This window comes from Tenrec ecaudatus, chromosome 8 (assembly GCF_050624435.1).
Source record: "Tenrec ecaudatus isolate mTenEca1 chromosome 8, mTenEca1.hap1, whole genome shotgun sequence".
NCBI classification, from domain to species: Eukaryota; Metazoa; Chordata; class Mammalia; order Afrosoricida; family Tenrecidae; genus Tenrec; species Tenrec ecaudatus.
Genome location: NC_134537.1, coordinates 140467457 through 140755814, shown reverse-complemented (window position 1 = coordinate 140755814; position 288358 = coordinate 140467457). Strand labels below are relative to the sequence as shown.

Genomic DNA, 288358 nt, shown 5'->3' with positions numbered 1-288358 from the left:
TATAATAGAGGAGGGAGGGGGAGACATCAGGACATCAGGAGCCGGAATCTCAACCATCTGGAATCCTACTGAGAGTTGGCCGCCCATTCCAGAGCCTCAGGTATCTTGCCAAAATATTTTCTAAAGGAGAGAAAAACAATATTGTTGCCTGCTATAATAATGCACCAGAAACCCCGTACACTGGCATTTTTAGACTGCCTGCCAATGGCCCGGAGAGTGCAAAGGCGGAAAGGGGAATTGGGGTGGGTGGGGGAGCAGCTGAGTGATTGAGCTGTGCCTCCTTGGGTTTTTCTCGTTGCTGCTGCTAACCATATGCTTTCAGAGGCACTGGCAAGGCTGGACCGATTTCAAAGGAATTCCTAACCCAGGTTTCACTCTCGTCATTGCATCTCCAGATTGTCAGCACTCTGCACAGGGAAGACAAATCAAATGGATTTGATAACGTTTCTCCGCAAAATGCTGAACCTTTTTCCTCCTGTCATTACCTGAGACACTTGAGATGCTGGAATGAGTGCTAATAAATTGGCAATCCCGTTTATCTCTGAGTAATGTAACGCATGGCTCGTCCTTGGAATAGAATGTCTTGCCACTCGAGTGGGCTCCAGAAGCGGTATTTAAAAAAAAAAAAGAGTAAGATGGTTTCTTTTTTTAGTCTCTTTGCTTGTTCCTTCCCAACCCCTGCCCCCACTACTTTTTAAAATAGAATGAAAATAGACCCAATCTGCTGGAAACACTGCTTTTAAGTACAGTACAGACCCTCTGTGTGCTGCAGATATCTGCCAAGGAATGTGTTGTTTGGGGGTACCCCTACATAGCCTGCTTGGCCATGACACTGCTCATGCCAGGTCTTTCCTCCATTTTTTCTCTTCCCTTTTCTACATACCCACCTTGTTTAGTGTTGCGAATGAGAAATTAAACCCAGAAGCATCTGAGGTCTTCTTACCCGGGATGATTAATGAGTCAGAAGTAGAACTCAGGAGACCCCACAAGCAAATGGGGCTCTGGAGCTCTTCAGGGCCCCTGACCCCATCTTCACCTCAAGGGACAGCATTGGGTTTTGCAATGATGATGGTGTCAAACTAAAGGCCCCAGAGACCCCAAAGCCACAAGTACACTTGTGAGCAAAGCAAAGGGAAACATCCTGTGAAAAGACACACAAATTCCACTGTAGAGAGGTATGTGCTTGGATGGGGTGTTCAGAGATGTTGGGATGCTCTATCCAAAATGAAAGGTAAGTTGCTCCACCTGGTGCCCCTTATTAAGAAGACAAAGATCAGTGTTTCAGGAACATCGCTGGTTATTGAGGTTGTAAGTGTCTTGTTCCAAACCATTAATTGGATAACTTGAATATAATACAAAATCATAAAAGCATAGGACCATTGTGGTAGGTTTATTGTGCCAACTGGGCCAATAGGAACATGTGGGCGGAGTTTAATCAGGTGGCAGCTTGATTGGAGGATGACCGAAATAAATAAAGACAGCCAGCATCCCATATCCGTCTTCCTCCCTGGTGATAGGACCATCAAGCTGCTGCTTTAACCTAGTTCTCTGCCTCAACCTGTGCGCTACACTACTTGTGGGCCAAGCCAAGCCAACCTGTAGATCATGTCACTAGAGCTTGAGGCTCCTTCCCAACCTGTTTCTCCATGCTGCTGGTACGTGCATGAGGTTGGGGGATCCTGGCACTGTGCTTGAGTTTGAGATCCCATTGGTTAATTAAGCTCCAGAGCTCTGACTTGCTGACCCACCCTGCTGTCTGCTGTCAGTGGGCAGACTCTGCCTGCCTTGCGTCAGGGAAGACTCCTACGCCTGCTCCCTTGACCTTGGACTCGGCAGCCCAAGTGAGTTGAAGTACTTCCAGTATATTTACTGTTCCAGGAAAGTGGGTTGTACTGAGCCCTCTGTACTGCTGTGTGGACTAATTAGCTGTTGTATTCCTTCTCGCTGTATAAACCTATCCTCTTATATAAACATAATCATAAGTGTCCTGGTTTTGTTTCTCTAGATGAAGCCTGCCTAACACAGCCACTAACATTTTTGTGTGTTTATTATGTGTACTGCATTGAAAAAAATGCTCACTTAAATCTTCACAAGAACACACAGATAATAAGTGGTAGACTCAAGGTCCCCAGCCCACTGTTCTAAAGCTTTCATTGTCAAGGCCCTTTCATGTTTCTTAGAGTTTGCCATCTCCAGCTGATGCTCACCCCTTATCTGTCTCACTGATCATAATTCCAGTGTTCTTCAATCTATGGAATAAAATGATAGATTTAGCCACCACCCACACACCCGCTTATATCGGTGAGAGGTGGGAATGAGTAAGAGATATACCATAAGTAATCGCTTAATGGAAAAGAAAAGGGGAAGGCAATTATTGAAATCTTCAGATACTCTGAGAGCAGTATAGAACTATGCACTCGATTAAGAATTGGACAATCTACACATAGAAAATTTGCCTTTTTTTCTCCATGTTCCACCTGGGGAAATACATAACCCCTAGGATATGTGAATGAGTCTAATAATTTTTTTTAAATCTTTTTATTTAACATTTTCTTTCTGGATTGTAATTTCAGATAAAGTAATCCTTTGTGTTCATTTATCACACAGTTTGAGGACTTTAAATTTCGGATATGAGTCTTCTTTTGGCTGCAGTCATATCCCGGGGGCTGTAAGGAAACATCTTGCTCCCAGCCCGAGCTCTCTCATCAAACTTGCCTTTCACTCTCAGTAAATGGAGAATCCTGGAAGGCAAATAGTCAGGGCTTATTTTCTGGGAGCCAGGAATGTGGTAAGTCATTTTTTTAAATTGTTATTTTTCACCCCCCACTGTCCTTTGAGGGTAATGAAATCTTTCTATTTGCATGTTCAAATAAAACCATCTTTTTTATCATTAAATTTTGTTTTAACAACCCTGCCGACACAGCGCAGGAATTGTGCACAACCTGACCCCATCACACTGGGCGAAACACGGAGGGCCTGCAACAGGGCAGCACGGGAGCAAAGTGATGGAATCCCCGAGGAATACCGAAAGCAGACTTTGGAGACAGAGTGTGGCACCCCATCAGACTCGCTGAAAGACACTCATAAGGGCCAACAAACAGACCTTGAACTATTTATAGCTTTTCCATTTTTGTCAGTGGCTTTCTTTTTGTTATTGTTGGTTTTGTTGTTGTTTTGTTGTTGTTTTGTCGGTCTTGACTTCTTTTGTTGTTTTCTTTGGCTTTGCCTGGTTTTTGCACTTATTAATGTCTCTGCATGTCTCTATCTAGATAAGATAGGCGGGATAAACAATTTGGAGATGAGAAGAATGGGACCAACGGTTCGGGGAGGGGTATGGGAGAATGGGAGGTGGGAGAAAAGAAGGGTGGTGTGTGGGAAACAACCCAGGGACAAGGGAACAACAAGTGAACTAAAATCAATGGAGAGAAGGGCACAGGACGTCTAATGGGGCTTAATCAAGGGCAATGTAGCAGCGAGGAATTACTAAACCCGAATGAAGGCCAAACATGATGGTGGGACAAGAGGAAAGTAAAAGGAAGTAGAAGAAAGAACCAGGAGGCAAAGGATACTTATAGAGGCCTAAATACAGGCATGTACATATGTAAATATATTTATATATAATGAGAGGGTAATAGAACTATGTATTCATATCTATATGTTAAGAATTAAAGTTGCAGGTGGGCATTGGGGCCTCCACTCAGGTACTCCCTCAACACAAGAACACTTTGTTCTAATAAACACAGCATTCTGTGATGCTCACCTTCCTGACACGATCGCTGAAGACAAAACGGGTGCATAAGCAAATGTGGTGAAGAAAGCTGATGGTGCCCGGCTATCAAAAGATATAGTGTCTGGGGTCTTAAAGGCTTGAAGATAAACAAGTGGCCATCTAATTGAGAAGCAACAAAGCCCATATGGAAGAACCACACCAGCCTGTGTGATCATGAGTTGTTGATGGGATCAGGTATCAGGTATCTAAGACCCAGAACAAAATCATAACCAATGTGAATGGAGTGGGGTGGCGGCATGGAGTGGAGACCTAATGCCCATCTGTAGACAATTGGACATCCCCACACAGAGGGGTCACGGAGAAGAGATGATCCAGTCAGGGTGCAGTATAGCACCAATGAAACACACAGCTTTCCTCTAGTTCTTTGGTGCTTCCTTCCCTCCACTATTATGACCTCAATTCTACCTTACAAATCTGACTAGACTAGAGCATGCACACTGCTACAGATAAGAGCCTACAACACAGGGAATCCAGGATAGATAAACCCCTCAGGACCAACAATGAGAGTAGAGATACCAGGAGGATTAGGGGAGAGTGGGGGGAGAAAGGGGGAAATTGATCACGAGGATTGACATATATCCCCCTCCCAGGGGAATGAATAATAGAAAAGTGAGTGAGAGGTGACAGAGGATGATGTAAGATATGAAAATAATAATCTAAATATAAGGGTTAATCTAATTATCAAGGGTTTGTGAGGGAGAGAAGGTGAGGGTTGGAGGGGGAAGAAATGAGGAGCTGATATCAGGGGCTCAAGTGGGAAGAGAGTGCTTTGAAAATGATGATGGCAGCATGTGTGTAAACATGCTTGACACACTGGATGAATGTATGGATTGGGGTACACTGTGTCCTGCGTGAACCTCACAATCGTATAATGTTTGAGCCCTTTGCTGCAGTTACTGTGTCCATCCATCTCAGTGAGGGTCTTCCTTCTTTTCACTGCCCCTCCACCACACTGGACGCTCGGGGCTTTGAGTCTCCACTCTGCACTCACCCACATTTTCAATGATACGAATTTTTGTTTCTTGATGTTTGATACCCGATCCCTTTGACAGCTCATGGTCACACAGGCTGGTGTGTTTCTTCCATGTGGGCTTTGTTGCTTCTGAACTAGGTGGCCACTTGTTTATCCTTGAGCCTTTAAGACCCCAGACGCTATATCTTTTGCTAGTCGGGCACCATCAGCTTTCTTCACCACATTTGCTTATGCACACGTTTGTCTTCATTGATCATATCAGGGAGTGGGGCACCCATTGATATGATTTTTAGTTCTTTTGATGTCTGATAACTGGTCCCTTCTGCACCATGTGGTCAGACAGGCTGGTGTGCTTCTTCCATGTGGGCTTTGATGCTTCTCAGCTAGATGGCCGCCTGTTTATCTTTAAGCCTTTAACACCCCAGATGCTATATCTTTTAATAGCCGGGCACTGGCAACTTTCTTCACCACATTTGCTTATGCACACATTTTTCTTCAGCAATTGTGTCAGGAATGTGTGCATCCTGGAATGCCAATTTAATAGAACAAACTGTTCTTGCATTGAGTAAGTGCTTGAGTGGAGGTCCAATGTCCATCTGCTGCCTTAGTACTAAACCTATAAATATATGCACATAGATCTGTTTCCCTACACTCATATAAACATATTTACATATATACATTCCAGTCTTTAGACCGCTATAAATACCCTTTGTCACCTAGTTCTTGCCTCTATTTCCTTTTATTTTCTCTTGTCCCACTATCATGCTCAGCCGTCATTTGGGTTTCAGTAATTTCTCTCAGTTTCTTTGCCCTTGCTGAATCCCTACCAGGCCACTCGCACCCTCCTTGCCACTGATTTTGGATCACTTATTGCTCCCCTGTCCCTGAGGTCAGCACCACCTCCTTGCCCCTTCCTTCCCCTCTCCCGTGTCCCCCCGGAACCATTGGTCCTGTTGTTTTTTCCTCCAGACTACTCATTCAGTCTGTCTTAACTAGATAGATCTGTAGAGATAATAATATGCACCAAAAATCAAGTCATAGCAAGATAGGCGGTGAGTGAGAACACAGCTATGACAACAAAAAAGGAAACCAATTACCCATAGAAGAATAAATTAATTAAAAGAAAAAAATTTTAAACATTTTATTAGGGACTCATACAACTCTTATCACAATCCATACATACATCAATTGTGTAAAGCACATCTGTACATTCTTTGCCCTCATCATTTTCAAAGCATTTGCTTCTCCACTTAAGCCCTTTGCATCAAGTCCTCTTTTCCCCCTCCCTCTCTGCTCCCCCTCCCTCATGAGCCCTTGATAATTTATAGATTATTATTTTGTCATATCTTGCCCTGTCCGATGTCTACCTTCACCCCCTTTTCTGTTTTCCACCCCCCAGGGAGGAGGTCACATGTAGATCCTTGTAATTAGTTCCCTCTTTCCAACCCACTCTCCCTCGACACTCCCAGTATCGCCCCTTACACCTCTGGTCCTGAAGGGATCTTCCACCCTGGATTCCCTGTGCCTCCAGCTCCTATCTGCACCAGTGTACATCCTCTGCTCTATCCAGACTTGCAAGGTGGAATTCAGATCATGATAGTTTGGGGGAGGGGGGAAGGAAGCATTTAGGAACTGGAGGAAAGCTGTATTCTTCATTGGTGCTACATCGCACCCTGACTGACTCATCTCCTCTTCTAGACCCCTCTGCAAGGGATCTCCGGTGGCCGACAAATGGGCTTTGGGTCTCCACTCTGCACTTCCCCCTTCATTCACTATGGTAAGATTTTTTTCTTCTGATGATGATGCCTTATACCTGATCCCTTTGACACCTCGTGATCGCACAGGCTTGTGTGCTTCTTCCATGTGGGCTTTGTTGCTTCTGAGCTAGATGGCTGTTTGTTTACCTTCAAGCCTTTAAGACCCCAGACGCTATCTCTCTTGATAGCCGGGCACCATCAGCTTTCTTTGCCACATTTGCTTATGCACCCATTTGTCCTCAGTGATTGTATCATGGAGGTGTGCACCCAATGATATGATTTTTTGTTCTTTGATGCCTGATAACTGATCCCTTTGGTAAAAGAAAAATTTTTTAAAAAGAAAGAAAAACCTATAAATAGATCAAGGTCTTATTTTTGATCTGTAGGCATGTCCTTCAGTCAGGTCCAATGGGGTACCATGCTTTGGCCCCAGAGTCTATCCTTTGTACTCCCTCGGGGACTCCCTGCTTTGCTCCCATGGTTGCTCTGCCACACGCTTTTAGTGGCTTGCCTCGGTGTCACAGGGTCAGTCTGGGCCAGTCCCGACCCTGAGTCCCCAGTGTTGTCCCCCTTAGGGCCCTGGGCCATCAAGGGACAGTGTGTCTCGTAGTGGGATCAGCCATATTGTCCACTCTGTCCATTGGCTGTTCAGAGCGGGGATATCATCCTCCAGGCTTGATGGGCCAGGATGTGCTCCACTCTCTCTTCCTTCCCCTTCTTTGCTCCCATTTGCTCTGATCAAACATGCCCCTCTCCCCTAGCTGCAGCTTCAGTGCCGTCCTCTCAAGTAAATTCTTCTGGGGTGAGGGGCAGTTGTCCACATAGCTGATATGGGGGCTGAGCCCTCAGTACAGCTCCACTGGCTCCCCAAGCAGAGACTTCTCATTTAAACATTAATCCATGTAAATTCACCATATTACAGAATAAAGGAGAACAATAATCCGATCATCTCAACAGATGCAGACCTTATTCACATTCCACTAGTGGCTATACAAACTCCTTTGTGTGGCATTTTACATTTTACTTAGTTTTATTGATTTGTCTTCAAGTGCCCTATTCTTTTAGTGCCTGTGTTGGGCAGGGTTCTCTAGAGACATGAAACCAGGACACTTATGGTTTTATATATCTATACCTATATCTATATATATGGATAGGTTTATACAGCGAGAAGGAATATAACAGCTAATTAGTCCACACAGCAATACAGAGGGCTCAGTCCAACTCACTTCCATGGAACAGTCCTTCAATTCATGTGTGGTGCCAGGTCCAAGGTCAAGGAAGCAGACAGCAGAGTCCTCCCTTGGGCAAGGCAAGCAGCAAACAACAGGGTGGGATATTGAATACAAGCAATGCAAGGTGACAGGATCCACCAGCCTCAAGCTCAAGCGATGTACGAACCAGCAGTGTGGCGAAACAGGTCTCAAAGGAGTCTCAAGCTCTAGCAACAAGATCCACAGGTTGGCCTGGCCCACAGGTAGTGTAGTTCACAGGTTGAGGCAGGGAACCAGCTACAGCAGCAGCATGCATACCCCAGCACGCTCTGATCACCAGAGAGTGACAGTGGGGACGGACTTTGCAGAGCCATCCCTCTCTGTGCCCTCCAATCAAACTGCGACCTGATTAATCCCACATGTTCCTATTGGCCAGGCTGGCACCATAAACCCAACTACGAGTGTCTATTTTGCTCATACCCTATCTTTTGTACTTTTCGTTTCAGACATTGGAGTTTTCTTTTGTAGAAGTTTTATGTCAGCCCCTTTTTCTGTTTTTAAGTATGCCTTCCAAATCGCCTCTTGGCACGATCATTTTCCTCTGTCTTCTTGAAGTTATTACTCAATCACTACTCACTGCCATCAAGTGAATGCCAACTCACCGTGACCCTATAGGACAAGATAGAACTGCCTCTGTGAGTTTCTGAGACTATAACTCTTTACAGGAGTAGAAAGCCTTATCTTTCTCTCGAGGAGAAACTTGTGGTTTCAAACTGCTGACCTTGAGGTTTAGCAGCCCAACGTGTAATCATTATGCCCCCAGGGCTCCTTGAAGTTATAAGACATAGTTATAATAAATGCTTTAATGTTTACTATTTCCAATCTGTTTAGAATGCCTATTTATTTTTCATTGGTGCTAGACATTGTGAATTTTTACCGTATGGGGTATGGAATATTCTTCTTCCCATTATTTTTGTCCTTGATTTGGGATGCAATGAAAATACGTGTAAACCATTTGATCCTTGAAGGCCTGCTGGAAGCTTTATTAGACAGAACCAGAGTAGCTTTTTGTTGGTTGATTTTTATTTACCAGTGAAGTGACACTGTGCTGAGTACTCACCTGATGGCCCATATTTTATGATAATTTTCCCACTTAGGCTGGTGGGAACATGAGCTATTTCTAACTCTGTGCGCTCCAAGGACTTTTCAGTCTGCATCTTTCACATGGTGCTTTCCTCTGATGAACGCATGCCAGGGTAGCCCTCTGCAGATATTCAGACCTCTCTTTCGGCTACTCTGCTTAGCCGCTATAGTTGTGTTGCTCTCCCCCAACTTCTTTTCCCATCTGGTAAGTGCTGGATCCATGGAAGTTCTCCCTCCCTGCATTGTCACTCAGAGAGTCTGCAGGCAGGAACTGGGGAACCATAGACTCAGCCCACGGGTTTCCCCCTCTCTCATCTTACCCAATGTCGACATTTTTTGCCCTATATATTTTGTCCATTACTTTTTTTTAAGGTACAAGAGTAAGTTCTCAATTTACCTTGGTTAGAAGGAAACGTCAGAAGACATTTTAATTTTTAAAACATACTTTATTGGGGCTCTGTCAGCTCTTATAACCATCCATACATCCATTGTGTCAAGTACACCTGTACCTATGTTGCCATCATCCTTTTCAAAACATTTTCTTTCTACTTGAGCCCTTGGTATCAGCTCCTCTTTTATTTGCCCTATCTTTCCCACCCTCCCACCCTCATGAACCCTTGATCAATTATAAATCATTATTATTTTCATATCTTAAACCACCCACTGTCTCCCTTCACCCATGTTCCTGTTGGTCACCACCTGGGGGCAGGGTGGGGGGTTATACTGATCATTTTGATCAGTTTCCTCTTTCTCCCCCTACCTTCCCTACCCTCATGGTATCACTACTCCCATTATTGGTTCTGAGGGGGTTTATCTGTCCTGGATTCCATGTGTCAAGAGCTCTTATCTGTACCAGTGTACATGTTTTGGTTTAATCAGATTTGTAAGGTAGAATTGGGGTCATGATAGGTGGGGTGGGGGGAGGAAGCCTTAAAGAACTAGAGGAATGTTGTGTGTTTCAACGGTGCTACACTGCACCCTGGTTGGCTCCTCTCTTCCTTGTGACCCTTCTGTGAGGGGATGTCCAATTGTCTACAGATGGGCTATGGGTCTCCACTCCGGCTCCCATTTGCATCAATATGGTTGTTTGTTATGCATTTTAATTCTTCAATAGCATTTTTTAAGCAGAGAGGGAATTTGCATAACAGATTTTCATATAACCATCACTACCGTAACAATTCTCAACATTTTCCAATTTGGTCCCTTTTGTTGTTTGCTTTTTTCTGTAGTTGTTTAACACAAATTCCATGCTATGAAATGGACGTCCTTGAAAAAACTATGTAAGGGAAAGGAGTGAACCATAAAAGGTCACATATGATTCAATTTATAGTATCAAAAACCCCACTGCTGTCCAGTCAATTCTGACGCAGAGCTGCCCTGTCCAACAGAGTCGAACTGCTCTAGAGACTTTCCAAGGCTGTAAATCCTTATGGAAGCAGACAGCCTCGTCTTTCTCCCACAGAGCCCCCAGTGGGGTTGAACGGCTGACCTTTTGGGTTAGCAGTCCGACTTAACCACGGCCCCAGTAGGCCTCCTTATGAAGCATACAGAATAGGCAGATCTCTAAAACAGACAGTGGATCAATGGATGCCAGGAGCTTGGGGCAAAAGAGCGTGACTGCTAATGATGCTTTTCGAGGTGACAAAAATCTAAAATTGGATAGTGGTGCTGGTTACGCAGTTTGTGATGTTAGAAATGACTGAATTTTATACTTTGATGGGGTGGACTGTATGCCATGCGGATTATTCCTCCGTAAGGCTCTTATTGAAAAGCTACAGGCAGGCATAGGCATATAGTTATAGCTATCCTCATCAAATATGTGTAAATTTTGGTTATTGGTCGTTTATATGTACATATTTGAGCTTAAAACTAAGGAAATGCATTCATTTGTATAAAAGTATGTGGTTGCTGTCGAAGCCTCATGGAGCAGGTGAATGCAGGTTGTGGAGGCCTCAGAGCCTAAGGGAAGGGCAATGTGTGAGCCTTGTTATGAGGAAGTTGTTAGAGAACATCTTGGGTCCAGTGACTGTTAATCTGCTGGGCTGTGCTTTTTACAGAAATATAAATTTCATTTGCATGATTAATTAAGAACAAGCTATATATGTTTTGTTATCCTAAGCTGAGTATTTAACAAACCCATATTAGGGGACATTGAGTTTATGTTAATGGTGGTGGGATCATTTAGAAAAGGATATCAATAGTGGTTGCACAACACGGAGAGTGTAATCAATGGCACTGACTTATACATGTAGAACTTGCTGAAGTGGGGAGTTTTTTGTGTATATTTTTGCGACAATTTTAAAAATACAAAAATTAAAAATAACACTTTAAAAAACACTTTAAAAAGACTAACAGTCTCAGAAACTCACAGGGGCAATTCAACTCTGTCCAGCAGGGTCACTATGAGTTGGTACCAACTCAATGGCAGTGAGTTTGGTTTGGGTCTGTTGGATCATCCTACGGTTCCCCCGGCTGGGGGTGATCTCGTCCACTTTGGGAAATGCTGTTGAGTATGTATGAAAACATCATTTATCCATTTGACTGAGTAATATTCTGTTCTGTGCATGTATTCCATTTTGTTTATTCATAATTGGATAGATACTTGGGTTGTTATTACCTTTTGACTATTGTGAATATTGTTGCAATGAATATTGTCTTAGGCTGGGTTGACTAGAGAAACAATTCAAGTGATACTCATGTGTATAAGAAAGAGCTTTATAGAAATAAGCAATTATATATCAAGAAGACATTCCAGCCCAGTCCAACTCAAGTCCATAAGTCTGATACTAGTCCGTAAGTCCCTCTTCAGACTCACTCAGCCAAGTGCAATGCTACAGAATGCAGGAAGATCACAGGCTGGTGGGTGCAAAGTCTTGTGAATCCAGTGGTGGTGGACTCATTCCAGGTCTCTGGCAGCAACCAGGGTCTGCCAGCAGGGAAGTGAAGGCAGGGGTGGGGGAAGTGAGGGGAGCAGGTTCCCAGGACCCTCTTTATGAGAAGGCCATGCCTAGAAGGAGTCACCACCAGGCTGTGACCTGATTGACAGGCTAAACTCCATCCCTACACTTTTATATATTTTCAAGTTGACATGAAATTATGTAATTACCACAAATATTCATATACAAATATTAAAACCAAAAAACCCCATGATATAATTTTCTGAACTCAGAGAAGATCGCTTGGTACAGATAATTTACAACAGAAAAGCCACATTCCAAGAGGCAAGAACAGTAATGTTTCCTTTCTGTGCTGTACCTTTGGTTTAATCATGAACAAGCATGCCCGGCAAACATTATCTCAGCTGGAATATCCATAATTAGAGCTTTAATTTTCCTCCAGGCACTTTGTCCTGAATTGTTCCAAAAAGCCCAATGAGAGGTATCTATAAAACCATGAGAATGGCCCAGAACATTGCCCTACTACAAAGCTGTTGTGTGGGAAGTGGGGCGTTGTGCAGTGTTAGAGGAGAAAAGTGACTGCAGGACCATCGGCTTGCTTCCAAATTCCTCCCTCTCAGAAGGGTTTGCTGGGAGACCCATAGAAGCTCCATAATCACTTTCCACTGAAGACCTTTTCCACAGGAGCACTTGGTCTCAGAGAAAGTTTTCCTTGGCTACCAAAGTATCTGCGATGAGATGAAAATATCAGACTTCGTTTGTGCAAGAATGACAAAAGTTAGTGATCATAACAACAGAAATGTTAGTGACCAAAACAGGTGAAAGGAGGATCCAACTCTCAGTCATCCGTGATTTCTGCATGCCTCCAATATTTTGATTTCAAGTATCTTTTTCTTTGGTTTTTAGCTACCTTTCAGTGCACAGAGCTCTGGTGGTGTGGTGGTTACAGGTTGGGCAGTGAAAGGTCAGCAGTCCCACCCACCAGCCTATCCACGGGAGAAAGACAGGGCTTTCTACTCCGGTTAACAGTGACAGTCTCAGGAATTCTCAGAGCAGTTCTCCCTGACCCATAGGGTTGCTGTGAGCCAGCATCAGCTTGCTGGTGGTGAATTTGGTTTTGGTTCACTTTCTAGTTCACTTGTTCTAGAAACCCATTTGTGGCAGTTACATAATCTATCAACTTGAGGAGGAGGTGGAGTTTAGCCAGTGGATCAGCTCACAAGGTAACACCCACCAGGAGGATTCTGGGAACTTCCTTTTTTCTCCTGGGGAGAGGACCACACACAGTCTCTGCTTCAGCCTCCTGCTGACAAGATACTTGGAGCCAAGCTGAGCCCAGCCAGAGCCCTGGAGCTGGAGGAGCCACGTGAAGACACACACCAGCTCTGAGATGCTTCCACCACCACTGGAACCACAACACTTCCCACCCACCTGCCTGTGATCTTCCTATATTCGGCATCATTGTATGTGTTGCATGAGTCTAAAGAGGAATTTATAGACTGGAATTGGACAAAAGGGCCTAATATTGGACTTATGGACTTCATCTGGCCTAGGCTGGGATGGTTTCTTAATATACAATTACTTTTTGATATAAAGCTCTCTCTTACACATGTATGAGTGTCTCTGGATTTGTTTCTCTAGTCAACCTAGACTAACACACATTACTTCAACCACATTGTAATCTCAACCCATTGGTTTTCACTATCAATCGAATCTTGGATGATCTCATTTCACTTCTTACCAGCCTGAGCATCTAAGACTGAGAGAGTTATGAATATAGATGTTTATTTATTTTTAGCTGATTCCTTACAGTTTACTTGTTTCCGAAACTAGTTTGAGATGATTGATATGGCAAGAACACTTATTATAGAATATAGCACAGATTTAGAAAGGGAAATAAAAATGATTTAAATGTCAATCATGATGGTTGGTTATATAATTGGAAATGAACACACTCTTCCTCACTCCATCTTTCACTGCCAGGGAGTAGAAAGCAGATGCTGCTGCTGCTGTTGTTTGTCGCTGCTCTGCAGTCAGCCCTGACTCTTGGCGTCCACATACCCCATGGGACAAAAGACTGCCAGACTCTGTGCCACCAAGACAACCCTGATGATCTCACTGGCTACATTTCAGAAGCAGATCAGCAGCAACACGCCTTTCTTCCTAGTGTGTCGTAATCTGAAAGTTCTACTGAAATCTGTGTCATCTCAGAGGGGACTGGTGGTGGTTGGGCATGAAGTGTATGGTCCAGAAATCAAACCTGTGTCTCCTGCATGATAGGAAAGAATCCTGTTACTGAACCGCCAACACCCCTTAATTAATCATTTAATTTGGTTGAGATAAAAAGAAAGGAAAACTCCCAATATAGGTGTGTGTGAGCTAACTAGTAGTCATTAAAAGGTAGGTAGTTCATATTACTGAACACCTTGATCAAAAAATCTATAGGAGAATCTTGATTAAAAGAGAAAAATGTAGAAAAGAATTTCAAAGTATCATGGAATCCAGACTTTCTGGAGCCATGGGGCTGGATAAATCCTTGAAACTACTTATTGTCCTGAGACAATCTTTACACCTTAAACCTAAAAACACTCCCTAAATCTTCGTTTTTTCACCTCTAAATCTTCTTAAAGGCAAAAATAGCTTAGTTTCATGAGAAAAAAATAAGTCTAATTTGAGGTTTATGCTCTTTTAAGAACTGTGGGATGGGATCAAAGGCAACAGCAACTCAAAAGATTAGATGAGAATATTGGGATGCGGTCATTTAAGTTAGTGAGGGAGGATCAAGACAGGTGAGACTGGATGTAATGCTCGACGATTATAAGCAAGGTCACTAAACTGTATGAACATGTAGAAATGGTTGAATCGATGTATTTATTTTTGCTGTATGCAATAACAACAGCAACAATATAACTTATCTTTGTAGTTCATTTATATCATTTTTGCAATAAATTTATTATGTGAATATATTCACACAATTAACCAAATCTATATGTCAAAAATTAGCGATAAAAATTTCCTTTAAAAAGAAGAAGAAACAAGTAGCATGATAATGGATCCTAATCTTGGGCCCAGAAGTTATTGATTTAAAACCAATCCAAACTCATGGCCATCTAGTCGGGTCCTACTGACAGTGAGTCTGCAGAACCACGTCTGTGGGTTTCCGAGACTGTAATTCTTGACGGGCGTGGACAGCCTGCCTTTCTCCCAGTGGCTTCTCGCAATGGAAAAGCTCACTGGAGTAAGAGGACTCGGACTAGTCTTCATGGCGGTGTGAGCTATCCTGTCCCTGGAGGCTGTTGTTACGTTCACGTGGTGCCAAGGGGAAATCTTTTCTTCTCCAATATAAATTTAGATTGCACTGTCTGCAAGAAATCAGTATTTTCCTTGGGAAATAAGTTTAATGATGTATGTTTGATCGATAATTGCTTGCTGGATGCCAGGGACACAAGAAGGGAAAGCTACCGCTCTCCCTGGCTCGTGGAACTCTAGAGTGGCCCCCGCAATTCCTGTGCTGGATGCCCACCCTCTTTGTGGCCACCTCCCTTGAGCGCAGACAGGACCCCCGCTTACTTTTAAGCAATAGAATCTAGCAAAGGTGATGGCGTGTCATACTTGTACTGCGTCACATAATCGTCTGTCTTACTAGCAGACTCTCACTAGAAGCAGTTCCCCTCCTTCACCCCAACACTCCCAAAGAAGTGACTTTGTTGGAGTAGCCAGCATGGTTGTTGTTATGGATTGACTGTGTCTCTCCTGAATATGCCTTGAACTCTAGGTCCCAGTGCCTGTGAATGTGATCTTGTTGGGAATGGCTCTTCTCTTTTGGTGTGTTAATGAGGCAATACCCGTGTAGAGTGATTCCTAACCCTAATGCGTCTGATTATAAAAAGCAGAATAGACATAGACACACTGAAGAGGGCGAAGACAGATGCCACGGAATATCAATAGACGCCGGGGAGGGCAGCCTCTAGAGTCTAGATGCTGAAGGTGGTTTCCAAGAAGAAACAGAAGTTCTCAGCCCTGCAGCTACAAGGAAATTAATTCTGCCAGCCGCCCGAGGGAGCTGGAAGTGGAACCTTCCTCAGGCAAGCTTCTCATGAGGCCTCGCTGACACCAGAGGACCTAAGTTGCTCCTAGACTTTGGAGCCACAGAGACAAGTGATGAGAAGTATGTGTTGCTGGAAGCCCCTAATTTGGGGGCATTTGCTATGCAGCGATAAGAAAATAAATGCACCGTCAACGAGATAGCATTTATGGAGACAGAACCAGTGGGGAGAAATAAACTGGTGACAAAAGCTCTAGTGTAGCCGTGTTAAATGTTAGCTCCCCTAAGAGGCTCTGTCACTTGCCCGGTCAGCAGTGAAACTCCCAGCTGCTCTGTGGGAGAAAAGTGGAGCTTTCTACTCCGGTAAACAGTTATTGTCTCAGAAACCCACATGTTGGTCACTGAGTAGGCATCGACTCTATGACTTTGAGTTTGTGTTGGTTTGGGTTTTTTTTGGGGGGGGGGTGGTTATTAGATATACGAGGAGCATTGGTAGCGTAGTCATTGCGAGTTGGGTTGCAATACGCAAGGTCAGCAGTTCAAAACCATCGGCCACTCCATCAGGAAAAAGACTGTAAACAGTTACAGCCTCAGAAACTCCCGGGGACAGTTTCACCCTGTCCTGTAGGGTCGCTGTGAGTCGGCATTGACCCGATGGCAGTGAGTTATTAGACATACACGAGAGATGACAAAGATGCAATTAGATATGTAAGCCCAAGGAAGACTGGGGAGTCATCAGAGGATTGCATTCAAAATCATGCGATGGAATGAGCTCTTGACAAAGCGAAAAGAGACGAGGCCCCCGTTGAGTGGTAGGGTATGAAAACACTGAGCATTTGGACCGAGGAGAGGCAATCAAAGGTGACAGTTGAACAATGAAAAAATATTCTAAAATTGATTGTGGGGATGATTTACACAACTCTTCTTAATGCGAATGAATAATTAAATTGTGAAGTACATGCCAAGAAACATTGGGGAGAAACCAGTTGAGCGATAAGGCTGAACTTCTCAGATTTGCCAACAGGGAGTTCATTGAGCCTGATTAGGCAAGTGTGATGGAAGATGAAAGAGTCAAAAGTCAAGCTGCTTGTAGGGCCATATGGTAGTTCTGGTAGCACAGTGAGTTAAGCATTGGGCTGTTACCACGTGACCCAGCAAATCTACTCCTAAGCATACACCCCAAAGACGTGAAAGCAAAGAGTCAAGAAGAGACTGGTACACCAATATTCAGTGCAGCACTATTCACCAGAGTCAAAAGGTAGAAACAATCTAAGTGCCAATCAAGAGATGGATCTGGTTGTTCTTATAGTTGTTGGTGTTGTTAGGTGCCATCAACTTGGCTCTACCCATAGCCACCCTATGCCCAACAGAACAAGACACTGCGCAATCCTGCACCATCCTCACAATGGCTCCTGTGCCTGAGCCCATTGATGCAGCCACTGTTGTCAACCCACCTCGTTAAGGGCCTCCCTCTTTTTCGCTGCCCTTGCACTTCACCAAACCTGGTGTCCTCCTCCAGGGACTGGTCGCTCCTGACAACATGTCCGAAGTATGTAAGATGAAGTCTTGCCATCCTTGCCTCTAAGGAAAACTCTGGCCTTACTTCTTCCAATATAGACCGGGTTGTCCTTTTAGCAGTTCATGGTACTTTCAAGATGTTACATAACATAATGGAATACTACTCAACCAGCAGGAGAAATGGAATCTTGATACATGCTATCGCATAAATGGAGCTTGAAGACATTTTGCTGAGCCAAATAAGTCCATTACAAGGGATAAATATTGTATGACCTCACACAGTAAAACAAGGAGAGCTGCTTACAAATGCATTTGTGCAGTGAAGGCCATTCTGTGTCAGGGATGGAGAGTAGTGAGTAAGAAAGGGGGAGGGGAGGGAGAGAAAGTAGAGTCACTGGGTTGACAATCACACCAGTTTGAAGGATTGCTTGGAGTGGGGGGCACTGACTTTGCAGACTTAAAGGATGGGTGGGTGTCTTAGGCTGGCTTCCCTAAGGAAGCAAAACCAATGAAGCATGTATGTAAGAGGGGGCTTCAAAGAGTTCATGGAAAAATTGAATTAAAAGACAATTAAAAACTTCCATGAAAATTTGAAGCTCTCTCAGAGATGTGCATGGTCTCTCTCTCTCTCTCTCTCTCTCTCTCTCTCTCCCTCTCTCTCTCATCTATCTATCTATCTATCTATCTATCTATCTATCTATCTATCTATCTATCTATCTATCTATCTCTGTCAATCTACCATCTATCTCGGAGTGAGAGAAATCAATCTATCTCAAGGAAATGACTCACACAATTGTTGATAAATGCCATTGCATTGGTTCCTGTGACACCCTCACAATTACTCTTCTCTTGGACCCATCGCTGCAGGCGTTTCGTCAGTCCATCTTGCTGAGAGTCTTCTTTCTTTTGCTGCTCGCCTGCTTCACCAAGCACAATGTCCTTCTCCAGAGACTGGTCTCTCTTGATAACATATGCAAAGCATATGAGATGAAGACTCATTGTCCTTGCCCTTAAGGACAACTCTTCCAAGACAGACTTGTTTGGTTTTTTGGCAGCCTACGGTACTTGCAAATATTCTTTTTCAACACCATAGTTCAAATGCATTGGTTTTTCTTTGGTCTTCCTTATTCCATGTCCCGCTTCGACAATTGAAAACACCATGACTTGAGTCAGGTGCACCATAGCCCTCAAAATAGCATCTTGCTTTTGAACACTGTAAAGAGGTCTGGTGCGGCAGATTGACCCAACACAACACATCGTTTGATCCCTTGACTGCAGCGTCCATGACATTGATTGTGGATCCAAGCAAGATGAAATCCTTGACAAATTTTTCTCTGTTTATCATTTTGTTACCTGTTACTCCGGTTGTGAGAACTTTTGTTTTCTTTACCTTGAGTTGTACTCCAGACTGATGGCTCCAATCCTCGGTCTTCATCAGCAAGTGCTTCAAGCCCTCCTCACTTTCAGCAAGAAAGTTTGTGTCGTCTGCATATTGCAAGTTGTTAAGAAGCCTTCCTCCGATCCTGATGCTGCATTCTTCTTCATATAATCCAGTTTCTCAGATTATTTGCTCAGCATATAGATTGAATAAGCATAATGATAGGAAACAACCTTGTTGCACACTTTTCTGATTTTAAACCACACAGGATTTATTGTTCTGTTTGTACAACTGCCTCTTGATCTATGTACAGGTTCTTCCTGAGCACAACACACAGTTGTAGAGGCAGAGAAGAGTCCACCGGCTTGAGTCAGGTGTCAGGCTGGAGGCTTCTCCTTATTCACATAGCTGCAGGTGCTGATGAACTCAAGATAACTCAGATGGCAGGCTGCTGGTTCACATTCACTGCAGAAGCCAATGCATCCCAAGAGCTAGCAGGTAAGACTGCAGGCTTCTGATTCACAGGGAGACTGAGGAAATCACAAGATCAGTAGGCGATACAGCAGGCTGCTGGCTCAAATCTTAGGAACTAGAAGTCAGATGATGAGGACCTGGATGCAGGATTCAGAGCACATAAAAAAAGCCAGTAAACTCTGTCAGAACATTGATATATTTGGCTATTGGATGCAGGCTATACTTCCAAGCAAATACCCCATATAACTTATTAGATGATCACAACACGGAGGTGATTAAATTGTGCCATAAATTGGAAGATAACTATATCATTGCATAACTACCGAATCACTAAGAATTATGGCCCGACCAAGTTACATGTAACCTTGACCATCTCAGTAAGTCAGAGAGTGGTTGAATTGAGACTTTTGGAGGTGGCACACTGATAATAAGCACTATTTTGATACTTGGCTTTGAGTTCTATCAAGCCCTGAGTGTTTGAAATCTTAAATTCTCATTATTCATATAGACCACAGCCTCCACTTATTTAAACCCACTCACTCTCTTATTCCCAAAATAGTCAAGTCACATCATCCATTTAAATTTGATTCTGCATGCTGGGGGGAAATGAGCAAAGGAAAGAAAGAAAGAAACTTAAACAATACCGTTGCTGTCTCAGCTTTTCCTTTCAAGAAGTGTGTGCTGGGGAGTGAGGCTGAGCTGGGAGATATGAATGTCTTTTCCCAGGTCAACCTCGGTTCCCTTGGACCTTGGTGGGAGCATCTCACTGCCTCGCTGTGATTCTAGTGTTTAAGGAGCACCCCACACACACACTTTTTGTCACTTTGGTCTCCAAACACGAGCCAACTGCTTGATATGCTGCAAAGACAGAGCTCGAGTCTAATGCTGGCTATGTAATTTCTATGGAAAGTCTGTCAGGATATCAGAATAAAACCATATTTTAAGAATAATTTAAGGAAATTCTCAAGATAAATTTGACATTATAAAATGTATGCCTTAAGTACTGGCTTTAGTACCCAGCCCTTGCTGTGATATAAATCCAGTATGTCCTCATCTTTGCCACAAGATGACCCTAAGAGTCCCTTGCACCAATTCATTTTTTCCCAAGGAAACCAGCATCCTCTTGCTATCATTTACCTCCTATGGAATGTGGACCCCTTTTATTCTTTTATCTTCCCATTCCCCTGGTCTCCCTTTCCTCTTGGCGCACCAATGATCTTGACCTACATAACCCCGAGTCTCAGAGTTCCTGTGCGTTTGATTTGTCTCAGCTGAGTGCTTCTCAGGAAAATCACACAGGAATGCTTTCCCATCATAATCTCCAACTTCACCTGGGACCTCAGCTCCGCTCATTCATCCTGTCTATCAGCAGTCCAGACGTCGTCAGCAGCGATTCGTTTTTCTCTTCCCTCAACCACACCCCTCACCCCCTCCTTCCACTAGGAAAACTGAGGTTATCAAGAAAGTCCTGTCTCGACTTCCTACCCCACCACGTCCAACAAACCCTTCCTCTGACCTGGCCTTTCTCTTTACCTGTTGCTTCGGTGAAAGGAGTTTTTCCTCCACCCGCTCCGGAACTCCTCCTGCCTTCTCAGGAAATTGTTCACGGACCAGCTCCTCTCTGCTGTGCCTCTTTAGCCTCTTCTTTTCTCTGGTGCAGTTCCTGCAGTGCTTGATCAAGGGCTGGCTGCTCTCCATCATTTCAGTGGCAAAAAGAGTTCTGTAGAAGTACTGTCCCCAATGACTTCACGCCAGCACCACGCCAGCCATGCTTCTGCCCCCACACTCCAGTGACACTCTTTGTCCTGCTGGTACCAATGGCCTCCTGGTTGCCAACTCTGGTGCTTTCCTTTTCTGAGGCGATTTCTCACTTTCTTCCACTTTGACATCCTCCTGTTCCTTGGTTCCTGTGATACTTCCGTGCCGCTTGTTCTCTCACCGGTCTGAACTTGCTCAACATCCTTACCATCTCCTTCCTCACCCAACCCACAAAGGAGAGAGCTGCCTTGACAACTGAGAGCAGTCAGCTGTGGTCCTGTACCAGCTACCTCACCAGGGAACTTGTTAGAAATGCAAATATGTGAGCAAGGCTTTGGGGGCATTCTGAGGCAAGTTCAAGGTTGAGGTCCACTACCTTAAACCTCTGGCTCCCAGTCAAAATAACTAAATATAGGTGGTTAGATTCCTGTGGGGCCCTGTATCTGGGGAAGCAATGTATGGAAAATGATCTGCTACATGACCTTGGCCATTTGGGTGCAACCACAGTGCCATACAGTCGAGGCTGAGCGTTGGGCCCGTTTTGGCACTTCATGGTCAGCATTTGAATGCTCATGCTTCAGACAGCTGCTGCGATCTGCTGAAGTTCCCCTCTGGACCAAACCTGAGAGATGGAATCTGATAGCTCAAGGTGGAGTTCCAGGGTGTCAGCCTGTCCAGTCAAGAGGCCTTTGATTCTGGGGTGCTAGTCAAAGATAGCCCGCTGGTCTTAGAGACTGACAGATTCTACAGTGTTCATTTTCACCCTTGTTGTCCCAGTAGTGGAACTCCTCACGAAGGGCCCCTCAAGGTGCTGAAGATTTGTACGGATAAGGTACTTATCACGCCGGCTGCTCTCCTGGGCAGTTGTACATACACTCGCCTGGCCCCAAATGGTCCTGCCCTGCTCTTGAATCTTGGCTTTGCTGCTTAATAACCAGGTGATCTTGGCTAAGTTGTTTAACACGTATGAGTTTCTGTTTCTTCACACGTTTGTTAGGGTTGTGGGGTTCATGAATGGTAAGTACTTAGCACTATATCTAACAAATAATAAGCACTTCATATATAGGGTCTCAAAATGACTGTAAGCCTGAATTCCAGAAGAGGGGAATGGCAGGGACACGGAGAGACCAGATAGGAAAAACAAGATCACCCAACAGGAGCGAGCAGGAACGGAATTCATTTCAGATTTTGGCTTAATGCTTTACATAAGATTGATTTTGCCATTCTGTCTGATTCAGATACCATGGAGAGAATCAAAGATTACATTGTTAGAACCTGGGAATATATAAAAGAATATTTAATGGAGTTCCAGCAAAACTCTGAATATATTTTCCTCTTTTTTCAAAAAATCTTTTTAGTAAAATATGTTCATTGTGGAAAAATAAAAAGCTCTAAAAGGGAAAAAATTACTTGTAATCACATCACTCAGAGACAACCATTATTAATAATTTGGAGTGAATCCTTCCAGTTAATTTATTTGAACACACACACACACACACACACACACACACACACACACCCCACAGGCTCTTTTTTGTTAAATAAATTGACTTGCTGAGTACATAGTTTTGCAACCTCCTTTTTTTCACTAAGTAGAATGTTGCCAAAATTCTTCTATAGACATTATTTTAAATGACAACAGAGTATTAAATTTTATGGATGTACTGATACCCTAACTGAGGGACTCATTGACATTATATGCTATGCACAGAGCCATGGTGGTTTAGTGGGCTATGTATTGGGTTGCTAACCACAAGACCAGCAGTTCGAAACTACCAGCTGCTCCACAGGAGAAAGATGAGGCTTTCCACTCCCATAAAGAGTTATAATCTCAGAAACCCACAGGAGCAATTCTCTCCTCTTAAAGAGTTGCTGTGAGTTAGAATCAGCTCAGTGGAAGTGAGTTTGGAGTTTACATGCAATGCAATGATAAACATCCATATGTATATTCATAATATATTACCTTAATTGAATTTAGATCAAAGTATAACATACATTAAAATATATCAATCATAAGTGTACAGTTTGACAAACCATCACTAAGTCCTGAATATAACAACACAGCTAATTCTCGTAGCTCAAGAAACAGAACAATGGCAGCATCCCCAAAGTCTCCCTTTATATTATTATGCTTCTTTCTCTCCTCCCCGAGGAAGGTATTCTTCTGACTTGTAGTACCATGGGTTAGCACTGGCTATTGTTGCCCGTTCCATACATGAACTCTGGTAATGTCCATTCCCCTACATATGGCTGGGAGAAAGATAAGGGCGTCTACTACTGTAAAGAGCTACAAGCAAAATTTTGCTGAAGGTCATCCAACAACCTTTGCAGCAGTACATCAACAGAGAGCTGCCAGGGGTTCAGCCGGATTCAGAAAAGGATGTGGAGCAAGGGATATCATTGCTGATGTCAGATGGAACTTGGCTGAAAGCAGAGAAAATCAGAAAAATGTATACTGGTGTTTTATTGGCTATGCCAAGGCATTTGATTGTATGGATCATAACAAACTATGGATAACCTGGAGAAGAATGGAAATTCCAGAATACTGCATTGTGCTCAAGCAGAACAAGAGGCAGATCTTGTGGATCAAGAGGCAGACAGAACAAGGGAATGCTGCCTCATTTAAAATCAAGAACGGGTTGAATTATCTCACCATACTTAATCTGTACACTGAGAAAATCCTCAGCGAAGCAGGCTTCTATGAAGAAGAATGTGGCTTCAGGATTGAAGAAAGGCATATTAACAACCTGAGATATGCAGATGACACAACCTTGTTTGCTGAAAGTGAAGAAGACTTGAGGCATGTGCGATGAAGTTTGAAGCCTTCCATATGAGTTACAACTCAACATAAAGAAGACCAAAATCCATAGGTTAGCTGTTGATCCAGTTGTGAAGATTTGTGTCTTCAGACATGATTAATGGGAAAAAAGATTGAAGTTGTCAAGGATTTGGTCTTGCTTGGATCCACAATCAATCCTCATGGAAGCAGCAGTCAAGAAATCAAAAGATAATTTGCATTAGGTAAATCTGCCGTTCAAGACCTCTTTAGAGTATTGAAAAGCGAGGATGTTACTTTGAGGACTAAGCCACTCCTGACTCAAGCCATGGTATTTCCATTGCCTTGTATGCATGTAAAAGTTGGACATTGAATAAGGAAAACTGAAGAAAAATTGATGTATTTGAATTGTGGTGCTGGAGAAGTATACTGAATGCACCATGGACAAAGACAAACCGATCTGTCTTGGAAGAAGTACGGCCAGAATGCCCCTTAGAGCAGTGGTTCTCAACCTTCCCAATGCCGAGACCTTTTAATACAGTTCCTCATGTTGTGGTGACCCCAACCACAAATTTATTTTTGTTGCTACTTCATCACTGTCATTTTGCTATGGTTATGAATTGTCATGTAAATATCTGATATGCAGGATCTATTTTCATTGTTACAAATTGAGCATAATTAAAGCATAATGATTGCTCACAAAAAATATTGTGAAATATTGATTTCTAATGACAAATCAATGAAATTTTGTCTTGAAGCATGATGTAGCATGGGTAACAGTCTTCATGCCTGTTACTCATATGTGGGCGGACCCACTTGGAGACGGATAGAGGAGTGGTGTCTTGGTTCTAAAGACCATTGGAAAGATGTGTTTTCTGATGGCCTTAGGTGACCCCTGTGAAAGGGTCATTCGATCCCAAAAGGGGTCGAGATCCACAGGTTGAGAACCACTGCCTTAGAAGATGATAAGACTTCATCTTACATACTTTGAATATACTGTCCGGAGAGACCAGTCCATGACAAGGACATCATGCTTGGGAAAGTAGAGGGGCAGTGCGAAAGAGGATAGCCCTCAAGGACATGGATTGATACCACGACTATTGCAGTGGGCTCGAGCATAGGATCAATTGTGAGGACGGCATAGGACCGGAGAGTGTTTCCTTCCGGTGTGCATAAAGTTGTCAAGGGTAGGAACTGACTTGATGGCACCTATCAACAACAACAACAACCAGGAATGACAGCTTTGGAAACCCACAGGGGCAGTTCTACTCTATCCTGTAGGGTTGCTATGAGTTGGAAATAACTCAATAGTCGTGAGTTTGGTTTTTAGGGTTTTTTGTATATGGTTTGGCTTTGTTCCTTTAAGCTTTTGGTGTGAGTTGGGTGAAAGTTTACAAAGCAATTCAACTTGAATATGATATGTCGCCCACCCCCACCCCCATGCACCCAAAGCCTCACTGGTGTGAGATTGATCTGTGTGGTTCTGGCACTGCTTTATTCATCTTCATTGTTGTATACGATGCCATTGCTTGAATAAAGCATAATGTAACTGTCATTGTTCATGCGCAGTTGGGTTGCTTCTAGTCCTTCCCCGTGTTAGTCAGGTTGTATGTCAACTTGAGGGGTGGGGGCAGGATTCTCCATGAGATATTCTAACAAGGTATGATTAACTCCATGATGGGATCTTCTGGGAAGCAGCCAAATCGTTGTGGAAGAGTAGCATAGAGTATCACCTCCGAGTTCTGGCCCCTCTCTTCATACAATTGAGGAAGGTTTCATTTGGAGTGTGGCAGTGAGCTCACTTCTTCTGCTGGCTCTGGATCCTGCATCTGGTTCATTGGCCTCCTATGGCAAAGCTTGCCAATCCTAGGAGCCATCGGTGTACAGCCAACCTTGGATTCATTCAGCTCTACATCCACCAGCCTCTGGTCTTCCTGCTTCCTATTCATGAACTCCTGCAGCTTCAGGAGATAAGAGAAAATTCCAGCTTACATCTGACTCACAGACATGAACCGGACTGGACGAACCCACTTCTACGATTGTGTTAGCCATTTTAAATATAAATCTCTTTATATATACAGAAACATACAGTGTCACTGATTTTGCTTCCCAAGTGAACCCAGTCTAACACATTGCCTATTAAGAAAAATACTCTTTATGAGCCTTCTTCTCTATGCCTGTGGGTGCACATCTGTACACATGTTTGGAGTACAGGAGGAGGAGTGGAATTGCTGAGACATAGTATATTTTCAGTTTTCAATGCCTTGACTTTCAAAGGAGTTCCATCAGCCATGTGTGAGAGTTCCCATGACTCCATAATATCGCCAACCCTTTATTGTCAGTCTTTTAAATGTTAGCCACGCTAGCAGGTATTAAGGGAATATGTAATTTTTTGTTTGTATAAGGTTGAGCACTTTGAAAATATGTTTATTGATTATTTAAGGAGACCCTTTGAAGCTCTTGGCTGCTAACAGAAAGGTCAGTGGTTTTAACTCATCAGCGCCTTCGGAGGACAAAGATGTACAGTCTGCTAAGGCCCATGGGGAGCCTTAGGCGGCAGTGTTAGCTTATAGGACAGGTCTACCCTGCCCTATAGAGGCAGTGTTAGCTTATGGGACAGGTCTACCCGGCCCTATAGAGGCAGTGTTAGCTTATGGGACAGGTCTACCCTGCCCTATAGAGGCAGTGTTAGCTTATGGGACAGGTCTACCCTGCCCTATAGAGGCAGTGTTAGCTTATGGGACAGGTCTACTCGGCCCTATAGAGGCAGTGTTAGCTTATGGGACAGGCCTACCCGGCCCTATAGAGTCACTATGATTTGGAATCCACTCGACAGAAGGGGATTGGCGTGGGTTAGTATTGTCTACTTGGGTATTCTCTTTTGCGAAGTGCTCGTTCAAATTGCTCGACCATTCGTGTGTGCTACTATCTTTTTATGATAAGAGTTGCTTCCACATTCTAGCTAAGAGCCGTTTGTCACTTACACAGCAAGCGTTGCGCATACCGTGTCAGCTGCAGCTCCGCTTATCGCACGCTTTATGGTATTCTTCGGGGAGCAGTAGTTCCCAACTTTCATGTTCTCCAATTTACTGAACCTTTATGCTGGTGTGGTTTTTGTATGTGTGTGTGTGGCATATGTAAGAAAATGTTGTCTACCCCACCTTCTTGAAGATGCTCGTCCATATTTCCCGCTAAAGCGTCATTGCTTCACGTCCTACATTTAAATCTGCAGCCCACCTGGAATTAATTCTTGGGCTTGGAGTGATGTGGGGTCAAGTTCTCTTCTATGGGAGGCGGGTGGCAGGGATGGTGGTGGTGGATAGGTTTATTCCATGAAATACCGCTGATGGTGCAATGGTGAAGTGTTTAACTGCGATTTGAACCTACTCCTGGCTCTGCAGGAGAGAAGACCAAGAGATCTGCTTAGACAAACCTATGCGACGGTCTATTCGATCCCATATGGCCCCCAGGTGTCCGAATCAACTTGATGGTACACAGCAATAGTCAATGAACCTAATGCCGTTCAGGAAGAGTCCATTTCCTACTCTGAAATGCTCCCTTTGTCACTAATCAAGTGTCCATACGGGTGTGGGACGGTGTTTAGACTCTAGTCTGCTCCATTGGTTTGTTTATCTATCTTTTTAGCCAGAGCCTACTGTCTCAAGCATTGTAGTTTTATTCCGTGTGTGTGTGTGTGTGAGAGAGAGAGAGAGAGAGAGAGAGAGAGAGAGAGAGAGAGAGAGAGAGAGAGAGAGAGAGAGAGAGAGAGAGAGATCTGGTTATATAAAACACTCAACCAAACTCACTATCATGGAGTTGACCCTCCTACTCCTGGCGAGCCTGTGGGACGGGGTAGGTGTCGCCCCTGTGGGTTTCTCAGGCTGTCAATCTTCACAGGAGCAGAAAGCCTCTTCTTTCTTCCTCAAAGCAGCTGGTGGCTTCTCAATGATGCCTCTGTGCGAACAGCTCGATTGTATGTAACGCACTCTGCCACCAGACATATTGCATCTGGTCCTGTTGTTAGGTGGCATCAAGTCTGTCCTGACTCATAGCGAGCCTGTGTGCAACAGAATGAAATACCGTCCGATACTGCATCAGCCTCACAGTTGTTCCCGTGTTAAATCCATTGTTGCCAGTCCATTCTTGTTGAGGACCCTTCCCCTTCTTTGTCGTCCCTCTACTTTACCAAGACTTCTCCAGGGACCCGTCTCCCCTGATAACATGTGTGAACTACATAAGAAGTCTCTGCAGCCTTACCTCTAAAGAATAGGCTAGTTGTACTTCTTCCAAGACAGTTAGCTTGTTCTCTTGGCAGATATTCTTCGCCAGCATCACAATTCAAATGTATTCATTCTTCTTTGGTCTGTCTGACTTTCACATGCAGATGAGGTTATTGAAAATACCTGGACTTGGGTCATGCAGACTTTAGACTTCAAGGTAACATCCTTGCTTTTCAACACTTTAAAGAGGTCTTGTGCAGCAGATTTACCTAATGCAATATGTAATTTGATCTCTTGACTGCTGCTTCCATGAGCATTGATTGTGGATCCAAGCAAGATGACATCACCCTTGACAACTTCTATCTTTTCTCTGTTTATCATGATTTTCCCTATTGGTCCAGTTGTGATACTTACACTCTGCAAAAAATAGTCTTCAGTATGTTAGCTCAAGTTGAATATGAAAATATACTATTATCTGACAATTCAATTGTCATGTATCTACTCAACAGGAAAACACCTTCACCAAGACATATGTTCAAGAACGTTCTTAGCAACATCATTCACATGAACCGGTGTTTGGAAAGAGCTCAAAGTTCATATCGGTAGAAGGGATCAATGCACTGCAGAGTGTTCATCTATACAGCCGCACAGAGGAGTAGACCCGGTGGGAGTGGCTACACCCCTCCACAACCACAACTCCTGGTAGCCTCTCCCATAGCTGCAGCACCTTACCACCTCCTGGTCTTCGGGGTTAGTGGGAAGGTGTGACCGCCATTGCTGGTCTGTGAGTTCAGAAACCTTGTCCACACCTATCTGTGAGGCCCTGTCATTAAGTCTTTTTATTGGACCATCTACGGCAGTTTCTGTTTCATGCCCTGAATGACATGCCCATACATACATTTTTGTATGAATGCATAAGTGCAATCATCATATATACATTAAAAAACATTTTATTAAGGTAACTTTCCTAACACAGTATCTATTTCTAGTTACTTAAACTCTCCCTGTCTAGAACTCAGAAGGACTTCTAAAACCAACTGGTTTTTGATGCTGGATAGGTAAACTGTAATAGGTTGGCTATGGTGTATCATGTAAACTGTACCATGTAATAGGTGCACCATCGTGGCCAGAGAGGTTAAAGGTCTTGCTCTCGGTCACATAGTTGGATTGGTGGCTAGGAGGTGAGTAAAATTCAAGCCCGATGCTGAGCAGGGAGAAGGCCCCTTCCTCTTACATTGCTGGTTCTTTAACTTGGCTGCACTTTGGAACCCAGAAAAGAGTACAGGTGGCTGAATTTTCCCTCCAGAGAATACTAGTTAATTGGCCTGGCGTGCAACTTAGGCATTGAAGATTTCAAACAAAACCAAACAAAAATTCCAACCCTTTCCTTTATTGTAAATAGAATACTCATGTAGACAATCAAGCAAATCAGATGTGTGGTTTAATGAAATGTAATAGTGAAATGTTAATAGGTGAATCAATTCCACCCAAAAAAGTCACTGCAATTCTGATTCATTGTGACCCTATAGGATAGGGTAGAACTGCCCCTGTGGGCTTTCGCTCCCCCTCCCCCCAAAAAACCCAACCCTTTTTATCAGGAGGTAACACAGATACCACATCATTCCATAGTTCAATCACCTCAAGCAGTATTGTACAACTGCTCCCAGAATCAGCTTCAAAAGAGACTTTAGCTCTTTATAGAATTAGAAAGTGTCGTTTTTCTCCATGGCAGTGGCTGGTGGTTTCAAACTGCTGACCAACAGATGGTTAGCAGCCCAACATGTACGTAACCATTACTCCACCAGGGCTGCTTAATAGGCGAACACCACCCATTAAAAAAAGAATGTTGCCCACCACCCTGGAAGCCCCTTCTATGGACCTCACCTCTGTTCCAACATCTTCCTTCCCTTCAGTAACCACCACTCTGACTTCTGTCATGATCGTCTCCTTACAGTATTATTTCCAGTCTTATCCACCAAAGGCACATCCCTAGACAACATAGCTAATTAACTTTTGTCAATTAAAAAGTATATATGGTACACAGTGATACTTTGAAGATATTATGGGTTTGGTTCCAGAGCATGACAATAAAGTCAGTATTTTGATAGAGTGAGCCACACAAACATCTTAGTTCCCCAGAGCCTGGAAGAGTTATGTTTATACTCTACTGTAGTCTACTAAGTGTACAAGAACACAGTGGGAAAAGTACGAAGTATTGCTTGATATTTGGGTTGCCACAAACCTTCAATTTGTAGAATAAGAAGAAGTTTCTGTCAAGTACAATAGTGAAGCACGGGGTGGAGGGTGGGGCAGGGGGGAGGGAAAAAAGAGGAGTTGATACCAAGGGCTCAAAGAGAAAGAAAAATGTTATGAAAATGATGATGGCAACATATGTACAAAAGTGCTTCATACAATTGATGTCTGGATTGTTATAAGAGCTGTAAAAGCCCCCAGTAAAATTATTTATATATATAAAAATTAGTGACGTACACCAAATCGAGGTATGCCTGTCTCGTTTAAGTCTCTTTGTCTGTAGGTCCCTCGGCCGTTCTTTCTCGTGCTCCTAGCTTATCTGTGATGGACCTCAGCCTTTTGACCCATGGCACCCCCACAGTCTGGAGCTTGCTGTTTCACACTTCAGTTGTGTTCCTCTGCTCTTTGTGTTTTCTGCACATTAACAGCTGATCCAGAAAATCTATGAGACACAAGTCTGATCCTTTTGGTAAAACAATAGATATTGTATGGCAAGAAGGTACCAAATCAACAAAACAAACTCACTGCCACTGAGTCAATTCTAATACATAGGGACCCTAGAGAAAACAATAGATACCTATATAAGATAGGCATGGGAAGCAAGCTCGGGGAGAAAGCAGTGGGACTTGGTTGGAGTGGGGAGGCGGGGCAAGGAGAGGTAAGCAAACAAAGTCATAGACAGGGAAATGACTAGGGAATTAAAATCAACAATGAGGAGGATGCAAAGACCCTGCAGTGTTGGATCAGCCACAATCTAGCTGAGAGGAATTACTGAGAGGCAGAAGACAGGCAAGCATGATGGTGGGGCAGGAGGAAGTTAAAAGGAAACAGACGAAAGATCTAGGAAGTAAAGCTATGAATAGAGGTATAAGCATAGGTGTGTAAATATGTAAATACATTAATTCATAAAAATAAAGGTATTGACATGTGCACATATATTTATATGGCAATACATTGAGGTAGTGGATGGATTTTGGGCCTCTGCTCAAGCCCTGACTCAATGTAAGAACACTTTGTTCTAACAACCTGGCATTCTGTGATGCTCACCCTCCCGACATGGTTGCTGAAGACAAAATGTGTGTATAAATAAACATGGTGAAGAAAGCTGATGGTGCTCGCCTATCAAAAGATATAGTGTCTGGGGTCTTAAAGGCTAGACGTTAAACAAGTGGCCAACTAGCAGAGAAGCAACAAGCCCACATGGAAGAAGCACACCAGCCTGTGAAATCGTGAGGCGTCAACAGGATCAGGTAACATGCATCAGAAGACCCAAAACAAACAAACAAACAAACATATTATTGAGAATGAGGGGAGTCGGAGCAGAGACCCAAAACCCATCTGTAGACAATCGGACATCTCCTCACAGAAGGGTCACAAGGAAGGGATGAGTCAACCAGGGAGCAGTGTAGCACTGATGAAACACACAATATTCTTCTGGTTTCTTGAGGATTCTTTACCCCCCACTATCATGATCCCAGTCCTGCCTTTCACTTCAAGCTAGACCAAAGCATGTACACAGGTAGAGATAAGAGCTCACGACACATGGAATCCAGGTCAGATAAACCCCTCAGGAACAGTAATGGGAATAGTGATTCCAGGAGGGTAGGGAAAGGCGGGGAAAGTAGAGGAGGAAAGGGAAACCGATCACAATGATTGACACATAACCACCACCACCACCACCACCACCATCACTACCACCAGGAACAAACAACAGAAACTGTAGGGGAAGGGAGAGAGCAGTCTGTGTAAGATATGAAAATAATAATATATAGCACCGATGAAACATACAACTTTCCTCTAGTTCTTTAATGTTTCGTCCCCCCCACTATCATGACCCCAATTTTACCTTACAAATCTGGCTAGACCAGAGCATGTACATGGGTACAGATAAGAGCTGGAAACACAGGGAATCCAGGACAGATAACCCCTCAGCACCAATAACGAGAGTAGCCATACCAGGAGGGGAAGGGGAAGGTGGGGATAGAAAGGGGGAACCAATCACAATGAGCTACCTATAACCCCCTCCCAGAGGGATGGACAACAGAAAAGTGGGTAAAGGGAGACATCAGTCAGTGTATGAAAAGTGTATCAGTCAGATATGAAAAGATAACAATAATGTATAAATTTTCAAGGGTTATAAGGGAGGGTGGAGGAGGGAGGGAAAAAATGAGAAGCTGATACCAAGGGCTCAAGTAGAAAGAAAATGTTTTGAAAATAATGATGGTAACAAATGTGTACATGTGCTTGATACACTAGATGGAAGTATGGATTGTGATAAGAATTGTATGAGCCCCCAATAAAATGATTGAAAAAATAATTTTTTAAATAATCATTTATAATTTATCAAGGGGTCACGAGGGTGGGAGGGAGGGACAAAAAGAGGAGCTGATACCAAGAGCTGAAATAGAGTAAATATTTAGAAAATAATGATGACAACGTATGTACAAATATGCTTGATACAATTGATGTGTGGATTGTTATAAGAGCTGTAAGAGCCCCCAATAAAATGATATTTTAATAAAAATAAAAAGAGAATCATAGAAATGCCTGCTAGGGTGCTGAAGGCTATAAACTGCCGCAGAAGCAGACGATCCCACTGTTCCCCTGCAGAGAGGCTAACCAGCTCGGGGGAAGCAGCTAGTCTGGAAGCAATGGGCTACCAGAGCTCTTGCGCAAGGCTGCAGGAAATGCAAAACGTATCTGGTTGTCTTTTTTTGTTTGTTTGTTTTTGGTAATCTTAAACAGGTGCAGAATTCTGTTGTTTCTGCATTCACTGGGAGACCGCCAGATGTTGAGCTTCTGATCCTGCCCTTTCTGCTAAATTTAAAAATTGTAATACCTTTGTAAGATACACTTTTCTTATCAATTGTTTTGTTATCTGGTAGTGAAGTTCATAAAGAAAAGAATCAGTATTCTATTTAGTCCTTCTACGTACCCATTTTTAAGAGAATAAACTGGTTTATTCTCTCAAAAGGTCTAAGCTATTTTAAAAAATAATATTAACTCACGACTTTAATATAATTATTGAAGCTCAAATGCCTATCTTTGGCCAATGGCAGCCTCCTCGGTCTTTCAGTCTTTGGTAGTTTCCCGACAATCTGGTGTGACAGCGTGCTGCAAATTCATCTTGGAATCATTTGTTTGGGGCACAGTTAAGTAATTCATGAGTTCATATTAACAGTCACAATTCAATATAGAGAACTTTTAATTAACACGTCTTCTCTGTTGTGACTGTAGATTTCTTGTACATCAAGAGTCTTGGTCTTTAAGGACATAGAGGATGAGAGAATATCTCATAGCTACTAATTTATTTGTCCCAGATTATACACAAATGAGTACTAGAACAGTATTAATCCCATTACTAGTATGTTTGATACAAGATTTTTATTCTAAGCTGATGGTCCCTGGCTATTAAAAGATATAGCATCTGGGGTCTTAAAAGCATGAAGATAAACAAGTGGCCATCTAGCAGGGAAGCAACAAAACCCACATGGAAGAAGCACACCAGCCTGTGTCATGACCCGGAGTCAACAAGATAAGGTATCAGGCACCAGAAGACTCAAAACAAACAAACATATCAATGGAAATGATGGGGGCCGAAGTAGAGACCCAGAGATAATCTGTAGATAATCCCCTCACAGAAAGATCACAAGGAAAGTGCAAGGCAGCCGGGGTGCAGCACAGCACCCATGGAACACACAACAGCCCGCTAGTTCTTTAATGCTTCCTACCCCCCCCCCCACTATCATGACCCCAGTTCTACCTACAAATCCAGCTAGACCGGAGCATGTGCACTCTTACAGATCAGAACTCTCAACACATGGAATCCAGGACAGATAAACTCTTAGGAACAGCAATGGAAATAGCGACTGAGGGCAGGGGAAGGTGGGGGGAGCACAGGGAGAAACAGGAACCGACTACAATGACATATAATCCCCCCTCCCCAGGGACACAACAACAGCAACATGGACAAAGGGAGACATTGGGTGGTGTAAGATATGAAAACAATAATAATTCATGATTTATCAGGGGCCCATGAGGGTGGGAAGAGGGAAAGAAGAAAAGCTGATACCAAGGGCTTAAACAGAAAGAAAATATTTTGAAAATAAATGATAATGGCAACATATGTTCAAATGAGTTTTATACAATTGATGTATGATTTGTTATAAGAACCGTAAGAGTCCCCAATAAAATTATTGATTTACAAAATTTTTTTGATTCTTCTCTTTTTCATGCACTATTCAAAATATACATAGCTGTACTACTGGAACACTGGTTATCAACATGAAACAGAATACAGTCGCATGCATTTTCCCCAAAATCAACTCAATATGGGTCAAGGATCTAAATGTAAGATCTTACTAATAAAAATATCTTTAAAAAATATAAGCGTGGGGAAGTGCAGAGTAGAGATCTAAAGCCCATTTGTCTAGGGGAAAGGTCTAGGGGAGGGGTCTAGTGGAGGGGATGAGTCAGTCAGGGTGCAATGTAGCACTGATGAAGAATACAGCTTTCCTCCAGTTCCTATAAGATTCCTCCACGTCCCCTCCCCGCCAAAACTATCATGATCCGAATTCTACCTTGCAAGTCTGGATAGAGCAGAGGATATACACTGGTGCAGATAGGAGCTGGAGGCACAGGGAATCCAGGGCGGATGATACCTTCAGGACCAGGGGTGTGAGGGGCGATACTGGGAGGGTAGAGGGTGAGTGAGTTGGAAAAAGGGAACCGATTACAAGGATCTACATGTGAACTCCTCCCTGGGAGGCAGACAACAGAAAAGGGGGTGAAGGGAGACATCGGACAGGGCAAGATATGACAAAATAATAATTTGTAAATTATCAAGGGTTCATGAGGGAGGGAGGAACGGGGAGGAAGGGGAAAAAATGAGGAGCTGATGCCAGGGGCTTGGGTGGAGAGCAAATATGTTAAGACTGATAAGGGCGAGAGCGGGGAGGGAAGGGAAAAAAAAAAGAGGACCTGATGCAAAGGGCTTAAGTGGAGAGCAAATGCTTTGAGAATGATTGGGGCAGGGAATGTATGAATGTGCTTTATACAATTGATGTATGTATATGTATGGATGGTGATAAGAGTTGTATGAGTTCCTAATAAAATGTAAAAAAAGAAAAGAAAAAAATGATTAGGGCAAAGACTGTACAGATGTGCTTTATACAATTGATGTATGTATATGTATGAACTGTGATAAGAATTGTATGAGCCCCAATAAATTGTTAAAATAAATAAATAAATAAATAAATAAAAGGGAAAAAAAGTACCATATTCACATGGTCAGCACTCCTTGTATTCAGGTGACACTGTTCCTTAACCCTTCACCCTCAGTTAGGGTCCAACTCACAAAGACCCCATATGACAGAATTGCCCCACAGGGGTTGTCTATGCTGTGATTTTTATCAGGACAGATTGCTAGGGCTGGTGGGTTTGAACCTCCAACCCTTTGCTTAGCCCCCAAGCATGTCAATTGCTCTCCCAACAGTTGATTTGATGATGAGTTTCATTCATCGTTCTGCCGCTACCTTTGGTGTAAGCAGATTATCTTGGGCAGCTGGGACCAAGGTCACCCTGGCTGTGATGGGCACGATGGTACAGGACTGGGCTGTTGGCCATGTCAGACTGGAACAGGACGTAGTACAGTGGGGACAGACCCACAGGGATTTAATCCAGCATGTGATGAGTGGACAAAAGAGAGGAGTGGGGCAAGAGGCTGAAGGGCAGACTGTCCATAGTCTGAAACTATCCAGAGGAAGTAGGCAGAACCTGACCCTACAGGACACGTAGTGGGGTGAGAGGAGCCGATGTGACCGCCAGGACCCCATCAAGTGAGGACACAAGCCTGAAGAGCAAGACCACACGGAGCACCTAAAACTCCCCAAGCCACATCTGAGAGTCGGTTTGTACGGCAGACCTTTGGGTGCATAGCCAAGTGCTGAGCCACGGTGCCGCCAGGCTCCTCGTTATTTATACTGCCACAGTCAACTACAGATGGCCTGTCCTGCCTGAGTTCTTATATCGCTGTCTCTACTCACTAAACTGCTGGCCACGAGGACTGCAGTTCGAATTTACCCGCAGCTGCTCCCTGGAGGAAGGATGAGGCTACCGGTGTGGCCTAAAGATGGTTGGAGAGCCCAGGTTTATCTGACCGCCACCTCATCGTTTTTTGTTTTGTTTTGATTGGGATCTGGTCTTGACATTTTTCCTGGCAAGGAGGGAAGTTAGTGTTCCTGGAAAGGAGCCCTTGTGGCGCAGAGGGTAAGCCCTTCACCTCTATTGGCGAGGTCAGCGGATGCCGGGTCTCTGTTAAGACTCACAGCCTTGGAAGCTCTGGGGGCCGTGCCACTTTCTTCAGTAGGGTCCTGTGAATCAGAATTGACTTCATAGCAACTCGGTTTGGAAAATTATTTTGTTTTGCATTTTCTTGGTTTAAAAAAAAAAAGAAAAGGAGGTGAAGTTCAGAAACGGACTTCCCAGAGCTCCCTCTTCTGTTGGTTTTATGAAGCATTCAAAAACACGGTGGCTTACTTGCTGGGATTTATCACCCTCTGTGGCTTGGCCTTTCTAGTTCCTTCTGCTCTGTTGTTCCCGTCTGTTTCAACTTTCATTTCGCCTCCAGAAGCTTTTCCTCACTGTGGGACCCACGGAGAGAGGCAGAGAGGCAGTTGTCAGACTGCCCCAGCCCTTGCCTCCTGGCAACACGGACTTCGCGTTCACGTGCTTCCTGAGAGAGTACAGCCCACTTTCAGTTCCAGCTGCTGTTCTCTAATTGGCCCCTTGCCCTTTCCAGTGAATGCCTGCTGGTTCCTTTGGGGTTCTGTTTTACTGCGGACTCTCCAGTCACACCCTTTCTTTCTTCCTTCCTCCCTTCCTCCCTCCCTCCCTCCTTTCCTTCCTTCCTTCTTCCTTCCTTCCTTCCTTCCTTCCTTCCTTCCTTCTTCCTTCCTTCCTTCCTTCCTCCTTCCTTCCTTCCTTCCTTCTTCCTTCCTTCCTTCCTTCTTCCTTCCTTCCTTCCTCCTTCCTTCCTTCTTCCTTCTTTCCTTCCTCCTTCCTTCCTTCTTCCTTCTTCCTTCCTTCCTTCCTTCTTCCTTCCTTCCTTCCTTCCTTCTTCCTTCCTTCCTTCCTTCTTCCTTCCTTCCTTCCTTCCTTCTTCCTTCTTCCTTCCTTCCTTCCTCCCTTCCTTCCTTCCTTCCTTCCTTTCCCCCACTGCATGCTGATGCTACACAGACCCTATGGCTGTTCGTTTATCCCATGAACTTGTACTTTGTGATTTATGGGGGTGGAATGGTGTGGCATGGCTGCTTGTCTAACTTCATGAGGAGTGAGGAGAATCCAGGACATCAGGCCACGGCTGAGTCCTATGAGGTGGAGGTCAGATACACCTGGGCTCTCCAACCATCTTTACTAATTCGGACACCAGCCATCCCTCCCATGGTACCCCTGCTTCTCTGCTTGGTTGAATCATTTGTCTTGATGGCCATGTAGAACGCACAGACCAGAAGCATGACTATGGAGTTTATTAGGGGAGCAACAGACGGGACTTCAGGAGTAGGTCAATTTAAGAGGAATAAGAACCGCTCAGCTGTTCTCAGAGGCAGACAGCTTCTTGAATACTGCCACTGGAGGGCTCACTCTTGTCCACAGCCAATGCTGTCGGGCAGGTGTTACAAAGCTCTTTGGCTCGGAGTTAGTGCCTGGAGGGACACCAGTGCTCAGCTTTCTTGGCCCATGGATCTAGAAGCCCTCTGTAGCTGCTTTGTGCCATAGGCTAGGAAGCCCGCCATGCTATCTCAGGCCAGCCTCCTGGTTCCATCCTGTGCTCCTACACCTGGCTCTAGGAGATTCACAGCACAGGGACTCTGGGTCCACAGGACACGCTCTCCTCTTGCCTCTTCTTCTGGATAGTAGTGGGGTTTTCCCCACCCCAACCTCTGGGACTGACTCCCTTTAAGCCTGTGGGGTCACTATAAGTCAGAACTGACTCAACAGCAGTGAGGTTTTGAAACCCAGTGGGGTGGTGAACCTGACCAATCCCTCATAAGAGTGCCGTGCATCATATTTGCATGGCCTCATCTCTGCAGGTAGCCCATACATCTTATTTGCATTAGCCAAACCGTCTGGTCTCCTTGGTGGGACACAATTTGCATAGTTCCGCCCAGTCATCGTGTGGGAACTACAAGACCAGAGCTAAGCAGACCCTGTACCAGCACCCCATTGTACTGCGACGGGGATAATTCAATGCACATTTTATTGTCAAGTAGGTTGCTAGATGCGTACAATAAAAGCATGCACAACTAAGCTTGAATTTCAGACAAGCAAGGAATTTCTTCCTATCAATATTTTGGATTATTCAAGGTTAATCTGAAGTTCAAATTTAACTGTGTGTCTTATTACGTTTAGTTGCTGGATCTGGCACCCCTGTTGTTTATAGCTTCCATGTGCTTTGGCTTTTCCATCTGGTTGTTTGCTGATTCTAGGTGGATATTTGGAGCATTTGGAAACCTCAGCTGCTACACCTTTGTCACCTTCCCAGAATCCATACACAGTCTGATCAAGTGGTTTCCTTTCAGCCCCTCCCCCTATATCCTCTCTCCTTCCCCAACACACACATCTCTTCATTTCTCCCCGGATGACGCACGCTCTAAAATGAGTATGTATTTCTCTATGGTTTTCACCACATTCATATAATCCTAACACACATGTGCATGATAGATAACAGTAAGTGTTTGCCGATTCTTCTTGTACCCCTTCTATCACCTCTTATTATACCCAGTATAAGTAGTGTCATAGCATCCCCTGTCTCAGGGAGCCAATGACAAAGTCAAACCTTACTTAGCAAAAGATTCCCAACAGTTTGCTGATTTATTTCAACACGGCGTAGATTATACATGTGGCTACAGACTCTTGAGAGTGCTAAACTCCGAGAGGTTAGGGGCAGAATTTTACATAGCACTGGCGGCACGGCCACTACGCACTGAGTTTCTAATGGAAAGGTTATTGGTTGGGCTGCAGGTGAAAGAGGAAGCTGCCTGTTTTTGTAAAGATTACATTCTCCGGCCCCCTAAGACTGCTGCTGGGAGCTGGAATCAGTTGGACGGCAACAGGTTTGATGTTCTGGTTTTAGAAGGTCTCACTGCTCAGTCGATGGATTGGAATCTCAGTGTGGTCTATGCTAATTTGAGATGCCAGAATAGCTTTGGTATGAAGTAAGGAAATCCAAAAACTGAAGTATTTTGGGATTTCTGAATGGTTGTGCCTCATATGACTTACCCATCACCAAGAAGCCTCAGTGAGAAATATCTTCGCCCTAGCCTGGAGAAATAGGCTGGTGCAAAGAACCACCATAGCGTCCCCTGTAGGCTGGGAATGGAAGTGAGAGATTCTGCTATTGAAATGCATTCCCCCATTTCAATGAGGATGGTCGTAGTCCAGAGCAGCAGAAAGGGGGCACTTAACCAAGGTAGGAATGGCTAGTAGGGAGCAGTGCTAGAGTGGTCATAAAAATAGATTAATCCATTGAGAACTTTGGTGGAAGCTAATAGGGGATGCTCAAAATAGACAACAACCCCAAACAACCCATTGTGTTGAGTCCAAGGTAAATGATGTCATTAAGAAGTACACAAGCACAAAGGGCGTGTTTGGTAAATACTGGGACATACACAATTGTGTAACCTCAACTATATTATGACTGAGGGCATATAAATACACACACGTATGCATATGTGGATGCTGCTGTTAGGTACCTTCAAGTCAGTTATGACCCACAGCTGTGTACAGCAGAAAGAAATACTGCATGGTCCTGAGACAGCCTCACAATTATTCCAGCTCCCAGGGTGTCTTGTCAGTAGAGCATCTCTCAGGGAGTGAGGAGAGAGAGAGAAGTGTCTCCCACTTAGGAGGAGGAAATACAGGCGTTCCCAGAATTCTCAGGAGAAGGCCATGCCTACATAGAGGCCTCATTGGTTATATCTTGATTGATAGGCCAGACTCCACCCCTTCACTCATAATCCTCTCAAATTGACACCAGATTATGTAACTACCACACAGTGTGCTTTGAGGACACAAACAATTAAACTGCTTGGAAACACTTGGCCCCCTGAATCTTTTGCACAAGAAAGCTATCCTCTGCTATAGCAGAGGGCAGAAATTGCCTCACCCAACAACTATGCCAGGCTAGTAACCTAATGGAACTCCAATCTGAAGAAGTTAAGAAACTGCCAATTTAAAGTCAAGGGACTAATTGTGGAATGGACTTTAGGGCACTTAATTAAGAAAAGTGGACTAAAATGTTTAATTGGGCTGAATGTTTTAGTATGACGCCAAGCATTTTAGCATGCAATGTAGTGTTACTTCTTGCAGCTGGGTCCAGTTCTAGAAGTTACTGGATCAGCTTGATGCAATCTTGGTCCAATGCTGGTTTCTGCTAAATGACACAGAGAACTCACTTAGAGGAAGGAATTTAAAATTCCCAGGAGCTAGATGCTGGATTCAATCTATTTATCTGCACTGACTTCTAGGGAGCCTTTTGCTTTCTTCTTTCTCCTTTCTTCTTCTTCTTGCCTGGAAAGTAGCCATGATACCAGGAGAATAGGAGTTATCTTGGAATTTTAAGATGGAAACCACAAGCTAAGGATGGCAGACAGGGAAGAAAGGAGAAAGGTAGGCTATATTATGGGATCCCTGGAATATCTACTCAACATTTCTTTAGGGGTTAAATCAAATCAAGTTAATCTGCACCTTCCCACCCCATACAATGTACATCCCACCATTTCTTCCTATATTAAAAAAATTGTCTTTACCAAGAGCTTGAACTATACACTGATGAAGAAAACCCTAGAGACATCACCAAGGTTACTGTCATCATCAGTGACTTGAAAGATGCATGAGAAGTGATTCCTATCATATTCCAGTAGCACTCCTTTTGGATAATGAAGAGACAGACAGAGTTTGTGGGATGATAGTGGATTCATCATGCAGTATTTATAACATCTGTCACTTACTGTTCAAACGCTATCATATTAGAACAAATTAACACAGGTTTGCTATGGATCTACTGATCCCTAAGATGCAGTTTTTCTCTATTCTGATAAGAAGGCATCAGAAGCAGTTTGCATTAGACTCAGAGGGAAAACTGTATACTTTTATTGGCACCTCCATTCTCTGGCTCTATACTGTAAAAATTAGCACCAGGTCCTTGACTATGTCACCATTACAAAGGACATTAAGGTGGATTATATTGCTACTGCTGGACATTGTACTGGTAATTCCTAAAGAACACAACTTTCAGGTATCCTAGCTGCCTTGGTAAGAAACTTGGATATTATATGATAAGAGACAAATTCTAAGAACACACAGGGATTTGCCATCTCAATAATGCTTCATGAGTGAAGAGGAAATTTAGTGTTCTGGGACATGTTGGAATATTCTCACAAATGCAAAGGACACTGTAAAAGTCATTGCACTTTTCAATCCCTCTGGCAGAAAAAGATATGCAAGGTTGGATCACATACTCATGTTTCTGATGTAACATATACCATATTCAGAGTGGTGGTCTCACACATCCACTGGTGACTTGTAAACTGCCAGCTTTGGATAAAGTCCAGGGCAGAATACTCTCCAAAGCAAATAGCCCTGTGGTTAAAGGCATGTGTCTTTATATGTTTGAATTGTCTGTGTTAGACTGGGATGTGACATGGAAACTTGTAATTCTTATACGGGAATCACTGTGTGGTCCTGATAGGGTTTTAGAGCAAAACTACCACCACTTTAATGATCAGCTATTAACTGTTCTTTCTTTCAAGAAATAGCCCTTGTCCTGACAGCAGCCCTGGTAGAGACTACCTGCTCTGGGCCTGATAGTCATGAGATGTCTGGCAGTTACATAATCTGGTGTCAATTTGAGAGGATTATGAGTGAAGGATTATGAGTCTGGCTTATCAATCAAGATATAACCAGTGAGGCTTCTGTGTGGGCATGGCCTTCTCCTGAGAGTTCTGGGAATTCTGGTATTTTCCTCCCTGGAGGCAGGAGACACTCTCTCACTCTACTGACACCCTTGGAGATGCTCTACTGACAAGGCTGACTCCCTGGGAGGCATCCCTGAGGAGAAGCCACAGGACCAACCCTGATGCAGCCAGAACCCTGGACGTGGAGAAGCCACGAGGAGACCCCTGAGAGCGCTGAGATGCTCACAATGCCACTGGATCCAAAGACTTTCTACCCATTGACCTGTGATCATCCTGTATTCGGTGTCATTACATGTGTTTCATGAGTCTGAAGAGGACTTTATAGATTGGTATTGGACATATGGGTTAATATAGGACTGATGGTCTTGAACTGGACTGGGTTGGGATGATTTCTGAACGTACAATTATCCTTTATATAAAACCCTCTCTTATATACATATGTGTGTCTGTGAATTTGTTTCTCTAGTCTACTTGGACTAACACAAGATTCAAGGTACTTTTCATGAAAAAGGTGTCATTTGAGCCAGCAAGTCATAAAATCAGCGGTGCCTAAGTTCATTATCAAGTAGAAGGGATCTATACAGCTACGCAGACCCTGAAGGTACAGTCACATGCAGGTATGTATGCAGGTTGCTCCCACTTCCTGTGGGTTTATTCATGTCATACTATTGTACTTGCCTCAGTCCAGGCCTACAGTCTCACAGGGAGCTTTCCATGATAAACTTCAAGATAAAAATTTAAGGCTAAGTTAATAGAAGGCTCTACAATCTACATGAGGTGCTGGCACCAACAGGAAGAACAGACCATAGAGACGGAAATAGTATCTATTTTTCTGACCACCACTTGTCTGTCAGTTGGTCATACTGTGGTGTGCAGCTGTTAAGTCAAATGTTCGCAGGGACACCCAAAGTAGTTTCAGCGGAGCTTCCAGACTAAGAACAGGCAACGAAGAAGGACGAAAGTCCCCAGACTGCTGAAAGGACAAACCGATCTGTGCTGGAAGAAGTAAGGCCAGCGTGCTCTCTAGAGGCCAAGATGGCAAGACTTTGTCTTACATATTTTGGACATACGAGGGAGTGCCTCCCCCAAAACTGGAATTGTGCTGGATGGAGTGGAGCTTTCTTAGTACGCACTTTTCCTGCGAAGCAAGCGTTGAGCAACTCACTCTGAGTTAGTGCACCCAGTGGCGTCACCTGGGAAGGTTCTATCTGGTCACAGTGAATATTTTCGTAAAAGCAGTTTCACTCCAATATCATTTTTTTAGTGATGACCTATTTAAGAGAACAGCGTGCAGCTGTGAAATTTTGTTCCTGCTTTGGAAAAATGCCACAGAAACTGTTATGATGTTGAACACAGCTTACAAGGACAGTATTATGGGAAAAACTCAGGTATCTGCATCATGGTTTTCTCATTTCAAAAAAGGAAATGTTGATTGATGACAAACCTTGTTCTGGACATCCATCAACTTCCCAAGCAGACGAAAATGTCGACTCAGTGCATTTGGAGTTCGTTCCACCAGGTCAGACTGTTAATCAAGCTTTCTATTTAGAGGCTCTTAAAAGATTGTGCAACAGTGTGTGACAAAAAAGCCCTGATTTGTAGCAGACGGGGGACTGGTTTGGCCACCATGACAATGCATCTGCTCACACAGCCATCTCAGTGCACCAGTTTTGGGTAAAAAACATGCCTCTCTTGCCCCACACACCTTACTTACCTGACCTCACTCCATGCCACTTCTTTTTGTTTCCATGAATGCAGAGGGACACAAAAGGACAGCAATTTGACCACTAAGAAGAAGTGAAGAAAAAACGAGGGAGGTGCTGTCAGTCATCCAAACAGATGCATTTGAAAAATGTTTCCAAGAATGGAATCACAGATTTGGCAAATGTATAAAGTGTAATGGAGTGTGCTTTGAAGATAATAAGGTTATTTTGTAAAAACAATTTAAATACAGAGCTTTGGGGGGATTCCAGTTTTGGGAGGTACCCCCTAGGATTGTCATGAGACCAGTCCCTGGAGAAGGACATCATGTTTAGTAAAGTGGAAGAGCAGCAAAAATGAGGAAGACCCTCAACAAGATGGACACAGTGGCTGCACCAATGGGCTCAAACATAACAACAATCGTGAGGGTGCCGCAGGACTGGGCAGTATCTCTGCTGTACACAGGGTCTCTCTGCGTGAGAACCAACTCAGTGGCACCACCACTTTCCCTGGAGGAGAGATGATAGGAAGTCAGCACCTACACTGATCTCTTGGCTGTGCCTAATGATCTTGGGAAAGATTTGGAAAGAGCAAGCATGGGTAATTAGTGACAAGGATGTCTGCAGAAGAAACATGTGGGCATGTCTATGTAAATGAGCTCAGGGTAGAAGGCCCAGGTAAATGCTCACTAATAAGTCTCCACTGAAGAAGACAGTCTTGGAAACACTGTGGATACAATGAGGGACTATGGTGATGTCTGTCAGCTTCCATTCGTAAACACATTGAAGCATGCTCAGTTAGACTCCTGAACAATGAGGTCCAGGGGGCAGTAATGGACACTACGTATGAAATCAAGAGTATGGACTTGCCCTCATCGACTTGATCTGGTTGCCACCACTATTTAATGACCAGCTGGTTACAGCATCCAGCTGTGAACTAATCCTCCAGGGGTGAGTTAAGAAAAAGAGATCCCCATTGAAGGGAAATGTGATATCTACTCACAGGAATAGAAAAGTATTGTATCACCTATGTTGTCACCACTGATTTATCATATACTGAATTTATAATTTATGAAGAACATGGCATCAGCATTGGAAGAAGGCTTATTAACAACCTCACATATGCAGATGACACAACTTTGCTTGCTGAAAGTGAAGCAGACTTTAAGCACTTGCTGATGAAGGTCAAGATTGCCGCCTTCCGAATGGATCACAACTCAATGCATGGAAGACCAAAACCCTCACAACTGGACCAATAGGCAACATCATGATAAATGGAGAAAAAGTTGAAGTGGTCAAGGATTTTATCTTGCTTGGATCCACAGTCAGTGCTCAGGGAAGCAGCAGTCAAGAGATCAAAGGATAAGTTGCATTAGGTAAGTCTGCATGAGACCTCTTTAGAGTATTGAAAAGCAAGAGAGCGAATTTCAGGACTAAAGTGCACTGACCCAAGCCATGGTATTTTCAATTTCCTCATATGCACATGAAAGTTTGGCATTGAACAAAGAAGACAGAAGAAAAATCAATGTAGTTGAATTGTGGCGCTGGGGAGGAATATCGACAGTCTCCTGGACTGCCACAGGGACATGCAAATCGGTCTTGGAAGAAGGACAGCCAGAATGCTCCCTGGAGGTGAGGGTGGTGAGATTTGTTCACATACTTTGGATGCTCCCGGGAGACATTACTGACTGGGAAAGGGCATCGTGCTTGGCAAAGTTGAGGGACAGGAAAAAAAAAGATGACCCTGGATGAGATGGCGTGACACAAGGGCCACAACGATGTGCTCTGTCAAACGTAACAACAACTGTTGGGATGGCAAGAAGCTTATAAGACACACACGCATATATGGAAGCAACATTTCTCTCTACACAGCCACTACATTGACTTCTATAGCTTTTCTGGTTATAAAAGCATTATCAGAACTAGTCTATTAATGGATTAATTTAGCCATCAGTGGAAATGACTCATCGAAGGGCGAGTTTGCCACCAGGAGTCAACTGTAGTTTATAATCACCTGCTCCTCCACCCACTCAAGCACCTGGAGATGTATTTCACTTTCGGCCCACCTAATGTCTCAGGAGCCAGCTGGGAGAGGAAATTACAGGTTTCTCAGGACACAGACGTCTATGTTAGCCCCAGCGAAGCCAAATGTATTTGGAAGTTCTGCTCAGACTTTTTTTTTTTTAATCCCTGTTTTATAGAATTTCAGAGAGGTTAAGTCAATTGTCTACATCGTGTAGCTAGTGAGTGACAGTATTAGGATCTGAACAGAGCTCTGCTGGTTTCTTTTCTATACAACTGACACTATTTCCTCCCCTTATCCTTCACCTAAGTTACTGTGTCTACCCGCTAATTAGTGATGAGTCCTTTACCTCCCACTCCTGGCAACCTCCAAAGGATGCTTCTTTTAATATGAAAAGTTTTCCTTGACTTTTTATAACAGTCGTCTCATACAATGTTTGTCCTTTTGTGGATGACTCATTTCACTCAACAGAATGTCCTCCAGGTTTATCTGTGTTATGAGATATTTTGCAGACTCATTATTGTTCATTATTCTTCTGAGAATTTTTTAACCAACTGGTTCAATTCAATTTTCACTCATTTAATCATTCAAGCAAAGTTTCTCAAGCACTTCCTTAAATGTCAGATATTGTCTTAGGAGACTTAGCGGAGTTAAAGAATGTTTTAAAGAGCTGGTGAAAGGGGAGGGAGGGGAAAAAAAGAGGACCTCATGCAAGGGGCTTAAGTGGAGAGCAAATGCCTTGAGAATGATTGGGGCAGGGAATGTATGGATGTGCTTTATACAATTGATGTATGTATATGTATGAATGGTGATAAGAGTTGTATGAGTCCCTAATAAAATGTAAAAAAAGAAAAGAGGAGAAAAAAATGATTAGGGCAAAGACTGTACAGATGTGCTTTATGCAATTGATGTATGTATATGTATGAACTGTGATAAGAATTGTATGAGCCCCAATAAATTGTTTAAAAAAAAAAGAGCTGGTGAAAAATGGAATGAAGAGATACAGCATCTTTCATGAACTTCTACAGCCTCCCCCCATCCCTTGCCACTTCCAGGTAAAAATGCACAAAATAGACAAAATCCCTCCCCTCTTCGAGCTGGATTTCGACTAGGAAGTGAGGTGAGACAGACCACAAGCAAACAAATATTGGGTGCTGATCAGTGCTTTCAAAGCATGATGAGGGCATGGACGTGTGCTTGTTGGGATTATCAGCGAAGGTCTCTGATAAAGCGACCTGAGAATTTGGGGAATATGCTCCAGCAATGTTGTTGTTGGTGTTATTGTTGTTGTTAGGTGCCATTGAGTTAGTTCCAACCCTATTTCCAAGGAGGAAACGCTGCCCGGTCCTGTGCCATCCTCACAATTGTTCCTCTGCCTGAACCCAAGGCTGCAGCCACTGTGCCCATCCATCTCCGTGAGGGTCTCCCTCTCCTCTGCTGCCCCTCCACTTTAACAAACATGCTGTCCTTCTCCGGGACAGGTCCCTCCTGACAACATGTCCAAGGTATGTAAGACAAAGTCTCACCATCCTTGCCTCTGTTGTAAGGTAGTGGGGTTGAATGACCATATAATCCTCAAAGTTTTCAATTAGGAGTCTTTTATTAACTGGCAGCTGAGGGAGGTCCAAATGTCTCTCAAACCCCAACAGTCCATAACTGTGGTAAAGGTTCAGTCTATAAAGGTAAAACCACATCCTGAACAACTAAGTGGTAGATCTGGGCTTTTCTACACAGCTGTGCAATCAAGTACAGAAGCCCAAACAAGCGTTAGTTTACAGGAACTGAGGAGGGTACCTTGCGGGAACAGTCAAGGTTGGAAAGGACATCCTGACCATAAGTACATTCCAGGAACATGGGCAGAGGTTGGGACAGGAGGAGTTTATAGATTTTAAAACATCTTTAAATGGCGTTCCTTATGTTGAGTCAGCTTTAATGCCTAAAGAGCACTCTGGCTGAACTTCTAAGACACACCAGTTTGTCCTTTTAGCAGTACATGGTACTTTCAATATCCTTTTCCAGCATCAAAATTAAAATACATCAATTCTTCTGTCTGGTTTGTTCAATGTCAAACTTTCACATGTATATGAGGCAAATGACAATACCATGCTTGGGCCAGTTCCACCTGAGTCCTCAAAGTAACACCTTTGCTTTTCAGTACCCTAAAGAGGTCTGTGCAGCAGATTCACCTAATGCAATTTATCTTTCGAGCTCTTGACTGCTGCTTCCATAAACATTGTGGATCGAGCAAGATGAAATCCTTGACAACTTCAACTTTTTCCTCAATTTATCAAGATGTTATCTACTGGTCCAATTGTGAGGATCTTGGTCTTTACATGGAGTCATAATCCATACTGAAAGTTGCGATGTTTGGTCTTCCTAAGCAAGTGCTTCAATTCCTCCTCACGTTCAGCAAGGTTGTGTCATCTGCGTATTTCAGGTTGTTAATAAGCCTTCCTCCAACCCTGATGCCACATTCTTCTTCATGTAATCCAGCTTCTCTGATTGTTTGCTCAGTATACATATCGAATACGTTTAGTGATGGTATAAAACCCTGATGCACACATTTCCTGATTTTAAACTCTGCAGCATTCTCCTGCTCCATGAGCTAAATTGCCTCTTGACCAATGTACAAGTTCCAAATAAGCACAGTCAAGTGCTCTGGAATTCCCTTTCTTCTCAAGGTTATCCATAGTTTGCTATGATCCACACAGTCAAATACCTTGGCATAGTCGTATTCCCTGCTTTCAGCCACGATTCTTCTGACATCAGCAATAATATCCCTTTTCTGAATCCCGTCTGAACCTCTGGCAGCTCCCTGTCAATGTACTGCTTCAACCATTGTTGGCTAATCATCCGTGACATCGTACTGGCAGGTAATATCAGTCATATTGTTCTATAGTTTGAGCATTCTGTTGGGTCCCCTTTCTTTGGAGTGGGCACAAATTGGAGTCCTGGTTTGTTTGCCTAGAGAGCAAACAACTTTTCCCACATCACTATAAGTTGGAAATGACTTGATGGCAGTGAGTTGGGTTTTGGTGTTTGCCAGAGTCTTAGGCAGTATGCTAGGTAAATATGTTATCTATGTTATCTATCTATACACAGCATTTGTACAGCACTCCTGAGCCAGGGTCCGAGTCACTGCAAGGTGAGGAGCAGTGAAAGTGTGTAGTGTGTGCATGTGTTTCAGAAGAGGAATGTCTTCAAAGCTGCCCTTGACCACATTTTCTTCCTGTAAGATCTCAAAAAACCCCAAAAACCAACTCAAACACACATTACAAGGTGACTGCATCAGGCAGGGTTCTCCAGAGAAAGGCAATGTAATCCATATGCATGTGCGTGTATATTTTTTGTATAATTTCTTTGGCTATTTTAAATGTATTTAAAGGTATTGGCTCATATGGCTGTGGGGGTTCGCAAGACTGAAATGCATCGCATAGGCCAACAAACTGGAAACACAGCCGAGAGCTGATGTTACAGTCTTGAGCCTGACATTTGTAGAATGGGCCAGCTGTCCGGAAATTCCATCAAGATTGCTGAGGCAAAAATGACAAGTTAAACATGCCTGTGCTGAGGTAAGCTTAAAAAATGGGGCATAGGGGAAAAGCTACTATATGCATACACTCCTGGGGTGAGGTCCAGGTACTACAGCAGGGGCCAAACCCAATCCAGGCATACATATGGCAGCCAACTAAATAGGAGGGGGGAAGAAAGAGAGAGAGAAAAAAAGACATGGGTAGGGGGGAGCAGGGCACTAACCCACCCAAGGGGAGGGTATTGTTTATATCTCCACAGGAGAGGGAGAGAGCGACCAGGCTTCAACCCGGTGCACCAAGACGTGAATGCAACATATCAGCGTACACCAGGGAACCAACAGAGAGGTCTGTGGGGCTGGCCCCAATCCCAACTATGTGGACACCACCCCCTCAGAAGAATGCACTTCAGAGGAAAGCACTGGGGCTAAAGCTTAGGGAGAGGGGCACGTCTGATTAGAGCACACGGGAGGAAAAAAGAGGGATGAAGAGGGAGGGGAACACATCCTGGCCCACCAAGCCCCGAGGACGAGATTTCTACTCAGAGCAGACAATGCACAGAGAGGACATAGGGTCGGCTCCACTGCCAGACACGAAGTTCCTCACTGAACCAGAGCGCTACAGGGGACAACTGGAGACACAGCGTGGGTATGGTGCCCGATCTCACCCCATCACATTGGGGCAAAACACCAAGGGCACGCAACAGAGCAGCAAGGGGAGCAAAGCGATGGAATTCCTGGGGAATAACAAAAATAGACTTTGGAGACAGAGTATGTGTGGTACCCATGGAACTCGACTGGTAAAGACTCCTAAAGGTCAAAAAACAGACTGGAACTATTTATAGGCTTCTCCTTTTCAATCATTGGCTTTCTTTTTCTTGTTAGTTTGTTTTTGCTTGCTCTTGTTATTGTTTGGTTGGTTTTGTCTTCCTTTGTTTAGTTTGGCTTTGTCTGGTTTTTGTACTTATTAGTGTCTCTGCATGCCTATCTAGATAAGATAGGCAGGATAGACAATTCAGAAATGAAAACAATAGAACTGATGGTTCCCACGGTGTACACGGGAGAAGAGGAGGTGGCAGAAAGGAAGGGGTTGGGCAACCAACACAGGAACAAGGGAACAAGTGAACGAAAATCAATGGAGAGAAGGGCGTAGGATGCCTAGTGGGAATTAATCAAGGGCAATGTAGCAGCGAGGAATGACTAAACCCAAATGAAGGCCGCAAGAGGAAAGTAAAAGGAAATAGAGGAAAGAACCAGGAGGCAAAGGACATTTATAGAGGTCTAAATACAGGCATGCACATGGAACTATATTTAGTATATCATGAGAGGGGAACAGATCTATGTACTTATATCTATATGTTAAGAATTAAAGTTGCAGATGGGCATTGGGCCTCCACTCAAGTACTCCTTCAACACAAGAACACTTTGCTCTAATAAACACAGCATTCTGTGATGCTCACCCTTCTGACATGATTGCTGAAGACAAAATGGGTGCATAAGGAAATATGTTGAAGAAAGCTGATGATGCCTGGCTATCAAAAGATATAGCATCTGGGTCTTAAAGGCTTGAAGGTAAAAAAGTGGCCATCTAGCTCAGAAGCAACAAAGCCCACATGGAAGAAGCACACCAGCCTGTGTGATCATGATGGGACCAGGTATCAGGCATCTAAGACTCAGAAAAAAAATCATACCCAATGTGAATCGGGGGGCGGGGATAGAGTGGAGACCCAATGCCCATCTGTAGACAATTGGACATCCCCTTACAGAGGGGTCATAGGGAAGAGATGACCCAGTCAGAGTGCGGTATAGCACCGAAGAAACACACAACTTTCTTCTAGTTCTTTAATGCTTCTTCCCCACCACTATCATGACCTCAATTCTACCTTACAAATTGGATTAGACCAGAGCATGCACACTGCAACACAGGGAATCCAGGATAGATAAACCCCTCAGGGTCAACAATGAGAGTAGAGATACCAGGAGGATTAGGGGAAGGTAGGGGAAGAAAGAGTCATCGATCACAAGGATTAACTTATAGCCCCCTCCCAAGGGGCCAAATAACGGAAACGTGGGTGAAGGGTGACAGAGGGTGATGGAAGATATGAAAATAATAATCCATAACTTATCAAAGGAACATGAGGGAGGGCTGGTGCGTGAGGGAGGGGGGAAATGAAGAGCTGATATCAAGGACTCAAGTAGAAAGAAGATGCTTTGAAAACGATGATGGCAGCCTATGTACAAATGTGCTTGACACAATGGGTGATTGTATGGATTGTGATAAGAGATGTAAGAGCTCCCAATGAAAGTGTTTAAATTTTTTTTTAAAACTATAAAAAGAAAAAGATTGCTGAGGTCAAACTTTTTCTTCTGCAGGATACCTTTAGGTTTTTTGCTCTTACAAATGATTGGATGAGGCTCACCTCGATTATTGAGGATAACCTCCTTTACCTCATAGTTACAAAATATCTTCAGAGCAACATCTCAGTTAGCGTTTGACCAAATCATTGAGCACCATAGCCTACCCAAATCAACCATCCCCGAGGCTAAAATGAAGGTGGAGTTGACTGATAAGAAGGCACACTGGACTTGATATCACTGGGCCTCTCTGGTGTAGGAAGCTCTCTGCCTCTTCATTGACTGTATACAGTTCAGGGCTCCTCAGACTTTTTAAACAGGGCGCCAGTTCACTGTCCCTCAGACCTGTTGGAGGGCTTCGGACTATAGTTAAAAAAAAAAAACTATGAACAAATTCCTATGCACACTGCATATATCTTATTTTGAAGTCAAAAAATAAATGGGGCAAAAACACCCGGCGGACCGGATAAATGTCCTCGGTGGGCCGCATGTGGACGCCTGCGTTAGTTGGTGTGTCAGTCTGGGTACATTAGAGAAACAAGTCCACAGAAAATCATATGTATAAGAGAGTTTTTTTTTTTAATATCAATTGAATTTATTACAAGTTACTAAGCTCCAAGGCGTATAAGAGAGTTTTATAAAGAGTAAGTGCACATCAAGAAAACATCCCAACCCAGTGCTGCCCAAGCCCGTAAGTCCAACATTAACCCATATGTCCGACATCAACCCACAAAATCCTCCTCCATCTCACAAAACACTTGGAATGATGCTGACTGCAGGAGGAAAGCCGAATCAGTGAGCATGTAAGCATCTCAGCACTGTCAGGGGTCTCCACACGCCTGCTCCAGTACCCAGGACTGCAATAGGGTAAGTCCATGTGACTTCTCCTCAGGGATGTCTTGCAGGGAGTGAGCCTTGCCAGCTGAAGCGGGGAACTGGCTAAGGCAGCTGCACCCTGGCCTGACCATCAGAAAGCAAGAGACCCAAGAACTTGAAAGGCAAGGCTCACAGAGCCATTTATCTCTCTGCCCTTCAATTAACTCCACATGTATTTATCAGCCTGGTTGGCACAATAAACTTGAACTGTATCAGTCGGTTTCTTCGTTTTCAGAGAAATAAGTATGTGTGAATCCCAGTTTCTAAGATGAGAACCAAAACTGAACTCTCACGAAGGGGTAACAGCAGGGGAACAATGTGGGAACACAGGGACTAGCAAGAGCTTGACAAGGCATTGGTACATTACCTTAATTAAAATGTTCTATAATTTCTCTCAAGAGTTTCTTATTAGAATCTATTGCAATGGCTACACAGGCAAAATTCACGATTGAAGAATTTACCCAGGAAGTTAACAAGTCGTGATGTGAGGAATGCTCAGCATGGTTGTTTGCCAGGAGAGCCTACAAAGTCTCAGGTCGGCTGATAGATGTCCCAAAGGGTATCCCACTCTGCTATAAGCCTCAGTCCAGAGGCACTCAGCCCCACTTCTGTGGGTCAGCAAGTCCAACTTCCTCCAATGAGGTTTCGATTCAACTACCATGGTGTCTCCAGGTTGCTCTGTGCGTTTAGGGAAAGCGATTCTTCGCCTTTGTTCTGCAGTCGCACCATCTTTCTTGCAGTAGCACTGTCTCTAACGCCTGCGAGTACAAGGAGCCCTGGTGACACGGTCATTAAAGTGCTCATCTGCCATCTGCAAGGCTGGCAGTTCCTGCCGCAGGCATACCTTGCTTTATTACTCTCCGCAGATACCGTTCTACCCAATTTGAAAATGTGTGACAACCCCGCATCAAGCAAGTCCAAAGAGCCCAGACTCACTTCATGTGTGTATCACCTTTATGTCATTCTCATAATATTCAATGTTTCCCCATCGCGTGATCGCACATTCAGTAGACCACCATATCGTGTGAACATACTGTCTGTCCTTGGGATACTTCAAAATTCACGTGACTCAATTTATTTGGATTATTTGCTTTATTGCAGTGGTATGGAACGGAATCTGAAATGTTTCTGAGATGTGCTTTAAGAAGGAAACGTCAACAGGTGCCCTTGTTTGGTCACAGCGAGGCTGATGTCAGGAGGCTGGCTGCAGGGCTGCTTCGTAGCATAGTGCCTGCTACCTAGAAGCCTTTGACAGGGCAGTGCGGTGCTCTGGAAGAGCAACCAGGACTCTGGTCACTGCAACACACTCCACTCCCTGAAAGGTGGCATGGAACTTCCACAGGAGTTACTTCCTCAGGCTCTCCCCCCAAAAGATCACCAGGGACATATTTATAGTTACACAAAGTTGAGTTTATTATTCATTGCCCCAAAGAAGATGCACCATGGGAAATTATGGGCTATTTCAGTAAGATATTAGATCTCAAAGGATTTGGGGTTGTTAGCTGACTTCAAGATTCAAGGAAACAGGGACTAACTCCTAACGATGTTGTCAGGAAAAGAGGGGTAATTCTATAATCAATGTCTTTATGAATATTTAGGAGGGGAAAATAAAGGGAAGCTAGAGTTATACTTGATCAAAGAAAAAAGCATCAGGTGCCCAAATGAGTTGGAAAAGGAGGGTATTTGGTCTTGTGGAAATGGCTTGGTGGGTCATCAGACCTTCCCTTCTAACTTCAAAAGGCAGGAAGGGAATCATGAGCATCAACAGCCTGGGATGGACTCCTATGACATGGAGGTCAGACACGCCTCCTCTCCCCAACCTTTTAGTTAATTCTGAAACCAGCCATCCCTCCCATGGGGTTCAACAATTTGTTTCAATGGCTGCACAGAACTCACAAGCATAGTCATAATCATGGGGCTTACTAAGGAAGTAACAGATTCTAATTCAGCATCAGGGACAATCGAGGTCTTCCTTGAGGGCAGCTTCTCAGCGATGGCCACAGCCAGGACTCTTCCTAGTCCTTAGCCGTTAGGCCTCTCGGTCCAGCTCAGCCTCTGGCCTGCTCAGGCAAGTGTTACAAAACTCTTTCGCTCCACTGATAAAGGGGCCAGAAACACCCCACCCCATCAATAAGCCTTGGCCTGCAGGCACTAGGTGATCTTGCTTTCTGGGTCAGAAAGTCTAGCTCCATTAAAATGCCCAGAGGCTCTGTCTACTCACAAGGCTCTTTCCCAAAGACTTTCTTGTTCTGTGGGCCAGGGAACCCACTGTGCCATCTCCTAATTGTCTCCTGGTTTGGGCTGTTTCTGCTGCTGTAGTTCCTCTTCTCTGTCTTGGTCTCCTGGGTATAGGAGGTTCTCAACACAGGGATCCTTGGTTCACAGAATGCCCTCCTCTCCAATCTCTTCTTGGTGGTATTTTAAGCCTTACAGGATGGTCAGATCAACCAATCACTTTGGTAGGGCTGGATACATCTTATTTGCATGATCCTACCTCCACAGGGTGCCGCATATCTTATTTGCCTTATTAGCAAGCTATCCAATCCCTTTGGATGAGCCACCAGCACCTTATCAGCATAGTTCCACTTAACCATTTGGTGGGATTTACAAGACCATCCTATGAAAGGCCATATGAAAGCATTTAATCACATGACAGGTGTGATTGTAGTTTACACAGTGACCTTGTTTTGGGTTTTTTTTTCCCCTGTGCTTAGTCAAGATTATGAAGAACACCGTACTGCAAGCGCCAGGCCCACTCCTGACCAAACTGCAGGTTAGTTACTAATGTCAGGTTGGTTCCCAGATGCTAGAGTTTTTTGTTCGCCTCTTTTGGTGGAGAGCAGACAGTCAGGCCATAGGGCCATAACCAGATTTTCACTGTTGCCAAGATGATGCTGGACCAGTGTCTGTGGACTAGGGCAAGTCGTCCTTCTGCCTTCACAGCATGGGCTGTTGAGTCATGTTCCATGACAATGGCTGTGCCTTAGAAATGAGGGCTTTGGACAACACACATTGGTTAACTGAAAAAAAAAAAAAACCAATGACCAGAAATAAAACGATTCTCGTTTGTAATATATCTGGGAGTCAGAGGTCTAGATTATAAACCCCCAACAGTGAGAACATGCCACAGAATCCAGCAGGGGCTATTTTAGAGGCCAAGTGGCTTTTTCTTTTAGTCTAAGCATGAAGGTCATCGGGCTCACAGCAACCCTATAGGACAGAGTGGAAGGGCCCAGGTGGGTTTCTGAGACTGGATTGCCTTATGGAAGCCATATTTGCTCCCACTATGAGTTGGAATTGACTCAATGGCCTTGTTTGGAGTTTTTGGCTTTAGTAAGTGTTGCTTGCCCTGTAGTATCTAGGTATAGCAAGTAGTGTTTGCTAAGCACCCCCTTCTCCACCACCACCACCACCAAAACCAAGCTCACTGCCATCGAGTCGATTCCGACTCATAGGACAGGGTAGAACAGGGTAGAACTGTAGGACAGGGTAGAACTGCCCCATGGGTTTCTGAGCCGATAACTCTTCATGGGAGTAGAAAGCCTCCTCTCCCCAGCTCCCTTTACCTAGGTAAGAACTCTGTGACTGCTTGTGAAAACTCTTGCTAATGAGTTTAACTGTCTTGCTGAGTTTCTAAAATGGTAGTTGTACCTCTGATGAGGTCTGTTAAGGTCAGCAAGATTTGGATCACCTTTTGTACTCTATTGTCCTTGTGGCAATTTTATTTACAAAGTACACATGACAAGTCAGTTAGCCTTCCTATGAGTTCTTCCAAGTAGTCAGTCCTTGCCTCCATTTATTGGTTTCTGAATCTCCTTCTCAGACATCCGAAGGAGGTGCGACTTTCCACATGGGAGAGTCCCTAACAAGTATCTTCAATAGGCAGCACCGGCGATGTGTGGGAAGAGAGAAGCGTGGCAGTCACGTAAGTACTCGTTATCTAGTGGGGAACGGACTAGATTGGGAGTACAAGTATCCTTTCGCCAATACTTCAACATGGCAGACTCCTTACCTGAAATGAAATGGGTTTGCAAAATAGGCGGCAGTGTCTCTGCAGAGAACAGACAGGCTATTGTCACAAAACCCAACCCAAGCTCATGGCCATCAAGTCCATGTCGACTCCTAGAGACCCTGAAGGACAGGGCAGAGCTGCCCCTGGGTGTTTCTGAGACTGTAACTGTTTGCAAGAATAGAAAGCCCCTTCTTTCTCCGGCAGAGTGGCTGGTGGTTTCAAACTGCTGACCCTGCAGTTAGCAGCCCAGTACACCATCATAGCAAGGCTGCTGCAATATTCATTTTCATTCCTGAAGGGCAAAACTTAGGGTCGTGATGACCTCAGAGAAACATTTTGTTGAAGTGTGTGTGTGCGCGTGTGTGTGTAGGTGGGGAAGGTCATGGTCTAATTTGGGGGGGGGGATGAATTACGTGTGGAAAGTTTAAGTACTCGAAGGGATTTGTTGTAGCAAATCTCCTTTGCAAAGTGTTGATTTCTTTATTACTACTTAATTCATGAACATTTATTGTTAAATTATTAGCTATGTAGTCAAACAAGTAGTTCAACTTGGCCAAGCCGTGGCCATGGCTTGAGAAAAGCACACCAGCGTTGTTGTTGAAGTGCCAGCAGACTACAGGGGGTCAGAAGTAACATAGGAAGGTAAAGGGGACTATACTGAGCAGTAGTTCTGCTGGCTTACGTAGGGGATCACATGATGACAACAGTTAAGATTTGTTGAGCTGTTAGGTGCTGTCCCAGTGCTTCTGAACTCCTAGTGACTGCGACTCACGTGTGAGAGAAGAAACACGCCGGGTCCTGCGCCACCCTCAGCAGCCTTCTACCGGGCCCACTGCTGCAGCCACGGTGTCAACCCATTTCATTCTCAGCAGCCTTCTACCGGGCCCACTGCTGCAGCCACGGTGTCAACCCATTTCATTCTCAGCAGCCTTCTACCGGGCCCACTGCTGCAGCCACGGTGTCAACCCATTTCATTCTCAGCAGCCTTCTACCGGGCCCACTGCTGCAGCCACGGTGTCAACCCATTTCATTGAGGGGATTCCTCTTTTTTGTGAACGCTCTACTTTTCCAAGGCTGGTCTCTCCTTAAAACACCTCCAACGTATAAACAATACCCTCCCCCCTTGGGTGGTTAGTGCCCTGTGCCCCCGCTTCCCATTTAAAAAATTATTATTTTTCCCTTTCCCCACCTCCTTTTTAGTTGACTACCATGTGTATCCCTGTATTGGGTCTGGTCCCTGCATATTACCTGGTCCTCACCCCAGGAATGTTTGTAGACTGTAGCTTTTTCCCTATGTCCCCTTTGCATTTTTTTTAAAGCTTACCTCAGTGGACTCATGTTGTACATGTCCTTTTGTGCTTGGCTTACTTCGCTTAGCATGATTTCCTCCAGTTCTTCCCATGCAGGATGTGCTTCATACGTTCATCACTGCTTTTTTAGCGATGCATAGTACTCCATTGTATATATAATAAGACAATTGAAAAAAAACTCAAGGGTAAATAAAACAAACTCTCATGATCCTAATTTCTAAGGAGGATACTTCTTTCAAGATAGATTTGTTTGTTCTTTTGGCAGTCATGGTGTATTTAATAGTCTTCACCAATACCATCATTCAAAGTCTTCTTCAGTCTTCCTCATTCATTGTCCACTTTCACATGCATAAGAAGTGAAGGAAATAATCTTGATGTGGGTCAAATGTGGCTTTGTCCTCAAGGTGACATCTTTGCTTTTTAACACCTTAAAGAGGCCTTTTTGTTGTTGTTGTTTTTAAAATCATTTTACTGGGGGAATCTTACAACTCTTATCACAATCCATACACACATCCGTTGTGTCAAGCACATTTGTACATTTGTTGACATCATCATTCTCAAAACATTTGCCTTCTGCTTGAATCCTTGATACCAGCTCCTGATCTTTCCCCATCCCTCCCTGTTCCCTTCCCTCATGAACCGTTGATAATTTATAAATTATTATTTTGTCATAACTTAACACTGTCTGACGTCTCCCTTCACCCACTTTTCTGTTGTCCATCCGCAGGGAGGAGATTATATGAAGATCCTTGTAGTCGGTTCCCCGTTTCCACCCCACACTCACTCCACCTTCCTGGTATCGCCACTCTCACCACTGGTCCTGAAGGGATCATCTGTCCTGGATTCCCCATGTTTCCAGTGTACATCCTCTGGTCTAGTTGGATTTGTAAGGTAGAATTGGGATCGTGACAAGGGGGTGCGGGGAGGAAGCATTTAGGAACTAGAGGAAAGTTGTGTTTCATCATTACTACACTGCAACCTGACTGGCTTGTCTCTTCCCCAAGACCCTTCTGGAAGGGATGCTCAGTTGCCTATAGATGGGTCTTGGGTCCCCAATCTGCACTCCCCCCCATTCACAATGATTTTATTTTTTGCTCTTTGATGCCTGATACTTGATCCCTTTGACACCTCATGATCACACAGGCTGGTGTGCTTCTTCCATGTGGGCTTTGTTGCTTCCGAGCCGCTTCTTTACCTTCAAGTCTTTAAGACCCCAGATGCTATATCTTTTGATAGCTGGGCACCATCTGCTTTTTCACATTTGCTTATACACCTGCTTTGTCTTCAGCGATCATGTTGGGAAGGTGAGCAACATAGAATGCCAATTTAATAGAAAAAAGTATTCTTTCATTGAGGGAGTAGATGAGAGGAGGCCCAATGCCCATCACTACCTTAATACTAAACCTATAAATATATGCACATAGATCTATTTCCCCATCCTCATATATAATTATATTTGCACATGTACATGCCTTTATTTAGACCTCTATAAATGCCCTTTGCCTCCTAGTTCTTTCCTCTATTTCTTTTGACTTTCCTCTTGTCCCACTATCATGCTCAGTCTTCATTTGGGTTTCTGTAATTCCTCTCAGTTACATTGCCTTTGATCAATCCCTACCAGGCCTCCTACACCCTCCTTACCACCAATTTGGATCACTTGTTGTTCCCATGTCCCTGCGTTGATTAACACCACTTCCTTTCCCCTCACCTCCCCTCTTCCATGTCCCCCCAGAATTGTCGGTCCCGTTGTTTTCTCCTCCAGATTGCTCATCCAGCTTATCTTATTTAGACAGACCTGAGGAGATAATAACACGCACAAAAACAAGATAGAGCAAACCAAAGCAACAAAAGAAAACCAAACATCAACAACAAAAAGCCAATAACAAAAATACAACATAACAACAAAGAAAAGCCTGTAGTTAGTTCAAGGACTGTTTGTTGGCCTTTAGGAGTGTTTTCCGGACGAGTCTGATGGGGCGCCAAGCCTTGGCCCCAAAGTCCATTTTCGGTATTCCCTGGGGACTTTGTTGTTCTGTTCCCCTTGCTGTTCTGTTACATGCACTTAATGTTTTGCCTTGGTGTGGTGGGATCAGATCAGGCAGAATTCCCACTGTCTCCAGTGTTGTACCCTGTAGGGTTATGGGTCAGTGAGGGATGTCGTGTCTCATAGTGGGGCCCACCATATGATCCTCTCTATGGAATAGCTGCTCTGAGTGGGTATATTGTTGTCAAGGCTTGGTGGGCCAGGATGTGCTCCACTCTCTCTTCCTTGTCCTTCATTCATTCCTGTGTGCTCTGATCAGAAATGTCCCTCTCCCTGAGCTGCAGCTTCAGTGCTGTCCTTTGAAGTAAATTCTTCTGGGGGGAGGGGCAGGTGTCCATGTAGTTGGAATTGGGGCTGGCCCCTTAGACCTCTCCACTGGTTCCCTACTCCATGCAGGTATGTTGCATTCACATCTTGGAGCACTGGGTTGAAGTCTGGTCCCTCTTTCCCTGTGGAGATATAAACAATACCCTCCCCTGGGTAGGTTAATGCCCTGTTCCCCTGTTACACATTTCTTTTCTTTTCCTTACCCTCCCCCCCACCGCCTCATTTTTAGTTGACTACCATATGTATCCCTTTATTTGGTCTGGTCCCTGCCATGCTACCTGGTCCTATCCCGGGAATGTTTGCATATATTTTTTTCCCTATACCCCTTTTGCATTTTTTATTTAAAGCTTACCTCAGTGGAATTATGTACTTGTCCTTTTGTGCTTGGCTTACTTCTCTTAGCATAATTTCCTCCAGTTCTTCCCATTCAGCGATGTGCTTCATACATTCATCGCTGCTTTTTAGCAATGTCTAGTACTCCATTGTATGTATGTACCATCATTTTTTAATCCATTCGTCAGTTGATGTAAATTTGGGTTGTTTCCAACTCCTTGCAATTGTGAACTGTGCAATGAACACTGGAGCACAGATGTCTGGCTGTGGTTTGTTTCTTGCCTCTTCTGGGTATATGCCCAGTCGGGGGATTGCTGGGTCGTATGGTAACTCAATTTTCATGTGTTTTAGATATCGCCAGATCGAGTTCCATAGTGGTTATACATACTTACAGGTCCACCAGCAGTGGATGAGAGTTCCTGTCTCCCCACAGCCCCTCCAATACTTGTTGCTTCTGACTTTTTGAATTGGGCTATCTTTGAGGGTGTTAGGCCCCTGTGAAACTTCTGTTCGAGTCCTTTGCCCAACTCCTCAGAGGGAAATTAATTTTTTCTTTTTGGAAGCTACCAGAGTATTGTAGATTTTAGTAATAAGGCCTTTGTCTGATGTGTCATTGCTAAAGATGTTTTCCCAGTCCGTGGACTCTCATTACTCTCTTGGTGAATTCTTTCGATGTGCACAGGTGTTCTATCTTCAGTATCTCCCACTTGTCAATTTGTGCCTCCTGTGTTTGTGTCCTTCCCTGTTTCTGATAGCCTATGTATACCTTGTGCCAAGGTTCTCAGGTTTGTCCCTATTCCCTCCTTGATGGCCCTAATAGTTTGGGGTTTTACCTCAAGGTCTGTGATCCACCTTGAGTTTGTTCTTGTGCATGGAGTGAGATAAGGGTCTTGCTTCATTTTTCTGCAGGTAGATATCCATTTTTTCCAGCACCACTTGTTGAAGAGGCCATTGCTTCCCATTGGATATTTTTTGGGCCCTTATCAAAGATCAGTTGTCTGTATGCTGATGATTTTATTTCTGGGTTTTTGGTTCTTTTCCATTGGTCTGAGTATCTGTCAGTGTACCAATTTCATGTGGTTTTGACAACTGTGGCTGTAAAGCAAGCCCTTAAAGAGGCCTTTTGAATAGATCAAAATGCTGAAGAATCAGAAAATCTATCTTGTTCCATTTTCTTAGGTGAAAGTTGCTGACTTCTGCAGTCAGCACCTATACACTTTCCACACAAAGGATGCTTACAAAGACATCCAAGACCCAAGGATTATACATTATATAATCTGAAACCAAAGGAAGGGATAGTATCAGGTTATGCATGACCGTGGAAGTCCAATCTACATTTGCAAGATCTATATAGGAAATAAGCCTCCAGTGATTTCTGTCTGACCAAAATTGAGGGGTGGGAATAAGCCATTTATCAAACAGAGTATTGGACAGATGACTATAGGAGATTAAAATGATAAACCTTAATTGAGCAGTTAAAACCTTGTCATTTGATTCCCCCTCTGATATACTTTGGGCCTGATTGGTTTTCAATATTTCTTTTCTTTATTTACATTAGAGTTTATCTCTGATGTATTTTATTTTTGTCGATAGCCTTCTTGAATCTTTGTTCTGTGATTTTCTGTCTTTCAGTATTTGACACCCAGGATTGGTGAACTTACAGAGACAAGTAAAATAAGTGTTTCTGGGGGTTGGGGTGAGGGAGGGGGGTTTAAAGGGGAGCTGATATCAAGGAGTTCAAGAAGGAAGAAAATGTTTTGAAATGGTGGTAGCAATTGTACAACACTGTTTGATGTGATATGGTTTCGTATGGCATGATATCTGTAATAGCTCCCCCCAAAAATGTTTTTTTTGGGGGGGGGGAAGGTTGCTTAGATGGGTGCTTTGGAAATGCAGCTTCTATTCATTGACTCATGAGTCCTCTGCAGTAATTAGTCTTTACCAGCACACAATAAAGTGGAATGTAGAATTGGAATTAATTCCCAAATGCACGAGGAAGCCTGTTATTAACTCAGAGGGAGATCATTTGTAGGGACTAGAATGGGTTGATCTTACCATCGAGACCAGTTGCAGTACCTTGGGCCTTGAAAGTGTAGGGTTCTTGTTAAGAGCTCAGTTGCTTCAAGGCAGAAAGGGGTGAGTCTGCTCCTGTAACACTCTAGCCTGGGAAACCCTATGGAGGTGGGGGTACTTTTCAATTCTGCTCTATAGGGCCATTATTAGTTGGAGTAGATCTATTTGCAGTAGGTTTATGAGATAATTAGGATGATAGCTATCTGCCTTCAAGGAAATCCAATCAATACAACTATTATTAAAGTTTATGCACCAACCACAAAAGCTAGTGATGAAGAAACTGAAGAATTCTACCAAAGTCTTCAGTTGGAAATCTATCAAACATGCAATTAAGATGCATTGGTAATTATTGGTGGTTGGAATGCAAAAGTTGGAAACAAAGAAGAAGGAACAGTAGTTGGGAAATATGAACTTGGTGATAGAAATGAAGTTGGAGATCAAATGATAGAATTTTGCAAGATCAACAACTTGTTCAGAGTAAATACCTTTTTTTCAACAGCACAAATGGTGACTGTACACATGGTCTTCCACAGATGGAATCCAGGAAAACATAACTGACTACATCCGTGGGAAGAGACTCTGGAGAAGGTCAATGTTAGCAGCTAAAACCAGGCCAGGGGCTGTCTTTGCAACAGGCCATCAATTGTCCATATGTGAGTTCAGGATAAAGCTGAAGAAAAATTTAAAAAGTTCACTGGGGCCAAAATACAATCTCAAGTCTATCCCACCTCACTTTTGAGAACATCTCAAGGAGAGACTTGAGGCCTTGGACACTAATGACAGAAGACCTGGTGAGCTGTGGGAGGACATCAAGAGCATCACTCATGGAGGAAACAAAAGGGCGTTAAAAGACAGGGAAAAAAAGATCAGTGTGAATGTCAGAAGAGACTCTGAAACTTGCTCTTAGTCATGGAATAGCTAAAGCAAATGAACAAAATGAAGTGAAAATGCTGAATAGAAAACTGACGATGTTCTAAGTACAAGTGCCTTCCTTGCACCCCAGGGGAATGGGTGACGATGATTTACTTATCTGTTTCAGTGTGGGTTTTGTTTCCCTCCCTTGTGTTTGCTTGCTTTTGTTTGTCTGTCTCTTGTTTTGTACTAGTTGGTTTGTTGCTGTTGTTGGGGTAGTTGGTCTTCTGGGATTTTGAATTTGTCATAGTACCATTGCCAAAATAAACCTGAGTCATGCATATCCTAAGGGCTAGCAGAGGGATGGGCCCCCACTGAACTCTAGTCCCCATCCAGGAAAAGTTCTGATCACATGGCCCTGCTCGATACTCACCTTCATGAAATGATCGCTGAAGATAAGGGTGCTACAGCAAAGCATGGTAAGGAAAGCAGATGGTGCCTGGCTATGAATAAGAATAGTGTCTGGGGTCTTAAAGTAAGGTGACCAGATTTTAACATTGGTAAAGTGGGACACCACTGATAAAACTCATATCCTGGTGAAATATCCACATGGCAGCCAAAAACTGTATTCCCTAGCTTGTCGTGCATTCTTTCCAAAAATTGGGACTTTTTTAAAACCTGCGGGACGCAGGAAAAATTGTTAAAAATTAGGACTGTCCTGCCCAAAGCGGGATGTCTGGTCACCTTATCTTAAGGCTTGTATTTAAACAGGCAGCCATCTAAGCGAGGAGTCAACTAAGTCCACATGGAAGAAGCACACCAGCTTGTGTGAACCAAAGGCAACAATAACAAAATTCAAATATGACCAAGGGAAGAGTAGCAGAGCCTAAGTTGCAGACACCCACTTTGTAGTAGGCTGTGGAGGATGGGGGAGGCCAAAACCCATGTGTAGACGATCTAGCCTGATTTAGGTGCTGGCAGATCTCCACGAGATTCCTCTAGGTACAAGCATTTCTTGCTTGTTCCATGACAAAAATTCCTTCCCTCTCCTTTTATTTTCTTTAAATAATTTTATTAGGGGCTCATACAACTCTTATCACAATCCATACATACATCAATTGTGTAAAGCGCATTTGTACATTCATTGCCCTCATCATTCTCAAAACATTTGCTCTCCGTTTAAGGTCCTGGCATCAGCTCCTCAACCCCTGCCCCCCCCACCCCCCCCCACCTTCCCGGTCCTTTCAAATATTCATGGTGGTCTTTTCTTTCTTACCCATTATTTGTATTTTCATCTGTAATATTATTATGTTATCCTTAACAGTTTATTATTATTATTTTGCTTTTTCTGTTGGGCTTTCCAGTTTGCTGAGTAGAAACATAGATATAGGAACGGCTGCAAGGTCTTATAGGGGAGGAAGGGGTGGGGGTGGGAGATGGGCAGGATGAGGGGGCTGGGAGAACAAACAGGGCACGTGGGATGGGGGAGGGAGCACTCTCTAGAACTGATGGTGATTACACAACTCATTTAAAAGTGATTTGACCATGGTGGGGGGAGGAGACAATGTTCTAAAATTGATTGTGGTAATGATTGTACACTCTTCTTGATGTGATTGATACTGATTGTGTAATGTGTGTATTAAGTGCCAGTAAAACTACTAAAAAAACAAAAGAAAAATTCAAAGGGCAGCTTGAGAAAACAAAGCCAAATATTAAAACACAATGTTACAGGGACCTACAATGTGAAAACCCAAAGGCAAGAACACGGTCAGCATATACTGAACTGAAAGATTTCAAGAAAAAAAATGCAAGCCTCTGGTAACCATCTTGAAAGATTTTATGGGCAAAATATCCAATGGTGCAAGAAGCATCCACAGAAGACGTTACGAACAGTCACTGTAGCAAGAAGAACCCGTCAACAGTCCACCTTTTGAGGAGGCAGCATGTCAGCAAGGACCAAGGGTGCTGAAGGAAGGAGCTCTAGCTACACTGAAAACATCAGTCAGAAACAAGAGTCCAGGTACTGATGGAACACGGATTGAAATGTTTCACCAACCTACAGAAGCACTGGAAGGACTCACTCGCCAATGCCAGGACATTGGAAGCCAGCTACTTGGACAACTGACTGGAAGAGATCCCTATTTGTGCCCATTTCAAAGAAAGTAGACCTATAGCATGCTTAAATTATAGAACAATATTGACATGACATGCCAGTAAAGTTTTGCTGAAGATCATCCAACACCTGATGTAGCTAGCATACATTGACAGGGATATCATTGTTGATATCAGCTGGATCTTGGCTGTAAGCAGAGGATACCAGAAAGATGTTTATTTGTGTTTTATTGTGTATGCCAAGGCATCCAACTGTGTGGACCATAACAAACCGTGCATGACCTTGAGAAACTGAGGATTCCAGAACACTTTATGGTGTTCATGTGGAATTTGCACACGGATCAAGAAACAATTGTGCGACCAGAACAAGGGAGTACTGCATGGTGTAAAATCAGGGTTGTAACCTCTCACCATACTTATTCAATCTGTGTGCTGAGCACACAACCAGAGAAGCTGAATGTGATGAAGAAGAATGTGGCACCAGGGCTGGAGGAAGGCTTATTAACCACCTGAGATAGGCAGATGACACAACCTTGCTTGCTGAAAGTGAGGAGGACCTGAAGCACTCTGGCCTATAATTCAACGTTAAGACTGTTAGGTAGCCGGAAGAGGGACAGGAGGCTGTCCCTCCCATGCCAGCACAGGCACCCTAGAGGAGGTTGGAAAGGAAATCAGGCGAGCATTAGACACCTATGAGGATCCCTTAAATGAGCATGCTCCAGTTCAAGCCCCCAGCCAGGTGGGAGGTACATCTGGGCAGTCCAAATTAGGCCCAGGCCCGAGACATCATCCAGGTGGGCTTAACACAACCGATGGGGTCAACCAATACCATCAACCATGCCTCCCTCGTCGGAAGTTTGAAATACCCTGGTGGTTCTCTGTTTACCCTGCTCCTGGTCAGTGGCAGGTGAGAGGTAGAAGTCTCCCTGGCCCAGTGCAAGCGCCCACGCACCCACTCCAGGCCTACGTGGGGCCCACAGCATCTTTTCTCTTTATGCTCTTCTCCCAGTGCTCCCTCTGGCCTCAGTTCCCCACGTGTGGGTGCGCTCTTCCACCAGGTTGCTTGCAAGCCCAGCACTGCTTTGGTGCAGCATGCTTCCCTGAAATAGTGTGCACCCCTTTGAGACTGTAAAACCTGAAACTCTCACGTCCTTCATAAAAACCCACTTGGATTACAAAACGGGCTTCAGCGTGAATTCTTTCTGGTGCAAAGCTGAGAACCGAGGTATTACCCACTCATGAAACCTTACCAAACCAAAACCCAACTCACTGCCATGGAACTGATGTCAATTGACAGTAACCTTCCATGCAATGTAAAGAAGACAAACCCTCACAACTAGACTGTGATATCAGCCCCACATCCGATGGGTCCTAAGAGATGGTTGTGTAATTGAGGGGTAATTAAAGGGACATGGGACAAGGCTTGCAGGGGCTTCCCTCGTCCATGGGGACCAGAAGCAGAATGAGGCAGTAATGTATTCTCTCACAAGCTTATATAATCATGAGCATGCAAGCCACTGGAAGCACATGTAACAGGAAGGGGGTGCACGAGAGCAGGGGTTCTTCAACCTTCCTCATGCCTCCACCCTTTAATACAGTTCCTAAGTTGTGGTGGCCCCCCAACGATCAAATTATTTCCGTTGCTACTTCATCACTGTAATTTTGCTACTGTTATGAATTGGGCGACCCCTGTGAAAGGGTGGTTAGACCCCCAAAGGGGCATTGGAGACCTGTGCGTAACAGGAGTGGGGTATGCATGCAATGGGAAGTGCTGGAGGCATATATGTGATAAGATGGTACATACATAACAAGATGGGCGGGTTCTACTGTTACAATGGCAGCCTAACCTTGGTGTTCTCTGAGCTGGCTTGACCTTAAGTGTCCCTGAGCTCTTCTCCAGGGGAATAATGTATGATTCTTATCAGAAGGGAATGGGCCCTACATAGGGTGGGAGACACAATAGGGTCTGATTGCTTTCCAAGGCACACAACCCTCAGGCAAGTAGCCTTCGAGCACTTGACCTGCAAGCATTTAGAATAGCAACCAAGTGCTTATAAGCACCTTAAGATTGGCAGCTCAGGAAGAGGGACATGTCTGATCGGAGCACATGGGAGCAAATGAAGGGGGAGGAAGAGAGTGGAACACATACTGGCCCACCAAATCCTGAGGACGATATTCCCTCTTAGAGCAGCCAATGCACAGAGAGGACCATATGGCCAGCCCCACTATGAGACACGATATCCCTCACTGCCCATAGCCCTACAGGGGACAACTCTGGAGACACAGTGTGGGAATTGCCCCCGATCTGACCCCACCACACCGAGGCAAAACAGTAAGGGCGTGCAACAGAGCGTGCAAGGGGAACAGAGCAACGAAGTCCCAAGGAAGTACCAAAAATAGACATTGGGGCCAGGGCTGGCACCCCATCAGACTCAATGGGAAAACACTTTTAAAGGTCTGTAAACAAACCTTGAACTATTTACAGGCTTTTCTTTTCTTGTCATTGATTTTTTTTGTTGCTATTGTTTTTGTTTTGTTTTCTTTTGTCATTTTGTCTTGCTCTTTGTGTGTGTGTGTGTGCATATTCTCTCTGCAGGTCTATCTAGATAAGATAGGCTGGATAAACAATCTGGAAGAGAAAACAATGGGACTAATGGTTGGGGGGGGGGCACGAGAAAGGGGAAGGTGGGGGGAAAGGTAGTGGTGTTAACCAACCCAGGGACAAGGGAACAAGTGATCCAAAATCAGTGGCAACGAGGGTGTAAGAGGTCTGATAGGGATTGACCAAGTGCAATGTAACTGAGAGGAATTACAGAAACACAAATGAAGGCTGAGCATGATAGTGGGACAAGAGAAAAGATCTAGGAGGCAAATGGCATTTTTAGAGGTCTAAATACAGGCATGTACATATGTAAATATATTTTTATATAATGATGGAGAAATAGATCTATCTGCATATATTTATAGGTTTAGTATTAAGGTAGCAGATGGACATTGGGCCTCCACTCAAGTACTCCCTCAATGCAAGAACACTTTGTTCTATTAAACTGGCATTCCACGATGTTCACCTTCCCCACATGATTGCTGAAGACAAATGGGTGCATAAGCAAATGTGGTGAAGAAAGCTGATGCTGCCCGGTTATCAAAAGATATAGTGTCTGGGGTCTTAAACGTTTGAAGATAGAGAGACGCCGGATAGGGCAGGATATGAAAAAATAATAATTTATAAATTATCAAGGGCTCATTAGGGAGGGGGCAGCAGGGAGGGAGGGGGAAAAGAGGACTTGATGCAAAGGGCTTAAGTGGAGAGCAAATGCTTTGGAAATGATTAGGGCAAAGAATGTACAGATGTGCTTTATAAAATTGATGTATGTATATGCGTGGGTTGTGATAAGAGTTGTATCAGTCCCTAATAAAATGTTTTAAAAAGTTTGAAGGTAAACAAGTAGCCATCTAGCTGACAAGCAACAAAGACCACTTGGAAGAAGCACACCAGGCTGTGTGATCATGAGGTATAGACGGGATCAGGTACCAGGCATCAAAGAACAAAAAATTATATCATTGTGAGTGAGGGGGAGTGCAGATTGGGGACCCAAAGCCCATCTGTAGGCAACTGGACATCCCCTTACAGAAGGGTCTTGGGGAGGAGATGAGTAGGGGGCAGTGTAGCAATGATGAAACATACAACTTTCCTCTAGTGCTTAAATGCTTCCTTCCTCCCTACTGTATCATGATCCCAATTCTACCTTACAGATCTGGCTAGACCAGAGGATGTACACAGGTACAGATAGGAACTAGAAACACAGGGAATCCAGGGCAGATGATCACTTCAGGACCAGTGGTGAGAGTGCCCATACCGGAGGGTGGAAGGAAGTTGGGGTAGAAAGGAGGAACCAATTACAAGGATCGACATATAATCTTCACCCTGGGGGACGGACAACAGAAAAGTGGGTGAAGGGAGATGCTGGACAGTGAGACATGACAAAATAACAATAATTTATAAATTATCAAGGGTTCATAAGGGAGGGGCAGCGGGGAGGGAGGGGGAAAATGAGGAACTGATACCCAGGGCTCAGTAGAAAGTAAATGTTTTGTGTATGAGGGCAACAAATGTACAAATGTGCTTGACACAATGGATTATGTATGGTGTGTTAGACAGAGTTCTAGAGAGAAACAAAACCAGAATGCTAATAATATATACAGATATATATTATATAATAATATATATAATTTATACAGATATATAACATAAGAAATAAACAATTAAATTAGAAAGCAGTACAAATGACTCAGTGCAACTCACTCCCGTGAGACAGTTCTGAGACACTGGCAGTCCTTCAAATCTTGAGGGCCACAGGGTAGTCCTCTGTAGAGCAATTCAGGCTCTCTGGCCATAGGCAGCAAACAGCAAGGTATGTCACCATCAGTCAGCCAGATGACAGGGTCCGACAGTCCCCAGCTCAAGAGATGTAAATTCCAATGATGTGGTGAAACAAGTCTTGAAGGAACCTCAAATTACAGTGACACAGTCCATGGGTTAGGTGTCCCACAGGTAGTGTAGCTTGCAAATTGAGGCACAGAAGAAGCAAGGCAGCCGCACACTGGTCCGATGATCAAATAGCAAGAGACAAAAAAGGCAAGGCTTGCGGAGTCATTTCTCTCTCTGTCCTTCAATTAATCCCACATGTGTTTATCGGCCAGGTTGGCACAATAAACTATGTCATATGGATTGTGATAAGAGTTGAATGAGCCCCCAGTACAGTGATTTAATAAAAAAGATTGGCATTATTATGGGGGGACATTGTGGGGAATAACTTCTACTTAGGAGAATGTGACTGGAACACACCACCAACCTTCAAAGGTGAAGCTCTCTCTCCATGCGAGCCCTGGCCTCCCATACTCCATAGAGGGTGAAGGTAGAGAGTTTGTCCATATACACTCTCAGCCTGGTTCTGTTTCCCACACTAGACCAATAAGTAGCATCATGATGGATGGAGTAAAGGTTGAAGTTGTCAAGGAGTCTGTCTTGCTGGGATCCATAATCAATACTTATGGAAGCAGCAGTCAAGAGCTCAAAAGACGCTTTGCATTAGGTAACTCTGCTGCATGAGCCCTCTTTAAAGCAAGGATGCTATTTTGAGGACCTGACCCAAGCCATGGTACATCTTCAATTGCCTCATATGCATGTGAAAGTCTGACACTGAGTAAAGAAGACAGAAAGAGGACTGATGCTTTTGAATTTGGTGCTGGAAAAGAAAACTGAAATTACCATGGACTGCTAAAAGGACAAAGTCATCTGCCTGGCTTTGAAGAAGTACGGCCGGAGTGCTCTATAGAGGGAAGGACAGTGAGCCTTTGTCCTAAATACTTTGGATATGTTGCCAGGAGAGACCAGTCACCGGAGAAGGATACCACGCTTGCTGCAGTGAAGGGGCAGCGAGAGAAAAGCCCTCAAGGAGGTGGACCGATGCTGCGGCTGCAACAATGGGTTCCAGCACAGGAACAGGTGTAAGGATGGCACAGGACCAGGCAGTGCTTCCTTCTGCTGTGCATGCACCGGGTCGCCGTGGACCGAAACAGACGTAGTGACACTTACCAACGACAAAAACTAGAATTGACTGAATGGTGACATAACTAGTAGGCTTGAGTCCACCTAGAGCCGAAGCTCTCAACGTGTAGGTAGCCACCCCTTTGGGGGTCGAACCCCCCTTTCACAGAGGTCTCCTGATTCATAACAGTAGCAAAATGACAGTGAAGTAGCAGCAACGAAAATAATGTTATGGTTGGGGAGGGGGGGTCACCACAACATGAGGACCTGTATGAAAGGGTCACGGCGTTAGGAAGGTTGAGAACCACTGACCTAGAGGTACCTAGGAAGAAGGGCCTAGTGACTTACTTCCCAAGCCCACACCAGGAACATTCTATGGAACACAGTCCTATTCTGACACATGAGTCATGCAGGCTTCACTGGGTTATCATTATTAATATTTGTTCTCTACATGTATACTTTATCAACTGTCTGAGGGCAGATTGATTGGATTTCATATAAAACCTGCTCATTAATTCTGGGCAAATTATTTTTCTGAGCCTGTTTCTCCCAACATGAAACTACGTGTCTCATAGAACGATGAGTATTAACTGAGTCATGGTATGATCATCAACCAATAATATCTATTAGTAAACGATTCTTATTGATAATCACAACCAATTTACACACTGGTCCCATTGTATGCAAAGGCTCAGTCACACTGCTGCCAAGTAGGGATGATAGGATTCAAACACAGATCTTTCCAATGCCCAGCGTCCAGTTCCTAACTCCTCCTCGCTTACCCACCGTTCAGTTGACGCGCCCACCAAAACAGCCTGTCGTCGTAGGCATTCCATTTTTAAAGATGTGAAATGCGCAAGTCTGATCATTAGGAGTTCGTCCTGGGAGCTGATCTCCCCTCGGTGCAGGCGCAAAATTCGCTTTTGGCCAGTCCAGCCGAGGAGCCGATTCTCAACAAGTGGGCCATCCACGGGGAGGAGCCTGGCCGAGGTTTATTGTGAGCTTACAGTACCGTGCACACGGTGCCCGCTGGTGACGGCGGCGAGGCGGTGGCGTCGCCCGTCGCGAACCCCCTCCCGCGGGGCCTCCCGCCAGCCTTCGCGGGGCGTCCTTAGCAACGCGCGCGCTCCCTCCCCGCCCCGCCCCGCCCCGCCCCGCCCCGGGCGGCGCGCGGCGACGGCGGCCATTGCGCCTGCGCGGAACCGCAACCGCCAGTAAACTCTTCCCTCCCTTTTACATCCCCCCCCCCTCCCCTCTCCTCCTCCTCCTCAGTCTCCTGGAGCGAGGCACCAACATGGAGCCCGAGGACTTGCCTTGGCCAAGCGAGCTGGAGGAGGAGGAGGAGGAGGAGGAGGAGAAGGAGGAGGAGAAAGAAGAGAAGAAGAAGGAGGAGGAGCCGGAGGATGAAGTGGTGGTGGTGGAGGAGGTGGAGGGAGAAGAGCGGGACTTGGACGGCGACTTTCACGACGGGAGCCCGCGTCCGGAGAGCACTGACGAGGGGGAGGACGACGACGAGGAGGCCAAGGCCTGGCTGCAGGCGCCCCCCTCCCGGGTCTCGCCCCTGTGGCCCCAGGCCCGGGGGGCCGAGGAGGCCTGCGCTGAGGTGAGCCGGCCCGGGCCGGGCTGGGGCCGCGTCCGCGCACGGTGGAGGCGGTCGCTCGCAGGGAGGGTGCCGCCTGCGTCCCGCTCGCTGGCTGCTGCCCCCGCGGCGGACACAGAGGCGCGCTTTCTCAAACTGCAAGGCTCGTAGGGCAGTTGGCCGCTTCCCGCACCCCTGTGGGCAAATGCTGGCTTCCTCCCCGCCGGAGGGCCCGGGCCTTTGGGACAACACCAGGTGTTGAGAGGAACCTGTCTCTACTCGCGACGCGTGGCGCTCTGAAACGCTTTGAGGCGGCGGCGGGACTCGCGCCCTGCGGGGGGGGGGCGGGGGGGCGCGGGGAAGGCTGGGTGTGGGAGGGGAGAGCGCGGTTGCCCGGGGGACGTCGCGTTGGGAGACAATTAGGAGATTAATTTGACTGAAACTCGGACTCACCTTAGGGACTAGAGTGGATTACGTACACTGCACCTGTCAGTTGGTCTCTAGGGGCTGCCCGCCGTTGTGCCCTGCTGTCACCCTCGTTAGTAACAATAAAGGGCCCCCCAGTTGGCAAGGAGGGACTCAGAAAGCTTACGATTGATTCATCGCTAAACCGTCAGGAACATTAGCACAAGCACGACGGGGAAGGAGCTGGTTTTAGTAGTTAGCCTATGAAACGGCTCTCCACGGGGAGCGGGAGGGGGAGCTTGCTATAGAATTTGGAGATGAAATCAAACATTATCGTTTCTATGCCTCCCGGGTGCATTGTGAGGACAAAAAGAAGCCGAAGATTCTTGTCTGGGACCGTTCCTCGAGGCACTGTGGAAACATTCGAGAGAGAAATGTTGAAAAGACAATAGTTGAAAAGGCTACACGTGTGATGTTCAGTTAAAGAAACCTCTTGCCGTGTGTGGCTCTGTCACGGTGCACTATCTAATTAGGTACAATGAAGGAAAATTAAAATAGTAGCACCTCCATATTTACTGTTTCAGTGTTCAATAGCCCTGTATTGGGCAGCGCAGATGGAGAACAATTCCATCATCACTAAATTCTAGGAGGCACTGATAGGATACTGTATTTTACACAACTAAGGCACCTGCCCTATGCAAGCTGGCCAGTTCCCTCAAGTGTTAGTTTCGGGTGTGTTATATGTAAATATTCGATATTAGACTGTCAGTTCATCACCAAAGAGCTCAATTATTTTCTGGGTTATTTTTTTGTTTTGTTTGATTGTTTTTAACTTTGCTGTCAGTGCTGGTGTGAGGTGGTGTCACTGTGTTTTGATCGATGGCTAGTGATTGGGAGTGTTTTGTCTTCGGTGCACTGTCTGTTTATGTCCTCTGCCCATATTTTAGTTGGATTGTTAGTCTTTTGCTTCCTGAGGTGTGGCAGTTTTCTGTAGATTACAGAGATTAGTCCATTATCTCATGTATCATTGCCAATACTCCCCTCCCACCACTGGCAATTTGTAGGTTTTCTTTGGCCTCTTTTGATGCACATAAGTATTTTATTTGAGAAAGTCTCAGCCATCTATTTTGTCATCTGCTGTGTGTGCTTTTCATTGTATTTGGTAGTATGTTTATACAGTTTATTAGGGGCCATTAAGTTTGCTCCTATGTTTTTATTGATGATTCTTATAGGTCTCTTGACATTTGAATGTTTAACCCATCTTGAATTTATTTTTGTATGTGGTGTGAGATATGGATCCTCTTTCATTCTTCAGCAAATGAAAATCCAATTTTGCCAGCCCCTCTGTTGAGGAAGAGGTGACCTCTTCACCATCATGTATTTTGGCCCTTTGTCAAAAATCAATTGTCTGCAGGTGAATGGATTCATTTCTCACTTCTCTCTTCTGTTTCATAGGTCTACATATCTATTGTACCAGGCTATTTTGGACCACCCTGGCTATGCCTATGATGAGAGAGGCTTCCTATCTTGTTCTTCTGTAGTAGTGCTTTGCTTATCCTGAATTTCTTTCCTTTCAATATAAAGTAAGTTATTAATTTTCCACCTCTCTAAAGAATGATGCTAGAACCTGGATCAGAATCGCATTATATTTATAGATTGCTTTGGTAGTATTGGCATTTTCAAATTGATAAGCATTCCTACCCATGTAGGCCCTTTTTTTGTTTCCAGTAGTCATAGTTTTCTTTGTACAAGCCTTTTGTTTCTCTGATTAGGTTTATTCCTAGGTATTGAATTTTGTGGGTGACTATTGTTAATGGTATTGCTTTCTTGATTCATAAGAATTGTTTGTGTGTTGGGTTTTTTTTTTAATCTTACTAATCAGAACTACTGCTCATACCTGGATTATTCCCACTTGGTCAATGTGTATAATCCTTTTGCTAGATTTGGTTTGCTCGAATTTTCTATCTTTCTGCATCTGGGATCTTAGTCTCTAATTTTCTTGTCTTGTGATGTCTTTGTCTGGTTTTAGCATAAGAGTATAACCAGACTAGTTGCTGTGGAGTCAGCTCTGACTCATAGCAACCTTATGCATGTCAGAATCAGAGTCAAACTGTGGTCCATAGTACTTTCAGAAGTAGATTTTTTTTTTTAAGTACATTGCTAAGCCTGTCTCCCAAGGCCCCTGAGGGAGGACTCAAACCTCTAACCTTCTGGTTAGCAGCCAAGTTCCTTATCTTGCACCATCCAGGGCCTCCAATCTGTACAACATTGTACTGGTCGCGTAAAGCGACTTGGGAATTGTTCTTTTCTCTCAAGTTCTTATGATTCTGTACATAATAACACAGAGTAGGTGGCTTTAAAGAAATAAATTTACTGTCTTATAATTCTGAAGGCTAGACGTCTGAATCAGGGTGTCAGGTGTGGTCGCTCTGGGCATTCCTTGGTTTGCCTGGGTATCTCCTTGCCTTGCACAGGTTCCTCTTCCCCATGCGTACGTCGTGTCTCTGCTTTCTTTTAGACAGCAGCCAGATGGGATTAGGTTTCCAACCCTACCCTACTCCAGTGTGACTTCATTATCAGAATAAAGGGAAACCCTATTTTCTGAAAGAAAGGATCACATTCTCAGATGGTAGGACTACAGGTTTAATATCTGTAGGGGGAGCACAAGTTAATCTGCAACACTACTGTGTTTTAGAAGTTTGGGAAGGATTGGTGTTTTGAAAATGTTTGGAAGAATTCACCAGCGAAGTCCTAAGGACTCTGCTGGTGAATCATCTTTGTCAATCCTCATTCAGTCTCTTCATTTGTTATATGCCTGTTCAGATTGTGGAAACAATTAGTTCATTTGTTTTTGATTTTTAACGGAGGGAGATTTATATTCTCACAGTTGAGTAGCCTTGAAGTCCATATCCAGGTGCCAGCTCCAAGGGAAGACTTTCTCTGTCTTTCAGCTCCACGGGAAGGTCTGTTTCTCGTTTCCACACCGGTGGGCTTGGCATCCCTCAGAGTCCTTCATCTATGTTGCCATCAATCTGCCTCAGACTGAGACGTGCACAGGGTCCAAAGGACAGAACATGTTCTGCTATATTGTTGTAGTTTTTAGGTCACTTTAATAATTTTTATCTTTTCAGGAATTTGCCCCTTAAGTTGCCTAATTTATTGACATTTGTTCTTAGTTAATTATGTTCTTATTTCTGTCAGAGGAGCTGTGGGGGCACAGTGCTGAAGTTCTTGGCGACTCACCAAAAGATTGGAACATTCAGACTTGACTGTCAGACAGAGACTATTGTAAATGTGATGATGGTGGATGGAACCTTGGTATCATATGATCCTTGGTCAATTGATCTCCCTCTTGACCCAACCTGAGCTCTAGGCTCAAATATTTCGCCTTTGTTCTACGACAGAAATTTCCTCCCTGGCTTTTATTTTTTCCTCTCTGGCTTTTTAAATATTGTTGGTGGTCTTTTCTTTCTTACACTTTATTTTTATCTTTATATTATTATTTTCTTTTTTCTGTTTTATTTTGTTTTTTATAGTTTGTTAGATTTCCCAGTTTATGAAACACAGAAGGAGTGTATGCAATAGAGACAATAATTGATGCTATGGTTTATGGGAAAGTGGGGGGGGAACTTGGGGGGAATTGGGGAGCAAACAATGAATATGGGTGGGAGAAGGAGCATTACAACTGATTGTGATGATTTATATATACCTCATTTTAAAAGCAATTTAACCATGGAAGTGCATGATATGTGAATACTGTATCAAGAAATCTGAAGAAAAAAGGAGAAAACCAAACTTGACCAATGGTTACCATGGGTGAAGGAGGAAGAGTTTTTGTTTAGCGGGCATTAATTTTTTTTAACATTAAATAATTTTATTTATTTATTTAAACATAAAGTAATTTTGCAAACGTATTTTTCAAGGTGTTGAGATAGTAAAGATCATTTTATTATTACAATCTATACATCGATTGCATCAGGCATGTTTGCACATACGTTGCCATCATTCTTTTCTAGACATTTACTTTCCATTGCGCCCTTGGTATCAGCTCCTTTTTCCCCCCTCCTTACTCCTCCACCCTCATGACCCCTTGATAGAGTATAAATTATTATTCTTCCTTCCTCGTGTTTTCTGTTGTTTTTCCCCCTGGAGGGTGGTATATGGTTATGTGTTGATCATTGTGATCAATTCTCCCTTTCTTCCCTCTCCCCCACTTCCCTCTACCCTTCTGGTATCTCTATTCCCACTCATGATCCTGGATTCCCTGTGATGTGAGCTCCCATTGCTTATCTATGCCTGTGTACGTGCTCTGGTCTAGTCTGAATTGAGATTCAGCACCGGGGTCATGATAGTGGGGGTGAGGAAGCCTCAAGGAACCAGAGGAATGCAGTGTGTTTTATCGATGCTTGATTGCACCCTGGTTGACTCATCCCTCCTCTGTAACCCCTCTGTGGAGGAATGTTCCATTGTCTACAGATGGGCTTTACATCTCTGCTCCAACCTCTCTCATTCTCAACAATCTTTCTGTTTATTTGTTATGTGTCTTCTGATGCTGGTCCCGATGACTACTCATGATTACACCAGCGGTGTGCTTTTTCCATGTAGGCTTGTTGCTTCTTTGCTGAATGGTGGCTTGTGTACCTTCAAGCCTCTAAGACCTCAGATGCTGTATCTTTTAATAGTCGGCACCTTCTTCCCGGCTTCTTTATCACATTTGCTTATGCACCTGTTTTGTTTTCAGCAATTGTGCTGGGAGGGTGAGCATCTCAGCCAGCCAATTTGTTAGAACAAAGTGTTCTTGTATTGAGGGGAGGGTATGAACAGAAGCCTGAAGTCCATCCATTACCTCAGTGTGTTGCCATATAAATATGTTGAGAGGCCAATACCTTTATTTTTGTGGATTAATGTATTTTCACATGTACACACCTATGCTTATACCTCTATCCATAGCTTTGCTTCTTAGATCCTTCCTGCTTCCTTTTACCTTCCTCCTGTGAGGGGCATTAATTTTAGGATGATCGTGGTAGAATAATTTGGAAAAGGATATCAGTAATGGTTGTATAACACAAAGAGTGTAACCAAGGGCACTAAACTATACATGGGGAAGTTATTGAATTGGAGAGTATTTTGCTCTGTATTATTTTGCTACAATTAAAAGGAATACATGAATAATGCGTACAAGGAAGAGGGAGGAAATGTTCTAAAATTGATTTTGGCGATGAATATACAACTCTTCTTGATATGAGTGAGTTGTATGATATGTGAAGTGCCAACAAAACAGTTAAAAAGCGATTGACAGTTCAGACCATCCACGCTGATGCTGTGGGAAAGACCTAGCATCCTGCTTCCATGAAAAATGACAGCCTGGCACACCCTGTGAGACCACGCCCCTCTGTCATGTGGTGCCACTGTGATTCAAAATCTGACCTGATGGCACTGAATATCACCAATACCCTCGCTTCCGTTTCTGACTTAGCTATGTGAGTTCTCACTCTTTCTCCCGGATGAATCTAGCTAAAGCCTTGTCAGTTTTGTTGGTCTTTTCAAAGAACTAGCGGTTTGGTTTCAGTGACTTTCTCTGTTCCTTTTATATTCTTAATCTCAGTAATTTCTGCTCTGGTCTTTATTGTAGCCTTCATTCTGCTTGCTTTAGGTTGAGTTTGCGCCTCTTTCTGCAGTGTCTGAAGATGGAAATGGAGGTCCCCAGATGGTGCAAATTACTAACTAAATGTTAGTAGTTTAAACCCATCCAGGAGTACCTGGAAGACAGGTTTGTTGCTGGGTTTCTACAAGATTACAGTCAAGAAAACCATCCGGAGAGTAGGAACCAACCCAACTGCAACTGACAGCAAGGTGGAAATGTTCTTGGTTTTACAGTTGACATCCTTTTAGCATAGGCATTTGTTATGGGTAGAATTGTGTCTTCTCCAAAATCGAAATCCTAAATTCTAAACTCTGTTAACAACAATTCATTGCTGTTGAGTTGATTTTGACTCATCGTGACGCTATACGGTAGACTAGAACTACTTCACAGGCTTTTCAAAGTGGCAAATCTTTGTGAAAGCAGACTGCCACCTCTTTCCCCCGTGGAGTGGCTAATGGGCTAGCAGAATCCTTAACCGCTGAGCCACCCTGGCTCCTTCCCTCCGTACCCACTGCCATAGTCACTGTGGCCTTGTAGCCACCCCCTAGAGTGGTCCTTAGGCTGTAAATCTTTACAGACAGAAGCAGTTTCATCGTTCTCCCCCAGGGTTTAAAGCGACGTTTTGTAACCCAGTACACCACCACCACGGCCCCCTGTAAGTAACCTTAGGAGGTAAAATGTACAAGTTCAACAACTCATCCATGTAAACTGTCCACTTACATTTTAGTATTAGACACAGAATTGTACATCCATCATTGGATATTTTTATTACTCCAAATGAAGCCCTGCACCCTTTAGCCGATGATTGTTCCAAACACATATTTCAAATCCTCATCTCTAGCCTCTAGCTCCATCGCTGTAATGGAGTAGCTGTAATGCCCCTGTGCCCTCCTCTTTCCTTCCCTGCTGTCAGCTGTTCCACAGGGGCAAACTTGAACTAGCTGGTTCCACGTCTTTGCGTCTTTTGGTTTGTTGCAGTTGTTGGCGTTGATACCCGACACCCTTGCAGGCAGCCACATATTTCTAAACTGGAGCGCTTCCTCTTCCCATCAGGGTGGTTCTTAGTTCTCATCTCAGTGAACGGCAGGCAGTGTCATTTTACCCAGTAAGACCTTTGAAAGGCAGCATTGAATTCCCATTTTGTCTTTCCCCTTAGCTAATCCGTTCTAGTTCCTAACTTTCGTGAGACTTTTTTTCCTTTCCTTCTTCACTCCCTCTGCTTCTCCAGGCCACCACCATCTGGTTCATGACCAACATTTTCTAATGATCCTTCTTCCTTTACTCTTGCTTTTAGTTACGGTCCATTCTGCCACTGTTGCTAGAGTACTTTTGATAAAATGCTAATTGTGTAATGTCATTGCTTCTTTAAACAACCCTAATGGTTTTACTTGGTTGAACAAGATGAATAAACCTTTCCATGCCTGATCTATTTCTTTCTGTCTCCTTGACCTCCCTCGCTGCCCTCTAAGAGCGCTGCCGCACTGAATGTCTTACATATGTTATGCGCCACACTGACTTTTACACATGGAATCCTTTCCATTTTATGTGGAGCATTTCTGGTTGAATTATATCAATTCTTAAAGTCACCTGTTCGGAAAGTCCTCTTTGCGTACTTCCTTCTACAACATTATCTCTCTTCCCCACAGGACTGTAATATTGTCGTATTCCTAGATAGCCAACAAGGTGGCTGCCACCTAGTAGATGCTCAATTATAATTTGTTGAGACTTTGGTGTTAAGTAGTTCGGGAGACAGGAGATACAGTGCTGTGTTATACAGAAGTTCTCTTGCTCAAGATGGTAAAGTTAGAAAGGAAAAACAGCAGAATTTTGCTAAATTTCCTTTGACCTCACCCAGTTAAAAGTTACAGTCCACAGACATTTATTATGTTCGATTAACCCAGTGAAGCCTGACATCTATAAAGGGGGGTGGGGAGGAATAAAAATGGTTTACTATGGGGGAGAGAGAGGACAAAGGGAGCTGATATCAAAGCAAGAAGAAAGAAAATGTTTTGAAAATGATGGTGGCAGCAATTATACAATTATGGTTGGTCTAATTGAATTATGGATTGTGATAATATTTGTAAGATCTCCCAATTAAATGATTAAAAAAAAAGACAAACACAGGAGGAATTTAAGCAAAAACAGAGTCCCTCAATCAGTGCATGCTTTAAACAGATGAAACATGGTGTGGTCTAAAACTTAGAATGCAAATTAAATTGGTTTAGGGACTGACAAAAAAGAAAAAGAAAAGAAATGGTTTATTAGCTACTCGATGCCACTCGAGAGGTACCAACAGTGCAGCTGGAGGATGGCACTTGGATTTCTCTTCCTTCTCCTTTCCTCAGCTTCACTGTGCACTCATAGTTGGCAAGTTTTTATCATCTTTGATCTACATTATGACTTTTTTGTTTGTTTTATAAAGCCAATCTTGTTTCTGTGTTTTTCTTTTTTTTTAAAATAAACCAGAAACAATTACAATGATGGACATTTCCATCTTAGGCAAGAGAACTTCATCTAACACAGCACTGTATTTTTTGTCCTCAAAATTACTTACCATCACTTCCTCAGCTCAACCATTATTAAGCATTTATTGGAACTTCAAGACAAAGGTGGAATGTTTTTAAAGCCAGCGTGCCATCACATACAATATGAACGCCCAGCCCTGGAGTCCGTGTTGACTTAGAGCAAGCCCATGGGTTTCCGAGACCATCACTGTTTATAGGAGTGAAGGCCTGATCTTTCCCCCACAGCGCTGCTGCTGTGTAACCACACCGCCACCAGGGCTCCACATTACAGTAGTACCTTTTTAAAAACAACAAAATCACCTGCGTTTCAGGCCAAAGTAAGAATGAGTAAGACTAAGAATTCAAATAATTGAATGAGATTGTACAAGGAGGTTTCAAAATGTCTCAAAAAACTGCCATTATTTTTCAATCTCATTTCCTCCCGAACTTTTGGAAGCCCCCACATACATAAAGTATGAGTGAAAGCTATCAAATAAAACATAGTTTTAGACCCTTTTTAAAAAGGACCGATACCATTTGTAGTGAAGTTTACTGATACCACTGAGAAAAGGTTCCCTAAAAGACAAAACACTCTGAAAATTCAGGACCATCCACAAAATGTGTTCACAGAATGCAGGGGAGTGAACTGGATAGACAAAATCTATGATGGAAGATGTGTTATTCCGGGAAGGGGCAAGATATTACAAAACATTTTATTTTATGATATAAACACATGGACAAATGTGTCTGAAAATTCACAAAGACAGAATGTACAGCTTCCACAGCTGATTTAGAGAGTGGCTTGCTTCCAGCCCTCTCTGACCAGCACAGGGAGGGACAGTGTACTTCTGAGGGGCTTGCCCAAGTGTGTCCTTGATGGAAGTCCCATACTGGGCATACACGGGATGTTTCCTAGTCAGTTTCACCCTGACCAATTTCATAAATCCATCTATCTAATAATATCTCTCTTCCAATCATGGTCCCATCCCTACTTCTGTAACTGAAGTATTGATCTGCCACCATTCATGCTTTTGTGACAGTTTCCTTTGCTCTCCCACGGTCTTTTTAAAGCTTGGTAGCTCAGCGCATCCTCGAACGTCATTGCAAGCTCTTGTTGATAGTCTCCTTCATCGGGATTATGTGTCTATATCTCTTTTAAGACTTAGTAAATGTTCTATTTTTTTAAAAAGTCCATAAGATGTGTTTCACAGTTATCTTCCAGCAATTGTGAATCACAGTTGGTGTGTTCTTACCTGAACTCACTCAGGCTTTGTGCATCCACTCCTGTGCTTTCAGTGCTAGTAAACTGTAATTCTCCGTTGTCCAGCGTGTCAGCTTGCCCTGTGGCCCAAATTCCTTGATGAATCTATAAAGAGCTGTTGATTTTTACCTTATTACCGTATATACTCATGTATAAGCTAAGTTTTCTTATGGCTAGCAACATATTAGGAGTAGCCTTCAACCTTGCCAGCTTCACTGGTATGATGATGTATATTTAATTAAAGCAAAAAAAAAAAAGAATTTACAGTTCAGGAGTGGGGAGCGGGGAAGTAGGAGGAAAAACTGAGCTGATACCAGGGACTTATGTGGAGAGCAGATGTTTTAAGAATGATGAGGGTAACGGATGTACAAATGTGCTTTATACAATTGATGTATGTATGGATTGTGATAAGAGTTGTATGAGCCCCCAATAAAATGATTTCCCTTATCCTATACTTACAATGACAATTAAAGCCATTATTTTTAAAAAAACAACTAAGTTTTTCAGCACATTTTTTAATGCCGTTTTCGTGGTAAAATTAGGTGCCTCAGCTGATATTCAGGTCGGTTTATTTGCGAGACTGAGAGTGATGAGGTCCCAGCTCTTTACACATTGAACCATATCTTAGTTTCCTAGGTCTGCCATAGATATATACTACAAAACAGGTGGTTTTGAAGATCAGACATTTTTTTCTCTCAGTTCTGAATGCTCAAGACCAAGCGGCAGGGCATTAGCTGCTTCGATTCCTCTTTAAGGCTTTGCCAGAGGAGCTGTTCCAGGCCCCGCCTTGCCATGAAGTTGCTCTTTATTCATGTGTTTGTCTCTGTTACCGTAGGTTTTTATGCTTTTCCTACATGTGACTGCACATTTTTTCTTTCATAAGAAACCATTCATTAATTAAGGAACCCTGATGGAGTAGTGGTTATGAGTTGTGTTGTGATTGTCTTGGTTGGCTGTTCGAAACCAGCAGCAGCTCTGTGGGAGAAAGGCTGGGCTTTCTACTTCCATTAACAATTATAGTCTAAGATGGTGTAGTGGTTATGAGTTGTGTTGTGATTGTCTTGGTTGGCTGTTCGAAACCAGCAGCAGCTCTGTGGGAGAAAGGCTGGGCTTTCTACTTCCATTAACAATTATAGTCTCAGAAAGCCCACAGGGGGTGGCTAAGAGGCAGCATTGACTCCATGGCAGTGAGTGTTCATCCATTGGTTAGGATTTGGATCCACTCTACTCTGGTTTAATTTATTAATTTACTAGATGTTTTAATAACCATTTTTGTATTATAAAGTTTAATTTTAACTTTGGTTTTCTTGGAGTTGCTAAGAAAAAAGAGACTACTCTTTCACATTCAGTTAGTTGCCAAAGTATTAGTTCTTAATATTGTATTGTTAGTTTTCTATAAATAACCCACTGAATTGACTCTCCTTTTTATAAGCTGTTGTGAAGCAGTTCCTTTCAAAGGCAAAAGACCCCCTGCTTCACACCAGCATTATTTGGCTGCAATAATGTAATTTTAACCTTTAGTCTTAGCATTCTCCTCTCCTGGAGGGCTCAGAGAAACCCAGCTGGGCCAAAATAGTGATGATACTGTTAAACTTCTAAGGAGTTCAGATTTCTAAAATGAATGTGCAAAATAGTTTGTTTTGCTTTTTGTTCTTTCTTAAAAATTGCTTTTGAAGCAAGGTGGCTGTGCCCCAGTCAAGCTTTTTACCGTCTCAGAAAAACCTCTTGAAAGAGTTGTTGTCTTAGAAATAGCCTTACGATCGCTGAAGACAAATGGGTGCATAAGCAAATGTGGTGAAGAAAGCTGATGGTGCCCGGCTATCAAAAGAGATAGTGTCTGGGGTCTTAAAGGCTTGAAGGTGAACAAGCGGCCATCTAGCTCAGAAGCAAATAAGCCCACATGAAAGAAGCACACCGGCCAGTGCGATCACGAGGTGCCCAAGGGACCAGGTATGAGGCATCATGCAAAAAAAAAGATATAAGTGTGTGTATGTATGTGTATATATGTGTATATGTATATATGTATGTATATATATGTATATATATATCATATTAAATGAAGGGGGAAGTGCAGAGTGGAGACCCAAGGCCCAAGTGTCGACCAATGGAGATCCCCTGATAGAGGGGTTTAGGAGAGGAGATGGGTTAATTAGGGTGTGAGGTAGTATCGATGAAGAACACAGCTTTCCCCCGGATCCTGGATGCTTCCTCCCCCCAACTACCATGATCCGAATTCTACCTTGCAGGGCTGGATAGGACAGAGGCTGTACACTGGTGCATATGAGGGTTGGAGGTACAGGGAATCCAGGGTGGATGATACCTTCAGGACCAAGGGTGTGAGGGACGATGCTGGGAGAGTGGAGGGTGAGTGGGTTGGAAAGGGGGAACTGATTACAAGGATCCACATGTGACCTCTTCCCTGGGAGAGGGACAGCAGAGAAGGGGGGAAGGGAGACTCCGGATAGGGCAAGATATGACAAAACAACGATGTATAAATTACCAAGGGCATATGAGGGAGGGGGGAAGGGGGAGGGAGGAGGGGAAAAAAAAAGAGGACCTGATGCAAGGGGCTTAAGTGGAGAGCAAATGCCTTGAGAATGATTGGGGCAGGGAATGCATGGATGTGCTTTATACAATTGATGTATGTATATGTATGGATTGTGGTAAGAGTTGTATGAGTCCCTAATAAAATGTAAAAGAAGAAAAGAGAAAAAAATGATTAAGGCAAAGACTGTACAGATGTGCTTTATACAATTGATATATGTATATATATGAACTGTGAAAAGAATTGTATGAGCCCCAATAAATTGTTAAAATTAAAAAAATAAATAAATAAATAAAAAATCAGACCTAAGTTCAAAAAAAAAAAAAAAGAAATAGCCTTACAGTGCGATCACGAGGTGCCAAAGGGACCAGGTATAAGGCATCATGGAAAAAAAAAAGATATATGTGTGTATATGTATGTATGTGTATATATATGTGTGTGTGTATATATATATGTGTGTGTATGTGTGTGTATATATATACACACACACACACACACACATATATATATATATATACACCATATTGAATGAAGGGGGAAGTACAGAGTGGAGACCCAAGGCCCAAGTGTCGGCCAATGGAGATCCCCTCATAGAGGGGTTTAGGAGAGGAGATGGGTTAATTAGGGTGCGAGGTAGTACCGATGAAGAACACAGCTTTCCCCCAGATCCTGGATGCTTCCTCCCCCCAACTACCATGATCTGAATTCTACCTTGCAGGGCTAGATAGGGCAGAGGTTGTACACTGGTACGTATGAGGGCTGGAGGCACAGGGAATCCAGGGTGGATGATACCTTCAGGACCAAGGGTGTGAGGGGCGATGCTGGGAGAGTGGAGGGTGAGTGGGTTGGAAAGGGGGAACTGATTACAAGGATCCACATGTGACCTCCTCCCTGGGAGAGGGACGGCAGAGAAGTGGGGGAAGGGAGACTCCGGATAGGGCAAGATATGACAAAATAATGATGTATAAATTACCAAGGGCACATGAGGGAGGGGGGAGCAGGGAGGGAGGGAAAAAAAAAAAGAGGACCTAATGCAAAGGGCTTAAGTGGAGAGCAAATGCTTTGAGAATGATTGGGGCAGGGAATGTATGGATGTGCTTTATACAATTGATGTATGTATATGTATGGATTGTGATAAGAGTTGTATGAATCCCTAATAAAATGTAAAAAAAGAAAAGAGGAGAAAAAAAAGAAAATTATTAGGGCAAAGAATGTACAGATGTGCTTTATACAATTGATGTATGTATATGTATGAACTGTGATAAGAATTGTATGAGCCCCTAATAAATTGTTTAAAAAAAAAAAAAGAAAGAAGAAAACGTTCTAAACTCGAAAGTGGTGATGATTGCACAATTCTAATATGATTAAATCACTGACTTGCAGAGTACGTAAATGATACGTCATTGGAACCAATAAATAAAACTAAAAAATGAATGTATTGCATTGGGCAAAAAAAAAAAGAAATAGCCTTAGTTATTTTATTGACTGGTTTTTGCTTTAAGCCGGCTTCTTCTCTGGCCAAAAGCAGTTTGTTGCAGGTGCTCTGTGAAGATGTTTGGTGAGTATAGTGGTAGTTAGGTGCTGTTGAGTCTGTTTGGACACACAGTGACCCACTCTGCCAATGTCTGCAATATCCTCACAGTCGTGTTGAGCCTTTTCTCCCAACTGACCCTCTACTCTACCAACTATGGTGTCCTTTTCCAGGGACTTGTCTCTGCTGACAACATATCCAAGTATTTGAGACAAGTCTCTGATGTCCACTTTAGTGTTGCCTTTCTTATCTTTTTAATGACCTTGCTTTCTTCTTGTGTTGTATTCTACGACTAGTCTGGTCTTTGGTCACTAATAATGTCCAGTGCATCAAGTCTGTTTTCATCATCTCTTCCCACACCCCACCTCCCCATTTATCTATCTATCTATCTATCTATCTATCTATCTATCTATCTATCTATCTATCTATCTATCTATTTATTTATTTATTTATTAGATGATTGATTGCCACTGCCGTCAAGTTGATTCCCAGGCAGAGTGACAGATGTTGTCAATTGGTTCCTGTATATTCCAGCTAGTGAGGTCCACATTCCACATGTGTAGTCATTCTTTATCTTGTTGAAAAAGGTATCTAATGTGATGCCCAGCTATCAAAAGATACAGCGTCTGGAGTCTTAAGTCTCCAGATTTAGAAGCAACAAAGCCCACATGGAAGAAGCACACCAGCCTGTGTGATCACGAGGTGTCGAAGGGATCAGGTGTCAGGCATCATCAGAACAAAAAATCATATCATTGTGAATGAAGGGGAGTGCGGAGTGGAGACCACAAAGCCCATTTGTAGGCCACTGGACATCCCCTTACAGAAGGGTCTCCTGGAGGAGATGAGCCAGTCAGGATGCAGTGTAGCGACAATGAAACATAAAACTTTCCACTAGTTCCTAAATGCCTCCTCCCACCCACTATCATGATCCCAATTCTACCTTACAAATCTGGCTAGACCAGGGGATGGACACTGGTACAGATAGCAACTGGAAACACAGGGAATCCAAGGTGGATAATCCCTTCAGGACCAGTGGTGAGAGAGTCAATACTGGGAGGGTGGAGGGAAGGTGCGGTTGAGAGGGGGAACCAATTACAAGGATCTACATATAACCTCCTCCCTGGGGGACAGACAACAGAAAAGTGGGTGAAGGGAGACGACGTCAGACAGTGTAAGATATGACAAAATAATAATTTATAAATTATCAAGGGCTCATGAGGAAAAGGAGTGGGGAACGAGGGGGAAAATGAGGAGCTGATGCTAGGGGCTTACGTGGAGAGCGGGTGTTTTGAGAGTGATGAGGGCAATGAATGTACAAATGTGCTTTACACAATTGATGTATGTATGGATTGTGATAAGAGTTGTATGTGCCTCTAATAAAATGATTTAAGAAAAAGGGTATCTAATAAAGAAGTCATCAGTCTTGCAAAATTCTATCACATGATCTCCTGCTTCACTTCTTTGACCACGGCCGTCTTTTCCAGCTTTCCCCTGTGTTTCCAGCTTTTCCATCTGTAGGAGCCCTCGCATTGCAGTGGTTACGCATTGGGCTGTGACCCGAATGGTTGGCCGTTTGAGAAAGATGGCGGGGCTTTCTACTCTGATAAAACAGTTATAGTCTCGGACACTTACAAGGGCAGGTTGACCCTGCCCTGTAGGGGCCCTATGAGTCAGTATTGACTTCATGGCAGTCAGTTTGCATGAGTTTCACATGCCTACCAGTAATTATTATTACATCTTGATTGAATGCTCAATTTCAGACTGAAGAAATGGGTAAAATTCTTCAGTTTCTTCATCGGCTTTAGTGGTGGGTACATACATTTGAAAGTAGTCTTATTAACTGGTCTTTCTTGTAACATGTATGGATATTTTCCTGTCGCTTTGTACTTCAAGATCTTCACATGTTTGTAGACTCTCTGGCACACCATCCTCTAGAATTTGTCATTCTCAGTATAGTAAACCATATTAATTCAAAATGGCCAGTATCATTTTTGATGACTTCAGTTTTTCTACATTCATGGATTGTGTTCCTTAGTCCCATGATGAATGGATGTTTGTAGCCATTCTCATTTTGGAATGTGCTTCATCACCACAGAGGGTCCTGAAAACTTTGCTCTGTCCATATTACTAAGGTGGAGTCTAGTTTGAGGAGGCAACAGCTCTAGTCCTATTTTGGGTGCCTTCAACGTGAGGGGCTTATCTGGCACTGTGTTACATAATTTAAAATACACACTGCCATCCTGTTAGTTCTGACTCATAGTTCAGCTGTTATTCATAAAGTTTTTGGTAGCTGATGTTTTAAGAGTGTATCCCCGATCCTTCCTAGTCTGTTTTTAGTGTGAAAGCATCGCTGAAACTGGTTCACTGGGGATAGCCCTGCTAGTACTTGAAATACTGGTGGAAGAGTTTCCAGCAGCACAGTAACATACAAACCACCTCAACATGTCATAACTTACAATGGTTGTGGTAATATATCACATTACTACAATACAAACATGGTAAATGAAATAATAGCATTCATTTTTTAAATGGTAAGGAATTGCAAAATTCAATTCAAATAGGTAGAATTTCAGTTAGCCTTCTTAGATGGGAAACAGTCATTGAAATGGTATGGGTTTTTTTGGGGGTATACTTTTATGAACTTGTTTATTTATAAGTAGCATGTAGCTTTTAAATTGTAGTTTAAAAAAAAATCTGGTCTGGAAATCTGTCTCTAACTATTGACTTTCTGGTTAGGGATTTTCCAGACAGCAGCAGTAATTTACCTTTGAGGTCTCTGGCTTGGATCACAGATTCTCAGGACAACCTTTCTTTAATCCACATGTATTTTAAGTTAAGACAATTTTCCTTGCCTCCACTTTCTAACTCAAGTCCTTCACTGGGGAATTAGACCTTGGAGGATCTAGTGCAATGTAATAGGGTTTAATACTATTTTAAAACTTTTAAAAAAATCATTTTATTAGGGGCTTATACAAGTCTTATCACAATCCATACATCCATCCATTGTGTCAAGCACATTTGTACATTTGTTGCCATCATCATCCTCGAAACATTTGCTTTCAACTTGAGCCCTTGTTATCTGCTCATTTCCCCCCTCCCTTTCCCATCCTCCCTCCCTCACGAATCCTTGATAATTTATCAATTATTATTCTTTTTTATGTCTTACACTGTCTGATGTCTCCCTTCACCCACTTTTCTTTTGTCTGCCCCCCTCCCTTATCTATATGTAGATCATTGTGGTTGTTTCCCCCTTTCTCCCCCACCTTCCCCTTCCCCTCCTGGTGTGGCTACTCTCATTATTGATCCTGAGGGGTTTATCTGTCCTGGATTCCCTGTGTTTCTAGTTTCTATCTGTAACAATGTACATGCTCTGGTCTAGCCAGATTTGTAAGGTAGAATTGGGATCATGATAGTGGTTGGGGGAGAAAGCATTTAGGACAGGGGTCCTCAAACTTTTTAAACAGGGGGCCAGTTCACTGTCCCTCAGACCCATTGGAGGGCTGGACTATCGTTTCAAAAACAAACAAACAAACTATGAACAAATCCTATGCACACTGTACATCTTATTTTGAAGTAAAAACCAAAATGGGGCAAAACCACCCGGCAGGCCAGATAAATGTCCTGGGCGGGCCATGAGTATTTCTCCTTCACTTTAAACATTTTTATTAAACAGTGAAGTATTTAGTGTAACTCTTTTAGCCAAATTCTCCCAACTCCCATCAAGCAACCTTTTCCTGCATGAACCTGGTAAGGAAGGTGGGGAAGATACAGACAGAATTCACTTGTGAGTAATTGCAAAGCAGATTCTCCGGAGTGCTACCCTGTTGTGTATAAAATGAGCCCCCTGAGAAGCAATAGCTAGGAATGGGGCCTGTCTTCTGGACCTGAGAACCTCGCATAGTGAACCTGCAGGACAGCTCTACCATCAGAGGAGCAGTGGCAGAGCCAGGAGCCTGAGCATGGAACAAAGGGTTGGACTTCTCACCCCATGGAGCAAGTAAAGCGGAGTGCTTTTTCCTGCAGGTGGCGGGCTTGCTGCCACAGTAAGGTGCCTCTGGGCACCTAATTCAGGGAGCTGGGTTTGCTGACCCACAGAGATTGAGCCTGAATGAATGCTTTTGGATTAATGCTTATAGCCAAGTGGTTATGTACCTTTGGGGATTTATTAGCAGACTTGAAACTATGTAACCTGTGCTGGTAAACAACCACCCTGAGAATTTCTCACTGCCATTACAACTTGGTGACTTCCTTAATAAACTTTTTTTTAATCATTTCATTGGGGCTCATACAACTCTTATCACAATCCATACATACATCCATTGTGTCAAGCACACTTACACATTTGTTGCCCTCATCATTCTCAAAACATTTGCTTTCTGCTTGGGCTCTTGGAATCAGCTCCTCGTTTTTCTTTTTTTTCCCCTCCCCTCCCTCTCCATACTCCCCTCCCTCATGAACCCTTGATAATTTATAAATTATTTTTATCATATCTTACACTGCCCAACGTCTCCCAGGCTATATGTAGATCCTTGTAATCGGTTTTCCCTTTCTACCCCCTCTTTCCTCCTCCCTCCCGGTATCACTACTCTCACCACTGGTACTGAGGGGTTCATCTGTCCTGAATTTCCCTGTGTTTCCAGTTCGTATGTGCATCATTGTACATCCTCTGGTCTAACCAGGTTTGTAAGATAGAATTGGGATCATGATTGTTGGGGGTAGGGGAAGCATTTAAGAACTAGAGGAAAGTTGTGTGTTTCATCGATGCTACACTGCACCCTGAGTGACTCATCTCCTCCCCACTCCCCCTCTGCAAGGGATGTCCAGTTGTCTACAGATGGGCATTAGGCCCCCATCCCGAACTCCCCCTCATTCACAATGATATGATTTTTTTTTTTTGGTGGTTTGGTGCTTGGTACCTGGTCCCTTTCTTTGACCCTTCATGATCACACAGGCTGGTGTGCTTCTTCCATGTGGGCCTTGTAAACTCTTTAATCATGAATTTTGTGTGTTTCTGTGTAGCCAACACAATTGATATAAGAACTTAGAGGTAAATTTTAGAACATTAAGACCATGTAGTCTTTTTCATAATTTTCAACTTCTTTATCTTTGTACTCCATTTGGCTAGTCACTTGCTATAGGGTCAATTCCCAGGTCATAGATCTTTGTCTTCCAGAGGGTTGTCAGTGACTGGTGTTTTTGGAAATAGACTGTCAGGCTTGTCTCTGAAGTGCCTATGGGTGGATTGAAATCCCTAACCTCTGGGTTAGTAGCTGAATGTGCTAACCATTTGCACCACTCAGGGTCTCCACACTTGTGTCGTATATTTCCAATGAATATATTTTCCTTTTAATTGTGGTTTTTCTAGGATTTGGCTAAATTTTAAAAAATAACTGACACACATTTAAGTTTTAAAAAATACTTAGAAAATGTAGTTTGTTAAATTTCTGTAGAGGCATTTTGTTCACTCTGCTTTGCCTGGTGTTTGGGGCTGATCTGTCTTGCTCCTTTGGTCCTTCAGGTAGAGGTCTGTATTGGAAGTCGTGGGTTCTTACTCTGAGGGAATGTTGGTACAAATCAAGAACTGGTCTCCAAGCCAATGAGCGTCTTGACTTGGGTCCTCTGCTGGCTTCCCGTTGCAGGGCTTTACCCAAGGGCAGGAGGCTCAGGTTTGATTGCCTTATTTCACACATGAGAAAACCAGGTGCACACTCCCGGTGCCACACAACAAGCCCCAATTTGCTTCTCACTGTCCGTGCTGAGCCTGCTGGTCCTGGTTATTAGGGCTGATTTCTTTAATTCTCTGAAGCAGTAACATTTCAAAACAGGTATTCGTGTGTTTCTGCTTGCTTGCTTTTACCTTCGGATATATGAGGTTGGAAAACTGCTGTGGGAAGTGTGAGGGGGTCTTCAGTTTCTTTGAACAATGGGATTAAGAGATAAGAGATTTTTTCCAGCTATATCAGAGGATGTACACAGGTACAGATAAGAGCTGGAAGCACAGGGAATCCAGGACAGATAAATCCCTCAGGACCAATAATGAGAGTAGCCTTACCAGAAGGGGAAGGTGGGGGAGAAAGGCGGACTTGATCACAATGATCTACATATAACCCTCTCCCTGGGGGACGGACAACAGAAAAGTGGGTGAAGGAAGACATCGGACAGTATAAGACATGGAAAAAAATTGATAAATGATCAAGGGTTTGTGAGGGAAGGAGTGGGAAGGATGGAGGGGAAACAAATGAGGTGATACCAAGAAAATGTTTTGAGAATGATGATGGCAACAGACATACAAATGCGCTTGACACAGTGGATGCATATATCGATTGTGATGAGTCCCCAATAAAATGATTTAAAAAAGAAAGAAAATAATGGATTTTCCCCCCAATGGACTTTTTGGAAGCCCCCTCATATGTTGAGTTGTAACTGGGTTACCTTTTATCTGTTTCTTTATATTTAAGTGAGAATAATAATTTGGACAGTAGTTGTGATGTTGAAATGTTACTTTGTATTTGAAAGTGCTTTATAAATAAAAGAATGATGTAAATCAGGTGTCCTCAAACTACAGCCTGAAGGCCACATGCAGCCCACCGGGTGTTTTTCTCCCTTTTGTTTTTTAACTTCAAAATAAGATATGCAGTGTGCATAGGAATTTGTTCATAGTCTGTTTTTTTTAAACTACAGTCCGGCCCTCCAACGGATCTGAGGGACAGTGAACTGGCCCCCTGTTTAAAAAGTTTGAGGACCCTTGATCTAAATAGTAGGTTATTCTTATTGTTGTATAATCATAGTGGTTGTGTTCGTCTACTTAAATCTGCTTTTGATTTTAGGTCGTCCCACTGACCTGCCATGTGTGGCAACAAGGACATCAAGACAACAGTAGAGCACAGGTTTCCCATCCCAATCTGGTTTCTGTGGAAACCACTCAGTGGGGATGTGCAGATGATCAGGTGTGTCCTCTGTAACCATCACCCTTTGATATGCATGCAGCACAAAAAGAACAAAAAATAATGAAAAGGTGAACCCTCGAGTATTTCACCTTTGGGATAGTTCTTTGACAACCCTAATTATATAAAACAGTAGTTCACTTTTTTACCCCCTTCTGTTGACTCCCTATGTTAGCCTTCCTGGGTATTCCAGAGAGCCTTTGTTTATGTAGGCTTTACCTATCAGTATTTATAATACTGGAAATTAAAACAGCTTTTAAACTTAAAGATAATTTTAATATAAAAATCATACTATTTGGGGATTATGAAATAGTTCTAGAATCGTGGTGATGGTTGTACAGCATTGTGATTGAACTTTATGTCAATGATTGTAGACTTGAAATGGTTTAAAGAATAATTTTATAATATCTATTTTATGACAATAAAATGTAATGTACATATGCAGAAATAAATGGAATGTTGGACAGATTATTTATTTAGGATGAGAGATTATAAGAGAATGTTTACATGGGGAAGAGAATGATTCAGTAGAGGAGAAATGGAGCAAAGAAAGAGGGAATTACCTATACCAGGGATGTTTTTTTCAGGGTGGGGAAGTGGAGTGGGATGGGAAAGGGCTCTGATAAGTAGCAAGACTTAAAAGTCACAAGATGAAAATCTGGGTAGAGAATAGGATTATAAAATTGGTGGCAAGAAGATAATGGAGTTTTTGGCTTCTGCTATGCACTATTTGAGGTAGACGAGGTCATAAGTTGAAAACAGGGAAATAGAGTTTGGCGGTTTTATAATGAGAAGATAGGAGGTAGTCATTTCAGAGAATCAATTTAGGAGGGAAATGTAGGCTTTCCAGGCAAGGCCAAGTGACCTTGAGTTTTAGTGTCATAAGTTTTAAGGAAAACTAGTCAGTCGGGCATGTTATTTCTCTGCCAAAGTCAATGAATTCAGTCAAGGAAAAGATTGAACCAAAGTTGGTGTTTTGTGGGCACATAGGACAGAGGGAGAAAAGGGTCAGAAAATTAAGCCTGTTTGGGGCTATAATGATAAGTAAGCTTTCAGAGGGCTCTGGAAGGGAACACACATAAGAAAAGGCTGATGACAGTGATGCTCATCAGTTGTCTTTGTGAGGTTACAGAATTCAGGCAGTTGAGGTGTTGGAATGAAGAAACTGGAGGTCTGAGGGTGACTGGGAGGACAATGGATATATATGTCCATTGCCAGTCTGCCCATTCTTACTTACCAACATGGGGAGGTTCCAAAGGGCAGGTTCGATTGTTTAGGGAAAAATAGGCATTATATGAAGATGAAAATGACCACATGAACTGCCAAATTTCATCATTACTGAACTGCCAAGTTACATCATGATTACATAGCTGCCAAACCACTGAGGCTCATGATCGAGCCACGATAACACATAAACTATAACGATCATAGCCAGTGTTGCACTTACCTTAGTCAGTGATTACTGCCAGATGTATATTGTTACTATAGAAAAGTAGTTAGATTACAGGTTTTGCTTTTAACTTGTAATATATGTGAAATGTCAGTATTTTAGGTTAGGTTTTTGACGTTGTAAACCCAGTGAAGCATATATATGAGACTAGTTTGTGGGAAATTTTCAAGCACCCCCACTCCGCCAGTTGTGTGTGTATGTGTGTGTATGAGAGAGAGAGAGAGAGAGTTATTGATCTCAGGGAAGTAGGTCACCTGTTTGTAGAAGTTAGCAGGTTCCTTGGAGGATTCTCCTGACTCATAAGGGTTGACAAACCCAATATCAGCAGGTCAGAATGCTGGCTGTCAGAGAATGAGTCCAGGGTCATAGTATAGAAAGGAAGCTGCTGACTCCCAAATGGTGGAGACTGACTTTTTTCAGGATCAGCAGGCAATGTGAGCTGCTAGCTCAAGTCCAGAGGCTCAGAAGTCAATTGATGCAAGATCTAGATCCAGCCCAAAAAACAAGCAAACTTTGCCAAAAGATCCACAGATGTAGGAAGCAGGCCATGCCCTAGAGTACACTCCTTTCAACTGATCTGTTCATAGCAGCTCTTATCACAGAGGTGATTATGTATCAGATCTCATCATGGGGGATTACAGAATAACTGCCAAACCACTGAGAATTGTGGCCCAGCCAAGTTGACATACAACCTTACGCTTCATAGTTGGATAATGAGATAGTTGATAAGTGGGGGTATGTATAGTGGGAATGAACTGTGCGTCCTGGGTTGACAACAACCACGAGTCAGCGGGCTACTAGAATTTCAAAATGATTAAATTATATGTTAAGAGAAACATGGAAAGAACAGGCTTAGATTTTCAGAACTTGGATGAGAATATGATTAAATAGGAAGCTGTATGCTGGTTGAGTGGACATTTTTTTAAAATTTTTTTTGAGTGGACATTTTAATCTAAATATGTTTGGTCACTCAGTTAATGGCTTTGTATGTTTATCTTCAAAATTGTTGTTTTAGAAAACGGAAACTTGGCATTGCCTTCCTCAAGAAACGGACAATTCTCAAATCTTGGGTACATCCAAGACAAAGTTTAATGTGAAAGAGGAAGGGGCCAAAGTGACAGACTCCCCCTCCCTGGAGGAAGGTATATTGACCCAATCAGAAAATCGAGTGAAGGATCGCAGAAAAACTTTCCTATGTTCTCCATTGCTAGGTAATGTCTTTTTATTTTATTTATTTAAATAAATCATTTTCTTGGGGGCTCTTAAACAGATCTTATAACAAGCCATACATAATTGAATCAAACACATTTGTACATATGTTGCCATCATCATTTTCAAAACATTTTTTTTCTTTTTGAGCCCTTGGTATCAGCTCCTCTTTTTACTTCCCCACACTCCCATCCTCATGGGCCCCTGATAAATTATAAATTATTATTTTTTTTTAAGTTTCAAATTTTTAAAATCATTTTATTGGGGGCTCATTACAATCCAGACATCCATCCATTGTGTCAAGCACACTTGTACGTTTGTTACCATCATCATTCTCAAAACATTTGATTTCTACTTGAGCCCTTGGTGGTATCCTTCTCCCTCCCCGTCCCCCTCTCCCTCATGAACATTTAATAAGTTATAAATTATTATTGTTTTGTCATATCTTACATTGTTTAATGTCTCCCTTCACCCACTTTTCTGTTGTCCATCCCCCAGGGAAAAGGTTTATATATAGATCCTTGTAATCGGTTCCCCCTTTCCACCCCACCCTCCTTCCACCCTCTTGGTATCGCCAACTCTCACAAGGGATCATCTGTCCTGGATTCCTTGTGTTTTCAGTTCCTATCTGTACCAGTGTACATCCTCTGGTCTAGCCAGATTTGTAAGGTAGAATTGGGATCATGATAGTGGGGTGGGAGGAAGCATTTAGGAACTAGAGGAAAGTTGTATGTTTCATCATTGCTACACTATGTATCGTGTTGTTGGCCCATCTCTTCCCTGAGACCCTTCTGTAAGGGGATGTCCATTTGCCTACAGATGGGTCTTGGGTTCCCACTCTGCACTCCCCCTCATTCACAATGAGATGTTATTTTTGTTCTTTGATGCTTGATACCTGATCCCTTCGACACCTCGTATTACACAGGCTGGTGTGCTTCTTCCATGTGGGCTTTGTTGCTTCTGAGCCAGATGGCCACTTGTTTGCCTTCAAGCCTATAAGACCCCAGACGCTATATCTTTTGATAGCCGGGCACCATCAGCTTTCGTCACCACATTTGCTTATGCACCCGCGTTTGTGTGGGGAAGGTGAGCATCATGGAATGCCAGTTAAATAGAACAAAGTGTTGTTGCATTGAGGCAGTACTTGAGTGGAGGCCCAGTGTCCATTTGCTACCCTAATATACCTATGAATATATGTACATAGATGTATTTCTCCATCATCATATATAAATATATTTACATATGCACATGCCTTTAGACCTCTATAAACGCCATTTGCCTCCTAGTTCTTTCCTCTATTTCCTTTTACTTTCCTCTTGTCCCACTATCATGCTCAGATCGTCATTTGGGTTTCAGTAATTCCTCTGGGTTACATTACCCTTGATCAAGCCCTACCAGGCCTCCTACACCCTCCTCACTACTAATTTGGATCACTTGTTGTTCCCTTATCCCTGAGTTTGTTAACATCACTTCCTTTTCCTCCACCTCCCCCTCTCCCATGTCTCCTCGGAACCATCAGTCCCGTTGTTTTCTCCTCCAGCCTATCTTGTTTAGACAGACCTGTGGAGATAATAACATGCACAAAAACAAGACAGAAAAACAAAGCAACAAAAGAAAAGAAAACAACAACAAAAAAGAAAAGCCTGTAGTTAGTTCAAGGACTGTTTGTTGGCCTTTAGGAGCGTTTTTGTTTTTGTTTTTTTTTCAGTCGAGTCTGATGGGGTGCCATGCTCTGGCCCCAAAGTCTATTTTTGGTATTTCTCTAAATCTTACACCACCACTGTCTCCCTTCACCTGTGTTGCTCTTGTTCTTCCCTCTGGGTTGTGGGGTCAGTTCCCAATTTCTCCCTCTTCTTTCCGACCTTCTCTACCCTTGTGGTATCGCTACTCCCATTACTGTACCTGAGGGGTTTATCTGTCCTGATTCTATGAGTCAGGAGCTATTATCTGTACCAGTGTACATGCTCTGGTCTAGCCGGATTTGTAAGATAGGACTTGGGTCATGATAGTGGGGGGGAGGAAGTATTTAGGAACTAGAGAAATGTTGCGTGTTTCATCGGTGCTATGCTGCACCCTGGTTCTCTCGGTTCTTTCCTTGTGACCCTTCTGTCAGTGAAGGTCCAGTTGTCTACAGATGGGTGTTAGGTCTCCACCGTGACCCCCATTATCTGCATCGATATGTTTATTTTTAGCTAAGTGCTACCTCACATTTGTAGAACCCTTTGGGGAGAGTACAGCTCCGATAACTGAGGTGAAGAACACTGTTGAGTTGTACTCCAAGGTTGTAACTTAGCCCTGCTGGTCTACACTGGCCAGCTCATGGCATTCACTGCGTATCGTGTTGACAGAGGCAGGGAAGTGACCGTTGTTAGTGAGTACCCATCCCCAGTGTCACATTTGCTGAGTACTTCTTGGAGGAAACCATATAAGGGGACTTCAGAAAGTTCATGGAAAAACGGAATTGAAAGATCAAATGGAATTTTTCCGCAAACTTGTTGAAACCCCCTCAGTTTCTCCTTTGACTGCCCCTTTCAGAAACTAGACTGCTATCCTGAACAAACCAAGAACCCAAAACCAGTCAAGAACCCAAAACCAGTCATATTTACCAAGTTTTATTCTCAGAATTAATGAAGGCCTATGCCCTTCTCTTCAGATTTCAGGCCTAAAAATTGAGAGAGAAGTTATTTGTCTAAGATAGATTATATTACTTTCCTCTATTTGATATAAAATTATATGACATTTCTTTAAAAAGGTATTTTAAATACCTTTCAAATTATTGCTAGGAGATAGAATTATAATAGGACAACTTGTGGTCATCAATGATGTTTATAGTAGTAATAAAACCTTTTTCACGCCCAAATCTTAATTCAGAAAAAATTATTCTAGTCTTCTGTTTTCTTTCTTTTTTAAAGAACAATGCAGCAGTTACACGATTCTATGTAAAATGATACCTACCCCTGTGTGTGCTGTATCAGACTCTGATTCATGCTAGAAATGTATATCTAAAACTGCTAGTTTGGTGATGGAAACTAGCCAGCTCACATTGCTAGGTAATGAAAATTAGATGTGTTTGTATTTTTAGCAGATTTTAGATTAAACTTTTTGTGATTTATTTTTAAGTTACTCTAGATTATTGACTGTATTACTAAATCTTTTACCTTGGGTTTGAGATCTGATCAGTATGTTATTATTGAATACTTTCATATAGAAGAACATTTCCTTTTCCAGATTCTAAGGAATCCTTTATTTGTAAGTTAATTAAAAAATATCTTCAGAGAAACAAAAAATTTACATTTATATCTTTAAAAAGAGCAAACTAATAGCTAAAACTCAGAAACAAATATTAAATCATTTTATTTCCAGAGAAAAATATTTAAAAATTAACTTTGAATTTTACCTTAATATTTTTATATCCAAGATCACGTATTGGTGTAGTGTGAGTGTTTTCAAGTGAGAGAGTTGCTGATTGGATAATGAGGATTAGTCTTAGAGAACTTTGAACAGAACTTAGTCAACGTGTTTTGTTTTTTCCTCCTTCCAAACATAAGTAAATGCTATTCCAATCAAAATAGTGCCCGTCTATTTTATGATTGGATCTTGAAAGTTAATGTTCAGAAAATGTTGATGCAACTGGAATGGGAATCCATCCTTTGAGAAGACTTGGCTATTACCAAATATTTGAAGCACTTTTATGCCAAAAAGGAAATGATTTACATTCATTTATTTACCAACTATCCAAGTGCCTGCTGTTTTTCAGATTAAACAGGGAACTAGAGATAGACAAAAACCAGAAACAACTCCCTGCCCTGAATCTGCCGACACAGAGCAGCCCTGTAGGACAGGGAAAAACTGCCCCTCTGGTATCCCAGACGAACTCTTCACAAGGGTAGAAAGCCCCATCTTTTCCTCATGGAGTGGCTAGTTCCAAACTACAGACCTAAACAAAATAATAATAAAGTGAAATGAAGAGTTTAAATGTTCTAGAGCATAATTTTTCAAACTACCCAATGTGGCTTGGCGCCTAATTTTTTTACATGTAGTCTAGGAGTTCTGGTGGCATAGTAGATTACATATTTTGCTGCTAACCACGGGCCAGTGGTTTAAAACCCACCAGTCTATCAATGGGGGAGAGATACAGCTTTTACCCCCACAGTTTCCGGATCCCACAGAGGCAGTTTTCTTCTGCCCTGTAGGTTTGCTGTGAGTTAGGACCGACTCAATGGTAGTGACTTTGAGTTTTAAATTTATGAACTCAGAATCATTTTCACCTCTTAAAAAGGATGATAAAAACAAACAACACTAAAAACCAAAGAACTGTAGCGACAAGAGACATATGACCAACAAAGCCGAAAATTTTCTGTTGTTGTTTTTACAGAAAAATCTTTGTTAATTCTTGCTCTAGAGTTTAGAATTGGAATATAGGAGTTCCAGGAAGCTGATTTCAACGTGTTATGAGAACTTTTTAATCAAGTCACTTAGTAATAGAAAAGACTAAATAACCACAACAAAAATAGCATTATGCCACAGGAAATGTGCAGGCAGATTCTTTAAGAGCTGTATGGAAGAGATTTCATCACTGGTCATGAAGTTGTACTTAGAAAACATCAAAAATGCTTTCTCATATATAATTTTATGATTCCAGCTTGCCATTTATTAAAGGTTAAGTAGATCTCATGGCCAGAGGAGAGTTTTACCATTAGTGCTTAGTTACACACAGATAGTCATTATAGTGTGTAGACGCTCATTTATGGCAAGTGTCGTTGATGGTAATCAGCGCCAGAATGACAAGACATATCACAAAAGAGAAGAAGCTGAGTTGTCACCAGGACGATGATGATTGTGAAGAAATACACAGTGGGTCACTGTGAGAAAGTGGCGTTGCCACTAAGCTACATAGCCTTCCAACTCCCACAGTGCTCATGCGCGCGCGCGCGAGAGAGAGAGATCGTTTACCTGGCGTAACTTTGCCAACTCCACTGTGAAAATATGTTTAAATAGTCTAGGAGATACTGAGATGCTGTTTATTGCTTATAATTCCCTAATAATCTCTTACTGCCATTACGTTGATTCCGATTCATAGTTAACCAAAGGACAGGGTAGACCTGCCCTATGTGGGTTTCCAAGACCTTAACTTTGCAGGAGTAGGAGGCCTCATCTTCCTCCTGTTGAGTAGCTGGTGGCTTTGAACTGCTGACCTTGTGGTTAGCAACCCAATGCATAATACAAAGATGACTGTAGATTCTGGTAAAAAATAACTTTTTTTAAAAAAAAGGTCTCGAGTAACGTAAATGCTCATCTTATAGGTAATTATAAATGATAAGTCTGCCACACTTGCCCAAAGATCACCTTCGTGTGTTTGGGGACTTTGTTTTTTAAAAAAAAACAAACAACCAAACCAAGAACTTTTATCATTTTTAGAGAGGTGAAAGGTTTTTTTTAAAAAATGAAAGTCTAAACTAATTCACTAAGTCATGTCAAAGAAGACCCTATCAGTCGCTCTTGGTGGTAAAGGTTATTGATTTCTTTTTTTTTTTTTGGTTATTGATTTCTATTGTTGTTCCATTTTTAATTAATTTAGGCAGGAAATAAATCCAATTTAAAAGATAAAGTGATAGGTACTTAGACACTGAAGAAGCAACTGTAAATCAAGCACACGTGGAGGAGTTGTTCATGGAGCGGGGAAGCAGCCAGACAAAAGTTAAAACAGCAGTGAGATGGGCGATGTTAGGGAAGGTGCAGTGGCTGTGAAAGCTTCAGGGGAGTGCTGGCACCCCCCGGAAAGACCTGTGCCTCCCCTGTAACCCCACAGAGGAGAGAGAGTGGGGTGTGCACATTGCCTATAGTAGTGTAGTTATTTGAATTCTAAATAATTGATACTGAAAACAAACTTAGTTTTCTGAAAAGGTCACCCACCACATTAAGTTACTTTTGATTAGAATGTTGTTGGTGCTGCAGCTTGGTTTCTATTAATGTTTGATTTGTTTTATACTTGCGTCATAAAAGGGATAAAGAACTTGTGCCTTTTTATACGTATTTAAGGACATTAAGGATGATTTAGGTTGGCATTCAGGAATGTAAAATGCTTTTCCCACCCTGTAAAACAGCAGTTCTCAAACCTTTGGCCAGTGGACCCCTTTAAACAATTAAATATTACTGAGGAGCCCACCAAACTGTTATGTACGTGGGTCATATCTTAAATTGATTATTTCCATACTAGACATTAAAACTAAGGAATCCAAAAAATTATTAATTCATTAGAAAATTACAACAACCGCATGACATGTCAGGCTTAAATAACATAGTTTTGTAGAAAAACTTTTCCAAATCAAAGTTATTAATGAGAAGACTAAGCGTTGCTTTATTGTTTTGAATTTGTGTAGTGTCTGACTTCATGGGAGATGGGTAGATTTTCACATGTGCTTCTGTAACACACACACCATGTAGCTTCAGGAGATTCTCGCTGTTCCGTCATGAGAGAATGAGAGGAATAGGGTGCAGGACATCGTCCTGTTGAGTGCAGCGCTGACCTCACAGTGTCAGAGGGGTCTCGGGGGTCCTAGGTCACACTTTGATAGAAGGGGTTGAGCTCCTCCTGACGACGGGAGAAACGCTCGTGCTTTGTTAGGAGTAAAAGTCAGAAAGCGTAGGTTCAGATGTCACCCAGGAACTTCGTGATTGTGTGCATGCGGACAAACTGCTTAATCGTAATTCAGATTTCTCATCTGTAAAGCAAGCATTATACTTACCCTTCAAGATAGTTATGAACAGTAAGGAAAATGTGGGTGGTTATGTGCCTGACGTGAGGTGGGCATTCAATAAACAGTAGTTGCTCCTGCTGCTACGGTTACCATCCTCATGACTATGGAAACTTACAGAGGGCAGCACACTTAGGGTCTTTAAAAGTATGACATGAGTAAGTTAATTAATTTTCAGCCTTACCCACCGTTTTTGTATTTGAAACTTTGCAGTCATTCAAGATAACTTTGCTTCTCCTGATTTGCCTTTGCTGACTTGCCCGAGCCAAGATCGAGAGTTTGGATCCAATTCTCTATTTCAGCAAAGTGAACCAGAGTTTGTACCTCTGAGGTAAAACGTTTTTGTTTTTAACTTGTGTGTCACCTTTCTCCTCCTTTTCCTGTTCTACCTTGTTAGTAACATTAATGGCTCTAGCCTAAGATGGGGTAGGGGTTAGAGATTCTCAGCACATACCCTGAAGGTAATTGATGCCCTACATTAAGACATGATACCCATTAATGCAGCAGTAACATGCCTAGAAATGACCTTGGTGACTCAGTTTTTAAAAAATAATTTAAATTTATATCCTTTAGAATCACCATAATGGGAGACAAGTCTGGAATTCTTGAAACCATGTTGGAATTGTTTGTTGACAGAAATTTCTATTTACAAACCCAGGAGTTGGGGGTGGGGTGGTGGTGGTAGGGGAACAGGAGGACAAAAAGAAAAGCAAAAACATCCGGAAAACTAGGTGTAAGTAAAAGAATAATTCCGGACCCCTGTGCTGTGGATTACATTTAAATCATTTGTGTGAAGTGTTCTGTACACATTAGATACTCAAGCACTTACAGTTACTGTTACATTGGGGAGTAGATAACTCCTTGAGTAGTTTTCATTAATAATAAAAGAAATAACGCACATTAAATGATTATTAACATATGGCAGGTAATAAACGAAGCATTTTATGTAATAAAGTTTGAAAGGCCTATTTTGAATGTCTCTTCTAAAGAGTCCTTTATTTGGCAATACGAGAATATCATTCTGTGCTCTATTATTTAGGATAAGTCTGAGAAATTATAGAGACCCTGGGTGACCATTCCCCTTCTGGTTATCCCCCCAACAAACAAACAAACGAAAAGAAAGTTCAATCATTAGCTACCTTAAAGGAACTTAAAATTCGAAGAACTTTGTGTTTCTGTTTCTTTTTTTTAAATCATTTTATTAGGGGTACATTCAACTCTTATCACAATCCAAACATATGTCAATTGTATAAAGCACATTTGTACATTCATTCTTCTCAAAACATTATTCTCAAAACATTTGTTCTCCACTTAAGCCCCTGGCATCAGCTCATTTCCCCCCTCCCTCCCTTTGCCCCCTCCCTCATGAACCCTTAATAATTTATAAATTATTATTACTTTGCTATATCTTACACTGTCCGACGTCTCTCTTCACCCACTTTTCTGTTGTCCATCCCCCAAGGAGGAGGTTATGTGTAGATCCTTGTAATCGGTTCCCCCTTTCCAGCCCACCCTCCCTTTACCCTCCTGGTATCACCACTCCCCACTGGTCCTGAAAGGATTATCTGCCCTGGATTCCTTGTGTTTCCAGTTCTTAGCTATTCTTCATAAGGGGATGTCCAATTGCCTACAAATTGTCTTTGGGTCTCCACTCCACACCTCCCTCATTCACAATGATGTGATTTTTTTTTTTGTTTTGTTTTGATGATGCCTGATACCTCATCCCTTCGTCACCTCGTATCACACAGGCTGGTATGCGCCTTCCATGTGAGCTTTGTTGCTTCTGAGCTAGGCGGTCCCTTGTTTACCTTCAAGCCTTTAAGACCCCAGGCGCTATATCTTTTGATAGCCGGGCACCATCAGCTTTCGTCACCACATTTGCTTATGCACCCGTGATTGTGGGGAAGGTGAGCATCATGGAATGCCAGTTTAATAGAACAAAGTATACTTGCATTGAGGCAGTACTTGAGTGGAGGCCCAATGTCCATCTGCTACCTTAATGCTAAACCTATACATATGTGCACATAGATCTATTTCTACATCCTCACATATAAATATATATGTACATGCCTTTATTTAGACCTCTATATATGCCCTTTGCCTCCTAGCTCTTTCCTCTCTTTCCTCTTACTTACCTCTTGTCCCACTATCATGTTCAGCCTTCATTTGGGTTTCAATAATTCCTCTTGGTTACAATACCCTTGATCATGCCCTACCAGGCCCCCTACACCCTCCTCACCACCAATTTGGATCACTTGCTGTTCCCTTGTCCCTGGGTTTGTTAACACCACTACCTTTCCCCCATGCTACCATGTCCCCCTGGAACTGTTGGTCCCGTTGTGTTCTCTTCCAGATTGTTCATCTAGCCTATCTTATTTAGACAGACCTGCAGAGATAATAACATGTACAAAACAAGACAGAGCAAAAGAAAGCAAAACAAAACAACAACACCAACAAGACAATGACAAAAAAACACAAGAAAGGAAAGCTTGTAGTTAGTCAAGGACTTTTTCTTGGCTTTAGGAATGTTTTCTGGTTGAGTCTGATGGGGTACCAAGTCCCGGCCTCAAAGTTTATTTTTGCTATTCCCTGGGAACTTTGGTGTTCTGTTCCTCTTGCTGTTCTGTTGCACATCGTTAGTGTTTTGCCTCGGTGTAGTGAGATCAGATCGGGTGCAGTTCCCACACTATGTCTCCAGTCTTGTTCCCTGTGGGGCTTTGGGTCAGTGAGGGCTGTTGTGTTTCATAGTGGGGCTGTGATCTTCTTTGTGAGTTGGCTGCTCTGAGCGGGAATCTTGTCGTCAGGCCTGGTGGGCCAGGATACGCACCACTCTCTTCCTCCCCCTTCATTTGTTCCCTTGTGCTCTGATCAGACATGTCCCTCTCCCTGAGCTGCAGATCAGTGCTGTCCTCTGAAATAAATTCTTCTGGGGGGAGGGGCAGGTGTCCACATAGTTGAGGTTCGGACTGGCCCCTCAGACCTCTCCACTGTCCCTACTTCATGCCAGTATGTTGCATTCACATCTTGGAGCACTGGGTTGAAGTCTGGTCCCTCTTTCCCTGTGGAGATATAAACAATACCCTCCCCTTGGGTGGGTTAATGGCCTGTGCCCTGGTACTCATTTCTTTTTTTTTTTTTTCCTTTCCCCCCCATCCTTTTTGGTTAGCTACCATATATATCCCTGGTTTTGGTAGAACTTTGTTTTTCAACACACTTCAAATAATCTTGATTTTACTGACATAGTATGTTTTGTATCTTTTATCAGAATGTTTTAAAATGAAATTCTCCTAATGTCTTATTTACTTAATCCTAATTATATCTTTTCAGGGGAGTTCCTGATAGCTCTGGAGACACTGAATGGTTTTCGCGACCTTCGGAAGTTAATGAGGCTTTGTTACAGGCAACCTCAGAAGTAGCTTCAGATCGAGTTAGCAGTTGCTTCAGTTTATCTCAGTACCCGCTTACTGGGGAGTCTCAGCACTCTTTTTTACTTCCTGAAGAAGAGCTTCATGCAGAGGCCATTTCATCGGACGTAGCTGGTGAACGGAAAACCCTGAAAGATTCTGATAGTTACGACGCTCCTTGTTCATACATGTCATTGAAGACACAAGATGTTGCACAGCAGTCAGGAACCAAGGCAGCTGGGAGAGATCTGATTTCCTCTCCAAGTTTATCTGATCTGAGCGATGAGAGCACAACTCTCAGAGGAAGCGGTAGTTGTGGTGCTTGTTCATATATGCAGTGTTGGGAAGAGGATGCTTCGCAGCCGGCCGAAGCATGCTTACACAGGAAGGACCATGATTCCTTTTCGGATTTATCTGACACAGTGGATGAAAACGAAACTGCCAAGGGGAATGCCATGTCTGGTGGTCCTCATTCGAGTAGAGGCTGGTGGACCCAGGGCGCCTCACCCCAGCCCAAACCAAGTCCAGTCAGTACAGAGCCAGCGTCCTTTCCACGTGACGTTACTTTCCATTTTAACAATCAGACGCCGAGTTCCCTCTTGCATTTGTGGGAAAGAAGCGGAGAGGTTCCCTTGAGATCTGATAACCATTATTTTGAGAGTGCTTACTCAAAGATTCCGACTAAACAGGAGGTGAAACAGAAAACGGGTTCTTTGGAGAGTGATGAAAGAAGTGTAGGGCTGGGGGAAGGACGAGTCGTGAGCGAGGGCCAAACACCTGCAGCAGTACATGTGCGACTCTTAGAAATACAGCAGGCTGGGCGTCTCATACATCCTGGTGATGTTTTCCGAGTTTCCGAAGCATACATCCTCTCCAAGAGTCATGGGGCCTCCAAGATGGAGGTGCCTGGGGGCCCTCTGCAGACTGTTGCACCCAACCTGGCTGAGGCACGAGAGCAACTGTGTTTCCAAAAGGACAGTAACCAGAAGGAAACGTCCGCGTCTGGTGGGAAAGGCCTCGCTGCGGCGGAGAGTGTAGCCTTTGAGGCAGTTATTGCCTCTATTGAGTCTTCCAAGTCCGGGAGTGCAGTGGACGAGACCCACACTGACAACACAAAGTCCATGACAAATGACAGTCCAGAAAGGGCAGCAGAAATCTCAGCTTTTTCTCTAACAAGTTATAATGATGAAAAATCTTTACTTGGCCAGCTTAGTCGTCCGCTCTATCAGTCCACCCCTGGGGTGTTTGAACCAACAGCCCCCAAGCCATTGTTGCCTAAAGAGGCCGATGATCGTCCCTTGTACTGGCATCCTGATTTGAAACCACAACCTAATACTTTTCAGGAACTGCTCACTGCAGAGCCCACACCATCGCCCTTAAGTGAGACCTCTCACAGGCAGTCTGCTGGTCCTGACAGAACACAGCCACTTTTAATTCAGGGTGACATCAGCAACGAACCATTTCTTCCCCTTGGGAAGATAAAGTCTGTGTCCGCTTTTGACCTTGCCGAGAAGATAGACTCTTCAGAGATTCATCCAGTGAAAGTGTCCTCTTCAGAGACTTTGCTTTTACAGGGATTAAAGCCCTTATCCCCTGAAGAAGTTGCAGCTTCACCATTGGGTAAGGTGGTTAGGTCCAATCTAGTAACTACTGGGCAAGCTTGGGTGGCGGGTGATGAAAAGTCACCAGGTGCTTACTATTAGTCAGTGATATATCCCTGTTAGAGTCTGCCAAGAGAAACTGCTGCGAGCTGATCGAGGCAGAGGTGAAATTCCTCAGCCTGTGGAACCAAGTTCAGTTACTAAACAATAGAATTTTGCAAAATGATTTCTGTTTTGTAGAGCACCCACAGGGGAAGGCCACGTCTGACATCATGACTCTGGATGATGATACTGACTACCGTATCCTAGAGGAACGTGCAATTGTGGGCAAGGAAAAAGCTACTGAACTACTCAGAGAGGTGAGACATGCTGGAAACAATGGAAGGGTCTCTCCAGTACTGTTTCAGGAAGTGATATTGTTGCTTGCTTTTATTATTTTACTTTTTCTGGATTCCCAGACATGGGCCTAAGGAGACGTGGCCAGTGAGTGCGTTGAGCTAGCAGCTTTGGGAAAGCTGGGAACTCTGGCTCCCTGTGCTCCCAGCCTACCTTGCAGCCACCCTATGAGGAAGGTGCCCATTTTGGAGAGTCTGTAAATTTCTCTATTTGACTTTTTATGAGGTAGGGAAAAAGAAAGGTTTCATTTAAAATTGGAGGTGAATGTAAAAGAACCGTATATATATGCTCTACTATCAACTCATAGTTTGTTAAGTACTGTCCGGAAACATGCCCCCTTCATTTGTTTGTAGTTGGTGTAAATATGTTTGTGATTCATAGACCATAAGCCCCCTCAGTGAGTTCTGTAATCTCTTGGAAAAGGACATCCCCTAGGAGCACATAGCCTCCTCTTTCCCCCAAGAGCAACTGCTGGATTTGGACTGCCTACTTTAAGGTTAGCAGCTGAGTCCTTAACCCATTGTACTCTCCAGGGTCCATATGTAAGAGGGGGCTTGAAAATAGTTTGTTAAAACATTCCATTGCCTTTTCATTTTATTTTTCCATGAACGTTTGAACCCCTTGATATATTCATATGCATATATGTGTATGTGTGTGTGCATACGTGGCTGTGTATTAACAGGGTTCGTAGTATATATTTACACATGAGAGACCAAAATATTCATAGGAAAATTAAATGAAAAAAATAAAGGTATTTGTTCATGAGATATTTGAATATAAATACACACCCTCAAATTCTTCTGAAAATTAACGAGTTTTTGTGTGTGAGAGAGAGAGTATATGGTGAATTTCGTGCAAAGTGGGGCAGATGTATGTTTTTCTAGCAAGAATCTGTGCGATCTAGTAACACTTCGGAACTTTCTTTTTAGCAGTTCACTGACTTCACTATCAATGTTTCCCTGTCTGTGTTTTGAAAGTGCCCTGGTGGCATGGGGTGAAGTCCTCTGTTGCTAACTGGAAGGTTGGCGGTGTGAACTCTAGCTGCTCTGGGGCGTCGTGCTCCCGTGCAGGTGGCAGTCTAGGAAACCCCACGAGGCAGTTGTTGCTGTGAGTCACCAGCTCCTCTGGCACACAACACCACCATCACCACCGTTGTTTCAAGAGCTTGAGGGCTGCTGTGTGCGTTGGTAACCGATCACACCATGATATTTCCCTTGTAAGCATTTATCAAAAAGGTCCTACCTTCCCCCATTACCCTTCTCCTTCACAACACACTCCTTTCTCAAAAAACAAAGTCCTTGACAGAAATGAGACCATAATTCATTAGTCATATTTTAATAACATTAGTATGATTACAGTAGTAATCACATTATTATAAGGAGTACATTTTTGAGGACTAGAACACATTTTAGGCCTTCTGCCTGGCCAACCTTCTAGAAACTCTGGGTAATTTGTAAAGTCTTTGAGTTGACTGACCAACTGCTACATTGCAGGGTTGAAATTACAATGTTTTTCTGAAAAAGTATAGGTCTCCTTTGAAGCTATTGGAGTTTGAAATTAATATCTTGTTTTGCTTTCTTCATTTCCCCCCCTTTTCATAGGTAGACCACTCTAATCTGAGTGCTGATCGGTCTTTTTCATCTACATTGTCTTCGATTGGTTCTCATGAGACACCCAGAGAGTCAGAATATCACTCGCCAGATCTCAGAATGTTGCGAGTATCCCCGGAGAGTGCGTCAAAGACTCTCAGACTGTCAGCAGGTACGTAGGAAAAGGTGGTGATACGTGTCCAGGTGGTTAAACATACTTTTCTATAAATACAGTGTCAACCTATATAAATCTGCAGGGGTTTTTGTTTTGTTTTGTTTTTGTTTTTAACTAAAACAAATGGAAAGGATGGATTTTACAATATTACTCTTTAGTTGAGGGATTTATTGAATGGATGTGAGTGAGACCTAGTATTGGAATTTAATAAGAGATGAGTTGCATTGATTAGCCTGCATAGTTGTTGGTCTGGGAGATTTTAGAAGGAACAGAGATTTATTTATGAAGCTGAATAGATAGAGTTAACTTGAGAGCTAGAATAATGTGTATTAAGAGCTAGTAGATTTGATTTTTTCATGATCACTTTGAAGGACATAGCTGTGGATTGGATAGCAGATGTTGAGTAAAGATCACTGGCGGAAGTTGGCTGAGATTTTTGAGGCTATATTGTTCAGTTAATTAACTATGTTTAAATCTTTTCTGATTGATGTAGCTGGAAGATTTAGGATTTAGAGAAAGCTTTGAGTTAGACCTTGAAGTCTTAAAAAAAAAAAAAAACCCAAAAATGAATAGGAGTAACTGAGTTGCCAAGAGAAAGTGATGGGAGGAGGGTGGATTAGAAGCTGTCTGAGCTGAACCTCAAAAAGGAAGTGTTGTTTGTCTCAGGAAGATAGAAAATCATGGTAAGGGAAGTGTTGTAAGAAGGTAGGAATATGCAGAAAGACACAGGCAGTAGTAGGCCTCACTGGGAAAAAGCAAGTTGTTGCAAGTGCAGAAAGTTAGCACTTTCTTTGAAAATTTTGAGACAGGTTACTTACTGAATAGCAGATTGGTTCCAAAAAGCACAGAGGAAAAATGAGGGTAGGTGGGGATGGTGGGAGAGAGATAGGGGAACAACCAAAGGGCCAGGTGACTGAGGATATTAGCTTTTTGTGTAGACCATGGGTGTCAGGGATGAGCAGGGTTGAAGTGACTGCCTACAAATTGCCAAATTTTATCGGGAATAATTGTGGTGCCACAATGGTGCCAGTTGATGTTGAATCAGACGCAGGAGCTAGTTGACTGGCAGCCATAGCATTTGATGTGGGTACCATGTCTGACAATGCCTTTCTGTTAGCTCTTTCATGACTTAACAGCTACCCAATCCCCACCCAAGTTGATGCCCCGATATTTACAGTTGCACAGATGATAGGATCGTGATTTGTTTATATATTTTTTCCTTTGTCAAGTAACATTATATGCTTGGATTTTAAGTTTTGTTTTATTTTGACAGTTCTCACAAACATAAAAATTCTAGGTATCTGGGACATACAAACAGATTTCCCATGGTTCTTACCTTCAGGGGAAATGATGTTTAAATCATGTGTACCACATGCATAGAATTGAATCATTATGAAGGGGCTTCAAGAAGTCCATGGGCAAAATAGCATTATCTTTCTATTCCAATTGTCCACGAACTTTCTGAAGCCTCCTTGAATGGGTGTGTTTTTGTTTTTCTAATTGACCTCTTTCACGTAGCATAATGCTTTCAAGGTTTGTTCATCCAAGAGCATGTACTCGTTTCTTTGTATCGCCCAATAAAAATGAGTGTTCCACCACATTTTGTTTCTTTACTTATCAATGCCGATAGACATTTGGGTTGTTTCCACTTTTTGAGTGCTTTGAATAATGCTGTTAGGAACTTTGTGTATAATTTTTGTGGAGCTTTGTATTATTTACTCTGGGGTGTATACCGAAGAGTGGAATTGGTGGATCGTTGGATAACTCTGTTGAACAGTGTGAGGAGTGTTAACTGCTTTCCAGCGTATATGTGTTACTTTACTTTCTTCCAACCAGACAGTTTGTGAGTTCCAGTTTATCAGCCTCATCACCAAAGCTTGTTATTTTGTCTTTTGTACAATAATCTTTCTAATGGGCCTAACGTGATAGCTTACTGTGATTGTTCCTTGCATTTCCCTAGTGGATAATGATGTTAAAGTATCTTTATATGTGCTTATTAGTCACTTGTTTGGAGAACAATTTGGAGAAATCTTTGGGAGAAAGACCCCGTACCCATTTTTAAAAACAGACTTTATTTTGTAGAGCAGGTTTAGACTTACAGGGATATTGCACAGAACTGTGGGTTTGGAGAAGTGGAATCCACCATTACGGATTCATGCTGAAACATTTCATTGCCTTAAAAATGTCTACCCATCTCATCCCTACCCTTCTCCGGAACTCCTGGAAACTGTAATTTTGCTCTTCCAGAATGTCCTATAGATGGAAGCATCTCATGGTATAGTTTTCTTAGGCTGTTTTCTTTCACTTAGTAATGTGAATTTAGATTCCTTCTGAGGTCTTTTCAAAGCTTGATAACCTTCTAAATTTTTATGGTACTCCATTGTATGGGTATACTGCAGTTTATTCACTAATTGAAGGACATCTTGGTTGCTTTCAAACTTTGGCAATTATGAGTGAATCTGCTGTGAATATTCCTAACAGACTATGAGTACCATTGTGAAGAATGAGAATTCCAGAACACTTGATTGTGCTCGTGTGGAACTGTACAGAGACCACGAGGCAGTTGCTTGAACAGAACGAGATACTGTGCTCCTTGAGTGAGGAGAGGTGTGCCCCACAGTCAGGTCTTTTTACCTTACTCATTCCACCTCCTAGCACGTCCTCCAAGAAGCTGCACTGTATGCTGAATGCAGCATCACGTTGAGGGAAGGCAAAGGCTCAGTAGCAGCTTGTGACATGCACATGACACAACCTGCTTGCTGAACGTGAGGAGGACTCGAAGCATTTACTGATGAAGATCAAAGACGGTCGCCTTCAGTCTGGAGTCCACCTCAATGTAAAGAAAAGAAAAGTCCTCACAACTAGACCAGTAAAAAGCATCCTGAGGGACAGAGAAAAGGTGAAAGCTGTCAATTTTACTCTCCTGGAAGCAGCCAGACAATGTATTGGGCCAATCTGCCGCCCCAGACTTCGCCAATGTCTTAAAGAGTAAAGATGTAACTCGAGGACTAAGGTACACCTGAGAAGCAAGCCCTGGCCTGCTCACTGGCCTCATAGGCCTGTGGAAACTGGACACCGCGGAAGGAAGACTGCAGGAGGATTGGTTGCGATTAAATGATGGTGCCGGTGAAGAGTGTTGAATAGACCCCGGACTCCCAGAAGAAAGAATAAATCTGTCTTGGACTATAAGTGTGGATGGTTAGGTTTCATCGCAAGAATTTTGAAAATGGTAGCAGGAAGGACCAGACTCTGGAGAAGGCTATTAATTATGCTTATAAAGCATAAAAGAAGGCGGCTTTCAGTGAAATGGATCAACACAGTAGCTGCCAAAATGAGCTCAAATGGAGGCGGGACAGTGGGACTGTCATGGGCCTGGGTGGTGCTTCATTCTGTTGCACATAGGTCAGTCTGAGAAGAAACGGACTCCACAGCATGTCACAACCACACGTGTATCAGTGGTTTTACTATTTAGTTTTAAAAGTAGTTCAGTGTATCCTTCCCACTTTGTGAGTACAAAGGTTTTAATAATTGCTTCATCTACGTAGAGCAGCACCCTATCACATGGTGTTGGCAGTTTTTGCTTTCACCATCCAAAGGCATCTAAGAAAATCGTGAGGAGAGTGATAGTCTGTTCTTTCCTTCCTGATCTGCCGAGCCTTTTGCTATCATCATTTCCTTTTTGTTTGGAGCTCTCTCCTCAACTCTCTTTTGATGCTGGGTCTGCTAGCCACAGTTCTCTTGGTGTTCTAGAATTGACCGTGTCGTTATTTGCCCTTTCCTTGCGATGGCTCCTGTTGCTGCGCTGGCTATCAGACCCAGGACTGGCAGATCTTTTCACTTCTTGCAAATTGTCGTGCCACCTCCTTCTGGCTTCCATGCTTTCAGCTGAGAAATGAACTGGTTCAAGTTGATAAGTGCAGTATCGATGATGCATCACTTGTTGATACATCTTTTCACAATGTTCATTGCCTTGAGATTTCTGAAATCTCATCATTTGTAATTAAATATGATAATCTTTATATTTACCTTGAGGTTCACTCAGCTTGTTGAAGCTGCTGAAGGTTTATGTCTTTTGCTAAACTTGTGAAATTTTCATAAACGGTTTCAGTATTTCTTTAACTTCTTCTCTCTCCCCCCTTTTGTTTTTACTCTTTCTTTCCTTTCTGGTTTACACCCTGATGATAGGAATTGTTAGACCTTTTGTGATAGTCCAACAAGTTTTTGTGGCTCTGTTCATTTTCTTTGTTTTTTGTTCAGGTTTTAAAAATTATTGAACTCTTTTTTTCAAATCCATGGGTTCTTGCTTTTTATCTCCACTCTACTATTGAGCCATTTTTAATATTTCATTCTGTTTTTCCAATCTATCATTGCTATTTTATTCATCCTGATAATTTCTGTTTCTTTGCTGAAATGCTCTGTTTCGTATGTTTCAAGATAACTTTTGTCTCTTCAGGTATATTTATATTGACTGCTTTAAAATCCTTGATTCTAACATCTGAGGCTTCTTGGTCTCGGTGCCATTTGATTATCTTTTCTCTTTTAAACTGAGACTCTCTTGGCTCTTGGTATCACAGATGACTTTTGCTTGTATCCTGGACATTTTGGATACAAAATGTTAAGCAATTTTGGATCCTATTTAATCAGACTTCTATTTTATCAATCTCTTAAATTTGCCTGTGGGCTGCATATAGATCCTAGTCTACTTCTGTGAACTGTGATTCCAAATAGTCTGTAGAGGCCTGTATTCTGGCTGCTTTTTCCACTTGTGCTTATGATTGCAGGTGTTGAGAATGGGGTGGAATACTCGTCCCAGGCCTGCTGCTGCTGGGTAGGAGGAGGTGAGGGATGTCCTCAGGGTGAGGAAAGCTTCCAGGTACCACTGGGCCATCCACTCGGTTCTTGCTGGTGCTGCCCACAAGGGCAGATAGCACTTCCTTAGGCTCCCTGGTGGAGGTTTCTGGATTTGCAAGAATTTTTCCTGGGCCACCAAGTGCTAGTGAGTTTCCTGATGAATTGATGCCAGAATTATCTAATTGACTTCATTATCTATTGGTATTCCTGCCATCGGTTGTCTTTAAAACCTAGTCTGTGGTTTGGCTTAACTACCTAGGTTGTTGTTTGTTGGGTATCTCTCCTGTGATCGAGATGCAGGTGACGAAGGCAGAGAGGGGACCTAGCGTGACCTGGGATATGTGAGGACAGAGCGTCGGGAGGGCGCTCCTGAAAGGAGGGCCCTGGAAGCAGAATCTGAAGTTTCAGCTTCCCCTGTGAGTAAGGGGTACAGCATTTGTATCGAGTACTTATAACCAGACCTCACTGTCTCTTTCCACAACCTCTGAGAGGGTATGATGAGGAGGTGGTTTCATCAGGAAACGCTAGTGTGGGATTTGAATCTGTGCTTGCGTGTTCTTCCACAGCATCATTTGTGGCTTAACTTTTGAAACCACTGCCCACTTAGGGAGTCCAAAAGCATGTACAGCCCACTATGAAATGGGTTTGCCAGTAGCCCGAAAACAATGAAAAATGAAAGGATGACGATAGATTGTAATGAGATTATATGTGTGATTTAATACTACATACCAGTACTCTAACCTTTTAAAGTGCAGCAATTTTAACTTGATATTGTGTTTCTGGTTATTTGAATGGCATACAGTTTTTAGCAGGAGAACATTAATGAAATAATCACTATACAGGCATTATGGGAAATTGTTTTTAATCTTAGTCAATAAATTTAATAAGAACTCTTATTTGAATTGCTCTATATACTTGTACAGTCTAACTGTAAGAGAATTGGGGATTAAAAGAATGTTGATGGTAGCTTCTATCCACCAAAAATTAACCATAAAATCCACAATCTATGAATTATCTAGCTATTGTTAATTTAAAATTTTGGAACTTGCCAAAAATGTTAATTAGTAATTAGAAAGCAAGAGTAGCAACAGTGATAAGACCAATTTAAAATGAAGCCTCATACCTCATTTTTCTCTGAGAAATAGAAAAAAGAAAATACTGCTTGTTGTTACTGTTATCACTTAAATCAGGCCATAGCCTGTAAGAGGCCTTAGTTATACTTTGGGAAATAGAACATTGTTCTCTTTATTAAGCATGTGATTCCTTATGAGGAAGCATTCTTCAGCAAATCTCAACCAGATTATTCATCTTAATTCCCTCTCTAAATGGTACACAGCTCCCAGCAGCATGCAACTTTTCAGCCCTGTCCCCAGCTCAGAGATTCTATAGATTTGTATAAATACTGAAGCTCAAATGCTGACAATAATGATTCTTTTCTCCTGGAAAATTGAGTAAGTACTCTAAAGCCACGCCACGCCCCATCCCCACCATCTAGCAATCCCTTAGTTGCAAAGAAACGGTCTTAATTAATTGATTTGTGATAAGTATTGCCAACATCTTGAAGTACAGCTCTTTAAATGTAGCAGAGAACTGTCAAACGGTTCTTTTACCACCACCAGTCTCCTCTCGCCTTTGCAGGTGCAGAACTAGTGGTCCTGGCTTCCTTTCCTTCTCTGGCATCTAAGTGTGGTCTTGCTCCTTTCCTTAAACCTCGGGACCCTTCAGGGGCTTGACTCTGTCTTCCCTTGTCCACAGGTGCTTGGTAATGGGCAAGGACATTCAAAAAATTCCAGAAATTTGGAAGTCTTGAAAACAAGGGTTTGGTTTGTCAACTTCTTGAGCCTGTTTTGTTTTCTTACCAAAAAATGATATAGTTCTTCTTAAATTATATGGTAGATAACATTTGTTGTTGTTCCTCTTTAGCTTTCTTGAAAGAGTAAATTCTAAAACCCATAATCTTTACTTTAAAATTCATTCCTCCACTCATTTCATTCTGTATTCTACTTTTTTAAAAAGCTTATTAGTGACCAGAGAAAGGCAGTCAGAAAGGAAAGGTTTCAGAATTTGGAGTTAAAACTAAAGAGATGAAGTACCAATTTTGTTACTCCGTGTATAATTCTGGGAAAAGTACATATTCTTGCTTTTCAAAATGTGGTCTGAGGATCATTTGCATTAGACATCCCTGGGGAGTTAGTAGAACTATGGAATTTCAAGTTCCAGAAATTTTAGACCTACTGAATTAGAATTTGCAAGTTAACAAGATTCCCACATTAAGGAGTGCTATGTAATATAACCAATTTTCAACCCCAATTTTCCTATATTGACGTATATAAGAAGGCTTTGAAAGTTTGTTGGGAAATGGGATGGAAGGATACCAGAATTTTTCTACAGACTTTTGGAAGCTCCCTTGTACTGCTCTCAGTTGTCATCCTTCTTAACACCAGCTTACAAGCTTACCTTTTACCAATATGTTGTTTTCTCCCTCTCCCTACTAGAATGGGAGTTTTGTGAGACTGGAATCGTGCTTGTTGATTGCGGTGGTTCCTACATGTAGAATAATGCCAGTTGAGTAGTGCATTCACATTCTCCCCATTCGCTTTGAATCTGTCTTAAGTCTCGTGTGAAAGAAATCGATCTGCAGTAGCAGTCTGATCAAAATTGTCAATACATCCCCATGCTGTATAGAATTATATTCGAGCTCTCTGCTCCTCCTCGTGCGACAGACAGTCGCCTCTCCCATTCCCGTGCATTCCCAGCCGCATCCCCGAGACACGATGGTGAAGGTCGGAGTGAACGGATTCGGCCGCATTGGGCGCCTGGTCACCAGGACTGCTTTCACTTCTGGCAAAGTGGAGATTGTTGCCATCAATTACCCCCTCATTGATCTGAACTACGTGGTCTACATGTTCCAGTATGATTCCACCCTCGGCAAGTTCAACGGCACTGTCAAGTCTGAGAATGAGAAGCTTATCGTCAATGGGAAGGCCATCTCCATCTTCCAGGAGCGAGATCCCACCAACATCAAGTGGGGCGAGGCCGGTGCCGAGTATGTCGTGGAGTCCACTGGTGTCTTCACCACCATGGAGAAGGCTCACCTGAAGGGCGGTGCCAAAAGGGTGATCATCTCTGCCCCTTCTGCCGATGCCCCCATGTTTGTGATGGGTGTGAACCACGAGAAGTACGACAACTCCCTCAAGATTGTCAGCAATGCCTCCTGCACCATCAACTGCTCAGCCCCCCTGGCCAAGGTCATCCATGACAATTTTGGCATCGTGGAAGGACTCATGACCACAGTCCACGCCATCACTGCCACCCAAAAGACTGTGGACGGCCCCTCTGGGAAACTCTGGCGCGATGGCCGTGGGGCTGCCCAGAACATCATCTCTGCATCTACTGGTCCTGCCAAGGCTGTGGGCAAGGTTATCCCGGAGCCGAATGGGAAACTGTCTGGCATGGCCTTCCGGGTCCCCACCCCTAATGTGTCTGTCGTGGATCTCACATGCCGTCTGGATAAAGCTGCCAAGTACAATGACATCAAGAAGGTGGTGAAGCAGGCGTCCGATGGTCCCCTAAAGGGCATCCTGTGGGCTACACTGAGGACCAGGTTGTCACCTGTGACTTCAACAGTGACCCCCACTCTTCTACCTTTGATGCTGGGGCTGGCATTGCCCTCAACGACCACTTTGTCAAACTCATTTCCTGGTATGACAATGAATTTGGCCACAGCAACAGTGGTGGACCTCATGGTCCACATGGCCTCCAAGGAGTGAGAGCCCCCTGGACCAGCAGCCCCAGCAACAGCACTAGAGGAAGAGAGGCTCTCATCTGCTGGGGAGACTTTGCCCCCAATTCAATCCCTTAACATACTGAGAATATAACATCCGAACCCCTGAAGGAAGTGGAGTGGCTTAGAGAGCCCGACCTTGTTATGCACAATAAAGTACACTCTACCTAAAAAAAAAAAAAATTAAATTTGAACTCTTAAGTGTAACCTTTAGAGTGTTTTAGAGTTTTACCTACTCAAACATACCACATATAAGTGTGTGTGTGTGTGTTGTATGTGATGTGGAGTGCATTTGTTAGGACACTCAGTTGTCCTTGGATCTCTTGCACTCCTGCATGACTGACTTGGTGTACCAAGACTGTAAGGACCGGATGGTTCTTTTACCCAGGTCATTTTTCAGGACTATTTGTGCAGCTGGAGAGAAGAGGTTACATCTTCTCTCAGACAAAGAGTGCACTCATACACTGCTACAAAAGTAATACCGTATATACTTAAGTATAAGCTGACCCGAATATCAGCGGAGGCACCTAATTTTACCACAAACACGGCATTGAAAATGTGCTGGAAAACGTGACTTATACACGAGTATATACAGTATATTTCCCGAGTGTAATGTCCCTTAGCTGGACCAAGTGCACTGCATGTGCAGCACTTAGCAGGGCCTTAATGCATCACCTCCATGAGAACAGCTTGTGGTGCCTACTGGTTGCTATGCCATGGATGATGGAGTCTTTTGTTTCACATTACAGAGTCTTAGATCTTGTGTCCTCCAGCATATATGGAACAACATTAGCCTGTAGTCGGGTAAAATACAGTCCTACACCTGACAGCATTTTCCCATGTTATTGAATGCTCTTTAAAAATCCATAAGATGTGCATAATATTCCCTCATTTGATACACTGTTATTTTTTACCATAATTCTACTTTTGGATATTTAAATTATTCCATCTAAGTTTGCCATTACAAATAGTTAATGTGTCTGTAAATATTTGTCTCCTTTAATGACTGACTTTAGGATTTATTTCTACAAGATAAAGGTCCAGGAGAAGGAATCCTTTCTGACTCTTTTTTGAGTAAAGTTTGAGGTGGTCCTTTAAAATTCAAACTATAGCATTAAAAACACACATATACATATGTATGTGTATGTGTTAGGAAAATCAGATGCCCTTGGATCTTGGTTGGTGTACCAAGACTGCAAGGACCTGACGGTCCTTCTCTTTTTCTTTTCTCTTCAGGAAGTGATTCTGAAGGAGGCATAGATGAACTCACTCAAGCCAATGTAAAAACAGACCTTACTATCATTTCTGGAGATTCAGACATTAGCTCTAATTCTTCCTTTCATACTGAGCTTCTGCTTCAGTTGTCTGTCAGGAGCCCTCAGCCCCTCAAGACAGTTGGTGAACATATTGATAGTTTAAACCAACAGACTTTGCCAGGTAGTCTTGTAAGTGAACCTGCATTGGCCAACCAGAAGACTAGGATACCAACAGCACATAGAGAAACACCTAGTATTCCGTATCAACAAGAGTTGCCGGATAATCACCTCACCGAAGAAACTCTGCAAGTTTTAGTTGCTGCCAGAGCAGCTAGCCAGAATGCTGATATAACCAGAATAACCTCTAGTTCCTACTCACATAGAGAGACGCTCAGTACAATCTACACACAGGCGCTGCCGGATAATGGTCTGTCTGAAGAAGCGCTCAGACACTTAGCTGCTCCTGGACCAGCTTCACAGAAGACTGGGGTACAACCAGTACCCTCTGCTTCCTACTCACAGAGAGAGAAGCCGGATACGCAATTCCATCAGGACTTGTCAGATAGTCATTTTCCTGAAGAGACTCTGAAAAGATCCATTCTGGGACCTGCTGACCAGAAAATGGTGATACCAGCAGGACTCTCTCATCACTACTCCCAGAGAGAGAAGCCTGGTACGCACTACCAACAGGTCTTAGCAGATAGTCATCTAACTGAAGAGGTTCTGAAAAGTCTTCCTGAACCATATGACCTTGACACTGGGGTGCCAGCAATGCCCTCTAGTACTTACTACTCGCCTAGAGAGAGACCGAGTATTTTTTATCAACAGTCGACGGTACCAGATAGTCATTTAACTAGAGAGACTCTCAAGGGTTCAGCTGTTGCTGAACAACCTAATAAGAACACTGGGTTACCGATAGTGCCTGCTAGTTATTACTCACAGAGAGAGGAGCCCAGTATTTCCTCTCAGCAAGGATTACCAGATAGACATCTAATTGAACAGGCTCTGAAAGGTTTAGTTGGTCCTGGACGACCTGACCAGAAGCCTGGGATCCCAACACCACAGCCTGGTTCCCACTCACAGCCTGGTGCAGGCTACCAACCAGTGTTACTAGATCATTATCAAACTGAGCAGATTCTGAGTTCACTTGTTCCAGGTATAGCAGCTGCACAGGAGCTTGAGATACCCACAGTATCCTCTGGTCCTTACACACACACAGAGAAGCCTGGTGGGTTCTACCCTCAGATATTGTCAGGTAGTCATTTAATTGAAGAGACTGGAAAAGGCTTGGCTGTTTCTGGACAACCTGACCAGAATTCTGGGGTACCAACATTGCCCTCCTCTTCCCACTCACAAAGAGAGAGCTTACCAAATCATTACACTGACCAGGCTCTCGGGAGTTCATCTGTTCCTGACGTACCAGCTGAACAGAAGACTGGGATACCAACAGAGTCTGCTAATTCCTACCTACTGAGAGAGAGACCAAGTATTTTATACCAAAAGTCATTACCAGATAATTCCCAGACTGAACAGCTTCTGAGAATTTTAGCTGCTTCTGATGTACCAGTTGACCGGAAAGCTGAGATAGCAGCACTGCCCACTAGTTCCTACCCACAGAGAGAGAGGCCTGGCTTTTTCTACCAACAGACACTGCCAGATAGCCATCCAGCTGAACAGGCTTTGCGAAGTTCACCTCTTCCTGCCATACTATCTGACCAGAATAAGGCTGGGGTCCCAACAGTGTCTGCCAATTCCTACCCACAGAGAGAGGGAACTAGTGTTTTCTACCCACAGACATTGCCAGGTCATTATCAAAGTGAACATGTTCTGAAAGGAACAACTATTCCCGAACACCCTGGCCAGATGTCTGGGGTACAAACAGTACCTTCTAGTTCACTTTCTTATAAAGAGAAGCCCCGTATTTTCTTCCAGCAAGTGTTGCCAGATAGCCATCCCACTGAACAGGCTTTACAAAGTTTACCTGTTCCTGATGTACCAGCTGACCAGAACAAGGCTGGGGTACCAACAGTGTCCACTAGTTCCTACCCACAGAGAGAGAGACCTGGTGTTTTCTACCAACAGACACTGACAGATCATCATCCAGCTGAACAGGCTTTTCAACGTTCACCTCTTTCTCATGTACCAGCTGACCAGAACAAGGCTGGGGTACCAACAGTGTCTGCCAGTTCCTACCCACAGAGAGAGGGGCCTGATGTTTTCTATTCACAGACACTGTCAGATCGTCATCCAGCTGAACAGGCTTTTCAACGTTCACCTCTTTCTCATGTACCAGCTGACCAGAACAAGGCTGGGGCACCAACAGTGTCTGCCAGTTCCTACCCACAGAGAGAGGGGCCTGATGTTTTCTATTCACAGACACTGTCAGATCGTCATCCAGCTGAACAGGCTTTTCAACGTTCACCTCTTTCTCATGTACCAGCTGACCAGAACAAGGCTGGGGCACCAACAGTGTCTGCCAGTTCCTACCCACAGAGAGGGGGGCCTGATGTTTTCTATTCACAGACACTGTCAGATCGTCATCCAGCTGAACAGGCTTTGAGAAGCTCACCTGTTTCTGACATGCCAACAGTGTCCTCTAGTTCCTACCCGCAGAGAGAGAGACCTGGCGTTTTCTACCAGCAGTTGTTACCAGATAGTCATCGAGCTGCAGAGGTTTCTCGAAGTTCTCCTGTTCCGGACATCCCAGCTGACCAGAAGAATGTGGGGATACCAACAGTGTCCGCAAGTTCGTACCCACAGAGAGAGAGGTCTGGTATTTTCTCTCAGCAGCTGGTACCAGAGAGTCATCTAACTGAAGAGGGTCTGAAGGATTTGGATGTTCCTGGACAACCTCATCAGAGGTCTGGGGTACCAACAGCACCCTCTAATATCCAGTCACAGAGAGAGAAGCCCAATATTTTCTACCAACAAGCCTTCTCAGATCGTTATCAAGCAGAAGAGATTCTGAGAATTTTATCTATTCCTGATGTGCTAGCTCAACAGAATAAGACCAGGATACCAACCGTGGCCACTAGTTCTTACCCACAGAGAGAGAGGCCTGGTGTTTCCTACCAACAGTTGTTACCAGATAGTCATCCAGCTGAACAGGCTTTGAGAAGCTCACCTCTTCTCGACATATCAACTAACCAGAAGATCGTGGGGATACCAACCGTGGCCACTAGTTCTTACCCACAGAGAGAGAGGCCTGGTGTTTCCCATCAGCAGACACTGTCAGATAGTCATCCAGCTGAACAGGCTTTGAGAAGCTCACCTCTTCCAGACATATCAACTATCCAGAAGAATGTGGGGATACCAACCGTGGCCACTAGTTCTTACCCACAGAGAGAGAGGCCTGGTGTTTCCCATCAGCAGACACTGTCAGATAGTCATCCAGCTGAACAGGCTTTGCGAAGTTCACCTCTTCCTGGTGTACCAGCTGACCAGAAACCTGGTGTACTAACTGTCACTACTAGTTCCTACCCACAGAGAGAGAGGCCTGGTGTTTTCCATCAGCAGCTATTACCAGAGAGTCATCTAACTGAAGAGGCTCTGAAAGGGTCCGGTATACCTGGACAACCTGACCAGAAGTCTGAGGCACCAATAGCACCCTCTAGTTCACACTCACAGAGAGAAAAACCCAACACTTTCTACCATCCAGTGTTACAAGATAGTTATCAAACTGAACAGACTCTGAATTCACCTATTCCAGGCATACCAACTGAACAGAAGCCTGGGATACCCACAGTGTCCGCTTATTCTTACCCACAGAGTGAGACGCCTGCTGTTTTCTATCAACAAGAGTTGTCCAGTAGTCATCTAACTGAAGAAGGTCCAGAAAGTTCACCTATTCCTGGACTAGCGGATCAGAGGACTGGGATATTAACACCCTCTAGTTCCTACTCACAGAGAGAGGAGCCTGGCATTTTCTATCAACAAGAGTTGTCCAGTAGTCATCTAATAGAAGAGGGTCCAGAAAGTTCACCTGTCCCTGGACCAGCTGATCAGAAGACTGGGCTATCCACAGAATTCTCGGGTTCTCACTCACATACGGAGAAGCCCAAGACTCCCCACCAACAGGAGTTTCCAGATCATCTTTTCACTGAAGAGCCGCTTAAAGTTTTAACTGTTTTGGGACCAACTGACCAGAAGACTGGAATACCAAGAGGACCTTCTGATCCCTACTCAGATACAGAGAAGGCCAGTGCTTTATACAAACAAGTGCTGCTAGAGAGTCATCTAACTGAAGAGACCCTGAAAGACTTACTTGTTCCAGGATCAGCTGACCAGAAGTCTAGGATACCAGTACATACAAGTTCCTATTTGCTTCAAGAGAAGCCTGCTCTCTTCTACCAGCAGGAGTTGCCGGACAGTGAGCCGAGTGAAGAGACTCTTACAGCTTCAGTTGTTCCTGGACCAGGTGAACCGAATCATAAGGTGCTCTCTAGCTTCTACCCACGGAAAGATACACCTGAGCCTTTCTCCCAGCAGCTACCTCCAAAGGATCATGTAAGTGAAGCGCCTCTGAAACCCGCAGGTGTTCCTGAACCAACCGACCAGAAGGCAGGGGTAGCACCCCTGATCTCTAGTTCTTACTCACCTAGAGAGAAGCCCAGTACTTTCTACCAACAGAATTTTCCAGAGAGTCCCCTAACTGAACAGGCTCAGAAGGTTTCAACTGTTTCCGGACCAGCTGATGAGAAAACTGGGTCACAGCGCGCTCCTGTTAATTCCTACTCACATACAGTGAAGTTCAAGATTTTACCTGTGGCTAGATCAGATGACCAGACGACTAAACCATCAACAGCTCCCACCAGTTCCAGTGCGCAAAGGGAGAAGCACAAGATTTCAACTGTGATTGGATCCGATGCCCAGAAGGCTCCAAGACTGACAGTTTTGTCCAGCTCCTATTCTCAAAGCAAAAAGCCCAGTACTCTTTCTCAACAGAAGTTGTCAGGTGGATCTCAGAATGAAGGTCATCTAAAGGTTTCAACTGTCCCTGAACCAACTGATGGGGGTCCCGGAATGCCAGGACCACTCGCTAGTTCCTATACACAGACAGAGAAATCTACTCATTTCTACCCACCAGAATTGTCAGGCAGATATCTGTCTGCTGATCCTGTGAAAGTTTCAGCTCTTTCTAGACAAGCTGACCAGAAGAGTGAGCCACCAACAGTGGCTTCTGGCTCTGTTTCTCACAGAGAAAAGCCTAATATTTTCTCTCCACAGGATGTGCCAGAAAGGCTTGTAACTGAAGATGCTCTGAAAGTCTCAAGTGCCCTTGGGCAAGTTGAACAGATTACTGTGTTGCCAGCAATTTCCTCGAGTACTTATTTACAAAGTGAAAAGCACAAACTTGGTCCAGATTGTGCCCAATGGTTAACAGATCGCTTTGAGTCCCCTGACTCCAGTGTTCGCCCAAAGACCATACCCATACATTCTCAGGCTGAAGGCAGAGTTACAATACATAAGCCCGAAGCTCCAAGTTTTGGAGACTTATGCCCCGAGGAACCCCGAGGAAGTGACAAAACCCTTAAAGAGATTCAGTCCCTTTTAATGGAGGCCGAAAATATAGTACTGAAACGATGCAATGCTCCCGCTCCCCTAATCCCTTTCAGGGATGTCAGCGATACTTCATGTATACAACCAAAGAAGGTGGTGTGCTTCAAAGAACCTTCCCCAGCGGATGTATGTAGTGGTGATTTGCCTCAGAATCGGCCCTTCTCACCCGTATCAAAGAAAAAGCCAAGCATCAGGTACACACAGAAGAATATTAGCACACAGACGAATGTGAAATGCCAGCAAGGCCATGAAAACTGGGAGTTTGTTCGTTCGACCCCAGTTAGAAGTACTGTGCACGGAGCAGAAGCCAATGCTAGACCAGCGACGGAGGAAACCCTGAAGCGGTATGAAACAGCCAGATGCGTAAGGAGGTCTGAACCGGAGGGGTGTAGTGGAGCCATTGGAAATACGGTTTTCATTCCTGTGATGACCGTCCTAAAAAGTGATTCTAGTAGCGACACAAGCGATGGACACGGTTCCTGCTCATGGGACAGTAATTTACCAGAATCTTTGGAGTCAATGTCGGATGTGCTTCTCAACTTCTTCCCAGATCGCTCCCCCAATGTCAGCATGGCAGACAGCCGAGAGGAGGAGGGGGGCTCAGAGAGTGATGAAGGCGGCAGCAGTAGTGTAGACTCCCTAGCTGCGCATGTGAGAAACCTTTTGCAGTGTGAATCCTCATTGAATCATGCTAAACAAATACTGAGAAATGCAGAGGAAGAGGAAAGTCGGGTACGCGCACGGGGTAAGAACGAATGCTTTCTGAAGTACTAACAGTTCAGAATATACTAATAGAAATTTCAAACTTATAAACAACTGGAATAACTTATAAATTACATGTTGAAAGCCCTAAATTTATTTTCATGTAGAATTGCCGAAGTGATTACGTGTCCCACTAGCAATCCAGAAAAAGCCCATTAACTGGGAATGTGGCTGGGGTGTTGTGTTAATATTGCTAGTTTGAGTTGAGAGCCTAGGGGAGGGAAGTAGATTCAAACTGCTGTGTTTCACTGGGCCTCTTACTACATAATGTTCTTATTTTGAGGCTAGACAAACCTACCAATTTGTGTCTTAAAATTACCTATATATTTTCTTTCCTCTTTTCTAATAAACTATTCAGATTTAGCCTTAGATCCAAATTCAGACTCACAGCTGTCAATTCCTACCCAGAATGACCCCATAGGACAGGATGGGATTGCTCCATAGGGTTTCCAAAGCTGCCAATCTCTACAGAAGCAGACTGCCTCACTTCTCTCCTTTGGAGCTGCTGATGGCTTTGAACAACTGGCCTTTCAGTTAGCTGAATCACTTCACCACCAGACGCTTTTGATTTCAGGGAGATATTGGGGGGGGGGGGATCAAGATGTGGCAAATGGAAGCTTGGATAAGAGGTTTAAAAGATAATATGCACTAACCCCACTAATCTCTAATAGTAGAATTTTAAATGTTAATAAAACAAAACAACACACAGCATGTGAAACATTGGGTGAAGGGAGGAGAGAAAAGGGGAGACAGTTTCTAACTGAGAATTGATCCAGTGCTACTTGGAAATCCTCCAGAGACATTAACTGTGTACAGTTTTTTTCTTCTACTTAGGCGTATGCTGACTCTTTCACAGCAATTAAAATATTTACTCTCACCCAAAGGGCAGTCAACTGTACGAGGAGCTACGGGGGAGGCAGAGGGCCGCTCTTGAGTGGAAGGAAGATTAGGATAAAAACTATTAACCAGCGTATTTGAAGTTCCCTCCTTGGAGAAATAAGGCATAAAAATAATCACTTTGCAGTGAAATCATCGAGCTTGACAGTTACCGTATATGCTCGAGTATAAGCTAAAGGCACCCAATCAGCTGAGGCACCCAATTTTACCACCAAAACTGCATTGTTCGCACTCTCCCCTGAAAAAAAAAAAAAGAAAAGAAAATGTGCTGAAAATTCAGCTTATACACAAGTATATACAGTATTAGTCATTTGTCATATGCTTCAGAGCACACACTTTTTGCTAAGGTTATATAGGCATTTTATGGGATACATTGGCAATCTGTGTTCTCATAATCACTAACAAATGATCACCTTTGCATTGTGCTACCTCATTTTATGTTTTCTCTCTAGCCTGGAATCTGAAGCTTAATTTGGCTCACCATTGTGGATACTCCATGTCAGAATTAAATGAAGATGACCGGAGAAAAGTGGAAGAAATCAAGGCAAAGTTAATTGGTCATGGGAGAACCGACTTATCCGAGGTATGAGAGATGCTTGAAAATTCAAAAAGAACATGCAAAAGAAGGGTGGTGGGCTTTGGTCTTGATAACTCCAGCTGAGGCGATTTGGTAGTCTTGACTGAAGAGGTAGGAGTATTTATTCCACAGCTACGATTTAAGGGGTAAATTCTGTCACTTTTCTCTATCTAAACATTTGAGAAAAATTTATGTTTGAAAAATAACAATGGGGTTCCTTGCCCTATGAACATATTATTGAAACACAGACTTAATGTTAACTGTATAAATGGCTTTCTTTTGAAGTAGTACTTATTCCATTATGTTTCTGTCAGTAAGAAGAATATGTATTTAAAGGATAAAGAGAACTACAAATGTTCCTAGGTCTTGACCATCTAGTTTGAGAAGGATAGTGCTACCAAGAACCATTCAGGTCTCTGGGTATTCTGTTTAGTCTCCTCTCTTTCCTTTCTCATCCTGACTTGTGTTGGTTTGCTTGCTCTTCAGCATGGTTTTTAACTCTATATGGATGGGATCAGAAAGGTACATATTCTTCTGAGAATTTCTTTTCCTTTCATTTTATTGGAAGCTCTTACAGGTCTCATAGCATTCCACAGTTCAATCACATTCTACAATTGCTACCGCAGTTAGTTTCAAAACATTTTCTTTCTTCTTGAGCTCTTTCGTATCAGCTCCCTCTTGTCCCCTCTTTCCCACACCATACCCTCCAGCAACCCTCGTCCTTTTTTTCTACAATAGGGCTGGGTTTGCTCTGTCTTACATAATTCGATATGTCCATTCACTCGCAGTTCTGTTGTTCAGTCCCTTCGAGTGGGGTTTTATAGTCATCAGTGCTGTCAGCTCCCCACTCACTCCCAGAGAATTGTCCCTGTCCACAGAATAGTTTCAGGTATTCCTTTTGACTGTTGTATGATATTCCCAGGTATATCACAATTTATCCATTTTCCTGTGGCTAGGGTAAGTGGTTGTTGGCATTTTTTTGTATTATGAACAGTAATCAACCCCAAACTGAACCCACTGCCATTGAATTGATCCTGACATGGCAATCCTAGATAGGGTTTCTGAGAGTGAAAACATAAATGTGGCTGGATTTTAGGTTTTATATGTATGTTCGTGACAACAAAATTTAACCCAAAAAGGCTAATTGTCTTAATACCATTTGTTTCAAAATATATATTTTCCCCAAATAATTTGCATTTCCTTGTTTTTAAGAATCTTGATGTAGTGACGTCTCTAGATTCCTTCCCTTGGGTAGATCTTACTTTGTTTATGTTCCTCCTAAAATACGATAGGCTGAATTAGATTAGACACAGTACTACCTGTGCTGTCTCACCTGCATGAGGTATTTGGTAGTTTTCTTCCTTAAAGTATTCTGTGATTTCTAATGGTCATACCATACAGAGCTTTAAAAAACAAACAAAAATGTGAACCACTGCCAAGAACTCTATTCCCATTTCTAGTGCCTATCTGTATACTTTTTAAAATTTCACTATATTTGGGTTGATTTCATTGCAGTGTTTGAGCCCATTGGGATGATTTTGAATCTCATGTTGGTCATCTGCTATATTAAATATCTCTTCCAGTTTTGTATATTTGAAAACTATTTTATCTAAGTTATTGGTAACCCCATTGTCAACAAGTAGGTTCTGACTCATAGCAACCCTGTAGAGCAGTGTAGATAGAACTACCTGTGGGGTTTCCAGAAGCAGACAAGTACTCCTTTCTCCCTCAAAGCTGTGGATGGGTTTGATAAGAATGTTTCATTGGGTATAAACCAAACCCATTGCCAATGAGTCTATATTGACTCATAGCAACCCTAGAGGGACAAAGAACTGCCCCCAGAGGGTTTCCAGGGCTGTATCTTTGAGGAAGCTAACTGAGCAGCTGACTGGTTTGAACCTCTGACTATGAGTGTAACAGCCAGGTGCTTCACCACAATGCCATTGCACTTAGTTATTATCAACTGCCCGCGCCACCAACAAACAAGCCCGCTGCCATCAAGTCCATTGTAACTCATAGTCACCCTAGCGCAGTGGTTCTCAACCGTTTTCATGCCACGACCCTTTCATAGAGTGCCTCATGTGGTGCAGACCTCCCACCCCAACCATAACATTATTTTTGTTGCTACTTCACAACTAATTTTGCTACTGTTATAAATCGGACTCCCAAAGGGGTTGCAACCCACAGGTTGAGAATCACTGCCCTCTAGTCTAGAGTAGAACTGTTCGTTTAAGTTTCCAAGACTGGAAAGCTTTCTGATAGCAGACAGCCTCATCTTCTATGGAGCCACTGGTGGGTTTGGACTACCGACCTTGAGATTGGTAGTCTACCACTTACCTCATGGCTCTCCCAGAGCACCTCAATTATCTCTGGGCACCTGGGTTGTTCTTAGGGGTAGCTGTCAGAGTTGGTCCAGGCATCACCATCTCTAGTTGGCACAAGTAATGGTAATGGTAGTAGGGGAACAGAAAGGTTGAGAAGTTGATTTTAAAGTCAGGAAGCAGACGTTGCACTTCCTACTTTTACTTTAGCCCATTGACTGGTCATAGGGTCTCATCTGCAGAAGAACCTGGTAATGTCTTCAGCTTGGAGACAAGCACAAGTTAAGAGTGAGGAGTTGATGAAGGGGTGGAAGAGAGAGTGGAGCTTATCCTGGCCCACCAGGCCTTGAAGACGATGTTCCCCCTCAGAGAAGCTAGTCCACAGAGGACCACATGGCTGGCCCCACAATGAAACACAACGTCCCTCACTAACCCATAGCCCTTCAGGGGACAACATTGGAGACATAGTGTGGGAATTGCGCCCGATCTGATCCTGCCACACTGAGGCAAAACACTAAGGAGGTGCAACAGAACAGCAAGGGAACAGAGTGGCAAGGTCCCCAGAGAATGCGGAAGGTGGACTTTGGGGCCGGGGCTTGATGCCCCAACAGACTGGACTGGAAAACACTCCTAAAGACCAATAGTCCTTGAACTAACTACAAGCTTTCCTTTCTTGTTGTGTTTGTTTTGTTTTTTGTCATTGGTTTATTGTTGTTTTGTTTTATATTGTTGCTCTGTTTTGCTCTGTCTTGTTTTTGTGCATGTTATTATCTCCGCAAGTCTGTCTAAACAAGATAGGCTGGAGAAACAATCTGGAGGAGAAAACAACCAGACCAGTGGTTCCGAGGAGACATGGGAGAGGGGGAGGTAGGGGGAAAGGTAGTGGGTTTAACCAACCCAGGGACAAGGGAACAACAAGTGATCCAAATTGGTGGTGAGGAGGGTGTAGGAGGCCTGGTAGGATGTGATCAAGGGTAATGTAACTGAGAGGAATTACTGGAACTTAAATGAAGGTTGAGCATGATAGTGGGACAAGAGGAAAGTCAAAGGAAATAGATGTAAGAGCTAGGAGGTAAAGGGCATTTATCGAGTCTAAATAAAGGCATGTATGTACTTAGGTAAATATATTTATATATGAGGATGTGAAAATAGATCTATGCATATATTTAAAAGCTTAGTCTTAAGGTAGCAGATAGACATTGGGCCTCCACTCAAGTACTCCCTCAATGCAAGAACACTGTTCTATTAAACTGCCATTCTATGATGTTCACCTTCCCGATACAACTGCTGAAGACAAAGCGGGTGAATAAGCAAATATGGTGAAGAAAGCTGATGGTGCCCAGGTATCAAAAAATACAGCATCTGGGGTCTTAAAGGCTTGAAGGTAAACAAGCAGCCATTTAGCTCAGAAGCAACAAAGCCCACATGGAAGAAGCACAACCAGCCTGTACAATCACAAGTAGTCTAAGGGATCAGATATCATCAGAACAAAAAATCATATCATTGTGAATGGGCGGGGGATGCAGAGTGGAGACCCCAAAGCCCATTTGTAAGCCACTGGACATCCTCTTACAGAACGGTCTCCGGGAGGATATGAGCCAGTCAGCGTGTGATGTAGTAACGGTGAAACATACAACTTTCCTCTAGTTCCTAAATACTTCCTCCTCTCCACGATCATGATCCCACTTCTACCTTACTAATCTGGCTATAAAAGGATTTACACTGGTACAGATAGGAACTGGAAACACAGGGACCCAGGGCGGATGATCCCTTCAGGAGCAGTGGTGTGAGTGGCGATACTGGGAGGGTGAAGGGAGGGTGAGTTGGAAAGGGGGAACCGATTATAAGGATCTGCATATAACCTTCTCCCTGGGTGGGAGACGGACAACAGAAAAGTGTGTGAAGGGAGACATTGGACAGTGCAAGATATGACAAAATAATTTATAAATTACCAAGGGTTCATGAGGTAGTGGGCAGCAGGGAGGGAGGGGCAAAAAGGAACTGATGCCAGGGGCTTAGGTGGAAAGTGGATCTGAGATTGATGAAGGCAATGAATGTACACATGTGCTTTACACAGTTGATGTATGTATGGATTGTGATAAGAGTTGTATGAGCCCCTAATAAAATAATTTTTAAAAAAGAGTTGTAAGAGTCCCCCACCCCCAAAAAATAAAGAGGAGTCTTTATTACTAAATGGAAGAAGGGGGAAATGAGTTCTGGGGACAATAGATTTTGCTATGGGTGCTTTAGTGAAAACTTTTGAGAACTGTATCATTCTCTAATTAACTGTCTCTATTTCTTGCGGTTCTCATACCTGCCCTATTGTTAAAGAAAAGGAGCTTACTGGCATTGTGGGAGTTGGTCATTGAACTGCTTAACCACAAAGCCAGCAGTTTGAAACCACCAGCCACTCTATGGGAGAAAGATGAGGCTAACTGCTCTCACAAAGATGGATGGCCCCAGAAATCCTGTACAGGGTCATTGTGAGTCAGAACTGATGTGGCAGTGGGTTAGGTTTTTAAAGTTTTTATTGTAAATAATGGCACAGCCTGAGTCATGTCAGATCTTAGTCTGGATATAGAGTTGATGTATGATGATCTGGAACTACTTCATGTAAGAACCCATTCATATTTTCTAGGGTTTCCAGAGTCCACGGGGAATAGGATGCCAGCCAGAAGCTGTGTGTAGTCACATTATCATTGAGAGCCATGAAAAAGGCTGTTTGAGGACTCTGACTGCTCAGGAAACACAATTGGACAGTCGTCCATGTGCCTTCCCATCTGATGAGTCAGAAGAAGCTTTCAGAGCACAGGAAGGCCCGTCGTCATGGAGAGCCAGGCACACGACCCTTTCCAGATCACCCGACCAAAACAACCCCCGTTTCAAAGTTTGGAATTCCTTGCGGTTGCAAAGTCACTCCCCATTTCCAGGGTTTACATCTGATAACTTTAAAGTGAGCAAGGATCTTCGAATGCCATTCCATGAAAAGATGGACCCTTGGTTGTCAGAATTTGTAGAACCTTCTTGTCTGCCATCTGAGGGAATGGATATCCATGCTTCGTCACACATCGCATCCCCAGAATCCCTGCAAAAAGTTACTACCTCCATCACTTTTGCATCTCACAGACATTCGAAATGCATGTCAGATTCCTCTGTTTTTAAGGTTGGTGTTACTGAAGGTGGTACTGGAACATCTGTGGGGGTATTTAATTCTCGTTTCACCGAAGAACAAAATCCCATTCACAATCAAAACCAGAGGTCCTCTTCCCCTTTTTCATTTAACATGTATGGTCATCCGCCGGATAGAAATCTGACTATTTTAGCAAAGAGCCGCAAGCAAAGCCACAAATTACCTGTTAATTTTGAACATGCTCACCAAGAAGAAAAACTCTTTAGAAAATCACATTTTAACATCAGTCCTTTTGAACCTCGTCCCAGTACACTTGGTAGCAATTTCATTAGCCAGGGTAGACGGAGTTCTGCACTCAGAGTGAAAGAGAGGAATTTTGCCGTGACTCCAGATATTCCTTCCCTGATTTTTCTTGAACAACGTGAACTCTTTGAACAAACCAAAATCCCGCATGCAAATCACCACCTGAGAAAGCACCTTCACTCCCCTCCTCAGTATCAAGATTATGTACCTTCAAACCTCCCTTCTCAGTTTCCCCCAGAACAACAAGAGCCCTTTGAACAAAACCAAGCCTTACATGAAGATTCCCAGATGAGGGAACACTCTATTCCCCTTCCTCCAGGCCAGGATTGTATCGCGTTAGACCTTCCTTCGGACATTTTTCTGGAACAACGCAAGCTTTTGGAACAGAGCAGTGACCCATGTGTAGATCACCACCTTTCCTCCTTTCCTCAAGATCAGGAATGTGTCATGGAAAAGGATAATCAGCATAAGCCTACATCACACATTCCTGAGTTGGTAAATGCTGACCCCGAGTTCAACAATAAAGTCTCCCATGCAGTCTCAGATCACTGTGCCCCACCTTTAAATAGAAAAGCAGTTTCTTGTGTTCGTATAACTCTTTCTCCCAAGGCTTCTTCCAAGTTGGAAAATGGAACCTCAGATAAAAGAGTACATAAAGTGGATCCTGTTTATACACCGAGGGTGGATAGAGAGTTCACCTCTGAACAACAGACCAGATCTGCAATTACGACAGAACCAAGCTCAACATCTAAGTCTTCACTGGACTTCCATATTGTGCATTTTCCTATTACAGATAGTAATATGACTACTCAGGACCTGAAAGTGATACCTTCTCAGGGTAGCCAGGTAGAGGCCGCAAGGCAAACACAAGCGAACATTTCAAATACGGACGGCTCTTCCACGACAGAGAGGACTCCTGCGTCTGCCAATAGGTGAGTCCAATGTAATAACTCAGTTGGCAGCATTTGTCATAAAGGGTCTAAAGTACAGTTAAGTAAATACAGCTTCTTGGAGGAAAGGCAATACGATTTCTCTTTGGGGAGTTTGTATCTGATTCTTTACATAGGTGTCTTTCAGGAAAATGAGTAAATAGGGAAGAGAGCACAGAAGAGTAACATGCATCCTTTCAGAGGGTTTTTGGAAGACTTAACATCATGTCTTGTCCAGCATCATGATTCAAATGCAAGTCTCTGTCTTCCGTTTATATTGTCCAGCCTTCATATGCACATGGTACAATGGGAAACAAGGAACATCTTTGCTTTTTAACACTTTAATAATATCTCTTGCACCAGATCTAATCAATACAGTACGTCATTTGACTTCCTGGTGGCTGCTTCCTGGGTGTATTGTGGCTGCGAGTAAAATTCCTTCCATCCATCATCATTACTTTCTCCACTGTGAAATCTTTCCTTTCTTGATGTTGAGGTAGACTCCATACTGAAGTCAGTAGTCTGACTTTCACTGGTAAGTGCATTAAGTCCGCTTCACTTGGAACCAGCAAGGTTGCTGATGCAGCATATACGCATACATTGTAGCACATTGCATTGCATTGTAGTGCAGATTGTAATGAGCCTTGTTCAGGCAGGCCAGGAGCTCCAGAAGGCTCAGGTGCATGTGTCCTGTAGGAAGCCGACCACTCTGACAATGCCAAACTTGTGGGCTGCGGCGTCTGCAGAGCTGCAGCCTCGTGACTTGGTATCACGGTAATCTACGTGGATAACGTATTCCTTCCCTTTCTGCTTTTGTTAGGTTTCTGGGATCGTTTCCCCGGTTCTTGTTTCTCAACACTGAAAGAATTCAGCGCAGCAGAAGCACTTTTATAAATCCAAGTAACTTTTGTGAGAGAAAGGGCAGTTCCGGGTAATACAGTTTCAGTCGTACATGCTATTTCTGGGAAATGCGCAAGCCTGCATGGGAGCTGCACAAGTCCAAGACAAGATGGCTGCTTGAGGGGAGCGTGGAAAAGCCATGTGGAAGGGGCACCAGAACAAGAGAGTGCCTGCCCTTGGTCTCTGCTTTTTATCCCCTGCTACCCCCACTGGAGGGGGCATGGTGGAGGGTACTAGCTGTTCTGAGTGGCTGAGTTCCTGTGCATGTGTGATGTAATGTTCCTGGTGCCTAGTGTGCATGCACAGGTGCCTGCGCCTAGGTGGCCTTGGTCTGGGCATGTTGAGCTGTGGATCGTCCCATGAGTGTCTGATGCCTGCCTGATTTCTTTCAACCCCCCCTAATTTTTGTTTACATTATTCATTCAGTGGAGACAACCCCCTTTATCCCTAATCTTCCTACTTTTCACTTTTAGGGAGGATTTTTAAAGGATTTTTTATATTAGGCCAAAAATAGACGCACTGGTGTGGAATTGATTCCAACTTGTAGCAACATTATAGGCCAGTGTGGACCTGCTCCGTAGGGTCTCCAAGACTGTACATCTTTATGGAAGTGGACTGCCGCCACATCTTTCTCCTGCAGAGAGCGTGGTGGGCTCACACTGCTGATCTTTGTATCTTTGTTGATGTTGATTCCTCTTCAGTGTTTGGTAGAATTCACCAAGGAAACCACCTGGCCAGTGCCTTTCTTTGTTGTGAGGTTTTGGATGGTTGATTTAGTCTTCTTGTTACAGATCTTTTCAGATTTCTGGACTTAGTTTTGGTACTGTGTGTTTCTAGAAATCATTTCAATTAGGTTTTCCATGTGATGACATAACATTGTTAACAGTATTTCATAATTTTTCTTTTCCTCACTTTCATTTCTGTTTTTATAGATTACATTATATATCTTTTTTTAAAAACATTTTATTAGGGGCTCATACAACTCTTATCACAATCCACACATATACATACATCAATTGTATAAAGCACATCCGTACATTCTTTGCCCTAATCACTCTCAAAGCATTTGCTTTCCACTTAAGACCTCTGCATCAGGTCCTTTTTTTTTTTCCCCTCTCTCCCTTCTCCCCCCTCCCTCCCCGCTCCCCCCTCCCTCATGAGCCCTTGATAATTTATAGATTGTTATTTTGTCATATCTTGCCCTATCCGGAGTCTCCCTTCCCCCCTTCTCTGCCGTCCATCTCCCAGGGAGGAGGTATATATCTTTTTTTAAGTAAATCTAGCTAGATTTTGTCAATTTTTAAGTTTTCAAGGAAACATTTCAGTTTTACTGATTTTTATCTTTTGTTTCTGTTCTTTACTTCTGCTTTTATTTTTATTATTTCTTTTTCTAGCTTTGAGTATAGTTTGCTTGTCTTTTTCTAGTTCCTTAAGCAGTAAATGTTAGATTATTGTTTTGAGTTGGTCTTCTTTTTTAATGTGGGCATTTACTGGTGCAAATTTTCCTCTTAGCTGTACTTTCACACATCCCACAAATGTGAGTATGTTCTGTGATGTTTTCTGAAAGCTCTTTTTATGTATTTATTTTTCTTAGACCCATTGACTGTTTAAGGATGTGTTCGACTTCAACCTATTTGTAAATTCCTTCTCTTCCCCCTTTTTTGATTTTTATATTCCATATTAATTTTATTATTTATTTATGCTAAGCATCATCAGCATTATTCAGAACCATACCTTTACATTGTGACAGGATTTCTGCAAAATGATTTACATTTCTATTTGTGGAATATTTTGAATATATAAAACTTAGTGCTTTTATTTCTTTCATTCAGCTGTAAGAAAAGCATTGTGATTAGTGAAGTAGAAGGACAGCAGGAAGGAGGAAGCGTCTCAATGAAATGGTGACATGGTAACCACAGCAACGGTTATGAGGGTAGTGCAGGACCAGTTTGTGTTATACTTACCCTCTGTTGTACGGAGGGTAAGTCGTGCCTTGGGACAGACTCAACGCACCTCACAACAACATCCAGACAAACTGGAAGCAAAAGCTTGAGTAAGGCAAAGGTCTTCGGTTTTTAGATTAAGAGAGTAGGATGTTCACTTACGCAGTTTAAAAACGTAATTAACTGAACGCTGTTTAAGGAAACGATGCAGTGAGATGCGTGGCACTCATGTCAACAGCTCTCATTCATGAAGGCAAAACTGTCTGCCAGACATGGCACAAAAAGCAAAGGAAATATGAAAATAGCAAATAGATGCCAATGATTTAGCACCCACAAATGCAAGAGACTCAAACCAAAGTCTAATGGCTTCTGAATCCTATCTTTATAGGAGCAGAAAGCCTCGTTTTTCTCCAGCGGAGTGACTGGCGGGTTCGGCCTGCCGACCTTGCACTTTGCGGCTAGTGCTTACTCAGGTGTGCCACCAGAGCTCCTCAGATGGTGCTTAGCACCTTGTTTTTTTAGAAAGGTTCAGTAAATATGTTTCACTGTTAATTCTTAAGGAGTTTGGGGTATACAGTATTAAAAAAAAATTCCTACTTCAAAGGTGGTTTTTTTATTTTTTTAAGTCGTTTTATTAGGGGCTCATACAACCCTATCACAAGCCTTTTAAAATTTTGTAAAGATGTATCCTCCAAAGATTATGTGAGTCTTTAGCCTGGGTACACATCTAATTTTGACTTTACTGTGAATGTATAACTTTATTTTTATCATTGTAAGTGTACTAGGGGGTACCCCCCTCCAAATGTATGTCTTTTAATTTTTTTTTTTTTTACAAAACAACCATATCACTTCTAAGTACTTTCCATTACACTTAATGCATCTGTCAAATCTGCAATTCCATTCCTGGAAACATTTTTCAAGCTCATCTGTTTGGATGGCTGACAGCTCCGTCCTCATTTTTTTCTACACCTCTTCTACTTAATCAAATAGCTGTCCTTTTATGTCCTCTTTCTCGGATACAAAAAGAAGTCCCACCGAATGAGTACAATTGATTTAGGTGTGTGGGGCAAGAGAAGCATGGTGTTTTTTGCCCAAAACTGGCATACTGAGACGGCTGCATGAGCAGGTGCATTGTTGTAGCAACAAATTAGGCCTTTGTTTTAACCACGCACCGTTACGCAATCTTTTCAGAACCTCTAAATAGAAAGCTTGATTAACAGTCTGACCTGATGGAACACACTACGAGTCAACATTTTCATCTGTGTAGGAAGTTGATGGACATCCAGAACGGGTTTGTCTTCAATCAACATTTCGCCTTTTTTGAAAGTGATTTTCTCAGGCACTTGAGTTTTTCCCATAGCACTGTCCTTGTAAGTTGTGTCCAACAGGACACCAGTTTCTGTGGCGTTTCTTCTGAGTAGGAAACAAAATTTCACAGCTGCATGCTGTTCTCTTCAATCTCGGCATCACACACACACACACACGTTCAGATGAAGCTGCTTTCATGAAAACATTCACTGTGACCACAGAGAACCTTCCCAGGTGACATCACTGGGTGCACTAACACAGAGCAAATTGCTTGATGCTCACCTAGTAGGAAAATACATACAACCAAAGCTCTGCTCCACCCAGCGCAATTCCAAGGGCGGTTGTGGGAGGGTTTTGTTTTTTTTTGGTGGGGGGGGTTACATATAAATACATTTGCCAACTCAAAGGCTTGTGTGATATCAGTTAAATCAGTCATGTTCTACAAAATTCAATAGTAACCATTGCTAAACTTTTATTGCTATAAGCAAACAAGGCTTCCTACCCTTTGCCATTCTTTCTCACCATCGGTAACCAATGATAGAACATTTATTTCTATTTTTAAAAGAGAGGACTTCAGTGAAGTGTTGTGCAGCAGATTTTTTGAATGCAGTGAATGCATCATTTGGTTTCTTGACTGCTGCTTCTATGAGCATTGATTGACATTCTTTATCTTTCTTACAAATCTTAAAACAATCTGTCATTCAATAGTATTAAGCACACTTGTACATATGTTGCCATCAACATTTCCAAAACAATGTTTTTCTCCTTGAGCCCCTAGTATCAGCTCCTCTTTTTTGCCCCTCCCACCCTCTTGAATCCGTGCTCAGTTATATATTATTATTGTTATTTCTTGCCTTACACTGTCCATTGTCTCCCTTCACCCACCTTTCTATTATTTGTCCCCCTGAAGATGAAATTCTTTTTTTTTTTTTTTGAAAAAGAAACCTGTTTTATTCCTCTTGACACGGAGTTGTGTATGAAGGTGGCTATCTCCCGACTCCATGCGTTTCTTACACAAGTATGCCCAGTTATCTGCCCACTTCGTCTAGAAGAACTGGCAGTTAGTGAGTAGGAGAGAACCCTGAAGTCTCAAGAAGTTGTTGGTTTTTTGTTTTTTTTTTGGTGGGGAGAAAGTTTTCAGTGGAGAAAATAAGACCCAAGGATGGGTGGTTCTATCTTCTTAAGGAAATCAAACCCCAACAGCTTCATGAAGAGACACCTCTCACCAACCTGCGTCAGAGAAGTGTCCAGACCCTTGGGTGTGCAGCAAAGCAAAGGTAGAGTGGAGAGGGTTAAGCAGACTTAGGCAGAGGAGGGACATGCATGTGGGGGAGACTAGGAGGTGGTGAGCCCAGAGAATCAAGTAATAAATTCTGTCCCCTCCCCAGTTCGGAGCAGAGTTCTTCCCAAGACTAGAATGGAGGTTCCGTCCCGAGTGTGGCCTTGCTCCAGGGCACCAAGAGGACGAGCCAGGAGAAGACCCCGGTGGTGAAGGTGTATAGCGAGGGTAGTGGATGCAGAGATGGACACTCCCACACGCACATTCACAGACCTTCGCAGTGTTGAGGCTACAGTGTGTGGCTGTGGCTGAAATACAGATTTTAAAAGCTCTATCCACTGAAATTTAAGTCACGATTTCCTCTACTCTGTGTCCACCCTATGAGTTGTTCTCAATCTCTTTTCCAAGACTGGCAGACAGGACAATAGAAAACGCTGAAGCCAGTATGGGGGCGAAGCTGCGTAAACCTCTCCCCACCCTCCACTCATTCTGGACTCTCGGCCAGGCTATCATTCCACAGGGAAGAAGTCTCGCCCTCCGCTTGCTGGACATATGGCTGCTGGCTGAAGGCCGGGCCAGGGAGAGAAACAGCACATGCCTTCTGCTTTGATCTGAAGTGGGGCTGCACCAAAGGGCACAGCGTTGGGGAGAAAGGACAGGAGGAAAGGGGAGTATAATGCAGCCTAGAAAGACGGTGTTTCCCTCGTCCTGTGTCTGAATCTAATGGAGCTTTACTCCCAGACAAAACAGAGGGAGAGAGAGGGCGAGCGTGTGAGCAAGGGCCACAATCACAAATAGCATGGAGTTTTAATGACCCCTGGGTTCCCCAAGATGACCCTGAGAGAGTCAGTTCTGGGGCCTAAGTGAGAAGTCCCAGTAGACATGCGATGTTTGCAGGGAGGTGAGCCAGGAACAGCGGGGTCTTCACCGAAGCAGTGACCACTTGATCTGTTCTTTGGCCGACTGCAGCACCTGAGATACTGTCTGCTCCGTCTGGGGCACATCTTCACCCCTTAATGCCACCCGGTGCACTACTTGCTGAGAATCACTCTCTAGGATCACCCCTCCATCCACGATTTCATCCACAGCCAAGAGAAGCCCTTCCATGTTCTCCAGGAGAGCTTGCTTTTCTACATCTTTCCTCAGCATTTGGCTCAAGGAGTCGAAGAGACAGTTCAGAAAAAAACCATGAGCATCAGCTCGTTTTTATAGGTGCTGCCAATCACATAGAAATAGAGATCAATACTGCTTTTATAAACCACTGTCAGGCCTTCCAGGAGGGCAATTTCACTGTCAGTCCGATGAGTCTTGTTGAAAATGTTCTTCTCAAAGGCCTTCTGCTCCTTGACACTGGGGTAGGTGTCATCATAGTACTTTGCAAAGAGTCGGTCTCCATCGTTGTCCAGAATCAGGATGGCTTTGACAGTGTACAGGGAGGGTTCCTGTCCTGACGGGCCATTGTTAGTTGGTACTGACTCAATGGCAGTAAGTTTTGGTTCTCAGCCAGAGTTCATCAAAATCAGCATCTCCATCTTGACCCACAGCTGGTGCAGACGTCGAAGATGAAATTCTTAACAACTTCAATCAGTTGTGAGGATTCTGGTTTTCTTTACTTTGAGTCATAATCCACACTGAAGATTGCAACCTCGCTTTTCATCAAGTACTTCAAGCCGTCCTCACTTTAGCAAGGTAGTGTAATCTATGTATCGCAGTTTGTTAACAAGCCTTCCTCCAATCCGCCTGCCGCATTCTTTATATAATCCAGCTTCTCTGATGGTTTGCTCAGTAAACGGACTGAATAAGGATGGTGAGAGGATACAACCCTGTCACACACCTTTTCTGATTTTAGACAATGGCGTTCTCGCACAACGGCCTCTTGATCCAGGTACAGGTCCTGCACGAGCACAAGGCAGTGTTCTGGAATTCCCATTCTTCTCAAGGCTGCCAATATGGACTATGCACACAGGTTTGATTAGGTTATGTGTGGATTTCACAGAGGGCTTGTGAATAGTTGAGATCATGCAAAGTGGTCTTTTGTCTCTCCATGTATGACAAGAACAATGAGTTCTTTCCACGAAGTTGTCGTAGCTCCTCTGAATGTTCTTGGATTTTCCTTTCAATGATTTCTCCTCTATAGTACCATAGATTGGTGCCTTGTTTTTCAATAATATCTTAGCAATAGACATGCTGTTGTAGTAATTATCCTGGTAAACATGAAGCCAACAAGAAAACTAGGCTTTGAGATAGATATAATGTCTTTTAACTTTTTGCCTTCACCTGAAGAAATCTTGAAGTTGCAAATATAGCCAGTCTCACTTTCACAAAGCGCCCTCACTAAAATTCCATGTTTTCATTATTTTTGCTGGATTATACATTCTGAAGATAATACGTCCTCTCCATGGTATCGTTTGCTTCATCAAGTGAGAACTGCAATTTGCTGTTTTGTACTGAGATTTTGGAATGAAGTGATCTGAAGAGGCCTGACTTGGAGAAGCCTAACTTTGTTAGATGTCACTTCTGAATTATTGCTTGCATGAAAGAATAGAAGGATTTGCTCAAATCTCACTCATCGTTTTAGAAAATATTGGGGGCTGGTTGACCAGTGGTCTTTCCATTCTGCCATTTCCATTTGCCCCATCAATATAGGTAAACCAAGAAACATCTTTATAATCCCATCCACAGTGAAGTTTTAACTAGAGGTTTTGTGACATTTTTCCATTTGGTGATGGAATCATTTGGTTTGAGAAGTAATTAGATCAAAGAAACTGTTATCAAAAAGGAAATTTGTTACCTTTTTAGTAATTTGTGGGTCTCCAGTTTGAACAGTTTTGAAGTGTTTATGTAATCCTATAAGGCTGGTAAAATATAGTTCTCCATCCATTCTTCAGAATCATTTTCATTGTTAGATACTTATTTGAGTGTCTGAGATCAGGCTCATCACTATCTTCCTACAAAATATCACTTTCCAGCTGATTAATGTATTTTCCAAAGTCACTTGGACATTGAGACAAAATGTCTGCACATAATTCATTGAACAGTTGGTCAGTGCCTCGACTCATTTTTAACTTGTGCCTTACCAAACTGGATCAGAGCTGTCAGAAGTATACATCATGTCTCTGGGAATACGGATTGGACAGTTCCATAAAAAGGCCCATGTAATGTAGCACCGATGAAGAATACAGCTTTCCTCCATTTCCTAAATGCTTCCTCCCCCACAACTACCATGATTCAAATTCTACCTTGCAAGTCTGGATAGAGCAGAGGATGTACACTGGTGCATATGGGGGCTGGAGGCACAAGGAATCGAGGGTGGATGATACCTTCAGGACCAGGGGTGTGAGGGGCGATACTGGGAGGGTAGAGGGTGAGTGGGTTGGAAAGAGGGAACCGATTACAAGAATCTATATGTGACCTCCTCCCTGGGGGACAGACAACAGAAAAGGGGGTGAAGGGAGACTCCAGACAAGGCAAGATAGACAAAATAATAATTTATAAATTATCAAGGGCTCATGAGGGGGAAAAGAGGACTTGATGCAAAGGGCTTAAGTAGAGAGCAAATGCTTTGAAAATGATGAGGGCAAAGAATGTACACATGTGCTTTACGCAATTGATGTATGTATGGATTGTGATGAGTTATTTAGTCCCTAACAAAATGTTTTTTAAAAAAAGGCCCATGTAGCAGAGGGTGAGAGGGGGACAGCTGACGTGAGAGACAGCTGCTGAAGGGCCTCACTCTGTAGAACCATCACCCAAACCAAGATAGCTGAGACTGGTCTGAAATGCTCCTGTAAGACTTAAATTGCCTGTAGGCTTAACAACTGCGTAAACTATTAGGTATGCGTTAACTCTCAAATCTGTTAGCATTGTTTGGCTAGGAAAACATGAGTCAACTCCTGATGAGTCAGCAAAGTGTTAACGTTTAAAGAACATAGAGTGGGGTGGTGTTTATAAACTAAAAGTACAGTATTAGTTGCCTTTACTAGTGCCCTGTGTTTTTTCGTTCAGTATCTTTCCATTTCAGCCTGAGTGACTTCAATCAGCATTTCTCACAGGGCAGGTCTACTTGTAGCGAACTCTCTCAGCATTTTTTTCTCTCTGATAATATCTTTAGTTTTACTAATCCTTGGTTGATTAGACATAGAATTCTTGGTTGGCAGTTTTTCAGGGGGGGGGGGGTGTTTTTAAGTTTGTCTTTCTTCAAAACCAAACTCAGTACCATTAAGATGATTCTGACTCATAGCAACCCCATTAAGACAAGGCAGAACCTGCCCCCTGTGGGTTTCTGAGAATATACTGCCTTGTGATCTCCATTGTTTCTGCTGAAAAATCAGCTGTTAATCGTATTGATGATTACTTTGTGATGCTTTACGAGAGATTTTGGCTGCTTTCAATATTCACTTTTTCCCAAGTATTTGACTCTTGGGTAATACAGTGATAATCTCCTTGATGATATGTTTGTTCAGAGTTTGTTGACCTTCTTAAGGGGGTGTGGGGTGTGTGTGTGTGTGTGTGTGTGTGTGTGTGTATTTCATTAAATTGAAATGTTTTGAATCATTAGTGCTTCAAGTAGTTTAGCTTTGTAAGAAACAACCACACTGTCTTCAAGGTGTTGGTTACATTTTGTATTTTCCCACCGGCAATGAAGGGGAGTGGAGAGTTCTTACTGCTCTGTCTCCTCCTGGTGTCGACTGCCTGACATTTACGTTTGCATGCTAACTAACGGCACGGTACTCGCTGACAAATCATCTTAATAGGGGTCTACCATACACATCTTTGTGTTACGTGTACAAGAAAGTGTACACTTGCACTTGACTTGATCTGGCAACATTTTTAGAATTTTTTCATCTATGTTCAAAAGTGGGATTGTCCTGTATTTTCTCAGAATTATCTTTTTTAACTAGTAAAGATACAGAGAGCAGAGATCCAGAATTTCTATTTTTTAAATACAGCTATTACTCCAATACAATGTACTCTGTTTAAAACAACAAAGCAAACCTTTGTTCCAGAATCATCATCCTTTTTTTTTTTTTTTGAGTTCAAGGATCGTTTGTTGGCCTTTAGGAGTGTTTTCCAGTCCAGTCTGTTGGGGCACCACGCCCTGGCCCCAAAGTCCACTTTCAGCATTCCCTGGGGACCTTGCCACTCCATTCCCTTGCTGTTCCACTGCACTCCCCCAGTGCTTTGCCTTGGTGTGGGGGGATAAGATCGGGCGCAATTCCCACACTGTGTCTCCGGTGCTGTCCCCTGCAGGGCCATGGGTCAGTGAGGAACGTCATAGCTCATAGTGAGGCTGGCCATGTGGTCCTCTCTGTGGACTGGCTGCTCTAATTGTGGTCATCATCCTCAGGGCCTGGTGGGCCAGGATGTACTCCCGCTTCAACTGCTCCCATGTGTTCCTCTCCCGGAGCTGCAGATTCAATGTCGTCCTTTGAAATAAATTCTTCTGGGGGGAGGGGCAGTCATCCAATTAATATTTGGTACTGGGGCCAGCCTCCCAGACCTCTCTGGAATCATCTTAAATTTACAGAAAAGTTAAAAACATACTAGAGCGAGCTAAAAACCTTACCAGTGGGTGCCCACCTCCCTGATATGATCAATGAAGACAAACGTGTGCATAGCAAATGTGGTGAAGAAAGCTGATGGTGCCCAGCTATCAAAAGATATAGCGTCTGGAGTCTTAAAGGCTCGAAGATAAACAAGCGGCCATCTAGCTCAGAAGCAGCAAAGCCCACATGGAAGAAACACACCAGCCTGTGTGACCATGAGCTGTCGAAGGGATCAGGTATCAAGGAACAAAAAATCATATCATTGAAAATGTGGATGAGTGCAGAGTGGAGACTCAAAGTCCAGTGGTAGTCAACCGGACACCACTTACTGAAGGGTTGTGGGGAGGAGATGAACCAAGCAGGGTGCAGGGTAGCAACGATGAAACATATAACTTTCCTCTAGTTCTTAGATACTTCCTCTCCCCGACTATCATTCCAGTTCTACCTTACAAATCTGGCTGGACCAAAGGATGTACATAGGCACAGATAGCAACTGGAAACACAAGGGAATCCAGGACAGATGACTCCTCCAGGACCAGTGGTGAGAGTGGCGATGCCTGGAAGGTAGAGAGAATGTAGGGTAGAAAGGGGGAACTGATTACAAGAACCTAGGGATAGCTTCCTCCGTGGAGGAGGGACAGCAGAAAATAAGGCAGGGGGAGACGTCAGACAGTGTAATATATGACCAAATAATAATTTATGAATGATGAAGGGTTCATGAGGTAGAGGGGAGTGGGGAGGGGGGGGAACGAGCAGCTGATATTAAGGGCTCAAGTAGAAAGCAAATATTTTTAGAATGATGATGGCAACAATTGTACATATGTTCTTGACACAATGGATGTATGTATGGATTGTGATAAGAGTTGTATGAGCCCCAATAAAATGATTTTTAAAAATGAAAAAAAGAACCATACTAGTTTCCATTTTCCCCCTTACTCAGTTTCTCTTATTATTGACATCTTACTTAACTATAGTGCATTTGTCAAAATTAAGAAACCAACTTAAAAATTTTTTTGTTTAACTAACATTTGTAATTACATTCATTTGGGGGTTTTGGGTTTGTAAACCACAGCCCGCACTCTATCTGGATCTCATCAGATTTTTAATTCATGTCCTTTTTTTTCTGTTCTGGGACTCAATCTAGGGCATTGACATTGGTTTTAGTTGTTAGGTATCCTTGGTCTCCACCCACTTTGACAATTTCTCGTGCTTTCCTTTTTCATGAATTAACAGTTTTGAAAAGAACTGGCCGGGTACTTGGTAGAACATGCTTCCATTGAGTCTGTCTGGTGGTGGTTTTGTTTGGTTGTGACAAGAGTACCACAGAGGTGCATGCAGGGCCTTTCCCAGTGCATTGTAGGAAAATGGGCATGGTACTCCTCTGGCATCCTTGGTCGTGTTAAAGGTGGTCGTTTGAGACAGGCAGTAATTGCCAGGATTCTCCATTATGTAAAGACACATTTTCCTTTTTTATACTGTTCTTTGGAATCTAGTCACTAAGTCGAAACCATGCTCTGGGCGTGATGGAAGGGTTATGCGAATATATACGTACTTTATTTTGAATTCTTTTGTAAGTAAGATTTGTCTCCCCATCCTCCAACTATCTGTTCAATCATTTGTTTATTCTGTTCTGTTTTAATCAGAATTTGATATACTTAATACGCACGTATAACGTTGAAAACCTCTGGTTTCTCTCTTGACGTATAAACTCTGAGTGAAGGACTGTATTTCTGATTTATCTTTGTAAACTCTTAGTGTAGCCCCTGTATTCATGATAAGACTTCTAGTAGTTTAAAAGTATAAATTAATAACTTTTTTCTTCATCTGAAAAGTACCTTTTCCTCTGCTAATGTAGATATAAGATCGTTTCATTTGGTTGAAAAGGCAGTTTTATAAAGCAAAACATTAATAGAGTTCAGCAAGTTCCAGTGGCGCTAAGTGAGCATGCGCAGGACCGTGAAGTACTTCCTTGTGTAGTGCACAGGGTTGTTATGGGTGGGAGCCGACAGCCACCACCCCTGGAAATGACTGTAAGCTTTTGAAGTTGGTGTGATAGCTCAGGTATTTCTCAGAGCTACTGAAGTATCCCTGGAGACCACTTTTGGAAAGAATTTGGGTATTTGTTAGGCAAAGGGTAACCCTCTATCGTATCTGTTTATCGTTTAGAGCACCAGAGCAACTCAAGACCTCAGCAGAAAAATTGTTATCAGATGCTGTCACCCAGATAACTACAGAAAGCCCAGAAAAGACTTTGTTTTCATCTGAGATTTTTATTAAAGCTGAAGATAGTGCGAGTAAAATTCCAAAGCCCAAGCCTGTGGGTCAGCCTATCAGGTTTGCTTCATCGTCTTCAATCCAGCACATTTCTACTTCTCGTTGCACACTCGGTAAGACATTGCAATTGCACTGTAGTTCAAGTTGCCAGCCTTCGTTGTGACTATCTCAGACAATTAGCGGTGGCTTCAGAAAATCTAATTGTGACTTCAACAGTAGGATCCACCATAACTGTCACCCCTTTTGTAGCTATGAAGAAAGTATGCTTTATTTTGTTTTCTCTCAGTTTTACTGTCAAGTGTAATTATTTTACTTGTACGAGAGTTAACATGAGGAGCTCATCTTTCCTGTGGCTAACTTTATACCTTCATACCCAACAGAAGTTGGAAGGAAAAAAAAGAAGTTAGAAAAATGAAATACTGTCGAGGTCTACTTTTAAAAAGGCAGATGAATTACCAGCATCTTGTAGTAATGTTAGATGCTGTACTAGATAGATAGCCAAATATATTGTGGAGCAAACAGGACCGCAGTGTGGCATTTCTCCCGCATAAAACAGTTAACCCAGGGACACTGTGACTCCCCTGTCTTTAAAATGTGGAGCCCAAAGTTATCTTGGAGTCACTACTCAAGTCTGGGACAGAGAGCAGAGAGGTTGTTATGAGCCGGGCCTTCTCAAAAACTCACAGTGACCCTACAGCACAGAGTAGACCTGTCCCTGGGGGTTTCAGAGACTTTAACTCTTTATGGAAGTATAAAGCCTCATCTTTCTCCCCGAGGAGTAGCTGGTGGTTTCGATCCGCTGACCTTTCAGTTAACCGCTGACCTATAGCCACTACGTCACCAGCGAGCCAGGCCTTAGAATGGCTCAAATAAGTTTCCATGGGCTAGGGATGTAGTTTGGCTGTGTTTTCCAAGAAGCAGCAGAAATAGGTTTTGGTGAAAACTAACAGTCTCTACATAAAGTCTACATTTAGAACATTATGTATTGTAATTTCAATGCTGTTTTGATTGTGCTTATACTGTAAAATCTACTAAAAATATATTTTAAGCTTTTCTACTTGTACAAAACACTTAGACATCCGCAGATATCAATGGGGTATGCCTAATGAGAAAAAAAATTGCTTAGTTCCAGTTTTAAGGTACACGGAATTGCATTTAATAACTACTATGTTAGGGTTCTCCACTGAAGTATCTAGAAGATAGCTAGAAACACATGTGGAATTCCTGGTGGTATCAACAGTTAATATGTTCAACTGTTAACTGGAAGGTTGACAGTTTTGAGTTCACTCAGAGGCTAACTCAGAAGAAAGCCTTTGGGGTAGGTGTGACCACGCATTAGAATGGGCTCACTGATGACTGGTTTGATTGAGAACTACATACATAATTTTTTCAGCTAGATGGATTTATAACTACATACAAATTTTTTCAGCTAGATGGACGCACAGAGGGAGGCGTTCCTTGGTTGGTTTTGATGACTGTGCTCATGTGATTGTTGGTGGGGTAGTTGGATGCCGTCGAGTCCGCTCCGTGTACAACAACAAAGCCCCCCTCACAGTCGTTCGTACGTTTGAGCCCATTGTTGGGGCTGCATGCGATAAAGGGGCTGCCAAGTTGAAGTTTGTAGAGCAAGCTAGCAGACTGGAAACTCGGAGAGAAGTTATTGTTGCAGTATTGACCCTAAAAATTTTAGCGAAGACTGGTAGAATTTACATTCAGGCAGAATGTAATGCTACAGTCTCACGGCAGATTTTCTTCATTTGTAAGCCTTAGTTTTAACTCTTAAGACCTTCCACTGATTGAATGAGGCCCACGCATCTTTTAATGGTGATCTCCTTTACTTAAAGGCAACTGATTGGAGATGTAGCCATGTCTGCACAACACTTCCACAGCAACATGTAAGTTAGGGCTTGATTAAATATTTGGGTACTATACCCCAGTCAAGAAGTCCTTGTGGTACAAGGTCAGCAATTCAAACCCCCTAGCCATTTTTCAGGAGAAAGATGAATCTGGCTGGTCCCATAAAGATTTATAGGCCCAGAAACCCAATGAAGCAGTTCTACTCTGTCCTGTAAGGTAGCTATGAGCCAGGATTGACTCAACGATACTGGATTTAGTATAGCCTACCCAAGTCAAGACATAAAAGTAACCATCACAACTACCAAACTTTATATACACCAGTAAAGGAATAAAATCAACACATTAATACACTAATAGTAACATGTACAATAATAACCAAATAGTAGTTGGGCAAGTGTTACAAAGCTCTTTATCTCCTCTACTAAGTGTTCGGAGCCCCCCGCCCCCCAACCATCAAGCCTCTTGCCCAAAGAGACTCAGCTCTCTTGCTCTGTGCATCAGGAAGCCCTCCCACTCTCTCTTGGTTCTGCCTCTACTGCCACCACGACACTGCCACTGCTTCTCAGACTCCTGTGTTACACAGCTAGCTTTCTCTGACCCCTGGACCTGGGATGACCTCATTTTGTAGAGGAGGAAAATGAGACCACACTGTTCAAGGTCACATAGGTAGGAAGTGGTAGCTTCAGTGAATGTAAAATCAACTGATTGATTGCTTATCAAGTGTATATTGGAGTAAACGATAAGCTGTTTTAACACACAACTTCCAGAATGCAGACTGGGGATGCAGCGCAAGTAGCCTGCTTCATGTCTGGTGGCTCTGGTTTCCCTCGGGGTGACTTCTGTCTCTAGGTCCAGAATGGCACTGCATCGGTCCAAATCTCCAGCCCCCAGGCAGTGAGGCACTTTAATGGGGTTCCTAGAACTTGCATCCATTATTCTCACCCTCATACTGCGGGCACAGATGTGATCACATGGCCATAGATGGAAAATGAAGAACATGAGTGGGTGGCTCTGTGCTGAGCTAAATATCAGGAAGTTTTATTTCTAATAAAAAGAGAGGGTGTGGATAATGCCAGGGGACCGCCAGGGGACCGTTAGCAATTTCTGTCACATCATGAAAGAAAAGCATCAATGCTCATCTCATTAATTAGGCAAAGGGAAAAACAGATGATTTACAAAAGAGCAATGTGTGTGATTAACAGGTATATATATAAAAAAAAAGGTTCAACATCTCTAAAACTCAAATAATTCCAAAATTAAAAAAACAAAATTGCATTTACCTCTAGGAATTTTTTTAAGGATAAATTGAAATAGGTATTTTTAAAGGAATTTAGCAGTTAGCAATAGGTTTTTTTAAAACTTTGTAAATGGCATACCTTTTTCACTCTAGAATTAGAGAATTTACCTGAGTTCGGGTAGCGGGGGGCATGAGTTGTGAGTATGCTCTACGCCGGAAAATCTTTATTGACACAACTTATCGTTGAAAATTTGAACTCAAACTAAGCTTTCATCGTTGGGAGAGGAGTTAAGTCCATTTACATAGGGTATCGAATTAAAATGTGCAGACTCAGAAATAAAAATGATTGTTTTTTTACAAATATGCAGCAGGAAAGCAGAATTCCATACTTCCTTATACGTACTATATGCAGTGTAGACAGCTATGTAAACAAATTAGCAACAGAAAATAATGTGATGACATGCATTAAATTGTTAGTAATGGTGTCTTCGAAATGGCAGAACTTGGTCTCTTTCACTTTTATGTCTCAATGTTGAGAATGTTTTACTTGAAGAAATGTCTTTGTTGTTTTAATCTTTACCTCCTCAGCTCAGCCTTCCCTGTTGCCATACAAGCCTTCTGGGTGTTCAAAGATGTACTACGTTCCACAGTTAGAAAAACTCCCTCAGTTCCCAGAGGCCAGATCGGACACCACTCTTGAGAGCTCACACTCAGGTATGCAGAGAGTCTTCACAACTCTGTTGAATTTTGACAGCTGGTGGGTGGCTGTGCTATAGATATCTGTTAGGTCCAGGTAGTTTATCGTGCTGTTCAAGTCTATTTCCTTGCTAAACTTCTGCCTAGTTGTTATATCCATCACTGAAAGTAGGCATTGAGGGCCCCCTATTAGTTCTAATTTATTCTACTGGGTTTAATAGGAAAAATAGGTAACTCAAGAATATGTAGGGCCAAGTGCATATTTCTGTGATATGGTGCAGTAAACAGCACGGGTGCATATCTGACCACCTCCAGCTTCTCTATTGCCCTGTGGCCTGGGCCAGGCACGCCTCATTCTCCATCCTCCTTGACCCTTCCTCCCACAGCACCCGGCCTCTGCTGCATTCCAGGATCTGTTGCAAGGGCCACGTAGAACTCACAGACCATACTCACACTTAGGGCTGCATAGGTTACCACAGTCCTCATGCCAGAATTGGAGGAAGGCTTATTAGCAGCCTGTGACGTGAAGATCATACAACCTTGCTTGCTGAAAGTGAGGAGAACTTGAAACACTTGCTAATGAAGATCAAGGATTGCAGCCTTCAGTATAGATTATAAGTCAATGTAAAGACATCCAACATGTGTACAAGTGGACCAGTAGGTACTCATGATTTTGCTCAGATCCAGTCAGTGCTCATGGAAGCAGCAGTCAGGAGGTGAAAAGTCAGGTTGCAGGGGTAAATCTGCATGAGAGCTCTTCGGAGTACTGAAAAGCAAAAATGTTACTTTAAGGACTAAAGTGCCCCTGACCCCAGCCATGGTATTTTCCATTGCCTCGTATGCATGTGAAAGTGGGACATGGAGTAAGGAAGACAAAGAAGTTGTGTGCTCGAATGACACTGCTGGTGAAGAACACGGAAAGTACCAGGAACTGCTCACAGGACCAGCAATCTGTCTTGGAGGAAGTAGAGCCAGAGTGCTCCTCAGAAACAAGGATGGTGAGACTTCGTCTCACATGTGTAATAGGGAGTACCCCCACCCCCAAAATACAGAACTTTTTATAAAGCTATGTATTTTAATTTTTTTTAACAAAACAGCCTTATCACCTTCAAATTATTCTCCGTTACACTTAATACATTTGTCAAATTTGCGATTCCATTCTTGGAAACATTTTTCAATCTCATCCGTTTGGATGGCTGACAGCACCTCCCTCGTTCTTTGTTCACCTCTTCTACATCATCAAATCGATGAGCAGGTGCATCAGAGACTGTGGCACAGAGGCTCAGGAGTGACACTGAGACTGGGGGACCTTCTCATCTGGCCTGAGACTGGAACTGTGGGACAGATTGATAGGTGGGCTGACTTCCTAACCCAAAGAGGCAAAGGTCAAGGGATGATGTGACTGAGAGGCTGCAGACCTGAGAGGCTGCAGACCTGAGAGGCTGCAGACCTGAGCATTGCTGTGAGTTCTATATGAGCATTGCCGTGAGCAGAGAGGGAGAGAGCCGTGGGAGGAACAGTGGGTGTCAGACGCAGTGAGGAAGGATGGAGAGTGGAGGTCAGACGCTCCCGTCTCTGTTGACACTGCAAATCATCTATAAATTTGTCTTCACGCCTTGAAAATATGTGCTGTAAAGTCCACTTTGACTTCTTTTTAATCAGTTCTATATTGATGAGGCCGGTGCGCATGAAGCTCTTATTACCATCCACATGTATTCGGATTACAAAGGAAAAGACATTTTGTAGAAGCTAATTCTGTAGTTGACGACAACCTTTTTTATACCTAGCCACGTTCTTTTGCCTATTATATGTTGGCATGAAACACAGATAAAGCCCACTCTTGAGTAGCTATGAGAATATTGAAATATATTTTAAAAGCAAATTGTGTATTTTAATGTCCCTTGTTTTTTAACACATGTTTTTCTTCCTACGTTTAGCCTTTTGTATTGTTTCCAGATTAATCTTTCTAAAACATAGTTGATTATATTATTCCTTTGTTAACTATGTAATAATCTTAGGATTTCATATCCTGCTTATATTTGTCTCAAAGCATCATTTAATACCTCCCACCACTCTTCTTCAGTAACCTAGTCTGATCATGAATGTGTACTTTTCCTCCAACTTTGACTTTCCCTATCTGCCTTTGTCAGGCTGTGACCATGCCCCCAAATGCCTGCCTGCCTGCCTGCCTGCCTCTCTCGATATCAAGAAACCTAAAGTTTTTAAGATATAGTCCATTTTCTTCTTCCTTCAAACGGCTTCCTGAGTTGGAACTACTTTCCCTTGTGATGCTCCACATTATGTACTTTGTCGTGTGCCGTTTGTTTCCTTACCTCGTACTGTAACTTATTATGCTGATCATAACTTTAATTTGAGGCTTCTCCTTCTGACCCACTTACAAAACTCCCATGGTAGTGTCTTTTTTATTGACATGCTTCATTATATGTTTTTTAATTTTTAAAAACATCTTGCAACTTCTTTTTTTTCCTGCCCTTCAACTTCTACCTATGTGTTCACTGATTTTTTTCCTTTGTCTCTGGAGGGTCCAATGATGCCATTGCTCCAGAGTTCCCAGCCCAGGTGCTCGGCACAAGGGATGATGATCTCTCAGACATCGTGAGCATTAAGCACAAAGAGGGGATCTACAGTAAGAGGGCCGTGGGGAGCAAACCCTGTCTGAAGGATACTGCAGGTAACTGGATCGATTTTGTGTACGTGTATTGCGGCATCCCCCAGTCCCCCATTCATCTCAAATTATGTGGTCTGTTCTTTAACCTGTTCTTGATTTGCTACCTAAACGTGTCTCCTATGACGATAATTCAAAGGTATTACTGCGAAATCATGGAAATCTTTATTAAAGAAAATATCAAAATGTCATCCTCCATCTAGGTCAGTACACTTCCGAAGGTGGTGTCTCCATCTCGCTGACCCTTCCCCCAAGGATTCTGTGCTCTTTGGTTTACACTACATTCAAATGGCAATTCTGACATTTCCAAGGGGCTCAAGTCACTTTTCTTTTTAGTGTTCTTTGGAATTGGTGATGAACTGGGATTCAGAAGGGGCAAGGTCAGGGCTGTAGCATGGGTGAGCTAAGGCTGCCCAGCAAGGCTAGGACAACACTAGCTGCCTTAGAAGAATGAGGGCTACGTTTTCCTATTGGGGGGGAAAAGCCTTCCTTGCCACTTACCTGGCCTGTTTCTCACCCATGGAAACAGCTTCACAATAACCCTCATGACTTTCCTGTGTCCTTGGAGAAAATCTCTCAAGATTACCCCTTGGGAATGCGCTGGGACTCTAAAAGCAATCTCCGTAACTTCTGAGCTGACCTTTGCCTGTAATGTAACTGACTTTGCAGATCCCATTGGAAGTCATTGTTTTTGATTGGATCATTTTATATATATATCACATATTTTTAAATATATATATATAAATCATTGCAGATCATATAACAATCCATACATCAATTATGTCAAGCACATTTGTACATGTTACCATCATCATTTTTAAAACATTTTCTTTCTACTTGAGCCCTTGTAGATCATCTTTTTTAAAGTCAGCCAAGTAAGACTAAGACAAGTACATTACTGAGAGAACTTGCCTGCGTGTGTTGAAATCTTAGTAGTAATGTTTTTTGACTTATGTTCTTATATGGGTAGGTATCCTAAAAGGAAATGAAGGCGTAGCTCTGTGTGGTCCTGGGTGTGTACATTGGTCTTCATTACGTTAGTTATACCTTCAGTGCGCCTGAAATAATTTATTAACAGTAAAGTACTTTAGTGACCTAAACATTTCAGAGCACAATAAAGAGATTAGGAGGATTAAAGTCATCAAAATCAGAGAAATTCATAAATTAAATAGGGGAAAAATAGCCTGATAACTAAAAGCAGGCTGATTCTTTAATGGGTTTTAGTACTCTTTATTGCCTTCCTGGTTTCTTTGTTGGAAATATTTGTATCTAGAAAAAGGAAAAGATTCTCTTGTCAACCTCTTGTAAAAACGAGCGTTATCCAATGATTTGTATACTAGTTACTGTGCCGGTGGTTTGTAATGCATTTCCGTGTGCTATATTGCACTTGAATTTTTCTCTAGGCTAAGAAAAAGCTGGACTTAAAGACCAATAAAATAAACAAATGGCTAGCAAGATTGACTTCCTCACCCCCCCAAAAAAATAATAGAAAATGTTAGATTTAAAAGATTATGTACTATAGATTTTTTTTAATTATATGAAAATTCTATATATAAAATCTTGATGATTTAGGTACTATCTCTGAGATTATATGAAATAAAGTTTTTTTTCTAAAGTGATAAAATCTTGGAATGAGCTAAAAAAAATGGAAGGTTTATTCAGATGTACTATGAATAGAGATACCTGACCTGAACATTTTAAAAAGCAAAACAAAACACAAAGACTATTGCATCACACACACCATCACGGACTGGATTTTACTTAGAGTGTTGTTTTGTTGACTGTGTGCACTGCTGCTGTGCACACACAAAAAGGTGGGAGGCTCCCCAGTTCATCAGCTTACCATAACTGCTGCCACTTTTACATAGCAGGACCTAGGAGAGGCTTCTTTCCTCACAAACACGTTTACCTTTCCTTTTGTTTTTTAACTTGATGATTGTGTTTATTGTCTTTTCTATCTGTGTGATCAAATGACGTCGCAGTTCAAGTGTGCATCACTGTGGATGAGAACCTGAGAGAAAAGGTCTGCACTCAAAGGACAGTGACTAAACTTGCCCTTCCTGAAGAGACAGCGTCCTTACCGAAGTACAGTACAGGTAAAGAAACCGGACGAGAGACGTATTTTCTTCTGGTCCTCTCAAGTGCGGTTCTTTTTACAACATAAACAAATACATTCACGGTTCCCCTTTTGCTGTCTTCAGCCCTCTTTCCATTTGTGAAATAGGGTATTTTTACCTGTAATTTTTTGTATACATTGTCAGATAAAATTGACATTTAAAAAACCCTTTGAGACATTCTTAGTGACCGGTGTGAGTCACAGGAACAGGAAAATAAAGAGAGACCAAAGTTTTTCAGTGGTTACCAGCAACCCGAGGGAGAGAGGGGTTATCGTTTGCAGGGAGTGAGTATTGGTTTTATGATGAGGGGAAAATCGTGTGAAGGGTGGGACTGTAGACCGGATGCATAGAACCGCTGTCAGTATGCTGTACGCCTGTACAAAGTGGCATGCTGGATATGTTTGTGACAACAAAGCTGCTGAGGCTGTTTGTGTACAACCAAATACCTGAGGAGATTTGGTTCTTTGCTTTGGAGGTTTAGTTTCATGGGGCATCTCAGTTAATGGTCCTAATACCTGGCTTTGTGCTTCTAATATGCTTCCTGGGTTTATTGTCTAGTAACTGGGGTCTTAAAAGCATTCAAGGGGGCATGCAAGACACAATTACTGCTTTCTGTCCACCTGGAGCAACAGAAAAAAAAAGAGGATATAGGATGGGTGGCTAATTACTTCCATGAACAATTTCCTTTGCCATGAGACCAGAACAACTGGATGGTGCTCAGCCACCATTTCTGAACATTTTGGTTAAAGATTCTATAGGAGAATCCTGATCAAAAGGAGGGGATACAGAATGGAATTTCAAATTTTCCTGGACTCCAGATTTTCTGAAGACATCAAGGCTGGATAAATTTCTGAAACTGTTGCCCTGAGATAATCTTTAAACCTCAAAACTAAAATTATCCCCTGAAGTCTTTTTAAGACCATACAGTAATTTAACTTGTAAAAAAAGTCTACCTTTCAAGGTCTCACTGTATGGGGTCAAATTGACCACACTGACTTGAAAGATGACTTAGGGAACAACCGGGGCAGGGGTAAGAGAGAGTGAGAAGGGGTGGCCCACATGGAAGGAGGTAATCAGTGTCCTGAATTGCGTATGCAGAAATCGCTCAATTAGTGTATGTTCTGCTGTGTATATTCTCAATAGCAACAAAAGTAAAATAAAATATTTTAAAATGCCTACACTAATACGTTTACATGAGGATTAATTTTGGCTCTCAAAGATGAAAATAAAAACAAAACAACTGACTTAAAAAGACAGAAAATTAAACACAGCGGCTGCAGCAATGGACTCGACCTTAAGAACAGTTGTGAGGATGGCGCAGGGCCGGGCGGTGTTCCTTCTCTTGGGAACAAGGGTTGCTGTGAGTTGGGACTACCTCGATGACACCTAGCGACTGGCACGCTGCTTGAGGGTGTCAGGAACAAAGCTCTTTCTGTTGCTCGGAAGTGTGTGGCTTCTGTTCCAACTGAGCCAGCATGCCATGTGCAGGAAGGACGAATGGGAAAGAAAAAAGTCGGTTTCTCTCTTGAGCAGTAATCTTCAGAAATCACATGTACATCACCCTCCCATCCTGTTGGCCCGCATTGAGCCACATCGTCAAACAGCTGGATTGCCAGGGACAGTGGGCCTCCCGTCTTTATGCCAGTAACTATATGCCCAGCGAAACTCAGAATTCTATCAGAAAGGGAAAAGAAAATAGGTAGTTACGGGCAACTGGTAGTTTCTCCCACCGATGGTAACCGAAAGTCCGTTTCAGAGAGTCATCGGTCACTTCTCGTTTTGCATTTATTGCTGACTACTGTATTATTGCTTACTCCCCGTAACACTTCAAAATTGTTTCCCCTTCTTGCTGTTACTAATGGAATGATTCAGGAGCACGGTTGGGTTATCAGTGTAGGCTGGTAGTCAGAAACTTTCATTATCCTTGCCCTTAGATCGGATTCTAGACTCCTGATCTCCCAGGGCTGTACTATCTGCTCTCAGCCTTTTATAGGCAATTCCTCACCACTTCCCATCCAAGTCCTGGAATCAAACAACATTTTACTGCCCTATCTCTTAGATCCGCAGTTATTTTCTTGATTTTATTCTTTCATTGTAGAGTAGCTTCCTCTAATTTTAGTGCTTCTACCTGTGTCTGTGTTGCCCCTCTCGCTCATCTCTCTTGTTTATTAGTCTTACTTAGTCATTTTCCCACAAACTTTTTGAAACTCCCTCATGTTGTATCTTTCTGTATATGTGTTTGACTCCCAATTTGGATCAACAAATTTTCTAAACATACTTCGGATTGAGCTTTCTTTATTTTTGTCTCAGCCTCAGTAACCTAGCCAGTGTTTTAAAGGTGTTTTAGAACTTCCTCTCTATGTACTAATTTCCTTCTGTAGTTTACAGTACTGCCAACCTCCCAGACACAACAGGCTGGGCAGGAGAAAGGAAATCTTTACAAATAGCTACTGAAGGTAATGGGTCGGTGTCTCTGTCTCTCTCTCTCTCTCTCTCTCTCTCTCTCTCTGTGTGTGTGTGTGTGTGTGTGTGTGTGTGTGTGTGTCCGTCTATTTCTTTCTAATGAGAATGTAGCCTTAGCAATTAAGCAAAGACTCACTCCTTTGGGTTTTTGTTTTTAACTTTTGGACCAAATTACATAATTCTGCTTTGGGTGGATTTATATATTGATTTGTAAAGCATTTTTTTTTTACTCCTGGAAAAAGATTCTCGTAGAAACCTATTACCAATAAATATCAGATCAGATCAATAAAATAAGATCAGAAGTGAAGTTTCATGTGGATACTTGAAATAGGAGCCAACCTGAAGCCTAAAGGTATTTCCAGAATTAAAGAACTGGAGGAGAGGAAAACAAAATGAGCGGTGATTAAAGGCTTTATTTTTGGAAAGGGGACCTACAGGGATATATTCAACCTAGAGGGATGTCAGAGGAAGCTGGGTGAAAGGGAATTCAGATAGCTATGTGGAGAGAGGTTAGAGCCACCGCTTAGCCTGACTGGGGAGGGAACGGGCCTAGAGAGTACGGACAGAGCAGGCAGGGAGCAGGCGAGAACTTGAAAGGGAGAGAAGGCAGGGAAGGTGCAGAAAAGAGAAGAGACAGCTAAGGTGGGGAGCCCAGATGCGGAGAGCCATGCCATGGAAAAACTGGGTGGGTGGTAGGGGCTAGAGCCCGAGGACAAGAAGAGCCAGCTGAAGAACCCTTGCTTATCTGCGGACAGAAATTAATCATTGGATCTGTAAAAGCACTGGGCATTCTCCTGACTGGGAAGTTTGAAGGTAGCCTTTTACGGACACAGGAATTCTCCGGTGCAAGGGAAGGTGGCAGAAGGGCAGCAGGGAAAAGAGAAGCTTGTAAATGGCTGAGAGCTGCTCTTTGCCCAGCTGGACCTATTATTCCTGCCTTTTGATAACTGGGAATAGGGCCGGAGGTAATAACTTCCTGCTGGACAAGGGCAGCAGGAGCTGGTGAACGCTGTAAGGGGCGGGGTGCAGCCGTAGACAGAGCTGTTGAGGTATATTATCTTAGATGCCTTCACTTTCTGTGGAACCGGCATGTGGTCTAGAACAAGAATGATGACCAAAAGCAAGACAGTCAGGCTAGAATCTACACTATGCAAAATGCTTTGAACCCATGCCCTTAGGTCAAGTCCCTGTTTAAACCGTGTAATTGTTTAACCACATCAGAGCTAGGGGTGATTCTAACCCATCCATCCTTAAAGTGTTGGATTTTTTCAGCTGAATTACATCTAAAGAAAAGTGTCCCTTAAATCCCTGCAAGAGATTTTTTATTAAAGCCCATTCATGTAAGGTTAGATTATATTGGCTAAGGAATTACACAGAAATCAGTTGTAGTCCAATCACCTTTGAACATTAATTGATGTTGCAAGTCCATGTTTTGCTCTCGGAGCCACTGAATAGTTTGTTGCAATCCAGCAACATTTCCTTCTAATTTGTCGTCTGTCTTTGCTTGTGTGGCCCATAGCTGGTGTGAGTCTGCTTGGCACTTTTGCCTGAGATGTTCAGTTTCGATAGATTGCCGCGATGCTGCTCCGTCAGCAGCAGCAGCGATGGAGGCACTCGCTCTGCATCCAGTGGTGGCTGCAGCGGTCCCAGCCACGAGCTGATGAGGTCTTTTTGAACACTGAGGGCGTCTCGGGACTGCTTGTCCATCTGTGGTTCATTTGCACTGGGATCCATACTCCCAGCCAGCTTTTTAGGATGAGAACGCAGAGGTGCATAGGCAGAGTACGTGCGGCATACAGTTACAGCGTGTGGCACTGAGCATAGTTTCACCTACTATTATGTTACCAACAGCGAACGCAGGGCATCTTTACACAGGAAACTATGGACCGTGTCTCGTTTTTATGATGAGTAGATACAGAACCAGACTGACTAGAAGTAAAGGTGTGGTGGCAAGAGGTATTTTCTATAGGTCCCATTGTTCGGGTCTTTCTTGGGTTTTAACAATCAAGGATGAGGAGGTGCAAGGCCTCCCTCATGCCGGGCCATGAATTGTGACCCAATGACAAAGGTACCATCAGAGGATTCATGCCATCTGTGATTACTGACATAGTCACAGGCTATAAAGTCAGATTCTTTAGAATGTTTTGTTAGACATATTTCCATGAGGTCCCCAATCAGTGATTGTGCCAGTGCCATTTCTTCACACTTTTCCATGTGGCCCCTGACATTTGAGTGTAGTGGCTTTGAAATACCCGGAACTCATGATTTTACAGGATTCCCTATTGCCCCTGCCTTCCAGAGTAGTGAAGTGTCCGTATTCTGTAAATGCAGCCCCTTCTGTCATGTGGAAGCCATGGTCAGTGTGCTTTAAACTTTAACCAGCTGGCACCAAGGCATAAAGGGAACACTTCAAAGCCTAGGGTAAAATTTACTTCCCTGCCTTCTTTGTCCGGATGCATAGCTGCCCCATTTCCCCCAGGGCCTGGGGAAATATAAACTCCTCCTTTTTCTTCTCATTTTACTCGATACATGGTTGCACTCTCCTAGCAGGAAACAGACCAGGCCTGAAACACAGAATTATACCTTACAGCTGACATAACATGCAGCTTTGCCTGTTTGGCACATTATCTCAACCAAGGCGGGATTCTGGAGGCAGTTAAACCACTCATTAACATAGGGAATTGATTAGGATTCCATTTTTTCGTGTTCTTCCCTATTATTGAAAACTTTAAAAGTGTATTGAGAAGACCTATAAACAAAAGACAATGGGAACCCCAATACAGGACTTTGTAATTTGCAATTAAAAAACAGCCAAGGTTAAATCTCTGTGTTTCCATGCCCCCCTCTTTTTGACGAGAGAGAGAGAGAGAGAGAGAGAGAGAGAGAGAGAGAGAGAGAGAGAGAGAGAGAGAGAGAGAGAGAGAGAGAGAGACTGTTTAAAATGCAATCCTCTACATCTGCTCACATAGCTGAGAAACGACATCATGACGCCACGATGGCCAGTTGTGGGAAGTTAAGAAACTGAATGAAAATGTCAAAGGCCCAATTCTCTGCACCCTTAGCCACAGAGTTTGGAGGGCCAACTCTAGTGAGGGAAGGCTCTCTCAGTCTGAGGCAGAGAAAGAATCTGATATGCTTTCTCCAGACAGAAAGAGTCTCTAAGGTGTTCGTGTAAAGCTGCCTTTTGCAGGCACCCAGCTCTTCTCTGATCTACTTGGCTGTAAATACCCATCTCTAAATACAGACAAAACCCCTTTAGTTGTGTTTTTCTTTAATGCTTTTATTGGGGGCTCGTACAGCTCTCATCACCATCCATCCATCCATCCATCCATCCATCCATCCATCCATCCATCCATCCATTGTGTCAAGCACATTTGTGCATATGTTGACTTCATCATTTTCAAAGCATTTCTCTCTACTTGAGCCCTTGATATCAGCTCATTTTTCCCTCCATTCCCCACTCTCCCTCCCTCATGAATCCTTGATAAATTTCAAATTTTTTTATAATAATAACTCCTTTAGTTCTTATCATGCCGGGAGTCAGCTTTTCCTTTGTATCCTAGCTGCCCGGTACTTTAGAAGTGTCCACCCCTTCCTTAGAGATGTTCCCACAAAGGAGTCGGGATAGCTCAGATTCACACCTTGCCCAATCTATTGTGTATGTGCCTAACGGTGGTTTGCACACCTTGCTACTCTAGCTCTCCTGCATGCTCCATTGTCTTTCCTTTTCTTCCATAAGCCACTCCTCAGGACCCCTAGGTCCCATAGCCAGGAAGGTGGGGACAAGCTCTGCAGAACTTGTAAAAGAAAGAAGGAAAGACTCTAATTCATACTACCATACTCCAGATGGCAGAAGAAAGTCCTCACACTGAACACTGAGAACTCAGAGAAGAAGAAGTTGAAAAGAGGTGTAAGGGAGAGGAGAACGAGCTGAAAGAGAAAGTGTACCAGTCCAGAGAAAAGCAACTGGGAAAAAGTAGTGGAATTGTAGTTTTGTGTTTATAAGCTGTTATTTCCTCTAGCCTTTGTTCCATATCTAAAGAACCAACTGTGGACAGTATTTTTTTTTTGAAAGGGAATGTAAACGTGTTAGAGTTCCAATAATCTTTCTTTTCCTTTCCAGAATCCAGATGTCATTCGGGATTGGAAAATACTACCCATTCTGTCTTCAGGTCAGCTCAGTTCTACTTCCATCATCCAGTGCACCTACCAAGTGATCAGGACTTTTGCCATGAATCCTTGGAAAGGGGTGTTTTCATGAGGCAAGACTCTTGTCTTTCTCCGCCATACCAAAGTGTGGACAAGACTAAGATGGATTTTACCAGGATAGAGAGCCTCCGTATCAATGTGAACTTAGGGAACAAAGAAGGGGCGAATGCACCTAAATGTCAAGCTAGAGATCCTCTCAAATGTAACAGACAAAGTACTGATCTAAAACGAGACCATAAGGTCACCCCTGAACCAGCAGCTCAGGACACACCGACGTTGAATGAACTCTGGACCCAGTACCAGGAGAGACAGAAGCACCAGAAAGCCCCTGCATTTTGCGACAGTAAAGAACTCTCCCTGGTGGAGCGTCTTGATCGACTGGCGCGGATTCTTCAGAATCCCATCGCACATTCTCTGCAGGCCTCAGACACAGGGCGTGACGAGCGCAGAGAGGAGCGGGCCATGAAGGGGTGGTACAGCAGACCGCAACAGCAGAACAGCAAGCTTCTGAAAAAGAAGCGGTGCAAAGGCGTAGACAGATGCCACCGGAACGTGGACGCACCGGGAAAAGGCAGTGTCCTGTACACTCCTCAAGCAGAGAGGCCCAATCAGATCAAATTTGAGCATGTGAAATTTAATAAGTACATCCTGAGAAAACAACCAGGTTGTAATTGTAGAAGTAACACTTCTTCAGAGTCTCGGCCCTCCGAGGAGAGTGAGCTGCTCACCGACACTGCCACCAACGTCTTCTCCACCACCACGTCTCCCGTGGAATCGGAGTATCTGACCCAGACGGACAAGGAGGTGGCTGTGCACGAGAGGAGCAGCTCCATTTCCACCATCGACACTGCCCGACTGATTCAAGCGTTCGGCCACGAAAGAGTGTGTGTGTCGCCCCGGCGGATTAAACTGTATAGCAGCATCACCAACCAGCAGAAGCGGTGCCTTGAGAAGCGGTGCAAGCCGAGCCCGAAAGCCGTGCCCCTGGGTCACTTTCATGTGGCTGCCGAGCACACCAGGCGGAGGAACATCCAGGTACATGGCTACAATTTCCATCTGACACTGGGACCGCCTTTTTCATGGACTTTCTAAGTTAAGCATTGCACACAGGTGGAAAAAAAAAAAAAGCCGATTGCCCTTTCCTCACTATAACCTTTCCTACCACCTGGAAAAGAGTGAGAAAGTGCAGCACAGCGCTCTTGTGAGTTGTCATTCTTTCCAGCACACCGGTTTTGAGTTGCCGTGGGTTGAGGGCCTTGGCTGCTCGCTGCCTCGGGATCTGCACAGGGTCACTCTGGCACCGGGCAGCTGCAAGTGTAGAGTGACCTCCATCCGCACTGGTGGCTGCTCCTTTTCCCCTTTACTCTCTCCTCCCCAGCTGAAGCATTTTCAAACGCACACACAGATACAAATAATACCGTGAGATTTCTTTTTTAAGTAGATGAAGAATTGGGAAAATTAAAACGAAGCCAAGAGTGAGCTACAACTTGATTAAAAAACTAAGTGAAGAATGGTGAGCGATGGGGAAACCAATTGAAGCCAAAGGGAAGAGAAATACACCCACAAATGTGGCCTTACGTTCTCGTGTTCCTGGAGTTGTGTGATCAGTTCACCGGGGGCTAGTGGTTGGAGCTCCTCGGGAGAGAGACCTGGCAGTCTTCCCCGGGAGGAGGACAGCCTCGTTCCATCCTGCAACACGAGGTTGCCGCGAGTCAAAACTCAGCGGCACCTCTCAGCAAGACCGCACAAAACATGTAAACGTTCTAAAGCCAAAACACCAAACTCAGTGCCATCCTGGCTCATAGTGGCCCCCTGTGGGTTTCCAAGCCTGTACCTGTTTATGAGAGTAGAAAGCCCAGTCTTTCTCCCAAGGAGCTGCTCCTGGTGGTTTTGAACTGCCAACCATAGGGGTCGCAACCCAATGCATAACCACTACACCAAAGCACTCCAGATATTTCTGAGATCTATCTGAAAGCAGGCCCTGAAGTGTCACAACGGCCTTAAGATAGATTCAGCACCAGCCCCTGTGAGGGTAGTTCAGCATTCCTTGGGCTCAGTATTTCAGGAAAGGCAGTTAGGGGAGGCCGGCCACAAATACAGACAGTTGCCTTAAACCAACCATAAAATTTGAAGTGCTTATACGGGTCCTCTTCAAAGAAGGATGCTTGCCAAGGAAAATGGAATGAAAAATGTTAGAATTTCATTTTTCTCAGCCTTTCAGAATTTATATTTCCGTGTCTGTTTTATAATATATGGGTACAGTAGTTACATAATTTATAAATAAATATCTATTTTGGCAATTTGTGCTCAAATGTTTTGTCAGCCCGATTGCAGAGTCCAAAATATTTGGAGGTGACCAATCTAGAGGAAAGGAATGAGATGTTTAAACAATTTTACATGAAGTGTTACTTCCCACAGTAAAGCTTTTGAGGAGTATTACATAACATTGGCAAGAGCCCAGAACGCATTGGGGGCAGGGCTCATGCCTTATTTTGAAACTGAGGGTCCTTACTGAGACAAACGCTAAATAGAAGATCACCTCTCTCAATAGTTGGCCCAGAACACCTACAAGTATAGGGTCAGGATTTTCTTCTGAAGGCTAAAGGTTTAAAGTTTGGCCACAATTAGTCTGTCTCTAGAAAGACTTTAAACACAGCCATAGACATCTCGGGAAAACACCTAAATAGCATCTAACTTTCGCCCTTCAACTTCCTGATGAATTCTGCAGTATAAATTAGTTGCACTTGATGCATTCAATTGCTATTTTAGGAGGATTAGTGAGAAAACAGTTAAAACTTAGTGTCTTCCCTAGTCTAATGATCTTAGATTTGGAATACCGTTGAACCCTAGCTCTTCTTTAGTTAATAACTGGGTAGCAAAGCCAGTTGTCTCCAAAGGCCCCTGCCAGCTCCTGATGATGGAATCAGGACAGTCACATAGGAGAATCTTGGTACTTACACTCTGTATCTGGGGATGGGAATAGGGTGGTTAGATGGGTGTGTGGAGGCTCGTGTTGAGCTTCCCTTGGAAAGATCAAGTGGTTGGGACAAAAACAAAGCCACAAACAACACTTTCTGGTTTTTTTCAGTGTGCATACCCAATTTATTGGGAAACACGACTAAGTTGTTTTAATTGTTAGTATTAAAACCGTTTCCAGGGTCTACTCTGCACTCCTGTCTAATCTGCTCTTTTTAAATATGAAATTGACCTTGACAGTCACCTTGAAGGAATATTTGGAAGTGATGTACTTCTAAGCACAAGACTATTTAACCTACAACAAAGGTGTCCAGGAGGTTTTCCTTAAGAAGTAGTAAGTACAGAGGACAATGGAGATAAGTCTACAGAACTGATTTAAAAAAAAAAAGTCTAGTAAAGGCTGAGTAAAGTGTTTTAAATGGTATAGGTAACCAGTTACCTTTGGTGGGAAGAGGGTCTCTATGCCAAGAACTGATAGAATTTATTTTTAAGAACTTTGGGGGTTCAGGACTGATTATATAAATATTGAATTGATAAGGTAAACAAAGTTGTCTTAGTCATGCACACATTCAGTGAGTGCTTCCTCTGTTCACAGCACTGCCGTGTGCTAAGCAGATGGAGAACATGGGTGTCCGCTCAGGAACTCATAGTTTCATTGGGGAAACAAATTCCTTGAGCCACAGGTTCTCATAAAGGTGTCAACGAAATACTGTGGGAATCCAGGTAAAGAGACTGGGTGGTTCTTTTTAGTACATTGGAAATTGAGAATTCTTAAGTGGTTATATTTGGATGTAGATAGAAAGCAGAAACTTTGGGAAATGTGGGAGGTTGACAATCTACAACCGTCCTATACTTTGGTTTTGTTGTATTTTTTTAGATGTATGTAGAGTTTCAAATCCTAATTCTAAAATGAATTACACATTTTGTGAAATAGTGATTTTTTACATGTTTTAAAGTAGCAAGGTAGGCCGTCATAATTAGTGATCATGCAAATTTAGCACCAACATCAGGATACTTGAGAGTGGAAAGACTTGCAATGAAAAGTTAGGGCAGGACAATCGCCTAAACTGAAAGCATTCCAGTCACATCGAGATATGTGAACATTCTAAATTTTTATGTCTGGTGATAACCATTATAGATCTTCTCTTTTTTATGTATATGTATACCACCCTATAATGCTGTTAAGAATTCGCAGAGGGGAGCATGGTAGTCTTGACTTTCTCCCTTGACTGTCTTTCCATGAACTTGCCTGTATACTTACCACATTTAAAAAAATTTTTTTTAACCATCGCATTGAGTGACTGGCTCATGGATTATATAACCACGTTGAATAGAAATGATTAGGATGTAGTTCTTCACTTGTCCTGATCTCAGTAGGAAAGCCTTTTGGTTATTAAAGGTGATGGTCATCTAATTTTTCATAGATGCCCCATATTATGTTGAGAGAATTCTCTGCCTGCTTTATGGAGTCTTTTTATCAATAAGGGGTTTTGGATTTTGCCATGTGCTTTTTCGATGTATTGAGATGATTAATATGGTATATTGACTGATAATTTCCATATTGAACCAACCATGCATTCTTGAGATAAATCTCGCCTAACAGGAATGTATATTTTCATAAGCTGCTAGATTTATGTACTGATGTCTGCTGAACACTGTGATAATTATATTCATGTGGGATCTCGGTCTGTCACTGGTTTTGCTCTCAGTACTGGCCTCATAGGATGAGTTGGGAGTTGATCTTTGCTCATATTAGTTATTTTTTAAGAGCTTGCAAAGGCTTAGTTGATTTTTCTTTTAGGTGTTTACATTTACCAGCAAAGAAGCATAGGACTTTTCTTTATGGGATGAATTGTATTACTAATGCAGTCTCTTTTCTTGTTGGCATATTCTGATTTCCTACGTATGTGTGATAGTTGTGTCTTTTTAGATATTTGATAATTTTATCTAGGTTTTATCATTAGGATAATGCCCAGTGAAACAGACACCCACGCACGTTTCTACACTTAGCATTCTGTACTGACCATGAATTGCATTCAAGAAGTGTGACGGTATCATCCTCCTTTTCTCCTTCACTAACATGAACTCACTGCCCCCTCAGGTCTTTCGCTCATGTGCAGGTGGCTAGGATCAGTTTCATCCCGTGTGAACACTTCTTAAAGGAGCACCGTGCTCAAGGCTCAGCTAAACTGGGGGTTGATTTTATGAAGGCTTGAAGGGGTGCTCTTTTTCTGTCAAAGGCTTAAAGATGATCTCAGGGCCATCGCTTCATTCAACCTTCATGGCTCTAGGAAGTGTGACGTCTGTGAGAATTTGGAAGTTCTGTTCTGCTTCTCCCCCCCCCTTTTTTTTTAAAAAACAATGTGGCACGCGTAATGGTGGCCAGCAATACCCAGTGAGGAGTTTTTGTGTAGTGCAGAGGACTCAGCTGGACCCTCTGCCCTGCAGAGTGGCACCCGCCTGCCCCGTCCTCACAGCTGCCAGTCAGTCCGTCTCCTTGAAGTTCTTCCTCTCGTTTGGATGCCCCCATCCTTACCAAGCCTCAGATCCTGGTCCTGGGTGATAGGCTCTCCTGAGAACATGTCCAAAGGAAGGTGGGGGGAAGCCTCGCCATCCTGGCTTCTAGGGCATTCTGAGCAGGTGTCAGGTGTGTCTGTCGTTCTGGCCGTCCTCTCAACGTTCTTCACCAACTCCGATCGCAGAGGCCCCAGTCCTCCTGTGACCCAGCTTCCTCATGATTGTAGGGATTGACAATGCTGTGGCATTCTTTGGGCCCTCAAAGTGGCTCCGTTGTTCTTTAGCGCTTTAAAGAGGTCCTGTTCAATAATACAGTAGGTTATTTGAATGTTGATCATCAGGATCCAAGAACAATGAAAATATGGCAAAATCACTGTCCAGTTGACATCCCAACCTGCAATGTGTGACAATCTCTACATCTCCATAACCAGGTTTTTCATTTTTGTCAGAAGATTAGAACTATAATTTCCTAGACAAAGGGAAGGTAAGAATTTTTAAAAATCAGACACTACTTTTCTTGAGTATCTACACTGTGCCCCACTTCACAATTTCCAAAGGAGAAGAGTCCTTTAGCAACATCCAGAATTACTACATGCTTTCAATCAGATTATGTTTTTCATGTATCTAAATGCAGTCATTTAGATATGACGAAAATACAATAAAAGTAAGCTTCTTGAATACATTTTTCTTAGATTTATCCACAATACAAGAGGGTTTCAGAAAGCTCACGTAAAGAAAGTTCTATTGTCTTTTATTTCCATTTTTCCACAAACTTTTTTAAGTCCCCCCACCTCCGTATAGTAAAGTTGAAACCTAAAAATTATAGTTTTAACATGGGTAAGTCGGTACAGAGAGAGAAATATAAAGCTTTAAATTATAGTTCTTTGTGAACAAGGTTAATGGGAAAATAGCAAGCATTCTAAACTGGGCTGGGGACAAGCATTCTTTTTTGTAATAAATATGGATGATATGTAAATTAATAAATCCTTCTAAAAATCTGATCAGCATACTAACATTTGGCTCTTTCTAAAGACCTGGTCTAAGATGTAAGAGATCCCTCAGAGGAAGTCATCACCCCACTACCATGGTCTTGACTCTGACTCATAGCGAACTTCCCTATGTAAGAGTGCCGAAGCTTTGTGACTCTGTAGGGCCGCAAAGCCTCCTTTTTCTCCACTTCTGCCCCCCTTCGTGGAGAGTGTGTATTGAAGCCTGCTGATACTATTATCTAAGGAGCCCTGTTGTTTTCTGTCTTCTTTTTGATTCTTACTCTAATAGATTGGTTCTGAGAGATTTGTCTTCAGTTTTGTATTTCTATCTTCCATTGATTCTGTATCTACCTCTACACCCCCACCCCCACTGGTGGGTTTGAATGACCAGGCTTGCTGTTGGTTAGCAGTCTCATCTACAGTCTCCCTGCCCTAATCATGCGTCCTACAGGAGAATTGTACAAGTTTTTGTTCCCACCAGCAAAGTTGAATATGTGTTTCTCCGTTGCCTTGCCAGCTGTGGGTGTTATCAATCTCTTTAGTATATCTTAATCTGATGTATGATAAAGTTTAGTGCTTTAAATTTTATGTTTCTTAATATTAGGTTTCAGGGAATGGCATTTACGTTTCTTATTTTAGGAGTTAACCTTTTCATATCCTTTGTCCCTTTTGGTCTGATGGCTTTTTTCCATTCTTAAGCATTGATTGTGTTGTTTTTACATCAACTTCTAGGTTTCATACTAAAAAAGATCTTCCCAATCTCAAGATTATAAAAAATAGTATCTTGTTTTTCTTTGAACACTTTTATTTTAGGTAGAGATGGGTATAATATATTGAAAGCTTTATTTTAAGTATGATGTATAATTTATTTCTGAATTGTTGGCTAATTATAAACAGGTTTTTAATAAGAAAATGACCATAAATTGATTATTTTTAAATCGGTTTTATCTAGCTAGACTGTGACTGATAGGACTTGATAAGAATTTGATCTGGGTCCTTTAAAATATGTTTTGTTGTTGGGTGCCTGTGAGTTGGTTCTGAATCATAGCCACCCTATTTTTAAAAATCATTTTAGTAGGGGGCTCATACAATTCTTATCACAGTCCATACATATATCAATTGTATAAAGCACATTTGTATATTCGTTCCCCTCATCCTCAAAACACCTACTGTCCATGTAAGCCCCTGGTATCATCCTAATTTTTCCCCCTCCCTCCCTGCTCCCTCCTCCCTCATGAACCCTTGATAATTTATAAATTTTTATTTTGTCATATCTTACACTGTCTGATGTCTCCCATCATCAACTTTTCTGTTGTCTGCCCCCCAGGGAGGAGGTTATATGTAGATTCCTGTAATCGGTTCCCCCTCTCTACTCCACCCTCCTGGTATGGCCACTCTCACCCCTAGTCCTGAAGGGATCATATGTCCTGGATTCCCTGTGTTTCCAGTTCCTATCTGTACCAGTGTACATCCTCTGGTCCAGCCAGATTTGTAAGGTAGAATTGGAATCATGATAGTGGGGGCGGGGAAGCATTTAGGAACTAGAGGAAAGTTATATATTTCATCGTTGCTACACTGCACCCTGACTGGCTTGTCTCCTCCCCGAGACCCTTCCGTAAGGGAATGTCCAGTTGCCTACAGATGGACTTTGGGTCCCCTCACCACACACTCCCTCATTCACAATGATAAGACTTTTTGTTCTTCGATGCCTGATACCTCATCCCTTCGACACCTCGTGATCACACAGGATGGTGTGCTTCTTCCATGTGGGCTTTGTTGCTTCTCAGCTAGATGGCTGCTTGTTTACCTTCAAGCTTTTAAGACCCCAGATGCTATATCTTTTGATAGCCGTATAACCACCTTTTTTTTTTTTTTTACAACAACGAAACACTGCCTGGTCCTGATCCTGCACCAACCTCATGATGGTTCTATATCATTGTTGCAGCCACTGTGTCCACCCTCTCATGACAAGCATTTCTTTTTTGTGCTGTCCCTTGATTTGACCAAGCTGACTGGTCTCTCCTGACAACATCCTTGTGAGACAGTCTCACCATCCTTGCCGCTACAAACAGCATTCTTGGCTGTTCTTGTGAGACAGATTTGTTTGTTCTTTTGTCAGCCCATGGTACCTTCGCCAGCACCACAGTCGAAATGCATCTGTTCTTTGAACATCTTTATTCACTGTCCAACTTTCACAAGCATGTGAAGCAATTGAAAACACCATGGCTTGAGTCAGGTGCACCTTAGTCCTCTAAGAAACCTTGCTCTTTAATACTTTAAAATAGATTTGGCCTACCACCTTTTCAGAAAGAAAGAAAGAAAAATTACTCAGTGCCCCACTGACAACTAAAACCTGCTGTTGTATAGTCCAGAATAGATTGTAGATAACTACTTTTGCAGCCCTGACCTACCCAGATCATTCCAGCACCCAACCCCAGGGGGTAGCATCATCCACTTTGGAACCACTTTTTAAATTTTAATCATTTTATTGGGGGCTTATACAACTCATCACAATCCATACATACATCGATTGTGTTAAGCACGTTTGTACATTTGTTGCCATCATCATTCTCAAAACATTTGCTTTCTACTTGAGCCCTTGGTATCAGCTTGTCATTTTTTTCCCTCCCTCCCTAGAAGGCACTTTTAAAACGACTGAAATAAATGTCGAAACTGGGGGAGTTGAGAAAGAAATTTGAGCTTGACTGAAATATGAAGAATGTAGTCATATTCAACATGAAATTAGAACAGAACATCTATATGATAATATCTGATAAGCATATGTATAGCTGAACCTCATCGATATTATCATTACTAGAATAACGATTTTAGAGTAAAGGTGATTATAAATCTCAGCCAAGGGGAAAATAAGAGAAGAAATAAGAAAGGACATTTCCAGACCATAATTTGTTGAGCCTGAAAGAAAAACTTTAGAATCCAAGTCAACTGGTTATACTCACCCCCCCACCCCTGCCCCGAAGACTTCATGCTCATCCTCCAACCTGCTGGGGTTTGCTGTGTGTTAATTGAGGAATTTGTTCTCTTCCTGTCTGACCCAGCCCCGCCATTTTCTAGGAAATGTTACCATCATCCCGGTAGTTTCTTGATCTCGAGTCTACGAGATGCTGCTACTGCAGCATTTCAGCCACCCACACCCTCTTGGCCATACTTCGAATTGTGGTGCCATGCAGCATCGTTCCGTGTTTTACTCTCCGTTCCTGTCACAGTAGGATTTTCTGAGGCTCCATCATGCAGGCAGTCTTCTCTGGAAGGATATGTGGGGGTGTGGTATTTAAAGTGTGGGACCTGCAGAAATTGTTAGTAGCTTTAGTTTTCTAAAGATGAGTAAGGGTTAACACTGAAATCCCTGCCTGTGTAAGCTTTAATTGTGTTTCTAGGCATTGATTAAAAGTCAAAATGTCCTTCGGACAGACACCTTGTGATTGTGCCAATTCACACTGGCTACTAAATGTTTCTTGAATCTACAGTTGCCAGCTTCCTCTGGACATGTGTGAAGTGTTTTCACGAGTGAAGACTGTCTTTTAATAGGGATGGACTATAATTTTGACTCTGAATATCTTATCATTGTTTTGCCTGGTGTGAAACGTAAGTGGTTTAACATGCATTAGTGTAAACCCCTTACTCTGAAGGAAAGGTCTATGCCAGAGGTCATCTGACTGCCTGAGCTCTGCAGTAGCTACCTTCCTCCGTGAAGATGCCCACATCGGGCTTTACATGGAAAGAGGCCTCTTTTTCAATGTCCCATGTTTTCTTAAACTCAATTTCAATAAAAACAAATAATAATACCATAACTTTCTACATGAAACACTTTGATTTAGGACCTATTTGTTAGTATCTTTGATCAAGAACTATGGGGATGAGTCTCTCTTAGATTTCATACTTAAAAACTAAAAAGTGAGATGCTAGTTCCTTCTCTTGGTATCATAAAAGTCATCAGCATGTGAATGTGCTCTCATACTAGAAGAAATTAAAAACACAGGTTGCCAACCTGTGTCTCCTTGCTGGACTGTGTGTGCCGCAGAGCTTGACCACACTTGTAGCCACATCAGTCCTTAGGTGTAAATGCCAGGGCAGCGAACTTCCTAGGGCACTTCCCACCCAGGCCCTGAGGAGCGAGGAGTGAGGAGCTCACTGGAGGATCTAGATGCCCAAGGTACCGGGGACTAAGGAAAGTGGAAACTGTTGTGAAGTACGGACAGCATCTGTGAGTGAACTCAGCAAAGAAAAATGTCCTGATCCAATGACAGGACTCGACACCAAAGGTCAGTCCTGAGCATTCCACTTCTTGCCATGAGTCTCTTGAAGCCAACACGACGTGACAGGAATCCCCGATTCTGCCCCTTGGCACTTGCCTCCAGCTTGAGAGTGTAGTGCTGAGTCACCCGCACATCCGGAACCCATGCTTTTGTTGGGAAACGCCTCTGGATTGCCTGTTGTTTATTCTATGAAATGGATAGTGTGGGTTGCCTGCCACTGCTCTTGTATCCTTGTAGTACCCAGTCAGGGGATGCAGAACCAGAGTGTGATAACCTTTTCGCCTTCAAACCAGGCTTCATAGCCCGCATCGCTTTCCCCTTGCATACGTGAGTAACACAGCTTGCTTCCACCATCTAAAGCATCCCCTTCAGTGGTTTCTGGTATCAGCACACAATCATACAGCTCTGACTTCAGTCGAACTTTGAAACAAAAGGAAACCCTGGACTCCCTAACAGCCCTCAACTTTCTCCTTCAACCTCTTCCCCAGCCCCCATTCCACGGGCCTGAGGGTTGGCCTTTGCAGAGCAGTTCTTTTAAATGGAGTCACGTGATACCTGGCCTTTTGTGATTGTTCCTTTCACTTTCTGACTTCTAGATTTGTTCCCACTGTAGCACGTATTGGTAGTTCACTCTTTTTTATTTCCAAATTCTGTCCCCATCGTACCACATTTCATTGATCACTCAATAACGTCCACTTGAGTGTGCTTTCATGTTTTAGCAGCTCTGAACAGAGCCGCGGTGGTCGTTCATATAGAAGCTTACTGTTCTTGGGCCTGTCCCTAGGAATGGAATGACTGAAATACAAAACAACTCTCCTCCTAACTCCTTCTGTTTAAGGAGCTGCCAGACTTTTTTTCCCCCCCAGAACGTGATTATTCCATATTGCATTCCCACCGGCAAGATACAAGATTTTTTTTTTTAAGATGTGAGATTCTGCTTTCTCCATATTCCCTTCTAACTTCACTTAGCCATTTGAGTGGGCTGAGTAAATACATTCTAAGAGTGATTTTTATTCTTGGATGATTTTCCATTTTTAAATACTTGTCCCTTTATGGACAGAAATTGCTTAATCAAGAAGAGGAGTCTGGACTGGAAATCAGACGTCCCCAGCTAATCAGGTGTCAGCTGTGTTCTTTCACAGCTCTCTCGGCTGGCCATATACTTTGGAAGGGTGGGAGACGCACAGTCAGGGTTGGAAGGGACCGAAGGAGCTGTCTGGTCACACCCACACCCATCACACCAACACCTCAGCCCCTGTTGGAAAGCTCCCGCTCACACCCCCGCTGCTCGTGTGGCACATCAGTCCAGTTGTCCATAGCACCAGTCATCAGTGTGTTTCCTTTTGAACGTCCAAAATCTGCCAGCAGTAGAATTCCTAGCCCTGTTTCTAGTTCTCCATGTTGAAGGCACAGACAAGTTTAATCTCTGACCTCTCCAGTCTTCACTAGATGAACTGGTTCTCTTAGGTCATAGTTTCCACACTTTCCTGATACGGAGACCCTGTCTTGGATTTCTTACATGTTAAAGCATGCCTTTTGAACTTTCCATGTTGTATGTCAGATGGTGATAAGCACACTGGAAAAGCAGACTAATTGCCTGTGTGGGTAGACGCTTCTATGGCATAGTGTTTTTTATTTTTGCTGACCTCACCAGAGCTGTTTATAGTCTATTCCTTTTTGCTTTGTTCAGTCATTTAAAAAAAAAATTTATTGTGATGTGGGTAAAGATTTGCAGAGTAAATTAGGTTTCCATTCCACAATTTTCACATTTGTTTCATGACAGTCCTATTTGCTATTTTTTTCTTGTCTATTCTATCCCTGGTCAAATGCTGTGCTTCTGATCTCTTATGGTTAATATGTCTAAAAAGGCATTCCTCCCTGGGGTTATTGTTCACCTTACAGACCTGTCTATGTGGCTAAAAGTGAGCCAAGGGGGTGAGTTTAGTTCCAGGCCTGAGGATGACTCAGGGTTTGCAGGGGGTTCTACTAGTCTTTAACCCAATAGTAAGCCTGTATATGATTTTGAACCCTGTTCCACATTTTGCTCCCCCTCTGCCCTATAATGATCCCTTTCCTAGTGGCCCGCAGTGGTAGCCAGCACCATCTAATTCTTCTGGTCTCAGGCTGTGGAAGCTGCAGCTCAAGTGGTCCATTCGCCCTTTGGACGGGTTGTTTCCATGCATACTTGTTTTCCTTCACTTTTCTTTGCTCCAAACGGGGAGAGACCAAAACTTGCCCCTTTGATAGCCACACACAGACTTGAAGACCCCAGTCCAGGGGTCCTCAGACTCTTTTAACGGGACCAGTTCACTGTCCCTCAGACCCATTGGAGGGCCAGACTATAGTTTTAAAAAAAGATGAACAAATTCCTATGCACACTGTACATATCTTATTTTGAAGTAAAAAAACAAATGGGCAAAAACACCCGGCGGGCCGGATAAATGTCCTCAGTGGGCCGCATGTGGCCCGCGGGCCCTAGTTTGAGGATGCCTCTTCCAGTCAATACTCACAAAAGTAAGATGTAGAACAGTCTTTGTGTTGTTTCTCTGAGGTCATAGTTTCCAGTTGACCTTGATGTGTCCCCCAAGCCTTATGATCCTGAGCCCCCAGGCATAGCACCTCATTCCCTCGGATTATTTGATTATGGCCGCAGTTTCCACAGCTTTCCCCCTTCTGTGCTCCTCCACATTCATGACTGTGTTTCCACATGTATAAGGAAACCTAGAGAAATGTCTTCTGTTAAGTCTGTATCTGCTCATGGTACGTCCCATCCACCTTCCTACACCTGGTGAACTTACATGTATGCTGTATGTCTACTCAGAGAACGTTAGCACTGCTGTTGCAGAATTGTGTATGTAATGGTGTTTACTCTTCTGCTCTCCCCACCCCCACCCCCACCCGCTTTGCCCTGATCTTTTGTGCTGACCTCTTCCAGTTGCCTATCTCCTTACCCTTCATCCAAGTTAATGTGTGTGTCTCCTCTAGTTAGTGATTTACCTGGTCTTCCCCTCAACCCCTGTTAGCCATCAAAGACTGTTTTTTACGTGCGGAAATCTTTCCTTGACTTTTTGCCCTACTGGATATTCTGTCTTTGTCCTTTTGTGGTTGACTGATTTCATGCAGCATAATCTCTTCCATGTCATCTGTCCTGTGGGGTATTTTGCAATTCATCTTTATTCTCTAATGTATTATATGGTATGCATAGACCATAGTTTGTTTTTCCATTCATCTGTTGGTGGACATTTACTTGTTTCCATCTTTTTAATGTTGTGATAGTGCTGTGATAGACATCAATGTGTGTCTCTCTATTCATGTTACAGCTCTTATTTCTCAAAAATATATACCAACTGGTGGGATTACCAGATCATAGGGTATTTCTATTTTCAGTTTTTAAATGAAGCGCTATACCATTTCCCACAGTGATTACGGCATAGTGCCGACCTATTAGCAACGTATTAGGGTTCCAGTCTCTCCACACCTTCATCAGCATTTGTTCTTTATTTTTTCTTTTCAACTTTTCTCATAAGGCTGAGGTAAGATGATATCTCAGTGGTTTTCATTTACATCTTGAGTGCCTCGTGGTTATGAACATTTCTGTACATGTTTGTTGGTTACCTGAATGTATTCTTTGGTGAAGCATTTGTTCATGTGCTCCGCCCATTTATTAATTGGATGACTTGTCATTTTGCTGTTGTGGTATTAAAATTTTCTATAAACTTTAGAGAGTAAGACCTGGTTAAGTCTTCTGAGCTTTCTTAAGACTTCCAATACAATATTGAATAGCAGTGGTGGTAAAAGGACATTCTTTTTTTTAGAGGGGGTAGAGAGGACAGGGGGAAGAGAGAAGATAGAGCGATAAAAGGACATTCTTGTCTGGTTTCCTTTCACAAAGGGAATGCTTCCGGCCTCTCTTCATTGAGAATAATATTGGCAGTTAGTTTTGTGTTTATGCCCATAATTACCGTATTTTGTGGTAAAATTAGGTGCCTCGGCTGATATTTGGGTCGGCTTACACTCGAGTATCTACGGTATGTTGTGTTTCCCTTCTGTTTCTATTCTGCTGAGTATTTGTCAGGAAGGAGGTTGTGTTTTGTCAGATTCCTTTTCTGCGTTGACTGTTAAGGTCATATGGTCAATGTTGAACCATCCTTGCACATTTCCTATAAATTCCACTTGGTCATGATGTCTTGTTTATGTATTTATTTTTTCATGATGTCTTAATAATTGACAGGTTGTTGGATACTGTTGGCTAGGATTTTGTGGATAATTTTTGCATCTGTGTTCCTGAGGGATATTGGTCTATTTTATTTTTTAGTGGTATATTTGCTTGACTTTGGATTTAAGAATGTGCTTGAATTGTATCATGAACTTGGGGATGTTCTGTTGTTTCATTATTTTAGAAGAGTTTTTGTTGGTAGGGGCCATCAGTCAGTTCCAACCCATAGCAACCCTGGGCACAGAAGAACAAACCACTGCCCGCTCCTCCTCCGACCTTACAGTTGCTCCTCTGCCTGAGCCTTTTGTTGCAGTCACTGTGTCCTTCCCTCACCTTGAGCTCCTTCCTGCCCTCCCAGCTTGCCCAGCAGGATGTCCTCCTCCATATGTCCAAAGCATGTACGACAAAGTCTTGCCACCCTTGCCTCTTAAGAGCGCTCTGGTCTTGCTCCTCCCGAGACAGGTCTGGTGTGCCTTTGAGCAGCCCAGGGCACGGTCGTCATTCTCCTTTGGTTCTTTTTATTTCGTGTAGAAGATTAGAAATTGTTTCAGAGGAGTCACCACAGAACTGCCTGAGCAAGGACTTATTTATGTTGGGAGTCTGGTCATAACCTGCTCAACTTTCTGAGAGATGTGATGAGTCTGTTCAGAGTTTTCTGCCACCCGTTATACTAGCTTGGTGGTGACCGATCTAGAAATGCATCGATTCCTCCTGGGTTTTCAAGTGTTTGGAGTGTGCTTCTTCATGCTATTCTTTCATAATGCTTCTTAAGTACATTTGGTTCTGTGGTGATGCTGCCCTTTCATTTCTCGTGTGTGTTACTTTCATCTCCTCCTCCTTTATTTGACTTGGCATTGGTTTGTCGGTTTTATTGAATGTTTCAAATGGGATTGACAACTTCTTTCCTTGTTGATTCTATTTATTTTTTGCTCTAATCATTATTTCCTGTTGGCTCGTTCTGCCTTTATTTGTTGGAGATGTTGGGTTAAAGTATTGATTAATATGTGTGTTTATTGGTACACATTGTCCTCGGAGAACTGCTTTTGTTACATCCTAGAGATTTGGAGACGTTGAGTTTCACTCATTTGAGTTGAGGATTTTTTTTTTTAAACAGAATAGGAGGCCATTTATATAAGGTTCTAAACTGCGTGAATGGGATGGTATATTGTCTAAAAATATATACAGTAGATCCTCTACAAGCTAAAGGAAAACAAGATCATCACCCACAGAGGAGTCGGGGTATTGGTTACTTCTGGTGGGCATGAGGAGATGATGACAGCTCCTAAACTTCTGGGGGTGCTCTGCTTTGTGGGGCGGAGGGGGGTGATGTGCTCCCAACGCACTTTCTTATATGTTTTTCCAAATTTAAAAAAATAGAAATATAATTTCTGCCAAAACATTTATGGCTTATTGATTAGCATTTAATTAATTCATTTAATTAATTCATTTACTCAGCAAATGCCCAGTTTTGTTTGCTTGTTTGTTTTGTTTTAACATTTCCTTGTGAATTAGGTAAAGATTTACAGAGCAGATCACCAGTCTGACATTCCACAATTCATACACATTTTGTTCAAACGCATATATTGCAATACTCTCCATGTACATTATTTATTCAAGAAACTTTAGAATTTCTTCTCTGACCCAGTTGTTCTCAAGCAGGGTATTATTAAATTTCCATGTGTTTGACTCTTTTTTTTCATTGTATTGGTTATTTTTTTATTAAATTTTTATTGTCATATGTTTCATCTGTAATACAATTGAATCATATTAATAAGAGTTGTACAGGCATCTCCACAATCGACTTTTTTTCCCCAACAGAAATTTATATGTGGAGTCTTTTTCCCCAGCAGTTTTATTGGCATGTAATTCACGTATCATACATATAACTCAGCCACATCGGGAAGAGTTGTAGTCATCCCCACAACCAGTTTTAGAACATTTTCTTCATCTTTGTTCTCATCATTATTAGCTCCACAGTCAATTTGAAAATTGCTTCTTTCTTCTACTCATCAGCTCCCCACCTCCCCCAGATTCCCTGTCATGCCCCCAAAGAGACCAGCAACACAATCACTGTCTCTATAACCATACCCATCCTGAGTTGTTCTTTTAAAAAAAAAAATTATTTCATTGGGGGTTCTATACAACTCATCACAATCCATATATACATCAATTGCATAAAGCACATTTGTGCATTCATTGCCCTCATCATTCCCAAAACATTTGCTCTCCACTTAAGCCCCTAGCATCAGCTCCTCGTTTTTCCCCTCCCTACGCACTCCCCTTTTCCTCATGAAGCCTTGATAATTTATAAATTATAATTTTGTCATATCTTTCCCTGTCCGATGTCTCCCTTCATCACCCACTTTTCTGTTGTCCATCCCCCAGGGAGGAGGTTATATGTAGATCCTTGTAATCTGTTCCCCCTTTCCAACCCACCCTCTCTCTACCTCCCAGAAGTTTTTTAGTTTTTACTTTATTGGGGCCTTCTACAGCTCTTTTGACAATCCATACATATATCCATTGTGTCAAACACATCTTTACATATGTTGTCATCTTTTTCCAAACATTTTCTTTCTACATGAGCCCCTGGCATCAGCTCCTCATTCCCCCCCCCGCCCTCCCCCATCCTAGATTCTTACACTGAAAAACATGGGAAACAAAATAATACAGAAAAACACGCTCTCTGCATGAGAGCAAGGCCATTCATAGCCCTGGTCGTAGTCAAAGAGGACTCACTGGAAGTCAATCCCTGTGTCGCCCTGCAAATGGATTTTGGACTCCTGCTGTCGTCCGTATTTAAGTTCTGATACCATTCCCTCCTTCGGTTTTGGACTTTATCGTTCACAATTCTTAGATCACACAGGTTAGTTAGTGTGTGCCTCTTCTGTGTGGCCCTAGTTGGCAACCCACTCAGGTGGCCGCTTGTTCAGAGACAAGCCTTTACGACCCCAGACGCTATTCTTGCTAATAGCCAGGCACATCTAGTTTCTCCACCACACTTTGTTATCACACCCATATCTCTTCGTGGGAGCAAACATCAAGCAGGGCCACACAATAAGAACTAATTGTTTTCAGATTGGGGCTAGAATTAAGTGTGAACCCCAAAGCCATTCGTATATCTATGATTTATATGTGTTTCTGGTTCACTTTAGAGGCATAATTATTGTATGTTAGAGAACATTGTTGATCACCCTGGGGTATAAGGTAATTCTATTGACAGTATCATTAACTTAGCTGATCGTGTAGAATTTAAAATACTATTGAGTAAAGGACATTATACAATCATAGGCCGGCTATGAACCTCAATATATCATTTGTTGACTTGTACAGATTAAACTCTGAAGTGACTGGACACTTCACACAAACAATGGGAGTTGGTGAAAGAGCAAAACTTCTAATAATGTTCACTCACAATGGCAGAACCATGCCTACCAGACTTATACATGCCACAGTAAAGCAAGGAGGGCAGTACCGTAGTAAGTATGTGATAGTCTCCATTTACTGGGCACCCTCAGGGCGAGAGATCCACGCCAGAGTCCAGCGATCGCCAATTCTGTAAGCTCGGAATAGGTTCCATCTGGTTCTGAAACACTAAGGAGTTTCAACCTTAAGACCACCAAGGACTACGGCGAGTTTGCGGTAAAGCCCAGTTCACTTAGTGGGGCTTCTACATCAAGTGCTTCCAGTGTGGCCTCTCGAGGATGCTGTGTGCCTCAGAAGAACACAGTCTAAGGTCCTGTGGCCTGGGTCGTCAAGGGCTGGACAGCTACAAGGTCAAAAGTGTTCAATTAGGAACATAGGTAGTGCTGGGCTAGTCTTCCCTTGCCTTCTATGTAAGTCTGGTTTAGTGTTTTTTCTCGATGGGAGGTTGCTCCTCTTCCCTGTTTACCTGTCAAAAGAAATAAAGTCCCTTCCTCCGGGTCCTCTCTGTCCCCCGCCCCACATCCTGACTTGAATTCCTCATAAGGTTCACTCATGTCGGAGTATCTGTTGATTTGGTGTGACCTAAAAACACTGTTGTATGGCCGCAACTGAACCACTTTCTCCCTCTCCCCACATCCTCAGAATCCGCAGCTGAAATGAGGTGTCCTCTGTTGGAATGATTTTGAAGGTGTACATATAACAGGTAGACACAAAACGGTCTCTACCTTGTTGCTCGGACGATTTGTCATTGAATTGGAATTTTATAATGTAATCTGGAAAGGTGCTTTGTAGCATTTCGATGTTTTTAAATTTAGTGAGCCTTGCTTTGTGCCTATTCCAGAGAATGCTCCATGGATGCTGGAACAGATAGTGTATATTGTACTATTGGGGGGCAGAGTGTTCTGCAGATGTCCAGAAGGTCTAGTTGGCCGGTATGTTTAGACCACCTGTAACTGTGTTGAGTCTGGGTGCGTAGTCCCTGGAGAATTGTGCATTAATGTCTCCTGTTAGTATCTCAGAAGTCTTGTTTGGTTGGTTGGTTTGGTTTTTGTTCATTTTTCTAATTCGTCTAATACATTAGTAGTAATAGACTTGCTTTCAATTTTACTAATTCTGTCTTCCATTGATTCTGTTACACTCCTTTATCCTCCCAAAATTATTTCTGAAATTTTAATATTAATCTTCTGGATTTCTATGGGCTGTTTTCGTATGATATCTGACTTAACATTTATTTCGTCAGCTTGTTCTTGTAGTATTTTTCCCGAATTCCTCTAGAGTTTGGTGTGCGTTTTCCCTGATTTTGTCCATGCTCTTTATTCTCGTCTGACTGTTGACTGGTCGTAATCATGATTCATTTTCTGGCTCTGTCTTTTAGTCTCTGGTTTGCGTCACCTTGCCTTTTTCTTTTTATAAACTCATCATCATCTGTTGACAACGTGGCGTTTCTGTGTTGTTTGATGACAGTGTGTGGCTCTGTCTCACTCAAGGCTTTTGCTTTCTTTGCTTTGCTATATGCAGGCAGTGGGGCAGGTGCATCGTTGTGCTCGTTGGCTTGGCAGCACTCAGGCACCCACAGCTTGTCTCCTGGGGAGATGAGAGATTTCTGTTCCTGGCTCATGTCGAGCAGCTGAAAGCAGACTGAGCTGGTATTTGCTGCTGCCTCTCACCGAGGAAGTGGTACAAAGACAGATGGTGCACTCAGCCAGTGGGTTATGGCAGTAGAAGCCATCGATGGGACTTGGTTGCATAGATGCAGTTGCCACCTCCTGCCAGGTTGGACCAAAGAATTGAAGAGAAACATCCCCACACACCCCAGCACTCACACCTCCCCCGCCCCAATCACAAACACACACACAGTGAGAGGAGGGGAGCTTATGGAGCCCAGGCCATGGAAGTGACTGCTGACTGGAGGGCCCAATCCGTGAGCGTTCTCTCTGTGGACCTCAGAGGTGTCAAGATTGTGGGTGTACAACTCGCACACATGCCACTGAGGTGGTGAATGCTAGGTGCCTGATTTGCACCTAAGAGTACATGTCTCCAAACCCAGGGATGGGGGGAGAGGGTGACCACACTTCTGGTCAACTGGAGGGCAGAGGAGATAAGGAGGGAGATCACATCCCACTGGTCACCAAGATGGGTACCCATGCAGTTCCGGAGTCTCTGAGCTGTGCCCTGATTGCAAGGCTGTTTTCAGCGCTTCCACAAGCCCCTGGGAAGCACGTTCTTCAGCAGATCCATTTCTTAGCCACATCTGCCTTCTTTACTGGAAATCAGAAAATACATGCAAGTGTCCGTTAGAATTGCACTCTTGAGGAACCACCTAGCTAATGGTCCGCTAGCATCCTCATTTTTTAAGACCATGGAAGCTTACCCAGCATTTTTGTTTTACCTTCTTAAAAGATCTCAGACCTAAAAAAATAAAGAGATCCCAGCCCTTCATCCAGCCTTCTCGCACAGGCTGTGCAGGGGCCTGTTCGTGTTGTCACAAACGTCCTCACAACTTGATCTTCCCTTGGAATTGCGTCAGTCGGGGTTCCTGGTGACTTGCAGAGGGTCCTCACCCTGTGGGTAACCGTGCGCTTGTTTCCAGGTCAAGGTAACGGGGCTCTTGTTTTTCCAGGTAGAAGAACAGATGGTTTCTTCTGACTCTGTTTCGTCTTCTGCTAGTAGTTTCTGGAACTCCAGCCCCATTCTTTGCAACAAGCAGCACGTACAGATGTTAAACAAGGGTATCCAAGCAGGTAAGCTACTTGCACTAAACTTCTTCATTGAACTCAAAGTAGGTACGTGAGCATGTGAGAAGATACTCAATCTCACTCATAGTTAAAAAAAGGAAACTGTACCCAAATAGCATGTTTCACCCAGCAGATTAGCTGAAATCCAAGTTTCATAGCAAGCGTGTGGGCAAGAGAATGTACTCTCTTACATTCATGTGCACTGCTAATTGTTACCACCCCTCAGTTTGGTAATCTTTCTCGGTGACTCTTGACTCAGGCTGTTTGCTTCTGTCATTTCTAAGCACACTGTGTATGTGCCAGTTATCCTACAGAAGTATCTGTGAATCTGTGCAAAATGAAGTCTACAGAGGCAACCATTGCTGTCCTGTGGGCCTTAGCAAAAGGTTGAAATCAATTTAGATGTCTTATCAAAAGCTGAATGGCTACATAAATTACTGTATTACTGTAGATGTAAGTTCTACAGAGCACAAAGTGACTGCACTAATACTGATCCCCAAGACACATAATTAAGAAGGTGCACAACCCTAGCTCATCCCCTTTCTATAATGTGTATGCCCTTTGTACTGTCCCTTCCTGTGACGTGTGGTCACCTGCAGTCACACCCCCCTAAGTAGATATAACCATTAGTTAGCCATAAACGGACTCGCCAGCCTCCTTCCGGGTCTATGCCCCACCTCGCCTCGGCCCACGCTGTGCGCAGAACTGGTCAGTAAGATCATGGCCATCCAGGAGGTGAGCATGCTGCCATGAAAGAAATAAAATGAAGAAGGAAAACAAAGCAAGGAGCAAAACAGTGTATAATTGCATGCTCTGTCACCTATTTAAAAAATAAAAAGAGACAACTGCTTGAGTTGGTAGGGAAAAAATTACCTGGAATCGAATAGGGTTGTGAACTGTGTGAGTGGGGAGCAAGGTTGGCAAGGAGACTTCTTTTTTGTGCCATTTGATTTTGTAAAACAGAAAGAAATGATCTTTAGTTCTTGTTGTTGTTGTGTCGCACCCCCGCCCCCTACTACCCCCTTGAAGTCTTACCTTTGCCTCTGTCAGCCAGGTGTTACCCAGTGGCCACCTGTGCCGGGTGCTTTTTGTGTGCTCACCAACTGCCTGGTACTCTTCTGAGCTACCTTTTCCAACAGGTGAGAGGCCGGGGCATACTAACTGTTTTGCCACTGGGGACATACTACCAAGAAGGAGAGGTTTGTCCTAGTTTCGTCAGCCAAGACCCCCCATCCCCAAGCCTGCTGTCTGACTCATGACAGCCCCATTGGTCAGAGCTGAGCTGCCCCGCCAGCTTCCCAAGGCTGTAAATCTTAATGGAAGCTGACCTCCACATCTTTCTCCCAGGAAACTGCAGGTCTTCCCTGCTGACTCATAGTGATCCCCTGAGGGTTTGAGCCTGTAACTCTTTTCAGGAGTAGAAAGCCCTGTCTTTCTCCCTGGGAGCTGCTGGAGGTTTCGAATTGCTGTCCATGTATAACCACGACACTGGCAGGGCTCCTAAAGTTGCTGGTGCTGGCAGGGGGTTCAAACCACTGGCCTTTTGGTGAGCAACTGAGCACTTTCACCACAGTGCCAAAAGCCAGGTGTCCTGATGCGCTGCACTGTGGAAAACCATGCACCGCGTGGCGGACTGGACACAAAGCCAGAAAAGGCAGAGTTCATCTAGGATCTTGTAGAAGGATGGAGTTTGGGTGAAATGTAAATGAGAACACCCTTTGATGAGCTCAGAGGAAAGTGGGGTCAACATCAGATCTAAATGGTAGTAGACCCTCAAACCTACCCTTTTGGAATCAGTTAAGTTCAGACAGGTATGGAATGTGACATCTAGATGCCCTTGTCCGAACTCTGAACTGAGGATGTAAATTGAGGTTGCTTCTCTGTGTTAGATAGCTTCCCAAACAATTTCACTGTTAAATTCTGGCCTCATAGCGACCCTCCCAGACAGAGTAGAACTGCCCTGTGAGTTTCTGAGACTGTCACTCCTCACGGGCGTTGGGGACCTCTCTTTCTCCCCTGGAGACATCACCACTACACTGCCAGGGCTCCTTGGGTCCGAAACGAGAGAGTAGGGCATTGTGTTTTCATTGATAAATTTCAAATAGCGATGTTTCTGATGGTGCATTACTCTAGAGAGAGCAGTGTCCCTCGGTGAGTCCTCACAGAAGGGGGTTGCTGGGACCCTTCGTAGCTGAGAGTGCCTTGGGAGAAATTCTGTGTCCTGTGGACTTGGCCTGGGTCTGCTCCTAGCCTAGTGAATGGCAAGGACAGCTTTACAGTCTACACTGACTTTGACCTACCTCAGGTGTTAGGGAAATTTTTTTTAAGGTGTTAGGGATTTTGAATTGAAACAAGCTGGTTGTTCTAAGGTGTGTATGTGCCCTGTCAGATGATGCTCAAGGGGGATTTGTGTAGGAAACACCTGACTTTGGCCTCCTAGTCGATTTCTATTCTGTATCTGGGTCTTCAGATAAAGAATTAGCAAGTTGCCAAATCATCCTTTATTATTGACCACCAGAAAAGTAACTTTTTAATGTACCAGACAGGCTACTTATGATAGTTCTTCCTCTTTGGAGCAACAGGTAAGCTATTTATTGCTTTGCTTTAAAAAGTGTTGGTTAATTAGTGTGCCTATACTGATTGATCTGATAGCATGCATATCTGAGAACAACTGTTGATGCGTATTAGGGAAAATCTAATTCATGAGTCCCTCTCTCTCTGTTTGATGGTTCAAAGCCTTAGCCACACAGGACAGGCACCTGCGTTCTTTAAAGTAAAAATTTCAAACTTCTACATCACACCCCGAGCTAATTACATCTTGATCTATACAAGTGAGGGCTGGGCTTCCATATCGCTTGTTCCTTTTTTGACTTGATTGTGGATTAGCTATGGGGTTTTACATCTCCAGAAGAAGCCCTGTTTGGCACAGTGGTTATGCATTGGGCTACTAACCTCAAGGTCATCCATTCTAAACCACCAGTCACTGCATGGGAGAAAGATGAGGCTTTCTACTCCTGTAAAGAGTTACAATCTGAGAAATCCACAGGGACAGTTAGTTCTACCCTCTCCTATAGGCTTTCAAAGAGTTAGAATCAACTTGATGACATGAGTTTGGTGTGTTTTACATTTCAGATACATCAATATTTTTCAAGAGCTTTCCAAAGTGCTTTCCATGTGATTATAAGGCATAGCCAGAGTTGAAAATCCACAATACACTTCACCTCTCTCTCTCCTCCCTGTCCACCTCTTTTCTTCCCTCTGTACACAGGCTCGCACACACGTGCGCGCGCACACACACGCACAGGCAGGCACTCAGGCAAACATAGAGTTGCCTTCGTCTTGGAAGCCGTGGAAAGGTTTTGGGCACCGACTAGCATTAAAGCTTCCAGGTAAGCTTCCAGGCTGCCCCCAGAGACTGGTGTGGTGTCTCCCCGCAGGTAACTTGGAGATTGTGAATGGCGCCAGAAGACACACCCGAGACGTGGGATTGAATGTCCCGACTCCGAGTTCCAGCGAGGCTCACTTAGAGGAGGACAGCGATGGGAGTTCTTCCCTGTCTGAAATTAAAATCGAGGAGAAACGGATCCACGCCGGTCATCCCCCGGACAGAAAGTCAAGGAGGAGCGTGACAAGTCTCTGTGAAGGTCGGTTTCCAATTTCAGGATGTGCCCCAGAGGCGCTAATGAATGCCGAGCTTCGCTTAATATGCTAAGAGCCCTTGTTTCTAAAGCCCCCACAGCCACCCACTTGGCACATCCCTGTAGTGGGCACAGCACCATGCCTGCAGTGAAGCCGGACTCAGGGCCTGCTGACCCCCCGGAGATCCTCTATTACATATAAGTCTGTGATGAGAACTCTGGGCTATGAGAGGTGAGAACTATCATTTTTTCTTTCTTTCTGAAAAATTTTTTTTTCTTACAGGCATCTCATGGTTTGTTCCTGCTGAAAATTTGAAGTGTGGATCTAAGAAGGAAAATCTGCCCAGATTTTACGGCCCCGCCGTCTCCTGGTTTGAAGCAGTAACAAACACCAAGCCCTGGAGAGAACCGCTGCGGGAAAAGAACTGGCAAGGCCAGAGAGTGGACAGCCAGATGGACTGTGGGGGGCGCCTCGCAGACCCGTGCAACAGTGAAGGCATGCACCCGCTGAGGCCGTTTGTGAGAGCAAGCCTACAGGTGCTGTGACCTGCTCTTAGCGGCATTTTATTTTTTAATTTTTAAAAGCATTTTATTGGGAGCTCATACAGATCTTACTATAATCCATACATTGCATCCATTGTGTCAAGCTTATCTGTACAGTTGTTGCCGTCATTGTTTTCAAAACATTTTCTTTCTACTTAAGCCCTTGGTATCAGCTCCTCATTTTCCCCTCCCTCCTGAACCCTTGATAAATTATAGATTATTATTTTCATATCTTACATCATCCTCTGTCTCCCTTCACCCACTTTTGTTGTTGTTCCCCTGGGAGGGGATTGATTCTATGTTGGTCCTTGTGCTTGATGCACTCTTTCTCTCCCCACCTTCCCCCCATCTTTACCTGCATTTTTAAGGGCTGGCAAGGGAAAGATGCAAACAAGTTAAATCTGTGACTAAGCATTTCTGAAGGACAAACATGTGGCCCTCTTGCTAGCTCTTCCACAGTTCATCTGTTTTCACCACATTCCAGCGTAAGTTCACATCATTAATCAAGACTGCCTTACTATTGACCTTTCTACTTCAACCCCTGTTCTGGGGCCAGGCCATGAGAAGGCTGGCATCGCCAACCTGCTGCGCATCAAGTCCCCAGATGCCGGCATGGAAAGTGCTCCTGGGGGCCATGTGTATGTGCCAGCCTTGCCTATTCCTGCCCAAACCCTGGGCTTAAAAGACACCAGGTCCCCCACTTAAAGGCCATGTCTTAGACATAAGCAAATACTTTGTAAGATTGGTGTTCTGGGTTCGAAGACTTCGCGCCGTAGTCTTGTGGAACAGCTCGGTTAATTGACTAAATGTAGTTTGTAAAGTGTATGTTCTACTCATCCAAGACCAAAGGGGAAAAGGAGACCAAAGACTTGGCAAAGAAAATCAGGTACACGAACACTTCGTTGGCCTAACCTACTGCTCCTTCTTCAGGGGAAACAACAACTGCTCCGCCCCTGTATGGCAATTAAAATATTTTTGTTCCTGCAGCCCATAATCCAGGATAAGGTGTAGGTAACTGCTTTTGCAGGACCCTCGCCCCCCCACCCCCGATCATTCCAGCATGCCCCAGGGGGCCGATACCACCCACTCTGGGAAGCAAGCATCTACACCATGCACCGCTGTCATCTGCCCTGAGAGGAGGAAGGACCAACCCTTCTGAGTCTTGCTAGAACGAGGGGAACAGAACTCTCCTTCTTAAAAGGGCTGCACCAGCTGAGACTGGCCAACTCCCCAGACAGTCACCCTGAGACACACTTGTGACCCTCAAACCGAAATTCCCCTAGAGGCCCCCTTTTAGGCAACTCGCAAATGGACTCCTAAAGCCGTGGCACCAGTGCGTAGTGAACGCCTTCAAACCAGAATCTCCTGGAATCGAGAATCCCTAAAGCAGAGACGCAAAGGCACGGGTGCAGGAAAAGGGAGTCCTGGCCGTGCCCCCCACCCCCACCCCCGCAACCCCGCCCCCAGCAGAGGGTGTGAGAGTGAAGTCTCGGAGTGAGTGGTGAGAGCTGGTTCAGTGAGAACATCACGTTCTGTGGGCCCTTTCACCTTACACAGTGTGTTTAGGAGAACGCTGAAAGGGCTTCAGCCCCTCGTTGCATACCCCCATACCCCTTTGAGAGCTAAAGAAAAAGGATACTTAACGAGGCATTTGTTAGAAGGGGATTTTAACCTCCGCACCCTGGGCTGAGTCCAAGGCGTGGCTTTGATCCCGTGGCTTTCGAGACTGAAGCGCAGCCCTCCAAAGACCAGTGCGCTTAGAGTCCAGGCTTGGTCACCTGGGTGGCACCTGGAGAGCTGGCGCTCAAGCCCGGGGCTTTCTCTCGTCCTCAGGAAGCGCTTCACTTTCACAGACCCGACTTCATCTCTCGCTCGGGCGAGCGGATCAAGCGCCTGAAGCTAATCGTCCAGGAGCGGAAGCTGCAGAACGTGCTGCAGAGCGAGCGGGAAGCGCTGTTCAACACGGGCCCGGACTGTCCCGGCAGCCAGCGGGGCGCGCGCCCACGGGCCAGACAAGGTAGGTCCTCCTGGAGGAGAGGTAGGAGAGGGCTGTGCTGCCTAGCCCTGCTAAGTGATGGCTGTGGGGGCCAGCAGGGGGCTCTTGTCTTGCTCACACCCCGCCCACCTTGCCAGAGCACACACCCTGTCACTGTATCTGCTGTATCTGAAACAAGCGTGCACAGGGAGGAGAGATCTGAGGGGAGGGGTTGACAGTTTATTGACCTCTACTTCCCATGCCATACTTCCAATTCAGAGGGTTAAAGGCTTGCCAACGAGTGGCACACTCACCATCACAGTGGACTTCAGACTGTTTTCTTCACTCTGGTACTCGGTGTCAGTAGCTGCCCGTCCCCCAACCTCCCCTTCCATCACCCTATGAAACTGTTCTGGTTTCTGTCTCTTAGATTCTGTAGATTTACCTATCCTGGGTTTCATATAAAGACAATTACACCAGTGACAACCACCACAGGACAGTAAAACCCAGAGAAGCTCAATCCAAAAGGAAGCAGGAAATAAATAGAAACTACAACAAATTAAGAAATGGGCCAGGTTGCTTTGACGGGGTGCTCACATGTGACTCACAACATTCGCATCAGTTCCCTCTCTGCTGCCTCCCACCCGAGGGCATGGCTGGTCCCATCAAGAAGGGGTCTTTTATGCACTCTGACTGTGTCCACGCCAGTTGGTTTCTGAAGAAAGGGTCTGTTTTAGACGTGCCCACCTCACAGGTGGTGCTGAGCCATGCCCTGGTACAGCTCTTTGCCCTACCCTCGTTTAATGCCAGGGCAGGTACTCCTTCCTTCCTTAGTGTCTGAGATTAAGCCTCTCCCCTAAGATTGCATGTGCAAGCCCGTCAGAACCAGTAATGGGATCAAGATTCCAGGAGGACGGGAAGGATAGCAGTGGTGCCAGGATCATCCCCTCAGGGGAAGAATGCCTCAGGGGAGAGTAGGTGAAGGGATGGAATGTATAAATAATAGTACCAGTGTATAATAAGGGTTTGCGGGGTGGCGGGGTGGGGGAGAAGGGGTGAAAAAGAGGAGTTGATATCAAAGGGCTCAAGAGGGAAGAAAGATATTGTTCAGAAATTGTTAGTGCCAATAATTGTACATGTGTGCTTGAGATAACGGATGTCTGTTTTTTATAATATATGTAAGAGCCCCCAATGAAATGATTTATTTTTTAAAGGATGTGTAATAAGTGTAAGATCTGGGATTCAAATCCATAGTGGCTAGCTCCAGAGTCCATGCTCCATGTGAAATCCCAAATAAAATCACCGTATGTGAAAACCAAATGTTTACATTGCAACCTGACCTGTAAGCCTCTGCCTGTAAGTAGCTGCAGGCTTCTCCATTCACTCTGGCCTGGTCCCCAGAGCACTGTGTCTTCCCGGGCCTTGGGTGATAACCAGTCAGTCTCCACCGTCTGTTCCAGGCAGTGGCGGCGTCCTCTCACGGCTCTGTGGCACAGAGCCCTTGTGGTGAATGTGCTGTCTGCTCACTGCCCCTTCTGTCACCTAGGCTTCCTGGCTGCCCACAAGAGTAGAGCGATTGGAAAGAAGGAAATGATTCAGAGGTCTAAACGGTAAGGTCAAACAAAAAATAAATAACCCATTGGGGCATGCATGGCTCATGTGTAGAAGAATCAACACTAGTTTATATGTATGAGTCAGCCTCATCGTAATTAGAAATCAGAACTGAAATCAAACCAAGTGTGATGTGCAGGGGGGTTGGGGAGACTGTGCCTTTTGTCTTAGCAACTGCATTTCTAGGAATATAGTCAATGACGGAGAAAAATACATGTGACGTTAAGCTCTACCAAAAAGTCAAATGTCAGGAGGATGGGTGCTGCTGTCAGTCAAACATGGGCTTTTAAAAGGTGGGGAAGAGCATGTGTGGGTATAGAGCGTAACATGCCTCTGGAAAGATAACCAAAAAGAAAAGAAAAACGAATCATAGTGATTGCTTTCAAGGGAAAAAGTGCCTGGGGTACAGCGGTAGGGGAAGGACTTAGTTACTCTTTGAATTTGGTGCCATTGCGTATGTTAGCTCTCGTTACTTACCCAGCCAGTTCGATAGAAGTGCGCCCCAACATACAGGGCTGCTGTTGGCATTTTCCGATGCCATGCATGTGGTTTTCAGTGGGATTTCCTCAAAGGTGGACAGCCTAGTCTGTTCTTAGTGTCAAAGCTCCCCCGAAACCTATGCACTTTGGGGGACCTTGCTGACATTTGAAAATACCAGTGACATGGAGCTTCCCGCATCACAGAAACACACAAGCCACCAAGGCCCGACAACCCGACAGACAAGTGGCAGGAGCTGCCAGAAGGTCATGCTGGACTCAGAGGAGAATGTGCATGTAGGGGTGTCATTGCTGATGGCAGATGGATCTTGGTGGAAAGCAGAAAATACCAGAAAGATGTTCAGTTGTATTTGATTGACTGTAAAAAGGCACTTGACTGTGCGGACCATAAAAACTAGGGTAACCTTGAGCAGAAAGGAAATTCCAGAACACGGCATTGTGCTCAAGTACATGGGTCAAGAGGCAAACACAGCAAGGGAACGCTGCATGGTTTCACATCAAGAAAGGTCTCTGTTGGGTGGTGTCCTCTCCCCATCCTTGTTCAGTCCATGTGCTGAGCCCATCATCAGAGAAGCTGGAGGATATGCAGAAGAACGTGGCGTCGGGAACGTGGCTGATTTACACCTGCGGTGTGCAGGTGACACAACCTTGCTGGCTGCAAGTGAGGAGCCCCTTAAGCCCTTGCTGATGAAGAGCAAGGTGTGCAGCCTGCAGAGTGGATTATAACAATAGGTGACATGACAAATGGAGGAAGAGTTGAAGTCAAGGATTCCGTCCTCCTTGGATCCACAGTCAATGCTCGCAGCAGCAGCAGCAGCAGCCAGGAGCGTGAACAATGCACTGCATTAGGAAAGCTACTGCACACACCTCTTTAAAGTGTCGAAAAGGCAAGCTGATGCTCGGAGGACTGACGTGCACCTGACCCAAGCCGTGACATTTCAGTCTCCCCATCCGCTTGTGACAGTTGGACTTGAATAGGGAAGAATGGACAATACATGTTCCTTATCCATGTTGAAACAATACATTTTTGCAGACAGAATGAGAAGCAGTTTGCCTCCTGCCCTTTGCTGTATTCCTTTCCCGAAGGACCCACTGTTGGCAGGTTTTCTATTACATTTTTATTCTTCAGTCTCCTCTCTTTATCTAGTACTAGCTCGGGGCACCGAGCGTGGGCCACAGCTTGTCTGTGGAGGAAAGAGCGGCCTTGGGAGTGGTCGGGTCAGTAAGGGGTGGCGAGAAGACCCCAGCAGTGATCATGCTGTGCTCCTGCACCCCAGTAACCGCCACCCCGTGTGTCTCCTCTGTGCCATTTCCTAGGATGTACGAGCAGCTTCCAGAAGTTCAGAAACGGAAAGAGGAGGAGAAGAGGCAATCAGAATACAAGTGCTACCGGCTGCGGGCCCAGCTCTATAAAAAGGTCAGTCGGTCCTCTGGGGTCAGGTTTAGCAGGCAACAGACAATTCCAACACAGCACATGCGACCTCTGAGCACTCATTCAGACTTGGCCGACTTGGCAGCGGCTCGGACAGAAGCATGTCACACACTGGGCTTCTGCCCAAATTTGGAAGATGATGGTACCTGTAAGCAGATTTCTTTTTTTTTTTAATCATTTTATTGGGGGCTCATACAATTCTTATCACAATCCATACATACAACCATTGTGTCAATCACATATGTTGTGAGCAGAGTTCAAATCCGGTCTCGCTCCCCACCCTCCCTTAGAATCTCTGCTTCTCTGTGCCTTGGGACTTGTTCATATAGGGCCCCCTCGGGCCTCCCTGCCTTCCATCCTTCTTTGCCCTGTGCTGACACCAAGCCTTCCTCCCATGTCTCCTCACTTCTCTGCTGGTTCGGCAAACCCCCTTCCCTCTCCCCCCCCCCCACCCGCAGTGACCGGACACCTCAGTTGTGGGTTTTATTAGGGACACTAAAAGTTACCACAAAGTAAACAGGAAGGAGGCAGTCATTGGTCCACAGATGTGCCTCTCCTCTGCCAGCAGCCAAGTCTCTCCCGGTTGGTCCTCGACCAGGAAGCCAGCCCACTGTGCTGCCTCACAGTCTCAGAGACTCAGCAGTGATCCTTGCCTCTGCCTCTGGTCTTGGCCTGGCTCTTTTGTCCTATCCCATGGTCCCCACATTGCTGCCTCTGAGCTCGCCCCCCACCACTTCAGACAGACCACAACATGCTCCACTTCCAAGGGTCCTGAGATTTCTCTGTTCCTGCTTCCCACATTGGCCTTGTACACAGAGGACTAGCCCTGACAGAGCTGCTGCTTGGTCTCTCTGCAGAAAGCAAAGGTGGTGACTTGGCTCATATCCTCTAGGAAAGTGGAAACTTAGCCACAGCCACCTTACTGCTGTCGCAGAGAACCCCACCCCACCCCCAGAAGGGGATTCTAACCACAGGCATTGCGGTTAGAACTCATGGTGCGTCACACAGGGCCCTGAGCACATTTGGAAGGGAGTCAAGTTTTACACTCCAAGGCCCTTTCAGACGTCCTGGTGGAAGTGCCCAAATCGACCCTAATTGAGGGATTTCATTCCAGACTCCCGAAGCATTGGTTCTCTACCCCCTTTGGTAGATCATCATACAACTCTTGAACTTTGAGAGTAAACTGGGAAGTGTCTGAATGGTCTCAGAGTTGGCCGTCAGGAGGGTCAGAGGTCTCCAAAAAGCCATCATTTTCGGACCACAGACATGCAAGTTCAGTTGTTTTCACCAAGGGCCTGGGTTCTACTGCTGTCTCCCTGGAAAGCACCAGGCTGCCTACTGGGCCCGAAGGGCCGTGGTCCTGTGTCCTTCCCAGTCAGCACTGTCCTTGTTTCCTTCCCCACCTTCCCCTCACCGCTGACTCTGAAAGTCAGAGACAGAAACATAGTCCGCACTAGACTGCCACGGGGTCACAGAGGCCAGCATCCCCAGTCAGGGGCCCAGTGGGGCATCAGCACCCCAGGACCAGTGTCTTGGGCTTGTGTGTTTGTGAATAGATGGACTGATTGACCTGTCCAGATTAGTGGCCATCTGCAAGTATTGATCTCTTCCCTATAAACATTTCTATGAATGTTTTTTAGCAGAAGATGATGAACAGGATTTAGGTCTCTTCTGAGAAGTGTGTTGGGATGCGGCTGGCTGCCTCTGAGGGGAGAGTAGCTAACTTCCTTCTGCCCTTTTTTCCCTCCACAGAAAGTGACCAATCGACTCTTGGGAAGAAAAGTCCCCTGGGACTGACATGAGATGATTTTCCTGAGCCCCTGGAAGTCTATTTTATAGCCTTGGAGAAGTACAGGCCTTCCTTTTATGTGTCTGCATTTAATAAAATGTCCTCTATGTCCATGTGTAATTGGCAAGTAGACTCCTCGCGGGCCCCAGGTAGCGCCCTGATTGAATCCTCTCAGGCTTGGGGCCTCGCCCACCGGCTGTTTTGTCCAATGAGCTCTCGTAATTCTAGTGTCGAGTGAGTCTCTTTTATACATATGTGTGTTTTTATACGTTTAGAAAATAAATAACGTTTGATTGACTTGCAGTGCAGCGAGCACGGGAGGGTCTTTTCTTTCCCATCTGAGGTGTCAGGGAGCCCGGCTGAGTCTCCCCTGAGGTGTGGGCCCCCCTGGAGGGCCACAGTCTACAAAGAGGGGCTGTTAGGATGGCACGTGGCCCGTGCCTGGAGAAAGAGAGGGTCCATGCGTGTGCGTGCACATCTGAGGACAAGAGTGCCTGCGGGCATGCACCAAGCCGGGCCCTGACTCCACGGGTCCTGGGAGCATGCCTCCTCCAGGGCAGATGCCCCTCACCCACCCGCTGGACATGACCTCCCACGGAGCCCAGGTTTATCCCATGGGGAGCGGCTTTGGAGAAGGCAGAGTGCATGTGAAGCAGGCTGAGTATGCGCCGTTGTCCCCCTGTAGCCTGCAATGACAGGTGAGGGAGAAAGGCACCAATTGCCCCGAGCCCAAGGAGCAGGCCCTGCCGCCACTCCAAGCCACGCCGGTGCCCTGGCGCGCTTCCCAGCCCAGAGGAGGCCAGAGGGCTGCAGCGTGCTGACTGAGCCTACCTGGAAAAGGAGGCCCGGAGCCTGTAGGCACCTTGCAGCCCCGAAAGGCGCTGTCTGTGCGCGTCTTGGGTTGGGGTTAATATTCGGGGTGGAAACAAGAAGTGATAGGTGTTTTCAGAGCTGGATGTTGCAAGGTGGCCTGGGCAGGATGAAGGGTGATCTCTCCCAGACCCTTTGGGGAGCTTGCTCTTCCCGGCTGGGATAGAACATACCTGGAATGCCACAGGCGCTTGCGTTCATGTCACCTAGGGTCTTGCTTTCATGTGATACCAGTGTTTTCCCTCGCTGCCAGGCAGAGGGAGCGGCATGGGGAGTTGGGGCGTGGGGTTGAGGAGAGACTTGCTGGGGTCATCTGCCTGGCCCTGCTCTCTCCTGGGATGCTGCCTGTGGGAATCAGGTAGCTGCCAGAAGTGCTTTTAGTTTACAAGTAAATCCTAGTGCACCGCCCAGCATCTATCCCCCGCTGCCCTCAAGATGACCCCCTCTGCTACCCAAGCCACACACCATCCTCCCCCATCCCGGACAAACCCCTGATCTGAGCCTCTTGCTTTGCTGAGCCACTGCCCCTGGTTTTCAGCTGCCGGATTCACTCTTGAATTGCTTCTCCCAGACCACGTGCAGACCCTCCCTGAGATCCACAGCCCCTTCTCCAGCAGGTCAGCCATACCTCCCTGACTCGGAAGCAGCCTCTGGTTCTGCCTACCCCGCTCCAAGACCCCTGGTGTCCTGACCCAATGTTTTTTTGTGTCCCAAAATAATTATCCTGGCCAATTGTTAGAAAATCCTGCCAAGCTAGTCTGTTGTCATAATCAACTTCTGTACTGGTTTGATAGCTGGGTCGTTTTCACCGACAGTAGTGGTTGTATTTACTGGCTTTGAACCCTCAGTCATAGCCCTTTCCCAGTTGCTCACGAAATAGGAAAACAAAGGGGAGAAAGTGGAATCTGATCAAGAGTTGAAACGACAGTTTTGAAGGGGCCACCAGACAGTTGGTGCAGGCAGTCAGGAGGCTCTGGGAAAGACTGCAGGGAGACTGTGTGCACCACCTGAGCTTCGATGTCAGGAGATGTTTCAACTTTGGAATTGATTTAGTGATAAACCCATTAAAAAATCAATAAAATATTGTTATCTGAGGGGCCAGCCCCAATCCCAACTATGAGAACAGCCTCCCAGCAGAATTTACTTCAGAGGACAGCACTGAAGCTACAGCTGCAGGGGGAGGAAGAGAATGGAGCACATCCTGGCCCACTAAGCCCTGAGCATGATAGTCCCACTCAGAGCAGCCAGTGCGCAGAGAGGACCCTTGGGAAAGCCTCACTGACCCATAGTGCTGTGGGGTGGGGGACAACCCTGGAGACTGGGGATTGCACCCAATCTGACCCCCACACACACACACACATATAGGAGAAACACTGAGGGTGTGCAACAGAACAGCAGAGCAGAGCAAGGAAGTCCCGAGGGAGCACCAGGAAGAGACTTTGGGGCCAGGGCATGGCACCCCATCATGCTTGACCAGAAAAACACTCCTAAAGGTCAACAAACAGACCTTGAACTATTTACAGACTTTTGTTGTTGTTGTTGCTTTGTTTTGCTTGATCTTGTTTTTTCTGCATATTATCTCTCCAGGTCTGTCTAGATAAGAGAGGTGGGATAAACAATCTGGAAGAGAAAACAAGGGGCCAACTGTTGCCAGACATGGGATAGGGGGAGGCGGGGAAAGGAAGAGGGTGTTAACAAACCCAGGGACAAGGGAACAAGTGATCCAAAATTGATGGGGAGGAGGGTGTAGGGGGCCTGGTAGGGCGAGATTAAGGGTAATTTAACCCAGAAGAATTATAGAAACCCAAATGAAGGCTGAACATGATAGTGGGACAAGAAGAAAGTAAATGGAAATAGAGGAGAGAACTAGGAGGCAAAGGGCACTTATAGAGGTCTAAATATGGGCATGTTCATATGTAAACATGTTCATATGTAAACATGGATAAATAAATCTATGTGCATATATTTATAGGTTTAGTATTAAGGTACCAGATGGACATTGAACCTCCACTCAAGTACTCCCTCAATTTAAGAACACTTTGTTCTATTAACCTGGCATTCTATGATGCTCACCTTCCTGACTGCTGAAAACAAAGCGGTTGTATAAACAAATGTGGTGAAGAAAGCTGATGGTGCCCGGCTATCAAAAAGATACAGCATCTGGGGTCTTAAAGGCTTGAAGGGAAACAAGTGGCCAACTAGCTCAGAAGTAACAAAGCCCACATAGAAGAAGCACACCAGCCTGTGTGATCACAAGGTGTCGAAGGGATCAGGTGTCAGACATCAGAGAACAAGAAATCATATCATATCCAGGACAGATAAAGCCCTCAGGACCAATAATGAGAGTAGTGATACCAGGAGGGGTTGGGGAGAAAGGGGGATCTACATATAACCCTCTCCCTGCGGGGCGGTCAACAGAAAAGTAGGTGAAGGGAGACATTGGACAGTATAAGACATCAGAAAATTTATAAATTATGAAGGGTTTGGGGAGAGGGAGGAGGGAAAATGAGCTGATACCAAGGGCTCATGAAGAAAAATGTTTTGAGAGTGATGATGGCAACCAATGTGCTTGACATAGTGGATGGACGTATGGATTGTGATAGTTGTATGAGCCCCAATAAAATGATTAAATAAATGTCTAGAAAATAATGATGGCGACATATGTACAAATGTTCTTGATACAATTGATATGCGTATTGGTACAAGAATTATAAGAGCCCTCAATAAAATGCTTAAAAATTTTTAAAATCTAAAAAGGTCATTATCAACTCCACGGGAAACAGCCTGCAGAAAAAGACAAATAATGAGGTTTTTTTGGTTTTTTTTTCTTTCTTGCTGTTTTTTTTTTTTTTACATTTTATTAGGGGCTCATACAGCTCTTATCACAATCCATACATATACATACATCAATCAAATAATGAGTTTTATTGTGTATCCTTGCTGAAAACAAAGTCCCCCCGATGTACAAACCCGTGCTTGCTGATAATCAAAGGGCTGACAGTTTGCCTGGAAGGACTTCAGAAGACTGGGAGTTTGGTTTATTTTAAAAATATTTTTATTGTGGGCTCTTACAGCTCTTACCACATCCATACTTCCACTCATTGTGTCAAGCATATGTGTACATTTGTTGCCATCATCATCTTCAAAACATTTTCTTTCTACTTGAGCCCTTGGTATCAGCCCCTCATTCCTTCCCCTCCCTCCATCATGGACCCTTGATAATTTATAAATTATTATTATTTTCCATGTCTTACACTGTCCGATGTCTCCACTCACTTTTCTGTTCATCCTCCTGGAGGTGGGTTATATGTTGATCAGTGTGATCGGTTCCCTCTCTCCCCTCACCTTCCCCTACACACCTTGGTATCGCTGCTCTCATTATTGGCCCAGAGGGGCTTATCTGTCTGGATTCCCTGTGTTGCAAGGTCTTATCTGTACCAGTGTACATGTTCTGATCTAGCCGGATCTGTAAGGTAGAGTTGGGGGGAGGAAGCATTAAGGAACTAGAGGGGAGTCGTATGTTTCATCCGTGCTGTACTGCACCCTGACTGGCTCATCTCTGCTTTGTGATCCTTCTGTGAGGGGATGTCCAATTGTCTGTAGATGGGCTTTGGGTCTCCACTCCACACTCCCCCTCATTTGCATCCATATGATTATTCCGGGTCTTTGATGCCTGGTACCTGGTCTCGTCAACACAGGTGTGCTTCCATGTGGGCTTTGTTGCTTCCCTGCTGGCCACTTATTTATCCTTAAGACCCCAGATGCCAAAGCTTTTATTAGCCAGGCACCATCAGCTTTCTTCACTGTATTTGCTCATGCAACCATTTTGTCTTCAGCAATCGTGTCAGGGAAAGTGAGCATCATAGAATGCCAGGTTAATAGAACAAAGTGTTCTTGCATTGAGGGAGTTCTTGAGTAGAGGCCCAATGTCCATCTGCTACCTTAATACTTAACATATATGTGCATAGATATATTTCCCTATTGTTATATATGAATACACATACATGAATATACTTACATGTGTACATGCCTGTATTTAAACCTCTCTCAATTTCCTTTGCCTCCTAGTTCCTATATTTCCATTTATTTTCCTCTTGTCCCACTATCATGTTCAACCTTCTTTCGAGTTTCAGTAATTCCTCTAGGCCAGGGGTCCTCAAACTACGGCCCGCGGGCCACATGCGGCCCGCCGAGGACTTTTATCCGGCCTGCCGGGTGTTTTTGCCCATTTGTTTTTTTACTTCAAAATAAGATATGTGCAGTGTGTATAGGAATTTGTTCATAGTTGTTTTTATTTTAACTATAGTCTGGCCCTCCAACGGGTCTGAGGGACAGTGAACTGGCCCCTGTTTAAAAAGTTTGAGGACCCCTGCTCTAGGCTATGTTGCACTTAATCAGTCCTCACCAGGCATCCTCTGTCCTCCTCTCCATCGATTTTAGATAACTTGTTCTCTTGTCCCTAGGTTTGTTGGCTCCCCTTTCCTTTCCCCTGCTTCCCCCTCTCCCATGTCCCCCCAGAACCACCGGTCCTGTTGTTTTCTCCTTGGGATTGTTTATCCTGATTATCTTATCTAGATAAATGTGCAGAGACAATAGCAAACAAAAATAAAACAACAACATAGAAAAGCCTATGAATAGTTCCAGGGCTGTCTGTTGACCTTTATGGGTGTTTTCTGGTTGAGTCTGATGAGGTGTCACGCCCTGGCCCCCGAAGTCGAAGTCTGATTTGGAGATCAATCCCCTGGGGACTTCGTTGCTTTGCTCCCTTTGCTGCTCTGTTGCGTGCCTTTCATGTTTTGCCCCCGTGTGGTGGGGTCAGGTCGGGCACAGTTCCCACACGGTGCCTCCAGTCTTGCCCCTCGTAGCGCTGTGGGTCAGCCAGGGACTTCGTGTCTTGTGGTGGGGTTGGCCCTATGGTCCTCTCTGTGCATTGGCTGCTGCGAGCAGGAATGTCCTCCTCGGGGCTTGGTGGGCCAGGGCGTGCTCCACTCTCTTCCTCTCTCCTTCCCTCTTCCATTGCTCTTGTGTGCTCTGAGCAAGTTCACCCGTCTCCCCGGACTGTTACTTCAGTGCTATCCTCTGTAGTGGATTCTTCTGGGGAGGGGGTCCACGTAGCTGGGATTGGGGCCGGGTTCACTGTGCTTTTTTATTTATTTATTTTTCTTCAGGAGCATGTTTATTGTGTTTGAGATGATACATCAGGTGCTCTCTGAGCTACAAAGGGTAAAAGGAAATCCTCTCATTACAAACTGACAAAGGTAAAACATTTTCACAACAGCATGTACCACATACTCAGAAATAGATCTGGGTTTAATACAAATGACATAATTCCTAACCATCTACAGCTACTTTTATAACTTCATACAGATAATGAATTAGGCTAAAATGCACTATAATATTTGGTAGACTTCAGGACCAGTATCCTTAGTACATCACAAAATATATTTTGATATCCCAAAGAAGCAAGACTTGCAAGTAGGCGTTTTAAACATAACTAATCTACAGCTACAAAGTTCTACTCTTGATAGCATTTACCTTTTTCGGGAGTCTCCCAGTCTCCAAAGGATAAAAGCAGAGAGTAGAATCAGTATAACATACACAGAAGTCCGTATTGTAAAGGCTATAAAGATTTGCAGCTCCCTCCAGATTCCTTAGCCCTCAAACCTAAACAGTGGTCTGAGGGGCTTAAAGAAAAAAGGAGGAAAGTGACACTGAAGCGGACTTGGAGTCTTGGGACAAACAAGTTCACTTCAAACAATAACACACACACACACAAAAAGATGTGCAGCACAGTGAGAAGATGCCTTCTGCTCCTTCACACTGCATACAAATTAGGTGAATTATATTGCGTATCTCTTGGTCCACTGTCTGGCTATCCTGTCATGGCTATACTGTCAAATACTGAGTGGCTGTGCTTCCAACCAGAGGATCCGCAGGGTTGCAGTCTGTCAAAAGGGAACAAATAGACAGCAAAACCTTTGAAATAGTCAAAGCAGGACTCCAGTTATCTTTAAGGATGTCCAAACAGATGACTCCCTGACTGTTGATGTTGCAATGATAGATTCTGGGGCAAAAAGTAACCTTTGGTGGCTTAAATGGATAATCTGATGAAAATGTGATATCCAGAAAAAACACACCACCTTCATATACAGAACCTGGCGGACCAAGTAGAGTTGATCTCCATTCATAAATGTTTTCTCCTTAGGCCCAGGACTGCAGTTGGGAGGAGGATCAAGAGTTATCTCAGCTAGCTCCTTCTGGATTCTTTTAGCACTAGTGGATAACTTAGCAGTGGCTTTGCTAGAGAGTTTGATGTTTTTCTTCTGCTGGGTGGCAGAAGGTTTTCTTTCTTCTGGTTCTTCAGGCTCCGGAGCGGCTGGGTCTAGCTGGTCTGCATCCGAACTACCACTGCTGATGCCTATCACTGGACATCTTGGTGGAGTTATTTCTTGGAAAACTCGGCCGCCCACCCGGCCCGCTCGCACGCCGCTACGGTGTGGGGGAGGGAGACCGAAAAAAACCCTTCCGTAAGGAATTGGGGGGGGGGGGAATGAAGCCGAGGAGGCTCTGGCCCGGGAGTGGGGAACATTGAAAGTCGGAGGGGGCTGTGCAGTGCCGGCTCCGGCCGGAGGGTGGCGCCGCTCAGCGCCTTCGGGAGGGAGGGAAAAAGGGGTGGGGGGGAGCTCGGCTTGGCGAGGGTGTGAGCTCCCTGGGAGGCGGAGGGGACGCGGGAGACCCCCCCGCGCGCTGTGGCCGCCCGCCGCCGCCCGGCTCGGCTCCTCCGGGCCGTGCAGTCAGCAAGTTCCGAGGCGAGCACAGGGGAGGGGCCTGCTTTTTTATTTTTAACTGAAACCCACATAGCATAAAATTAAGCATGTCAAACGGACTTTTCCGTGGCAGTTAATTCCCAGTGTTAGGCAGCTACCTCTCCTATCAAGTTCCAGAATATCTTCATCATCCCCAAAGAAACCCTCCTACCTGGTCACCCTGATCCCCGGAAGAGGAACAAGGGCGCCTGGCTCCCCAGCCTCTCCCTGACTGCGGAGCCCCCATCAGCACCTCACTGTGGGCGGGCAGTCAAGTGGGGAGCATCCGTCAGTCAGGGGACTCTGACTTTGCTTCACCTGAGGTGAAGCCAGAGACTGGTGGGACCAAAAACAACCTGGCTGGGAGCCCAGCCCCCCAAATTCACAACCATCTGAGGTTAATGTAATTAGTCTTGTAGGGGGCCTCTGGATGGTGGCAAGCCGTTAACACGGGCACCCAGAGACACGGGCATACAGGCCACAGCTTGGCAACCCTGTGGTACAGTACTACCTGCACACCTAGGGGGTGGGCGTCGGGATCACCTGGGCAGCCTCGTAGAACAGCCGGAGCCTGGGGGTAGGATGTGTTTCACACCGGGCTCTCACTGGACATCAGCACTTCTCCAGAGGGCTGAAAGGGCAAGGGCCTGGCCGGCAGGTCTGGGATGGGCCACACTCTGTCCCAAGCTGGGCTGAGACCACCATTGGAGTCACAGGGCCCTCCTCGATGGCAGCCCTGGCCGGGATAAAAGAATGGACTGCTTCCTTCCTGCCACACCTGGTGTGGAGCTGGAGCAGCTCTGTGGGGCTGGGCGTGTCAGGGCAGCAGGACTGGGTAGACCAGCGCTGCTCCTAGCTCTCAGTTTCCATTCTCAGAACAAGCCCTGTCCCCTGTGGAAAGCCCTCCCCAATGACAGGTTGGGTGCCCACTCTTTCTACTGTCCTCATAGTTAAGGCACTAGCAGGACACTGCTGTGATTGGCCCCTCGCCCCCTTCTGGCTGGGAAGAGGCCAAGCTGACCCCCAGTCCCCAAGTTTGGGATGCCAGCAGACGAGACACCTGCAGAGCCCCACAATACCCCCTAGTTCCTCCTTTCTAGTGTGTTGCTCAGATTACTTTAGCACCTGCCGGACCCTGAGTTCCTGTTCGGGAAACTTGACTGAGTGGGATGAGGCTAGTGGCACAGTTCAGGTCCCTGAGCTTTCTGTGGAAACGGGTGAATTGGCAACTGTTGTTGCTTTATACATGCGGGAGGGGGCTTCCAAAAGGTTCATGGAAACTTTATATTTTAAATCCATTGCTTCACAAGCTTTTTAAAGGCACTTAGTGCGTGTGTGTGTTTGTATGATAAATATACTCAAAACTCACTGCCATTGAGTCAATTCGAACTCATAGTGACCCTCTAGGGCAGATAGACCTGCCCCTGCGAGTTTCTGACACTATTTATGGGACTGGTGATCCCGCAGATAGGTCGGCAGGTGGATTCAAACTGCTGACTTTTCAGTTAACAACCCAAGGAGCAACCCACTGTGCCACTAGGGCTCCTATGGTACCCAGGATCAGAAAAAGCATGGCTGAGCAACCTGCTGGAAAAGAGTCACTTCAGACCATACCCACCACCCACCAAGGAGAGCAAGCCCCCCCCCCCCATACCACAGCCTCCCTTGCTGCCCAACCCGTGTGTGTTAAACAAACATCTATTGGTTGGTGGCTGTGGGGGGCAGTCTTGTTTGTTGGTTTAGCGCCGTAATACTAGATAAAAGAGAGGCGGCCCCAAAAGATTGAATGGAGTCTAGGCCCCTTGTTCCTAGAGCAACAAGGAATAAGCTTTTATTGCGTGCTGGCAGGAGACTGCCACTCTTGCTGGTGGCCACAGCCACGTCCACCCTGCCCTGACGGCCGGAGGCCTCGGCTCACGGGCCCCCGGGCTGCTTCAGACGGTAGAGAAAATGAACCCCGGGAATGGCGACGAGCCTCCAGATCCAGGAGTAGTAACACTCGTGCGTCTCCTGGAAGCCCAGGCCTCGGTAGAGGCCGAGCGCCGACCGCTGCAGCCTGCTCGTGGAAAGCACCACCTCCTGGTAGGCCTGCTCCCGAGCAAACTGCAGCACAGTCCGAGTGAGCGCTTTGGCCACGCCCCGGCCCCGGTGCTCCAAGGCCACGAACAGGTGTAAGAGTTGCAAGCGCTTCCTGCGCAGGGCCGGCTCCTCGGCGGGCAGACAGCCCACCATGCCCACCACCTGCCCCTCACACTCGACCACCCAGAAGCAGGAGCCCCGCTCGCTGAAGTAGGTTTGTGTGATGTCTGACATGTCTGTGTTCAACGCTGTGACTCCAAAGCTGGTCCAGGGATACTTGGCAATGAACCTCAGGGCAGCGAGCAGGGTGAGGCAGGCCGCCAGGGCCAGGAGCCAAGAGCCAGACACCAGGAGTAGGGCTAGGGGCCCCCCGAGGAGGGGCACAAGGACTCGGGGCAGCCCCAGGAGGTAGTGGAAGGTCGGGGAGCTGTACTCATCCAGCCCCTTCTGGAACAGGTCCAGGACCCCTTCCCAGTCGCTCTCCTGGTACCTGCGGATTCGGTGAGGAGCCATGGCCAAAGAGCGCAAGGCAGCCCTGAGGGTAGAGAGGAAACCACGTGAGGGCCCCCATCTCTCCCAACGGTGCCCCGCAGCTTAACAGGAACAGGGAGACCCTGCTCAAGGCGCTGTCTTCTGCTTCCCCACACACACATCCCCCCAGGTACACTGCAGGGAGCAGCCCACGGCCAAAGGGACAGCCAGAATCCCTCTCCCACCCACTGCCACGGAGTTTGACTCGTGGTGCTGCTCCCTGTGAGACAGAGTAGAACTGCTCTCTGGGGTTTCCACCCCCTTCTCAGAAAAAAAAAAAGGTATTCTGCACCCCCACAGGCAATTAAAAATGTTTGTACAATTGCCTGAAATCCAAAAATGTCCGTAGGATTGCTCTAATCCAGGATAAAGTGTAGGTATCTGCTTTGGCAGCCCCATTGGATCCTTCTCTGCCTCTTGCGTGCGCGCACGCACGCACGCACACTAGGGCGATATTAGGAAACATTATTCTAGATCTTCACAGGAGCTTCGTGGGCGGACTGCCTCATCTTCCTCTCCCCGAGAGGCTAGAGCTTGGGAGCTCCAGCACTTTAACCACTATCCCACCAGGCTTTTTCGTTCAGTCTCTAACTCGTCTGCAGCCCTGTGCTGATCGAAAGGGACAGGTGTCAATAGATTTGGTCTGGAATGAACCCACACGTGTCTGAACGGGGACTCCAGTAGCAATAGCTTGTGACTTGCCCTCAAGGATGAAGTGCTGGCAACTCAGTTCTTGAGGCTTGTAACGCCGTCCCACCAGCCCTTCCCCCTTTGCCGGCTTTCTCCGCTTCCTGGTACGTGGGCCGCGGGGTCCCTGTCCCAGGGACGGTTCCGCAAAGGCTCTTTCCTCTGAGTTGCACGTTTTGAGGCTGTGGAAGTGGCAGCAGAGCCAAATACAAAGAAGAAGAAAAAAAGACTGCCCTTGAGATACAGAACACCCTCCTGGCACCCGAGTCCCCCCAACAGAGCCGCCTGCACCCCCAGCCTCACCTGCCGCCACGCCACCTGAACTCTGTCCTTGAGTGGACTGCCTCCGGGAGAACTGCCCCGGCGGCTCCCCTGCTTAAATCAGGCCGGGACACCTGCCCATTGGCTGTTTCCTGGGTGGTTGATACTCATCAACCCCAGCCCAGGAACCCCTTGCCCTCCCCGCTGGGGTTCTGGGGGGTGGACCCACTGGGGTCAGGATCAGGGTCAGCAGCTGGGGTCAGGAGCAGGGTGCCCTGAGGTCAGTCCTGTCCCTTCACTCCGCCTCCGGGATCACAACCCTCCCCTGGGTTCTGTCCTCAGCCGAGTCCAGGCAGGCGGCCTGGCACACCGGCCCTTCGCAGCAGGCACTGAGAAAGTGGGTCGTTTTCAGCCCCCAGCCTCCCCCTCCCACGATGGGGCACAGCGCGCACCTCACACAACCCCTGGACATCCCCCAAGCCGGCCTGAGCTGCCCTGGTGGGCCTAGGGGAAATGTGATAATACAATGCTTGCAGACTCTTTTTCTGAGAAATGCTGAGGTATTTGCCCAAAAAAAGAGAATAAACCAGCGGTCTCCGAGTTGTCATGGTCACCCACCCCAGCCCACAGCACCCCGCGCACCTCAGCGTTGAGCCAGCTCCACGGTTTCTCGGAGGGGGGGAGCTTTGGGAGGCACATTTGCAGGCCTTTTTTTCCCCCAAAAAGCACTTCTGGGAGGGTTTAAACTGTCAGCCTTTGGGGCAGTAGGGAAACGCTTCACCATCTGCCTCACCCAGGGACTGCACTGACTGGATTTGCTGAAGTGGTGGTTCTCCACCTTCCTCGAGCCGCGACCCTTATGGCATTTCCTCATGTGGTGGTGACCCGCCAACCATCAAATTAGTCTCATTGCTACTTCATCACTGTCATTTTGCTACCGTTATGAATCGACATGTAAATAGCTGATAGGCAGGATGTATTTTCATGGTTACAAATTAACATAATGAAAGCATAAGGATTCATCACAAAAACAATATGCAATCCTATATGGTGGAAATATTTATTTCTAATTACAAATAAATGACATTTTGTCTTGAAGCATGGTGTAGCAAAGGGGTCTTGACCCACAGGTTGAGAACCACTGGCTTAAAGTATTGCAGAAAGAGTAAGTGGGGGAGGAGGGCAGAGATTAAAGAAGGCTGGCTGTACTTGGTGATAAGTGGAGCTGGGGGCTGAAAACCAGTGCGTGCGTGCCTCTCTCTCTCTCTCTCTGGCTGCACTGTGGAGAACGGATTGGAGGCAGGGATGGACGTGCATACCTCCCAGAGACTAGGGCAGCCTAGTAGATATCGAAGCAGATACCTCAGTAAACTGGGCTGCAGTGGTTGCGAACAAAAGAGCATGCAGCTTCAATCAGCTTCCCAAAGGGGTGTCCACGCGAAAGATACCTGGGGCCAGCAGAGACCCTACGAGCCACGACACGAGAAGCTGACTCCTGAACCACTCAGAGGTGCAATAGGGGCAGCAATGGCAGGAGTTAATGGTGAACTGAATGGAGATGAGGACAAGGAAGGGGACAGAGGTGCTTGTCAGGTTTCTGACAAAACCATCCTGGAGTACCCCTGAGATCAGAGTGGAGGACAAGATCATCCCCTTCCCAAAGGGCGCTGCCCACCAGCCTCCTTGACGGAGGACAGTAGCTGGGAGCCAGACCCTATCGCTAGCCGGGTGACCCTGCTCTAGGGCACATCCCAGTCTTTGGCATCAACAAAGCCCCAGGAGTAGACCTTAACTAGTCTGTCTTCTGGATGGTGAACCCTGAGGTAGTTACATTTTTTTAGTGTACATTTGAACATTTAAAAAAAAATTTTTTTTTACATTTGAACATTTTAGTTAGACATTTTAATGTTAAGCCAGACATTGCTGACTTAGATTCCAGAGTACAGTTGGAATCTTCCTGATAAGAGTCTCTGGGTTATGTGTTGGGCTGCTAACAAGGCCAGCAGTTCAAAACCACCAGCTGCTCCTCAGGAGAAAGATGAGGCTTTCTACTCCAGTAAAGACTTACAGTCTTGTCTTCACACAAGCAACCATCTAAGTGGGGCAACAACCAAGTCCACATAGGAGAAGCATACAAGTCTATGTGATCCGAGGATTTGCAAATAATCCAAATCCAAAGGAGGGAATGGTATTAGAACTTAGATTGTGAACACCTGGCTTGCAGAAGGCTAGGGATGACTGTGGAAACTTGAAATCCATTTGCAGGGCCTACACATGGATTAAACCTCCGGTGAATCCCCTGACCATAGTCCATGATGTGAACAGCCTGGTTATCAGAGAGCATTGTAAAATCGATTACGGCAGATGTAGCTGGTTAAAATGTATTAATTTATCATTTGATCTTTTTCACCCATTTTAAAGGGTTTTTTTGTTGTTGTTGTTTAAGAAGTGAAGGGAAATACATATGGATTACGTCGCTGGTGAATTCCCTCTGACATGCAGAGTATTGGAAAGTGGATTCTTGCAGGTGCAGTTAGGTTAAATTTTAACGGCTTATCATTTGATCTCCCATTGACCCATTTTTAATTTGTTCTAGTTTTTAATATTTTCTGCTTTCTTTCTGTAGCAGTTTTCCTCTTACTTTGTCATTATTGTTAGTTATTTTGCCTTTGGTGTGTTTTACTGTGTATGAAATCCAGGATAGGTAAATCTATAGGGAAAGTAACTGGATTGATTATTTTCTTGGGGACATGGCAGGGGAGGTGGGTAGAAAATGGGGCGCTAATAAGAAGGAGTGCAGAAAGAAGAAAATATAAAATTGATTGTGGTGATGATTGTACGACTCTTCTACATATGATTGAACTATTGAATCACGTGCTCTGTGAATTACATGCCAACAAAAATGTTACAAAATAAATAAAACCAAATAATAGTTTAACTTAACTAGCTAATAATATCTGCCTAGATCACTGTGCTATTTCTTGGGAAAGGATGGTGGGAAGGGTTGTAGATTGTGAGAATGCCACTGAATTGTACACGTAGAAAGTACTGAATTAGTGGATGCCCTGCTGTGTATATTTTCAACAATGACAAAAATAAAAATGAATCATTCCAAAAAAGAGAGAGACTTACAGTCTCAGAAAGTTGCCAGGGCAGCTCTCCCGTCCCATAGGGCCAACAGGAGTGACATCCGCTCAAGGGTGGTGATGATGGTGAATGAGTCCACTACTCACTGGTTGGCTCCCACTGCCGTGAACTTGATTCTCCCTCACAGAAGCCGGTGGAACTGCCCAATTGGGTTTTGAGGCCTAACCCTTTACAGAAGCAGACTGCCTCATTGTTCTCCCTTTGAACAACGGGTCTTTCAGTTAGCAGCCTGGTGCTTAAACCACTGCACCACCAGGGTTCCTTGCCACTTAACTCCGACAGACTTACTGCCCTGGCGACCCTACAGGATAATGCAGAACTGCCCCTGTGGGTTTCTGAGATGGGAACTTGATGGGGACAGAAAGCCCCGGCTTTCTCCCTCCAGCAGTCAGTCCACTAGGCACTTAATACTCAAGCTGAAGAGACCAGAGGTTCAGAGCTCTGGGGCTTCCCTCAAACCCAACGCACTCCGTTTCGATTCAGGCTTTCCTTCTCTCGGCATTTCCTTCTGCATGCGTGGCTTCCTGCACGGGAGCCTGCGCCTGCTTTGTCAGCCCTGAGAGACTCATTTCTTCAGTCTGCTGAAAGTGGTGCCAGGACTTCGTGCTCGGCCTAAGGGGTGCCAGGTGTTTGAGGCCTGGTTGCCACCATCAGGAGACGACACCAATGGAGCTCCGTGAGGAACGTCTAATGGAGTCATTGAAATCCAGAGGCACGTAATTGATGGGCTGAATTAGACAGGGCTTTCATGTGGCAGGTATTGAAACATCTCCACACATTGGCTTAATGGAAGGGAGGTGGCTTTGGAAAAGTCCGTGGGTGGTTTGAACGCAGGAAGACACGCCTGGTGGTCTGCTTCTAAAACCATCACAGCCAGAAAGACCCTGTGGGGCAGCTTTGCTCTGTCACATGTGGTTGCCACGTGATGTAACTGCCTCAATGGTGATGACTTATGAAACTGCACGGGCCAGAAATAAAGACAGGGTGGGTTTGGGATAGTTTTTCCTATGACACCATGGACAATGACTTCCACCCAAGACTGGCTGGCCTCATCAGATGTAGGACGCCACCAGACATGACTGAAGTCATCTGCTTCCTTGCTCGTAGCCAGTAGAAAACCGAGGACTTGCGTCTCAGCCTTCCAAGTGCTGGGATGTCAAACTAGGGTTTCAAGTTAGCTCACATCTCCTGAGGACCAGATGGACACTTTACAGAAGGAGCCACAGAAGTGTTATTTTTAAACGGGGCTTGGTCCGTTCCAGTCAGTTGGCCTAAGAGTGCAGTTAGTGCTCCTGTTCTGTCTTAGTTCATTAGTTCATGGTCGAGTGCCTGGGCTCTTAAAAGTTTGCAAGTGGCTGTCTGAGTTAGAATTGGTCTCTATTCACTTGAGGAAGAAGAGACCTAGAAATAAGAGGCTCAGCTGAAATACGTGTCTAACCGTCCCCTTGTCCACAGACCAGAACCAGATGGTGCAGCCACTATTGTTGAGCTTCTGTTTTTATTTTATTAAGAACCACTTATTTGTGTTAACTACAGCAGTTTTACAAAGGTGATGCTATTGTCTGCATTAGTACCATCTGTTTGGTGATGAACTAGATGTCAGGTGCTCATGGGAGCTGGGGAGAGGGTCAGGATTTGCACCATGTCCCTTCCCCTCTCCCGTGGAGCTTACAAATCCCCATGTTAGGATTTCCAGCTGCAAGGGACCAAAGTCCAACCCCAAGGGTCCTCAACTTGGAGTTGATCCCTGGAGAACTCAGCCATAAGCAACCACAGCCATCACAGCCATGAGTAGAGTCACAGCCTTTATTGAACCTCTTTTTTAAAAAAAGCTTTATTGGCATATACTTCACATACCATACAATTTAATCATTGAATCACATTGAGAAGAGTTTGTGTAATCACCACCACAATCAGTTTTGCAACATTTTCCTTCCTATACATGTTAGATCCCCATCTTCCCCCCCATCCTCTCCTGCCATGCCGTGCCCCTAGATAACTATTAATCCAGATACGAACTGTCTCTATAGATTTACCTATCTTGAATTTCAAATACAGAAAATCATACAAAACCCAAACAATAACAATGACCAGATAAAACAGGGAAGAACCTCGACTGACGGAAAGCAGAAAATACTCAGCAAATTTTAGCATGGGTCAAAAGGGAGCTCAAATGATAGGTCTTAAGTTTTAACCTAACTCCATTGGCCATGACCTACTTCACATTGCTGCTTGACACGGAAGCCGGCATTCCCTAGGCTAGGTTCGGAGGGGAGTCACCAGAGGCTTCGTTCATGTGGGGACCCTGCAAATGGATTTGGGGGCCCACTATGTTGATACCAGTCTCTTCTTTGGATTTGATTATTTACACCCCTTGGATCACACAGGCTAGTGTACTTCTTACAGGTGGGCTTAATCGATGCCTCATTATTGAGCTTCTGGATCAAAGATTCTGTGGAAGAATCCTGATCAAAAGAACCCTGAAGCAAAAATTTCAATTCTCAAGGAATCTAGTTTCTGGAGTCATGGATGCTGGATGGTCCCTGTCTCCCCATCCCCGCACCCCCTCCCCACCCCCTGCAAAAAAACAAAAACAAAACCCAAAACTTTTGTCTTGAGGTAATCTTAAACCAAAATTAGCCTCTGAGGTTATAAAAATGACCTAGTGTCAAGCTTCACCTAACTTCAAGAGAAGAATCAACATCAACAAAAGTCCTAGGCTGATTCCCACGAGGCCCAGGTCAGATACATCACTTTCTAACCTAGCAACCAATATTGACAGCAGCCATCCTTCCCACTGCTCTCTATTTCTCTGCTGGTTTTGAGAATTCCTTGCAGCTGTCACACAGGACTGACAGGCGGCCTCCTGCCTGAAAGTGCTCAGTTCTCTCACTCCCTGGGCTGGTGCCAAGCTAGTGTTGCTCATGTCTTTTGCTGTCTTCAGTGTTACAGCTCTCTGTCTCCGGGGTCTAAGAGGTTCTCAGTAGATGGACCCCAGGTCCAAAGGACATGTTACACTTCTGGCTCATCATGAGGTTCCAACTTCTGAGACTGATTCCCTTTAGTAATGTGGCAAAATTAACCAAAGATTAAATGCTCCTTATTTGCATTAGCAAAACTCTCTAGTCCACTTGGTGAGCCACAAGCACTTCATTTGCATAGTCCCACCCAGTCATTTTGTGGGCATTCGAAGAGCTCCATTATTATGGTATGGTTAGATGTCCCTTGAGTCAGCTTTGACTCATAGCGAGACTGTCACACAGAACAAAACACTGCCTGGTCCTGCCCCGTCTTCACAGTGGCTGTTGGGAAGCTGGGGCCCACTGTTGCAGCGCTATGTCCATCCATCTCTGAGGGTCTTCCTCGCTTTCACGAAACCTGATGTCCTTTTCCAGACTGTCCCTCCTATGGCGTGCCCAACGTCCGTGAGATGAAATCTGCGTTCTTGCTTCTATACTTCCTCCAACACAGATTTGCTTGTTCTTCTGGTAGTTCATGGTATATTTAACATTCTTTCTAGGATGGACCATTTTTAAAGCATTTCGCTTTACTAAAAAAGTCTTCATGAAACTGAATAGTTGAGCTCAGTGTTTGCTTAAGTTCTAGAGGTGACCTGATGGTTCCTGTGATGGCCTCGAATTTTCCAAGAATTCTATTTGGCAAAAGTAACGTGAAAGATTGGATGGTTCGCAGTGAGCTCGTTCATGTTAACAGAGCCAAAAGGAAAACGTGTGCAGGTTAAAAAATGTAACCAGTCACTGACTTGCACACGCAGAAATTGTTGAATTGTACGTTTAGTTATAAGTATTTTCACCGACAAAGGGGAACTTTGAACCCAACAATGTTTGCATCCCCGCAGAGAGGAAGGCGTCTAGGGGATGATGGGTCCCCTGAGCAGTCAGTGCCCACAGCAGGAAGGTTGAGACAGTGGATGCTGGTGGGCAGCCAACAGATGCCCACACACTGTGCCCAAGCAGGTCTGGGGTTTGCGAAGGAAATCAGGCCTCCGGAGTACAAGAACTGCCCAGATCTTTTGCTCTGCCTGTTATGGGACAAAGCAAACAGAAGGCAATTTGCTATGAAGATACAGGGTGGGCGCATGATGACTTTAGGCCAAGTGAAGTCTGAGTAAAGATCCATGGTGGCGCGGTGGTTAAGCACTCAGCTGCCAAGTCAGTCATCAGTTCGACCCCACCAGCCACTTCACAGGAGCAAGCTGAGGCAGTTGGCCAGCAACTTAAGTTGCCCTCTGTCCTATAGGGCTGCTGAGTTGCAGTCAATCTGACAAGTTTTGGTTTGGGGAAGTCTGAGTAGCAGCCCCTTTTTTGTTTCAAAAGCAAAATGGCATTTTCTCCAGGTCAATATAAAACATGAAGTCATCCTGACTTCCTAAGAGACTAGGACTTCAGTGGCAGCACAGGGACTCATGGCCGACTAGCCACCTCTGTCCCCGCTGCACCCCTTCCTCCTGCTTGCCCGCCACCCTCTGGTGCATCACTTGCACTGACAACAGTCTCCGCAGTCAGCTAATTATGTGCAGGGTTAACCATGTGAATTATTTTTTAATGTCTGTCCTTTCAAGACCTTTGGCCTTGGCGCCCGACATGGAGAAATACTTCTTGATCATAAGCCACCTGCTTAAATAGTTGACTAGCCGATTCTTTTTGGTGCAGTGACCGTGTGTTCTTTGTCCAACTTGAAACTCGCTGTTATGAAGAGGATTCCGACTCACAGCAATACCGTGGGGCTGAGAAGCACCCCTGGGTGCGCCAAACGATGAACTCTTTACAGGAGCAGAGAGCTGCTTTTCGCTTCCATGGAGGGGCAGGTGGATTCAAATGACTGGCCTTAGGGTTAGCAGGCCCACAAAGTTATGACCAACTATACTACCCGGCCTTCCCTCGACCTTGTAGAAGGGCTGAATTCACAACATAGATACTGTGGGGAGTACAAGTCAACCTACCATAGCCCCGTGTAACTGTAACATTCTCGGAGGGTCCTTACTTGGGTGGGCTATCTTTTTGTTTCTAAGGAAAATGATTTAAGATCAATACGATTTCGAGGGTTTTTTCGATATAATGTTAATATATTGATGGAAAAACATACATGGCCCTCCATGTAGAAAAGGTTGAATTAATGTAAATTGTGGTTCTGCAGTAACTGTGTACATGTTCAACAAAATATACCACCATCCTTTAAATTAAAAAAAAATGGCCTGGAAGTATAACTAAAGTATATAAAATATATACAAAGTTGGACTCTGAGGGCTTAGAATTCTTTATGAATTTTCACTTGGCATTTTAAAGTATGCAAGTTTATGCAAATAAAAATTTTAGCATTACTAATTAATTTTTTTTAACTTAAAGATATTTGAGGATCTTAGCTCTACTACAGTTCCCAGCTTTGAACTAGGAACCTTTGTTATTCAAGATTTTTTAAAAATCCGACTTGGAATTTAGAGTTTTCATAGGGGGGAAAGCCAGGAGGGAAACCGAGTGACTAGTGAATGAGTGGACAAGAGAACATGTGCAAACTGTCTCTGATCTTCTGAGCTAACTCAGCTCTCATGAAGCAACCACGGAAGGCAAGGGGGCACAAAGACGAGGAAATCAGATGGTGCCTATCAGAAAGAATAGTGTCTGGGGACTTATAAGGAGTTGTCTTAAGCAGCCATCTTATGTCCACACATAAGAAACACACCAGCCTGTGTGATCCAAGGATTGTAAATAACAAAGACCAAGATCAGAGGAGGGAACTATATTAGAGCTTGAACTTCAAGCGACTGGTTTGCAGGTTATGGATGACAGTCAAAGCCCACAATCCACCTGCAGAGTCCCCACAGAGTATTAAGCTACAAGTTCATCCATCTGACCAGTGGCCAAGGATGTGAATAACTGCCACCAGACAGAACGCATCAGAAAATGGGTTACTGCTGACGTAGTTGGGTTAAAATGTAACACCTGTTATTTCTTTAACCTGCTGACCCACTTAAAACTCGTTCGTTATTTTCTACTTTCTTTTGGACAGAGGTTTTGTTGTTGGAGTTGGGTTTTGTTGGGGGGGATGATTTTCTTTACGGGAAATCTCCCAGGGCAGTGACTCGATGTAACAGTTTCTTACAGCAGGGGCAGTTGGGGAGAAATGGGGAGTGAATAATGTGTACAAGAATGAAGAAAATGTTCTGAAATTGTGGTGATAACTGCACTTTTTAATATACTTAAACCACTGAATTGTAGAGTGTGTAAATTGTTTATAAAATGGATCATTAAAATCTTATGTTACGGGGGGGGATGGGAAGACACCTTTATTATTCATGACCATGATGGAAATCATTAGTTTGTTCCCAAAATGCTCTACCTGTCCACTCCCCAGAAAGCTCTCTTGAAGCAGGCCGCATCAGAGTAAAGGAGCCTGACAGCCGCAGGGCAGCTGCACAGCGATAATATATACAAAGATTACAGTAAAGGCATAGACCAGGAGGAGTCAGCGCATTGCACGGCAGCATGCTCGCCTCAGCCTCTTGAGGGCCCACACGGAGGTGGGAGAGGGGAGCGAGCGAGTACATTGCTAGTCAAGGCTGATACACACTTAGGGGCGTGCTCGCACGGTTACAGGTTACAGACAACCACAGCCATGAGGGCTGTCCACTAGGCATAGGCGCGACACGAGGATGAGCTAGGAGTGTCCAGACACGCAAGAGGAGGGATTAGGCCGGCTACACGTGTGGCAAGACGGGCAGATTCAGGAGGGTTCCCTAACTTTGGTCCTCCTTGATTTGGCTTGCCCTTGTCTCTGGGTCTCCTTCAGGGAAACAATCCACTATTCTTATCAGCAGGGAGTGGACAGACTAGGGTCTGATTGCTCAGGGTGGCTGATACACTAGAGGGCATAACCTCTAAGCAGCACACGTTGACCTACAAGTGTACAGTGTTGCAAGCAGCGTCTTGGGTTTGGCATATATTTAGGGAACCACCTGTCTGTATCCCGCAGCCATGAAACTTGCTTTGGGGGATGAAACATGAGATAAGCAAAGGCTGTCATCTCCCAGCTTTGCGTGTGGTTCGTCCGCTGTGCTGTGATTGAGGCTCCAGAGCCACTACAATGAGTCGCTGCTTCTCCACACTGGGCATGCCAAATGAGACGTGAAGTCTGGGGCTAAGGCATCTATGCTTTACGGACTATTGGTCATAGAAGTACAAGCTAACCCAGACCCCACATCCTGTGGCCACAGGTCAACACCTGCCTGGTGCTTTTTCTGGAATTAGACTGTCTGCTGTCTGTGGCAGTTCTTCACACCACGATGAAATGGTTAAGAGTTGACCCGCAGCAGCTTGATCTGGCCCGCAGAGCCGGAAACAGCTACGCTTGGCTCTTCACAGAGCTTTGTTGAGCTTCAGCCTAGACTAGTCCACCTGACCCACTCAACGTATATGTGAGAAAAGGAAAACAATCAACAGAGCCATCCGTAAAATGCGTTGTAGCTGTATGACCAACCTTGGGCAAGTTACCCAAATACGTTGGCACAATTTTAGCTACTTCATATGGGAAATGGAGAAGTTAACGTTAGATTGTGAAGAGAATTTATTTTTGCATGTAAAATCTTTAGAATCAGGATCAGAAAAATATCGGAAGGTTGGAAGGCAAGTACTGGAGTAACCAGAAATAAGGGCAAGGATGTGTGGTGACAGAAGCAATACCATTTAACCCCAAACCTTGTATACTGTAGGAATTCAATAAAGGCTTGCATTATACCAATTATATAAAAATAAATATTAGTGGAAATAAGACTAGAGGATGAAAGTAGTAAAAGTGTTTTTTCTTTTAAAATATTAAAATGGCTTAAGAATAGGTTTTCTTCTTCATAGAACTTTATAGTATTTAAAAATTTTTCTCCAATGAACAAAGGAGTGGGCTTAGAAACATTCGTGGAAAAGTTCCATTTTCTCTTCATTCCACTTTTCCATGAGCATTTCGAAGCCCCCGCATAAGTTAATTTTATCATCCAGAAAGGAAAATGACTGTTTTTGTAAAAAAATGCTGCAATGTTGGGGATTTCTGATGTTTTATAAAACATCTTTTGTTGACATTCTACAAATGATACCATCTAGTAATGTCCCAATACTTTCTTCCTTTGAAGACAGATTATATATCTGTAAAATAAAAAAGGCAAATTAAGACATGCTGATATTTGTATATATGTGCACCATTAATTCCCAATACACCAGGCGGGCAAGCAACAGAAATGTGGGTGAAGGGAGAGCAGATGGCATAAAATATGAAAATAAAAGTAATTTACAAATTATCAAGGGTTCACAAGGGTGGGAGGGGAGGGAGGGGAAAAAGGAGAGCTGATACCAAGGGCTCAAGTAGAAAGAAAATGTTTTGGAAATGTTGATGGCAGCATATGTACAGATGTGCTTGACACAATCGATGGAAGTATGGCTGGCCCTTAGAAACACCAAACTGCAGGGTAGCTCTTGGTGAGGAAGTATGAAAGAGGTGCATGGGAAGGTGAAATCTGACCTTGTAGTCTCCTAAGTGTTTGTTCTACTTGAATACCCAACTCACTTAAAAAGCTATTCAACCATGAAAAAATAGTTCAAAAAGTGACTGGAGTAATGATTGTATAATTCTTCATGATTCGATTGTATGATATGTGTATTATGTGCCAATAAAACTATAAAGAGAAAAAAGAGCCCCCAATAAGATGATTTAAAATAAAAATAAATAAATAATTCCCACCGCTACAGTTGCTTATGGTGATAACTTTGAACACAAAAAACAAACTTGTACCAGAAGGAAAAATACATCTGCACCTGGACAGCAATGTCATACTGCATCTACTTCACATTTGAAGTACGCTATGTAAGTCTGAGAGTCACTCATTCTTAAACTGACCACTCTGGACGTCAACTAGTTTTCTAGTTCTGTTTTACATAAACTTGCACTTCCTAGTCCTTTACATCTGTAATTACTTTGGTTAACATTAACTTTTTAAAAATGCACAATAAGCCACTGGCATCAACATTCTTCTTCATCTACAACACCCTTCCCGACAGCGTGGCTTTACAAACCTTCCGGACATCTGTAATGTTGGTTATTTCAGGAAGCTTTTCCAGAGAAATCTGATGACCTTCAACTTGGGAGAGCAGGTGCTCCTGATTTACTTGTTGGTCACCTTCGTTGATGACAACAATTAGAACGGAGGTGTCATTTGCCGAGATTCCAAATTTTTTCAAGGCACCTGAAATCTAAGGGGAGAACAAACCACAAACATGGCAGTGTTGCCTACACCTGCCGCGTCAGCCCCGTGCTCCCGCAGACAGTGCTCTATGCCGCCAGGCTTCCTTCCCACTTCACTGCTCTCTGCTTACGGGGGTGCCTCCTTACAGCATCCAGCAGACTTCTTGGCATGGCGCTCAAGCACACCTTCCTCTGGCCCCAAGTGACTCCCCAGTCACGCACTCCAACTTCTAGCTCGTGGGACTGTTGGGGTTTCCCCTCACAAGTCACCCTTTCCCCCTGTACTCACACTTGGCCTCTGGCTAGGCTGACGAACTCATCCTTCAAGATGCTGTTCAAACATTACTCCCCACTGCCCCCTCCTTCCTACAGAATGAATGGCTCCTCCCCCACCTCTCCAAAGGACCAACAGAAACATTCATTGCCACTGTGTCGATCTTGACTCATGGCGACCCTGGAGGGCAGAGAACTACCTGCTCCTGTGGGTTTCTGCAACTCTAAATCTTACAGGAGCAGACAGCCTCATCTTTCTCCTGCGGAGTGAGTGGTGGTTTCAAACTGCTAACCTTGTGGTCAACAGCCCTATGAACAACCCACTACGTCACCATCATTGGCCTGAGTGCAGGCTGCCTCTCAAACACCATTGATTCTTCTGCTCTTGGGCAGACTGGCTCACCAAATGTCTAGTGAATACTCGTTTTTCTTAAATGTTCAATCCTCTGTATGAGGTGGCTTCAAAAAGTGTGTGGAAAACAAAAATGGAGAGATAATGGGATTTTGCCACATACTTTTGGAAGCTCCTGGTGTTTTAAACCATTCACAGGTTTTCTAACTTATCTTTTTAAAGTATAACCTGGTTGTGCTATTAATAGCTGTAATATTAAAATCTCCTTTGTGAAAATTTGGCCACCTTCTTATGTGCTGTATGTGCAATTACATTAGCCTTTATTGAGATGGTACTTCTATCAGTATCCCAGGTCACACACTTCCGCTACATTCTAGGCTTCACGCAGAGGTGCCCTGAAGTTTCCGGCTGCTAACGGAGAGCTGGCAGTCTGAAGCCACCAGATGCTCAGAGGGGGAGGATTTCCAGTCTCGGAAATTCTATGGAGTATTTCTACCCGGTCCTATATGGTAACTGAGTCTGAATCCACTCTGCAGCAGGAGAGAGGGGCTAGGGTCCACAGTCCGTCCATGTCTGGAAAGATACGAACTCCACTGGCAAACAACGTACAGGGAGTGGAAGATGAGCCTGACACAAGCTCTCTGTGCCTACTGCCTGACAGCCAGGTCGGTGATTTCAATCCAACAAAGATGAGACTTTTGCATCCGGTAAAGATTCTCAGTCTTGGAAACTCCCAGGGGCGGGGCAGCTCTGCTCTGGCCCACAGGGCTGCCGAGTCAGACTCGACTCAATAGCAGGGTCTTAAAAAATGTTATCCTTTGGACTTCTGACAGCTGCTGGGGGCTTTTCCTGACTTCATATGGTTAGAGACAAAAGTGCCCTCTCTTAATTTAGCTAAGCTTTTATACAGTCACATATAAAATGACTGCAAAGCATCCTTGCCCAGCAAGAGGCTGAGCTGAGCCGAGCAGAGCCCCGCTAAGATCTCACTGCAATCAGTTTGGTTTATTACCAACAGCACCTTTACAGGAAGATTTGAACTCAACTCTGTGTAAAGCACATGTTGGTGAGACAACAGGAAAAAGTAAGCAAATTCAACTTTACATTGTTATTTGGGGAAAGGTTGAAAATAATTTCAGTCGCTAAGGTTCTTGTCTTCATTTTTCTCAGTTTGTACAGGTGAACTGCTTTGTTTGCTGCGACAAGTATCTGGAAAGGATCGACAATCTACGGGAGATGGGGGAGGGGGAAGAGAGAAACTATTAGAAAGAACCCGGCTCGTTCAGCATACAGATGCGTTACCACATGAAGAGGCTGCTTTACTTTCTCACAATTCCTCTGGACTGTATTTCCAAAGCCACTCTTTCCAGGGCCTGGAGTATAAAATCCTAAATTTGCAAGGAACTTATGCAAATAGTAAAAAGTTCAAAAAGAACATTAACTGAGGTGCTGTTGGTAGGCCCTGGACGGACTGTTGAGACTATCAGGTCGGTGGTGCACATTCACCAGCTGCTCAAGAGACAGAGTTCTGCTCCTGAAATGATGAGCAACCTCGGACACTGGGGGTGCTCGGGTTTAGGGTAACAGTAGTATGGGAAAGGTCATAGATGAGTATATTTTATTTAGTCTTTAACCCTTGAAACGACCCTATGGCATTGATATTATTCACATGCAATCGAGGGCACAACCAAGGCAGAATGTCTAAGTTGGAATCCCAGCTCTGCCACTGACCACCTAGGGAATGTAGTCATGTTCCTGAGCACTTCCTGTTAGCTGTCGGCAATGCTGCTGGAGTTGTTGGAGGCCAGAGGCCTCCATGACCCTGTGTACGATAGAAACACTGCCTGGCCCGGTACCTCCTCAGATTCTCCTCTGGGAGCCCATCGTCGCAGCCACTTTGTCGATCCAGCTTGTCAGTGGTCTTCCACTTTCTCCTTAACCTTCTACCTAGCAGGATTGTCCTTTTCCAGGGACTGGCCTCTCCTGATAACATGTCCGAAGTACATGAGATGAAGTCTCACTGTCTTTACTTCTAAGGAGCCATCTGGCTGTACTTCTTCCAAGACAAATCTGTTGGTTCTTTTGGCAGTCTGTGGTACTTTCACTATTCTCTGCCAACACCTGAATTCAAATGCATCTCTTCCTCTTCGGCCTTCCTTGTATTCAATAGCTAACTTCCACATGCATATGAAGCAAGGGAAAATATCATGGCGTGGGTCAGGCATACTTCAGTCCTCAAAGAACAACTGTGCTCTTCGACACTTTCAAGAGGCCTTGTGCAGCAGTTTACCCGATGCAATGTGTCATTCCATCTCTTGACTGCTGCTTTTATGAGCGTTTATTGTAACTCCAAGCAAGATGAAGTTCTTGACAACTTCAACCTTTCCTCCATTTATCATAGTGTTACCTATTGGTCCGGTTGTGAGGTCTGTGGTCTTTACGTTGAGTTGTAATCCACACTGAAGGCTATAACCCTTGGACTTCATCAGCACAGCTTCAAGTCTGCTTCCCTTTCAGCACGCAAGCTGTGTCACCTGCATTTCAGATTGCTCATAAGCCTTCCTCCCATTGTGACGCCACATTCTTCTTCATGTGGTCCAGCTCCTCTGATGATTTGCTCAGCATACAGACTGAATAAGTGTGGTGAGAGGACACAACGCGGACACACACCTTTCTGGATTTTAAACCAGGTAACATTCCCTTGTTCTGTCTGCACAACTCCTTCACATGCCTTTGCAGATGTAGTTAATAACAGTACTTAGGGTTAGGGTTAGGGTTGAGTTATCATATGTAAAGCATTTAGGGCAAGGGCCACTGTATACTCTATATAGTTATGACTTGACCTCTCACAATAAACGACTGGAATGAAGTCCTGGTAAATGTGACTCCACAGTGTGTACCCTCAACCACTACATTCTGTCTCCTTCACTGAGATTTCCCAGTCTTTATTCCACAGATGAGAACATAAAGACTTGGGCCTTAGGCATGCTATCCAAGCTAGACCCACAATCTTTCCTGTCTCCTTCACCAGGGCCTGGGCTTTTGTGTCCATTCACAGTTAAATTGACTCATGTCCACAGCTTTGTGAAGAACCTTTTACTCAAAGATGCTAGAATTTGGGCTGGCCTATAACATCAAGAAAAAGGAACCGATTATGAAACGCTCCATAGGGCTCATCCATGCACACACTTCGTACTTACCACGGTTGGCTTTATTAACGAGCCCTCAAAGGTGCCTTCCACGGCTTTTTTTATCAAGTCGCCAGCATTTTGCACATCTTCAAATAAGAAAAGGGTCACCCTGAATTCAGGGAACAGGTCTAGCTGATGTGTTAACTGCATCTCGCGGATAAGCAGGTTTCTACGGGGTAAAAATCAAAAAGATCGCTAGACTAATCTTGTTGAAAAGCTAACATGCCATCATCAGAAAGTTACCATTACAACCCGTTTCAATAACAGGCCTTGCCTGTTTTGCTTCCGCGAGCGAATGTGAGATTCCGACTTCCTAACCCGCCTCCCTGAGCTCTCCACCTTCCGCAGGAGAACGCACGGGGTTGTGCTCAGATGCGGCTGGTGCTCGGATGCGCGGGAAAGGGGAGAATGAATGGGAAGGAAGGGTTACTACTGACGCAGGGACATCCATGTACCACTCGGAAATTAAGCAGACAGGATCGTTATGACGCAATCACACGGCTTCCTCCTCAGCTCTTCTCACAACTAAGCATCGGCTGACTAGGACAACACTGCCCTCGACTAGAATCCGGTGGCGGGGCCGAGGCGGCCGTGTCCTCGGAGCGCTCGCGACACTGACGAAGGGACAGTGCTCCCGCGCCCTCGCGCTGTTGGCGGGCGCCACCGCCTCGCCCGCAGCCCCTCCCGCCGCCGGCCCGGGGAGCACTCACCGCCCCGCGTGCGCCTCGCCTCGAGGGATCGCCCCTCCCGGAAACAAACGCCGCGGCTCCCGGAAGCGCTGCCGCCGCTTGGTCCAATCCCCGCCCTCCGCCGACGCGCTTCCGGCCGCGCGGGGCCGGGTCCCCGCCTTTTCCGGTCCGGGCGGGAGCGGGACGCCGGTCCTAGTTGAGCGCAGGAAAGGCGGAACTCGGTCGGACTCTGGCGCTGGGGGCCGGAAGAATTCGTGGTCTGGGAGCTGGGATGGAGTTCCCGCTGTTGTCCGTCGCTAGGTTCTTGAACGAGACGCCCTTTTGTTGGCAAAATAACGGTGGACCTCGGTAAGTTCAGCACAAGCATCCCGCCGCAGGCCGACCTCGCTCTGCGGCCGTTCGCGGTGGAGTAGGGAGGATCTGGTGGAGCCCTCGGCGCGCAGTGCTTCCAGGACAGCGGTGCCTCCTCCCAGCGGGCTGCGAAACCAGACCCGGCCAACGCGGAGACAGCCCCCAAGCAATGCAGAGGATGGTTTTCAGTGGTTTAACGATGGGGAAAAAATCTTACATTCGTGAAGTGTGGATTTCATTTCTGCAAATACCCAAAGCCGTTTAAGGCTCCTCTGATGAAAGATTGAATGTGGATATTAGGTTTATGCAAATCACTCACTGAATAGTCTTGCAAAAGAATTCTCTAACCGTCCTCACTGGGGCCTTGGCCTCAATCTCCCCCTTCCCCTTAGCTCTTCTCCCCAAGCCCAGTGCTTGTGTTTTCTCTAAATAGCATTCCAACAACACAAAGTCTTAAAGGTTCATAGACCTTTGCTGCTGCTGCCACCGGCCTCTTCTAAAATGCTACCTTCACCAACCAGAGACCCGAGCTCTTCTGGGACCAATTCACTCCATACAATGTCACCTCCCTTAAAGAGCATTCTGAATTCCACACCCACACTTGTGTCCTTGGCTTAGACTTTTGTCTCATCTGTATGTATTTTCAAGTGTTTTAGGCTGTACCAATGAGTAAAGGCGTAACACATCGTGTTTCATGTACTTGGATGGTTTGGGAAAGTTTACAGCACGAATGCGTTTCCCATTCAACTCTATGTGCATCATGCATACGTGCGGAATAGAGAAAGGTAGCCATGAATGCCAGTGTTCCGTCAGTTCTCATTCTACAGGCTCTGCCATCACTTCAAGTCATGGGGCGTATATTTCTGATGCTATTGGACAGCTCCACCAGGACACCCACAGGCCTCTCTGCTCCATTCCCTCTCCTCCCTGTCTCAGGAAGTAGCATCACCTTTAGCCATGAAGCTAAACTTCTTACTTAGTTTTCACTCTTCTATCTTCCCTCTCACTGGCCACCAAATTCTGAAGTGTCTTGAATCTGGATCTTAATGACTAAGGAATTCTCACTCCCTGCAATAGTTTATTGTGCCATCCTGGCCGATAAACACAAGTAGGATTAACTGAAGGGCGGAGGGATAAATGGCTCCATGAGCCTCGCCTTGCTTGTTCTGTGCCTCAATTTAAAGGGGGTACACCACCTGTGGGATGCCTAGTTGAGGTCCCTTTAACCTCACACGATTGGAATGTTTGTCTCTGGAGCTGGGGTCCGACAGTTGGTGACCTGCCTTGCTGTTTGCTGCCTGGGTATATATAGCCCAGCTCTCTCTACAGAAAGGGACTGGCAACTGGCGACTCTCAAGCCTTAAAGGGCTGCTAGTGTCTCACTGCTTTATAATTTAACTGTAAATTTCTTGTATTATCTATTTGTATATAATTTAAGGGTTCATTTCTTGTTTTATATATCTATCTATATAAATATATTTATATATAATTACTAGCAATCTGGTCTTGTCTCTCTAGAGAACCCGGTCCAACACATTTTGGTACCAGGAGTGCTTCTAGAGAAATAAACCATAAATATGGGTTTCTTAAATTGGCTGTTTGATATTTTCCAGGAGTTTTGTGATAATGACAAGTATAGGGAAGCTGGTTGGCTGGTCCTTCGTACAATGGAAAGTGTAATTAAGGAGAGGGATGATCTCAGAGCCTCAAAAGCACGCCTCAGGTGCAGACAAACAGATTTGAAAACTTCCATCTGTGCTACAAAGGAGAGCCTTCTCTCCTCTAGTAAAAGAGCTGACATTGCTGAGAACCAGGTCCAGAATCTCATTATACGAGTGGCTGAATTACAATGACAGCTGAATTGCAGATCTAGAGTAGTGTCTGAAACCAAAGTAAGGGCATTAATTGGGAAAAGTTGGGACCCTGAAACATGGGATGGGAACATATGGGCTGATGATCCAGAAGAAGAGGATATTGAGCCCTTAAAAACACCTGAGCAGATTAGCCAAACTATTCGAGTTGATATGCCAGGTGGGGCGGCATCAGTAGCACTACCTGAGGAAGATGCCTCACAAGATATTGCTGAGAGCACCCAGGAAACACCCTCACCACCCATTATTTCCGCTAGACCTGTCACTAAAATGAAGTCTCAGAAACCTCCTAAAGGTGAGGTTGAGATGATTATCCAAGAAGAGGCGTGCTACACACATAAAGACCTGCTTGAGTTCTCAAATACGTACAAGCAAAAGCCTGGAGAATATCCCTGGGAATGGTTATTAAGGGTGTGGGATACTGGTGCACGAAATGTAATATTAGACCGGTCTGAGTTTCTGGATATGGGACCCCTAAGCACAGACTCTTCTTTCAATGCCTCTGCGAGACAGGCTAAAAAAGGATCTAATTCTTTATTTGGGTGGTTCAATGAAACATGGACTGCCAGATGGCCTAGATTAGACCAACTTGAAGTACCTGACCTACCTTGGTACTCTGTAGAGGAAGGCCTCCAAAAGCTTAGAGAAATTGGTACATTAGAATGGATCTATCAAGATATTCCCATAGACCCAAAAAGGGGGTGTCCTGAAGACATACTCTTTACCACAACCGTAAGGAACAAGTTTGTGAAGTGGGTCCCAGCATCTTTTAAGACTCCTGTAATTGCTATTTTATGTACACCAGGATTAACAGTGGGCACTGCCCTAAGCGAACTCCGACATTTGCCCACAATGGGGCTGATTGGTCCCCGTGATGGTAGAGGGCAGGTGTCAGCACTGAATCAACAGAGACAGGGTAGGCGTGGTTATAATAGACAACAAGTTTTCAATAATAATCAAAGCTACCTGTCTCGTGTGAAATTATGGCATTGGCTGCTTAGCCATGGTGTCCCTAGGAATGAAATAGATGGGAAACCTACTAAATATTTACGTGATCTGTACAGGCAAAAGAACGGTAGATCAGGTGAACAGCAGAATAGACAGTCATGATCGCTTAATCAACTCCCAGACCTGAGCCAGTTTACAGACCCACAACCCCTTGAATGAAGGGGAGGCCGGGTCCCTTGTAAGGAGGACCCTGCTACATCACTGAAGGTTTATACTGTTAGTCTTTCTTCTAGCCTTCCCCAAAGGGACCTGTGGCCTTTCACAAGAGTGACTGTTCATTGGGGAAAAGGAAATAATCAAACTTTTCGGGGATTACTAGACACCGGCTCAGAACTGACACTAATTCCAGGAGACCCAAATGTTTCAAAGGCCCACCAATCAGAGTGGGGGCTTATGGAGGTCAAGTTATCAATGGAATTTTAGATCAAGTACGCCTCACTGTGGGTCCAGTGGGCCCCCGGACCCATCCTGTGGTTATTCCTCCAGTTCCAGAATGCATCATTGGAATAGACATACTTAGTAACTGGCAGAACCCCCATAACAGATCCCTAAAATGTGGAATAAGGGCTATCATGGTAGGAAAGGCCAAGTGGACACCATTAGAATTGCCATTACCTAGGAAAATAGTAAACCAAAAGCAATACCGCATTCCTGGAGGGATTGCAGAAATCAGTGCCACCACCAAAGACTTGAAAGATGCAGGGGTGGTGATTCCTACTACATCCCCATTTAATTCACCAATTTGGCCTGTAAAGAAGACAGATGGATCCTGGAGAATGACAGTGGATTATCGTAAACTTAACCAGGTGGTGACTCCAGTTGCAGCTGCTGTTCCAGATGTGATTACATTGCTTGAGCAAATTAATACTTCTCCTGGTACATGGTATGTTGCTATTGATCTGGCTAATGCCTTCTTCTCCATACCAGTCTCAAAGGACCACCAGAAGCAGTTTGCCTTCACCTGGCAGGGGCAACAATATACTTTCACAACTCTCCCCCAGGGATACATCAACTCTTCTGCCCTGTGCCATAATTCAGTCCGAAGGGACCTTGACCACCTGTCTATTCCACAAAATGTCACACTGGTCCATTATATTGATGACATGCTGATTGGACCCACTAAGGAGGATGTATCAAAAACTCTAGATTCATTGGTACAATATCTGTGTACAAGGGGTTGGGAAATTAACCCAACAAAGATTCAGGTACCCTCCACATCAGTAAAATTTCTAGGGGTCCAGTGGTGTGAGTCACGTCGAGATATTCCTGCTAAAGTGAAGGATAAGCTATTACATTTAGCGCCTAACAACTAAAAAAGAGGCACAACGCCTAGTGGGCCTCTTTGGATTTTGGAGGCAACATATTCCGCACTTGGGTGTTCTACTTCGGCCTATTTATCAAGTGACACGAAAAGCCTCCATTTTTGAGTGGGGCCCAGAACAAGAAAAGGCTCTTCAACAAGTTCAGGCTGCCGTGCAAGCTGCTTTGCCACTGGGACCATATGATCCAGCTGACCCAATGATGCTAGAGGTGTCAGTTGTAGATAAAGATGCAGTGTGGAGTCTTTGGCAGACCCTATTGGTGAATCACAGCATAGACCATTGGGATTTTGGAGTAAAGTCTTGCCATCCTCTGCAAACAACTCCTCCCCCTTTGAAAAACAGCTGTTGGCCTGTTACTGGGCCTTGGTGGAGACTGAACGCCTCACCATGGGCCACCAAGTCACCATGAGGCCTGAATTACCTATCATGAACTGGGTATTGTCTGACCCACGGAATCATAAAGTTGGACGTGCGCAGCAACACTCCATTGGTACATGGAAGTGGATATACGAGATCGGGCCAAAGCAGGACCTGAAGGAACAAGTAAGCTGCATGAAGAAGTGGCCCAAATGCCCACAGTCTCCACTCCAGTCACATTGCCTCCTTTCTCTCAGTCTACACCTATGGCCTCCTGGGGAGTTCCTTAGCATACTTTAAGTGAAGACCAAAAATACCATGCTTGGTTTACGGAGGGCTCTGCACGATATGCAGGTGCCACTCATAAGTGGACAGCAGCAGCACTACTGCCCCTTTCTGGGATCTCCCTGAAGGACAGTGGTGAAGGGAAATCTTCCCAATGGGCAGAACTTCGAGCAGTGCACCTGGCCGTTCAGTTCGCATATAAGGAAAAATGACCAAATGTGAGACTGTATACTGATTCATGGGCTGTGGCTAATGGCTTGGCTGGATGGTCAGAATTGAAAGGACCATGATTGGAAAATTGGTGACGAGGTGTGGGGAAGAGGTATGTGGATAGACCTCTAAATGGGCCAAGAAAGTAAAGTTAATTGTATCTCACGTGAACACTCACCAAAGGATTACCTCTGAAGAGGAGGACTTTAATAATCAAGTGGATAAGATGACACGCGCTGTGGAGACTGGTCCTCCTCTTTCCTCTGCCACTCCTGTTATCGCCCAATGGGCACATGAACAAAGTGTACATGGCGACAGGGATGGAGGTTATGCATGGGCACAGCAACATGGACTTCCACTCACCAAGGCTGACTTGGCCACTGCCACTGCTGAGTGTCCCATTTGCCAGCAACAGAAACGAACATTAAGTCCAAGATATGGGACCATTCCTCGGGGAGATCAACCAGCAACTTGGTGGCAGGTTGATTACATAGGACCACTTCCATCATGGAGGGGACAGCGTTTTGTTCTTACTGGAATAGACACCTACTCTGGATATGGATTTGCCTTCCCTGCACGTCATGCTTCTGCCAAAACTACTATTCGTGGACTTACAGAATGCCTCATCCACCGGCATGGCATCCCACATAGCATTGCTTCAGATCAAGGAACTCACTTCACAGCAAATACAGTGCGGCAATGGGCCCATGTCCATGGAATCCACTGGTTGTATCATGTTCCTCATCATCCTGAAGCTGCCAGCTTGATAGAACGATGGAATGGGCTCCTAAAGACACAATTATGGTGCCAACTAGGTGGCAACAACTTGCAGGGCTGGGGCAATGTTCTCCAGGAAGCTGTATACGCTCTAAACCAGCAGCCAATATATGGTACTGTGTCTCCAATAGCCAGAATTCATGGGTCCAGGAACCAAGGGGTGGAAGCTGGAGTGGCACCACTCACTATTACTCCTAGTGATCCACTTGCAGCATTTTTGCTTCCTGTCCCAGCAACCCTGTGTTCCTCAGGCCTGTAGGTCCTGGTCCCGAAGAAAGGAACTCTCCCACCTGGAAACACAGCATGGATTCCACTGAACTGGCAGCTGAGAATGCCCCCTGGCCACTTGGGACTTCTCATGCCTTTGGATCAACAGGTCAGGAAGAGTGTCACCGTACTAAGTGGTGTGATTGATCCTGATTGCCAAGGAGAAATTGGACTGGTGTTACATAATGGAGGTAAAGACTATGTCTGGAATCCAGGAGATCCCATAGGCCGACTCTTAGTGCTACCATGCCCTGTTATTAAAGTAAATGGTAAGTTGCAGCAACCCAATCCTGACAGGACGTAATATGACCCAGACCCCTCAGGAATGAAGGTCTGGGTCACCCCGCCAGGCCAAAAACCACAGCCGAGATGCTTGCTGAGGGCAAAGGTAATACAGAATGGGTAGCAGTAGAAGGCAGTTCTACCTATCAATTACGACCACGTGATCAATTGCAAAAGCGAGGCTTGTAATTGTCAATGTATTTTCTTTGTATGTGATTATTGCATATATTTCCTTTGTTCAAGTATGTTATATCAGATATAATTTGACTCAGTGTGTTTTCATTTATATGTATGGTAGATGATTGATGATAAGTATAAGTGTGATTTCATTAATATCTGGAAATTATATAAGTATGCTTGGGTAAAGAATTGTGTACAGGTGCCATGTTGGCAAGGGGTGGATTGCTATAGTTTATTGTGCCAGCCTGGCCAATAAACACAAGTAGGATTAACTTAAGGGCGGAGGGATAAATGGCTCGGTGAGTCTCGCCTTGCTTGTTCTGTGCCTCAGTTTAAAGGGGTACACTACCTGTGGGACGCCTAGCCTGTGGACTGTGTCGCTGTAAGTTGAGGTCCTTTTAATCCCGCACAATTGAAATGTTCATCTCTGGAGCTGGGCACCGACAGTTGGTGACCTGCCTTGCTGTTTGCTGCCTGGGTATATATAGCCCAGTTCTCTCTACAGAAAGGGTCTGGCAACTGGCGGCTCTCAAGCCTTAAAGGACTGCTAGTGTCTCACTGCTTTATAATTTAACTGTAAATTTATTGTATTATCTATCTGTATATAATTTAACGGTTCATTTCTTATATTATATATCTATCTTTATAAATATATTTATATATAATTACTAGCAATCTGGTCTTTTCTCTCTAGAGAACCCTGTCCAACACACTCCCTGACTTTGGCCCATTATCACATTAAAAATCTATATTCAGCTACGAGAGCAGAAGAGACATGGTGCACATCACATTGAACCACAGCTGAGAACAGAACTAATCGAGAACGTCATATGTCCAGAGCAAATGATCAGAATGGGATGGATTACATATGAGCAAGGTAGGCCTCGCAGGTGCTTGCCATGATCCAGTGGCCATGGAAGTTCTAGATCCATAGAGACAGAAGGTCTAGACAAGTGGTGTACAGTCAGCAACTTGTACCAGCGCCTTGGCCTCGGGCATTCGTTCCATATTCCTGCTGCTGTGGCTTCCGTGGGGGTTCACGCTAATTTACTTGGACCTTTGGCTGGTCTTCCTTCTCTTTCGAGTCCGCACATTCACATCTTCCTTCACTGGGCTGTCCTGCTTCAGGAGATGGGGCTAAGGCTGAGGGGCCCTCATCACATCTCACCCAGTCACATATTGGTACCTGAAGCAAAATAGCCAGTCTACACCTTTCCAATCCGGGGTCTACCACCTACCATGTGGCCCTCAGAAAATAACCTTTCTCTACTTAGTCTAAAAGTAGGAGTAATTGTAAACATATCCTGCTTGTGTTTCCATTGGGGTGGAGGGTGGTGACATATGTAGAAATTTGGAGGTACCTTAGTGATACAAGTGGTTTGCGCTCAACTAGGAACTTAAAGGTTGGCAGTTTGAACCTACTCAGCGGGACCATGGAAGAAAGGCCCAGCCAGTTACTGTGCAGCTTACAGTCCCACTGGGCGCTAGGCAGTCTGTTTACTCCAGAGACATCCTGATATCCACAAACTGTAAACGATAACAAATACACTCCTAAATGGGGCTCCTCTTTGTTCCGGCCCTTCATCTCTCTTCATTTAAGGCCCCTTGGCTGACTCACATGTCAGACCAACTTTAAGGGAAAATAACCGCCCATTACCCCTTCCTGTGTTTAAAGGGGATATAATCCCTTGCCTCTTTACACATACAAACTTACATGGCATTAAGGGCCCCTGGTGGTGCGGTGGATTAAGCACAGGCTGCTCAGGGCAGTGATCCAAAGCCATTAGTCATTCTGAAAGGACAGTTGAGGCAGGCTGCTCTCATAAATAGTTGTAGTCTTGCAAGTCCTAAGGAGCGGTCCTGTCTGTCTCACAGGGTTGCTGTGAGTTAGAAGCAACTTAACATCCTTGGGTGCATAGATCTTTGTGTAACCGCGAGTGGAGTCTGCCTCTTGGCAACCTTATAGGACAGAAACCCACGAGGTTTCCTAGGCTGTAATCTTTACAAGAGTGATCACCAGATCCTTTTTCCATGAACAGGTTTGATGACGATCCCAACCTAGAAAAACCTACGGGACAGTGGGTCACTGAGTCAGACAACTCAACATTACGGGAGCAGATTGCCAGCTCTGTGATCTGAGCCTCAGGGTGAGTTCGAACCATTGATCTGTTGGTTAGCAGCCTTTAACATTTCTTGATCCTGCCCCCATCCCATAAGGACTGGAGCCCAAATCGATAGTACATACTCTCTTGAGACCTGAAAACTACTGATTGCCCTATAGGTCTGTTGCCAACTTAATGCACAACTGAGAGCCCACAATAATTGACTACAAGGTGGGGGGAGATGTTTGCTACCTAAAGCCTAGTACTGAGACTCCACTCTCAGCTACTGCTAATGTAATTGGAAATCAGTCTAGAGCTTTATTAACGACATGAGCCACATCAACTCAAATGGGGACCCACCTGAGGACACTCCAGTCCTCCATCCTCAGACCCCAGAATCTAGCTCCAAAGACTTCGCCTGGGCATGGAGCCCTGCAGGCCTGGGTGTGCCCAGGGTCGGTCTATCCTAAGGCACTGACACAGTGACACAGGACATTGACTCTGTTTCTTCCTTGGTATTCTAGATCACATTGTTTCTTGAGCTTGCTCTTGGTTTACACATGGTCTTATTAGACTTGATTGCCAAAACCCTACTGCTCCTGTAGCAGTCACCATCGGTACCATTTTAGAACAGTGGATAGTACTTTCACCAGAAGGCAACTGCTTCCTCTTGGTCCTCCCTCAGCCCCACTCCCTGATGCTTTCTCCGACCTTCCCTGTCCCAACTTTGCACCATGACCTCTCACCTTTCATCTGCAACGGAAAGCACGTTTCCCCTGGGTTACAAATACCACTAACCTTGTGACACAAGAAAGACACTAACAAGTTACCATTAGGAAATACCCTCTACTGTAGCACACTTTACAACTCCCCCAAGATACTGTTAGAGACCTCTCAAGCTGAAGGCGGTTTCCTTGGCTAGAGAGCAAGCATGGAGGAGCCAGCTGCTGAGTCGATGCACCACCTTCTCACGGCACCACCCTCATGACTCTGCTATGTCCACATCCAGCGCTGCAGTCACCTCACTGAGGGTGTTCGTGGCCCTCGCTAGCCTCCACTTCACCAAAGATGACCTCCTGCCCCGGCAAGTGACCCTCCCGAGGGACATGTGCGAAGCAAGCTAGCCAGTGTTTTGTTGTGATCCGTCAGGTTTCCGGTAGCTGATTTTCAGAAATAAACCAAGAGGTAGTTCTCCCTGGCCTTAATCTGAAAGTGCCACTGAGACCCGCTGGTGAGCTTCCACCATGACAGCAGCATGGGGGCCACATGGTCGCCCACCGGACAGCTGGGGGTGCTACCTGGCTCATAGCGCCTGCGTGGGGGAGATGATTATGCACCAGCCTACAGACTTCTCTTAGACTCTCATTTGCTTTCCTTCCGTTCACTGTGATGATAACATCTTTCCTGTGTTGTTTATGGAAGCGTATGCCCTCTGCTGTGAAGGCTCCACTGTCATTCTGGCCACACAAATCATTCAGCTGAAAACTGATGTAGACATCAAGGGCCAATTGTTGTAACATCTATCTATCTATCTATTTATTTATTTATTTAAAAATCATTTTATTGGGGCTCGTACAATTCTTATCACAATCCATACATACATCCATTGTGTCAAGAACATATGTACATTTGTTGCCATCATCGTTCTCAAAACATTTGCCTTCTACTTGAGCCCTTGATATCTGCTGTGTTGTTTTTTAATATTAAAAACCCCATTTTTTTCTTGTGACTTAGGTAAAGGTTTACAGATCATCGATTCTACATCCAGCAACTCATCAAACCTCCCCAACCGTGGCCTGTCTCCCATCGTTGTTGAACACTGGCCACCTGCTAGGCTGTGACTGCCCTCCCCTCCTTGGGACAATGCTGGCTTGGGTCGGTGTTGAGGAGCTGGTTGGAGGCCAGTCGACTGCCTTTCTTGAAGAGAGGACTCTGCTCGCTGCCCAAGCATTCCCTACAGGAGGTTCTCATGCTCCTGGGCCACGATGTCCCCATCCGCCCTGCCCCACGGTCAGGCACCTGAAACCCCTACGCCTGCGCTTGGAGAATTCCTCAAAATGCCCAGTCCACAGGAAGCCAACACCATCCTGTTGGCCGCACAGAAGCCCCTCTTGCAGTTCCAGCTTCTCCCCAGGTGTAAGGAACCCCCTGGCTTACTATACCTCCCTGTCGCCGGGACTGGTGAGTATAACATAGCGAGTTACCTTCCACGCTATCTTTTCCTCAGAACACACCTATAGTCTCTTGATAAAAAGGAAATAATCGGAATGTTCGCTAACAAATAAGTAAAGAGAATGCCCTATATCCTATAATGGGAAGGAACTCAGCAACAAGGGGCCTACACGACGGTGTAGACCAACACAGACGAGTCTCCAAGTAGTTGTGCTGAGACAAAGAAGCCAGATTGGGCGGATATGAGTGTACAGTGTCTGATCCCACTGATACAGAATGAACCCCTACAACCAGAAGCCAGCCCATCAACGCTTGGGAAGAGTAGCATGAGGGTCAAGGACGGCTCACATGGGGACACAGGGCGAGGCTGGGGGTGGGCGGGGATGACCTATCTGGAGTGTGCTGATGGTTTCCGGTATCTTGTTGTTGTTAGCTGCTACCAAGTCGGTTCCGACGCACAGCGACCGTGTGCTCAACAGAAGGGAACACTTCACAGTCCTGTGCCAGCCTCCCAAGGTGCCTGTGCCGAATCCAGTGCCGTGCCCCCTACGTGAGGGCCTTCCTCTCCTTGTCCAAATAGGACGCCCTTCTCCAGGGCCTGGTCTCTCCTGACAACACGGCCAGTATGTCAAAACTTAGCAAATGGTGTAAAACGTTAGCGTACTGACTGCAAGCTTATTCTACCTCGATGACGCTTTAAAAACCCAACCTTCGATGACTCAGTCAGGGTGCAGGACAGCACCGATGAAACATTACAACTTTCCTCCAGGTCTTTAATGCGTGCTCCCCGCCCCACCACCACCACCATCATGATCTCAGTTCTACCTCACAAATCGGACTAGACCAGGGCATGCGCACTGCTACAGATAGAGCCCGCAACACAGGGAATCCAGGACAGAGAAAGTCCTCAGGATCAATAATGAGAACAGAGATACCAGTAGAATAAGGGGAAGGTGGAAGAATAAAGTGGGAATCGATCACAAGGAATCAATATATAACCCCCTCCCAGGGGGACAAACAATAGAAAAGTGGGTGAAGGGAGACAGATGACAATGTAAAATTTGAAAATAATAATATTCTATAATTTATCAAGGGTTCAGGTAGGAGGGAGGGAAGGAGGAATAAAGGAAGGGGAAAATGAGCTGATACCAAGGGCTCAAGTAGAAAGAAAACGCTTTGAAAATGATGATGGCAACAAATGTCTAAATGTGCTTGACACAATGGATGCAATGTATGGATTGTAATAAGAGCTGTATGAGCCCCCAATAAAATGATTTTAAAAATAACCCCAACCTTTTCCCCAACCCTCTCCCTGACAAAAATAATAGGAGATACCACCTAGTCTATATTAGAATAGGTAGCAAAACCAAACCAAAACATCCACCTGACCATGCTGAGTGCTGCCAAGGACAGGCGCAGCTGGCCGTCTCAAACAGTGCTGACAGGGACGTCAACAGCGCGGGCACCTGGGAGAAGTTTGACAGCTTCTTAGCAAGTTAGCATCTACGCGTACATGCTCATGCAAAAGCCCTGTGTGTGAATGTTTACAGACGCTGTGTGCAAAATTTTAAAGCTGGACACGTCTAAAGGGCCTTTACCTGGTAACTGTGGCACTTGTAGGAACCTGGGCTGCTAACCACAGGGTCAGCAATTGGAAAATTGACAGGCCGTCCTCAGGAGAAAAATTAGGCTTTCTGCTCCCGGAGACAGTCTCGGGAACCCACAGGGGCAGCTCTACTCTGTCCTGTAGAGGCGCTATGAGTCAGCAACGGCCTGATGGCAGTGCACTTGGTTTGCGTGGGACCTGTGTTAACCTGTTGACCTTGGTCGTCACGCCAAACTATGGAGCCAACATCATGCCAGGTAAGACACAACGTACACAGAGGTGCTGGACGGGCACTTCACTTATCGAGAGAGGAGACACGTCCAGGCCAGCTTTAACTCAGGCGGGCCGGTGCTCCGCAGTCTTGCAGGGCCTGGCAGAGCTGATGGTCTGCATGCACCCCTCGGCTGCAGAAGAGCTGCCTCATCCCCTCCCCACTGAAGATGCACAGAAAGGGGGTTGGCCAGATGCCGTACAATTCGCACACTCGGGCAAGCAGTTGCTCTTAGGGAGTCATAGTGATCCGCGCTCAGGGCAAGAGGAGTGATGTGCTCATTGGCCACCAGCTGCAATGCAATGTGTTTGGGGCCGAGGCTCTGGGGAAGGGGGCCAGCCCACACCGTTGTGCTTTCTAAGAAGCCAGGCTGCCCTGTTGGTCCCAAGCACAGGCTCGGCTGTAGGTCACAGGGCAAGGCAGCAGGCAGTGCTAGCCAACCCCCTTTTCACAAGCTCCGTCAGTTGGGATACTAGTCAGCAACAAAAGAGGTGCAAATGAACGATCTGTTCACTGGCCTGGGGGAGCCTCGACAGCACCAAGCCGGGTCCGAGAAGCCAGATTTATAAGGCAATCTAGAAAAGGCGAAATCAGAGAGACAAAAAACTCGGTCAGGGATCCAGGATTGGGAGGAGGTGTTGGGTCGAAGGCGCCCGCAGGATTTTAAGCGAGATGGAACTATTGTGTGTGGGGGCTGGGGTGGAAGATATAAAATGTAAACATCTGTCAAAACTCATAGAAGCGTACATTTAAAAAGGGCAAATCTCATGTCAGATACCTACTGAGGCTTACTGTGCAGCAGGATTGTGGGACAGTTCCTGAATAACCAAAGGTTTCTAGCTTCCTCTGCAACTAAAAATAATAAAGACGCTCCCGAAGCGTGGTCCCTCTGTGTGACTCAGAGGAAGCAGGAGAGAGCGCTTAGGGAGCGGTGTCGCTCCAGTAGGAGAGGCAACAGGAGAAAGGGTCCCGCATGTCAGGGGCAGCAGAGGAGCGAGTAACATAAGAGACACGAGTCTTTCGGGACAGTCCAGACGGATTTCTACAGCCAGATCTGATTAGGCCCATTAAGCAACTTTTATAATCTATACAAGAGTCCCAACCGAAGACAATGTGCACGGTGGGCAGACCCTGGCACCTTCACCATGCCCGCGTTAGATGGCATATCTGACCACTCAGCAAAAGGAAGTTGCAAATCCCATGAGACTTCCAGAGAGAGATCTCGGGTGGCAAACACAGATCAACTGACTAAAGAGAGCGACCAGGTGCTACCGAGTGGTCCTGTGCGTAGTTTTAAGCAAAAGTCTAAACAGTTAAAGAACTAATAAAAAAAAACAACTAATCAACAACAGGGCCAGTCATGGAAGATGACAAAAATATGAGTATTCATAGACATATACTCACTGGCCTACACAAGTCTAGTCAGAAGGATAATATACAGAAAAAGTGAATTTAAAAAAGGAATTTGCAAGGAGATTCTTTATTACTTTTTCAATTCCAAAATATTTCCTTTAAAAAGTTACAAGAGTGAAATGACAGCATACTTTTTTCCTGTCACCATTGTGTAAATCTTCAGCAAAAGAGATACCAATATAATTTTTCCTTAAGTTTAATACGTCCAGGAATAACAAAATAGACAATAAGCCTCATTAGAACTGGCCTCGTGAAGTCACTCTGGTTGCCTTCAGTCCAGCTCCGGGGTCCAGAGAGGCTTCCTGTGGAGCTTCATCCCCTCACCGGGACCACCCCCACGGGGTCAATAGTACGATCTGGGGTGAGGTCTGCTGGGAGGGAATCTTCTGTTCTGGGCAGCTTGACTGGTGTCCGGCTTGACATTCCAAGAATATCTGCTTTGCGGATAGTACTGCCCAGGGGGACCCGGAGGGGGTGGGGGAGCAAGGCCTCTCTGGTAAACATGCTGATTGTGTGAAAATTTCCTTAAAACAAAGAAAGGGAAAGAAAATGTTCTTAAACAAAACCAAAAGGATGAAACGGTATCGACAATATCAGCATGCACCGTTTGAGGTTAGTAGTATGTACTCAGCTTTATGCATACACAGTAGGCTCTCTGCCCCATGCCTGTGTCCCCTTGGGCAGGGAGACTGCTGACTCTTGCTCTTGTCCACTTAAAATGGAGCTACCAGTGCCTCCCGGCCTCATGGGTTGGTGGGAATGTAGTCAATGACTTGAGAGGGCCCTTCTAGCCATAATCCCTTTGTGCTGTTCGGTCAATGCTACACTCAGTGTCTCCCACCTTGGAGGGAGTCCTCGGCAACAGGATAGATCCTTGGTCGCCATGCAACTTCCACTTACCACCCTTTGTTTCCGTCACAACCACCCTCCATAAAAGAGCCAGCTCAGAGCAGGCACGAGGGAGGAACCACAGGACAATCCGAAGAGCCACGAGTGGAAGCACATTTGAATTCTGGCTCAAGTGGCAGAGGCACCAGAGGCTGTAGGGATGGAGACGATGGGACAGAGCAAAGAAGCCAGGTCAAGATCAGAGGCCAAGGCAAGGAGGCCATAAGATAAAACAGGGAGCAGTGCAGAAACCATGAGTCAGTGGTGCAGAGCAGGGGGCTGGCTTCTGGGCCTGTGGAGGCAGAGGCCAAGGGAACATGGGGCTGAGAGGCTGAGGACCAGAGAGAGACTTGGCTGCTGGCTGAGGAGAGTCACTGCTGTGAACCAACGCTGTGTCCTTGCTGTTTACTGAGCCTGACTTGTGATGACCTGTTAAGCCCTCATCATTGGGACTACTGAGAGTTCTGTGGCCATTGCAACAAACTCTTGAGCCCAACGGAGAAGCAGAGAGCCATGGGAGGCACAACTGGTGTGAGAACAGGTCAGAAAGATGGAGGGCAGAGGCACATCTGACCTCTGCCTCGTGGTGGTTAGAGAGGGCCTCTGTGCCATTCTCACACCGGGTATGCAATGTGAAAATTCAGACATTCACATTGTGTAATACAACACCTTGACACACAGTGTGCTCCTGGGACCCTTTCCACCTTGAGAGAGAGAGATTTACACCCACACTGTTCTACTCAGATATGTTCCTTACAAAAAAGCCCAGCAGGTTGACATGAAACCAAAAAAATGATGAAATTTTGAAAACAGAGTTGTCTTCATCTTATAAATAAGTAAGTAAGAAAGACCCTAACCCTGGAACATGTAAGAAATGTAGGGAATTAAATGGTTTCAAAACCAAGACCAGTATTTCTAGTAAACAGACTACAAAGGAGAATTTGGAAACCTGAGAAGAGCCCATGTAAAACCCTCAGTTCCACTTCCTCTAATTCAATGGGTGGATATTTCGTTTCGGTCCCTACTATCTTGCTTATGCTGTTGAATCTTACTTATTATTGTCACTGACTATCACTGCGCTGTCTCCTTGAACGACAATAACACACTCTAAGAGGACAGACAATCGGAGCATAGCTACTCGTCACTGTGAACAGGTAAGCAGCTGCCCCGTCTGCACGATTCGGAATCACACCAAGACCAACGTCTCACTACGGACACTAACGTTGCCTGGGCATCTCGCAGGGTCCAACACAGCAGGGGGTTTGAAAGACGTGGTGAATGTTTGAAGAAATATAACTCTGGGATCGTCTTGAAGCAGTTCCTTGGTTTTAATGTGGAATTACCAGGCATGACAATTTTCACAGCTATTAAATTGCGTTAAAGAGTTTTATCAAAAGAATTGTGCCAATTCTCAGTATCACTAACAAAATAAGCAGCATCTTTTAAAAATGCTATTCTTTTAACAACATCAACCTTTTAACAAAAGTACTTATTTTAACCGCACTGAGGTTCTCCCTGCTCCCAGGTGAAAAATCTGTTTAAATCCTTCACAAGTTTCTCGACTGGAATTTTGGCATTTTTATTTGTATTTACTTATTTGTAAATGACATCCTTCTCAGCCTAAAAAGCATGCCACTCAGCTAATTAGCCTAAGGATCTAAAGGTCCTGTCAGCAACCTTATCACACGGTCTGCTGAACGAAGCTTAGAATCGATGCTCACGCCCGAGTCCCTTTCCCACTTGCTACCACTAAAGAGCTGGGCATTCTGCACCCGTGTTTGCTCTTCCCACCTCCTGGGAAAATGCCCCCTGATCAGCAAGAAAAGGTCCATCCCTCACCCTCATCCTCACACACTGTCACTGATTAAATGGTCCATCTTCATCCAACAGGAGAGAAAGGGCGAGCAGAGGTACCTGACTGGGTGTTGGAAATCCTGGGGCTGAGCGTGGAAATGCCAGGATGGGGCTGGGTACACTTGGTTCCGATGGAAGTTATACCCAGATCCTTGGTGACCAAACGGAGTTGTGGTAGACTCTGGTTCCATGAGGTGTGGGGACGCTTCAAAGCCACTGGACCTGGACCTACTGGGACCGCGGTTCCTAAAAGAGAAGGAGTTCCACACAGTGTTACTGGTTTCCAACTCACCCCCCTGCTGTGGAGTCTCTCCGGACAGAGGAGCCCTAGCGCAGAACTTCCCTCTAGGTTTCTGAGGCTGGAAATCTTTCTCCTGCAGAGCAGGAGGTGAATTTGAACCACCAACCTTGTGGTTAGCAGGCCAATACTTAACCCACTGAAAAGAACAATCCCTGTCGTCCTCATTCCTATTTGTGCAGATTTCCCCCAGTACATAAACATTCCAGAAGAATGGTGTATGTCACAGAATTAAACATTTTAAAAAGATGCTCCTAACTACAAATTTCAAATATAAAACACCAGACTTACCTCCTGGCAGGTCCATTCTGAAGGTCTTCAATGTAGTTTTTCCTTTCTATGCAATGTCCCCGGCACCTGTTAAATACTGAGGAGTGGATGAACTGTTAGAAGGAGTTATTCCAAATGCAAGTCTCTCAGAGAAAGCAAGTCAAAGCTGAACGCCATTAAATAATTGTTCAGATAGGACTTCTAGATGTATCCCTGTATAAACTTTTGGCAAGCTTATCTTATAGTAAAACAATTATCACCCCCCCCCCAAATCTGAACTATCTCCTTCAACTTTTGCAAAAGTAGAAAACCAGTGATATCCCTCATACTTACATTCAATCGCATCATCTGGCCTCATGCCTTCTACATCAATCAAATATCTAACAAAACAACATAATTTGGGTCATTTAAATAAACACAAAAAATCCAACTTTTAGGCAAATATAGGTGTATTCAATTTCACTGTACAAGTAGGAAAGTCCTATGAAATCAGCAGCAGACTGCATTGAACAACAATTAAAAGACGATACGCCAAAACCATACACACCCAAAGAAGCTTTATCCCAAGAGTGGAAGGATGACCTAGCTTTTGGAAATCTATTAACATAATTATTTACATTAATGTAACACGTGAAAAAAGTGTCTACCAAATTGATAAACATTTAAAAAGAATCAAAATCCAATAGTCATTCTGGATCAAAATGCCTTATAAAGGCAAGAGATTTCCTTAACATGACAGTATGTATCAGGAACACGTGACAAAACAAATTGAGGAAACTATTAACATTAATCTGAAAAATACTGTCTAACCAGCCATAAACTCTGACTCACTGGCATTGAATTGATCATGATGCTCATAGCAATGCTAGAGGGCAGAGCAGAGCTGCCTCTGAGTTTGCGAGACACGCGTTACAGCAGCGGTTCTCAACCTGGGGGTCGCGACCCCTTGGGGAGGTGTGTCAAATGACTTTCACAGGGGTCACCCAATTCATAACAGTAGCAAAGTTACAGTTATGAAATATCAACGAAAACAATGTTATGGCAGGGGGCACCACACACGAGGAACTGCATGAAGGGTCTCTGCATGAGGAAGCCTGGGCACCGCTGCGGTACAGGAAGAGGAAGCCCTGTCTTTCTCCCGCAGGGCAGCTGGCGGCTTCCAGCCCAGCGTGTAACCACGACACCACCAGGGCGCCTCTACCCAACCACAGGGACAGACACTCAGGAGCCACCACCACCGCCAGTCATTCCCTCCCTCCCTTATCTCCCACCCACCACACCAAAGTCCTGACAAGGAGACTATCTAGCTCCATTTCCCCACCCAAATGACCACCACAACCTGGGCCAAGCCACCGTAGACCTGGACGTCTGTCTGCACAAGCCTGCGAATAACTTGTCTCCCTGCTTCCACTCTCTCCCACTACATGGTCTCCACTCAATAGCGAAAACGGTAGACTGAAAGGTAAATGTCATTGTGTTCCACACACTCACTCCTGACAAAAAGCCCAATAGCTGTCTACTGCACTTACGAGGAAGTCCCAAATCTTAAAAATAATCCTGCGTGACTTAGCTCCTAGCCTCACTTACAGCTCTATCTGAAGGCCACGCTTCCTGTATGGTCTAGGCTCTGGGTTGCTCTCAGTGTACACTTTGCCCATCTCCATGCTCAGAATTCTCCCTTCAATCTACCCAATTAGTTAATACCTACTCCTCCTCCAGCTGTCCGCTCAAATACCCCGATTCTCTAACCTCCTCGATACACTCCAGCCTCCTGCTGGACACTCATAAACTACTATGTACCTCACTTCCCTAACCCGTTGGATAGCAAATCTATATGTACATGTAATTCTTGCAAGTCTACTTCCCTTCTAGACTGTCAGTTTCAATAAGGGAGGGGCCACATGTTTTGCTTCTAATTGTAACCTTAACACCTAGTATAAATAGAGCCTAAAAATAACAGATGTTCAATACTTTCTAAATGAACATAGTGTGTCAACATCCATAAAGTATATGAACATTTATATATGTATTATGCATACCCATTGACCTAGAAATTCCATTTTGAGTGAAACAGCATGTTTTCAAAGAGGTTCATATAAGAACTTTAACTTTTAATATTTACAATATGAAAATACTTGACTTTATTTCATCAATACATAAATGAATAAAATCCAGCCTTACAAAGGAGGTACATATTAATGTAATATTGCATCAATGAAATATTGTATCGTCAACAAAGTACATGCACACGTTGTTTTATGGTTGCAGTCTCTGGGTGGGGAGCAAGACTGCATGGTACTTGTTCTTGATATTTCGCTACATGGACTTTCTGCAAAACTTATTGTCATTAGATTACGGACAGTTAAAAATACATGGCCTCTGGGGCTGACAACTCACCTACAGATGAGATAGCCAGTCCTGTTTAAGCCGTGGGTACAGTGAACCCCAATAAGTTTGTCTACAAAACAGGAAATACAGTTAAGAAAGTGAAGGGTGCACGTGAAGGAAAAAGTGCCATCTTCCGAGCGAAGCACGGGGCGCCGTTCACACAATGCCGCTACGCCACTGCTCTGACGGGGCATACCCTGCCAGGAGAATGCCCCTTTCAGGAACACACTGCAAGGACTATTTAACATAAAGTCCAAGTGCATCTCCTCTGGGAAATGTTGCAGAGACCGGAGGGTGTTAAGTGGAAAGGCCTGTTCAGGTACTCACCGCTAAAACTGTGTCTTGACATAGAACGTGGACCAGTCATTGATTTAATTACAGAGAAACGAAGTCAGGAAGTGGGCATGGCAAGCAGGGCGAAGAGGCTGAGAGATGAATCTTTGTTTCTATGTGAAACAAATGCAATGCCTTTCTTTGGACACTAACTAGTACAGAGAGCCAACAGTCTCTAGAGTCCTCCTGTGTGCCCAGGGCACGCCCACCCTTCTCATCTGGGGACGCGCCTGGATACCAGCATGGCGCCTACTTCACAGCCCACAGCTCACAGCGGGCAACATGAACCAGGACTAGACTCCAGGCTAAATTTTGCCAAATATAGGGCAGCATTTTTTTTTGTCTATCATTACAAACAAATATCTGAGAAATCAAATCACAAGCAAATTAATGTGTCATTTATTTCCACAGAATCCGTGCCTGTTCTTGGTGGTATTTGTGGGGAGGGGGGAGGCATTCATCTCTGGTGGGATTAATGCCCCGTCAGTCTCCGACGGCTAATCTTCTATTTCCACGGCTCCTCCACGTGGAAGAGGTTATCACTCAAAAGCATCATCTGAACTTACAAGTCTTCAGTTGGCACACAAGATCGCCCAACTCCTTGGCAGGGCACACAGTCTTTCATAAACTGGATTCAATCTGTCTTTCCAACTGAACTGAAAACCCACGTGAGTCTCTGATGTACAAGAGCCTATGTGTAACTGTCCCCCCCCCCCCGCGCCCATTTCCCACAGCTCTGACCCTCGCTCACGGCACCCACCAGAGCCCCTGGCTAATCCTCATGCCTGCAGGTTCCTCAGTCTTAGACACCCCTCGCTGGCATGACACAGGGCTTGGCTCCTCCTTCCTTTAAAGCTCTTCTCAAGAGACATCTTCCTGGACCCTTTTATCTTGCGTTATTGATTCGTTAAAGCTCTATCACCACAAGGATGTTATCAGCTCCTAGCCCGGGACTGACTGGCTTGTTTACCATCTCTCTCCCCAACTGGAATGCCAGGTCCATACAGGCGCCCACTTTGTTCTGTCCGCGCCTCCTAGAAGACTGTCTTCCACGTGGAAACGAGCCTGTGAATCCTGCGCCCCTCACACTCCTCTCTAGTTACACCTGAGGCTAGCCTCTTTGCAGCGCACACTCAACCCCAGTGCCTCCTGTACAACTGCTGCCGACAGTGAGGTTGCCCTTTCCCCAGCCTGGTTACAATCCCCTCTCCCCAGCCAGGCCTTCTTCAACCTTCCTGGTAAATTCCCACGGAATCGATTCTTGTAGCCCAGTGGACTCACGCCTCTCAATTACATGTTCACATGCCTAGAGACTAGTGTTCACCCCGGAATGCCATGTCCTGACTAGTAAACTGAAAATGCTTGAATTGTTTATAAAATCAGCTTATTTTTGTCTCTTAGCTGCTGTAGGCAAATAGCATCCTGATTTCTGTCAGTGAGCCTGGCACCTCTGAGAAGGGCTAAAACCGGGGGTGCTCAAAAGGAGTCACGACCAGGCCCCAAGACTGCTAGGTGAGTACGGAGCATGATTCTTCTGGCAGAAAACCGAAAGACTGCCCAACTGCCCACACTCGGGTGGCATGTGAACACTCAGCAAACTGTCGTCAAGTCCTCACACGGAACTTCTAGCCCCTGAGGGACGGAGGCTCCGTGTGACTCGGGAAGCTGGGAAAGCAGGCCCTGGCACTGTCTGTCTCCACAGAGCGCGGCCAGGGAGCAGGCAGGCAGCGGTAGGGCCGGGCTTCAGGAGGTAATCGTTGTGTGACTACAGCTTATCCGAATCAGGCGTTTCGCCTCCTTTGGAGAAGCTGTGATTATTACAGGCAAAGCCACGCCTCTCGAGTTTTAAAGTGAACACGCAGGACCAGATCTGTGTACAGGGCCTACGACGTCTAACAATTGTTAAATGATCAGGTTTGAAACTGTATCTTCTAAAAGAAACTGTATCTTCGAACACACAGATCCGGCCTCTTTCTTTCCCTCTCCCCTTTCTGTTCTATTTTTTTAAATCATTTTATTGGGGCTCATATAACTCTTATCACAATCCACACACACATCCATTGTGTCAAGCACTTTTGTACATTCATTGCCCTCATTCTCAAAATCCTTGCTCTCCACTGTAACCCCTTTCTGTTCTTGTGCCCCTTCTTCCCTGCCACAGGGAGAAAACAAAAGCAAGTACTGACTATGCCTCAGATTTCTTTTAAAGGCTTCACTACTGGTCCAATGACTTCCCAAGAACAAAGGACCCCTTAGTCTTTAAACCAAGGCAAAGCACACACACCTGCTGGAAGCCAGCCCCTGGAAGCACGCTGCTCTCTGCCGTGGTTGGCTTCTGCCTCCTGCCTTTTGTGGGCTCTGTCAAATCAAAGGCCCAGACAGTCTTAATTTTCTTTTTTACCTCTCACTCCTTAACCAATGCATAAAACTAAGGAACATTTTTGTTTGATTACAGAATTCCGTTCAATTGTCTTCTGGTAGATGAGTGGGCTAGTTCAACTCACCTTACCTTTCTGAGAAAATAAGTACTTTCTAAACTAATTGCTTACTAACTGGTAAAGGGGAAGGGCATTGAAAAAGAGGAAGGCCCTCAATGGACGAGATGGACTGATACAGTGGTTTCATCAAAGGGCTCGGGCTTAGGCACAATTGTGAGGATGGCGCAGGACCGTGCAGTGTTCCATTCTGTGTGTCCGGGGTCACTATGGGTGCGACTGACTCGGAGGCCCCGAACAACAACACACAAACCAGTCGTTGACTTGTGGCAATCAACTGGAAGAAGTCTTTACCCTCTGAGCACCACCTGACATTCTCATCCTAACTTTACCAAACCCAACAGGCCGACCGTCACATGATGGAAAATCCCAACCCCATTCGATTGCATTAGCAAAGGTCAGGCAAGGAACAAAACAAACACTCACCATTATCTTTATTGTCCCTCAAAAAGCCATTAACAGCACACTTGAATTCTGAAATAGTGTTATCATCAGGCACCTGGTGGCCAATTGTAAAAATTTTTAAGTAGGGAATTGTTTCTGGCAAGTCCTATAAAACAAAACCAAAAGAAGTCTACAATTGCACTTGCAGAGAAAGAATGAATGATTAATTAGACCCAGAGTACACACCAAGAGATTACTGTAAACTTAGTAATATTATCAATTCTGAACAAGGAGCCATTTTCCCCATAGCTGGTTCTATGAGGCAACACTGTTTGATGATCATTAAAAGCGAGGGACACAGTGTATAAATCTGAAAGTGAATAAAACTTCAAATGATATAATTAATCCTTCCTACTAGTTTACATTCCAAGGGCCGGTGCCTTCCCGGAGCGGTGGTGATTTCAGAAAAACAGGGCAGGACAGTCAGAAGACCTGGATTTGAGCAGTGAGACAGCAAGTCCCAGGCACTGCTGAGAACTGGGGTCAGCCCAGTGAGTGGGAGAAGGCATACAGGTACAAGGAAGTTAACGGAAAATCCTAAAAAAAAAAAAAGAAAATCCTTTCATTTTGAATTTCAATGGAAAGTACCAGTGAGAACTTACATCGGAAAAGAGCTATCTATAAGTAGGTATGTGTGTATTCCTTGCCTCCTGGCCCCAATCGTGGTTCTACCAATTGAAAGAAACAATGTTGGCCCAACAGTAATAAATCTTCTAGCACCTAAATCTCTAAATATTATTTCCATGTAAAGAAATCAAAGCTCCTTAGAGAGCTGGTTGATTTCAAGTTTATGGCAGAAAACTGGCCCAGCTAAGCCTGGATAATTTTTTCGCAAAAAACCTGATCTGAGATTAGCAGGCTCAGGCTACTCAGAAGCCAACGTTAAGAAGCTCCCACTGGCCAAAGATAGGGCTATTTGAGCCCAATAAGAATGATAACAGCAATGCATTAAACTGTCAAATGTTGATAAATAATGTGAATCCAATTCATAAGCGTATCATAACTTAGTACTGTGATAGAGGCTTTCTACTCCCCTAAAGAGTTATTGTCTTGGAAACCCACAGGGGGAGTAACTCTGTCCGCCAGGGTTGTTAAGAGTTGGAACTGACTGGATGGCAGTGAGTTTGCTCCTGATTGTTCTAATATTAAGAATAGCAAATAGGGGCGCGGCGGAAAAAAAAAAAAAGAATAGCAAATATAAGTTTTCATGATACTTGGTACTTATTGAAAACCAATACAGTCAATAAGATTCTAATTGGTACCAGGCGCGCATGTGAGTGAACCCGCTCACTACATGAAACTGTTCCATAAAGGGAGAGGCTCATGCTTTCCCAGAGCAAACTACTTGTTATTAGCTGCTATTGGCTCGACTGAGTCATGGCGGCCCCATGTGCGCAGGAACCTCCCAGAAGCAGACCGTCAGGCCTGTCTTCAGAGGACGTCTGGGGAGGGTTTTTCAAGTCAGGAATCTTAACCGTGTGCATCAGCCAAAGACATCCTGCATAACTGGATAATCAAACAGTTGGAGAGAGGTTTAGAGCCTCTGTATAGAAGTATACCCAGCTACTGAAAGAAAACAAACAAACAAAAAACCCAATGATATAGAAGTCACCATTTTTTGGTAACATACAGGCTATGGAGGCTTACAGAATTTCTTAAGCATAGATATGTAGAATCTAGTGCCAAATATCATCACTCATTGCAGGTCTTCAATCTTATGTTGAAACAGTAGTCGACAAAGTACTAATAGTTCCCTTCTTCAACGATTAACCATAAAAGCCAGGTTTTGAGAAACTATGACGACCATTGGGCTATGAATTGTTCTAGTTTCAGGATGAAGAAGGCTCACTCTTTGAAGAACATTACTACCCTTCCACCTCTTTCAATTAAGGAGTCCAGTTACCTTTGGGTTATAATACCGCTGCGTGTATGTTAAGTCAATAATCAGTCCAAGTTCTTCATTTTGTTCTTGGATTTTGTTAAAAAGATCCAAAGGGGAAAAACATTCTTCTGGAGCAAGATTCCCTTCAAAACTCTGTTAGAGAGAATGAGAGAAGAACAAATCTGTACTTACAATGCTCTCACATCCATTTATCCAAGCCCTGCCGTGCTGATGTACAATGAGATCCCAAGAAAAGGCCCCTCTTCTGGCCTGTGCCTTTCCTCCTAGAGGGCACCAGGGGAAGACCTCTCTCACTTCTCCCTCTCTTTTTAATCGTTTTATGAGGGGCTCATACAACTCTTATCACAACCCATACATACATCAATGTGTAAAGGACATTTGTACATTCATTGCCCTCATCATTCGCAAAACATTTGCTCTCCACCTAAACCCCTGGCATCAGCTCATATTTCCCCTCCCTCATGAATCCTGGATAATTTATAAATTATTATTTTGTCATATATTGTCTGTCTGACGTCTCCCTTCACCCACTTTTCTGTTGTCCGTCCCCCAGGGAAGAGGTCACATGTAGATCCTTATAATCAGTTCCCCCTTTCCAACCCACTCTCCCTCCACCCTCCCAGTATCGCCACTCACACCCCTGGTCCTGAGGGGATCATCCGCCCTGGATCCCTGTGTTTCTGGTTCCTATCTGTACCAGTGTCCATCCTCTGGTCTAGTCAGACTTGCAAGGTAGAATTGGGATCATGACAGTGGGGGAAGAGGACGCATTTAGGAACTAGAGGAAAGTTATATGTTTCATCATTGCTACATCGCACCCTGACTGGCTCAATCTCCTCCCCGAGACCCTTCTGTAAGGGGATGTCCAGTGGCCTACAAATGCGCTTTGGGTTTCCACTCCGCACTCCCCACCTCATTCACTATGATAAAATTTTTTGTTCTGATGATGCCTGATAACTTATCCCATATCAACACCTCATGATCGCCCAGGCTGGTATGCTTCTTCCATGTGAGCTTTATTGCTTCTGAGCTAGATGGCCGCTCATTTACCTTCAAGCCTTTAAGACCCCAGACACTATATCTTTTGATAGCCGGGCACCATCAGCTTTCTTCGCCACATTTGCTTATGCACCCATTTGTCTTCAGTGATCCTATCAGGGAGGTGAGCACACAATGATATCTTTTGTTCTGTGATGCCTAAGACCTGATCCCTTCGACACCTCATGATCACCCAGGCTGCTGTGCTTTTTCCATGGGGGCTTTGTTGCTTCTGAATTAGATGGCCGCTTGTTTACCTTCAAGCCTTTAAGACCCCTCTCTCTCACTTCTAAGGCAGGGACTAGGTTAACTTTGTTCCCCACTGTGGTTACAATTCCAAGTGGAGGGGAGGGCCTGGTCATGTATAGTGCTTATAAGTACTTCGTGAGTGTCTACATACGTGAAGGCCTGCTCCCACAGCTACGTTATTTTAAACGTCTGCTTTATTTAAATTTCATACCCTGTCCCACTGATGTGCTTGGCTACTCGGGTGCCAGAACATACTTTCAATAGGGTTATTTGATAGGAATCCCTGCCCTCCCATTACTTTTATTTTGAATACTGTTCATGTTTGTTTTTATACGTAAGATTCAGAATCAGCCTAATTGAGTAGGGTTGAAAATTTTCAACCCTACTGTTGAAATTATGTTGAGTTCATAAATTAACATGTTGAATTCATTGTAAACTTGACAGATTATGTTGATTATTCCACCTAATACTGTAAGAAAATGTTTGACTAGTAAATTTATTACAAGAGGGCATATACTTTCGTCAGTTTCCTGTAAAGACTTGGGATCGATAGAATTATCTCCATGTATCTGAGCAATTAAAAAAAAACCCTATTCGTTGCAGTCAAGTAGATTCTAACTCAGCGCGACCCTAGAGGGCGGAGAAGTAGCTAGCACCAGCCGTGTGGCACATCGTGGTCATGTGCCGAGCTGCCAGCTGCAAGGGCAACAGTTCAGGACCACCAGATGCTCCACGGGAGAAAGACGTTTCTACTCCCTCAGTTACAGCCTCAGAAACCCACAGGGGCTGTTCTCCCCTGTCCTGTAGAGTCGCTGTGGAGTCAGAATCAACTGATAGCAGACGTCTGGTTTCAGGAGTTCTTTTCTAAGGCTCCCACGGCTGCCATCTTTTCCAGAGCAGAGTGCCACATCTTTCTCCCCGGGAGCGCCTGGTGAGCGGAAGTGCCGCCACGGTTCAGTGAGGACCTGAGTCCTTCGATCACGGCAAGACTACGGTTCCTCGGTCTGAACCTAACGAACCTCACAGACCCTCTAGAAAGCCTCCTCCATTCCTCCTGTCAATCAATCCCCCTCCGTCCCCCACCCTCACTGCTAGGCATTGTCTACTTGATATTGCAGTGTGCTGGAAAAGTGACTACCACACAGTGAGGTGGTCTTTTCTTCTGAGACTTACATAAGACCACAGGAAAGCAGGTCCCATTTCAATGCCGAGCAGGACTATTTCATCTCCCTAACGCTGCTTCATGCGCAGAGATTGTGCTGGGGCCAGTGACACGCCCTTGGGGCCCCCTTTATGGGATGGTCTTGGTTTTCTAGTACTGCTGTAACAAGGGCCACCAACAAGTGACTTTAAACACAGACATGAATGTCCCCACAGTTCAGGAGGCTAGGAGTCTGAATTCAGCGGGTAGCTCTAGGGGGAGAGGTGCTTTATGTTTCAGCTTCTGGTGGCTGGCAATCCTGGGAGCACCTAGGCTTGTAAATCCACCTGCTAGCAGCCCTGTCATCAGAGCGCACCCTGCTGGTTGCTTTCTTCTTTGCCTTACCTGCTCTTTTATAGCTCAGACATGATTAGGCTTAAGGCACACTTGCACTGATAAGGCCTCATCCCCAAGGGGGAATTCCAACCCACCATTGGGATTCCAACAAATATTGGAGGGGTAACACAAATCAACCATGGCAGGGGCCTTAAAGAATCCTGACACTAAGTAACTTGTGTAATCAGAACTAGAAGAGGCCTTTAGAAATGACAACATACAGGAAAGATCTGTGGCTCTGTGGTGGAAAACCAAAACAAACTGTTTCTCTCCTCTCCCTCACCAACTTTCAGGCAAGGGGCTGAGTGGGAGCCTTCTGGGAGCAGAGAATCCCCTTGCAAGGCCATAGTGGAGGGATTTGAGGATTTAGGGTGAGGAGTCAGTTGATTTACTTAGCCAAGACTTGTTAAGTATTTATTCTATGTCAAACTCAGGTTCACGTTGGTGGGTGGGAATGTGAATCAGAACTATGTGCTCCTCGATGGGCAATGACTAATTTTTAAATACAGAGATACACATGGGCTGATATGGCCAGATGAAGATGCTATGACTTAGGAGTCACAAATGAAACAAATTCTCAGTATAAAGCAGCCTTTCCCCAAGACAAATCCATTGTACACTGGACACGCTTCTTGAGGCACAGACTCTAAAAGACTGTTTTCATTCTCGCCTCCTTCGCAGCATGGTTCTATCTGCCAGTGTTTTCAGCAATTTCCTAGTTCACGCGAAAACCTACTCGTCAGGGTTTCCACACTGACGTCCTGGTCTGCCTGACCAGCACCTGTGTTTGGAGCTGTGGCAATGAGAGGGAAGGGGTGCTGCTGGGATTTGGGGGCAGAGGGATCGTGGATGCAAGATGTCTGCCACCTTCAGACCAGTGCTACACAACGAAAGGTGTCCTGTATTGGGATGATTTTTAAGTGCCCAGTCCAGCTGTCATCTAGGTGGACGATGGTATATAATTATCTAAGCCCTAAAACCTAACTGTATTTCATAAATAAAATCAAAGTGTGTGTGTACTGCTTTTTTTTTGCAGTTTGAATGTACACTGAATGTTCTGGGTTAGTAATAACCTTGCCAATCAAATGAAGACTGTTTTGTTTGGAAATCTACCAAGAGCTATATTGTTCACTACTACGGGAAACTCGCCTATACTCTCTTACATTCATAGTTCAAGCAGCTATTTCTTTATGTGCAAAAATTTACATTTGGAAGAGCGTATGAATTTATTATGAATGACTTCATTTATCCTTTATTTATTAGGGAGCTCTGGTGGCGCTGTTGGGTAGGCATTAGACTACTAAGCACAAGGTTCAGCAGTTCAATCCCACCTCCGTGAGGGCAAGATGAGAGTCAGTCTCAGAAAACCTGTGCTGGCTGCTGTGAGTCGGCATTGGCTAAAGGCAGTGGGTTTATAGACTCACATGTGAATATATGGTGTGTACAGTACAGCTATCAGAGAAACATATTTATATACTTTGGTGCATTAACGTTTCTTTAGACAGTATGTATGGAAGTCGTTAGACTCGCCATGGACTTTCATTTCAGGAAAGCACAGTGGGCGCTCGGAGTACTTGTAGAACAAAGGGAAACCGGTGTGGTGGACCCCATCCACTGGTCTCCAGTGGACTTGATTTCTGAAAGAACAGAGATTTTGCTCGTGCTTACCTTGTTCAAAGGAACTTTAAAAGCAATGAAACGAGTCCCAGGCATCCGCCGTCCGACTGGGAGGTAGTCTTTCCATCTATCAGATACATTTCAGATTAGCCAAAAGGCACGCACAGATGCAAGCTCCTTAAATGAGGGACCGAGGCCCACACTGTTCTCTGCTTTGCATGTTTCAGCCCCACCTAGAAACAACCTATGCTTCCCCTCTTCCTGTTCCTCTACCTTGAAAACAGACACAGGCAACAGAAGAGTTGAGATGTCGCCGCAAAGAAGGTGTAGCAAAAACCAGGAATGGCCAGGACTTCTGTCTCCCTGATACCGAAGACTATACATGAGACTGAACTAGTGTACAGTCCATCCTCATAAAGACTGATGCCAGTAAATTAAACCTCGAGCGAACTTCCAGTTCAACAACACCTGATCGCAGAGGGACTGTGAACTTCAGGCAAACATGCTGGGACACGTTAAGTATTAAGATAGTAGACAGACATTGGGCCTCTACTCAAGTCTTCCCTCAACATAAGAACACTTTGTTCTAATAACCTAGCATTCTGCAGTGCTCACCTTCCCGACCTGATCACTGAAGACAAAGCAGGTACATAAGCAAATGTGGGGAAGAAAGCTGATGGTGCCCGGCTATCAAAAGATATAGTGTCTGGGGTTTTAAAGGCTTGAAGATAAACAAGCGGCCATCTAGCTGAAAAGAAGCAACAAAGCCCACATAGAAGAAGCACACCAGCCTGTGTGATCATGGTATATGGATGGGATCAGGTACCAGGCATCAAAGACCCAGAACAAACAATCATATTGATGTAAATGAGGGGGAGGGTGGAGTGGAGACTCAAAGCCCACCTGTAAACAATTGTACATCCCCTCACAGAAAGGTCACACGGAAGAGAGGAGCCAGTCAGGGTGCAGTATAGCCCCAACAAAACATACAACTTTCCTCTAGTTCTTTAATGCTTCTTCCCCCCCTACTATCATGACCCAGTTCTACCTTACAAATCTGGCTAGACCAGAACATGTACACTAGTAAAGATAAGAGCTTACAATACAGGGAATCCAGGACAGACAAACCCCTCAGGACCAATAATGAGAGTATCAACAAAAGGAGGATAGGGGAAAAGGGGGAGGAGATAGGAGGAACTGATCGCAATGATCAACATATAAGGGTCCCCCCAGGGGTATGAACAACAAAAAAGTGGGTGAAAGGGGACAGCAGTTGGTGTAAAACATGGAGAAAAAAAGATAAATTATCAATGGTTCATGAGGGAGGAAGGGTGGGGGGCAGAGGGGAAAAAATGAGCTGATACCAAGGGCTCAAATAGAAAGAAAACATTTTGAAAATGATGGCAACAAATGTACACATGTACTTGACACAATGGCTGATGTATACATTGTGATAAGAGTTGTACTATCTCCCAATAAAATGATTTTAAAAAAATTTTGGACTGCGGTTGGCTAACTCAGAAGCCAGGTCAGGTATGAAAGAGGCACAGGAACTAAGCAGCAGCACAGGAAGTGGCCCAGAGGAGGCGACAGGAGCAGAGAGGATCCTGGACCTTTTGTAGAGCCTCCAAGTTAGAGGTCAGGATGGGCAAGAGTGCAGGCTGTCTCTGAACAACATTCAATCTGGTGCGAGGCGCCAACAAGAGTGGATGGCTATGGGGAGAAACCGAGGGAAATACAAGATGGGAGAGGAACGTCTTAAGGAATGAGGCGGGGTGGGGTGTGTGCATGCTGCGCATAGGAGCCAAGTCTCAAAATGAGTCATTTGAACGTTCGGAGGAAGAGCTCTCCAATGGCCCTGTCCAGGGGCAACAGCTTGCCCGCCCCACTCCGTGACTCGTGCAAACGATTCAGTTAACTTTCGATGGGAAGGGGGAGGGGGGTGTCCTGCTGATCGCTCCTCTTCTGAATCGAAGTGGCCCAGCCTGAAGAACTGAGGACCTCCGTTTGGGGGACCCAGGGGCGTCCCCCGGGGGCAGCCCTTCCGTTCTTCCCCCAGCGCACAGCCTCGCTGACAGAAGGATGGCACGAGGGCGGGGTCAGTGATGCCCAGCGCCGCGGGTGAGGGGTGGAGGCCGCAGAGACCCAGCCCCGGCCCGGAAGCCGCGCGCCACAAGAACCCAGCCCAGGTCCGAGGCACGTTACCTTTCGGGGATGTGGTTTTTGCCCTTCTTTTTGGGTGCGGAATGCCCCGAGAAGACGCGTCCCTGGGCCCAGTCGCGGCGAGCATTGTGCCAGTGGCTCATGTGGGCGCTAGGATGCCGCCCACCCAACGCCAAACGTCCCCAAGACGCCAGGGCCGCGGCCGCCCTGCGGGAGCGAGATGCCGGGCGGGAAGCGTCAGGAGCCCGCAGCACGACAGCGCCTGGGAGACTCGCTCTGCGCGTGCGCCGTCGGAGGTCGTGCTGACGTCACCGCGGCGGCTCGCTCCGAAAGGAGCTTCGTAAACAGGCTCCGGGCTCAGCGCCCTCGCCAGGCGGTGGCCGGTAGCGCATGCCGGGGAGTTTGCGGACTCTTTGGAATCACGCGGAGCGGGGCGTGGAATGAGAAGGTGAGTCCCACGGCCTCCAGATTCTGTTTCTCCCAGACAGTTTCCAAGCGCTTCCATTCTCATTTACTGTCCAATTAATGTGCACTTATTTTCACATATAGGTGCATCTTCTACTTTTATACCATCAGCAGCATGCTGTACGTATCCCAGAATATACATTTTTAAATTTCCCTGCAGGTCAAGTCTGCCCTTCTGGCATTCTATTATTTTTAATGGATGCGAAGTATTCTGTTGCTTCTAGGCATCATGATTAAAAGTACTACAATTTATTCTCCTCCGCTTGTCTTGCAGTTTGGCGGTCTGTGGTGGCTTGTGTGATGCTGGAAGCGATGTCTCGGCAGGGTCACCCACGGGTTGCAGCGGAGCTTCCAGACGGAGAACAGACTCGGAATAAGGAATGGGCTGCCCACGTGGGAGGCAGTAGCCGCTGCGCACTGACGGCCTTGTGAAGGGAAGGAGACCATTGTCGGAGCGGTCGAGGATGGGAACGCACTCCAAATGAGACTGGAGGAGCTCTGTTCTCAAAGTAGAGTCACCCTTGGTGATGGGAATGGGGTCAAGCCTGCGGGAGCGAAGCTTTGAGATCTTCATTGGCTGATAGAGCACAACTCAAGGGAAGGAGAAACAGCTGCAGAAACCTACTAATCGGGACTTGCAACGCAAGTATGAATCTTGGAAATTTTTAAGTAATCAAAAATGAACTAGATCTATATCCTCAGCATTAGTGAGCTGAATTGGACTGGGGAGGAGCCTTTTGAATCAGAAAATCATGTGATTTACTGTGCGTGGACTAACACAATCAAGAGGAATGGCTTTAAGACATTCATTGTCAAAAAGGACAACTTGAGATCTGACTTGAAGTACAACGCTGTTTGTGACAGGATCAGATCTATCTGCCTTCAAGGACATAAGATCAACACAATTATTATGCAAGTTTATGCACCAACCACAAAAGCTAGTGAGGAAGAAATGACGAGTTCCACCAAGGGCTTCAGTCAGAAATTGATCAAGCACGCAATCAAAATGCATTGGTAATTATTGGGGATTGGAACGCAAAAGTTGGAAACAAAGAGAAAGGAATGGTAGTTGGAAAATATGGCCTTGGTGGTAGAAAAATAGGTGGAGATTGCAGGACAAACGACTTGTTCACAGAAAATACCTTTCTTCACTATTACAAGTTGAAGCTGAAAAAAATGAAAACCAAGTTCATAAGAGCCAAAGTGCAACCTTGACTCTATACCACCTGGATTTCAAGGACATCTCAGACACAGATTTGCCACATTGAACACTAATGATAGAAAACCCGATAAGCTGTGGGAGGACATCAAGAACAACATTGATGAAACAGGCAAAAAGGTCACTAGACAGGTAAGAAAGAAAAGACCAAAGTGGGTGTCAGAAGAGACTCTGAAACTTGCTCTCAATTGTAGAGAATTAAGGCAAATGGAAGAAGCGATGAAGTCAAACAACTGAATAGCAAATTTCAAAGGGCAGCGCAAGAAAAAAAAAGTAAACTACTATGATGAAATGTTCCAAGACCTGGGTTAGAAAATCAAAAAAAGAAGTATGTGCTCAGCATCTCTTAACCTGAAGGAACTCAAGAAAAACATTCGAGCCTCGAGCTGCAATCTTGAGATTCTATGAGCAAAATATTGAGGGATGCGGGAAGCTGTCAAAGAAAATGTGAAGAACACAGAGTCACTGCACCAAAAAGAACCGGAAGACATTCCACCACTTCAGGAGGTAGCACATGAGCAAGAACCAATGGTGCTGAAGGAAGAAGTTCAATGCACTGAAAGCATTAGTCAAAAGCAAGATGCCAGGATTTGATGGAACACCAATTTACTAAATGTTTCACCAAGCAGCTGAAGCACTGGAAGCACTTACTAGTCTATGCCAGGAAATTTGGAAGACAGTACTTGGCCAAGTGACTGAATGAGATCCATATTTGTGCCCATTCCAAAGAAAGGGGACTCTGAAGACAAATGGGTGCATAAGCAAAAGTGGTGAAGAGAGCTGATGGTGCCCGGCTATCAAAAGATATAGCATCTGGGGTTTTAAAGGCCTGAAGGTAAACAAGTGGCCATCTAGCTCAGAAGCAACAAAGCCCACATGGAAGAAGCACACCAGACTGTGTAATCGCAGAGTGTCGAAGGGATCAGGTTTCAGGCACCAAAGAACAAAAAATCAAATCACTGTGAATGAGGGGGAGTTCAGATTACAGACCCAATACCCATCTGTAGGCAACTGGACATCCCCTTACAGAGGGTGGCAGGGAGATGAGACAGTCAGGGTGCAGTGTAGCAATGATGAAACATACAACTGTCCTCTAGTTCCTAAATGCTTCCTCCACCCACCCACCCACTATCATGATCCCAATTCTCCCTTACAAATCTGGCTAGACCAGAGGATGTGTACACTGGTACAGATAGGAACTGGAAACACAGGGAATCCAGGACAGATGATCCCTTCAGGACCAGTGCTGAGAGTGGTGATACCAGGAGGGTGGAGGAAGGGTGGTGTGGAAAGAGGGAACCGATTACAAGGATCTACGTATAACCTCCTCCCTGGGGGATGGACAACAGAGGAGTGGGTGAAGGGAGATGTCAGACAGTGTAAGATATGACAAAATAATAATAATTTACAAATTATCAAGGGTTCATGAGGGAGGAGGGAGTAGGGAAGGAGGGGAATAAATGAGGAGCTGATGCCAGGGGCTTAGATGGAGAGCAAATGTTTTGAGAATGATGAGGGCAATGAATGTACAAATGTGCTTTACACAATTGATGTATGTATGGATTGTGATAAGAGTTGTATGAGCCCCCAATAAAATGATTTTAAAAAAAGAAAAGTGACCCAGCAGAATGCTCAAACGATAGAACAATAGCATTAATGTCATATGCAAGTAAAATTCTGCTGCAGATCATCCAATGCATACATTGACAGGAAGCTGGCAAAGCCTCAGGCTGGACTCAGAAGAGGACATCAAAGAAGGGATTCCATTGCTGATGTCAGATGGGTCTTGACTGAAACCAGAGTATACTAGAAAAGTGCTTATTATGTTTTATTAACTATGCCAAGACATTCAACTGTGCGTGTGTGAGGGTTATACAGTCTTACCATACTTATTCGTTCTGGATGCTGAGCAAATACAGAAGCTGGATTATATGAAGAAGAATGCAGCATCAGGATTGGAGGAAGGCTTATTAACAACATGTGTTATGCAGGTGACACAACCTTGCTTGCGAGGAGGACTTGACGCACTTGCTGATGAAGATAGAAGATTGCAACCTTAATTATAGATTACAACTCAGTGTAAAAGAAGACCCAAATCCTAACAAGTGAACCAATAGGTAACACCATAATAACTGGAGGAAAGAGTGAAGTGGTCAGACTGAAGGATTTCGCCTTGTTTGTATCCACAACCAAAGCCCATGGAAGCAGCCGTCGAGAGAGCAAGAGAAGAGTTGCGCTGGGTGAATCTGCTGCATTGAAAAGCAAGGATGGATGTACTTTTTGGACTAAGGCGTGCCTGACCTAGCCATGGTATTTTCAATCGCTACATATGCATGTGAAAGTTGGACATTAAATAAGGAAGACCAAAGGCGATCCAATGCATTTGAATTTTGCTGGAGAAGAACACTGGAAATACCATGGACTGCCAAAAGGACAAATAAATACTGTCTTGGAAGAAGGATGGCCAGAGTGCTCCTTGGAGGCAAGGATGGTATGCCTTGGTGTTATATATATTTGGACATGTCAGGAGAGACAAGCAGTCCCTGGAAAAGAACTTCACGCTTGGCAAAGGAGAAGAAGCCCCTCAATGAGATGGACTGATACAGTGCCTGCAGCAATGGGCTCAAGCAGAGGAACGATTGTAAGGACGGTCCAGGACCGGGCAGGATTTTGTTCTGCTGTGCATAGGGTGACTATGTGTTGGAATTGACTGGATGGCACCTCACAATAACACCATAACTCAGTTAAGTGGCCCAATATCGACGAGCCTTCGGTTGTTTCCAATTTTTTTCCCATTCTGTTGTAGGCAATGCTGCAATGTGAACATCTCATTTATATATCTTGTTCTATGCAAATTCCTAGAAATAGAGTTGTTGGAATGATGGTCACGCAAACTTAAAATCTTAAAGTTTTGAGAGATGTTGCCTAATTACCCTCCCCAAATCATTGCATCAACCTGAATTCCCACCTACAAACTTTGATCAGGTTTCGGCCATGTGCCCATATCTGTCCCCATTCCAGAGAAAGGTGACTCAACAGAATGCTCAAATCACAGAGCAATATCATTAATGTCACATGTAAGTACATTTTGCTGAAGACCACTCAGCAATAGCTGCAGCAGTACACAGACAGGGAGCTGCCAGAGGTTCAGGCTGGATTCATACAAGGATGTGGTCCAAGGAATAGCATCGCTGGCATCAGATGATGTTGGATGAAAGCAGAGACTATCCGAAAGATGTTTCCTTGTGTTTTATGGACTACGCAAAGGTATTCGACTATGTGGATCATGACAAAATATGGATAGCATTGAGAAAAGTGGAATGCCAGAGAACGTCATTGCGCTCATGAAAAACGTGTATATAGATCAAGAGGGAACACTGCATGGTTTAATATCGGGAAATGTGTGTGTCAGGGTTATATCCTCTCATCATACCTATTCCACCTGTCTGCTGATCAAATAATTAGAGAAGATGGGCTATATGAAGAACATGAATCAGAATTGGAGGATGGAGGAAGGCTTATTATCAACTTGCAAATATGCAGATGACACGACTTTGCTTGCCGAAAGGGAGGAAATTGCTAGTGAAGATCAAAGATCTAAAGAAAACTAAAATCCTCCCAACTGGACCAGCAGTAACATCTTGACAAACGGAGAAAAAATAAAAGTGGCCAAAGACTTCAAATCAATGCTCATGGAAGCAGCAGTCAAGAGAGCAAGCAGTGCATTGCTTTGGGTAAATCTGCTGCACAAGACCTCTGTAGAGTGCTGACGAGCTAGGATGTCACTTTGCGGACTAAGGTGCATAATGCCTAACCCAAGCTACGGTATGCTGAAGCACCTCACATGCATATGAAAGTTGGACTTCGAATAGGGAAGACCAAAGTAGAATCGATGCATTTGAATTATGGTGCTGGCAAAGAATAGTGAAAGAACTATTGGACCATTCACCAGGTGAATAAGCTAATTTGTCTCGAAAGAGGTACAGCCAGAATTTTCCTGAGAAGTGAGAATGCCGAAACGTCATCTTACATGAAGTTTTGACAAGTTATCAGGTGAGACCAGCCCCTGGAGAAGGACATCAGATTTGGTAAAGTAGAGGGGCAGTGACCGAGGGGTAGAACCTTGATGAGATGGATCGGCACAGTGGCTGCAACAGTGGGCTCAAAAGTGACAGTTGTGAGGCTGGAGCAGGACCGGGCAGTGTTTCATTCGCTTGTACATAGGGTCACTAAGAGTCGTAACCAACCTGACGGCACCTAGCAGCAACCACACCGTTAAATTAGACCATTTGAGTTATGAAGCTGAACTCAAAAGCCTTGGGAATTTTATATAACCCGAACCGTATCTCTACAGTGTAAGGTGTTTTACCATTTCCTCCTGTATAAACATCACCTTTTCATTACTGAAACAACTCCAAGCAAGAACTAGATGCAGAAAAGAGGGGGCTGGGAATAGGCCATCAAATGCAGAATTTGTCTCTAGAGGTCCCGTTCGCGAGTTGATCTTCTCGTGGGTTCTTGGTATCTTTCATCACACACTTTCCACCTACTGGCACTAGCCAAGTCCCCAGAGAGAGCTAGGCACTGCCAAAAGCACACGGTAGGGGAAATATTTAGATTCACCCATCAACAGTCTTCCCCAAACCAGCCAATGCCATGTATAAATTATTAGCTATCCTAATGTAGTTTATGACCGTCCCGGGAAGTTGGTGAGAAATGCACAAACCAGGTAAACAAAAGCAAAGATAATGCAGGCCAGCTAAGTCTGGGTGATAGCCCGCACCCACTCCTTAGGCTTAATTTAAACCAACTCACTGCCACCGAGTTGATTCTGACTCCATGTAAAATCACCTCTTTGCTTCTAAAAGATACAAGTTGACACATTTTGGCCTCACCTTGTAAATGTTAAACTACTTTATATTGACTTACCCACTGTTATTGAGTCAGTTATGAAGCATCGTGGCCCTGCAGGGCAGAAAAGAACTGCCCCATATGATTCCCAAGGTTGTGAATCTTTCTTTACAGGAATAGAAAGACCCATCTTCTTCCCGAGGTGCAGATAGTGGTCTGGAACTTCTGACCTTTTGGTTAGCAGCCCAAAGTGTCAGTCACCAAGGATCCTTATGCACAGTATACTCACTGCCATTGAGTTGATGCCGACTCAGAGTGACCCTATAGGACAGAGTAAAACTGCCCCTGTGAGTTTCTGAGAGTCTCACTCTTTTTTTTTTTTTTTTTTTTTAACAATTTATTGGGGCTGATACAATTCTTTACACAGTTCATACATATACATACATCAATTGTATAAAGCACATCTGTACAGTCTTTGCCCTAGTCATTTTTTTTTCTCTTTTCTTCTTTTACATTTTATTAGGGACTCCAACAACTCTTACCACAATCCATACATATACGTACATCAATTGTATAAAGCACATCCATACATTCCCTGCCCCAATCATTCTCAAGGCATTTGCTCTCCACTTAAGCCCCTTGCATCAGGTCCTCTTTTCCCCCCCGCCCCTCCCTCCCCTTTCCCCCCTCCCTCATATGCCCTTGGTAATTCATACCTCGTTATTTTGTCATATATTGCCCTATTCGGGGTCTCCCTTCCCCCCTTCTCTGCTGTCCCTCTCCCAGGGAAGAGGTCACATGTGGATCCTTGTAATCAGTTCCCCCTTTCCAACCCACTCACCCTCCACTCTCCCAGCATCGTCCCTCACACCCTTGGTCCTGAAGGTATCATCCACCCTGGATTCCCTGTACCTCCAACCCTCATATGTACCAGTGTACAGCCTCTGTCCTATCCAGCCCTGCAAGGTAGAATTCGGATCATGGTAGTTGGGGGGAGGAAGCATCCAGGATCTGGGGGAAAGCTGTGTTCTTCATCAATACTACCTCACACCCTAGTTAACCCATCTCCTCTCCTAAGCCCCTCTATGAGGGGATCTCCATTGGCCGACACTTGGGCCTTGGGTCTCCACTCTGCACTTCCCCCTTCATTTAATATAATATATATACACATACATATATACATATACACATATATACACATACATACACACACATATCTTTTTTTTTTTTTTTTTTTTTTTTGCATGATGCCTTATATCTGGTCCCTTGGGCACCTCGTGATCGCACTGGCCGGTGTGCTTCTTCCATGTGGGCTTATTTGTTTCTGAGCGAGATGGCCGCTTGTTCACCTTCAAGCCTTTAAGACCCCAGACACTATCTCTTTTGATAGCCGGGCACCATCAGCTTTCTTCACCACATTTGCTTGTGCACCCATTTGTCTTCAGCGATCCTATCATGGAGGTGTGCAGTCAATGATATGATTTTTTGTTCTTTGATGCCTGGTAACTGATCCCTTTGGGACCACTCGATCACACAGGCTGGTGTGTTCTTCCATGTGGACTTTGTTGCTTCTGAGCTAGATGGCCGCTTGTTTATCTTCAAGCCTTTAAGACCCCAGTCACTATCTCTTTTGATAGCCGGGCACCATCAGCTTTCTTCACCACATTTACTTGTTCACAGAGAGTCTCACTCTTTATGGGAGTAGAAAGCCCTGTCTTTCTCCCACAGAGTGGGCTGGTGGTTTCAAAGTGTGGGTGTTGAGGCCGGCAGCTCAATACATAATCACTGTGCCCCAGTATAACTTACCATAATTTCTCTTCCACGCCCCCCTTTCTAATTTACCCACCAAAATCCATCCTGTCAAATTAGTTCAAGATGCTTCAAGATAAATCATCATGAGAAAATCATGCAATGAATTCCTTAAAAATAAAGTGACAGGGGAAAATGAGCGGATACCAAGGGCTCAAGTAGAAAGAAAATGCTTTGAAAATGATGGCAACATATGTACAAATGTGCTTGACACAATGGATGGACGGATGGATTGTGATAAGAGCTGTCAGAGCCCCCAATAAACTAATTTTTTTTTAATTAAAAAGTGACAATAGAAAGCCACATAGGTGAATCCAGTGTGCACAAGCAATCTCTATTCTTCAAACATGAATGAGTGGAATAAATATGGTAATATGAGAAAAACATTTATGACTTTTCTGTTTAGTGCGCATGGCAGCTCCTGGAGTATATCTAGCTATATAAAAAAAACAATGTCGAATCGCTAAGGTCTAAATTCTATAGGGTTGCTATGAGTCAGAATCCACTCGATGTCTGTGAAGTCTGAATGAATACATAAGTGATCTGCTAACCATCAGGTCTGTAGTTCAAACCCACCAGTCACCCTGTGGGGAAAAGCTGAGGCTTTATCCTCCCAGAAAGATTTACAGCCTGGAAAACCCTACAGATTCGTCTCTGCCATACAGGGTCATTATGAGTCAGAATCACCTTTATAGCCGTGGGTAAGTGAATACAAAATAATTTAGCATTTACCAAGCATCAACGTGTTTCTTGCAGAAGCCAATAAACCCACACAAATCCTTTCTTTCCCCCCTACACCCTTTCACCTTGCCCATTCCCTATTCCCCACTGGGGTCTCCTTCCTTTCTTTCTCCTAGTCATCCTAGTAATTTGCTTGGTCTTGCACCCAAGTATGGCAGACAGAATCCTAGAGGCCCAAGATTCTATGGTGGCTGTTTGCAAGGGGAGGAGGCTACAGCAACTGCCATATTGGATACACCTGAGGAAGGAAGCAAGCAAGGAAGGAGGAAAGCATCCCAGATGCCTCTCGCATGAAAGAGGGATGCTGCGGTGCCTGCATTGCCCCAGGAGCCAGAGGTAGACAATTCTGGACCAAGGAATTGCAACCCAAGACCACAAGAGGGAAGATGTGCAGTCAGCAGTCTCTTCTAGTTCTTTGGTGTCTGTTTTTAATGGGGACAATTCATTCTATGACGCATCAAGGCACTGAGAGGAAGATCACTGCTTCTGGAAGTTGACAGGAGGTGACATCCATGAATGTAAGGATCCAAGATCAAGGCTTGCCCCAGAAACAATGTCTGTTAAGGGAGCTGGTGTGTGTGTGTGTGTGTGTGTGTGTGTGTGTGCGCGCACGCGCGCGTGCGTGTGAGCTATATAGGGAAATAAGAGCAGAAGAGATTAACTTGGTCCAGCTGGCCTCAGACCAACACAGGCAGTGAATGGGAGGATCCAAGAAGTTAAAAAGAGAAAGCTCTGGGTCCGCTTCATCCTCCACAAGATGCAGGCAAACACTGTCTCCCCACTCTTCAACCCAGCTACAGAGAGCCCTTTCACCTCTTCCTTTGGTCCCTGAAAAGCTCAGTTTACTTATCATATCCGATCACCTGATATGGTTCCAGAACAACTATAATTGATCAATTCAGATGTCTTTTTCCTTCCTCCCTAAGGCTGTTAACTACACAGTATGTTTAATTATATGAAGAAATATTTATGTACAAGAGGGGGTTTGAAAAAGGTTTTGGGAAAAAATTTCACTTTATTTTGTGTGTGTGTGTGTGTTTTAATTCCATTAATTTTTAGTTCCATTTTCCAACAAACCTTTTGAAGGCCTCTCGCATAATCCACGCACTATGACCATTACATTATTAATGCCAATGCCAGGAAGGAGCACCTACATGAACCTTGGAGACGATTTCTTTGACATCGGATTGAGGAAAGTGGAGCTGCTATTTCTCGCTCCTGTAGGATTTTACCTTCCCAGGGCTTGGCCACTGTAGTTCCCCTACCACTCCTTCTACCCAATCCTGTCTTCTTGCGGGACATCTGACCTCCCTATTGGCTCTCCTACCTTGAAACTGCCTGCTTTGTGACCTCGTTCTCCCACCAAAGCCACTGCAATCTGGTAGAATCTTGGGGTTTCCATGGAGTCGTCTGTAAATACATTTGGATCATCGCAAGTGACCAGTGGGTGTCCTACTGGACACTTGCTCTCTTTGGCTTCTGCCACTCAAACACCTTCTAGTATCGTCTCCTGAACACTTGTTGTTAGTTCCTCTTCTCTGAGCATGTCAGGTAAGAAAATGCAACGTTTCAAAAGCTTTGTATTAGATTTCCTCTCTCTAAATTCTAACAAGGGAGTTGAAAATAGTTGTGAATGGGTATATTGGAATGTGCAAGATATGTCCATAAAACTATGATAAAATAATAATAATTCAAAACAAAAATAATAGAAAATGGCTTGGACCAACGGGGACAGTTTTGAACTTGAAACCTGAGACTCTAATATCAGTTTGGGATTTGACATTTACTGCTCGTGTGTCTTTGGACAAGCCATTGAATCTCGCTCATCTTCTGTTTCCTCGTCTGTTACTTCAGGATATTGATTGTTTGCCTTCTATGGTCCCTTCGTTTTCTAATGTTGAGTTTCGAACCACGAGTTTCTCCAGACAGGAAGTAAATCCAGAGACCTGGTGAGAGTGTTCCAACCGAAATAGAAGACGCTGTGGTATGGAAGACTAGCAATATGTACTGGCAGGGATGTCTCAACTGATGGCTTTATGGTTATTTCAAGTGACTTTTGAAATTGGAGCAGTTTAAGAAGCAATACTATTTGCCTGTTTGGGAGTGTTCTATTTAAACTTGATGAAGAGAGGAAATGAGGGGCCAGTATGCAGGATATCGAACCACCGGGAGGCGGCGATTCCGATGGAAGCAGGCCCAGGACTGCTCTGATCCCGTCCAGAGGCCCACGGGAGCCAGGAGGGGAGGAACGCGGGAACGTGGAGAGCACAGCCGCGTTCTCAAGGGGAGGAGAAGGAGCTGGGATGCCATGGCAAAGCAGACCCAGGATTCTAAGTGAACACAGAAAGAGCGAAGCGTGGCATCTGCCCAGAGTGGGGCAGCATGTGGTTTGCTGTGTGGGGTCCTTTGTTTGCCTTGTTCTGGGTGTTAAGCAAACGCTTGGCTCAATGGACTGAGGAGAAAAATGAAGGCTCGTAGAGACATCACTGGAAAATGTCACTTATCAGAGAACTATACCCCACGGTTGGTGCTTTCAACTGAGTCTTTGAACTCGGGCGACACTGAGCAGTTGTTAGTAGAGACATTTTAGAAGGGCGTTTGGCACGGTGCCCCTGTAAAACAAGAGGCTACTAAACGTGGCTAAGGGCCGGGGGAGACAGAAGCTGAATTTTCAGCGTTTAGCTCATCAATTTTAAACCCTGTAGATGTTTCGTCTTTTAAAATGAAAGCCGCTGTTGTAAACGTGACATCTCCTAGCTGAAGTCATGTGGACAAAGTCCTCGGTGGAGTTAGTCGGATCCAAGGTCAGCTTGGTTCTCACCTGCACAAGTTGAATATAGTCACCATACCAGTCCTTGATCGCGGTCGTCATCTGCTTGAGCCTGAGCTATGGAAGAAGAAAATCTCCTACTGCCGTCTTTATCTAAAACAAGCTTGTGGAGCTACTGGCTGGGTGGGCTGGGGCAGTGGTTCTCCTACATTCAAGATGTTTACTTTGACTGTGAGATGTTTAGTAATGATGATTATTTTCTGGATTTGGGGATGACCGTGTCCTAGATGTTGAAAATGAATATGTATTAGGTTTGGGAGGTGAATATAAAGACCTTTATGATACTTTCAAGTGTTTTGTTTGGTTTGGTTGCAATGTGGCTATATTAATTGAAATACCTATTTTTATTAAGATTGCTATCTCTGATCCTTGCTGGATAAGTAATACTCAGAGAAATATGAATGAGCATAATAAAGGAATTCTTGTTTACTTATATTCATTATTTTTCCTCTTTTACCAATTTTTAATGAATTATCTATCTCTATATTGTGGCTATCAATTCACCTTCACTTCATTTTGATGATTTAAAAAATAATCACTTTATTGGGGGCTCATACAGCATACAGCCATCCATTGTGTCAAGCACATTTGTACATCTGTTGACATCATCATTTTCAAAACATTTGCTTTCTACTTGAGCCCTTGGTATCAGTTCCTCAACCCCCACCCTCCCAAACCCTCCCTCCCTCCCTCATGAACCCTTGATACTTTATAAATTATTATTTTTCATGTCTTACACTGACCGATGTCTCCCTTCACCCACTTTTCTGTTGCCCGTTCCCCACGGAGGGGGTTATCTATAGATCCTTGTGATCGTTAGCCCCCTCCCCCCACTTGGATGCTTGTTATGTGACTTTTACTGACATGATTCTCTGTACTGATCTGAAGTTCATTCAAAGCCACCTTCTATTGAGAACTGCTTTTTGCCTAATACTATTCGCAAAATATGCATTGTATAAAACTTGATTATTAAATTTACTGTGCTTTGATATTTGTTATATACCCCCAGTTTTCATCAATATCTACATATTTTTAGTTCGGTGATGCTAATTTTTCATGATTTGCATATTTTATCATTCCAGAATTTATCATATGTTTCTACTTATAAAGCAGAAGGAATCGATCACCTTTGTTCATGTATAAATTCTTATTATAGTTATTGTTGCTGTCATTGTTCTAAATAGTTTATAAATGAGGACTGGAAAGCTCAGAGAGTTTAAATGATTGTTTTCTTTTATAAAGCTTATCTTTGTGAATTTAAAGTTATACCTCTTCAAAAAAATTAAACATGGCATTAGGATATGATTTGGCAATAACACTCCTAGGTTATATGCAGAAGAATTTCATGGACGGACTTAACAAATACTGGACTAGCAATGCTCATTGCAACATTATCAGCAATCACCAAAAAGTAAAAGAATCCAAAATGTCCTTGGATACACCAGGTCTGGCATATACATAAAGTAGATATTCTTAATCATCATTAATAAATAGACCTATTTCCACGATGAAAAATAAAATAGATATTCTTCAACCACAAAGCTGCATGAAGACCTGATGCAGTCTACCACGATGAACCTTGAAAACATTATGCTAAGTGAAATAAGTCAGCAGAGGGGGGTATCATATCATCTCACTTATATCAACTGTCTATAAGAGGCAAATAGACGAGAGAGAAAATTAGACCCGTGGTGTCCGGGGTGCGGGTGTGTAGGAGGAGTTGGAGAATGGGTGGTTATTGCGTCACTGGATGATGAGTACTGAGAAATAAAGGAAGAATCCTTTTCTTGCTAAACTGCCTCTCGGGTAGCCGGCTGGGCTTTGAATCGGAAGCCAGGCTTGAAGAGGGGTAAGAGTGACCAGTCTAAATTGCCCACTGACCTGCACACGTGTCACGGGGACTCGAGAAAACACAATGTGGGTTTCACAAGCGACGTGGAACTGTGTAGAACAAGCACTCTACTATTTTCACATGACCAAGGGGGAAAAGCATACATCGAAAGTTCCGTTTCTCTCTGTGTGAAGCCCAGAGCCCCAAGTTCTGGCAAGGGCGTCAGGGTAGCGGGGCTCTGGGACTTGGTTCCGCTACAGACGTCATGGGGGAAGGTGAACTCGTCACCTGACCCCTCCAGGTCCCCATTTTCCCATGGGCACAATGAGAGGGTTGAAATGGAATTTCTTTGAGGACCTCCAAGTTCTAAAAATGATTCCATTCTAGGAGATGATACAGGGGCCAATACCAGGGTCCAGCCTTCAGGGAAAGATAGGGCAGAGAGAAAATTGCTGCTCAGGCTGGAGATCAATGTCCCAATCAGATTGGCAGGTCTTCTGTCTGGATACCTGTGTCCCGGTGGTGAGCACAGCCTAGTACAACGTCATAGGACAACCACCATCAAGTGGTCCTTGGGCATCTTTGCGGAGTACTGCAACCAGAGCCTTTCCGATCGCAACACCTTGAACGCTGCTGCTCAGATATCATGAGCATTTGTCAGTCTCACTGGTTTTTCACCACCTTCTTGTTTCCCACAGACAATTTCCAAAGTCCATCTTTGCTCGGAACATCAAATTCTCTGCAGCTCTCGCTCCCTGTGGTGAGCACAGCGGCTCCCCTCACAGGCAGTGTCTGCGACTTTTCCCGGGCCTCGGCACCAGCTGTCAGCTCGGCATGGCTGCTGCCATCAGCCTCTAGCACCTCTGCACAGCCACTCATGGAGAGCGCCTACCTCTACCAACATCCTAGCACAACTACGCTGTCTGGAGTTTCTGGCCAGAGCCAGATCTCCAATGCCTCCGCCTCCTACCCGAGCATGTTTGAGTGGGACATCCCAGCAGACGCCGAAAAGAAGTCATCATCCCTCAAGGACCTTACTGTCACTGTCATTGACCAAGACACTGCTATTTCTTCCATGCCCATGGCAGCTCAATATAGCAACGTTTCAGACACCAACGCCATGGTCCCTCTATATCCGTCGCTATCTGCTAGCCTTGTTCCAGGAACTCCAAATCAGGGCCCTAGCTTGTCCCTTCCCTACCAGGAAGGGAGCCAGGTATACTACTATGATCAAGGCACCCTAGGGTCCCTGATCTCCGGAGAACTTGGCCCCTGCCTACAATCCTATGGCTCTGTGTCCTACACAGGCAGCAGAGCCTCTGTCCCCCAACCGGAAATGGTGATGGTTCTCAAGGAGGTTCAGGCCACAAACGCCCCACCACCAGCCTCCACGCCTGGAATTTACTACTCCATGTCTGCTCAACCCATCACAGACACGAGTTTTCAAGGTGAGTACAAACTGCAAGCAGAGTGAGGGGTATGGTTTTGGAGGGTCAAGTCTGCAGCTTGGAAGTGGCGAGTTCACAGAGAGGTAGACCTTCGTTCCGAGACTTTAAACATGACCTTTGTCCATTGTCCAGCGCTCTCCATTGCCAAACTCCGCCTTGAGAACACCCAGTGCCGGTGGGACACTGTGGCGGCCAACTCTGCTACCTGCAGAACCTTACGAGCGAACCGAAGGACACGAGACTTTCCCTTGCCCTCGTCCAGCCCTCGGCAAACCTCTGAGATGGAAGAGTCAATCCTGTCCCCACATCAATTAAAAAATTACCCAAGGGTCATAAATACATTCTTACAAATAAATCAAGTAAATTAAATCACCATTAGCTGAATGATATCCTTCACAAATTATATCAATGAAACCACGACGGTTTTATTTTCATTTTCAGTTTCCTTCACAGCCCTATGTACGTACCAAAAAAGCGGCCTACGGCTCACAATTGGCAGTTTGCTGATACCTGCCCTAGCCGATCAGTTGCCCCCCGCCCTCACCTCTCCCACCCCCTCACCACATACACACATGCCTTTGGTCTATTTAGAAGGTGATTCCAAACTTACGGCATTTAGTGGCCATTTAACTTTTACACTTGGCTTCAGAGACAGTGCCCAAAGCAAGTGCCCTGGCTTAGATCTCTTGTGAGAGGAAGCGTGTCACTACCTGCCCCTTAGTCCATGACAGGAAGCATCCTTACACTCGTGCGACAACAGAGAAAGGGAAGGACTCAGTGTGAGGATGCCAGGCTTATAAAACGTTTATTTTTATTATTTTTAATCGTTTTATTAGGGGCTCATACAACTATTATCGCATTCCATACATCAATTGTGTAAAGCACATTTGTCCATTCATTGCCCTCATCATTCTCAAAACCTTTGCTCTCCACCTAAGCCCCTGGTATCAGCTCCTCATTTTTCCCCTCCCTGCCCTAAAACGTTTATTTTTAAAACTGCTTTCACACTATTTGTTTGGTTTATGGCAACCTGAAATAATGCAAAGCCCACCAAGGTACAATGACAACACAAGGACCATGGTCCACACTAGAACAGCAGCTCTTAAATCCATATATAGGACACTGTCCCTGGTTCTTAAAAAGAGCCCATGGAAAAACTTGCTTCATCTTGGGGAAGGTGCCTCCTGGATCTGCGGGCATCTGGGGGGCTTCTCACTTACCAGGGATTGACGAACTTCCTTTTGATTCCTTTGTAGTGATGGAAACTACGCTGGGGATGGAGTCTTCCCTGACACTGCAACCTCCAAGCCAGGCATTCTGTCTGCCACAGACCTCCGAATTCCCCACGTCTTGCAATAGCAGAAACATCCAGATACTTGAAAGTCATCCAGAGCTTGAGGATATGCCACTAATAACTCAAATCGAGAGTCCCAGTAATCTCCTGGCCTTGCCTCCAGCTCCAAATCAGGAACAAACAGAGACCAAGGATTTGGACGAGATTAAGGGCGAGCTTCCGAAATCTCTGGCTGCCTACCAGATCACGATAGAAAATCAAGAGCCTCCGCTGCTTCCTTTAGAGATCCCTGATATTCACCAACTTCTGGCCTGCATTGATCCCCTCAATCAAGGGGAGCAGCCTGGTTTGGAGAATGCTGCCCTGGAGGAAAACAGCCTGAGCCTTGAGGACCAAGGGGCCCTTGGAAATGGATTTGAGTCCAGCAATGGTTTTGCAGATCTCACGGCGCTGGTGGAGGACATTCACCTTCCTCAGCTCTTCAGTTCCTTGAAAGACCTTGATCAGTCCCAAGGGCCCAACGACACCAACGCGATCAAGGTGAACCAGGTGCAGGATGGGTCGAGTGTGATAAAGGGTTCCTCTGACCAAGTCAGGAAGAACAAGTGCAAAGCCTCTGAGCCTCTCCCGGGGACTCCCAAGGCCAAAGTGCAAGCAAAGAGCCCAGAGGGAGCAGTGGTTGGTTGCAATACAGAAGCCAGTGACGGGGCTTCTGGGGATCCCATCAAGCACTTGAACAGCAAACCTCAGAAGGCTACACCCAACAAGAGTAGCAAAAGTAAGGTCCACGGGCAGGAAAAGGTCAAAAGAAACAGGGACAACAACGCCAAGAAAACTGAGGATGGGAAGCAGCCAGGGACCAAAGTCAAGGCAGAAGAAAAGCCAACGATTTCTAAGTTGAAGCGGAAGAAAAACCAGCCTGAGCTCAGCCAAGAGACCTTTAAGAAGCCTCGAAGCTGCCTGGGCTTGCACATGCTGGAGTCTGTGCAGGTTTTCCATGCCCTGGGGAAGAAGAGCGATACGAAGACTGGGATCGCTTCTTCCCGGGCCCTGGGAAGTTCCAGCAACACCAAGGACCCCCAGCCACCCCCAGCCGTCAAACTGTGGCTGGGTGCCCCAGAGAAGGCTCAGGTCAAAGTCCAGAACCCAGAGAGCATCGCAGAGAAACCGTGTTCATCGCCAGCCCTGTATGAGCTGCCGCCTCCTGGGAAGGTGAAGTTGGTCCCTTTGCCTTTTCCAACCTTGGACAAGCCCCAAGTTCGACCTATTCCTCGGAAGCCACAGGCTCTTGCCCCACAACGGCCTTGCCCTCCTGCCCCTTGCCCTCCTGCCCCTTGCCCTCCTGCCCCTTGCCCTCCTGTCCCTTGCCCTCCTGACCCCTGCCCTCTTCAGTCTGCCTCTATTAACACAGCTCAACCAACGGCAGTTAACACACCTCAGCTAGTGCCTGTCAATGCAAGCTGCCCAGGTCCTGCTAAATCAGCACGGCCAACTCTGACCAACCCAGCCAGGCCAGGTTTGACCAAACCCGTCCGGCCCAGTGTTTCTCAGGCTTGTGCGTTGAGGCCTGCATCATCTTGCATCTCTCTCCCTTGGGAGCAAGTTCCCACCACAGTGGTGAAGGCCAAGTCCCCGCCTAAACCTCCACACCAGTTTCTACTCCAAGACTTCGGCTTTCAGCCCATTCCATGGAGGAAACCCAATGTTCCCGAGCCAGTTATGTCGAGTCCCATCACGAAAGAGCAGAGGCCTGAGCGCGAGGCCCTGAAGAAGCAGGCTCAGCAAGAACGCCAGAAGGCCGCCAAATACACCTCTCTGGGGAGACTGCAGTTTTTCATCGAGAGGGAGAAGGACATGGAAATGGCTCGATACTACGGTTACACGATATAGGAGCTGCTGGGATTTGGGGTGCTGCTCTGGGCACCGGCTGTTGTCTCAGATGTAAGACGTACATAGATAAGTACAGACTTCTCTATTTATTTTCCCTAGTTTTTAAACTTAGTAAGACGGAATGAAAATGTCATAGAATAGATGAGCAATAAAAAAATAGTACCTTTGAGCTTTGAGATGCTGTTTATGGTTTGTATTGCTTCAGTGTGGGTAGGCTCAAAGGTTGTGTTGAAGAGAAAGATTTGGATGGGAGAATGGAAGGAGGGTGGGGGAAGAACAGAGAGCTTGGGCCAAGACCTCAAAGACCAAACGGGGATCTGATGAGTTTAGGCAAGCAGGGGTCGGGCAGAAGGGTAAGAAACGGGGACTGGGTTTGCCAGACCCACGGCCATCTAGTTAATCCCGATTCATTCACATCAACCGTAGGCAGAGCTCCGCAGCTGCACATCTTTACGGGAGCAGTCAGTCTCTCCCCCTGGGAGTGACCGGTGGGTTTGAACCTTGGAGTGTTTGAACTGCTGAGTTTAAAAAATAAATAAATAAAAGTTGGCGAAAGATCAGTCTGGATGGACCGGGAAGAATGTAAGAAGTCTCTCACGGGGTTCATCCTGTGTGTCCTGGCCGACCAGACAGGTGGTTTAGAACACAGTGAGATTGCTGGAGCACCCTGGACAGGTTTGGGCTGCCCTGAGCATGGATGGCCATGGCCGGCAACGGTGGAAAGGAAACCTAGGGGAACCGGCTGGGGGAGGCACAAGGACACAGAGCGCTCAGCCTGGGGGCAGTGGATCACCTGGGGGCCCAGCCAAATGCCCGCAGCAGGAGGAGGCCGGCTGGGAAGAAGAGGACCCGAGGACTCAACTCCTGTGTCGGGGACCTTGAACGTCCACAACAGTACCACGTCCCTGCCGAGGCGCCGCGCTGGGCCGACGTCGCGTGGCACACGGAGAAGCCAGGCCTAATCGGAGGCCAGTCTCAGAAGTCCAGTGGTACCAGGTGGGCAGGTCCCCATGGCTTTCAACGCTCAGCATCCAGAGGTCCCCGGCGGGCAGTACCAAACTTAGGAGGGGCCCACAGGGGGCCCGAATATTGTCTTGAAAGGTCGGCCATGCCCTCCTCCACGAACCCCGCCGTCACGCGCTGCCTTCGCAGACCGACGCCATCAACGGAAACGCACAAGAAACGCCGATTCCCACCTGGCGAGGGGCGCCAGGACCGCATGCGCACGAGCTCCCCCCCCCCCCAATAATCACAGCAGGGGGAAAAAAGCGGGCTCAGGTGCTGGTTCCCGCCCCGGCTGGGCACCTAGGAGGAGAGAGGGGCCAAGCTGGGGGCAGTCACCACGGAAAGCAAACCAATTAAATGGCCTTGCTAAAAATAGATTGCCCACCAAACAACTCACCATTTTAAAAATTGTCCAATTGGATGGCATACAGTACAGTCACGAGATGTACAACCCTTAACAACAAACAAACAAAAAACCCCGCAGTGCCGCGGCACCAATTCTGACTCACAGCGACCCTACAGAACAGAGAGTACAACTGCCTTGTCTGAGCTTCCAAAGCCGAAAAGCTTTACCGGAGCAGAAAAGCCTCGCCTCTCGTCCAAAGAGCATCTCGTGGGTTCGAACTGCTGACCTGGGGTCAGCAGCTCACTCAAAACCCATCACACCACCAGGACTCCTGTGCGACCATTACTAGGCTCTAATTCTGTGATCTCACTAAGAGACATGCATTCACACTGGCTGTCACTCCATCTCCCATAGTCCCTATCCACACAACCCCTGGCAATCACGAATCTCCTCTTCTGATTCTCTAGATGTACCTGTTCTGGATAATCCATATGAATTAAATCATACGATGGGGTCTTCATGTCTGCCTTCTTTCACGTAGCATAATGCTTTCAAGGGTGGATGGTCATCCAAGCCACTGGCACGCCACTCCTCTGTGTGGGCACGGAGCACTCCATTGCATGGAGGTACGGCATCGGCGCTCTCATCAGTTCCTGGACATTTGCAGTTTCCAACAGTATTTACATGGTTGACAGTTTCTGTCGTTCCAGGTAACATTAGGGTTAGTGCTTTCATTTTGTTAGTTTTTTTAAATTGTATCAATCCCATTTTATAGATAAGGGGATAGACTTGGGAAGGGCCAAGCATTTGCCCATGATTAAGAGTTGGCATTTGGAGTCGCAGGACAAGTGATGTTCAGTGCAGGCTCCTATCTTTTCTTCCCTAGACTTACAAGGTCACAATGAGTTGGAAGCAAGTCATCTGGTGACATAGTAGGCCATGTGTCACCAGTTCAAACCCACCAACTACCCTGTGGGAGAAAGATGAGGTTTTCTGCTCCCATAAAGATTTACAGGCTCGGAAACCCAAACGGGTGGCTCTTCTCGGCCCCATAGCGAGGCTCTGAGAACAGACTGACTCAGTGGCAATGAGGGCTGTTTTCCTGATTACAAGCCATCTACTTTTACCACAGTGAAATCTTACACAGAATTATCTATGTCCCCAAACGTGTGCGTCACAATTAACTGGACGATTTATCCTACCGATTAAAAATGTCATTTTTAAGGTATTCATCTGAATTACTCATTTCGGAATTGTCCTGTTGATTCTGCAGAGTCTGCATTTTTAAAACTAACATTATGTTTAATCCTAAATATTTTTTAATTCACATACTGTAAAATTCATTCCCTTAAAGTCTACAATTGACTGGTTTTTAATATAGTCGTGAAGTTGTGCAAACGTCATGACTATCTAATTCCCAAACATTTTCATCATTCTGAAAGGTAACACCAAGCCCATGAGCAGTCAGTCACTCCACTACCCACCACCCACTCCCGTCCCGCACCGTGCCTGATGGCAACCACTAAGTAATTTTCTTTTCTTTTTTTTTTCACTAAGTAATTTTCTATCTGTGGATTTGCCTTGCTTGAATTAATTATACACAGATCTTAAGGTTACAAATTAGCCATTATTTTAAAATGTCCAATCTTCTCTGACTGCTTTTTTTGTCTTGTTGTAGGTTTTGGTTTTTTATTATTGTAAAAGTAAAGAGATGAATGGTTCAGCAAGGTCCATCCCTCTCCCTCTTGCTCTCAGGTGAGCAGACCAGCCTTTGACTGCTTTAGCTGCTTTAGCTAGTTCTCTGCCTCAACTTGTGAGCTAAACTGCCTGTGGGACAGCCAACCCATGGATCATGTTGCTAGAGCTTGAGGCTCCTTTGAGGCCTGCTTCACCACACTGCTGGTGTATACCTCGCTGAGCTGGAGACTGGTGGATCCTGTCGTCTTGCATTGCTTGAGTGCGATATTTCATCTGGGCTTGTTTCACTAAGCTTCGGAGCTCCTGACTGTTGGTGACCCATCCTGCTGTTTGCTGCCTCTGGGCAGGGTCTGCCCAAGGGAAGACTCAGCTGTCTATTTATTTGACCTTGGACCTGGCAGCCCTCCTGAGTTGAAGGACTTCCAGTGTATTAACTGTTCCATGGAAGTGAGTTGAACTGAGCCCTCTACTCCTGTGTGGACTAAGCTATTATATTCCTTGGTGCTGTATAAATCTATCCATCTATATAATCGTAAATGTCCTGGTTTTGTTTCTCTAGAGCAATGATTCTCAACCTGTGGGTCACCACCCCTGAGTGTCAAACAACTGTTTCACGGGGATCACCTAAGACCATTGGAAAACATATTTCACAATATATAATTACATATTGTTTTGTGATTGATCACTATGCTTTTATTATGTTTAATTATATTCAATTTGTAACTGTGAAAATACATCCTGCATATCAGATATTTACATTAGGATTCATAACAGTAGCAAAATGACAGTAATGAAGTAGCAACAAAAATAATTTTATGGCTGGGGGTCACCACAACATGAGGAACTGTATTAAAGGGTCGCAGCATTAGGAAGGTTGAGAACCACTGCCCTAGAGTATCCTGCCTAACAGACATTATGACTTTATTTTACCTTTTTAAAAAGTCTATAGTCTCTTTTCATACTTTTTTCTTCAATTAATCTTTCGAAAGACTGGATCATTTGACATCTGGAGCTTCCTGTAGCCTGGACTTTGCTGATTGCATCTTCATGGACAAGCTTAACGTGCTTCTGTGGGCTCTAGCTTCGTATACCCTGCCAACTGGGAGCTGAGTTGTAGAATTCCAGAGGCTTGATCCACTTTAGAGACTATTGTGATTTTTCATCTGCAGAGAAATTATGTCTGTTGTTTCGTTTGTGTGTGTGTGTTACAGCGATTGTTTACACTCAATGCCCCTTAGTTTAATTCACAGGCAGTTGAGAAAAGGTGATATTCTTTCATATTGTTTTCCATGTATTAGCTGAACTGTGAGCAGACAAAAACATCACCTCATGTTTTTATCATTTTATTGGGGACTCATACAACTCTTATCACAATCCATACATACATCCATTGTGTCAAGCACACTTGTACATATGTTGCCATCATCATTCTCAAAACACCTGCTTTCTACTTGAGCCCTTGGCATCAGCTCCTCATTTCCCCCCCTCCCTCCCTGCTCTCCCCTCTCCCCTGAACTCTCTATCATTTATAAATTATTTTGTCACCTCTTACACCATCCAACCTCATTCACTCCTCGGTTACCCGGAGAAGCCTTTTCAATTCATTCCTGAGCGCTTTCGTGAACTGCTAGTTGGTTTTGATAGTTTTCCTGCTCCCAGCTCATCAAGTACATTTCCTGCCTCAGAACTGGAACCAACCATTTCTCCAAAAGGACTTCTGTTTGGGTGGCAGCGGGCAAGAGTGCGAGCGAAATGTTACTTTCCCAGTCGCTCTTTCCCAGGCTCTGTCCCTGTGGTCGGCATGGCCCGGGCAGTCAAAGAGAACTTGCCAGCCAGAAGAACATGACGAACGTCCAGGAGATCAGCAAGGGAAAAAGACATGAGGATCGCCTGACGCCCTCGCGGAGGAAGCAGAGGGGCTCTGAGATCACGCAACCAAAGCAGAGGCAGCTAATGAGAAGAACGAAGTCAGTGCAGACAAGGGCACCCCGGTGACTAGATAAGTTGGAAACCTGGGTGCTCCTGCCAAACAGGCACACCGTGTTCTCTGAGATGGGCATGGTGCGGAGTGGACCATCATCACAGGTGTTAGAGCATCAAACGGTCTGTTTTAAACTTTACCTTCCAACTTGATGCAGTGTGGTGGTTTAGAACCATTCTTCAAGAAATAAATCACTAACCTGTAAAAAAATAATGTCTTTTAATCATGTTTTAAGGTGATATATAATACTCGAACTAGGCATGCTCATTGATACTGGATTGTTTAGTCAATGTAGCCTTATTAGAAATCTCATGAGCTCATACTGATCCTTCCAATGCCAAGTAAACACCACAAAATTTTGAGTTGGGCTGTGCTCCTCAAGGTCAGCTTTAGAAACCACCAGCTGCTCTTCAGGAGAAAGATGGGACTTTCTACTCCCGTGAACAGTTACCGTCTTGGAAACTCACAGGGGCAGTTCTACCCTGTCCTGTAGGGTCACTATGAGTCAGCATTAACTTCATGACAGTGAGTTTGGATGATTTTCTTCAATTTTGTATTTTAATATCTTCCATATGGAAATCCTGGTTCTCAAAGACAAAGGGGATGATAAAATGATAGTATCTGTGGTAGTTACATTAATTCCTGTCAACTTGATAAGTAAAATGTAGGGGTGGAGTTTAGCCTGGCAATGAGGTTGCAGCTTGATGGCCTCATTTGAAGGCAAGACTGAGTTAAATGGCTCACTTAGGCCGGCCAGCCAGCCTCCCTCTTCACCGCTTCACCTTCCTGTTGGCGAGCCACAGCCTGAGCCCTGCAGAGCCCTGCAATGTTACCACTGCCACTGGATCCACAAGACTTCCCCCACTGGCCTGTGAGCAACCTGGATTCTCCATCCTTGTATGGGGCTTCATGAGTCTGAAGAGAGATTTATGGACTAGAATTGGACTTATGGACTTGATTTAGAGTGGGCTGGGATGTTTTCTTGTTTATATCCAATTACTCTTTGATATAAAGCTCTTTCTTACACATATATGAATTTGTTTCTCTAGTCAATCCAGCCTTACACACATTGATGAAAATGTGGACTATACCATGGACTGCCAAAGGGGTGAATGCATATATCTTAGAAGAATGTCTAGTGTGTTCCTTAAACGCCAGAGGGGAGAACTTCCTCTCACGGACTTTGGACCTGTTTTCAGGAGGAACCAGGCCCTGAAGAAGGACATCATGTTCGATAAAGTAGAGGGTCAGTAAAAATTAAGAAGACCCTCTGAGTCAATCAGGGTGCAGTGTAGCAATGATGAAACGTACAACTTTCCTCTAGTTCCGAAATTCTTCCTCCCCCCCACTATCATGATCCCAATTCTACCTCACAAATCTGGCTAGATCAGAGCATGTATACTGGTACAGATAGGAAGTGGAAACACAGGGAATCCAGGACGGATGATTCCTTCAGGACCAATGGTGAGAATGGCTATACTGGAGAGGAAGGAGGGAGGGGAAAAATGAGGAGCTGATACCAAGGGCTCAAATAGAAAGCAAATGTTTTGAGAATGTTGATGGCAACAAATGTACAAATATGCTTGACACAATGGATGGATGTATGGATTGTGATAAGAGTTGTATGAGCCCCCAATAAAATGATGTTAAAAAACAACAACAGCAACAATAACAGAAAGAAGACCCTCAATGTGATAGATTAACCCAGTGGCTTCAACAATAGGCTCAAGAATAACAATGGTGTGGACTAAGAAGACCGGGCAACGTTTTGTTCTGTTGTACATGGGGTGACTATAAGTCAGAGCTGACTTGATGCCACCTAACAGCACCCACAATGTAATTTGATTTCTGTCCCGTTATACACAACAGTCTCAACATAATACTACTAAATAGAACTACCAAGATGTTGAAACCATTTACATGTGTGTACCTAGTCAACCCTTTTCCTCTTTTGATAACACTAATTATATGACTATCAGCAGAACAGACAGCCATTGCAGTCCATGTGCTTTCTTTAAACCTTCAATCGGCCTTTACTACTGTTTATTTCATCTTCACCATCATCCCTTCTTTTGATGCCTTTCGCTTTGAGGATCCAGAGGCCTTTCTCTGAAAGACACCTAAGAAAAGGGCCCGGGGGATAATATGCCTCAAGGTCTTACAATAGGATCACAATTTGTCTGTGTCTTGCTTCAGAACGTCAGTATGGTCAAATATGAATACCTGGATGATATTTCCTTTCCTTGAGTAGCTTACTGCTTTCTTCTGGCATAAGGAATTGCTATCCAATGCTGATGAAAATCTAACTCATTGTTTTTCCTTTAAAATGCAATGATTTTATTGACTTGGCTGCTATATGAATACAATTTGTTCTTTCGATGAGTAGCTTCTTCTGTAAATGCATTTTTATGACCATAATAAAAAAGAAAATCCAAACTATAGCTACAAATCTTTTTTCTTTTAGGGTAATTTTCTGGAATTATGAACTTAGCCCTTCTGTCACTTGTTTTGGTCTTCTTCTTCATGGATTCATTATGTACAGTGAGATCTTTTTTGACTGTCTCCAATATTCATAATTTTCCCCCTAGAACCCTTTTTATCTTTTTATTTCTTTTTGAAGAAAAAATATCTTCATTTTCATGTTCCATCTCTTCATCCATTATGTCTATTTGCTCTTTTATTGTTCCTTTCTTCGTTTCTGAATTTTTCTTTCATCTAAATGACCTTCTGAGTTCTATGAACTCATCTGCAGGGGAGAAAGATGAGGCTGTCTGTTCTTGTAAAGACTGATAGCCTCAGAACGCCCGGGGGCAGTTCTACCTGCCCTACAGGGTGGCCGAGGCAGAATAGAGTTGATGGCAGTGCGTTTATTAGCTCACCTAATTGTGAGTGGTTTTCTTCTTTCATCTCTTACATTGGTTTTTACAATGTCCTTTGACACATTTAAAAATAACAGACAGTTTTGATCTGTTTTGTGGGCCTCTCTTTTTTTCTGGCATGCTTTAATGATCTGAAAGGATGCTGTCATATGCTTTAGTCACTAATTTCTGATAACACTTTTGATTGGGTTTTGTTTATCGGCTAGGCAAAGGCATTTGAGTGTGGGCAGCATCGCACACTCTGGATAGCCTTGAGAAGAATGGGAATTCCATTAAGACTTCATTGTGCTCATGGGGAACCTGTACGTGGATCTAGAGGCCGTTGTGTGGACAGAACAAGGGACTGACACAGTGGCGGCAACAATGGGCCTCAAGCAAATGAACAATTGGGAGGACGCGCAGGTGGCACGTAGGGTCGCTCTGAGCGGGAACCGGCTGAACAGCACCTAACAAGAACAATGTGGGGTTTCATCTCAGTCGCTTTCTGCTCTACGCTTTAAGGCGAATGAGTTTTTCTGCCCTTGGCAAAGGAGACTGTTCAAATGTCCCAGAACTACCCAGGTTTGCATTGTGCGGATCTGTTTTCTCCTTTCCTAGAATACCCCGACACGGTGGCTTTCCAAGGTTTCCTGGCTCAGTTCCCTCCCCCTGCTTTCAGATTCCTGTCTGTCTGGTGTTTCTCCTTTCTGTGGGAGCAGGTGCTGGAAAGGCGCACTGCTCGCTCAGTTTGAAGACTGTAGCAGGGGTGGGTTCCCCCAGGGCCCTGGGCGGGCACAGCGGTTTCCTCTGAGTCCCTAACCTAGGAGTTGGCAGCCAGGCCCCACCCCGTGGAGCTGTGGGGGAAAAAAGCTGGTGATCTGGAATCAGTCTGATGGCACTGGGCTTGGTTTCGCCGGTTTCACATTGCTCCAGCCCTTCAGCCCCTGGTACTGACTCACTTTGGGACGAGGCAAAACTCCTCAAAATTGGCCCACGGTGCTTTCTGGTGAAGCCCTGCCTGCAGTTCTGAAGACGTCCTAGTCTCGGCCTCAGCAGATGCTTCCTCCTGCCCGCTGATTCCGCTTGGGCAGACTTGAATACCTTGCAGGCCTATGACTCTCGGTCTACACCCACTTGCTCTGGGCTCCTTAGAGTTTTCCCTCGAGTTCTGGTCAATGTTATCCAGGGGTTCAGTTGCTCTTTCCATGAGGGCCTTTGGGGGTTTGACTGTCGCTGCCCCCATCTTCCTGAAATGCTGCTCGATCGTTTGGCATTGTTATTGCGCAATTTCAGGTCTTTCAGTTTTCCCCATTGTCCCTCTGTGGTGGAGACGCAGCGTTGACAAGGTTTGTTGTGTGTCTTTTTTCTAATGAGAAAAGCCTGGGCTTTTTTTTTTCTCTCCATTTTTTATGTCTTTATTTAGTTGGGAATTTTTTAAAAATCATTTTATTGGGGGCTCGTACAACTCTTATTACAATCCATACATCCATCCATTGTGTCAAGAACATATGTACATTTGTTGCCATCATCATTCTCAAAACATTTCTTTCTGCTTGAGCCCTTAATAGCTGCTACTCATTTCCCCCTCCCTTCCCACTCCCCCCTGCCTCAGGAACCCTTCATAATTCATAAATTATTATTATTTTGCCATATGTTACTCTGTCCGACGTCTCCCCCCACCTACTTCTCTGCTGTCCATCCCCCAGGGAGGAGGTTATATGTAGATTCTTGTAATCAGTTCCCCCTTTCTACTTACCCTCCAGGCATCACCACTCTCACCACTGGTCCTGGAGGAGTCATCTGTACTAGATTCCCTGTGAGAGAAAGAAAGCCTGGGCTTTTTGCGTCTCCTTTTTCTAGTGGGAGAAAGACTCCCTGACTCCAGTACAGCCTTGGAAACCCCCGGGGCTGCTGTGAGTCCGCACTGGCTCGATGGCGGTAAGCTGCTTTTGGGGTTTCTAACAAAGGAGCCTGGGGTTGCAGTGGCTGCGTGCTTGGGACAAAGAAGGGACAGTCTTTCTGTAGAGAGTCGCAACCTCCGGAACCCAACGGAGGGACTCCACTCTGCCTTATCGAGTCCCTGGCAGTCAGAATGGGCTCAACAGAAAAGAGGTTCGTGTTGTAGTTCTCTATCAAACATGACGCCCTCAAGCTTCTGCTTACTCAGTCTAAGTTTCGAACGAGAAATCAAAACACAATAGCCTCATGTGTGGAGGGCCAGGTGGTCTCCAGAAAGAGGTAGGGTTGGCCTGCTGAACTTTGGGCCACCATACAGAGGAGGAGAATCTGGAGGCAGACCCTAACAGGAAGGTGTCTTCTTTGATTTTTCCTCGACATGTGCAAATTCAATGTGTCCTCCCGTCTTACTAAAGCACCCTCTCTGTTCTCTGTTTTTGTCCCCTCAGTTAAGGGCTGTGCCATCATTCCAGTTGCCCAGGCTAGAAACCTTTGAAGTCATCTGACTCCTTGCTGTCCTTGCCAACCACACCTTTGGAACATCAGCAAATTCCAATTGCTCTATATTCAAATGATATCTAGAGCCTATTTATTTCTTACCAGTCTCCTCCAAATCCACTCTGGTCCAAGGCCCCATCCATCCAGGTCTCCTAACTCAGAAGCTCTCCAACTCTCTAGATGGCTGTGGTCTCTCACTCACAGGTTAAAAGAAGTAGGTAGCAATCCTCCTAAGTCATTAACTGCTGTGGAAGTTACATAATCTGGTGTCAACTTGAGACTTTTAAGAGTGAAGAGGTGGAGCCTGTTAAGCAAGTCACAGCTTGATGACTCCATTTGGAGGCACTAAGGTGACAAATAGCTCACTGGGGGGCCAGACCCACACACTCCGCATCGTCTTCCTGCTGATAAGACACATGGAGCTATGCTGATGGAGCCAGAGCCTTGGAGCTGGAGGAGCTACGTGGAGACCCACCCCAGGTCTGAGATGCTTCCACTGCCACTGGATCCACAAGACTTTCCACCCACTGGCCTTCTGTTGCCTGATACCTGACCCTTGTGATCACACAGGCTGGTGTTCTTCTTCCATGTGGGCTTTGTTGCTTCCCTGCTAGATGCTGCTTGTTTATCTTCAAGTCTTTAAGACCGCAGACACTATATCTTCTAATAGCCAGGCACCATCAGCTTTCTTCTTCACATTTGCTTATGCACCCATTTCATCTTCAGCAATTGTGTTGGGAAGGTATCAGAGTGCCAGGTTATTAGAACAAAGTGTTCTTGAGTTGAAGGAGTACTTGAATAGAGACCCAATGTCCACCTGCTCCCTTGATACTTAACATATAAATCTATGTACATGGGCTTATATTCCTATCATTATATATTAATATATTTACATAGATACATGCCCATATTTATACTTCTATAAATGTCTTTTACCTCCTGGTTCTTTTCTCTATTTATTTTTACTTACTACCTGTCCCACTATTATGTTTGACCTTTATTCGGCTCTCAGTAATTCCTCTCGGCAACACTAACCTTGATCAAAGCCACCAGATGTTCTATGCCCTCCTCATCAGACTTGAGATCTCTTGTTGCTTCCTTGTCCCTGGGTTTGTTGGCTCCCCCTTCTTTTCCCTCACCTCCCCCTCTCCCCTGTCCCCCTGGAACCATTGGTCCTGTTGTGTTCTCCTCGGGATTGTTTATCTTGCCTATCTTATATAGATAAACATGAAAAGTGCCAAGCCCTGCCCTCTGAGTCTGACTCTGTTTGGGGGATTCCTCGGGGACTTGGTGGCTTTGCTCCCCTTGCTGCTCTGTTGTGCTCCCTGCATGTTTTGCCTCAGTGAGGGGGGGGGGTGTCAGGGTGGGCACAATTCCTGCACTGTGTCTCCAGTGATGTCCCCTCCGGTACTGTGAATCAGTGAGGGGACGTCGTGTCTTGTGGTGGGGCTGGCCCTATGGGCCTCTCTGTGCCTTGGCTGCTCTGAGCAGGAGTGTCATCCTCGGGGCTTGGTGGGTCAGGATGCAGTTTTCTCTTCTTCTTCTTCTTCTTCTTCTTCTTCTTCTTCTTCTTCTCTCTCTCTCTCTCTCTCTCTCTCTCTCTCTCTCTCTCTCTCTCTCTCTCTCTTTCCCCCTCCCCTCTGAGGATGTTCCCATGTGGTCTGGGCAGACCCATTACTCTCCTGGGGCTGTATCTTCAGTGCTACCCTCTGTAGTGTAATCTTCTGGGGAGGGTGTGTTAGTCTGGGGACATTAGGGATACAAATCCACAGAAACTCATATGTATAAGAAAGAGTTTTATATAAAGAGTAAGTGCACATTCAGAAAGTATCCCAACCCAGTGCTGCCCAAGCCCATAAGTCCAACATTAACCCATATGTCTGACACCAATACACAAAGTCCTCCTGCATCTCACGAAATATACACAACGATGCTAAATGCAGGAGGAAAGCCAAGTCAGTGAATGTGTAAGCATCTCAGCGCTGGCAGGGGTCTCCATACGGCTGCTCCAGCACCCAGGACTGCATCAGGGTAGATTCATGTGGCTTCTCCTCAGGGATGTCTTGCAGAAAGTGAGCTTTGCCAGCTGAAGCAGGGAACGGGCTAAAGCAGCTGCACCCTGGTCTGACCAACAGAGAGCAAGAGACCCAACAACTAGAAAGACTAGGCTCACTGAGCCATTTCTCTCTCCACCCTTCAGTTAATCCCACATGTGTTAATTGGCCAGATTGACACAATAAACTAACTATCTCAGAGGGGGTCAACGTCGCTGGGATTGGGGCAGGCCCCTGGTAAATCTTTTGGGCATCATCTTGATACCTCCTCCTCAGAGCAGCTGGGTTGTTCAAACTGCCAACCTTTCTTTAGCAGCCTCATGCTTAGCACAGGATGCCATCAAAGTGCAAACAACTTGAAGTCTGCCACGTGGGCTCCAACTTAACGATAATTGCGAGGATGGTGGGGGGGGGAGCAGTGTTTCTTCCTGTTGTGTTTAGGGTGGCTGTGGGTTGGAACCGACTCAAGAACACCTAACAACAACATGCCCATAGTAACAAGTCCTTTAAATCACAGCAAGAAGCCTTGGTGGCCCTTTCAGGTAAGCTTTGGACCGCGAATCACAAGGTAAGTGGTTCAAACCCACCAGTTACGAAAAGAGGAGCTGCAGAAACCTGGCTCTGGGTAGCTGTGAGCCGGAGCGGGCTCATTGGCAGTGGGATCTGCCTACAGTGAATGAGGCTGCTGGAGCTTTGGGGTCATCCTGCTTGTGGTCCTGTGTTAGAGCAGCCCTGGGAAATTAATGCCCTGAGTCATCAACTGAGTAACCACTTGAAGAAATCAAGATAATTCATCCTGCCCGTGTGTCAATGGCAATAAGTCACGTTTCAACGTCACTCTTAAATAACCACAACTATGACTTGCTACTGGGCTCTGTGTGTGTCCATCGGCTGCGGCACAACCTCTCAACCGTTGGAATCAGACTGGACCTGCGAGCCTGTGTCTTCGTCCACATAGAGCTTCCCACGAAACTCGCTTTTTCACAAAATACGGCTGAAAACTCAGCTTGCCAAGGATATGACATCGTGGACAAGACTCTAGAATGATTTCATGTTGAAACTATGAACTATTGACTCGTTAGTTCTGACATGCCAAGTATTGTGGCCAGCCCTTCCAAGTTTTCCATGTCATGGTACACCTGGGGATTTTCTGGGGTGTCCTGGGGGCACCGTGAGAGAACCACAGTGCTTCTAGAGTCTAGTACCAAGACCCAGCAACTAGAAAGATCTTTTCAACAGATTCAGCAGATCCTGTCACTCGCTCACTGAAACTCGTTCACCCCAGGCTTCTCATTTCTCTTGGAGTGAAATCCAGTGTCTGACAAGGGCCTGTGAGGCCCTGTACACCTTTTCTATGAAAACTAAGACAGCAAATGTGTTACGCTTTGTTACCTTAGACTGTCTTTGCCTCACCTGCTCAATTCTGCCATTGTAGCAGTGACAGTTCCTAAGGAAACAAATGAGCATTGCTAGGTGCTAATAAAACTTTATTGGCAAAGATGGTCTGCCCTACATATAAGGAGCCCTGTGAGGTACTCATTGATCGGCAACTGCAAGGTCGGAGTTTGAACCCACAGAAGAAAGAAGAGGCGGTCTGCTCCCGTCAAAAATAAAAGCCTCAGATGCCCAAAGCATGCAGCCCCGCTCTGTTCTATAGAGCCAGCCACTAGGAGGCAGAATCCGCTCGATGGCAGGAGCTCGTGGGCCCACCGTGGAGTCTGGCATTCCAGTCCCACCGAGCTCACAGG

At 44.6% G+C, this 288358-nt stretch overlaps 5 protein-coding genes, 1 long non-coding RNA gene and 3 pseudogenes across 7 annotated transcripts; 4 read left to right on the top strand and 5 right to left on the bottom strand.

The window, feature by feature from the left end:
• The first annotated feature begins 72520 nt into the window (after window positions 1–72520).
• On the top strand, window positions 72521–196059 carry ALMS1 (ALMS1 centrosome and basal body associated protein). 2 transcript variants are annotated; one of them, XM_075556944.1, is made up of 22 exons: window positions 72521–72865; window positions 93559–93678; window positions 96141–96336; window positions 103303–103420; window positions 106417–108113; window positions 108335–108453; window positions 110092–110251; window positions 120126–126449; window positions 127816–127946; window positions 132900–134626; window positions 147766–147986; window positions 151556–151681; window positions 154206–154355; window positions 156332–156445; window positions 163053–164173; window positions 184157–184277; window positions 187709–187915; window positions 188193–188446; window positions 190286–190469; window positions 191974–192037; window positions 193853–193952; window positions 195720–196059. In XM_075556944.1, the coding sequence occupies exons 1-22, from the start codon at window positions 72557–72559 to the stop codon at window positions 195762–195764; spliced, it is 13608 nt and encodes a 4535-aa protein (XP_075413059.1). In that variant the 5' UTR covers window positions 72521–72556; the 3' UTR covers window positions 195765–196059. The 2 variants fall into 2 exon arrangements, with proteins under 2 accessions (XP_075413059.1, XP_075413060.1); XM_075556945.1 differs by lacking the exon at window positions 120126–126449.
• On the top strand, window positions 117840–119068 carry LOC142455249 (glyceraldehyde-3-phosphate dehydrogenase-like; annotated as a pseudogene).
• LOC142454612 (coatomer subunit zeta-1-like) lies at window positions 140867–141983 on the bottom strand (annotated as a pseudogene).
• A 6407-nt stretch (window positions 196060–202466) lies between the features above and the next one.
• LOC142455551 (ubiquitin-conjugating enzyme E2 E3 pseudogene) lies at window positions 202467–203581 on the bottom strand (annotated as a pseudogene).
• A 1740-nt stretch (window positions 203582–205321) lies between these two features.
• On the bottom strand, window positions 205322–206024 carry NAT8 (N-acetyltransferase 8 (putative)). Its single transcript, XM_075556941.1, has one exon. It carries the CDS (start codon window positions 206022–206024, stop codon window positions 205347–205349), a length of 678 nt encoding a protein of 225 aa, XP_075413056.1. The 3' UTR covers window positions 205322–205346.
• Window positions 206025–211952: 5928 nt separating this feature from the next.
• TPRKB (TP53RK binding protein) lies at window positions 211953–224059 on the bottom strand. Its single transcript, XM_075556943.1, has 5 exons — window positions 223907–224059; window positions 223206–223365; window positions 221110–221232; window positions 219212–219388; window positions 211953–218287 (listed from the first exon to the last, which is right to left on the bottom strand). Exons 2-5 carry the CDS (start codon window positions 223344–223346, stop codon window positions 218201–218203), a joined length of 528 nt encoding a protein of 175 aa, XP_075413058.1. The 5' UTR covers window positions 223347–223365; window positions 223907–224059; the 3' UTR covers window positions 211953–218200.
• On the top strand, window positions 224047–236355 carry LOC142455247 (uncharacterized). The gene is made up of 5 exons (XR_012785758.1): window positions 224047–224233; window positions 231490–231672; window positions 232835–232942; window positions 234632–235078; window positions 235503–236355. It is a non-coding gene; the product is annotated as an uncharacterized LOC142455247 (long non-coding RNA).
• Window positions 236356–238410: 2055 nt separating this feature from the next.
• DUSP11 (dual specificity phosphatase 11) lies at window positions 238411–256102 on the bottom strand. The gene is made up of 9 exons (XM_075556942.1): window positions 255879–256102; window positions 253725–253800; window positions 249233–249364; window positions 247312–247435; window positions 244067–244127; window positions 242003–242049; window positions 241691–241766; window positions 241162–241347; window positions 238411–238883 (listed from the first exon to the last, which is right to left on the bottom strand). Exons 1-9 carry the CDS (start codon window positions 255977–255979, stop codon window positions 238703–238705), a joined length of 984 nt encoding a protein of 327 aa, XP_075413057.1. The 5' UTR covers window positions 255980–256102; the 3' UTR covers window positions 238411–238702.
• On the top strand, window positions 256057–274214 carry C8H2orf78 (chromosome 8 C2orf78 homolog). Its single transcript, XM_075557250.1, is given in 5 exon segments — window positions 256057–256284; window positions 266307–266472; window positions 270281–271030; window positions 272287–273653; window positions 273717–274214. Coding segments are annotated over 5 exon segments (3009 nt in total).
• The last annotated feature ends 14144 nt before the right edge of the window (window positions 274215–288358 follow it).

Excerpts from the sequence above, each read along its gene's own strand:
- ALMS1 (XM_075556944.1), top strand. The coding sequence starts at position 72,557 with ATGGAGCCCGAGGACTTGCCTTGGCCAAGCGAGCTGGAGGAGGAGGAG. Across the intron at positions 108,114-108,334 it reads AGTTGCAGCTTCACCATTGG|AGCACCCACAGGGGAAGGCC; the intron begins GTAAGGTGGTTA and ends TCTGTTTTGTAG. Across the intron at positions 190,470-191,973 it reads GCGCCCACGGGCCAGACAAG|GCTTCCTGGCTGCCCACAAG; the intron begins GTAGGTCCTCCT and ends TCTGTCACCTAG.
- NAT8 (XM_075556941.1), bottom strand. The coding sequence starts at position 206,024 with ATGGCTCCTCACCGAATCCGCAGGTACCAGGAGAGCGACTGGGAAGGG.
- TPRKB (XM_075556943.1), bottom strand. The coding sequence starts at position 223,346 with ATGCAGTTAACACATCAGCTAGACCTGTTCCCTGAATTCAGGGTGACC. Across the intron at positions 221,233-223,205 it reads CGTTAATAAAGCCAACCGTG|ATTGTCGATCCTTTCCAGAT; the intron begins GTAAGTACGAAG and ends CATCTCCCGTAG. Across the intron at positions 219,389-221,109 it reads ACCTTTCCCCAAATAACAAT|ATTTCAGGTGCCTTGAAAAA; the intron begins GTAAAGTTGAAT and ends TTCTCCCCTTAG.
- DUSP11 (XM_075556942.1), bottom strand. The coding sequence starts at position 255,979 with ATGAGCCACTGGCACAATGCTCGCCGCGACTGGGCCCAGGGACGCGTC. Across the intron at positions 242,050-244,066 it reads ACTGGCTATCTCATCTGTAG|ATATTTGATTGATGTAGAAG; the intron begins GTGAGTTGTCAG and ends TTGTTTTGTTAG. Across the intron at positions 241,348-241,690 it reads CAGAATGGACCTGCCAGGAG|GAACCGCGGTCCCAGTAGGT; the intron begins GTAAGTCTGGTG and ends CTTCTCTTTTAG.